Below are 288,358 nucleotides of genomic sequence, written 5' to 3'. Positions count from 1 at the left end.
TCACTTGTTTTCTTGGAGAGCCTGTTCCTAAGTGGAGGGTCACCTGTGAGTACAGGAGAAGGAATGAAACTTGAGGCGGGTTAGGGGCTATCACTGAGAAATATTTGTCAATCCTCAATTTTCCTTTCTGTTTCAATTCCTTTACTTATGTTAACAAGAAGCAGTTTTGAAGAAAATTGATGAAGTAGCACCAGATATTCATAAATGTGCACAGTTTTGCAGCAGGGTTGATTTTCACACAGTCAGTACCCGTGTCCAATAGGTATCAGCTTCAGAACTTTCTTCATTCATTATTAATTATATTAAAGTAATTTGCATGTAGATCGAGTGCCACATACGCATGATGTTGTTAATATACTCATCTACTTTCCTCCTTACATTAAGCTTAAGGGAGAAACAAAATCGGATCATCCCATGGAGAGATAAGGAGACAAAGGTGCTTTTTAGCTCATGGATCACAGAATGAATAACTGATTAAAATGGTAACATCCAGATTACTATTCAGTCACAACATTGCAGTCACAGCTCATTTACTGTTCTGGTCTGGTCACAGCACTGATATAGTTACAGGCCACATTCTTCTAGTCTATCAGTGACATTAAAAAAAGACTTTGCAGTTACTTGAGGCAGGACAAGGTGGATTATCCATCGAAAATGCAGGATTACAGGGATAGAGTAGGCGTTTGAGTCTGGTTGGGATGATCTTGTGTTGGGGGGGTGTAGTCGGTGTGGACTCAGTGGGCCAAATGTCCTGCTTTCACACTGTTGAGATTCTATAATTCAATCATTCAGGAGGATTTAAACAGGCTTAGTGAAAAGGCAAGAGTATAATGTGGAAAAATGTGAGGTCTTCCAGTTTAGCAGGAGGAACAGATGTAGAGGATTTCACATATGAGAAGTTGGAAAGTATTGATGTGCAAAGGGAGTTAGGTGTCCTTGATGAGTCGCTGAGGGCTATATTACAGGTTCAGCATGCTGTTATGAAAGCTAATGAGATGTTATCCTTTATTGTAAGAGGATTTGAGTACAGGATTAGTGATGTCTAACTTTAGTTGCACAGGAACTTGGTTAGACGAGGACACTGTGCATTTTCAGCCTCCATATCTCAAGAAAGAACTTACTGCCTTAGAAAGAATGCAACAATGGGTCACCAGATTTGTTCCTGGGGATGTCTTCTGAAGAGAGATTGGGGAAACTGGACCTGCATTCTCTAGGGTTTTGAAGAATGACAGGTGATCTCATAGAAATTTACAAGTTGTTTAAAAGGATGGTTGATGCATTTAAGATGTTGCCCCTGGTTGAGAAGTCTAGAAATGAGGCACAATTTAAAGACAAGGATGATGTCAGTGAGGATTGAAATAAAGAGAATTTTTTTTACTCAGAAGATGGGGGATCTTTGTAATTCTGTACCCAGAGAGCTGTGAAAGCTCAGTCTTTAAGTGCATTTAAGGTAGAACTTGATACATTTTTGATTATCAATGACAGAAATCTGTTGGGTATACAATGTAAGAGGTATTGAACCCGCAACCGTACTATATGATGGAGTAGCTGAACTCCTGTTCTTATGTTCCTAATAACCTATTTTTGCACTTGTTAGAAGATCAGTTGCAATAATATAAAATCTTGTTTTCGTGTTATTGATGAAGCCTGATGTGAGATAGTAGTGAAAGTCAGGCAAGGTTACCATGTCAGTGATTAAATTGGCCATTTATACAATTGTCACAAATCGTGGAATCATGCAACTTGATTTCCAGTACACTTTTATAACTACGGTCTTGTTATTTTTAAGTAAAGAATTCATAGAAATTTTCTGTACCTTCATAGAATAGAATTCCTAAAGTGCCTGAAGAGGCTGTTTGGCCCATTGAATCTGCACCATCTTGCTGAGAACATCCCACCCCAGACCCAGACCCCTACCTTATCTCTGTAACCCTGCATTTACAATGGCTAATCTGCCTAACCTGAAAATCCCTGGACACTAAAGCAATTTAGCATGGTCAGTTCCCCAAACCTGCACATCTTTGGACTGTGGGAGGAAACCAGAGAACCCAGCAGAAAAACCCATGCAGATGCAGTGAGAACAGGTAAACTCTACATGCTGATCCTAGGCTGGAATCAAACCCAAGAACAAAACAGAAGTTGCAGGAAAAGCTCAGCAGGTCTGGCAGCCTTCAGCAAAGAGAGCCCAGAGTTAGTGTTTCGGGTCCGGTGACCCTGAAGAAGACCAGCTACACTTTCCAGCAACTTGTGTTTTTGTTCCCAATTTACAGCATTCGCATTTCTTTCAGATTTTATTTGGAATCAAGCCCGGGTTCCTGGTATTGTGAGGCAGTAGAGCTAACCACTGAGCCACCATTGTGCCAGCCACTTGAAAGAATTTATATTCTGATTAGAAAGAAATTAGCTTTGTCTTTTTGCTGGCCAGTGCTATGTCCACAGATTGCTGCTGATTGCTGAATTTGATATCATCCAGTTGGTCTTCAACTGGTTCTGAAATGTTTGCCACAAAGATAATGGATACTTTTGTTTTTAAATGTCCACCGCTGTTAACCATGATATGGATTTGCCTCCACCAGGGTATTTACCCTGATGTAGCACTATTTAAGTTATCTCCAATAATATATCCTCGGCACGAATGTTGTGATTTTGAAAAACCCAACATCATTTATGACAGCTAACTATTATGTACAATCATTACGTTTACAGGTGTATAAGTGTCTGGACGAACATTAACCTACCAAGTTACACAGAGCAGTATGCTTCCAGTAGCATGTCACGCTTCCAGTGATCCTGAGGTAGGGAGGAGTATGAGACCATAATACCCTTCAGGTCACATGCTAAGATGCAATGGTGATGTCACAAACATGCTTCTTAAAAGTGTAATGACTTTGGGACATTATCAAATAGTCAAAATTCTAAGAGTAAGAATAATCTTGTTTGAATTTCATAACAATATTATTACACTGTCTTTGGATAAAAATGCATATTTTAACTAATGAATGAAGGCACAGTGCCAGAGTGGATGAACATTTTGAACTACTGTAACATAGGAAGAAACTAAAGAATGGACTTAGGAGAGCTAGAAGGAGGTATGAGAAAACCTTGGCTGGTAGGATCAAGGAAAACCCTAAGATGTTCTATAACCCCAAGATGTTCTATACTTTATTTGAGGAGCAAGAGGATAGCCAGAGTGTAGGTAGGGCCAATCAGGGATAGTGGAGAGAATTTGTGAGCAGTGTCAGAGGAGGTAGGGGAGGCCCTTAATGAGTATTTTGCTTCAGTATTCACCAGTGAGGGGGACCTTGACGTTTGTGAGGACGGCATGATACAAGCAGATATGCCTGAACAGGTTGATGTTAGGAAGGAGGATGTGCTAGAAATTTTGAAAAACATGAGGATAGGTAAGTCCCCTGGGCCAGATGAAGTATATCAAAGGTTATTACGGGAAGCATGGGAAGAGATTGCTGCCCCTCTGGCAATGATCTTTGCACACTCACTGTCCACTGGAGTAATACCTGAAGATTGGAGGGTGACAAATATCATCCCCTTGTTCAAGAAAGGGAATAGGGGTAATCTTGGAAAATACAGTCTAGTCAGGCTTTCTTCTATGGTGGGCAAATTATTGGAGAGGATTCTGAGAGATAGTATTTATGATTATTTGGAAACACACAGTTTGGTTCGAAATAGTCAGCATGGCTTTGTGAGGGGCAGGCCATGCCGCACAAGCCATATTGAATTCTGGATGTGACAAAACACATCGATGAAGGTAGAGCAGTGGACATGGTGTATATAGATTTTAGTAAGGCATTTGATAAGGTTCCACATGGTAGTCTGATTCAGATAGTAAGGAGGCATGGGATTCAGGGAAATTTGGCTGTCTGGATACAAAACTGGCTGCCCAATAGAAGACAGAGGGTGGAAGTAGATGGAAAGTATTCAACCCGGAGCTCAGTGACCAGTGGTGTTCCACAGGGATCTGTTCTGGGACCTCCACTCTTTATGATCATTATAAATGACTTAGATGAGGAAGTGGAAGGGTGGGTTACTACGTTTGCTGATAACATGAAGGTTGGTGGAGTTGTGGACAGCATGGAGGGCAGTTGTGGGTTGCAACGGGACATTGATAGGATGCAGAGCTGGGCAAAGAAGTGGCAAATGGAATTCAACTGAGAAAAGTATGAAGTGAAGATCACAAAGTGCGGAGCTGGATGAACACAGCAGGCCAAGCAGCATCCCAGGAGCACAAAAGCTGACGTTTCGGACCTAGACCCTTCATCAGAGAGGGGGATGGGGAGAGGGAACTGGAATAAATAGGGAGAGAGGGGGAGGCGGACCGAAGATGGAAAGAAAAGAAGATAGGTAGAGAGGAGAGTATGTGTGAGGAGGTAGGGAGGGGATAGGCCAGTCCAGGGAAGACGGACAGGTCAAGGAGGCGGGATGAGGTGGTAGGTAGGAAATGGAGGTGCATCTTGAGGTGGGAGGGAGGGATGGGTGAGAGGAAGAACAGGTTAGGGAAGCGGAGACAGGCTGGGCTGGTTTTGGGATGCAGTGGGGGGAGGGGAAGAACCGGGCTGGTTATGGAATGCAGTGGAGGAAGGGGAGATTTTGAAGCTTGTGAAGTCCACATTGAAACCATTGGGCTGCAGGGTTCCCAAGCGGAATATAAGTTGCTGTTCTTGCAACCTTCAGGTGGCATCATTGTGGCACTGCAGGAGGCCCATGATGGACATGTCGTCTGAGGAATGGGAGAGCAAGTTAAAATGGTTCGCGACTGGGAGGTGCAGTTCCCATTATCACAAAAGTATGAAGTGATTCATTTTTGAAGTTTGAATTTGAATGCAAAATACGTGGTTAATGGCAGGATTCTTGGCAGTGTGGGGGGATAGAGGGATCTTGAGGTCCACTTCCATAGATCCCTCAAAGTTGCAACCTAAGTTGATAGTATTGTAAAGAAGGCGCGTGGTGTGTTGGCTTTCTCATTGGCAGGGGAATTGTGTTTAGGAGCTGCGAGTTAAACCACAGTTGGAATATTGTGTTCCATTCTGATCACCTCATTTTGGAAAGATTTTGAAGCTTTAGAGAGGCTGCAGAGGAGAGTTACCAGGATGCTGCCTGGACTGGAGGGCAGGTCTTATGAGGAAAGGTTGAGGGATCTAGGGCTCATTTCATTGGAGCAAAGAAGGATGAGAAGTGACTTGATAGAGGTGTACAAGATGATGCGAGGCATAGATAGAGTGGATACCCAGACACATTTTCCCAGGGCGGAAATGACTGTTACGAGGGGGCGTAATTTTAAGGTGATTGGAGGAAGGTATACGGGAGATGTCAGAGGTAGGTTCTTCACACAGAGTGATGGGCGTGTAGAATGCTCTGCTGGCAGTGGTAGTGGAGTCAGATATTTTAGAGACTTTTAAATGACTCTTGGATAGGCACATGGAGGATAGTAAAATGTAGGGTATGCAGGGTAGATTGATCTTAGTACGATAATAGGTTGGCACAACCTTGTGTGCCAGAGGACCTGTACTGTGCTGAACTGTTCTATGTTCTGTATGCGATGGGATATTTTAGGTCACTCGATTGTGATTTTATTACCTGACAGTTATATTCCTAATCAAACTTAACTGTAGGAAATGCTGCTTGGCAGTGTGGATAGTCCTGGAGACCGAAAGGAGAAGAACTTGATTTCTCCCATTGCCCTTCTACAGGTTTATTTCCTCCACATAATTGGGAGAACAGATAGTATGCAGTACATGGAAGTATAACTGGCTGCTGTGTGAGCTGCAGATGCTGCTGTCTCATAGGAAGGAGCAGTTGTCCCACCTTACTGAGTGCAATGAAAAGATGTTAGTTTACAGAAAGGCTTGGAACAGCTTACAGGTAAAACAGATCAGACTCAAAGCAGGAACAGCTACCGAAGCCTTAGTTTTGAGCTGAAAGCAATGCTGAAGAATGTGACGCACCTACACAACCAGGTGGACATGGGCAGTAGCCATAACAAGGAGCTGCAAATCACTCGTGAGACAACCCTTTCAAAAATAATTGACAGCAGTTGTCTTCCCATGTAAGAACTCAAGCATAACAAAGAAGAGGCCAGGTGATCATGAAGTCAGATACAGAAAGGCATCAAAAGAAATCAATAAAGGGGATAAATGCTGAACAGATTGGGGGGTGTTTAAAGCAAGTTATGAAAGTGGAAATATACTGGACCACAGAAGACTAGAATTTACATAGAATTAGAATAATCTGGGTGTAGAATTAGAATCTTCAAACATGAGCTGAAAATTCTTAAGGAACAAAATATCAATAAGATTTGAACCATTTAAAACAGATTGTGCCAGCTTTTGTGCTCCTAAGATGCTGCTTGGCCTGCTGTGTTCAAACAGCTCCACACTTTGTTATCTCAGATTCTCCAGCATCTGCAGTTCCCATTATCTCTGAGGAGTGAGATTAGTCAACTGCTAATCTAGAGAAAAACATGTCTGTAGTGCATCAGAATAAGCCAATTCTGGAACAGAAACTGCAGGTCATGAAAGAAAACTTTGACAGCACAGGATTGACAGATAATACTGATGATGATGACAATTAATGATGCCTCCAGTTACTGTCATGCAGTCTGGACAAATGAGCAAATTAACTATTCATTATAGACAATCAGGGGATCATCTGTAAATCATTGAACATTCTTTTTTAAAGTTAGGAGATGTTGTGTGCTTACCTTGCTTTTGCAAGAGTTTACTTCTTGGGAACTGTATGTGCTGTGTGTATGCACTGCAGTGATTCTGCCTGGCTGTTAGATATTATGGTTTTGCAAGCTGCTCACACACAAAACTGTTACTTTCTATTTTGTCCACTTTGTAACTTACAGTGAGTTTGACAGAATCAACTTACCAACAGAATTAATCAATCCTGAATGAAAAATTATTGGTTGATTATCAACATAACACTAACAACAGCTCTGCCAGTACAGATGTACCCTGTACTAACTGAGGACTAGTAGCCAAGGGTTTTCCATTTTACAGGCAAAGTATGCAGGTGGGCATCTTTAATGGTAACTGCCTTCTCACTTCAACAAGATCCCTGCCCCTTCAGCAAAAAAAGGCCTGCTAGATCAAGTCTAATTGGGTACGCAAATGTTGACTGGCTGATTGGGCAGCTGAGATGTTTTGTTTCCCATTTGAAGTTGTCTGGTCATCCGTGGAAAAACACTATGGCATAGAATGAGGCTTTTAATTGATGAATTCACAATACACTGCTGTATTTGCTGTTTCTCAAATAATGAAGCAGTTCATTGTGACCTGCAGCAAGAGCTGCTGACATCCAGGAATTTAATATAGGTGTCATATGTGTAACAAGTTGTGAAAGTCACCAGCACCAAATCCACCACCATCAATATCCTCAGAGTCATAGCTGAGCAGAAACTCAACTGGATCAGCCATTTTTTTTGGATCTTAAACCAAGACAGAAATACAGTGTTCTGTAGTAGCTCAACTCTGTCTCTCCAATGTCCATCCACCATCAGCAAGGCAAGTCACTAAGGCAAAAACCCCACTTGCCTGAATCCATGCACCCTCAACGTAAGCAATGTAGTGCAAATCAATCCACTCTTTCCTAAGAGTGTAAACAACACTCTTTCCTCTATCAGTATATGATGACTGCACAGCATTAAATTGGGTGAAAAGCTATCATCCACGAATTTCACCCCATTTCCAACACAGTTTCCCAATCTGGAAATTCGTTGTTGCTGGGTCAAAATCTTGGGAAACTTGTCCAGAGCAGCATTGCAGGAGCACATAAAAGGTGGGGGAGGAGGTAGGTTATTCATCCCATTGAACAATGAAGCAGATTCAATGAGATCATAAATCTGATAATTCAAAACTGCATCTTCCTGTCTTTTCCCCAAAACTCTTTGATTCCCTTACTCATTAAAAAAAATCCATCTCAACTTTGAATATGCCTAATGACCCAGCCATGACAACTCTGTGTGGTAAAGAATTCCACAGGTTCACTGTCCTCTTGAGAGAAGAAATTCTTCCTCATCTCTCTCTTAAATATGCAATCCCTTATTCTGGGATTATGCCCTCTGGTCCTAGATTTTCCCAAAAGGGGGAGCAACTTTTCCAAAATCTACTTTCCTGTACCTTAGTGACATCAACCATAGCAGCTCAATAGATTGGAACAACCAAAGCTTTTCAAGGACAACTGTAGATGAGCAAGAAATCCAACTGTCTTTAGGGATGCTTATGTCTTCACAATAAATATAAACATGATTAAGCTCCAGCAGCCACAAAGAGCAGCTTTGGGAGCCCTAAAGTTTTGGAAACTTTAGGAGTCATATTCAAGGAAATAAAGGCAAGAAAAAATAACTGTTTGGACCAAGTAAAGGATGCCTGCCCCTCCTCCTCATATCTACTACCTCCTTCCACCCCAAGAAATTATGAGCAGTTTGGGAAACATAACTCAGACAGGCATTTCCATCTTAACCACCCCATGCGGAGCAGTTCAGTGCTATAAATCGTTAGTGATCTCAGAATGTTGACAGAGGTAGGGAAAGGCATGAGCTACGTAGAACCTGAAATAAACCAGGAAACACCAGTCATATCCATCCATGAGCACAGCGCAGAAAACAAAAATCAGACAGTTGCTATGGACAGGACGGCTCAGGTCCATGCCCAGAAGCCTCTTCCATGCAGTTCACATGTTACATGTTACATTTTGTATCATGTTTAAGTGTAGTGTAAACAGAATGTCTGCAAATTATGATGACAAGATTATCAGTAACCTTTCTTGTAAGGAAGGATTGTAAACTGTGAGGAGGAGAGTAGAAGCCCAAAATGACAGTGAAATGTTGTTGGAGTGGATCAATAGTTAGCAAATGAAGTTCGGTACAGAGAAGTGTGAAGTAATTCATTTTGGTAGGAAGATGATGGAGAGACAATATAAGTTCAGAAGTACAATTCCAAGTAGGTGAAGGAGAAAAAGGAACAGTATGTGTATGTAAGATAACAAAGTGTGGAGCCGGATGAACACAGCAGGCCAAGCAGCATCTTAGGACCACAAAAGCTGACGTTTCAGGCCTAGGCCCCGAAACATCAGCTTTTGTGCTCCTAAGATGCTGCTTGGCCTGCTATGTTCATCCAGCTCCACACTTGTTATCTCGGATTCTCCAGCATCTGCAGTTCCCATTATCTCTGGTATGTGTATGTACTTGAGTCTAATCTTGGTAGGGCAGGTGGAGAGAGCAGTTAATAAAACATACTGAATCCTGGGCATGAAGTATATGAGAGGTTGTGCAGAATATGTAAAAATTGCTAGTTAGTCCTCAGATGGAGTATTATCCACAGCCTGGTTATCAGACTTTTGAAAGGGTGTGAATGCATTCTATTTTAGTGTGAATACAACCTATTTATAGGTCTGTGCTAGCTTTTTAAAGTTTAGATTTAGATGAGGGGAATGAAAGCATGATCACCAAATTTACAGATGACACAAAGATATGCAGGAAAATATACTATGAAGAGGATGTAAGAAGGTGACAGAATACAATCCATAAATAGGTTGTATTCTGCTATCTTCTTACATCCTCTTCACAGTATATTTTCCCGCATATCTTTGTGTCATCTGTAAATTTGGTGATCATGCTTTCATTCCCCTCATCTAAATCTAAACTTTAAAAAGCTAGCACAGACCTATAAATAGGTTGTATTCACACTAAAATAGAATGCATTCACACCCTTTCAAAAGTCTGATAACCAGGCTGTGGATAATACTCCATCTGAGGACTAACTCTGATGAAGGGTCTAGGCCCGAAACGTCAGCTTTTGTGCTCCTGAGATGCTGCTTGGCCTGCTGTGTTCATCCAGCTTCACACTTTATTATCTTGTCTCTTCCTTGTTACTTTAGTCTTTCTAAGGGCATAGTTATAATCTTATCAATCATAACATCTCCCATACTGTAGACACGTAGATAACAGGTACACAGTATGTGAGTTACTGCCTAATTCACATCTTGAATAGAGGACTTATATTTGCCACTTTCCCGACTGATAGAACTTTTCCAGAGTCTAGAAGATTTGGGAAAGTTACCACCAACACATCTGCTCCTTCATTTTCCACTTCTTTTAACAGCCTGGAATGAAGTCCAGTAGTAACGTGTCAGCCTACATCTCCAACAGTTTGTCCGAAATTACTTCCCAGGAGATGGTAATTTGACCAAGTTCGTTCTACCTTTCACCTTTTATTTTGCAGATTTACAGGAATGCATTTTTGTCTCCCCCACAGTAAAAGCAGAAGCAAAGTATTTGCCAATTTTATCCATTGTTTCCTATTACCATCTATGAACTCCCTACTGTCATTGTGCCGAGGAGCAGTATTAACTTTATTTACCCTTACCCTTTTGAGATACCTGTAAAAACACTTGCAATCCATTTTTACATTGCTAACAAGCTTTCTGTCATACAATAATTTCAATCTCCTGATTAATCTTTTAGTCAATCTCCACAGTTTTTTATATTCTTTGGAATCATATCTTACTAATCATTTACTGTGCAGTAATGTTTTTCCCCTTAAATTTAATGCTTTCCTTCCATGATTTATCATGGATGGTGAGTCATTCCCTTAGAACTTCACTGTACAATAGAAATATACTTATTGAAAATTCTGAAATACCTGCATAAGCATTTGCCACTGCTTCTGATTTGACCTATCCCCTAGCCTACTATACCAATTCACTTCAATTAGCTCAGCTTTCATAGTAAGAATAGGTCTGGGGCAGATTAGGAACCAAAAATGGAACGCATGCATGGAGTTGGTCCCATAGCCGAGGTATTAAACAAGTACTTTGCACTTCTGTTTCTCAAGAAAGATGATGCTGTCAATGCCAAAGTGAAGGGGAAGGTTGTTGGAATACTGAATTTAACTTTTATTTTTGATAAAAGGATTTATTAGGACCCTTCAGAAATAGGGAGGGCGAAGGCAGCTGGGAAATAGAATGAGTAGAGGTCAAGGAGGCGGGAGGGAGGATGGGTGGGGCTGGGGAATGGTAGGGTGGTGGTAGGTTGGATGCAGGTAGGGGGTAGTGGGGTTTGGTCAGTGGGAAAGTTAGGGTGGCTAAGTGGGAAAGAAGATGGACAGGTTATGTCAGGCCAAGGAGGTGAAGATAAGAGGGAGGATTAGACATGAGATGAGGCCGGGATGAGGACATTTTAAAACTGGTGAGTTCTAAGTTTAGGCCATAACAGTGTAGGTTCCCAAAATGGAATATGAGGTGTTGATCCTCCAGTTTGCGTGTGGTGTCATTGTGACACTGGAGGAGGCCCAGATGAACATGTCACCCACGGAGTGGGAGGGCGAGTTAAAATGGTTGGCGACCAGATGGTGAACCCCACCACACCCGGCACCTTTCCCTGCAACAGCAGAAAGTGCTGCACCTTCCCCTACACCTCCTCCCTCACCTCCATCCAAGACCCAAAGCAAACCTTTCATATCCGACAAGGGTTCACCTGTACATCCTCCAGTTTGGTCTACTGTATCTGTTGCTCCTGGTGTGGCCTCTTCTACATTGGTTGGATCAAGCGCAGACTCAGGGACCGTTTCACAGAGCATCTGCACTCTGTACACAACAAACGACAGCACCTTCCAGTTGCCAACCATTTAACTCCCCTTCCCACCCTCTGGGTGACATGTCCTTCTGTGCCTCCTCAAGTGCCACAATGATACCACCCACAAACTGGAGAAGCAACACTTCATATTCTGCCTTTGGAGCCTACAACCCAATAGCCAAAACATCAAATTCACCAGTTTTAAAATCCTCCTACCCCTGGCCTCATCCCATATCCAACTCTCCGTCTCATCTCCGCCTCCTAAACTGACAGAGCCTGTCCATCTTCTTTCCCACCTACCCTTTCTGCTGACCAATCCCCACTACCTCCTACCTGCATCCAACCCATCATCACCCCACCTACCTTTCCCCAGCCCCACACATCCTCCCTCCCACCTCCTTGACCTGACACAACCTGTCTATCTTCTCTCCCATCTATGTATCCCACCCATCCCATTGACCAATTCCCACCACTCCCTACTGCACTCATGTATCACCATCCCGCCTATCTATGCCAGCCCCATCCCTCCTCTATCTATTTATTTCCCAGCTCCCTTCCCCCACCCCATTTTTCAAGTAGGGTTACAACCTGAAACGTCAACTTCCCTGCTCCTCTGATGCTGCCTGGCCTTTCGTGTACCTCCATCTCCTCGCTGTTGTCTCTGACTCCAGCATCTGCAGTTCTTGCAATCTCTGGTGTTAGGAAGATACTGCATTTAAAGTTGGTCAGATGGCTCGTATCCAAACTGCTGGGAGAAGTAAACATGGACCTTGAGGAGGCACTGGCCATTAGGAAGTTTTAATTTGCATCCAGTTTATGGTACACCTGAATTCAAAATGTTTAATACTGATAGACAAAAGTAAAAAAAAATTCACTTCCTCACATTTTCCACCTGTCCCTTGTGCACAAAAATAATTCTCCCTGTAATGCAGCTGAAAGCCAAAGTAATATTTTTAGACCAGGGCAGGGGTCATGTGGGTCACTCATGAGTATTTTGTCGAACTTAATCTTCGAATAAGAGACAGGAAAATCCAGGACAACTGGTTTGAAATTTGCCATTGAGCAGCCATTGTTACATTGGCTGCTTGTAATGAATCTTTTCTGTTGAAGTAAATGGTGCTAACTGTTAGGTTGGAAGTTTACCATCATCTGATACAATGCCACCCATTTTCCACTAACACTAAAGATGATTGTCAACCCCAGCATCTAGAGAAACCTTGTTGTTCAGTAGGTGGAAATTAAGCATTTCAATGGTAAGTAATCTATCATTGCTGAATATGTTCCCTTTTGCACATCATGAGTGACAGTATAAGACATTAAAAGAAGTTTAAAAACAGTCATTCATGGTGGATTGCTGCCATAAGTTCAGTAAAATTAACTAGACTATTATCCACTTAAAGTTTGATCTCCAAGAATAACATGTTGCTGCCTCTGAGTCACTGCACAACACTGGATTATTATGAATATGTCCCATTTAATTTTCTGTCTGTACCCTTTCCAAACTTGCTAAATAACATGTCACACCACAGCATCCGGGAGCAGTATTTTATTTTATTTCTTTACATTATTGTCAATCAGGGATGTGCACTGACAGTTAAACATTTTAGAAAATGATCAGTGAATAATGATTCTTGATTGGCAAATATGAATTTTTAACATCTGGGAGCCATTAAGAAGAATTGTACTGTTTGAAGCCTGACCCTGAAAACATTTTGTAGAAGTCAAGTATTGAACTTCCTGTAACTCAGGCATAGTGGTCTGCTTTGATGTAATTTAACTACCCTCACACACTATTAGCGTGAGCATGAATGTACAATTTAGTTCAGTGTAACTACTATCATTAACTAAAATCTCTCAAAGTGTTCTTTTCTATATTCAAGAGTACAACCATCATTTAGATGCATGTGAAGTCAAATTCACTTAAGAAACTGATTACTGAAATGGAACAAAGCCTGCACATCCACAACAGACTAGGTATAAGTTGTTTGAGTATTATTTTAGAATTAAAATGCATATATTCTATTAGTTCATTTGTTGAAAGGCCTCGCCAGCACAATTACAATGTTAATGTTAGTTTATGGAGTAGTACAGTATATTTTCAGTTAACAATTTCACTGCGTGTTTTTCTGAGCTTAAAAGCAAATTATTGAATCTAAGAATAGTTACAACAAGGAAAACTGTTTGATCTGTTGTGTCCACAAAGCTCTCTAGCAGTGCAACTCAGCTGGTCCCATTCCCTAACCCTTTCATTGCAGCCAGCAACTTTTTTTCTCTTTAGATAATTATCCAGTTCCGTTTAGAAAACTAGAATCTGTGAATCTGCTTCCACCACATTCAGGCACTACATTGTACAACCTAATCAATTCCGCTATCAAAAATAACTTTTCCTCATGTCATCTTTGGTTCTTTAGCCATTTACCTTAATTCAGTGTTAATGTTTCAGGTTCGGTGACCCTTTCTAAGAAAACCAAATTGTTAACTCTGGTTTTTCTTCTCAGATGCTGCCAGACCTGCTGAGCTTTTGCAGCAACTTCTGTTTTTGTTCCTGATTTAGAGCATCCGAAGTTCTTTCAGCTTTCATTTTAATTCAGTTTTCTTTGATTCTCAACCCTCTGATAACAAGGTAAATCCTGACATGTGCAAGACTACTAGTTGACCCTGCTCCACCATTCAGTATAATTATGGCTAATTATGGGCTTGAACCCCACTTTGCCACTCATTATCCGTATCCCATGATTGCCTGAGAGAACAAACATCTCTTTATCCTAGCTGTAAATATAGTCAAGGATGAAGTATTCACAACCCTATTGGTTAGAGAATTCCAAAGCTTTAAAACCTGTTTGGAGAAGTAATTTCTCCTAATCTCAGTCATAAATGGTTGGCCCCTTATGCCAAAACTACGCCTCTGTTGTAGATTTCCTGAGCAGTGAATACAGTTTCTCGAACAAGAATGTTTCTACCTATTCTGTCCTGACCCCTCATGATTTTGAATGCTTCTGTCAAATCTCCTTTTAACTTCCTTTTCTCTGAGAACCGCCCAACTTCACCATTCTATGCTCAAAACTGAATTTTCTCATCCTTGAAACTATCTTTGTAAGTCTTTTCTGCACTCTGTTTAATACTTCCACATCTCTCGTAAAGTATGATACCGAGAACTGGATGCTCCAGTTGAGGCTGAGCCAGTGTTTTAATAACGTTCACCATAGCTTCCTTAGTTTTGTATTTAAGATTCTTAAGTCTTAATAACCACTTTCACAAACCTCCTTGCAAGCTTCCAACAATTTCTGCTCCTATATCCCAATTTTTCTGTTCCTGAACCCCTTTAGAATTGTATCCTTTATGACATGTGTATGTTGCTTTTTATCTGGTTTGGTGTGCCTCATCCTTTAGTTTGAAGAAATACTTATGGAGCTATTTTCCACACATTAGCTGATCATGTAGAATAAAACTCAAAATCTTTGGCAAAATATCAACAATTCTTGTTTTTGTTAGTTTACGTCTTCAATTTATTCATAATTACTAATGTTGCAAATTCACAGTAACCTGTTAAGCCCACAAAATTTCTTTGCATTCTTTAAGGTGAAGAACAATTGTGCTACAAATAAAATTCAATTGAGGAACTCTTAACTTTTCTCAATAAATAAGAAGTGAAGGAAATTTTCGGAGGATTTACTTGGATTGAAATATTTTTGAGCATTCACACTGGATTGAATTTGGATGTTCTTAGGTTTTTACTTACCTTTGGGAAAGCATTGAGCCTTGAAAAAGATATGAATACTGTAACTCACAACTACACTTAAGTTTTTATCATAGGAATGGCTTATTACGATATCAAAAATATTTCAGATTTAGTATTGACTGGAGGACTTAAATTTTAAAGGATTGTCAAAATGGATTGGTTTGAAGTTTTCTTGAAATACTTCCTCTGTGGTCTCTTTAAAATTGATCATTTAAATTTCAGTGTACACATTTGAGAGGTTTTTTTTGAAATAAGATTTCCTAGAAATCACACAACCATTGACACCCACTGACTTTAAGGCAAGCCCATGCTGGAGCTGTTCAAATAGTGTCTTATTTAGAGAGGTTCCTGCTTTATCTGGATCAATTAGAGGAAATCCTGCTGAGAACAATAGAACATAGAAAAGTACAGCACAGTACAGGCCCTTCGGCCCACGATGTTGTGCTGTTGAATAATCCTAATCCAAAAATAAAATAATCTAACCTACATTCCCCTCAATTCACTGCTGTCCATGTGCATGTCCAGCAGTCACTTAAATGTCACTAATGACTCCGCTTCCACGACTTCCACTGGTAAGCTATTCCATGTGCTCACAACTCTCTGGGTGAAGAACCTCCCTCTGACGTCTCCTCTATACCTTCCTCCTAACACCTTAAAACTATGACCCCTCATGGCAGTCAGTCCTGCCCTGGGGAAAAGTCTCTGGCTATCGACTCTATCCATGCTTCTCATTACCTTGTACACCTCGATCAGGTCACCTCTCTTCCTCCTTCTCTCCAGAGAGAAGAGTCCAAGCTCAGTCAACCTTTGCTCGTAAGACAAGCCCTCCAGTCCAGGCAGCATCCTGGTAAACCTCCTTTGCACCCTCTCCAAAGCCTCCACATCTTTCCTATAATTGGGTGACCAGAACTGGACACAATATTCCAAGTGTGGTCTCACCAGGGTTTTGTAGAGCTGCACCATAACCTCGTGGCTCTTAAACTCGATCCCCCTGTTAATGAAAGCCAAAACACCATATGCTTTCTTAACAATCTTATCCACTAGGGTGGCAACTTTGAGGGAGCTATGTATTTGAACACCAAGATCCCGCTGTTCCTCCACACTGCTGAGAATCCTGCCTTTAATCCTATATTCAGCATTTAAGTTCGACCTTCCAAAATGCATCACTTCGCATTTATCCATGTTGAAGTCCATTTGCCATTTCTCAGCCCAGCTCTGCATTCTGTCAATGTCTCGCTGAAGCCTGCAATCGCCCTCAATACTATCAACAGCACCTCCAACCTTTATGTCATCAGCAAACATACTAACCCACCCCTCACCTCCTCACCCAAGTCATTTATAAAAACTACAAAGAGCAGAGGCCCAAGAACAGAGCCCTGTGGGACACCACTCAGCACTGACCTCCAGGCAGAACATTTACCATCTACAACCACTCTCTGCCTCCTGTTAGCCAACCAATTCTGAATCCAGACAGCCAAATCACCCTGTATCCCATACCTTCTGTCTTTATGAATGAGCCTGCCATGGGGAACCTTATCAAATGCCTTGCTGAAGTCCATGTATACCACATGCACTGCGTCAACCTGTCTTGTGACTTCCTCAAAGAACTCAATAAGATTTGTGAGGCATGACCTGGCACTCACAAAGCCATGCTGACTCCCTTTAATCACGCTATGCTTTTCCAAATAGTCATAGATCCTATCCCTCAGAATTCTTTCCAAAACCGTGCTGACCACAGACCTAGGACTGACTGGTCTGTAATTTCCAGGGATTTCCCTATTCCATTTCTTGAAAAGAGGAACAACATTTGCCTCCCTCCAATCTTCCGGTACAACTCCCATAGAGAGTGAGGAAGCAAAGATCTTCACCAGCGGCTTAGCAACCTCCTTTTTCGCTTCCCGGAGCAACCTAGGATAAATCTGGTCTGGCCCTGGGGACTTATAAATCTTAATGTTTGCCAAAATTTCCAGCACATCAACTTGCTCAATCTTGATCTGTTCAAGCCTGTTTTCTTGCTCCTCAAAGTTCTCATTCACAACAAGGTCCCTTTCCTTCGTGAAAACCGAAGCAAAAACCTCATTTAGGGCTTCCCCTATCTGCTCAGACTCCACGCACAAGTTCCCTATGCTATCCCTGATCGGCCCTACTTTCTCCCTGATCATTCTCTTATTCCTCACGTATGAGTAAAATGCCTTCGGGTTCTCCCTAATCCTTCCTGCCAAGCCTTTTTTGTGCCCCCTCCTGGCCCTCCTCAGTCCACTTTTGAGCTCCTTCTGAGCAAGCCTGTAATCCTCTAAAGCTGTGCTAGACCCTTGCTTCCTCCACCTTACGTACGCTGCCTTTTTCTTTTTGACAAGAAGCACTTCTGTACCCGTCATCCAAGGCTCCTTAATCTTACCCCCTCTTACTTGTCTCAGCGGAACAAATTTATACATCACTCGTAACAACTGCACCTTAAACAGCCTCCACATGTCTGCTGTGCCCTTTCTGTGGAACAATTGCTCCCAATCTGTACTTCCCAACTCCTGTCTGATCGTGTCATAGTTTCCTTTACCCCAGTTAAATATCTTCCCCTGGTAACTGCTCCTTTCCCTTTCCATGGCTATGCCTCCCACCGCGACATCTGACACCTGCCGCAGCTCATTGCCAAGCACCAAATCCAAAATGTCCTCTCCCCTCATCGGCCTGTCCACATACTGAGTAAGGAAACCCTCCTGAACACACCTGACAAAAATGGCTCCATCCAAACCATCTGCACTAAGGAGGTTCCAATCTATATTGGGGAAAGTTGAAGTCACCCATTACAACAACCCCACTACGTTTGCACTTTTCAACAATCTGCCATCCTATGAGTTCTTCAAAGAAGCTGAGTTGATGGAAAGCTTACAAACAATATGCTGCAAACTGACCTGTATCATTGCTGAAAATGATATCTTCTTGTTGAGTTCAGGGTAAAAACTATTTATTCCTTTGAATGAGTAATTAAAGAAACATGTTAAGATTGTATTTCTTGAATGAGCTGTGTCTGCAAGACTTCAGAGGAAACCAGATGTCGTTGGTATCAGAGTCTGAGTATCAGAGCAACAGACTTTGGAACATCTTACATTTTTACCTTTCTATTTTTTCATTAATAATCTACTATGCATCGTGTTTTTGTTTTCCTTCTGAAAGTTAATCTTTGCAGAGAAATCTGTGTCTTTCTCTTTTCATATGTGTCTGTTTGTGGATATGTTTTGGGGATAAGCATGAATATTTCTATATTACTGACTCTGCATGTTAACTTACTCAATGAAGATGCAATGATTAGTTTTGTTTCAATAATAACCCAGTAATTGTGTTCATTAAAATACCTGGTTGATAGATCTTTTTGTTTAAACTCTGATACGGATAAAATATTTAATAGACCATTTTGTTAGCAGGGTAAAGTATTTTGGCTTGGTGTTGTGACCCATGGAGTAGTGGGACTAGAGTAACATTCTTGGTCATGACCACATACATGAGTTGGACATGTGCTGTGCAGCCCTGTGCTTCAACTGCCCAAAATCTCAAAGTTGTTTCATCTTTGTATGCAGCATTTGAAAAAATTATCCACTGCACACTGAGATAACACAGTGTGAAGCTGGATGAACACAGCAGGCCAAGCAGCATCAGAGGAGCAGGAAAGCTGATGTTTCGGGTCCAGAACGAAACGTCAGCTTTCCTGCTCCTCTGATGCTGCTTGGCCTGCTGTGTTCATCCAGCTTCACACCGTGTTATCTCAGGTTCTCCAGCATCGGCAGTACCTACTATCTCTCCACTGCACACTGTTTTGCCTGAGAGAGTGTTTGCACAAGTCACATAGCGGAAAGGAATTCAGAAGAGTTCAGCAACTGTTTAACAGTTACACTCCTACCTGGAAGATAAGGAAAAAACTTTTGAGTAACTGAATTCCTGTGTATTTGAAGATTTTCATCAATGCACACATGCCGAAATTTGTTTATGTTCCACTGGAGTTTATGTTGGATGCAGTGAGGGAAAGAACAACCCACCTTCAATTGAAATGTGCCTTCATCAGGAATGTAAATGGAACAAGCCTGACAATGTGAGGGTTGTCATCAGCTATATGACAAACCTGAGAAAACCTGTTAAAATAAAGCTAAAAGTTCAAACCAATAAGTCTTCTCAATATGGATTGCTAAAAACTGTGTACAAGTTACCAATTACTCTTTTATTCTATTCAGCAAATTATTAGAAGCCTAATAAGGGCTTTTGTGGTCCAGTGGTAATGTCCCTACCTCTGAGCCAACAGGCCTGGGTTCAGGACCCATCTAATCCAGAGGTGTGTCATAAGACATCTAGAAAGGTGGATTAACATGTCTGCAGTCCTTTGGTTATTGTATGTATGGCAAGTGGACATAAATGTGAGCTGTATTTTACAACAGAAATCTTGAAGGAGTTTCCCATATCTAATCTTTCTTGTTACATTCCTTTCTTAAATGCAGTGTCTAGGGATTCAGACAAGTGATATCATCTGCAGTTGCTTAACTTTCTAAAGCTTGCTAAGAATGTGTAGGGATTCACAAAGTGCAAATTTTTAGTGAACCAGGAGGCAACCTGACACTGCAATCAACTTTAGTGTACATGATAACATCAAAGACATCTGCAGGAGAGACACAGCAGTAAAAAATGCCTTAAGCCCAGTCAGATAACCTTGCATGAATTCTAGTACTGTGCTTCAAATCATTTGGCTAAAATGTACAAGGAAGTTCTTCTTTCGCCTTTCTGATGCATGGAACCATGAGGGTGGCCTTCACAGATCTCATAGAGCCTGTGAAATTTGTTGCTAATTAGTTTTCCTATAGAAAATCAGTCTGGAGAATTAATCACGAAAATAGTAGATGAGTTGATCAAATGTCTTGCATTGGTCCTCACTAAAGCAGAGACTTAGCACATTGCAGAAATAGCCATAAATCAGGAGATGGGAATTAATGCAGGAAGAGCTGAAGAAAATTACATTTACCGGAGACATGGTGCTGAGCAAATTGTTGAGGCTATAAGCTGGTAAGTGTCTGAGTCCTCATGGACTTTATCTCAGCACATTAAAAATGACTAGTGAGATAGCTGTTATGTTAATTTTAATCTTGCAAAACTCCCTTGATTCAGGCAAGGTTCTATCAGATTGGAAAAAAACAAATGTTTATTCTTTATTTATCCCTGTATTCAGAAAGGAAAGTATAAAGGAAGAAACTACAACAAACTACAAGAAAGAGATAATGGGAACTGCAGATACTGGACAATCCGAGATAACAAAGTGTGGAACTGGAAGAACACAGCAGGCCAAGCAGCATCTTAGGAACACAAAAGCTGACGTTTTGGGCCTAGAACCAACTACAAGAAAGTTAGCTTAATGTCTGTACTAGGGACAATGTAAGATGTTATTATTGAAGATGTAATGGCAGGATGCTTGGAACCATTCATGCTAATCAGCTAGAATCGATATGGTGTTGTGAAAGGGAAATTACATTTAACCAAATCATAGACGTTTTCTGAGGAAATAGTGTATGCTGTAGATAAAGGGAAACTGATGGGTATACTGTACCTAGATTTCTGTAAAACCTTTGATAAGACACCACATCAGAAGGTTATTGCAGGAAATAAAAGACATGGGTGAAGCTAGATTGCTAAATTTGTCATGACGCAATGACAGGTACAAAGTAAATAATAAAAATAAGGAGGCTACAAAGGGATACAGGTAAGTGAAAAATATCTGTCAAATTAATATAACGTGAGAAAATGTGGAATTGTCCATTTTGACAGGAAGAACAAAAAAAATGAGGTAAAATTTCTAAATGGTGATGATTGCAGACATCTGAGATATAAGGGGATATGGAAGCGTCTATGATTTGGTTAAACATAATTTCCCTTTCACAACACCATATCGATTCTAGCTGATTGAATGAATTACAAACGCTAGTATACAGGTATGGTAAGTAATCAGGAAATCAAATAGCATATTGCTTGCTATGAGGCGAACTGAATATATGAAAATAGAGAGGTTATACTTCAGTTAAACAAGGCACTACTGACATCACATATGGAGTAATGAAACTTCATTAAGGAAGTATGTAAATGACTTGGAAGCAGTTCAGAGAAGGTTTACTAGGCTCATTCCTGGAATGGCTGGGTGCTCAAATGAAGAAAGGTTAGACAGGCTAAGCTTGTACCATTGGAGTTTAAAAGTCTAAGCAGCAACTTGACTGAAACAAACCGATCCTGAGGGATCTTGACAAGGTGGATTAGAAGGAATGTTTCATCTTTCTACTAGATGGAGAATCTTGAATTAGGGGGCCGCTGTTTACAACAGAAGGAAATTCAATTTTGATATGCAAGGCAGTGAAAGTGGGAGTGGGCAGGAATGTGGAATAATCAGAGCAGCTGTGATCTTATTGAGTAGCAGAGCAGGCTCGAGGGCCTGAGTGACCTGCTGAGTGTTCCTAATTCATGGGGAGGCAAACCCAGCATTAGAGAGAAGCTTGGAATCATTCAGGATGGCACCACATTTGGGCCTCCAATGCCCTCTGCAATTAATATGATAGAAAGTGGACAGAACTGATCGTGAACTGACAAAATCAAATTCTAGTTAACCTCGGAGCAGTCCAATCTTGCACTACTCCACCAGAATCCAAGGCAGAGAGCAGTACATTCATTCTTTCTCCTAAGCAACAGCTTGGAAGAAATTGCAGAGTAAGGGTTAGAAATTGCATCAATATAAGAAATTTATATATGGTGCAAATTGAATATGTATGAACTCTGAATATGTATGAACTATGATATTACAAAACTTGACTATTACTGGAAAATGCATTATTTTATCCAAACTTTTAAGAATTTGCAAGAATACCAGTATAAAGGGAATGACATTTGTAAAGCATGAGAGGAGAATACTGATTGATTGCCACTTTGACTCTGATTAGTTGAGGTGTTGGTATTAAGAATAGACCAGTTAGATGATGACTGACAGCTAAGTGCCAAAATGTACATTTTAGCTGTCCATCCTAATTCCCAGACCAGATAGGATTCCAGTTGATCAGCAAATTTCCATGGGGATGCAGCAAAGATTGACAATTTCTGTGTTGCTTTTCCTCACCTGACAACAGTGAAATTGCAATACATGTGCAAAATCTTCTTGCCTGCATGAATCATACACGTGACTATGTGTAGTTTCTTGCACACACAGATGCATTGTACTGTGAGCCTGACTGCTGAACTTAAATTGGTTTCTGGTATAAGTGTGGGGTCACACCAAAGAAATAACAAACATTAAATTTTTTTAATAAAGAAGGTTTGGGGAGACAGTTTGTCATTATAAGGGCAGCCTGGTTTCTTATGGCGTCAGCTTAAGTACGTTGCTGAATGTTTCTTGGATGACCATTTTCTTGGTTGCAGAAATGCTTTTGCCAGAGCATCTTCTTAATTAGTGCCTGGCACTTGTTCTGCCTGGCTTTAATTATGGTCTGGCCATAATTTTCTCTTTGTATCAAGAAGGTGCAAGGCATGCAACATATTGTTGTTTCAGATACTCTTCTGTAAATCTTGCTCCCATCAATCTACCAAACCATTGGATAGTTAATTCAGAGATCAGTGGTATCTGGAATAATTCTATTAGCTGCACAGGCCTCATTGTGTCTATATAGAGACAGAAAGCATCAGAGAGTCATAACATTTTTAATAGCACTTTAAAACAGCACATTTAGCCAATCATGTTTACACCTGTAATTAATCATATCTCTAATCTTGAAGTCATCGATAGCCATGAGTGAGGTGCATGAAGACTGGAGGTTGGCTAATGGGCCAAGGGGTGGCAGGGGAGGTGATGGCCTAGCGATATTAGCACTGGACTATTAATCGAATGACTCAGGTGTTATTCTGGGACCCAGATTCAAATCCTGCTGCGGCAGATGGTGGAATTTGAATTCAGTTTAAAAAAAATATGGAATTATGAATCTGAAGGTTAACAGTGAATTGATCACCTGTTTCATACATCTGTGTGCTGCACATTACAAATTCTTTTTTGTACAATCTTGAAAGGTAACATAAAAATTGAAAGTTATCTTAGTGTTTACAAATAGTGTAATTTCTTACTGGAGATTGTCTGCAGGTCTCTGAAGCATCTCAGTAACACTCTGTTTTTCTGAAATAGAAATCTGGAAACACAGTTCAGTTTCCTTGCCAGATAGCCGTACCCAAGCCTAGAGAGATTTAAAATCCTTGGCATCTATTCTTTATTCTCCTTCAAGCTCCTACATTAAACATATTGAAAGTAGATCAGGGAAATGATCTCCAGCAACTGCAGTGGTGTAGAATTATAAAGCAAAGAAGAGAAAGCCTTTCAGGATCACTTCTTGACGGGTGAGAAACAGATTGGTTGCTTAACCGCTGTCGAACTATGAAAGACTGGCACGTTGCAAACTGAGAAACTGAGCAAACTGAATTGCACCCACACTTAATGCAAATGCCTGCTTGATAGGCTGACATCTAACTTGGATATTTGAGCACCATTCTCCCCATACAATATCCCTCCACCAGTTACATGCTGTCTTCTCCTGTAAAGACATAAAGTAGCAAATGAATATGACATAAATGGATGGCAGAGTCATTAGCTCTCATGCACTTGCAGGCAACGTGTTGAAGTGTTCCAAGAGAATGATGAGACAAGGCAGATGGAATACAGGGATAATGGTTTTGAAGTTTGGAGGGGATGACAAGAGCGAGTGGGGAGGATGCTACATGCAGCTGAGAGTGTGTCAGAGCATGAGCCTTTGTGGGTGTGATGGCAGAGTTGGGGTGAGCATAAGGTAACAGAGAGTGTGGCACTTACCCTCTAAGCAGAGAGGTCATTGACCTTCTGTCGGTACTGCAGCCTGGTCTTCCATACCTTCATGACTGACCCAGGTGGCGATCTCTAATCTAGTTGGCATGATCTGATGGCACAGTCTGTCCTGATGCCCTCTGAAAAGTGGATAATCCTGCTGTACACTACCACGTCGACCAGGTCCTGGAGGACCCACTTGGAGAACCAAGGTGCCATCGTACCCTCAAAGATGGTGCAGAAGCAAGGATTGCTGGTTTTACAGTGAATACCTGGTGAGTGTATGTTTTAACAAGTGATGGAAATTGGACAAAATATGCAGCATGGGGCTGTCAACAGAAATTAATGCAGCAAGTTTGATAACACACAGCTTATTCAATCTAAGGAAGAAGTATACAATTTGGCCAAGAAAAATAATAAATCTGAGGATTGGGAGCAATATAGAATACAGCAAAGAAGGACCAAGGGAGTTATTAGATTAGATTAGATTCCCTACAGTGTGGAAACAATAAGAAGGGGAAAGTAGGTATGTGAAGAGAAGGAGATTGGTAAAGACAAATGGAGGGCCCCTAGAAATGGAAATGGGGGAATATGTAATAGGGGATAAAGAAATGGCTGAGGAACTGATTACATGCTTTGGTTCTGTCTTCATAAAACAGGATACAAATCAGATACCAGAATTATTGGAGGATACAGGATTTAATGAATGGGATATCACACTCGCCACACAGTGTGTTTAACCTTTTTATCCCACAAAGGACTGTGAGTCGACTCTTAATAGCAATATGAAATTATCTTTATGGCTGTAACACAATTAATACTGTAATAATGGTTATGCTACAAACTAACAATTAATACGATAAATCTGACAATTAATACTGTAAATCTAAGTTGGTATCTGTACTTTAACTTAACTTGGAATGATCAAACATCACCACAGTGGACCTTGGCCTTGATCCACGTGGTGATAGTCGCCTGGTTTTTGTCTCATGGTGGTCCCGGGGCCAGTGATTGGTCTTGAGTTACCACACCGGAGGATGCTGTTGCGGTGATTCTTATCCACACTCCTTTGGGAGGATCTTCGAATCCCACCAATGGACCAGTCAGGAATTAATTGCCCTGATTGACCTGACCCAATTAGGCAGTGCCACGTGGATGGTGGGGTGTCTTTGATCCTCCATTTCTAAATGTGTTAGGGGCACGTAAGGCAAGTAGGCTTCCCAGATAACAGTGTGAGGTGTCCTTTTGTTCCCGAAACAGCTCCATGTCTCCTGTTGTCCTGGTAAATAGGCTTAGTCACTTGCGTATTGTGCTGTCTGCAGATGCAACTTGCTTGACTGGGTCTGCAGCTTGTTTGTTTCAGTAGATATTTTGGCCACTGCTTGGCTTGATTTCCCAGCATGCTTGGTGTATTATCCGAATTTTCCATTTGGAGTGGCCTGTCTGGCTACAGGAAAGAAGTGAGGGAGATCAGTATTAGTAGAGAAATGGTGCTGGGAAAATTGTTGGGTGTGAAGGCGTATGAATCCCCAGGGCAAGATAATCTACAATCCAGAGTATTTGAGGAAGTAGCTCTAGAAATAATGGATGCATTGGTGGTAATCTTCCCAGCTTCTACAGACTCTGGAGCAGACCCTGCCGATTGGAGGGTGGCTAATGTCACTCCAATATTCAAAAGGGAGATAGAGAGAAAACAGCGAATTATAGACCAGTGAGCTTAACATCGGTGGTAGGGAAAATTCTCGAATCCATTGTCAAGGATTTTACAGCAGACATTTTAGAAAGCAGCAGCAGAATCAGATAGAGTCAGCATGAATCTATGAAGGGAAAGTCATGCTTGACAAATGCGTTGGAATTCTTTGAAGATGTAAATGAGTTTTTTGCTTCTGTCTTTACGAAAGAAACGACCTGTGTAGTGAATGAAACCTTTGAAGAGCAGGTGTGCATGCTGGAATGGATAGAGATAGAGGAAGCTGATGTACTGAAAATTTTGTCAAACATTAAGATTGACAAGTCGCCAGGCCCGGATCAGATTTGTCCTCGGCTGCTTTGGGAAGCGAGAAATGCAATTGCTTCGCCACTTGCGAAGATCTTTGCATCCTCGCTCTCCACTGGAGTCGTACCTGAGGACTGGAGAGAGGCAAATGTAATTCCTCTCTTCAAGAAAGGAAATAGGGAAATCCCCGGCAATTATAGACCGGTAAGTCTCACGTCTGTCGTCTGCAAGGTGTTAGAAAGGATTCTGAGGGATAAGATTTATGACCATCTGGAAGAGCATGGCTTGATCAAATACAGTCAACACGGCTTTGTGAGGGGTAGGTCATGCCTTACAAACCTTATCGAGTTTTTTGAGGATGTGACTAGTAAGGTTGATGAGGGTCAAGCTGTGGATGTGGTGTATATGGACTTCAGTAAGGCATTTGATAAGGTTCCCCATGGAAGGCTCATTCAGAAGGTCAGGAGGAATGGGATACAGGGGAACTTAGCTGCTTGGATACAGAATTGGCTGGCCAACAGAAGACAGCGAGTGGTAGTAGAAGGAAAATATTCTGCCTGGAAGTCAGTGGTGAGTGGGGTTCCACAGGGCTCTGTCCTTGGGCCTCTACTGTTTGTAATTTTTATTAATGACTTGGACGAGGGAATTGAAGGATGGGTCAGCAAGTTTGCAGACGACACAAAGGTCGGAGGTGTCGTTGACAGTGTAGAGGGCTGTTGTAGGCTGCAGCGGGACATTGACAGGATGCAGAGATGGGCTGAGAGGTGGCAGATGGAGTTCAACCTGGATAAATGCGAGGTGATGCATTTTGGAAGGTCGAATTTGAAAGCTGAGTACAGGATTAAGGATAGGATTCTTGGCAGCGTGGAGGAACAGAGGGATCTTGGTGTGCAGATACATAGACCCCTTAAAATGGCCACCCAAGTGGACAGGGTTGTTAAGAAAGCATATGGTGTTTTGGCTTTCATTAACAGGGGGATTGAGTTTAAGAGTCGTGAGATCTTGTTGCAGCTCTATAAAACTTTGGTTAGGCCGCACTTGGAATACTGCGTCCAGTTCTGGGCGCCCTATTATAGGAAAGATGTGGATGCTTTGGAGAGGGTTCAGAGGAGGTTTACCAGGATGCTACCTGGACTGGAGGGCTTATCTTATGAAGAGAGGTTGACTGAGCTCGGTCTCTTTTCATTGGAGAAAAGGAGGAGGAGAGGGGACCTAATTGAGGTATACAAGATAATGAGAGGCATAGATAGAGTCGATAGCCAGAGACTATTTCCCAGGGCAGAAATGGCTAGCACGAGGGGTCATAGTTTTAAGCTGGTTGGTGGAAAGTATAGAGGGGATGTCAGAGGCAGGTTCTTTACGCAGAGAGTTGTGAGAGCATGGAATGCGTTGCCAGCAGCAGTTGTGGAAGCAAGGTCATTGGGGTCATTTAAGAGACTGCTGGACATGCATATGGTCACAGAAATTTGAGGGTGCATCCATGAGGATCAATGGTCGGCACAACATTGTGGGCTGAAGGGCCTGTTCTGTGCTGTACTGTTCTATGTTCTATGTTCTATGTTCTATGTAACTAGTAGATTTGACAATGAGAGCTAGTCGGTGTAGTATATTTGGTCTTTCAGAAAGTATTTGATGAAATCCCACATAAAAGATTAATGTGCAAGATTAAGGTGCATGGGATTGGGGGAAGTGTATTGAGATGAATAGGAGACTGGTTGGCAGAGAGGAAACAAAGGATAGGAAATTAATGGGTTCTTTTCAAATTGGCAGGCAGTAACTCGCAGAGTGCCACAGGAATTGGTGCTGGGACCCAGCTATTCACAATGTACAGTAGTGATTTGGATGAGGGAACAAAACATAACATTTCCAAGTTTGCAGATGATGCCAAGTTGGGTGGGAGGGTGAACTGTGATAAGGATGCAGAGATCTTTCAGCATGACCTCAAACAGCTGGGTGAGTGGGCAAATCAATGGCAGATGCAGTATAATTTGGATAAATGGGAGGTTATTCACTTCGAAAACAAAAACAAGAAGGCAGATTATTACCTGAATGGCTGTAAATTGGGAGAGGAGAGTGTGCAGCAGGACCTGGGTGTCCTTGTGTGCCAGTCACTGAAGGTAAACATGTAGGTGCAGCAGGCGGTAAAGAGGGCAAATCTTATGTTGGCCTTCATTGTGAGAGATTTTGAGTACAGGAGCAGGAATGCGTTGTTGCAATTGTAGCTGGCATTAGTGAAAGCACACCTGAAACATTGTGTCCGGTTTTGGTCTTCTTTTCTGAAGAAGGATCCTCTTGCTGTCAAGGGAGTGAAACGAAGGTTAACCAGGCTGATTTAAGGGATAATGGGAACTGCAGATGCTGGAGATTCCAAGATAATAAAATGTGAGGCTGGATGAACACAGCAGGCCAAGCAGCATCTCAGGAGCACAAAAGCTGACGTTTCGGGCCTAGACCCTTCATCAGAGAGGGGGATGGGGGGAGGGAACTGGAATAAATAGGGAGAGAGGGGGAGGCGGACCGAAGATGGAGAGTAAAGAAGATAGGTGGAGAGGGTGTAGGTGGGGAGGTAGGGAGGGGATAGGTCAGTCCAGGGAAGACGGACAGGTCAAGGAGGTGGGATGAGGTTAGTAGGTAGCTGGGGGTGCGGCTTGGGGTGGGAGGAAGGGATGGGTGAGAGGAAGAACCGGTTAGGGAGGCAGAGACAGGTTGGACTGGTTTTGGGATGCAGTGGGTGGGGGGGAAGAGCTGGGCTGGTTGTGTGGTGCAGTGGGGGGAGGGGATGAACTGGGCTGGTTTAGGGATGCAGTGGGGGAAGGGGAGATTTTGAAACTGGTGAAGTCCACATTGATACCATATGGCTGCAGGGTTCCCAGGCGGAATATGAGTTGCTGTTCCTGCAACCTTCGGGTGGCATCATTGTGGCAGTGCAGGAGGCCCATGATGGACATGTCATCAAGAGAATGGGAGGGGGAGTGGAAATGGTTCGCGACTGGGAGGTGCAGTTGTTTGTTGCGAACTGAGCGGAGGTGTTCTGCAAAGCGGTCCCCAAGCCTCCGCTTGGTTTCCCCAATGTAGAGAAAGCCGCACCGGGTACAGTGGATGCAGTATACCACATTGGCAGATGTGCAGGTGAACCTCTTTAAGGGATGGCAGGCCTGACGTATTAGGAGAGATTGACTAGGTTAGAATTGTTTTTGCTAGAGTTCAGACGAATAAGGGGGCTCTCATAAGACTTCTCAAATTCTAACAGGACAAGGTAAATGTCTGTGTGTAGTTTGCACATTCTCCCCGTACCTGCGTGGGTTTCCTCCGGGTGCTCCAGTTTCCTCCCACAGTCCAAAGATGTGCAGGCGAGGTGGATTGGCCATGCTAAATTGCCCCTAGTATTCATGGATATTTAAGGGTTAGGTGGGTCATAGGTGGATGGGCCTGGGTGGGAAGCTCTGAGGGTCAGTGTAGACTTGTTGGACTGAAGGGCCTGTTTCCACACTGTAGGGATTCTGTGAAATTCAATGACAATCAAAATACCTTAATGTATAACATTTAAAAACAAGAACTCCTTTGAAGATAGGAATGGCTCTGTGCCATAATTGAATAATACTTCTGAGAGTACACAAAGCTCATACAAATTCATTCACCCTCAAATCTAGTCACCACCAGGTTTTTGCAGGCCAATCTTTCTCACAGTTTCATTGTTGCTCACGTTCCCTCGGCATCCTCATCATTGTCGTTTGCTTCCTTAAAACCTCCATCAACCTGCACCTCACCCTCATTCGATGGTTTCAGACTCTAATTGAACTACGCTGTGAAGTGCACAGTGAGCAGTCACTAGAAGGTATGGGAAACCATGTCCAACATACACCAGAACAATCTTCCTGAGAGGTCCAGAAAAGCAAACCGTATCTTTAAAACACCAATTGTCTGTCTGCTGGTGGAACTTGTGGATGCAGCTATTGCGTTGTTCAGCATCAAACTGAGGATTTCACATTGAAGTTATTAGCTATGCCTTCTGGGATATCCTTTCTCATGCATGAGCCAGTTTTTGAGCTATTTCATGGGGAGCAAACATTAGCAGAATTTGGGAGTTGTGCAAAACATAAAGCTCCCTTGATAATCAGCACACAGCTACAGAAATTGTTGCCTGTTGCCACAAACCAGCTAGACGTTGAGGGAGTGAAAAGTCTTCCTGCTCAGGAACCTGGCTGGGTCATGCCTGGGGCTTCCAGTGCCACACATAACTGCTAAAAATCTGACAACATGGCATCTTGTCTTTCTAGGCCTGTAGTGAACTGGGCAAACAGTATTGGTTTCCCGTAAGTAGAATCAGTCAACTCAGGAGCTGAGGAGGCTCAGTGGCACACTGATCTTCAGCATCATTAGTATAAAGCTTTCAGCAAGCCAAACTCTGCAGATGTGCCTGCATGAGGGAGAGGATGGAGATAATGGCTCCTTCTATACACATATTCTGGCTAGAATTCTTGACAGCTCCAAAGTTGATTTAAATGTGCTGCTTCCACATCCATAACTACAGCCTTATGAACCTGTTGTCTTGGATCCTGCTGTCATTGTTCTTCCCTTCTTTTCCTCCTTCCCCTCCTTCTGCTTCCTCTTCATCTTAGGAAAGCTGAAACAGCTGCTGGGTTAAGTAGGAATATGTGGCATGAAAATACTCATCTGTGGAGAAATATCTGAAATGAAATCTTTCCTTTCCATTTGAGATCTTGACATGATCAAGCTATCAATTGATCCATTATCTGGCAGCTCATATTTTTGGTGAAACTCTACAGTGCCCTTTAGAAGGTAAGAGGTACACTGAATTACCCATGCTCTTGTTCCATCTCCTTATGCTGTCACGCACTAGATCTTTGTATCTTTCATCCTTATATTGCTTTCCATGCTATTAGCAAAATGTGACTGCCTTGCATTATCCCTTGCAACTGGAATGTACAACCTGCACACTGATTTCACATCTACCAGATGCAGCAATCTATTAATGCTCCTGCTTCCGATTGTTAGGTGACCTTATTGGCAGAGGTTATTGAACAATGGATTGCAGCATGGCTGTTTAAAATCTTACTCATTTTTATTCTTAAGTGAGTGCTTCCCTTTGGTGTAAAGTCCTTAACTGGGTGCTTGCGGAAGAGTATTTATCAGGCTCTCTTTCTCATGCCTGAATTGGACCTGTTTGTGTTGGAAGGTGCACTGAGATCCAGGGTCCCTCTCATCAGCAGAAATGCACATTCCCTGTAAAGTGCACTTTGTGGTACTTGTTATTCAACTCTTCTACATTCGACCCCCACTATTAGAAGATACTTGCCACGGCCCTGCCCCATCACGGTTGACAACCATCTCTTTTTCTCTGGGATTTGCTGGTTTTGCCCTTTCTCAGTCTCTGCCTGTGATTACCTGCCATTTCACCATTTCAATGAATACTCCTGTTCTTCCCTGATCCCATTCCCATTCAGATGTCTTTGTCCAGCCTCACCCTTACACTACCCACTCCTAGGTCAGTTTCACTGCTCTTTCATCTTTCCCAGTAGTGCATCTAATTATCCCATTTTGTTTCCCACCCTTAATTGCAGCTCAGGTCCTTCCTTGTCCCTTTGTCCCAATACGGTGACATGCTCCTCTGTATCCTGGTTTGGTATACCCATTCCCGAGGAGACTTCCATCGCCCTTTAAATTTCATTCTCTGCTTTTCCTTTCCAAACTGCCCATCTATCTACATACCTTTTCTGTTGACCCCGCCTTTCACACTGAGCTGCATTACTTCCTAGTCAGATTTGCTGGAATTAGCTCGTGTGGTTGCCTCACTTAGGCAGAGAGTGGGCCCAGTCAGCCTTCACCCCTCACAGCATAAATGCTTAACTATAAGAAAGCAGAGCAGATATGGCTCACACTTCTAATGAGCTGATCAAAAGGAGAAGATTCGCTTCTTACACTGTAAACCTTTGCACAAAGAATTGGTTTGTTCATGAAGGAGCCTAGTTAGTGAAAAGGTTTTTACTCACTGGAGCGTAGAGTTTGGAGTGTACTTAACCAGGTATGCATGGCACATATATAGTAGAAGATGTGAACATATGCTTCCCATGTTTGCTTACGTTCACGAACACTTCTGAGAACTGAACTGCAAACTTCAATCCACCACCAGAAGCTGAATTTTTGACCTTATTAGACTCTACAACTGACCATTCTAAAAGCTTCAGGTTGGTCCAAAGTATTCTGTCCACAGAGGGTAGCACAGTGGCTCATGGTTAGCACTGCTGCTGCGCACAGCACTGGGGATCCAAGTTCAATTCCACACTTGGGTGACTGTCTGTGTGGAGTTTGAGTGTTCTTCTTGTGTCTGCGTGGATTTCGTCTGGGCGCACTGGTTTCCTCCCACAGTCCAAAGATGTGCAGGTTAGGTGGATTGGTCGTGATAAATTGCCTGTAGTTTTCAGGGATGTGTAGATTAGGTGGGTTATAGGGGGATGGGTTTGGGTGGGATGCTCTGAGGGTTGGTATGGGCTTGTTGGGCAGAAGGGCCCGTTTCCACACTGTAGGGATTTTATAATTCTGTATGACAAAGAAAGCATTCAGTTTTAATCGATGGCACCACCTGTGCCTGTGAGGCTTCTTTGCTCCACTGTACTGACTAGGATTTTTATTGTCTGGTGTCCGTTCTAAATGTTGTGTCGATTTCTCACATGTACCTCAGGAACTGAATGGATTCTACTAATCTCCTATGATAAGGTTGATCACCTCCTCTCAGGCTTTATATGTGTTGTCTCTAGACCTCTGCTTCAGTCACCATATGAATGGAGATTCCTAAAGCTCAAATCTTCTTTTGACTGGAATAAATCTGATAGAGACCTGTCAGCAATTCTATCAATTCCATCTCTTTTAATTCTGACTTCAAATCACCATAGTTGCATTTTTCCACTAACCTGTAATGATCATTAATGAAAATACCTATCTCTGGATTCTGAACTTTCCTTTAAATTGATTGATTGATTGATTGTTACGTGTATCGAAATACAGTGAAAAGCTTTGTTTACGAGCAGTACAGACAGATTACAGCAAGCAAAGGATGTACAGATCAAAAAGATTTAGAGGCATACGGGTTGCGTTATTTGAGGCAAGAGTCCATTCAACAGTCTGATGATGGCTGGAAAGAAGCTGTTCCTGAACCTGCTAATGCACCTGCTCAATCTTCTGTATCTTCTGCCTGACAGGAGAGGTTGTGGGAGGTGAATAGCAGGGTGCAATGGATCTTTGGTGATGTTAGCCACCTTTCTGCAGGAGTGAGCCATGTGAGTAGATGGATGGAAGGTTGGCTTCTGTGATGGTCTGGGCTGTATGACACCACCTTCTGTAGTTTCTTACTGTTCCAGGCAGAGCAGTTGCAATACCAGGCCGTTGTGACCCCAGACTACGCTTTCAATGGTACATCTGTAGAAGCTGGTGAGGGTCCTTATGGACACGCCAAATTTCTTGAGCCAAAGTCTTGCTGTTTCAAGAATTGTATTTATTCTGAGGCTGCAGTAATTGACCAAAAGCTTGCAGAGCATCTTCAAAGTATCTGTGGGATTCTTTTACACCTTGACAAGCTATAATATCACCTGATGTACTCCCAGTTATACATAAAAGTGCATTTACTGAAAAAGAGGCCAGCAAGACAGGTGTATAAGAGAAAAACAAAAACAATGGTGTTGAGAATAAGAAGAATGAAAATGTGGAAGCTTATTAACATCTCTTGATAGGTTTTTGGGACCAGGTTTCACTGTGGCAAAGGGTGGAATTTGAATTCAATAAAACATCTAGAATTAAGGGTCTAATGATGACATGAAACTGTTTTGATTGTCAGAAAAAAAATCTAATCTACTAATGTTTTCCTTACCTGATCTAGCTTATGTGTGACTCCAAACCCACAGCAACGTGGTTGACTCTTAACTGCCCTCTGGGCAATTAGGGATGGGCAGTAAATGCTGCCTAGCCAGCAACACCCACATCCTGTGAGTGGATAAAATAAAAATTAGGTGAAGACAAAGACAGTGAAGACAATAAGACACAGCCTGGACATCTATGATTATTTGATTTATTAATGCCCAGTTATCAAAAACAGAAACCACATAGCTCACAGCAATTTGTAATCAGCAGCTGATGTGAATTTACTGACCACACTGTTCGCTGCATCCTGCATGATCTGCCTTCCTTGAGCATTATGTTCTGAAACACTGTTGAAAGTATGTACTCATATAAGAAGTAGGAACAGGAGTAGGTTATGTGGCCTTTGAGCCTGTTCCACCATTCAATTAGATCATGGTTAATCTTTTCATGAACTCAGCTCCATTTACCTGCCCACTCACCATAACCATTAATTCCTTTCCTGTTCAAAAATCTATCTATCTTTGCCTTAAAAACATTCAATGAGGTAGCCTCAACTGCTTCACTGAGCAGGCAATTCCACAGATTCACAACGATGGTGAAGAGGTTCCTCCTCAACTCAGTCGTAAATCTATTCCCCTAATGTTGAAGCTATACCCCCTAGTTCTAGTTTTATTCATCAGTGGAAACTTCTGCTTCCATTTTATCTATTCGTTTGACAATTTTGTGTTTCTCGCAGAAGCCTCACTCATTCTTCTAAATTCCAATCAGTATAGTCCCAGTCCACTGAATCTCTCCTCGTAAGCCAATCTCTCTACTCTAGAATCAAGCTATTGAACATCCTCTGCATCACCTCCAGCGCCAATACATCTTTTTTCAAGTAAGGAGATCAAAACTGCACACAGTTCTCCAGGTGTGGCCTCACCAGCACCCTATACAGCTGCAGCAAAACCTCCCTATTTTTAAACTCCATCCCTATAACAAGGAACACCAATATTCCATTTGTCTTCTTAGTTACCTGCTGCACCTGCAAACTAACTTTTTGTAATTCATGCACAAGGACAACCAGGTCCCTCTGCACAACAGCTTACTCCAGTTTTTTTACCATTTAAATAATAGTCATTTTGCTGTTGTTCCTACCAAAATGAATGACTTCACAGTTACCAACATCTCAGTCTACTCTCTCTGCAACCCGTGGCGGTTTCCTGGCCTGGCATGGAGGTATCTTAGTGTAGCAGTGATTCCTGCTTGGGCATATTCCAGATGCAGCAGGAGGAGATCAGCAAAGTGGCAACGTCAGAAGCAGCAGCAGCGATGGCATTGGAACCCAACACAGGAAGAGCAAACGGTGAGGGAGATGCCTGGTATCTGGGGTGGTGGCATCGAGAGCAGGCAGCTGAGGTCTCCTGGAGAGTGAGCTCTGCAGAGAACCGATCAAAGACGATTGAACTTATAACTTTATTCCTAAGTTTCTGGTTTATATTATTAAGTACTTTAGTGTTCATTCTTACCTATTTCTTTATTTTTCTACATATACTATAAAGGTAATGCTTAACTTATTAAACTTCATTTATTTTACTACTTCGTGCTGAAGTTTTTTTTCCCCAGGTGCCTTTGTACCTAAGATGGCGCTGTGTGTGGCGACATTATGCACTTTTCACTGTAATCTTGTACTTCTGTACTTGAATACATGTGACAATGAATCCAAATCTAAATGTAGGTGGTGAACTATCCACATAATCCTACAAGTGACTTAAGATAGTTGAGATATCTCAAGCTTGGAAGTTATCCTATTATTTTAGCAGTTAGATCCATATTTCTTTATCCATTTACGGAATGTGGGAAGGCCAGTATTTCTTGTCCATCCCCAATTGTCCTTGAACTGAGCGGTTTGATCGGCCATTTCAGAGGGCAGTTCAGTCCCAAACACATGGCACGTAGGCCAGGAATCACATTTAGCCAGACAGGATATGATAGCAGATTTACCTTCCTAATGAGAACCAGATGAGTTTTTACAACAATTAGTGATAGTTTCATGGCACCATTATTTTCAATTACAGATCTGTTTTCAATTGAGTTTAAATTTATGCATCTGTGATTGAATCCATACTTGTAATTAGCCTGGGTCATTTACTTCCTCATCCAATAACATTACCACTGCACCACCATCTCTCCCTAGCTGCAGCTAGAGACCATCTCACTCTCTGGTCTGATGTCCCAATTCTCTTCCATTCTCTCTTGTGCAGTGTGCACTGGCAACTTGCAACACTGGAGTGCTCTGTAGTGCTTGATGAAAGGCAGTGAAACAATGTGAGGTGACTGCTCCTGGAAGATCCTCTTGCTTCCTCTGCCATAATTGGTGAGAGAGAAAGAGGTAACAGTTATCACTGGCACCAATTTGCCTTGGAGTTGCCTTGTTCAAGCAGCTGTCATGTAGGTAAAAGCATGCACATTGGAGGGGGATCATTGGTCAATTGACTGAAATTATCTTTGTCAAACAAACCATAGGCAGGGACATGACTGTCAGCTTCCAAATCCCTGGAATTATTAGTTCTGTACCCAAGGAAGTATTGAAGCAAATCAATGGTGAGGCCATATTTGTAGAGATCTGGCACCATTTGGTGCTAGTCAGCTGCTAGCAAGTTCCGGGGAACAGACATAGGCTTTGCTTTGGGAAAGAAGCATCAGGTATGATCATTGAGTGCAACACCTTCAAACTGTTCAGAAGCAAATGTGGTGTTGGCAATGCACAATATCAGGGAATGAATTATACTGGCATAGGAGCTACAGAGTTTGATTCATGTAACTAGGAAAAGGCACATGTCAAAAGGAGATCATTTGAAGGTAAGGTAGTAAAACTATTGACCTTTGTGATTTATTACGAAGCTCTGAGAAACTACAACATATATTCACATTGGGAAGTTTCTTTAAGGATATGGCCTGAGGTTATCTGTTATCAAATTCTGCAAAATGACCTTTCCAGCTTCCAGAAATGTTGATGCTGACACCTTTCCATTGGTTCATCTGTTTGCAAACTCGATCGAGAGAAGTCTGCATCTGCAGCAGATCTATGCAAATTGTGAGGCTGCGGAAGTATTTTTCATGGCTCTCTGGGGTTTTAACAATCCTGCCAGTTTTTCTCTTAAACTCGTGATTTATTTTTACAAACAAGACATTACAAATGTCTATAACAAACTCTACAACCCACTGCCAGTGTCAATAATGTCTTTTTAAACTCTCTAGAGTACCAGTTGACAAACAAATTCGCTCAAGTGATATGTATTATCCTGTCAATTGATACCGTGTTCTCTTGTTATTTCTTGTTGATCATGAAAATAACAATATCCCAACTTGCTCTTGATAAAATACGTTGGCTTTATACAGCGATGTGCAGTAGATTTAACTGTTGTTACTGATATACCCACTGACCCCCGGAAAAAAAATCTAAGATGGAATGGGTTCAAGACAGCTGTCAGTTTCATTGCTGCTGGCAGCACTTCCCCCTGGGTTCATTTGCAGGTCCTCTACAATGTATTGCACCACTCTATCACCAACTTCTTGCTGAAGCTTTTCAATTTATCCATCCTTTGTCAGATGCATGTAATATTTCAGCTCCAGAGCGTATCTGTTGACAAGGAATGATAAGCAGGAGACATTGTGAAAATGGTGCATTTTCCTGACATACAGAGTGATTCTTCTTCCTCCTTCTCTCATGAGCACATGTACATGATATAGTATCAGGTAGGATATCCATTGAACTATAGTGGTACATTCAGAGTAGAAAATTCTGACACCCAAGTGCCTTTAAAAGTCAATGACTTAAGTCTGCACGAAAGCAGCCAAAAAAATGGCAATTTGCTTCCCAAAAGAGCTAAAAGTAACTTTGCAAGCCCTAATACTAGTTATTACCTCCTCCTTTAAACAACATTGAATTGCAGGCCTTGTTTAGCAGTCGAGCACACTCAGTTTATAACAAGCATTAAGAGGAGAAATAGTGCAGACAGTGGATCCGTGTCAATTGTGTATCATTAATATGGAATTTAAGTGTTGAACTGTTTCACTTGTTGATATCACCAACCCCACTAGATCTCAATGTATAACAGGCACAAATAAACCAGATAATGGATATCACTCTTGTCAGTCCCATTCTACTTTGTTTAATGTCTAGAAATTAATGCACTCAGGACTTTCAAAGGGGACAAGTGTGACCAGTCTGTTTTTAACCACATTTACTCCTTCATTGCTACTGGCATCCTTACAAAGATATTCTACACACAAGCACCCAGACAAGCCTTTTATGTGCCATGGTGTCTGTTCAAACTAATGCTAGCCACTGGAGAATATTGGCTTTGACGTGCTGATTAAAGCTTCAGGTTGTTGAATCATAACCACGTCATTTGTAAATTGACAGCCTGTTTCTTCTACTTCTAATGTTTTGAGAAACCTTTCTTTTTTGTTGTTTTTCTCTGTTTATGAAGGGTTTATCAGACTAAATGTGAATAAATGGTGGAAACAGTACTTTTTTTAATGAATGCTTAAGCCAGTCCCAAAGACCACAGTTCACAGCTGCACATTCCATTTCAGCCATGTGTTTGAATTAGCTTGCATGCCATTAACAAATCATAAAAGATAAATGTCAGTCCAGAACTTGGAACAACCAACTATACAGTTTCAGAAGCAAGGCGCCAAAATGTACCCTGGGGTGTGAAATCCAATGACAAAACACAATCCTGATTTCAATGTTACTCATACTTCGTTTTCTCCTCTTTCATGAGCAGCTGTTCCAGTGTAATGGTATTCTGTCATATAATTATCAAAAAATGATTTTCACATGTTTGATAGTATTGTGGAGAAAGAGGGTGTCTTGCAATCGAGAGACTGGTCATGAAACTCAAATCAGAATTGTAGCCTTGGACTTAACATTAACTGCCTCCCTTCATAATTTCCACAGGAACCAATCTACGAGGGTTGATAGTTGAGAGTTAACTATCGATTCTCTGGCGTCTTAATTGATTTTGTGGGGGTGGTGTTACCAGAGCTGTAGCTGAGGACATTGAATATATGCAGTGCATCCACTAAAAGGAAGATACTACATCAGTTGTTGAGGGCTCAGCTTTGACAGCCAATTTGCCCTTTCTTGCTACAGGCTTCTCACGCTCATCATGAATGCTAGGGAGTAGCATCCATTTCAATTTTCCTAATTAAATAACATTCAACAAAACAGTCTGCTTACAGTGGACTTAAGGCCTGACTAAAACTGGAAGAACTGGAGAATACCTACTACCTGTTTCATTGGTAGTCACTAAAAGGAATGGAATTTTGTATTGGTATGATGTTTGGAACTTTAAAAAGATTTCATGTTCTTTATTATTTCTGGGTCTAAAGCCTAAACATACACAGTGGCCTCGTGGTCTTTGGACTAATAATCCCGAGGCCCATGCTAATGTTGTGGGATATGGCAGCAAGTCAAAGCAGTTGACATTGTTTACATAGAATTTCACAAGACTTTTGACCAGATTCTGCAGAATAGACTGGCTAATACGGTTAGATCACATGGGATCCAAGGTCAGCCAGCCAACTAGATACAATATTGACTTGACGGTAGGAGACAAAGAGTTGTGGTACAGGGTTGTTGTTCAGACTGGAAGGCTGTGACCAATGGTGTTCCACGAGAATTGGTGCTGGGTTCACCATTGTTTATCAATTAAGTAAATAATTTGGATGAGGATATAGGCATGATTAGTAAGTTTGCGGGTGGCACAAAAATTGATGGTATAGTGGACAGTGAAGAAGGTTATCTAAGCGTATGATGGGATCTTGAACAGCTCGGCCAGTGGAGCAACAATTGGCAAATTGAGTTTAATTTAGATGAATGCAAGGTGTGGCATTTTGGTAGTACAAACCAGGGCAGGACTTAGACAGTCAGTGGTAGGGCTCTGGAAATGTTGTCAAACAAAGAGACCTAGGGGTGCAAGTCCATAATTTCTTAAAAGTGGTGTCAAAGGTAGACAGGGTGGTGAAGAAGGCGTTTGGCATGCTTGCCTTTTATCGGTCAGAGTATTGAGTACAGGAGTTGAGATGCCATGTTACAGCTGTGCAAGGTATTGCTTTATTTGCAGCACTATGTATAATTCTGGACAATCTGCTAAAGCAACGATATTATTAAATCAGAAGAGAGTGCACACAATATTTACAAGATGTTGCTGATACTGGAGGGTTTGAGTTATAAGAATAGGCTGGGACTTTTTTCCACACTGATGGATGACCTTAAGAGAGGTTTATATAATCATGAGGGGCATAGATAAGGTGAAAAGCCAAGATCTTTTCCCCAGGTTACGGGAATCGAAAACTAAAGGGCATAAGTCTAAGGTAAGAGGGGCAAGATTTAAAAAGGACCTGACAGGCAACATTTTTACACGGAAGCAGTGCATATATGGAACAAGCTGCCAGAGGAAATGGTAGAAGCAGGTACTGTTACAGCATTTAAAAGACATTTGGATAAGTAAGTAGGTAGGAAATGTTTAGAGGAATATGGGCCAAATATAGGCAAATGGGACAAGTTCCAAGTAGGAAACCTAGATAACAAAGTGTGGAGCTGGATGAACACAGCAGGCCAAGCAGCATCTCAGGAGCACAAAAGCTGACGTTTCGGGCCTAGACCCTTCATCAGAGAGGGGGATGGGGAGAGGGTTCTGGAATAAATAGGGAGAGAGGGGGAGGCAGACCGAAGATGGAGAGAAAAGAAGATAGGTGGAGAGGAGAGTATAGGTGGGGAGGTAGGGAGGGGATAGGTCAGTCCAGGGAAGACGGACAGGTCAAGGAGGTGGGATGAGGTTAGTAGGTAGGAAATGGAGGTGCGGCTTGAGGTGGGAGGAAGGGATGGGTGAGAGGAAGAACAGGTTAGGGAGGCAGAGACAGGCTGGGCTGGTTTTGAGATGCAGTGGGGGGAGGGGATAATTGCAAGAGAGTTGCAGTGGGAGAGAGATTCCCTGAGGTTGGGAACCTATTCAGCATGGACAAGTTGAGCCAAAGGTCTGTGTCTTTGCATATGACTCTGTGATTCTATAACCAGCTCTGGCAGGTGGTGGCATTTGATTTCAATTAAAACATCAGATATGATAACCATTGCCCTTTTTTTAAAAAAAGTTCCAGTCAGGTTCACTGATAACAAGGTGTAGAGCTGGATGAACACAGCAGCCCAGGCAGCATCAGAGGAGAAGGAATGCTGACGTTTCGGGTCTGAACCCTTCTTCAGAAAAAAGATCTTCAGATGCTGCCTGGCCTGCTGTGTTCTTCCAGCTCTACACCTTGTTATCTCAGACTCCAGCATCTGCAGTTCCTACTATCTCTGATCAGGTTCATTAATGTCCTATACAGAATGATATCTGTTGTCCTTACTTGGTCTGGTCTACACATGATTGCAGAAATACAGCAATGTGTTTGATTCTTAATGGCTTACTGCGAATTAGGGATGGGTGGTTTATGCTGGCCTAGCTAGTGCCACTTGTATCCCATGAAGTAACTTTTTAAAAATAATGTTGGTCACCATATTATGTTATGGAGTGATGCAGGTTTGATCCACTGTTCTACTAAGTTACTGACAGCTGCTGGCTTGATATGGAAGCTCTGGAGAATCCTCTTCACAAGGGATAGTAACCTGCATCTTCATTCCCCCTGGCAGCCAGTTCAGAGTGATAACGACGGAGACCTAAGAACGTGAGCATTCCTTTCTGTAGGTATGTGTGACCCAGGGAGAAACCTAAACTTCTTAAAGAATGAAAACAAATTAATTGACCAGCAACTCTCTTTGAGCAGAGTTGTATTTATATAAATATTTGGTTAACTTTAACTACAACTGGAAAGCAGTTGCATAAATTCTTTAAATGGTGTGACGATGATGTGGCTTTAAGAGGTTATTTTGTCCTGGTTTGAGGCGACAAGCAGTCTACTGAAACCACTTGAATAAACATGTTGGGAAGCCTTGGTTTTTGTTTAGCAACCTGAACGGGTGAGGCCAGCTCTCATAGACCAGGATTTCTAGGTTTTGGTTTCTCAGTAACATCAGAAGCTGTTGGGGTCTCAAGAGTTGGAAGCTTCAGTAAATGTCTCCATACTGCTACTCTGTCTGAATTTTTTCTTGATTTTTTTCTTTTCCTTCTGGATTGGAGCATTACATGTGAGATCTGTGTCTGAATTTGCCTTTTTGCCAAGGGTTGTGTTTATGGGATGTTACTATATTGGAACGGTTAATTAAAAATAGGCACTGTATATATTATTCAGTTACATTTTCCAATAGAGTTACTGTTATAAGTTCTTAGGTGTTTGTATTTTAACTATAGTGTTTTAAATAAATTGTGTTCTTGCTTAATGTCGAGCAGTTCGATCAGTGACATTGCATCTGGAACATGCACTTCACATTTACCTTTTAAATAAGAAAAAGTTAGGTCCTAGGCTAGCTTCTTAAAATATTTTGAGGGGGTCTGGTCTGGTCTGGTCCATAACAATAGCAAATTTAGGTAATCAAGGCAAATTTAAACAACAATGAAAAAATCCTTTTACAATTCCATATCATCTTTTAGTTAATTATAATAAATAAAGGGCACATTACTCACTTGACAACAAAATGGGGTAAAAGGTGTTGATGCCAATTCTCACCTCCAACACTGATCCTCCTAATTGCAGATTTTAACCCACTGCTGACTTTCCGAAGATCGTGTAGGTGGAAATGAAGTTGCTTTGTGAACCCCTTGTGTGCAGATTGTTTTGTGGACAGCACACAAACATGCTACGTCTTAACACAGCAAGCTGCCTCATTGTATCCATACTTCAAAATCTGGTCTGTTTTGATATCTTCAGAGATAATCAGTGAAAGACTTATTAGTGACAGAGCCTATCCTCTTTCTCCCATCATTACCGACATTGCTAAGAATGGGCTCAACAGCAGCAGCAGACTGGTGTAATGAGGTACATACATTTGCAAGAGTTGACATCCTTGTTATGTCAAATGAAAGAGGTAGGTTCAAGCATCTTAGCTGCTGATTGGCAATACATCCTTAGAGACTGATCTCCAAGCTTGCATGTAGATTTAATTTACTTCTAATATTCTTCTCTTCAGTAAATCCTTCTAGATCCAGCGAGACCAGAGCCAGCCAGGAAACAATTATTTCCAAAGGTCTGAAGTGCTTTCAAGTTGTGAACTGCGTCCTCACTCGCACAACTTAGCTCCATCCAGTGAAAGTATCCAAGATATTATGTCAGAATGTTGGCCTGCCCTTACAATATATTACTTACCCTAAATCAAAATAAAACAATTTAGCTGGTGGTTGATACTGGAATTTCAAATGACCTGGGAGCGCTGAAGTGAGAGATGTGGTGGTATTAATCCTTTAAATTGAAGGAAAAAGTTTTGAGATTGTGCAGGCGTGGAGATGTGTAGCTACATCATCATATTCTCAATTGGTATTTCCTTTAATCATTATCCTTTTGAGAAGGGCTCATTTAAAGCTCTTACAGGTAAAGAGTTTGCTGGCTACTAAGGAGTTCAAGTGTGAAGTTCGGGATAGAAGCTCTGGAGAGACACTTAGTCTCTTTATCAATTCTTGGCTGAGAACCCAGATACCAAATGGTTTAATGAAGATCTGTAGCTTGGGATACTGTTGGAGTTGTTAATTGGTTTACCAAGCGGACTGGTTTTCATGCAAATGTTTGTCTCCCTTCTTGGTGACATCATCAATGCTGTATTGCCTCCGCTGAAGCGCTGTTTGCTCTGTCCCTGGTAAAGAAGAGAACAATCAACTCCCGTTTTTAGACATAACGGTGGAGTGAGCGAACGAACAATGGTGAATTCCTTACAAGCATATACAGAAAGACTACACACACAGACTTTTTTTTTCCTAAAGAAGGGTCTAGGCCTGAAATGTCAGCCTTCCTGTTCTTCTGATGCTGCTTGGCCTGCTGTGTTCATCCAGTTCTACACCTTGTCATCTCAGATTCTTCAGCATCTGTGGTTCCTACTATCTCTCATACACATACCACATCCTGAATCACAACATTAGCCACCCCAACATCCACAGAGCTGTGTCAAGACTCTGTTTAAACAAGCGTTAACACTCTGGAGCTGTGCAAAAACGAAGTGGAACACTTATACAGAATCTTTGCGAACAATCGTTATCCTAATAGCTTCATCCACCGATGACAACACGAAGAATACACTAAATAAAAACCGAAAGAACTGTGGAAGCGGTAAATCAGGAATTAAAACAGAAGCTGCTGGAAAAGCTCAGCAGGTCTGGCAGCATCTATGAAGAAAACAATTAGAGTTAACCTTTTGGGTCTGGTGCCCCTTCCTCAGAACACGGGGGTAGTTCTGAGCAAGGGTCACTGGACCTGAAACATTAACTCTGAATTTTTCTTCACAGATGCTGCCAGACCTGCTGAGCTTTTCCAGCAGCTTCTGTTTTTGACAAAGAATACACTATACACCCCAACATACTGGCCACCCACCCTTAGGTTGGAAACATGTCAGAACTGACTACAAGACTCCTACGACTTCTTGGAATAAGGATAGCACACGAACCAACAGCCATTTCACCAATTACTCTCGAAGGTGAAAGACCCCATACCTACAATGAGCAGGACAAATGTGATATATAAAATACTATGCAGCAACTGCAAGAAACACTACATAAGACAGATGGACAGGAAACGCGCCATCAGGATACATGAACACCAACTTGCTGCAAAATGGCATGACCAACTCTCCCTTGTTTCAGTACAGTCCAACATGGAAGGACATCAGTTTGACCGGGACAAAGTTACAGCACTCGAACAAGCAAGACAAAGACAAACTCGAGAATTCCTGGAGGCCTGGTTTTCAACCACCAATGCAGTTAACAAATATGTTGAAATAGACCCCATTCTACAGACCACTATGGTACAAAACTGGAAACAACACTGCCCACCATGACAAACTGGACCATATAAATTCAGAGCGGAACAGAGCAACAGTGCTTTAGCAAAGGTTACACAGCACCGACAGTGTCACCTAGAAGGGAGACAAAATGTTTACATGAAAACCAGTCAGCTCGATAAACCAACCAACAACTCCAGCCCCGATATCTGGAAAAATTATTGCTTGATTGACAGATTTTTCTCATAGATCCATTCCTTAGCTTTTCAGTGTGCATTTACACAAAGTATAGACTTGTAAAGTACTTGTAGTTCCTGCATTTGGTGTTTGAAAAGTCAGGTTTATTGATACTTTATCGGGCCATAGAGTTGTGCAGCATGGAAAAAGACCCTTCTACCCAACTCGTCCATGCCGACCAGATATCCCAAATTAATCTAGACCCATTTGCCAGCATTTGGCCCATATCCCTTCCTATTCATGTATCTATCCAGATTCCTTTTAAATGTTGTTTTGTACCATTCTCAACCATTTCCTCCAGCAGCTCATTCCATACATGCACCACCCTCTGTGTGAACAGGTTGCCCCAGACCCCTTTTATATCTTTCTCCTCTCACCTTAAACCTGTGCCCTCTAGTTTTGGACTCCCCTACCCTGGGAAAAAGGCCTTGGCTATTTAACCTATCCATACCCCTCATAACTTTATAAACCTTTGGTGCTCCAGGGAAAGTAGCCCCAGCCTATTCAGGCCCTCCCCATAGCTGAGTCAGTGATTGGGCTAGCATTTATTGTCCATTCATAATTTACCAGGGGACAGTTAAGAGTCAATCACATTGCTGTGGGTCTGAAGTGATATGGAGGCCAGACCAGGCAAGGATAGCAGCTTCCTATGCTTTTTACAACAGTGAATTCGTGGTAATCATTAAGCTGTTATTTACAGAATTTTATTAAATTCAATTACCACCATCTGTCACGTTGGGATTTGAACCTGGGATTCCCTGAACGTCAGTTGGGGGTCTCTGGATTAATAGTCTACCAACAATAATACTAGGTCATCACCTAGTCTTGCTTAACTCCTCTGTTACCTGGATCGGCATCCCGCCCAGGTGAAAAGTATAGGGTTGTAGTGATTTTTTTTCATGAATGTTCTGAATGGATGAACTTTTTAAGCATTATCACACATAAATTTTTATTAAGGGATTCAAGTACAAAGTAAAAGCTGCTTTTTTAAAAAAATTGTTCAAGGGATGTGGACATCAATAGCTAGGCCAACATTTATTACTCACTTTTAGTTCCTCCCACCTCTGCAGGTGAATTGTGTTCTTGAATTGCTTGAGCCCGTGGGTTATAGGAGTAAGCACAGTGCTATTTGGGTAGGAGGACAGAATTTTGATTCAGCAACAGTGAAGGAATATTAATATTATAGATCATAGAATCCCTACAGTATGGAAATAGGCCCTTTGGCCCAACAAGCCCACACTGAACCTCAGAGCATCCCACCCAGACCCATCCCCCAGCAACCCACCTAATCTCCACATCCCTGAACACTGTGGGCAATTTTAGCATGGCCAATCTGAGCAGCCTGCACATCTTTGGACTGTGGGAGGAAACCGGAGCACCTGGAGGAGCCCACACAGACACAGGGAGAATGTACAAACTACACACAGACAGTCACCCAAGGGTAGAATTGAACCTGGGTCCCTGGTGTTGTGAGGCAGCAGTGCTAACCACTGAGCCACCATGCTACCCCATTGCTGTTCCAAGGCAGGGTGGTGTGAGACTTGGAGGGAACTTGATTTATTCTCCTAGCTCTGCCCATATAGATTCTACAATTTCTAATACAAGATCATTTCTTGCAGGTGGAGCAGTTTTGGTGAGTCGGTGCAGGGCACACACTGTTTCCACTGCATCAGTGAAACAAGTGAAAATTGAAAGTGGTGAATGAGATGCCAGTTAAACAGGCTGCTCTCTGTGGATGGTGTCAACTCGGTAGAGTGTTGTAGCAGCTGTACTTGTCAGGGTGAGTATCACACCATGCTCCTGATTTATGCCTTGTAGTTGGTAGGCAGGCATTGGGGAGATGTGAGATTAATTATTCATGGATTCCTACCTCAGACCCATTCTTGTAGCCGTATTATATTTATACATGTTCTAGATTGGTTTCTGGCCAGTGGCGAGCCCAAAATATTAATGATGGGGAAATTCAATGGTGATAATAGTATAAAGGGATAAGGTATTCCTTGAAATATTAGCATTACTAATACAGCATAGAATAAGTGCTATAGCAAGAAATGACCTTAGATCAGAAACTTAGAACCCATATGGGCAGAGGTAGGAGTGAGAATAAATCAAGAGATTGTGGGGTTATGTAACAAAAAAACAGTAACTAACAAAAGACATAGATTTGGAATAAGGGGACATTTTCAGGTTGGAAACTTGTAACTTGTGGATGAGTGCTGACCTCTTAAAAACCACAGCTGTCTTGCTTTGAGCTAGGTTTAACTGTAACCTGCAGTTTTTTCTTCTGATTCTCATTAATGTCAGTTTTGTAAAGAGTCCTTGATGCCACACTTGGTCACAGGACAGTCACTGTCACCTCACTTCTGGAGTAAATCTGCATGGAAGTGCCATAGATTGGCATAGAGAACACTCTGGGCCAAGGGGGAATGGGTAGAGTGACACAGGTTAGGCTATGAGCTTGGGTAAAACCCTTTATACTTAGCTCATGAAACATTCCCTCGGTTTAGATTTTGTTTAAAGTTCATGAGCCCTGAACCACAACAAGCTCCTGGGAAGCTGGACTGACTCCACAAAACTTCAGGGAGGGGGAATAAGAGATGCCTATTCCCTCATACCCACAATGGCATAGTCAGGAGTGAAGGGGGCAGAGCCACAAATTGCTGCACCATGTATCCTAATGTCAAATGGCTAAAACTTTTCCTGAAGACTGGAGTCAGGAATCACAGAAGTGTGTGATCAGAGGAAAACAAAGGATACCACCGTTCATGACACTTAAAAGTTCTACCTGGCCTCAGTTCATTTTCCCAGTCTGCTTGACTGATTGATTTATTTATTTGACTTAATTATTGTCACATGTATCTTGTTATAAAATACAGTGAAAAGTTTTGTATAGCGTTGCCACTCTCTAGTGCTGCATTAAAGCACAAAGAAATAAACACAAAATGTAAAGGCAGAAAAAAATGGGGAACTAAAGAAAATGCCCAATGATCATAGAATCCCTACAGTGTGGAAACAGGCCCTTCAGCCCAACAAGTCCACACTGACCCATGGTGCATTCCACCCAGACCCATAGCCATAACCCACCTAATGTACACATCCTTGAACTCTACAGGCAATTTAGCATGGCCTGTCAACCTAACCTGCACATTTTTGTCCTGTGGTAAGAAACCAGAGCACCTGGAGGAAACACACACAGACATGTGGAAAATGTGCAAACTCCACACAGACAATTGCCCGAGGCTGGAATTGAACCTGGGTCCCTGGTGCTGTGAGGAAACAGTGCTAACCACAATCCTTCTTGTTAAGTGCTCTGCCGTGAGCCATGGGGCCTGGTGGACGGGCATTAGTCCCCTTCACCATGCCATCGACGGACTGAAAGTCACCTTCTTCGGCAGCATCTTGGTTCCACACTTTATTACAAATCTGAAATTACGATAAAAGGAAACAAAGCCAAACAGAATGAGAAACGACCAGATATTAAAGTCTTAGCTACAAGAGAACGATCGATCAGGCCATCCAAGTCTGGGGGAAGCACTTTGTTTCATCCTTTAAAGTAACATCACTCCCTGTGGAATACTGAAACTTTAAAACAAGTGTAGGAAGGCTTCAGGAACAAGTAAAATTGCACAATCAGCCAGGAAAACATATCTAGCAACAAACCTATTAACAGTTCACAACAGTTGGTAATTGATGTGAGGCGTTTCAAGCCATTTGATGCCCTCAGCTGTGTGAAATTAAGACAAATTGTAGGTTGGAGTGTGGTGATCAAAATTGGCCTTGCAAGTGCCAAGTTACTTTTACACAATGGTTGGCACCATAATCTGACTGCCCTGCCTGCTGGCAATGGTCATGAGGAACACAACATGCACAAACCCTTTTCCTAAGGTAACATCCAGCACATTTCCTGATGGGAAGTAATTCCTGACGAGTTAAGAGGTCAGACTCTTTTAGAACAATCAAGCCACAGTTCCAGAGTCTTTTGATTGTACTCTGTCCAATCTTTAATATTAACATGCAAATCAAACTGTGAAATGTGTTAGTTAGTGATAGTTTGGTTTAAGTATAAAGCTTACACTAACTGGAAGAGGCAAGGCAAGTATTCACGGTAAAGTAGAATCTTGATAATCACATCCTGGAAAGAGTTTGCCCTCATCCAACTACTGGAATGCAACATGTGACCAACTGGCACACAAGGTTTGCTAAGCACACCAGTGGAGTGCAGACAGAAATCATGGACAAAAACAAAGTTGCTGGAAAAGCTCAACAGGTCTGGCAGCATCTGTGGAAGGGAAAACAGAGTTAACGCTTCGGGTCTGGTGACCCTTCCTCAGAAATCGTGGACTACAGCATACTGCTGTTTCAGTACAGAGGAAACAGCAGAAGAATTGTGTAGCCCAAAGGGAATAAAATTGTTATTGAAAGGACCTCCTGTATTGTGTTGTCCCATGTTACACTGAACTCCTGGAGTTGAAATAAAATTGTCTAACACTTCACAATATGAAACAATTTTGTGACGTTGAAGGACAATGTGGTTCTTTTTAATTGAAAGAATTGTTAGAATTTTAGTTCTTGGTATTGTTTAGGATAGCACCCACTGTTGAACTAGATTAAATCCTAATATTTGTTGCAGACAAGTACAGCGTTGTGTTGCATGTTAGGATAGTCTTGCTATTTGCAACAAGTTCTAACATGCGATTCCTGGTGCAATTAAGGAGGAAACAGGCACAGAGATCAATTTTTGGATTTAAAACAAACCTAATGCACATTTGAACAGTAGATTATCCACTGAATGTCTCATGACTTTTCTTAGGAATTTATTTTAAGTAATATGTTACCACTCTGTCTATCACAAAGATATGAGTCTGTATTTTTCTTGTTAACAGAAATTATGCAAGTAAAAGATATACTCAGTATATTTGCATCCACTAATTGAAATGTCAGCTTTGTCTACATTTCCTTGTGGTCTGTCCGTGCCTCACTCTGCCAAGATCTGCCAATCACAGCATGTTCACAGCAACGTTCATATGGACAGTTCTGAAGCAGATGAGCAGTAACTCAACTACTTAGAGAAGAGACAGCAAAACGCGAAGCCGGATGAACACAGCAGGCCAAGCAGCATCCCGGGAGCACAAAAGCCGACATTGAGAAGTAGCAGTGCTTGTGGCAAGATGTCCAAGGCTGGATACTCAGCTGTTAGCTGGCAATGCCGAAAAGCACAATGATGCATTTCAGCATTAGAGCTCAGGCTATCACTCAAAACAAGGACACAGGCTGCTCAGGGAAGGATTCAGAAGTGGATCAACATTGCAATAGAAGATTCATACAGAATTGGCAAGGTGAATGATCAATGTGCCACACTCTAAGGAGGATCACCAGAGTAAGTGTACAGGAATAAGTAGTTGCTTGGTAGAACTGAACTTGATTTTGCTGTAGGAGAAATGTTATTAATCAAACCTTTTAATCTTGTACTATTGAGGCTAATTTGCAAAAATTATCTCAGTGAAGGGAAAACAATATATGTATGAGAGAGAGTGCTGACCAGTTGGTTAGTGGATTCTGATTGGGGAAGGCTTTGCCATGGAGAATTTAGCAGTTAATGATGACTGGCAGCTGCTAAACAATGTTTACATTTTAATCCAAGCATATTAGCTGTAATTGGTCAAAGCATTGCCCTGAGAAATGAATCAGAGAATGACTGTCACCTGTTTTGTTGAGTTGAAACAGGATCTGTGTATGCACATGCTCTTTCTGTTTAACATGCCAGGAAACATCTGAGGACAGTAAAAATCTAGCAATGCAACAAATTGATTCAGAATTGAAAGCGTTATACCAAACAGTCTACTCAGAAATTGCATCGGAAACAGTATTATTTGAAAAGCACTGTGTTAATGGAGGCCACTTCAGATACCAACCAATGAGAAGTGGGCAACGATCCTTTAGGTGGCAGTTCCATCTGAGTATCTGAAGACAGGAAGATAGAGTTCAGTGCAATAGAGAAGGTATAAACAAAACTTCTGCTGTTCTTTCATAGATAACACAAAATCTGTGCAGCCTGGAACAGAATTGTCCCTTCTCTCCCAGCACACTCTGCCTTCTGTTTGCCTGGCATTATGTACCAACCCCAGTATCAATGCCTTAGGAGACAAGGCATAATGATGATGATGGGCAGCACCATGTCAATCAGACACCAATGTTGAAAGGCAAGCAGAGACAGTTGTACCTAGATGCCATGTGGATTCAGGCCTCCTGTGCCCATTATCATTTGTGTCTGAATGACTTCCTTTGTACTCCTTATTTGTAAACAGAGAATGGTGCAACATATCGTGCATGTTTGCACATCATTGAATGAGTTGTGACCATTCCTATGGTTTAGGGAGTGAATGGCTGTTTGTTTGAAATATATAATTATCCATTGAGGAAAAAACAGAAACCGAAATTGCATATGCATTACAGTAATGTGACACTCAGATACATCCAATAAGAGGGATTTCAAAAGGCACCCTGAGGAGCTGAGCTCAATCTGCAGCCTCTGCACGGCGTATAGAAGTGATTGTAATGTTAATGCCATTTCTGTGTTACCATCAGCCCCAGAGCAGTACCTTCAACAGTAGGCAAAGAATCAAACATAATCTGTTTCACTGAACAAATAAGATTGAGGTTTCGTGGCCTGACTCGGGTGGTAAATAACTCAGAAACACATAGTTCTGCAAGAAGTCATGCTCAGATGTGATAATGGGAACTGCAGATGCTGGAGAATCCAAGATAACAAACCAGCTTGTAACTGATGTCCATTTCAAGCCCACCGACTCCCACAGCTACCTAGAATACACCTCCTCCCACCCACCCTCCTGCAAAAACTCCATCCCCTATTCCCAATTCCTCCGCCTCCGCCGCATCTGCTCCCACGATAAGACATTCCACTCCCGCACATCCCAGATGTCCAAGTTCTTTAAGGACCGCAACTTCCCCCCCACGGTGATTGAGAACGCCCTTGACCGCGTCTCCCGCATTTCCCGCGACACATCCCTCACACCCCGCCCCCGCCACAACCGCCCCAAGAGGATCCCCCTCGTTCTCACACACCACCCTACCAACCTCCGGATACAACGCATTATCCTCCGACACTTCCGCCATTTACAATCCGACCCCACCACCCAAGACATTTTTCCATCCCCACCCCTGTCTGCTTTCCGGAGAGACCACTCTCTCCGTGACTCCCTTGTTCGCTCCACACTGCCCTCCAACCCCACCACACCCGGCACCTTCCCCTGCAACCGCAGGAAATGCTACACTTGTCCCCACACCTCCTCCCTCACCCCCATCCCAGGCCCCAAGATGACATTCCACATTAAGCAGAGGTTCACCTGCACATCTGCCAATGTGGTATACTGCATCCACTGTACCCGGTGCGGCTTTCTCTACATTGGGGAAACCAAGCGGAGGCTTGGGGACCGCTTTGCAGAACACCTCCGCTCAGTTCGCAACAAACAACTGCACCTCCCAGTCGCAAACCATTTCCACTCCCCCTCCCATTCTCTTGATGACATGTCCATCATGGGCCTCCTGCACTGCCACAATGATGCCACCCGAAGGTTGCAGGAACAGCAACTCATATTCCGCCTGGGAACCCTGCAGCCATATGGTATCAATGTGGACTTCACCAGTTTCAAAATCTCCCCTTCCCCCACTGCATCCCTAAACCAGCCCAGTTCATCCCCTCCCCCCACTGCACCACACAACCAGCCCAGCTCTTCCCCCCCACCCACTGCATCCCAAAACCAGTCCAACCTGTCTCTGCCTCCCTAACCGGTTCTTCCTCTCACCCATCCCTTCCTCCCACCCCCAGCCGCACCCCCAGCTACCTACTAACCTCATCCCACCTCCTTGACCTGTCCGTCTTCCCTGGACTGACCTATCCCCTCCCTACCTCCCCACCTACACCCTCTCCACCTATCTTCTTTGCTCTCCATCTTCGGTCCGCCTCCCCCTCTCTCCCTATTTATTCCAGTTCCCTCCCCCCATCCCCCTCTCTGATGAAGGGTCTAGGCCCGAAACGTCAGCTTTTGTGCTCCTGAGATGCTGCTTGGCCTGCTGTGTTCATCCAGCCTCACACTTTATTATCTAACAAAATGTGAGGCTGGATGAACACAGCAGGCCCAGCAGCATCTCAGGAGCACAAAATGAAGGATGAATGGATGAAGGGTCTAGGCCCAAAACGTCAGCTTTTGTGCTCCTGAGATGCTGCTGGGCCTGCTGTGTTCATCCAGCCTCACATTTTATTATGCTCAGATGTGACTTACTTTCAACTGTGAGCTGATTATTTGTATTGCACATAGCAAAGAGATTGGAGGTTTCCATATGCATTTCCTCTAACAGTGCAAATCTCCTGCTGCTGTCTTGGGGAGGTATGAAAAGGACGAGATTGTTCAGCCCCCTGATTCTGTAGCACAATCAATTAAAATCTGTCCAGCCTTTATCTTAATTACATCTATCTGCTGTACTCTTTGCTTAACAAAACTCTATGAAACTATTTACCCTAGTCATTCTTTTATAGTATTATCAGCAACATGTGCCTTTATGAGAATTTTGCAGCAACCTTTTGAAGGACCACTCTACCCTTGGTGGATGGGTGTGGTTATAACATATAATTCAGTATTGGTGCAAGAAAAGACAAAGATGCAAGTCTATCGCTGCATATCTTAGAGTGTGGCTTGAGATGTCTGATCTCAAACATCAATGATTAACAAGACACTTGGATCAACAGGGGTAAAACTAATCAATTGATTCTCTTTGTTGTTGTTCAGTGAAACCTGTTGTAAAAGACATATTAGAAGTTGAGCATGAGGACAAGTTGTGCATTACAAGAATGTACCCCTCCCCAAGGTTGAATAGCTTGTGGACACACATTGTCAATGATCAGTTTGGAAATTTGTCAATGCACATACAACTAATTTCTGATATAACAATTTCCAACAAGATTTTGCATCTTCTGGGTTAGAAATAAGGAACAGCTGGAGTGGTTGCAAGATGGGAACTGAGATTTGTAATTAAATAGTCTAACAGTATATTTTTCAAAAGCAAATCCAGTCCTGTAGCGATAAAGATGATTGGCTGATGGGATGGTGAAGGTGAAAAGAGAGCAGTTTCATTCAGATGCAATGTTCTTGATGCTATTCTTTTCAAACCACATCTGAATGATAACCAAAAGAACTGCGGATGCTGTAAATCAGGAACAAAAACAAATTGCTGGAAAAGCTCAGCAGGTCTGGCAGCATCTGTGGAGGAAATAACACAGTTAACATTTCAGGTCCAGTGACTCTTCCTCAGAACTGATGGTGGCTGGGAAAATGTCAGTTTATATGCAGAAAATAGGGAGGTGGGTGGGTAGGGACTAAACAATAGGACAGAGCTCAAAGTGAGAGAAAGACAGTTGGACAAACAAAGGGGTTGCTAACGATCAGGCTGGGAGGGTGAGGAGTTGTTAATGGGGACTGTTAGTGACTAACAACAGGGGGTGTGTAGTGGCTATGTGGCAACAAGGCCTGGTGTGTGGGATGAGGGCTGGGACATGGGAGAGTTTAGGCCCTAAAATTATTGACCTCAATATTGAGTACAAATGGCTATAGGGTCCTCAAGCAGAAAATGAGGCGTTGTTCCTCCAGCTTGTGCTGGGCTTCACTGGAACACTGTAGCAAGCCAGAGACAGAGATGTTGGCCAGTGAGTAAGGTGATGCGTTGAAGTGTCAGGCAACAGGTAGTTCAGGTCTTTTTTTGCGAGCAGAACGTAGATGTTCTGCGAAGTGGTCGCCAAATCTACGCTTCGTTTCCCCAGTGTAGAGGGCACCACATTGTGAGAAGCGAATGCAGTATACCAGATTCTTCGAAGTGCAGGTGAAGTGTTGCTTCACCTGGAAGGTATGTTTGGGCCCTTGGATACTTGGATTCATCCGGTGATCTTCCCCCGTAAGCTTCCAAGCTAATAGTCCTGTAACCCCGCACGGCTCGTCTCTACCTCCTGTCAAAAATCCACAAACAGGACTGTCCAGGTAGATCCATTGTATCAGCCTGCTCGTGCCCCACAGAACTCACCCTTGACTCAGTCTTCTCCCCCATGGTCCTATCCCTACCCACATACATCCATGATTCATCTGATGTCTTACACCAGTATCAGAGCTTCCAGTTTACATATCCAGCCACCTCCTCTTTACCATGGATGTGCAATCCCTTTACACATCTATTCCCCACCAAGAGGGTCTTAGGGCCCTCCGCTTCTTCCTGTGGCAAAGACCTGAACCATCCCCACCCACCACCATCCTCCTCCACTTGGCTGAGCTTATCCTCACCCTCAACAACTTCTCTTTCAATTCTTCTCATTTTCTTCAGGTAAGAGGGGTTGCCATGGGTACCCACATGGGCCCTAGGTATGCCTGTCTCTTCGTGGGGTATGTGGAACATTCCTTGTTCCAGTCCTATTCCAGCTCCCACCCACAACTCTTTCTCTGATACATCGATGATATCATCTATCTTGCTTCCCTCTCTCATCGGGAATTGGAAAACTTCATCAATTTCGCCTCCAATTTCCATCCTGCCCTCACTTTCACCTGGTCTATCTCTGACTCCTCCCTTCCCTTCCTAAACATTTTTGTTTCCATTTAGAACATAGAACATTACAGCACAGTACAGGCCCTTTGGCCCTCGATGTTGTGCCGACCTGTCATACCGATCTCAAGCCCATCTAACCTACACTATTCCATGTACGTCCATAAGCTTGTCCAATGACGACTTAAATGTACCTAAAGTTGGCGAATCTACTACCGTTGCAGGCAAAGCGTTCCATTCCCTTACTACTCTCTGAGTAAAGAAACTACCTCTGACATCTGTCCTATATCTTTCACCCCTCAATTTAAAGCTATGCCCCCTCGTGCTCACTGTCACCATCCTAGGAAAAAGGCTCTCCCTATCCGCCCTATCGAACCCTCTGATTATTTTATATGTTTCAACTAAGTCACCTCTCAACCTTCTTCTCTCTAATGGAAACAGCCTCAAGTCCCTCAGCCATTCCTTGTCGGACCTTCCCTCCATACCAGGCAACATCCTAGTAAATCTCCTCTGCACCCCTTCCAAAGCTTCCACATCCTTCTTATAATGCGGTGACCAGAACTGTACACAATACTCCAAGTGCGGCCGCACCAGAGTTTTGTAAGCTTCACCATAACCTCTTGGTTCCGGAACTCGATCCCTCTGTTAATAAAAGCTACAACACTGTACGCCTTCTTAACAGCCCTGTCAACCTGGGTGGCAACTTTCAAGGATCTGTGTACATGGACACTGAGGTCTCTCTGCTCATCTACACTACTAAGAATCTTACCATTAGCCCTGTACTTTGCCTTCTGGTTACTCCTACCAAAGTGCATCTCCTCACACTTGTCTGCATTAAACCCATTTGCCATCTCTCAGCCCAGCTCTGCAGCTTATCTATGTCTCTCTGCAACCTACAGCATCCTTCGTCACTATCCACAACTCCACCGACCTTCGTGTCGTCTGCAAATTTACTAACCCATCCTTCTATGCCCTCATTCAGGTCATTTATAAAGATGACAAACAGCAGTGGACCCAACACCGACCCTTGCAGTACACCACTAGTAACTGGTCTCCAGGATGAACATTTCCCATCAGCTACCACCCTCTGTCTTCTTTCAGCAAGCCAATTTCCGATCCAAACTGCTATATCTCCCACAATTCCATTTCTGGGTATACACTGGCCACTAATATAAATAGCCACAAACCCACTGACTCCCACAGCTACCTGGACTATACATCCTCACATCCCACTTCCTGTAAAGACTCCATCCCATTCTCTCAGTTCCTCCGTGTCCGTCGCATATGTTCAGATGAGGCCAACTTCGACAAGGGAGCCTCCGAAATGTCCACATTCTTTCTCAACCTAGGATTCCCCAGCTCCATTGTCGACAGGGCCCTCAATCAGATCCAACCCATCTCCCACACTTCCGCGCTCACCCCTTCGCTTCCCTCCCGCAACAGCGATGGGGTTACCCTTATCCTCACCGACCATCGCACTAGCATCCACATCCAGAAGATCATCAGACGCCATTTCTGCCACCACCAGCAAGATGCCATCACCAGACGCATATTCCCCTCCCCTCCCTTGTCTGCCTTCCACAGAGACCGTTCCCTCCGGGATACCCTGGTCCATACTTCCTTCACCCCCAACACCTCCTCACAGCCCTATGGCACCTTCCTCTGTAACCGGTGAAAGTGCAACACCTGCCCATTTACCTCCTCCCTTCCCAGTATCCAAGGGCCCAAACATACCCTGCTCCCCAGCCAAAATCTGTCTCCGGCTTGCTACAGTGTTCCACGCAAGCTGGAGGAACAACACTTCATTTTCTGCTTGAGGACCCTACAGCCATCTGCACTCAATATTGAGTTCAATAATTTTAGAGCCTAAACTCTCCCATGTCCCAACCCATGTCCCACTCCACAGTGGCCACTACACACCCTCTGTTGTTAGTCACTAACAGTCCCCATTAACAACTATTCACCCTCCCAGCCTGATCGTTAGCAACCCCTTTGTCTGTCCACCTGTCTTTCTCTCACTTCGGGCTCTATCCTTTCTGGAGAGACCGCTGTCCCCGGGACTCCCTTGTCCACTCCACAATCCACTCCAACCCACCACACCCGACACTTTCCACTGCAACCGCAGGAAGTGCTAAACTTGCCCGCGCACCTCTTCCCTCACCCACATCCCAGGCCCCAAGAAGACTTTCCACTTCAAGCAGATGTTCACCTGCACATCTGCTTGATGTAGTATACTGCATCCGCTGTACCTGTTGTGGCCTCCTCTACGTCAGGGAAACCAAGCGGAGGCTTGGAGACTACCTTGCAGAATGCCTACGCTCAGTTTGCAATAAACAACTGCACCTCCCAGTCGCGAACCATTTCAACTCCCCTTCACATGCCCATCCTGGGCCTCCTGCAGTGCTACAACAATGCCACCCAAAGGTTGCAGAAACAGCAACTCATATTCCACTTGGGAACCCTGCAACCCAATGGTATCAATGTGGATTTCAAAACTTCAAAATCTCCCCTCCCCGCACTGCATCCCAAAATCAGCCCAGCTTGCCCCGCCTCCCTAACCTGTTCTTCCTCTCACCTATCCCCTTCTCCCAACTCAAGCCACACCTCCATTTCTTACCTGCTAACCTCATCCCGCCCCCTTGACCTGTCCATCCTCCCTGGACTGTCCTGACCTATCTCCTCCCCATCTCCCCACCTATACTCACCTCTACAGGCTCCATGCCCACCCCTTTAACTTGTCTGTCTCCTCTCCACCTATCCTCTCCTCTATCCATTTTCGATCTGTCTCCCCCTCTCTCCCTATTTATTTCAGAACCCTCTCCCCATCCCCCTTTTCTGATGAAGGGTCTAGGCCCGAAACGTCAGCTTTTGTGCTCCTTAGATGCTGCTTGGCCTGCTATGTTCATCCAGCTCCACACTTTGTTATCTCGAATTCTCCAGCATCTGCAGTTCCCATTATCTCTCTGAAGTTCAATAAGCAGACAGCTGGCTTATATAACTACAGAGAAACGAGCACAAAGTCTTGACTCTTCAGCCTTGAAACTGCTTCTCTCCATCTTCGGTCCGCCTCCCCCTCTCTCCCTATTTATTCCAGAGCCCTCACCCCATCCCCCTCTCTGATGAAGGATCTAGTCCCGAAACGTCAGCTTTTGTGCTCCTGAGATGCTGCTGGGCCTGCTGCGATCATCCAGCCTCACATTTTATTATCTTGGATTCTCCAGCATCTGCAGTTCCCATTATCACAAAGTCTTGACTGATATTGAGAGTACAGTATTGAGTGGCAGTTAATTTCATCAGTGTTTTCTTTGAAATGTGGTGTCAAACTGAGGGTTTGTTGTTCTCTCAAGGCAGTAAAAGATCTGGAGAGTGGCCTAGGCCCGAAACATCAGCCTCCCTGCTCCTCTAATGCTGCTTGGCCTGCTGTGTTCATCCAGGTCTACACCTTGCTTATCAAAGATCCCATGGGCCTGTTTCAAAAAAGTGCAGGTTGGTGATAGAACATATGATAGAAAATAGATCATCCAGATATTATTATATTTCTAGCTGTGGAACATGGTGAGTGCAATTTAACTGCAGAATTTCATATATCATGATGTAACTGCACTTCAGAATTGTGATCAGAATGTGGTTGTGAAAGGGGTTATTTAAACGCAAATCTTTAGCTCTTCTGCTGGAAAGGTTTCTGTGCCATGACCGAAATGTTGAAAATGTTATACATTCACCACAGTGTGAGACTTTTGTAATGCTTGCACCCTGGTCAGATGTCAACATTGGAATTTATGGTGTATTCAGTCAAACCTGAATCTACCTCTTACAAAGAGTGAGATAACAAGGTATGAAGCTGGATGAAAACAGCAGGCCAAGCAGCATCAGAGGGGCAGGAAGGCTGATGTTTCAGGCCTAGACCTGAAGCGTCAGCCTTCCTGCTGAAGGGCCTACACCTGAAACATCAGCCTTCTTGCTCAAAGGGTCTAGGCCCAAAACATCAGCCTACCTGTTCCTCTGATGCTGCCTGGCCTGCTGTGTTCATCCAGCTCCACACCATGTTATCTCAGATTCTCCAGCATCTGCAGTTCCTACTATCTCTTACAAAGGGTGTTATCGTTATGACTGATGTAACTTTGTACTAAATGTCTGCTTTCTTCAGGGCTGAGACAGGACACATGGACAAGCAATTTATCATATCCAAACAATGCAGCACTGGCAAATCCTCATAATGCAACCTTCACTTTACTGAACGTATAAATAAAACATCTACAAACTTCAGTGATGTGAAGATAAAAAAGAACAGAAAGCCATGCTGCTCTTGAAACAATCATGGCTGATCTGCATCAACATCACCATCCTACCTGCTTTTCATATCTCTTGATTCACTGAGACATCAAAAATATGCTTGTCCCACCTTTAAATGTCCTCAACAATACACATATTCCCAACTCTTGGGGTGAAGAATGCTTTCTCATCTATGTCCTAACTTATCGCCACCCGCCACCGCACCCTGAGAGATGTAGAACATAGAACATAGAACAGTACAGCACAGAACAGGCCCTTCAGCCCACAATGTTGTGCCGACTATTGATTCTCATGTATGCACCCTCAAATTTCTGTGACCATATACATGTCCAGCAGTCTCTTAAATGACCCCAATGACCTTGCTTCCACAACTGCTGCTGGCAACGCATTCCATGCTCTCACAACTCTCTGCGTAAAGAACCTGCCTCTGACATCCCCTCTATACTTTCCACCAACCAGCTTAAAACTATGACCCCTCGTGCTAGCCATTTCTGCCCTGGGAAATAGTCTCTGGCTATCAACTCTATCTATGCCTCTCATTATCTTGTATACCTCAATTAGGTCCCCTCTCCTCCTCCTTTTCTCCAATGAAAAGAGACCGAGCTCAGTCAACCTCTCTTCATAAGATAAGCCCTCCAGTCCAGGCAGCATCCAGGTAAACCTCCTCTGAACCCTCTCCAAAGCATCCACATCTTTCCTATAATAGGGCGACCAGAACTGGACGCAGTATTCCAAGTGCGGTCTAACCAAAGTTTTATAGAGCTGCAACAAGATCTCACGACTCTTAAACTCAATCCCCCTGTTAATGAAAGCCAAAACACCATATGCTTTCTTAACAACCCTGTCCACTTGGGTGGCCATTTTAAGGGATCTATGTATCTGCACACCAAGATCCCTCTGTTCCTCCACGCTGCCAAGAATCCTATCGTTAATCCTGTACTCAGCTTTCAAATTCGACCTTCCAAAATGCATCACCTCGCATTTATCCAGGTTGAACTCCATCTGCCACCTCTCAGCCCATCTCTGCATCCTGTCAATGTCCCGCTGCAGCCTACAACAGCCCTCTACACTGTCAACGACACCTCCGACCTTTGTGTCGTCTGCAAACTTGCTGACGCATCCTTCAATCCCCTCATCCAAGTCATTAATAAAAATTACAAACAGTAGAGGCCCAAGGACAGAGCCCTGTGGAACCCCACTCACCACTGACTTCCAGGCAGAATATTTTCCTTCTACTACTATGTGCTCCTGTGTTTCAGAATTCAGGGTGAAGCTGTGGATCAAAGGTTCTTTATTTTATCTGTGTGTTTTTGTCGACAGAACTAATCAGTTGTGAAACAGATAAAGGAGAGTATCAACTGTGAAATAAAAACAGGAGGCACTGAAGAAACTCAGCAGGTTTGACAGGAGAAACAAACTGTTGGCGTTGGACCTGAAAAAGTCTTTTGGAATTGTGTTGATTTTAATGAGATAACCTCTCATTCTTCTAAACTCCAGTGAACATTGATCCAGTCACTTTCTTGAAACAATATGTAGGTAGTCCAACTAAGAGGCAGCAATACTCCTTGTATTGAGGAATGGACCTGGCCAGGTAGTCAACCTTCAGTGAGGAAGCATTTTGGTAATCATAATTCAGTAAGTTTTAAGATAGCTATGGATAAGGATAAGGCAGTGTTTCTCAGGTTGAATCGTTAAATTGGAGAAGTGCTAATTAGAGCAGCAAAATTGTATTTATTTATTGGCGTGTGTACCTGAGTACGGTGAAAAGCTTTGTGAGCACTACGGGCAGATCACAGTAAGCAAGGACATAGGGATCATAGGGTGAAAAAACTAAACAGAGGCATACTGAGAAAGGGTCACCGGACCCAAAACTCTGTTTTCTCCTCCACAGATGCTGCCAGACCTGCTGAGCTTTTCCAGCAACTTTGATTTTGTTGAGGCATTGTTGTGTCTTCTTGACCAAATATTTATGTGGGAAGCCGAGGAAAGTGACTGGTTGTTAGGTATCATCACTCCCAGGAACTTAAAGCTTCTCAACCTCAGTTCTGTTGATGTAGATGTGGGTGTGTTCTCCACCTTTCTTTCCGAAGCCAATGATCAGTTCTTTAGTTTTGCCGACGTTGAGAGACCGATTAGTTCATTTGCACCACATCACCAAGCCCTCTTTCCTTTCTGTACTCTGACTTGTCATTGTTTGATATTCATCCTACCATGGTGATGTCAGCAGCAAACTTGTAGATGGCGTTCATTCAGAATTTGGCAACAGTCTTGGGTGTACAGGGAGAACAGTACGGGCCTGAGAACACCTCATTTGGGGGCTGTAGTGTTGAGTGTTATTGTGGAGAAGGTGCAGTTGTCTATCTTCACTGATTGTCATCTGTGGATCAAGATGCTGAGGATCTAGTTGCAGAGTCTTGGAGGTGGCTGTGATATATAGGAGTCTTTTCTGGGCTAGTTGATTCGGGTTTAGGACCAGCATGTTCCTGTGAGGATGAAAGGTGGGGCTTGCAAGAGATAATGAAAGTTGAGACAAAAGGATAAGGAAGCATATGCAGGGTTTGGGAAGCTGAAATCAGATCAGGCCCTTGAGGAATGTAAAAGAAGAAGGAAAAAACTTAAAGGAATTAAGAGGGCTAAAAGGATAGAAATATCCTTGGCAAGTAGGATTAAGTTAGTTCCAAAGTATTGTACATTGAGTTAAGAGGAAGAGTGTAGTTGGGAAAGGATAAGTCCACTTAAGAATAAAGGAGAGAATTTGTGTGTGGACCCAAAGGAAATGGGTAAGGTCCTTAATGAGTGCTTAATGAATAGACATCAGTATTCACCAAGGAGAAGAGACGGATGATGGAAGATTAGAGAGGGATATGTTGATGTCTTGGGCATGTTATTATTTAAGAAGGAGGTCGTGTTGGATGTCTACAAAAATATTAATATAGATAAAACCCCAGGGCCTGATGGGATCTATCTCAGGATACTAAAGAAGGTAAAGGAGGAGATTGCTGGAGCCTTGTTAGAGATTCCTGTCTCCTCTTTAGCCATAAATGAGGTCCCAGAAGACTGGAGAATAGCCAATGTTCTTCCTTTGTTTAAGAAGGGCAACAGCGATAATCCAGGAAATTGTACTCTATTGATCCTCACATCATTGGTAGGGAAATTGTTGATGAAGCTTCTTAAGGACCAAGTTTATTTGCATTTGGAAAAAAATAGACTTATTAGGATCGCCAGCATGGCTTTATGTGCGAAGGCCTTGTCTCTCAAATTGACAGTTGTTTGAGGAGGTGACAAAGGTAACTGCATGATGGTAGGGCAATAGATGTTGTCTATATGGAATTTACTGCAGTAATTGCCATGGTTCCTTGTGGTAGGCTGGTCCAAAAGATTAAGTCACATGGGATCTGTGGTGATCTGCTAAATTGGATACAGAATTAGCTTGGTCATAGGAAAAAGAGGGTAGTTATGGAGGGGTATTTTTCTGACTGGTGATCAGTGATGTTCCAAAAGGATCCATGCTGAGACCTCTGTGATTTGTGATATAGATGACTTGGATGAAAATGTCTGATTAGTAAATTTGCAGACAACATGGAAATTGATGGGATTGTGGATAGTGAGGAAGATTGTTAAAGATTACAGCAGGATATTGATCAGTTTGAAAGTTGGGCTGGGAAATGGAGTTTAATCCAGACAAATATGAAGTGATGCATTTTAGGAGGTCAAATGCAAGAGGAAAGAATGCAGTAAACAGCAGGACCCTTTGGCCCAAGAGTCTGTCCTTGTGCTACACTGTTCTATGTTCTATATTCAGCTTTTCATCAAACAGCTAATTTCTAGTCTCAGGAACCACTCTAGTGAAACTTTGCTCTACCATCTCAAATGTAAATGAGTTCTTCTTTGGGTATAGAAACTAAGACTGTACACAGTACTCCAGCATTTGGTCTCACCAAAGTTCTTTGCAATTGTATCATGACTTCCTCAACCTTGTCTTTCAACCCCTTTACACTAAATGCCAAGATGCCATTTATCTTTGGTTAAGATCCTATTAGGAACTGCGAACATTCAAGGTAGAAGTCCAAACACCCAGAAATTATCCAATTCAACTATGCCACAAGATTTCACACTCTTTAAGAAAACAAAAGATTATTGTCTAAATAAAGAGAAATCAAACACAGTAGGCAACATGAACAGCGCTAAAGTTTAAAAAGACTTCGGCTGGAAATTCAGTTCTGCTATTTATTTGCCAACTCTTCAGAATCAAAGAGTCATCCTGGACCCAGGTCATTAACTCAGTTTGTCTCTCCACAGATGTTGCCGGATCTGAAGAGATGCTGAAGAAGGGTCTAGGCCCGAAACGTCAGCCTTCCTGCTCCTCTGATGCCGCTTGGCCTGTTGTGTTCATCCAGCTCTACACCTCGTTATCTAAGTTTCTCCAGCACACTTTTTTTATTTCAAAACTGCTACTGCATCAGTCTGTTGTAAATGTGATTGCTTCTGTCAGGAAACACACAGATAAAATTGAAGAGATTCGCTCCAGGGTTCCACCTTAAATCACCATCTATATTAATAAGACCTTCAAAACTGGTTTCCAGGTAGAAATACAAATTGATTACCTTTTTAACTTCAAAGGCTTCTCATATGATTAATTTTCATTGTTGTGATTCCAGCTGATATTATTACTAGACAAGTCAGATCCCAGACTGAAATCTGGCTTGATACATCATTTTGTTTTTAAATTTAATGAGTAATCTTTCTCTGTAACACAAACACTCAATGGTACATATTTTGATTTTATCAAGTTTACAACATCAAAGAAATTAAGATAAAACTATTTACATATGACAATGTCAAAGATTTTGAGGCACAGTTTTCTTTTACTTATTCACAGTTTGGAGGTGTCACTGGCTAGGCTAGTATTTATTGCCCATCTCTAATTGCCCAGAGGGCAGTTAAGAGTCAGGCACATTGTTGTGGGCCTGGAGTCACATGTAGGCCAGATCAGGGAAGGATATTAGTGAACCAGACGGGGTTTTCCAACAATCAACAATGTATTCATGGTCATCATTAGACTCTTGATACCAGATTTGTATTGAATTCAAATTCCACCATCTGCCATGGCAGGATTCAACCCTGAGACCCCAGAACATTACCTGGGTCTGTGGGTTTTACAGTCCAGCAATAACACCATTAGGGCATTACCTTGACTACCAGGTAGAATCTTCTTCTGAATGACATTTATAGGTTTGACTTAACTGTTCCTTTTATTTCCTGGTCTTGAGAGTTTATTAGCCTCACCCTTATTTATTCACACAACTGAAGTTAGGTTTTCTCAGCTTTAAACAACCACTTCAGGGTCTTATCCAAACATTTTAGGTCTGAACTTTACAAACTAAAGTTCTTACATTCAGGTAACCTGTTTTACACCTGGTCTGAATTATCTCCACTTATCAGAAGAATTTTCTAAATATATCTTCCTCCCACTATGATCACTACAAATTGAAAAAGAAAACCCAGGCTTTGGGTTTCTCCCCTAAGCAAAGGATAAATCCTTTTCTGATTCTTCTAACTGAAAAGGAGTTAACACTCTTCAAATGTTTAATCTGTCCATTTGTGAAACTTTCTCATGCAAACAAATTTCGACTATCATCCAAGGACTCACTCTGTGGTATGAAGAAAACCATGGCTGCAGAAATAGTAGCAAGTTAGTCATTAAACACGCTTATACACGTAGACCAAAACCCACATGACACTAATTCAAAATCCAGACTCTGAAACAAAAAATATTTACATACAAATATAAATCAAACACCTTACATAACAATATCTCAAATAGAGATTTATGATTCTTTCCCAGAATTGCTAGATTTTAGCTTCTTTTATGAGGATAACAATAGACTCTCTGGCTCCACAAAAAAAATGCAAATAAGTCATCTATTGTTCAATTGTTTCACTATCTGCTCTGGCCTTGGAAGATAATCATTTGTCAGTTTTTAACTGTAATTAACTCCAAATTAATTTGAATCACATTTGCTTCAGTTTCTCAATCAAAAGCCCTTATTTATCTATGCTCAAAGCTTTAATTACACAAACCTTATGGCTGAGTATTCCCATTGTTTTGGCAAAGTGTTTCTCTCCCTGTGGGATATATGTCAGACAGTCTGCCATTATCTATTTCTCATACAATCTTTGACTCATTAATTAAGCAACTGTTCTATAGAGCATCTTGCTCATGGAATAGTGTGACGGGGGAGATGGACATGCTGTCAGTGGCTGAGATTTCGCAACATTCATGCTGCTGGTATTGTGGGGAGCTGGGGTTTAAAGAGCACGTCAGGCACTGTAAGTCGGGTACTGCCACTCACACTTGGGTCCTGCCGTGCTCTAACCTGACACATGGATAAGCATATGGACGTACATGGAATCGTGTAGGTTAGATGGGCTTCAGAACGGTCTGACAGGTCGGCACAACATCGAGGGCTGAAGGGCCTGTACTGTGCTGTAATGTTCTATGTTCTATGTTCTATTGCTTAGAAAAGGCGGTAGGCACCTTATTTCACAAGCTGTGACCTGGAGGTGCTGGCAGATGGGAAGGTTGAAAACAGGGCAGTGCTTTTTCGTTCAGACTGGCGAAGGAGGCCATGCCAGCAGATACAGCCAGCCTGAATGGAGATGGCAGCTTGTGTCAGTGCAGTCTCCCAGCTCAAATGCTAAGACCAGCGATACAAAAAGAAGGTAATGACCTTCCACGCTTTGTAAGTGTAAGTACCATGATTTTGTCAACACTGTCTGACTCTCATGAGGCCATGACTACTCACAGACCAAGGCTCATGGACTACAACTCTCACTATTTCATGTTGATTCCAGATTTGTATAGTCCAACAGGTTTATTTAAAATCATAAGCTTTTGGAGCATAGCCCCTTTGTCAGGTGACTCCAACTGATAAAGGGGCTACGCTCCTAAAGCTTGTGATTTCAATTAAACCTGTTGGACTGTAACCTGATGCTGTGTGACGTCTGACTATGTCCACCTAGCCCAACACTGGCTCCTGCACATCACTCACTGAGGACAAATGAGAATGTTGGTGGGGTGGGAGGGGGGAGTGTGGTGGTGTGGGGGATCTAAGTGGTGATAAGTAGATTTGAGAATGACATGAAGTTTGGCCAGGTTTTTGATAGTGAGAAAGGATGTCTTTAGTTAAAGGAAGATATAGATGTGTTGGTCAGGTCAGTGGCAGATGGGTTTTAACCCTAAAAATTGAGAGATGATGCACTTTAAGAGAAGTAGTGGGACAAGGGATAACAAAGTGTAGAGCTGGATGCTTATCCTTGGATAAGCAGATGGATGATGATGGGATAGTGTAGGGGAGGGGCTTAGATTAGCTCACAGGTCGGCACAACATCGAGGGCCGAAGGGCCTGTTCTGCGCTGTATTGTTCTATGTTCTATATTCTATAACACAGCAGGCCAAGCAGCATCTTAGGAGCAGAAAAGCTGATGTTTCAGGCCTGGACCCTTCATCAGAAAAAAAAACAAAACAAGGGAATACTCAATGAATGACAGGATGCCAGAGAGCTAAGATGACAGTAGGATCTTGGGGTGCTTGTCAACAGATCATCTGAAGGCAGCAGGACAGATTAATGGTATAGCTAAGGCATGCTAGACACTTGCTGGTCTCAGTGCTGCCATAGATTATAAAATCAAGCAGGCTATGTTGCAGCTGTGAAGAACTTTGGTTAGGTCGCAACTGGAGTACCGTGTGCGATTCTGGTCACTGTGCTATAGGAAAGTTGTGTTTGAACTGGAGGGGCTGCAGAGCAGACTCACCACCGCTTTGCAGAACACCTCCACTCGGTTTGCAACAAACAACTGCACCTCCCAGTCGCAAACCATTTTAACTCCCCCTCCCAATCCTCAGACGACATGTCCATCATGGGCCTCCTGCAGTGCCACAATGATGCCACCCGAAGGTTGCAGGAACAGCAACTCATATTCTGCTTGGGAACCCTGCAGCCCAATGGTACCAATGTGGACTTCACCAGCTTCAAAATCTCCCCTTCCCCCACCGCATCCCAAAACCAGCCCAGTTCTTCCCCTCCCCCCACTGCATCACTAAACCAGCTCAGCTCGACCCCCCCCCCCACTGCATCCCAAAACCAGCCCAGCCTGTCTCTGCCTCCCTAACCTGTTCTCCCTCTCACCCATCCTTTCCTCCCACCTCAAGCCACACCTCCATTTCCTACCTACCACCTCATCCCGCCTCCTTGACCTGTCCATCTTCCCTGGACTGACCCATCCCCTCCCTACCTCCTCACCTATACTATCCCCTCTACCTATCTTCTTTTCTCTCCATCTTTGGTCCGCCTCCCCCTCTCTCCCTATTTATTCCAGTTCTCTCACCCCATCCCTCTCTCTGATGAAGGGTCTAGGCTTGAAACGTCAGCTTTTGTGCTCCTGAGATGCTGCTTGTCCTGTTGTGCTCTACACTTTGTTATCACCAATATGCTGCCTGGGTTGGAGCAATTTAGCTGTAATGAGTGGCCGGATAAGCTCTGGATGTTTTCTTTAGAGCAGAGAAGGCTGTAGGAGCATCTGATTGATGTGTATAAAATTATGAGCAGCATGGATTGGATGGAGAGTAAGTAGCTGTTCCCCTTAGTTGTAAGGCCAATAACGAGGGACATCAATACAGTGTGGAGCTGAAGGAACGCAACAGGCCAGGAGCATCAGGGGAACAAGAAAGTTGATGTTTTGCGTCAAGTCCCTTCATCAGGACTAATGCTGCCTGAGCTGCTGTGTTTCTCCAACTCCATACTGTATTGACTCTGACTCCAGCATCTGAAGTTCTTGCTATCTCTCAATAACAAGGGGTTATGATTTTAAGCAGAGGGGGACTTGTGGAAAACAACTTCATCCAGAGGCAGTAGGAATCTGGAAAGTTCTGCCTCACAGAGCATTAATTGGGGAAAACCTCACAACCTTTAAAAAGTACATGGACAAGCACTTCAACACATCACTGTATTTCCTGACCAACCTTTCCATCTCAGGCCTGCTGTGGTGCTCCAGTGAGGCTCAGCACCAGCTGGAAGAACAGTATCTCATCCTCCACTTGGGGACCCTGCAGCTTTCAGGATTCAATGTCGAGTTCAGTATATATTATAAATAGCTGGAGCCCAAGCATAGATCCCTGCTGTACCCCACTTGTGATTGCCTTCCACTCTGAAAATGACACATTCATTCCTATTCTCTGCTTCCTGTCTGGTAATTAATTCTTAATTCCTGTCAGAGTATTACCACCAACTTCATGTGCTTTCATTGCGCACAATAACCTCTTATATGGAGCTTCATCAACATCTTTCTCTAAATCCAATTCCAACACATCCACTGGTTCTCCTTTACTTATTCTACAAGTTATATCTTCCAAAAAATCCAGTCAGTTTGTAAAGCAGGATTTCCCTTCATAAATCCATGTTGACATTGATATAATAGTGTTTGTTTTTATACAAGTGTCTTGTTATACATCCTCCATAATAGACTTAAGTCTTTTTCCCACCAACTGATTTTAAGCCAACTAATCTATAATTCCCTGTTTTCTCACTCCTTCCATTTTAAAAAGTGGGTTTGTTATCCCACCTCAAGTCTGTTGACACTGCTTCAGAACACTTACCATTTTGGAGATGATAATTGATGCATGCACTAGGTTCATGGCCACCTCCTTTAGTACCCTGGAATATATGAGACCCTGGGGACTTATCAGTTTCAATCCTATTATTTTGTCCAACACTTTGTTTTTAAATTAATGTTAATTTCTTTCAAAATAAAAACTAAAATAACTGCAGAAGCTGTAAATCAGGAACAAAAAGAGGAGTTGCTGGAAAAACTCAGCAGGTCTAGCAGCATCTATGACGAACAAATCAGAGTTAACGTTTTGGATCTGGTGACCCTTCCTCAGAATCCAATTCCCCTTTCCCAAAATAACTCTCCATTCCTGAGCTCACGGCAGAGGTTATTTTTATCGAGACAGAACAAAACTTAATTGCTCTGCCATTTCCATGTTATTCATTATCAACTCTCCTTACTTAAATGCAAGTGGCCAACATTTATCTTCACTAATCTTTTACTTCTTTTGTACACTTACTGAAACTCTTACAGTCTACTCTTATATTCTTTGCAAGTTTATTCTCACTCTATTTTCCCCCACATAAACAACCTCATGGTTCCTCCTCTTGTGAATTCTGTCTGCTCCCAGTCCTTAGTCTTGCTATATTTTTGAGAATCTTTATATGGCTTTTCTTTGGATCTAATGTATCTGTAACTTATTTTGTTCACCATGGTTAAGCACTTTTCTCATTCTGTTGTTTTGCCTGCTGTCAAGCTTTTTAATGAAGTTAACCTATAGAATTTCCTTTGTTTAGATTTAGGATCTAATTTTTGATTGGACTACTTCATTTTCTATTCAAATGAAAAATTCAATCATGTTATCATACCTTGTTCTGAAAGGAACCTTCATGAGGTTATTAATTAACACTCTCATTGCTTCACATTCCAAATCCAAGTTGATTGGTCTGTTGTCATTAAACTTCTCCTCAAAATTTCAACTCTTGACCTCATCAACAATACCTTTGGCCACATCATTGCAAACTACATGCTCCATTTTCAGTCTCCCATTCATTTTCAAAGTCTTGGGATATGTGGGGTTCCTTCCACATCCATGGTTTTCTTTCCTATAATTTCATGTTTGAAACCCTCCAGTTAGGTTTCCGCTTCTGCCATACTTCTGATTTTATAATCAATCACAAATGACATCCTGTTCAACTGTAACAAGAATAAACTTTCTCCTTAGGCTGTCAGAAATCTTTGATGCAGCTACCCACACTATCCTCCACCAACATCTCTCTTCAATCTTTCAGCAGGGTGGGACTGTACTCAACTGATTCTATTCCTCTGTATCTAATTGAAAGCTGAAATGCCTTTCTTCCTGCTCCTCCACCATTACCTTTTGAACTAATTTTGATTCCATCGAGTATTTTCTTTATATTCCTAGCTGACATTATCCAAAAACACGGTCAATTGCCAGACTAAAAACATTAATTCTATCTTACCTATATCTTTCTTGGCCCCTCTACTGTCCCTAAACTATCAGACTGCATGTTTGGTGCCCAGTATTGCATGAGTAAAGGTTTCCTGCAATTAATTATTCAAAAGACAGAATGTGATCTTCAACACAAATTCTGGCCCATAGCTGCCAATTCAATATCTCTCCCTGCCAAGGCCCTAAACTCTGGAAGTCCTTTCCTAAACTTCTTGAAGTTGTTTTCCTCCATTTAGAAGCTACTGAAAACCCTCGATTTGGCCAGGCTTTTGGTCATCTGCTCTACATTATCCACCTTGGGTTTGGTGTGAAATTTTGTTTTATAATACTCTTGGCAAGCCACATGGGGATATTTCATTATGTTAAAGGCACGATACAAATACAAGTTATCAAATGTGCAAACTCAAATGGTGTAAACCATGAGCATGATAGCAACTGACATCAGGGGCAGGGAGACAAATGAAACAAGTAGGCAAGTGAAATTGCCAGAGAAGTGTGACATCGCAGATTTTAGTAGGATGAGGGAGGAAGCAAAATGATCCATTTTTGAAGGGCTACAAGAGGAGAATAACTTTGAGTTGCAGGAACTCAAATTGCTGACAGTGTCAGGATAAGTTGAAAAGACTATTTAAAAAGCCAATGGAATCCTTGGCTTTATTAACAAGGACACAGCACAAAAGGAAGGAGGTTATAACAAATGCTTATAAAACACTGGCCAACTGGGATCCGGAACAAGACATTTCAGAAACAACATCCAGGTCTTGGAGAGTGTACAGAAGAGATTTACTAGAATAGGACTTGGGGCTGTTCTGAAGAGGAATCATACCAGACTTGAAACGTTAACTCTATATCTCTCCACAGATGCTCCCATACCTGCAGTGTTTCTCCATCATTCTCTGTATTTTAGGCACACTTCAGTTAAATGGAGAGACTGGAGAAGCTGAGGTCATTCTGCTTAGAGCAAAGAAAGTGAAAAGATTTGTGTTCAAGATCATAAATGGTTCTAATGGAGTAAGTAAGAGAGAAACATTTTCCACTGACGGTTGGTCACTTGAAGACATGAACTCAAAATAGTCAGTGAAAGAACGTGAGGAAATATTTCGCCTAGAGTAAGCTGTTACATTTCGAATGCTCTGCCCGTAGTGGTGTTGGAAGTAGATTCAACAGACATATTGAAAAAGTCATTGGATAAATATTTGAAGCAAAAAGAAATGCAAGACTGGGGATAAAGTAGAGGAGTTGGATTCATTGTATATCTCTTTCAAAGAGCCAGTGCAGGCACAGTGGATTGAATGACTGCTATCTAGCTGTATTATTCCATTATCATGACCGGACTTGTTGTGCAGTATTGTAAAGGCTGTTGTGTAACTGTTCCAAAACAGCTCTACAAGAGGTCATAGAATGTTGTCTCTGTTATTAATCATTTTAAATAGTTCTGGCAGAAGTTTTGTGCCAGTGATTCAATATGGCACGATTTGGCCTTGAGGTGTAATGAGCACATGTCTCCTTGCCATTATATTAGATGTTGAATCACCCAGTGCAAACAAGTACAACACCATTGAATATCCAGATCTTTGTGTGGATACTGAATAGCGTTGGGCTTAATCTTAACACTCCTAGAATAAATCATCAATTACTATTAATCCTGGTTAATTGGGGGAATGTAATTTATTGTCCTTCAGTCATGGAAGTGAGTATGATTGAGTACATTCAGAAGGGACAGGAAACAAAGAATAGAGTTAGTTTGACAAATGCAAGGTTCGAAGTGATAATATAAAACACCCAATTTAAGCCACTGACAGGCATGAATATTGCTTGGCAGGAAAGGTGATTAATGTAGCTGTTCATTTTGTGCCTATCAAATGTTACACATGCTGTGGAGAAGTACACCGCATCCCTGTGGAAGTTTTATTTGGCCCTTCTGGTATATGTCATTACTGAATGTTCTTTTGTCTTCATCAGTTTTTTTTTAATATAAAAGTTGTTAATTTCAGAGTAAAATCTTTGCCAGTTTGCAAATAAACATGCTTTTCAACTTGCTCTCATTACTTAATGGGGACATTTTAGTACCCAGGCGAAGTCTTAGGTTCATTACCTACATTTATAGAAATTAAGTAATTTCTATCTCCAGAATAAATTGGGCATGCTCTTTATTGTTATTTTCCATTGCACAGATTTGTCCATAACATTTTCAGGGTGAAATTAGATTTAGGTAGTAGTTTGGTGCTTTTGGGGGTGTTGTGGGTGTGTTGGAGGAGGGGAGTCTACAAAAAGCAGGGCAGGTTGGATATTATACTGCTCTCAAGTATTGCTTGAAGAAAACAACATATTGTGGGAGCTTTCCATCTTACTGCCATCAAAACAATTTGCAAGCCTGACTGTTAACTGTCAGTTATCATCTGAGTAGTGCATTTTCCATTTACCGGACTCTACTTTCCAGTAATTCAGCACAATCCACTCTTATAGTATTAAAATGGCACGTTGTTATTTCTTGTGGATTGTCTTGATCAAAGTCAACAAATGTGCTTTTTTCAGCAATACTCAAGCTAGAGCCCTCTTCACTTGGTTCTCACCAGTGAAATCTGATTTGCAGAGGCATAGTTGAAAGTTTGGGACCTGAAGACTATTTGACATATGGAATGAAAAAATCTAGGGAAAGGTGGCAGGACCACTCTATTAATAAAGGATGACAAAAGTTCCGCACTCAAAGTTGATAAAACTTGGCAGGTCAAGATGTAGAATCAGTTCAGGTAAAGCTCAGAAATAGTGAGTGGTCTCTTGCAGGAGTAGTTTATAGACTGTCCTAGCAGTAGTTACAGTAGAACAGAGAATACAGTAAGAAACAAATGAGCTGTGTAAGAAATGTACATCAATTATCAAGGAAGAGTTTCAACTTTCTTTCTAAGCTTGCATGTGCAGCCTCTCTGTTGTTCCATTCATGCTGATTGGCATCTGCATGCCAACCACAGCATTGACTTCCAGTTTCAGAAATAGTTGCCATGTATGAGCCTCCAAGGCTTGCATAGCCAGTAACAAAATTAGAGGGAACGCTGGTGACTTTAGTCTAAATAATTGGGAATACTGATTAGCAAAGGTGGAAGGAAAGTACATTGAGAGTATCTTGGCACAAGTTCTTAGAGCAGTAAATTCTACAACCAACCAGACTGCAGGCGATCCTAGACCTGGTAATGTCCAATGAGAATGGATCAATCAATAATCTGTACTCAATAAAAGAGCTTCTAATGATCACAACATGATAAAAATAACCAGTTTAAAATTGAGAAGTTTGCCTCCTGACTTGGGTTTTAACTAAAGTTTTAACTCAAGTTAATTATGAGAATATGAAGGGAGAGTTAATTAAGCAGAACTGTGAAACCAGGTTAATGGTTGGTCAGTAGATTGGCAATTGCAGTGTTTTAAAATGATATTTAATAGCTCATACAAAGATTTACCCAAATGAGAAAGAAAGGCTTTATGGGAAGGAGGCACCATTAGTGGTTGAAGATTTATGGTCAGTGCTAAATTGAATAATACACTGCACAAATCTGTAATGGTAGTGGTACTTCAGAGGATTTCCAGAAGACATTTGATAAGGCGTTGCATCAAACTTTTTTGTGGAAAGTAAGAACTCAGGATGTTGGGGGTAACATATTGGCATAGATAGAAGATTGGCATGCTAACAGGGAGTAGAGAGTTGGAATAAAATAGTTCATTTTCAGGCTGGTAGAAACCGTAATGGCCTACCACAGGGATCGGCGCTAGGACCTCAACTCTTTACAATTTATATAAACAATTTGGATGAAAGCATCAAAGGCATGGTAGCAAAATTTGTTGATGACACAAAGAAAGATGGGAAAATGAATTGTGGCCATAAGGAGTCAACGACTGGATATTGATAATTTTGGGTGGTGCTGGGTGGGTACGGATGTGGTGAAGGTTCTACCACATGGAGTATAATGTGGGTAAATGTGGAATTGTCCATTTTGGAGCAAATAAAAAAGTATATCTTCTATCAGGTGAGAGGCTGCAGAGCTGCAAGATGCAATGATAACAGGGTGTCTGAGTGAGTGATTCACAGAAGGTTAGAATGCACGTACAGCCAGTAAACAAGAAAGCAATTAGAATGCTGTTTCATTGCAAAGGGAATTAAATACAAGAGTAGGGAGGATATAATTCACAGTTCTACAAGGCATTGGTGATACTATATCTGGAGTACTGTGTACAATACTGGTCATTGTACTTAACAAAGGATGTTAATGCAATGGAAGCTGTTCAGCTAAGTTTTAATGGGAATGAGTAAATTGCCTTATGAGCAAAGGCTAGAAACAGTAGGCCTGCATCCAGTGGAATTTACAAGTGTTGGAGGTGACTAAATTAAAACATAAGGTCCTGAGACGACACGACCAAGTGAATATGGAAAAGATGATTGCACTGGCAGGAAAATCTGAATTAAGGGTCTAGTTTAAAAACATGGTGTTATCCATTGAAGACAAAGGTGAGGAAAAATAATTTCCCTCACATGATTGAGCATCTTTTAAGTCCCTTCCTCAAAAGGCAGTGGATGCAGAATCTTTAAATAATTTTAAGGCAGAGGTAGATAGATTCTTGATGACAAAGAGGATAAAATTTCATAGGGGATATGCAGGAATGTAGAGGAGCTGAGGTCAAAATCAGTTGAGCGGGTCATTTTGGGTTGGGTAAACTGCAACAGAGATCCATGCTGGGTCCACATCATATATCAGTGATCTGGATGAGGGGTCCAACTGATGGAAGATCAATTTGATGATGATCCCTAGGTAGGTAGGAAAATAAGTCATCAAGAGGAAGTTGAGAATCTGAAAAAGGATGCGATAAAATAAGTGAGGGGCCAAAACTTTGGCAGGTGGTGTATGAACTTGTCTCTTGACAGTAAGAGTGTAAAAAAAAGTATGCTCATTAAATGAAGAGAATTTCAGGATGCACAGTTGTGCTTTAGATTTGCAGTATAATGTCTTTATTTGGAACTTAATTTCAGAAGTGAAGGAAAATGAGTTTTAATTTTTCAGTTCAGTGAAGATATTTTTTAAACCAAAGATCAGAAAGCTATTTTGAGCATTGAACTAGAGACAGTTTCTCCAAGAAAGCATATGAATTAAACTACATGGCTTGATTATCTATCGCAATTACATAATATTTACAAAGTTCAGTTTCCTATCATACAGAAACAAATAAGCAGGGATCCCACACAGCATAATCAATATCTCAGGATACGTCCTGTTCAACTAGCACTGGAAGTGACAGCACAATGGTAAATGGTCAGGGCGGAAGTTTCTCCACGAGTCCTCAACATTGATTCCAGTTTGTATGATGTCTCTTTGCATCAGTCAGACTTGAACAAGGAATTCTCCTGGTGATTACCACATACTGCCTTCTCACAGATGATGAATCAGTATTTCTCCCTGTGGAACATCACTGAAGAAGACTGAGTGTAGTAACAGCACAGAATATATACTCTTGGTGGGGTGTTCTCAACATCCATCACCCATGCTGGATCAGTAGCACCACTGAGCTAGTCAAGACCTAATGACCTAATGGACATAATTACCAGACTGGCCTTTGCCAGGGTGCTGTGGGAATGGGAGAAAGTAGATGGCAAGGAGAAAAACAATGATTGGACTTTATCCTCACCAATTAGCTTGTTGAAAATACATCTGGTGATAGCACCATCAGCAAGAGTATTGCAGAGTTTGTGTGGAGACAAAGACCCATTTTTGTCTTAAAGATATTGATCATCATATTGTATGGATGAAATAACTCGTGTATGAGTGCACACGTGTGTGAGAGAGAAAAAGAATGTGCATGTCTGTGTGCATGTGCGCACGCGTGCGTTTGCTTGAGAGAGAGAGTGAGGAATTGTATGTGAGAGAGAGAGAGAGAGTGAGAGTTAGTGAGTGAGTGAGAGAGAGTTTGTAACCTCTGTTTAGTGTGCATCTGTGTGTGTGTGTGTGAGAGTATGTGGTGTAGTGGGGTCACCTGTAGTGCAACATGAACCCAAGATCATGGTGGAGGCCATCCTCATGGATACAGAACTTGGCTATCAGCCTCTGCTCCGTGATTTTGCATTGTGTTTCTCAGAGCCCACCCTGGAGGATGCTCACCCAAAGGTCTGAGGCTGAATGTCCTTGACCCCTGAAGTGTCCCCCCACCGGGAGGGGACACCCTCGTCCAGCCCTCATTGCGTGGTATCCATTCATCTGTTGTCGTAATGTCTGCAGAGTCTCGCTGATATACCATGCCGCAGGGCTTTCTTGTCTACATCGTATGGTATAGACAAGAAAGCCCTGCGGCACGGTATATCAGCGAGACTCTGCAGACATTACGACATTTGGCGAGCTGGATGAACACAGCAGGCCAAGCAGCATCAGAGGAGCAGGAAGGCTTACATATCAGGCCTAGACCCTTCTTCAGAAAATGACAATGTAGTTGTTTCAGTGATACCTCGCCATGAAACTAAAGGGAGAAAATGTCATCAATGTATCTGGACTATAGCATTGGTGGGAGGTCCAGCATAGCAAAGATGTCTTGTTCAAACTTGCACATGAAAATTTTGGCATATTGGGGTGCAAATTTCATCCCCATGGCTGTCCAGTGCATCTGGATGAAGAACCAGTAGTTGAAGGTAAAGACATTGTGGTCAAGGTTGAAGTGGATTAGTTGCAGGATGGCATCTGGAAATTGGCAGCTGTTGGTATTGAATACTGATGCTGTAGCAGTGCTGCTGTCGCAATGGGGATGCTGGTGTAGAGCGTCAAGACGTCCATTATGATGAGGAGTGATTCTGATTCAACTGGCCCATGCATGCTGGGCTGCCTGTAGGAAATCTGTAGTGTCACAACAGAAGTTAGGGGTTCTTTGTATAATGGGTTCCAAGATGCTCTCGACATAACCAGAGAGGTTCTCATAGAGAGTCCCATTGCCTGATATGATGGGACGTCTGTGTGTGTAGGCTTTGTGAACCTTCAGAAGGCAGTAGGGGTCACCTATGTGAGGAGTACACAGGATGAGAGTGGAATGACTGGATCAAAAGTTTTGATCGGTCTGTTGAGTTCATGAGTGTGTTCTTTAGTCGGATCAGCAGGTAGTTATTTGTAGTGTTCCTGGTTGTTCAGTTGTCGGTACAGTTCTTTGCAGTAATCTGTTCTATTCTGTTTGATGATAGCCCCTCCTTTGTCTGCTGGTTTGATGGCAATGTTGTGATTGGTCTTGAGAGCCTGGATGGCCATACATTGTGCCTGGGTGACGTTTTACACTTCCATGTGAGGGCAGCTGATGAATCTGGCACCCCCGTGTCTTCTGATGGCTCGAGTATAGAAGTCAAACTTGGTGCCCTCTGGAGGGGTCCAATTCAACTCCCTCTTTGGCTGCTCCACCACGTATTTCTCTGAAGACTGTTCCAGTACAGTGGTTGTTGCAGGGGGCTCGCTGCTGACATCTTGGGGTTTGAGGAAGAATTCCTCTGTGTCTGCCACAAGACCAATGGGGTCCAGTATGGTGGTGGGCAGAAATTGAGCCCTTGGCTGAGAACTTTGATTTTTGTCTGGTTGAAGGGTGTGGTCAGACACGGTAATGGACTTTCCCTGTGGTGGTACCGCTTTCAACTGTGGTACGAGGGGAGGCTTGGGTTCTGGTGGTGACGAGACCAAGTTTCTCCGGTTTGTTGTTCTTGTGCGTGTACGTGGTGTAGTTCTGTTGCCTTTGTCTGCTTGGCAGTGACTCCTAACTGTTCTCCCGTATCTTGGGCACAAGCTGGGAATATGGACTTTATTTCAGTTTTAAGGTTGTGGCAGCTGCTGTTCATTTGGTGAACGAGATGATTGAGGAGTTTGCAAAAGGTCAGATGGCAGAGTCTCTCAGCGTACTCTGTTGTAGGTCGACCTGACTGGATTTGTGATCTGTAGCCCTTTTGGGATCTTCTCTATATTCTTGCATTTCTGTAGAAATTTGATGCCTGTGTCCATATGTGTGATTTTCCTCAGCCAGCAGTTTGTGATGTTGATGGTGGCCATGATGCAGAGATGTTAGTGTTGGACTGGAGTGGGCAAGGTCAGAAATCACACAAGACCATGTTATAGTCCAACAGGTTTATATGAAAACACAAGCCTTTGGACGGCAGGAATCTCAAGTGAGCAGAGAGAGATATATTTGCATGCATTATCATTTCATTAATACCTAATCTCCCCTCTTTGATCTTGACTCTTCTATTCTCCCGCTCACCAGTTAGAAACTAGACAACAATTCCCAAGTTAAAATTGCCTCTGAACCTTCATATTAGACATCAGTCCCTATTGTCTCAAAGCACACTCCACGACTGATGACTGCCCACACCTCTCATTCACAGGCATTGACATCAGACACATACCAGACTCAACATAATCTCTTTTAACATCTCCGATCCACCTACACTATGGTTCTGCACGTGGAGCACCCTGACACCTCTTATTGTAGTGCTGTTCCAGGGCACCACATACCTCAGGGCTCCTCACTTTTGTGCCGACTTAAACGTGTACAGCACCATTGTCTTGCTTCACCAATTTCCACTTTGCACTTAGCAGAGACACAAAGCCAGATTGACTGTTATGATTGGCAGCAATCGTTGACTCCTCTTTTAATGACTTGTTGTTGTATGGCATCAATCTTACACCTGCACCATGCACACATAGGAAATACTGCAGATGCAACAATCAAATGATTTCAAAGTCTACGGGGAGTCACACCAAGGCTGACAGCCTTCAGTCAGAGGGACCCAGCAGAGTAAGTCAAGGACAGTGTCCAGTCATCAGCCCAAGGTCTTTAGCTGATAGACAGTCAGCAGCTTTGGCCATCCAGGGTCAGAGTGCACGTATTGTCCTACGGGTACAGTATAACCACTCAGGCAGTCGCAGTATTTGGAGATCATTGAGGGGTCAGGCTAGGTCAGTTAGGACTGTCCATCCAATTTTAATTGGGTGGATGGGATCAGCTCATTCTAAGTGAAGGAAGTTATCAGGAGCTGTTGTGGTGATCGGAAAATTAGGGCAATCACTCATGGGGATTGCAGGCAGCATGGTAGGATGTAGATGGGAAATAATTGTGAAGGGGGAAACTCAACAGATAAGGTTGGGGGTTGGAGGTTGCTGGGTGGGGAGATGGAGAAACTGAAAGTACATTGAATGACTTGAGTTATAGCACCATATGATCTTTACGACAGCCACAACCACCCAGGCATCACAGCACAACGGTTGGCAGGGTTTTGCTGTAGTGACTTCCGGACGAACAGACCGCAGTCAGTAGGTATGGGCGACAATACCTCCTCCACATTGGTGCCCCACAAGGCTGCATATTCAGTCCCCTTCTATACTCCTTATACGCACATGACTGTGGGGCCAAATTCTGCACCAATTCCATTTAAGTTTGCTGGCAACACCACCAGTCTAGGTCAGATCTCAAAACAATGATGAGACGGAATTTGGGAAGGAGATAGAGAGCTTAGCACCATGGTGTAAAGACAACGATATCTCTATCAACGTTAGCAAAACAAAAGGAGCTAGTCACTAATTTCAGGAAGCAGAGTGGATAATACGCCTCTCTCTGCATCAAGGGTGCTGAGGTGGAAATGATCAACAGCAACAAAGTTCCTGGGACTGACAAATCACCAATCTGTCCTGGTCCATACACATTGCTTTCTTGACAGTGGTGTCAATGTATCTACGTCCTCAGGAGGCTAAGGAAATCTGGCATGCCTATAAAGACTCTTACAAATTTTTATAGTTGAACCATAGAAAGCATTCTATCTGGCTGCACAGTATGGTATGGCAACTGCTGTTCCCAAGACTGAAAGAAACTATAGAGCGATGGGAACACAGCCCAGTCCATCACGCAAACCAGCCTTCGATCCATTGACTTTATTTATAAGTCCTGCTGCATCGGGAAAGCAAACATTTTCACAGACCCCTTCCACTGAACAATAGATATACAAGTACAAACAGATTAAAGAACAGCTTCTTCCACGCTATTATCATACTTTTGAATGGATTGCTTTAATGTTAATGTTGATCCCTCTCCGCACCATCTTGACAGCTGTAACACAGTATCCTGTACTCTGTTGTTACCCTGGTGCTCTTCTTCAGCACGATCTGCCTGTAAAGCACAGTACCTCAGTACATGTGACAGTAATAAATCAAATCAAAACCAAATGATGGTTCCCCCCTTGATCAATGAGCAAATTTTAGGTTACACTGGAAATTCAGGAAGAACTGCACTTAGAGTCATTCTATTTTAAAAGCCTGTCTCAAAGAGCAGGAAACGTATAAAGACCATAGGAAATAGGAGCAGGAATAGGCCTTTCAAGCCCTTGAGCTGCTCCATTCATTCAAAAGGATTGAGGCTGATCCGACATTCCTGCTCTTTCCCCATAACCCCTAGTCCCCCTACTGATCATTGATTATGAATATATAAACTGAAATAGATTTACAAATGTGCACTTACATTGAGTGGAGTGCCAGCCCTTCCTCATATGTGGCCTCTAAAATGTTGCATTCCAGTTTGCCTCCCACTATGTGCACAGTGAAGGGTAACTTTGGGTTGCCAATGCTTGACTGAGTGCATGGCTAGACTTTAAAAATGCTAGTGTCAGGCATACCAGGAGGTCCTGGCAGGGTGAGCACTTGTGTCTCTAGCAAAAGGGAAGACAGATGAACAGGACAGCAGAACAGCAGGGTAAGTAATTAAAGAAGCTGCTTTCAGGGAATAGTGTGAGAAACCTCTCTAGAGATCATGGAGGAAAAATGCTCCTTGAAACTCACCAAAATTGTAACAGCCCTCTGATTCAAAGTGACAGCATAATAGCTAAAATCAGGAGTGATTACAAATGTGTCGCTCGAGGGAAGGTAAAGATCATGGTCAGCAAAGACTTAGCAGTTCTCAGGCCCTCCAGGAAAACAATCATCAGAGCAACTACAGCATTGTCCCTCAGTTAAAATCTGTTGTTTTTTATAAAAGCCAAGTTGGGCACTGGGAATTATAAATACCTATATACCAGATGTACTCTGTTTGTTAGCTTTTCTTCCTCTCCAAAGCTTCAGTTTATAAGATGCAAATTTTAATAGCTCCTCTGCTAAGAGATATACATATAGAGAGGGGCAGAAAGTGGCATGTGGGTGGGGCTATACTTTTTTTGAGAGAAAATCTGCCTAGAATGAAAATTTCTCTCAGGTTCCAATGAATGTAACAGCACCCACCAAGTTACTATTTTGTCATCTATATATCAGCTGCAACCAGCCCGATTGGCAGCCTCCCTGACCATGTTAGTGGGTCACCCTTAGTTCCAGACCTCAGGCAGGAAGTGTGGAAAAGGAGGAGGAATGATCAGGGACTACAGGCAGTGTGAGGAGGCTTGGCGACATGGATGAGAGCAGTCTGTTGTCATCTAACTGCACTGAGTGGAGCAAACTTGCAAAAAATCTCGAGGAGCTGCATGTACAGAGTGTAAATGGACAGAGTGGCCAGTTAAAACATTCTGAAAGAACATCAACAAACTGACACCATAATACACAAGAAACAGGAGTAAGTCATTCAGCCCATCAAGTCTGCCCCATTATCCAATGAGATCATGATTTATCTGATAATCCTCAACTCCACTTTCCTGCCATTTTTCCCATGATCCTCATTTCTCCTTACTGATTAAAATGTGTGTCAGCCTTGATTATACTTAACGCAGCTTAGACAGCCCTTGGCAGTAAAGAATTTGACACACACACACACACACACACATTGAAATGAGTGTACTGACAGCACGTGAACAAGAACACACAAAGTACAAATATTTACCAGGTTCTGACTGATACATGCATTAGGCAAGTTTTAATCTGATTACTATGTATTGATTTTATTGTGAACACTAAGTGTAAGCACAAAGACATTGGCCAAAGTGAAGGCAGTCTGTACAGAACAAAACTCAGTGTGGCACTAAACCAATGGGTAAAAAGCAGGCCAGAAGAGTTCAGACAACAAGGAGGAAGGGAGGAGGTGGCTGGGGACCAGAGCAGGATGAGTTGCGAGATGTTAATTGAATGTTATCCACAACAGTTTTCTTGAACAGCATGAAATGGAACTGACAAGGGAGCAAGCTATTCTGATCTGGCCTTCTGTAAATAAGCCTGGAATTAATGACCTCATAGTTAGGGATCTTTGCGAAAGGGGCAATCACAGTATGATTGAATTTAGAATACAGATGGAAAATGAGAAGATAAAATCCAATACCAGGGTCTCATGCTTAAATAAAGCAGACTACAATAGGATGAGGGAGGAGTTGGCTAAAGTAGACTTGAAGCAAAGACTTTATGGTGGGACAGCTGAGGAACAGTGGAGAACTTTCAAAGCGCTCAGCAAAAGTATATACCAATGAAAAGGAAGGATTGTAGAGAAAGGGACAACCAGCCATGGATATCTAAGGTAATAAGGGAGGCAGTGGCACAGACCAAAGTGGTAAAAGATTGGGAAAGCTTTAAATATCGACAGAAAGCTGGAGCAGGAGTACAGTCGTGGAAGTAAACCATCTTCTACTCAACAATCTTTATCTCCTTTTAGCTGTTGAGAAGCCCAAGGAAACTCAGCCTGGTTACCAGTGCTAATGCTGAAACAGAGGAATAAAAAGGTGTTCAGCCTCATTAAAACATAAGTGAGTGACTCTCCTCCTAACATTCAGGTCATTTGCTAACTCTTCCATTAATACAATTGTTTAATCCCAGTTATAACCCTGTAATACCAAATATGAGCAAAGCCAAAAGTGGATTCCATTGGATTTGAGGGTTTTTTCCCCTCCAATTTTTCTCTCCATCCAATCCAAACCTACCTACATTTGAGGGTTAAACTCCCCATTTCCTGATTAAAAAGTGCACATCATATTGTCGAGTTGACTGAAGAGATCATAGCTATCCTTAAATCACAGACTTCCGTTAGCATGGTTATCTTATAAAAGGTTTGACTTGAAATTTTACCCTAACTCTTTTGCAATAACGGCTGTTCCATTGCCAGTATCTTCAGATTCTAGCTTTTTTTTGTAGATCCTATATATACCATTAAGCAGCAGGCTTTATTTTCATACTAGCTTTTGAAAAGTTCTTGCAAATAGCATTTTAAAATACCTTTTTAACCAATGTTGAGAATTATTTTTATTAAAAAAGTGACACTGACCATGATGAATTGCAAGGGTTTTGCATTCAGTTTCCTTCCCAGTCAACCTACAGTCGAATTCTGCCAAGCAATTTTTGTCGACTTGCTCTTGGCAAGGAAAGAGGAAAATGTTTTTGGTTACCTTAAATATCTACACAAAAATCAATAAATAATATCTTTTCAAAGAGTGAGTTAGTTTTCAAATATGAAAGAGCAAGTGCAGCACAGGAATTTTTACTCGCATGTTTATCAGACAGGTTTGCCTTATTTTGAGAAATCTCAACAATCCATGTTCCTTTGTATACCCATCCCTGCCTTCTGAAGCTAACCTGGTAAAGCAACTGGATGGATAAACATTTTGAGATTCTTAGAACAATTTTTATTTCTAGGGGAGATGAGGGGAATTAAGACACCACAATTTCATTTCCATTTTTCACAAGTTGAACACTGGACTAGCTGTACAAAAGTGCAAAGCCTTTTGGATCCAATTATATGATATGCTTCCACAGAACTTATTCCAAAAGCTCATTAATTATTAGTATGGAAACTGTTGTGTCCAACTTCGTCACATTACACTGATTTTTTTTTAAACTAGCATATTTAATTCCTGCAATATACTGAGCAATTTGCCTTGATCAACATCATTCAGTATAATTTGAAGTAATTAGCCATCTGGCACTCATGGATAAATCATCTTAGAGTTTAAATGAAGATTACTCAACATCCATTAGTTGTAGATGTTGCACAGATGAAAACAATAAGTTATCTAACATGGTTTGGGGCACGGAGAGGAACAGATACACGTAATTGCTGGTTGAGGTACTTACAGTTACAAGCACCCACTTTATTACCACGGTAAACATATCACAATAAACACAACATACACTCTAAAAAAATTTACATGCATTTGAATGGCACCACCATCACTAAGACTCCAGTACATGTAGAAGTGATTAAATACTGAAATAAGTTTTAAGGGTGCAGTGTATCTTGTTGTCAATCTACATTTTTATCCAATCTAAGTCTATATCTCAATCAGATCATGAAGGTGCAAGCAAGATGTTTTTCCAAGAAAATGGTGAGTTTAAAAAAAACCTAAAATGAATCTGGTTCTTTGTAGTGTTCTTTATTTAAAAGGCATGGGGTGGTCTTATTGCTTTGTAAATAAATAGTACAAAAAGTGATGTGGGAGGATAAAGAATTAAGAAAACTTTGTTGCTTTTTGTTGTTCAGTCATATGCTCAATTATTTTAAGGAAATGAGATACTTAAGGCTGTCCCTAATTGAATCAGACACATAAACAGATAGATAGTTTGTCAGTTGGTAAGAAGGAAGTTGCAATTTTCATCAACATTTCTCAAAGGCCCCATCCCCAAACAGAACATTTATGATGTTCAAATTGGCATAAGTGCTTTGAGGAGCATTTACCACTACCTGAAGCCGTTGCAGAATATTGGGCATGGTTTGCCCCATTCTTGTCTCAAGTTAAATGGCAAACTAATTTTCTACAGAAAACTAAAGTAAATATGAATCATTGTTGAGCAGGAAAAGCTAATAAAAGGTGGAATGATTTATTCCTCAAAAAAAAAGGAGCAGGTCAGAAATTCAACAAGCTAGCTGAAAAGGAATACAGTTTTGGAAACAGCAGGCCAAGCAGCTCGCTTCACAGATACTGCACAATTTGTTCAGTGTTTCCAGCATGTAGTATATTTATTCCAGTTTCTAGCTTTGGCTCTATGTTGTTTTGTTTTGAAACAGAGTGAGAGCCTGGGTAACAGATTTAACATTATGAAGTTGTGGATAAAGACCAGCAAGGAAAATAATACTGAGTTAAGTTAATAAATTAATAACTAATGTTGCCATTAAAATTGCAGCACTTTGGTGGTATTACACTAAGCGCTGAAACTAGTTTTAGTCACTGAAATACAGAAATGTTAAAATCCTAGACCAGGGTAAAAAGCCAAGAGTCTGATTCCAGGCGTCAAAAGGAGCTGTTACAATCTGGATGCTTTAAAATAGATTACCATTTATTCTAAATACTTCTATAATGTTCCCCCTCAATAGCTGTTGAACAAGACAAGGTAAACCTGGACAGCTAATAATAGTTGAAATGGATCATCAGTTCAAATGGGTTATAAATAAATCTGGAATCCAGTACAAGTAATCGACAGGCCGAATAAACTTCTGGTACAGTACTGTAAATGGATATTACTGCCATCTAACAGCTAACTGGATGCTGCGCTGAACAGATGATCATCTTCTCTTCCTAAATTTCTGGATTTAAGAAAGGGCAAATATTTGTATTTAGCTGTAAACATTCTGATTATTGAGTGTCCAACCTAGAATATTACAACACCAATGTATTGATTAAGTGGCTTGATCAGAGTTTGACAAAGTACTGTTGACATTTTTGGTGAGTGAAAAGAATCAAAGCAAATCACACCAATTTAAAATTATGTAAATAATTCCCAAAATCTCTCAAAGAGAGAAATGATCATTTTCAAAAAAAAGACTGCAGTAAGATCCGTTTAATGTTGTTATACAAATTCTGCAAAAGATCGCACCTGCTTATTTTCAATTTCTCAGACCATCTCAACTGGTGAGATGCAAAGTGAAGAAATTTGACAAATTTTTTGAACAAGGTCTTTCTGCTTTCTTCCTCCACCTGAACTCTCTAAGTCAGTTTCTTTTTGCAGCTTTTACAGTGAGAGATCTGCTTGTACTGCACTTAGGTCCACATCATTAAAGATTCATAAACCTAAATTAAACCCTAAGCATCCAATTTGCCTGCATAAACAAAAGTACCTGTACTTTGCATTAGCATTTGGTACCGGGACAAATGTAAAATTCCAATGTCACAGTTTCTAAAATCATTCTTGAAAAGCTTTTTACTTGAAGTCAATTTCAGGCCAGGTATCCTTGCTTTCGCATAGAAACGTTGTTTAAGAGATGTAATCACCAAATAACCGGCAACTAAACACTCCAGCCCAGCTCAATGAATTTCATCTGAAGAATAGGCTTTAAATTGGTTTAAATCTTTCTTGCTTCTCTCCTCTAGTCACCAGTATCACACTCCTCTCCCCCACTGCTCCCCCTCAACACTTTCCCCACTCCCCCCAATAACCTCACACTTAATTCAACTATTTTTCAAGTTTTGAAACATAACTCTGATGTATTTAATGTGCTTGAGTTCTTTGTTGCATGTTTATCCTGTCAGAAATGTCGTGCAGTGCAGACCATTACAGAAAATAGTTATCCTTTAGTTACTGTGGCTAACATGTAGTGTAAATGTCAAACACTGGTACGAAAGTGAATTACACCCAGAAAACGACTACTTAGAATGAAAAACAAAAGTAGGACGTTAAATTGCCTGAAGATGGGAAAAGAAATTACACGCAGAAAATTAGATGATCAGAAATGTGAATTTCCTTTAAAAAGACATCCAAGACATTGCAGATTCTTTCCATTTTGGCTCCTCAGACTTCTAGAGGTATGTTTCTATTATACAAGCATTGATACCTAAAAAATCATGAAAACCTATTACAGCTTACATATTTATTTGCCAAATTGGTTTACTTCATTATCCCCTCTTCTGCCGAGAATGGCACTTCCTATTGGGTTTAAAAGTGAGAGTGTTCTTCGTTTGTAGCCACAGAGAGTGACTTATTCAACCTGGTGTCATACAGCAGCCAAGCGTAACCCTATTCTCATCAAACCTGTTTCCTGGTAGCAATCAGGAAAAACTACCTTAATTGATATTTTCCATATCCAAGGGGAAGGAGGTGGAAGCTAAATGTGGCAAACTGTATGAACTTTCCAGATCAGTTAACCATCAAAGTCAGAATCCATCCTCATTGCTTCCAAGTTTGTATTGTTCAGGTTACATTTGTCACTCAGACATTCGTAAAGAGACTAAGATTGTTGAGCTTTGCCACTATTAAAGCTTGTGTAACGTCAGTAAGAAACAATTGCAGCATGTAGAGAACAGTCAGTGTTTAGCATAGTCTCCCATTTTAGTTAGAACATCTTGCTATCAGCTTTCATGCCACCAGGTAACTTCAGTGGGGTAATAGGCAAAATGTATCAATTGATTCAAATACTAAAGGGTATCCTAAGAGCTGCTGTTCAGACGGGGTCAAATATCCAACAACGTTTTATCGTCCATGTTCTAACTCAAAATATCAGTAGATGGACTTGCTGTTCCGAATGTTAGACAGTTCAGAATAAAAGATCCGTACTGACCATCTCATAACCATACATTTACCAATGTTGAATGAATGTTAGGCATAGACGAAGAGGAGGCCTTGTAAATTAATTACTGAATCTATCCACCATCTAGGTGTAGGCATCAGAAATGTTCCTATCATGTGTTACATATGTACCTTACTTCACCTCATTGAGGTCAGAGCAAACATTTATTTTGTTGGCTTGAAGAGTAGGTTTGATGTAATGTATCCCCATTAATCCCATTTGTAAGTTTCCTTTACTAAATATACCAGGACTTGAAAACAAACGGGGGGGAAAAAAAATTGTTTCACCCATGTCACAATGGTTGTTACAACATTCAAAGTGCATTTTGGAAGACAAAACAGCAATTAAATTGAGCACAGCTAACAAATTAATTCATAATCCACCCTCCCAGAAAAAGTGATTGCAATTAAATAATCAACAACAGGTGTGAACGAAAGGGGCCTCGATGTTTTTGATCAGCCAACTAGGACCGCTCCTCATAACAGGAAAAACAGGGACATTCTCAGAACTGGACAACCACTTCATTTCACAGAGTACAGTTTAGTGACTCTAACAGCATTGCATGTGTCTCTATGTACAAAAGCATTACTAACCGTTCGATGATATCAAGGTGTAGAGCTGGATGAACACAGCAGGCCCAGCAGTCTCAGAGGAGCAGGAAAGCTGACGTTTCGGGTCTGGACCCTTCTTTAGAAATCGGACTCAAAACATGAGCTTTCTTGCTCCTCTGATACTGCTTGGCCTGCTGTGTTCATCCAGCTCTACACCTTGATATTGCAAACTGTTCTATGTTGCAGAATCAATTTAGATTCTGCTTTTAAATGTCAAGCCTCAAAAAAATATTTGTAACTCAGTCCTTTGGATTCAAGCCACACAAATCTCAGCCTTTCAATCTGCCTTGATGCCACTGACTGTCTACTTTGAATATAAATGTCACCTTCCAAAAGAAGTTTTACTCATTAAGTATTTCATTCTGCATCTGCAGTGCTGTTTTAACAAAGATCAATTTTCAGTTCACACACACTTCTCAGCTCAGTAGTTTGATGACTGAACAGGAATGGCTTGCCTTCTTCAATTGGAAGCATGAACCAAGCCCATGGGACTTCATTTACACAAAAATAAAACATATTTTCAAATATGGAACGCTAAATGTAAGTGATTTATCTGGAATTTTAAATTAGTAAAGGAGCAACGTGTGTTCCTATTTTACCAGGAATGTTAAGTGCCACATAATTTAATCATACTTTAAATTACAAATGAACTAAGATTCACAGTCCAGCTACCTCTTGGAAATCAGTGATTTGCACTCAGTATGTTTGTTGAAATGCCACCAATTTCTACACAAGGAAACTCTGTATACCAGCTGCCTTTCATTACACTCAACAATTGGAATCTTGCTTCTGAAATTTTCTTTTCAAAAACCATTTACCAGTGCGTTATATGAAGCCAGGTGGGTGTTAGCCAGGGTGGAGAATGGAACACCTTCCCTATTCTTGCCCTCTTGCTGCAGTAACCACTCTGATGTAGGACAAGGTGCAGATAGCTACACAATTAAGAAGTTCTTTTGATCTCCCCCAAATGTGTCTCTTCTTCAGATTTAGAAGATTACAACTACATCTGTGTATTATTGCCATTTCAGACCGTTTTGACTGCATCGCTAGTTGGTGTCAATATGAAAGACTAATTCAAGTAATGTTGAGGCTCCTAACTCCATTTTCCTGGAACCCTTAGTGATATAAACCATTTATTACAGTAATCTGAACTAGAACCAAACCAGACATTGAGGTGAAAGTACAGTGTTTGTACCATATTCTCTCAATCCCAATTTCATTGGAAAGTTTCAACCCTTTTGAAATGAAGTCTTTAAAATAGACAAAAGTGAATGATTGGGGATTAATGCTATTTGCCACTAATCTGTAATGGATGGACTGGTTAACCATATATATTTATTTGCTGAGTTTGTTTTTTGTCTATTTCTGCATTTAGTCCCTCTCGTGTGCTTTGTCTGTTGTGTAAACCATTCTATCAATCAAAACGAGGGGGGTTGGGAAACAGCTTCCAAAAGCAGGGTTCAAATGTCACCACGTCCCAGTTCACAACAAGGGCAGCAAATCACAGTAAATATCTCCAGAAACTTGTGACTTTGATGTTTCAGAGCAACATTGACTGCCTCACGTACTCCAAACAATAACGTAGCTTTGTTTCAAAAATAATCTCTCATCACCTATCCAGCCCTCGCTATAGTATTAACTACTTTCACTGATAGTACCATCAACCTTTTACACTTTGCATTTTTAATCACAATTCACAGTTTCTAAAATGCTTGGGGGGTCCAGCCACCTTTTCTTTTTAAACATTTAACCTACTTAGAGTGATAGTCAAGCAAAATCTTCCACAAGCTAGTCCCTAATTTTTGCATGTTCTTTTGTTGTAAAGTACATTGCACATTTAACAAAGCTTTTGTGGATTTGCAGCAGTATTTTAAAGTTTTAAAATATGTAGCTGCCCTCACACAAAGCAGAGTTTCTTTTTCGTTCCACCGAAGAGGCACATAACAAAACACATCTGAACCAATTGAAAAAATTCAAGAAAAAAAGCCCAAGAACACTCTGATGACTCATAGCAGTCATCTAATACACTGCCCCAGACATTGTCGGAATGGAACAATCTCTTGTCAGAATCCATTCGGATAATCTGGAGGATCTTTGGTGCTCTTAATGAGATCTTGATAAGTGCAAATTAGTTCACAGAAGTATCCATTCCAGTTCTGATGCAGCAAACTTCCCTGAAACCAGCCAGGCTTTCCTCTCATGAATTCTGCAAAAGAAAAAAATTCATGTGAAAGCAATTGTCCAGCTCAGATAACAAATGAATAACACACGTTGGACATTTAAATCTTTTGCAAGCATCTGTTTTGAGCTGAAAAGCATGCACCTTTCTACCTCACACAGCTAACTATGGTAGTGGGAGTAGAATAAGCAGGAGTAGGCCATTTGGCCTCTCAAACCTGTACCATCATTCAATTTGATCACATCTGAATCAATATTCCTTATGTCCACTTTGCTGCATTTTTTTCCACAAACCCAGATTCCCTACTAATCAAGAAGATATCTCAGCTTCAAATACAAACAAGGACTCTGCCCCCACAGCTGTCTGTGCGGAGGAGTTCCAAAGACTCTCAATCCAAGAAACTGACAACCCTTTATTCTGAAACTATGGCCTCTTGACCCACACTTTCTCATGAAGGGAAATATCCTGTCAATATTTATCTTGTTAAGACCCTTAAGAATCCAATATGTTTCAATGAAATCAACCCTCACTTTCTTCAAACCCCAGTGAGTGGTAGTCTCGCATCATTTATCCGTTGTTGATAATACAAATCATCCATACCAGGGATCATCCAGGTAAATCTTCTCCAAACTGCCTCCAATGAAATTGTATCTTTTCTGAAATAATGAGACTAAAACCACTCACAATACTCCAGATGTGGTCTCACCAGCACCTTGTACAGTTGCAGTAACTTTGGTTATTAGTTCTTGGCTAGTCATGCTGACCATGAGTAGAGAGGCAACGTAACAGTGAAGGCTGCTTCATGTCCTTGGATTCATGGAAGGGATGGTGAGAGAGAATAGGACTGAATGTGCCTGCAGTCCTGAACATTATTCAGTGAATTCCTATCATCTGTGAAAACCCGAAGGGAGGATCCAGGCCAAGGAAATAAACCAAGTTCAGTCTTGACACACTCCATTTAGATATACTGCCAACACCACAGCTCAAATGGTCACTAGTATTTCAGCCAGTCTGAGCCAAGGCGGCAGCTGCCCCTTGTTGAAGTGTATGGCATTTGGCATCTTTCGGAACAGATACATAAAAGGAGAAGAACAGGGATAGTGAGCAGAGATGAATATGAAACACATACTTTCAATAACCTGCTGTAAATAAAATGGCAGCATACCAGACTTAAGAAACACAATCGCATTTTTGTGCTGGTTCTGACACTAGCAAACCTTTTACTTTAGGGTCATATTACAAAACTAGCAAGTGAATAACCAGACTCAGCTGCAAGCCTGGAATTCTAATAACTACACTGAAAGACTCAATTCTACTTGAGGTTTATATTAGCTAAATCCTTTCAGTAAATTAGTGCTATTGCTCATTCCAAACAATTCATAGTCCTGTCTTTCATGTGCACCAAACAGAACGTAACTCTAACAGTGAGAACGAGGTGTAGAGCTGGATGAACACAGCAGGCCAAGCAGCATCAGAGGAGCAGGAAAGCTGATGTTTTGGGTCTAGACCCTTCTTCAGAAATGGCGTTCAGCCAAATGGTCACATCCAGACCGACTAAGGACAGCAGGTATCCTTCCATCAAGGGCACTTGTGAACAAGATGGTTTTTTATAACAATTAAGGATAGGTGCCATGGTCAGTACTTCTGGGACAAGCTAGATTTTATTGGTTGAATTTAAACTTGAATTTGAACTTGATCTTATGTTCCCAAAGCAAAAGCCTGCACCTTCAACATGATACGAGTCCAGGTTACAGATGCTACAGATTATATGTTCATTGGCATCACCACAATGTCACACTGTCTCCATGAGTGGCTCCTACCATACTCCATAATCAGTTTGCTCCTCTAATGTGAGTTTTTTTTATTGATTCTCCAACACCACCCAAGCACAAACTATACCATTACTTATGGCAGAGCTGCCAGCTACCTTAAATTCTGAATTCCTTCCCACATAGTTTACCTCTCACGTTTTTAAGGGTGGCATTCTGTTACATAGCCTCTTCCATGTTTGAAAGTGTTTTCAACAGGAAACCCCATTTGCAAATATATTAATCATGTTAGCCAATTTCCTGGTAATCCAATTAGTTTCGTTAGCAACATCTTGCTGTTGTTTGACTTTCAGGGTTATGGAAAGTGTAAAATCCCAACCCTCCAGGATAGATGAGAAAGCCAATGTGAATAATGCTGTATTGTACTGCTGACATCACAGTTTAATGTATTGAACTAAATTTGCCTTGAAATGATTACTTACATGTGCCCTATGATTGCAGCTCCAGCATTTTTTGGAGCTGCTTCAATATATATTAGATGTATTAAAAGGCCAATATTGGGCTTAGAAATAGCATATGGAGTTTAATTCTAATAAATGTGGGTTATAGAGTCAGAAATATACAGCATGGAAACAGACGCTTTGTCCAACTCACTCATTTGTCAGCGTTTACCCTTCCTATTCATTTACCCATCCAGATGCCTTTTACTGTGGTAATCATACCAGCCTCCACCACTTCATCTGGCAGCTCATTCCACATACCCACCCACATGAAAAGGTTGCCCCTCATGTCCCTTTTATAACCTTCCCCCTCACCTTAAACCCATGCCGTCTAGTTTTGAACTCCCCCCAACTCAGAGAAAAGACCTGGCCTATTTACCCTATCCATGCCCCTAATGACTTTATAAACTTCTGTGAGGTCACCCCTCAGCTTCCAAATCTCCAGGGAAAATAGCCCCAGCCTATTCAGCCTCTCCCTTTAGCTCAAATCCTCCAACACCTGGCAACATCCTTGTAAATCTTTTCTGAATCCTTTTAAGTTTCACAACATCTTTAAAGCAGGGAGACTAGAACTGAATGCAGTATTCCAAAAGTGGCCTAATCAATGGCCTGTACAGTCTTAACGTGACTTCCCAACTTCTATACTCAATGCACTGACCAATAAAGGCAAGCACACCAAAATGCCATTTTTACTATCCTATCTACCTACGACTCCACTTTTAAGAAACTATGAACCTGCACCCCAAGGTCTCTTTGTTTAGCAACATTCCTCAGGACCTTACAATTAAGCGTATAAGTCCTGCCCCGATTTGCCTTTCCAAAATGCAGCACCTCACATTTATCTAAATTAAACACCACCTGTCACTCCTTGGCCCATCTGATCAAGATCTCGTCGTTGCATTTTGGCAAGACAAATCAGGGCAGGACTTAAACAGTTAATGACAAGGCCCTGCGGAGTGATTCTGAACAGAGACACCTAGGGGCGCAGGTGTATTTGAAAATGTCATCGCAGGTAAGCAGGGTGGTGAAGGCAGCATTTAGCACATGAGCCTTCATTGGTCAGAGCACTGAGTGCAGGAGTTGAAGGATGTCGTATTACAGCTGTAAAAGATATTGGTGAGGCCACATTTAGAGAACTACAGACAATTCCGCTGCCCTGTTCCAGGAAGGATGTTATTAAACTGGAAAGAGTGCAAAAAAAAAGAACACTACCAAAACTGGTAGGTTTGAGTTATAAGGAGAAGCTGGATAGGCTGGGACTTTTATCCCCGAAGCATAGGAGGCTGAGAATTGACCTTCGAAAACAATCATGAGGGACATAGACAAGGAGAATACCCAAGGTTTTTCCCCAGGGTAGGGATGTCCAAAACTAGAGGCCAAAGATTAAAGGTGAGAGAGGAAAGATTCAAAAAGGACCTGAGGGGTAATATTTTCCACAGAGAGGGTGGTACATGCATGGAATTAGCTTTCAAAGTGGTGGTAGAAGTGAGTACAATTACAACATTTAGAAGCCATTTGGACAGGTACATGGACCAAATGCAGGCAAATGGGACAAGTTCATAGAACATAGAACATAGAACATAGAACAGTACAGCACAGAACAGGCCCTTCAGCCCACGATGTTGTGCCGACCATTGATCCTCATGTATGCACCCTCAAATTTCTGTGACCATATACATGTCCAGCAGTCTCTTAAATGACCCCAATGACCTTGCTTCCACAACTGCTGCTGGCAACGCATTCCATGCTCTCACAACTCTCTGCGTAAAGAACCTGCCTCTGACATCCCCTCTATACTTTCCACCAACCAGCTTAAAACTATGACCCCTCGTGCTAGCCATTTCTGCCCTGGGAAATAGTCTCTGGCTATCGACTCTATCTATGCCTCTCATTATCTTGTATACCTCAATTAGGTCCCCTCTCCTCCTCCTTTTCTCCAATGAAAAGAGACCGAGCTCAGTCAACCTCTCTTCATAAGATAAGCCCTCCAGTCCAGGCAGCATCCTGGTAAACCTCTTCTGAACCCTCTCCAAAGCATCCACATCTTTCCTATAATAGGGCGCCCAGAACTGGACGCAGTATTCCAAGTGCGGTCTAACCAAAGTTTTATAGAGATGCAACAAGATCTCACGACTCTTAAACTCAATCCCCCTGTTAATGAAAGCCAAAACACCATATGCTTTCTTAACAACCCTGTCCACTTGGGTGGCCATTTTAAGGGATCTATGTATCTGCACACCAAGATCCCTCTGTTCAGTTTCGGAAACTGTAGAATTCATTACCACGGAGCGCAGTGAAGGCCGGGACATTAAATGTCTTCAAGGCAGAGAGTGAAAAATTCTTAATCTCGCAAGGAATCAAGGGCTACGGGGAGAGTGCGGGTAAGTGGAGTTGAAATGCCCCCTAGCCATGATTAAATGGCAGAGCGGACTCAATGGGTCAAATGGCCTTACTTCCACTCCTATGTCTTATGGAAACCTGGTCAGCATGGACACATTGAGCCGAAGGGCCTGTTTCTGTGCTGTGTACCTCAATGATTCTATGAAGTGGACTGTCAGGGTATCAAAGGTTATGTGGAAAAAGCTGAAACGTGAAGGTGAGGATTATCAGATCAGCCACGATCACATTGAAAGGTGAAGCAGACTTAATGGGCTGAATGGCCTGTTTCTGCTGCTAAATTTTACGGCTTATGCATCCATACACTACACTTAAATCAAATGATGGGTTCCCTGGTGGGCACAAAACCTAAACTAAACAAAATCAATATACCAGACCTAGCAAGTTTACAATTTATTCATGTTCAGACTGGGCCCTAAAGGAAGGGGTTTTACAAAGAGGTGTGCCCACTATGATGTTATGAACCACTCACTGTCATTACTTAGAATCAACGTTCCCTCTAAGCTGCACAGCTGTGTGCCCATGCAGCCGCCCGAATGTTTCATATGCAGCGATCTGCATGCCAATGTGGATCACAGCACTGACTTCCAGTTCTGGAAGTCTCTGATGCAATCATGGACTTCAGAGGTCTGTGCAGAAAGAAAAAAAAGAGGGAGTGCTGTTTATAACTATAAATGATCAACTTGGAGATGGGCACGAGGAGCAGGAGAAAGTGAAGAGTTACTATGAGCTGAAATCCTTTGCAAAGAATAAAACATGCTTGGTAGGGCAGGAGTAGGGGAGGACAATTAAGTGGACTGTTTTTCAAAGAGTTTGCACAGGCAAAACAGACTGAATAGCCTTGCTCTGTACTATTCAATTGTCAGCTTTAGCAGGAAATAGATGAAAGGTAAAAGTAAAGAGAAAATAGATTAATCTTAACCTCACTTCTATTATGAACTAACAGGAACCAAATGAAATGAACGAAAAACTTACCAAAAGACTGTCTCTACAGTAGTGAGAAACCAGGACTATGATCGACTAAATGAGTGCATGTTGCTTGGGCTCTGAAAATGAGGAGGAAAGTGCAGTAAATTAACACTGAGCTCTTTGGCATAGTAGTTATCAGAATTCCTATAATCATATCATGAAACTGGAACATCTTTCTGTATATTACACGAGAAAAAAAAATTTGAAATACACAGTGAAAAAATCTCATTACAAGATTCAAAATCATTAGCCTCAATTTAAAATGGCCATCTTGCCACTATTTTGATTTTTTGCTTTAATTAACATTTACAATATTGCCCCAAGATTGCATGGCATGCTGCAGTATACTTTTGCTGGTGGCACCTGCTCATTGATTTAAAAGAAAATGAACAATTAACTTTAGCATCTTCCAGCTTCACATTTCTTTCAAGCATTTGATTCTACCTGACTCATCTACAAAGGGTCTGAACCTTAGCTGTGGTGCAGTTCTCTGGAAACCTGATGTTTTCACATCCTCCATTAAATTATCAAACCATCATAGATCTCTGTGTTTGCCCAATGTCCACGTGCATCTAATGTAACATTCCACAATAACCAGGATAACCCAGTGAAATGACCATTGGACAAATAACATACAACCATAACCTCGAATTTCACTTTGTACTTTCTCCATATAACTATTCACACAACTTTCAGTCACATAACCTTCAGAAACAATTCCTCTCATCTTGTGCTTAGGAAGTTGACTCCTAACTTTAAAAACCCGAGCACCACGGTTCTAGATTCACCCACAGAAGGAAACTTTTTTCACATCCACCTTGTCAGTACCATTCTGGATCTTTTAAATTTAAATCAAATCACCTCTCGCTCTTCTGAATGCTTGTGAAAATAATCCCAGCCTATCAAATCTTGCCTCATAACTCACTTGTTCCAGCTATCAAGCTAGTAAATCTCAACTGTCTTCAATGCATTTACATTCTTTCTTAAATAAGGTAACCAAGGAAGCATGTACTATTGGAATAAATATTAATTGGGGTTCTGTGCACTACAGACGAGTCCCAACCTGAAATGTCAGCTTTCCTGCTCCTCTGATGCTGTCTAGCCTGCTGTGTTCCTCCAGCTCCACACTTCATCTCTGACTCCAGCATCCGCAGTTCTTGCTATCTTAGATCTGCTATAACATGCTAAGACGAATTGGCTATTCATGTTGATGAATAATGGACATTGTTTGGATAATGTAAACTTTCTGCTGTACAGGTATAAAGATTTTCCCATAACGCGATTTTCTATAGGACAAGGTCACGCAAGAACACAACTGTTGTGTTATAGCAGAACTAGCTGTATTCAGATTATGGGATTAGCCATGAAAATGATACTAACCCAGACTCCAACCCTTAGACTAATACATCTTAATGAGTAAAGTCTAATGTTGAAATACTGTCCAAACATTATGTCGTTATCATTAAATTAGAGGGAAATTAGATATACAGCAGTGCACTTTACTCTTGTACAATGCGTTTCTAGTACAGTTCGAATTTAGCATCTCGAAATTGCCACTCCTGTTAATGAGCGGGTTTCACCTTTTATAGTCTCCGCAAACATATCGGAAGGAAAAACTGAACTGTCTGCTGAACATAAGAAACATTTCACAAATAACAACTTTACTAAAGTTCTAGAGATAATACTGGAGCTGCTTTACTGAATGTCTGTAAACGTGTCCTCGACCCTGCCCTCTGTTGGGTCACAGTAACCAATGGGAAATGGGATTAATTTTAAACGTTTCTTGATAAATGTTGAAAATAATCTAGATATAACAAAAAAGCATCCCAAAACTGGCAAGCAGAGCTTAAAATTAACATATCATTTGTGCAATGCTTGAATCCCAAAGAAAATGAACTCAATGCATTTTTATGGAATAACATATATAAGATCCTAGAAATGTTCAGGATAGATGGATTTTTCAGGTAATAACTGGAGTAAATATACATGTTCAAATATTTTAAAATAACTTTTTGCATATGAACAGTTCTGGTATTTATACAACAAGGTATATTCTGAATACAGATAACACACAGAGGTAACTCCTTTACCTAACCACTGAAGCATCAAGACAAACATCTTGACCTACCTCATCTTTTGCAGTAATTGTGCGTGCTACAGAGGGAGACCGTGGTGGAGAAGCATTCACACTGTTGAGAGTGACAGAAAAGTATTTGGGGTATGTAAAGTCAGAATTATAAGCACAGAAAATAATCATTTATTCGTGTATCTCCCTCTTACAGCAATCTTTGAACATGCTAAAAAATACTGCAATTGGTTTCCACGGTTGCTGACCACTTTCTGATACCTTACATAAATATTATTCTTCATGAGCCTCATTGGCAGTCTACTTATCATCCAGCAGGTGCCCTCTCAAATTAGCTCTGAAGAGGTAAAGGTCAGACAACCCTTTCTTTTCATAGGCCAGGATTTAGTGACTATCTTTACTTGGCTGACATCAGCTAACTTGAGAATTGAAACCTGGGACTATCCTAAAACTCTATGGATTATCAGACAAAATTTATTTAAACTTAAGCCATGAGGAAAATGAATAATGTCATAAAGTTGCACAATATCAGGAAGCTGAAGTATTTGCTCTGCAATATCCTCACTGTAAAGGCTAGCTTGAAAATTAGGGATACATACACTCCAACTGGGGACCCTGCAGCCCTCTGGACTCAAAATCGTGTTCAATAATTTTAGGGCCTTAACTGTCCCACGACCCTGCCCCCTACCCCACACACACCTTTAACAACTATTCACCCTCCCAACCTGATCATCATCAACTCTGTCCAACTGTTCTTCTCTCTCTCTTTAGGCTCTCTCCTATCATTTACTCCCTATCCCATCCCCCTCCCTTTTTTCTGCATATAAACTGACATTTTCCCAGCCACTATCAGTTCTAAGGAAGGGTCCCTGGACCTGAAACGGTAACTCTGTTTTTACCTTCACAGATGCTGCTGCGCTTTTCCAGCATCTTTGATTTTGTCCCTGATTTACAGCACCCGCAGTTCTTTCAGGTTTTTATATGTACACATCAGTTTACAGCTTTCATCAGATGGTGACACCGAGTGGTTACTGAAGAGAGGCACATGTTTCATTGAATTGGACAGGTAATATTCATTCATATTGAACTGTATCTAAGTTAGATGCAAATAAAGAATTAAACAGGGAAGGCAGCAGTATTGTCACAGGACCAGTAATTCAGAGATCGACGTTAATTTTCAGGGATAACAAGGTGTAGAGCTGGATGAACACAGCAGGCCAAGCAGCAGAGGAGCAGGAAGGCTCAAGTTTCAGGTTAGGGTCTAGGCCCGAATGGTAAGCCTTCTTGCTCCTCTGATGTTGCTTGGCCTGCTGTGTTCATCCAGCTGTATACCTTGTTATCTCAGATTCTCCAGCATGTGCAGTTCCTACTATCTCTGAATTAATTCTCTGGGCATGAATTTGAATCCACCGTGGCAGATGGTAAAATTTGAATCAATGAAAATCTAAATTAAAAGCTACTCTCATGGCAATCATGTAACCATTGTCAATTGTTTTAAAACCCCAACTGGTTTACTAATGCCAATTAAGGAAGGAAATTTATCATCCTTGCCTGGTTCTGTCTACATGCGACTCCAGCCCCACAACAAATGTGGTTGACTCTCAACTGCCCTCTGAAATGACCCTTGCAAGCCATTCAGTTCAAGGGGCAATTAGGGAAGAGCAATAAGTGCCAGCCCATATCTCAAAAACAAATCAGACTTTTTTTTGAAAATTAAACAGACCATAAGCTTCCCAAAGCTAACAAGTGGTTTTTCAGTTTTATTAACATCCTGCCATTGACATAATCATTTACAATTTTCCTCTTTCCGGGCATCTAACATACAACCTCCTAAGCAGTTCTCCATGCCCACCCACTCCAACCCAACATGTTCCACAAAGTTCATAGTGGACCATGGTCCAAATTCATTCATCACTAAGGCCAAGGCGCAAGCAATCTGACGAATTTAACTGACCAACTTCATCAAATCAGATATGATTCAAAGTTTATTTTTCAAAATATAGTCACTGTTGGCCTAAGAACTGGGTGCATACCAGTCAAAGACTGAAAGAGCCTGGGCCACTAAATTTAGAAAAGAGAGTGAAAATGGAGGAGTTACCTGATTAAGGCTAGGCAAGTGTTTGATAAGATAGGTGTAGAGAAAAGATTTCTACTGTTAATAACTCAGGTTGGAGGAGAGCAGTGTTGGTTTATTGTTACCGCTTCATGGGTCACAACTAAAATATTTGTCCCACATTATCAAAGTGACCAATTAAATACCTTCTATATATTAGTTTTTAAACAATAAGAACCATCAATCCAGTTTCTTAATAAACAATTACTGTTTTATTAAAATACAAACTACTCTGTAAAGCAATAATGGGTTAACAAACAGGTCACTAAGAGAAATGTTATCTCTCTAAATAGCCCACACACACAAAATTATAAACAATCTTCAAATGGAAAAGAGATTTCACTGCTGAGATTGACTTTCTGAAAAGATAATGGGCTAATAAATTATTCTTGAAATCATAGATTCATTGAATCATAGAGATATACAGCAAGAATTCAGACCATTTGGTCCAACTTGTTCATGCCAGCCAGATAATCTAAATTAATCTGTCCCATTTGCCAACATTTGGCTCATATCCTTTTAAACCCTTCCTATTCATGTACTCATCCAGATGCCTTTTAAATGTTGTAATTGTACCAGCCTTCACCATTTCCATGACAGCACATTCCATGTACACACCACCCTCTGAATAAAAACATTCCCCCTTAATTTCCTTTTAAATCTTTTCCCTCACACCTTAAACCTATGCCCTCTAATTTTGAGCTCCCATACCTTCAGGAAAGACCTTGGCTATTCACCCTGTCCATGCCCCTCATTATTTTATAAACCTCCAAGGTCATCCCTCAGCCTCCAAAGCTCTATGAGAAAATATCAAACCTATTCAGCCTCTCCCTATTGCTCAAACGCTCCAACCCCAGCAACATCCTTGTAAATCTTTACTGAACCCTTTCAAGTTTCACAACATCTTTCCTAGAGCAAGGAGACCAGAATTGAATGCAAGATACCAAAAGCGGCTTAACCATTTTCACGTACAGCTGCAACATGACCTCCCAACTTCTACCCTCAGTGCACTGACCAATAAAGACAACTGTATCAAACGTCTTCGTCACTGGCCTGTCTATCTGCAACTCCACTTTCAAAGAACAATGAGCCTGCTCCCCAAGGTCTCTTTGTTTGGCATTACTCCCTAAGATCCTACCATTACGTATATAAGTCCTGCCCATATATGCCTTAACAAAATTCAACAGCTTACATTTATTTAAATTAAACTCCATCTGCCACTCGTCAGCCATCAGCACATCTTATCAAGGTCCCATTATACTTTGAGGTAACCTTTTTCATTGTCACTACACCACCAATCTTGGTATCATCTGCAAACTGACTAACCATTCCTCTTATATTCACATCCAGATCATTTATATAAATGACAAAATCAAATAGATAAAGCATTGAATGTTCGAAAATCTCACAATCTGGTACATGCGTCAGACACTAATCACACATGGTGACTCGGTCTTGCAGACACAGCTTTCTCATGGTCCTCCAATTACACTTTAAAAGAGATGAAATAGGTTTCACCCTGAACTGAACAAGTCGATTTTATTTTCAGAAATGGAAGTGCTTAGCCGGGATACTTATTCTTGACAGGCTTTCCTCCAAACAGATTAGATAAACCAAGATCATCTCCAAGCCAGTCGCTGTTCAAAACACTCTCTGGAGTGGCCCATAGCAAAGTAAACAGTTTCTAAGGTTTTAGAGTAGAGTAGATTTGCAGTTCAGATCGTGGATGTTGTGGTTGGTTGACTCGCCAAGCTGGTTCATTATTCCACAGACATTTCATTAGCCTGCGAGGTAACATCATCTGTGCAGCCTCCCTTGAAGTGCTGTAGAGTTTTCCCACCTGTAATTTAAACTCTGGTGTCCACTGAGCTGGATTACCTCACTTCCAGTTTTTCTTCACAATGGAATGTATATGGCGCCTAGCTCTATGTGGTTATTGATGGCTTTCTTAGTGGAGTACCAGGCTTCTAGGAATTCCTGTGCTTGTCTCTGCTTTGCCTGTCTGAGGATCCTGATGTTGTCCCAATCGAACTGGTGGTTTTCCTTATCCATGTGGATGGAGATGACTGAGTAGTGGTCATGTCATTTCATTGCTAGTTGATGTTCATGTACCCTTGTGGTTAACTTTCTTCCTGTTTGTCATAGTCCTTGCAGGGAATCTTGTATATAAAACATTGGTCCTGTCTATGGTGGATCTTTGGTCCAGTGAGCAGTTGGCATAGGGTTGATGTGGGTTTGTGTGCTACTCTGATGCCCAGTGGTTATGGGAGTCTTGTAGTCAGTTCAGATGTGTTCCTGATGCAAGGTAACAGTTAATAATGACTAAGGGGTTGTCCACGTAGCAACCAAAACTATGGATACACAATGTGGATGACACTTTCATCATCATTAAACGGACCAAAGTAGAGGAGACACATGAACTAATAAACAACACCCTCACTGGGATCAGATTCATGAGAGAAGAGGATAAGAACAAATGGCTCCCATTCCTGGACGTCATAGTGGAATGCAGGACCATCAACCCTATTCCAACTGCTCACCCAGACCAAAGATTCACTACCCACTATGGATAGGACCAATGTTATATACAAGATTCCCTGCAAAGACTGCAACAAACATTACATTGGTCAAACAGGAAGGAAATTAACCCCAAAGGGTACATGAACATCAACTGACAACAAAAAGACACGACCAATACTCACTCATCTCCATCCACATGGATAGAGAAAATCACCGATTCGAATTGGACAACATCAGGATCATAGGACAGGCAAAGCAGAGACAAGCTCGGGAATACCTGGAAGTCTCATACTCCACTAAAGAAAGCTACTAATAAACACAGAGCTAGACCTCAGAAACATTCCATTGTGAAGAAAAACCAGAGGTAATCCAGCTCAACGGACACCAGAGTTTAAATTACAGGTGGGAAAACACAACAGCGCTTCATCAGAGGTTGCACTAATGATGTTACCCAGCAGGGTAATGAAACCTCTGCAGAACAATGAACGAGATCAGTGAACCAACCAACAAAGCAAGATAACAAAGTATGGAGCTGGATGAACACAGCAGGCCAAGCAGCATTTCAGGAGCACAAAAGCTGACGTTTCAGGCCTAGACCCTTCATCAGAGAGGAGGATGGGGAGAGGGTTCTGGAATAAATAGGGAGGGGGAGGCGGACCGAAGATGCAGAGAAAAGAAGATAGGTGGAGAGGAGAGTATAGGTGGGGAGGTAGGGAGGGGATAGGTCAGTCCAGGGAAGACGGACAGGTCAAGGAGGTGGGATGAGGTTAGTAGGTAGGAAATGGAGGTGCGGCTTGAGGTGGGAGGAAGGGATGGGTGAGAGGAAGAACAGGTTAGGGAGGCGGGGACAAGCTGAGCTAGATTTGGGATGCAGTGGGGGGAGGGGACGAGCTGGGCTGGTTTTGGGATGCAGTGGGGGAAGGGGAGATTTTGAAGCTGGTGAAGTCCACATTGATGCCATTGGGCCGCAGGGTTCCCAAGCGGAATATGAGTTGCTGTTCCTGCAACCTACGGGTGGCATCATTGTGGCACTGCAGGAGGCCCAGGATGGACATGTCGTCGAAGGAATGGGAGGGAGAGTTAAAACGGTTCGCAACTGGGAGGTGCAGTTGTTTATTGCGAGTCTAGCGGAGGTGTTCTGTAAGCGATCTCCAAGCCTCCGCTTGGTTTCCCCAATGTGAAGGAAGCCACACCGGGTACAGTGGATACAGTATACCACATTGGCAGATGTGCAGGTGAACATCTGCTTAATATGGAAAGTCATCTTGGAGCCTGGGATGGGGGTGAGGGAGGAGGTGTGGGGGGCAAGTGTAGCATTTCCTGCAGTTGCAGGGAAAGGTGCCGGGTGTGGTGGGGTTGGAGGGGAGTATGGAGTGGACAAGGGAGTCACGGAGAGAGTGGTCTCTCCGGAAGGCAGACAAGGGTGGGGATGAAAAAATGTCTTGGGTGGTGCGGTCGGATTGTAGATGGCGGAAATGTCGGAGGATGATGCGTTGTATCTGGAGGTTGGTGGGGTGTTGGGTGAGGACGAGGGGGATCCTCTTAGGGCAGTTGTTGCGGGGGCAGGGTGTGAGGGATGTGTTATGGGAAATGCAGGAGACGTTGTCAAGGGCGTTCTCGACCACTGCGGGGGGATGTTGCGGTCCTTGAAGAACATGGACATCTGGGATGTGCGGGAGTGGAATGCCTTATTCTGGGAGCAGATGCGGCGGAGGCGAAGGAATTGGGAATAGGGGATGGAATTCTTGCAGGAGGGTGGGTGGGAGGAGGTGTATTCTAGGTAGCTGTGGGAGTTGGTGGGCTTGAAATGGACATCAGTTTCTAGCTGGTTACCCGAGATGGAGACTGAGAAGTCCAGGAAGGTGAGGGATGAGTTGGAGATGGCCCAGGTGAATTTGAGGTTGGGGTGGAAGGTGTAGGTGAAGTGAATGAACTGTTCAAGCTCCTCTTGGGAGCAAGAGGCGCCGCCGATACAGTCATCAATATAACGGAGAAAGAGGTGGGGTTTGGCGCCTGTGTAGGTGCGGAAGAGGGACTGTTCCACGTAACCTACAGAGAGGTTGGGCCCATGCGGGTACCCATGGCCACCCCTTTTGTCTGTGGGAAGTGGGAGGAAGCGAAAGAGAAGTTGTTGAGGGTGAGGATGAGTTCAGCTAGGCGGATAAGGGTGTCGGTGGAGGGTGACTGGTCAGGCCTGCAGGACAGGAAGAAGCGGAGGGCCTTGAGGCCATCTGCATGAGGAATGCAGGTGTATAGGGACTGGACGTCCATGGTGAAAATGAGGTGTTGGGGGCCAGGGAATTGGAAGTTCTGGAGGAGGTGGAGGGCGCGGGGGGGGTGTCACGGACATAGGTGGGGAGTTTCTGTTCCAAGGGGGAGAAAATGGAGTCCAGCTAGGTGGAGATGAGTTCGGTGGGGCAGGAACAGGCTGAGACAATAGATCGACCAGGGCAGGCGGGTTTGTGGATTTTGGGAAGGAGGCAGAAGCGGGCCGTGCGGGGTTAGGGAACAATGAGGTTGGAGGCTGTGGGTGGGAGGTCCCCTGAGGTGATGAGGTCATGGATGGTATTGGAGATGATGGTTTGGTGCTCGGGGGTGGGGTCATGATCAAGGGGGCGGTAGGAGGTGGTGTCGGAGAGTTGGCATTTGGGTCATTGCGCCATACTAGCACTGCACCTCCGATAGTGAGGTTGGGGTTGGAGCGGAGGGCTGCCCGTTCTGCAGGGGAGAGGTTGGAGTGGGTGAGACGGATGGAGAGGTTGAGGCGGTTGATGTCTCAACGGCAGTAGGAGATGAAGAAGAGGTCGAGGGAGGGTAGGAGGCCCAGGGGTGGTGTCCAGGAGAATGACTTGTGTTGGAGGCGGGTGAAGGGGTCAGTGGTGGGAGGGTTGGGCTCCCAGTTAAAGAAGTAAGCGTGGAGGCGAAGGCAGCGGAAAACAAAGCAAACAGTTACCACTTATTAAAATTCCAAATGTCTGTAGTGAACTTTCAGTTACCTCCTTTTCAAGAAAATCACTTCTAGTATGTTTACAAAACTTGAAATATATCCATTTTGCACAATCCTTCAAAAAAAGTTAAGTTCTCCAACGAAGTCCAGCATCTTTGCAATAACTTGTGGAAAACCAGGAAGCTGTAAGATTATCACTAATACATGAAACAGGGATTCAGGAGTAAATTTGTGAGCTACATAATAAACTGTTACATACATGACCACCTGGCACTGATGCATTTAAGAGGAAGTTAGCTGAACGTGAGGGAGAAAAGAATATAAGGTTACGCTGATAATTTTAGAAGAAGGTTGAAAGGAAGCTAAAGTGAAAAATATTATGTGTCAACTAGTTGGATTGAATGGCCTGCTTCTGTGCGATACATTCAATAGCTATTATGGCTCCTGTCTGTTGCTATGCTTTCTACCCAAATCACAAACTCAGTGTTGGACTTTGTGGAACATGCTGAACTGGATGGACATGGAAAACTACACAACAGTTGTATGTCAAATGCCCAGTATGTGGAAAATTGTGAAATACATGAATGGCAGGATCAAAGTAAAACTGAGAAACCACTAATTGGCAGTGGGAAGCTCATCAGTCTGTTTACTTACCTGTTTCTATCCAATTTAAATGCAGTTTTTAATCAAATGAAATCCCTGTCTCTTGTGTCATCAGTAACAACACTGTTCCATCATTAGCGAAAGCTGGAAACTGATTTGTGGATTCCATGACCCAAGTGCAAGAGTCCTGCAAGTGTCTGGGAGACAGAGTCACAGGAATTGGATTGATATTGCAGATGTATTTTTCTTTATAAAACTTTTCTGATCTGACATCGAGTGCCAGTGCCTTGGGGCAAGGAATTCAGAAAATGAAGGTACTGGATGTAAAATTTAAAATAAAGCACATAGCTGAAGTGTAGAGGAGGAATCTTTAAAAGTGACTCTAAATATCTCATTCCCTGAGCTGAAGGGCATTTAGAACGGTTCCCTGCAAGACAAAGCAAGAAATAAATGCAGCCTGGGAATCATCCTTGTGGCCCACCTTCAATGTCAAGAACTGGAGGTGGACTGTGCCACCTCAGACCTCAGTTGAACCTGTTGATTCCACAGAACGATCGAGCAATAGCACAGGAACCTTCTCCGTAGACTTTGCAACAACTTTTGTGCAGAAGCAATGGAAAGTCAGAGGCTGGAGATGTTGAACTGTAGGGGCATTTTTTGAGAAAGCTCCAAGGCCACAGATCATGGCTGCCCTTTGAACAGTTCCTGCATTGACATAGGGTGTGCCCTTCCCAACAGATCACACCCACACCCTTTATCCCCCAAACTACCATATTCTGTGGATGGCATACATGAGCTTGGTGCCAACATAATCACGTTCAGCCAACTACCACTGTTTCTATCAGCTCCTCAATGGCTTCATGGTTTAGTGAATTAAACAATGATGAAAAATTGGACTCAAAATAGGAGTTGAAATATGACTTGAAATATAAACTGTTCCTCCCTGTGTAGAATTCAGCTGACCTGCTGAATTTCTCTAGTACTTTGTTAATGTTTTAAATAATTGTTTTCCGTTGTGTCTAAACAGTAAGCAAATTGTATTAAATAAATCCAGTCTTAACTAATGTTCTGTAAGTTTGCTGTATTTCAAAAACAACTTAACCACCCATACTACATCTATTATGTCAAGTGTATGACAGTTCATCTTCAGAGAAAAACAGAAATACATAGATCAGGACCCCAGTGAATCGTATTACACTTTTAATTATCACTCAAGTGGACATAGGTCGTTGTAGATCAGATCTTATTAAAAGAAGGATGTTCAGATGGTTAATGGAGTGACCAAAATCACTGAAACCAAGGAAATACCACTGGCAGAATCAAAGACAAAAACAACTGAACAAATATGATGAACGAAATCGCACACTTCTGTGCTACAATGCTTTTGATTTTATAAGTGTTGGCAGTGGCACAAGATGCAGTCAAGAAAACCCACCAGTTCTTATTTTAATAATATATGCAAAATACAAGGCTGTTATTTTAGGGTGGCTTAGTGGTTAACACTGTTGCCTCAAAGAGCCAGCAACCCACGCTCGACTCCCGCCCCTGGCGAATGTGTGGAACATGCACTCTTTCCCTGCATCCACACTAAGCCCCCACCAGGCGCTCCAGCCACCATTGCTGCAGCCCCCACCCCAGCCCAAAGACATGCAGGCTAGGTGGACCGACCAATCCAAAATACCCCAGTGTTGTGCAGACCAGGTGGGTTAGTCATGGTAAATGCAGGGTTATGGGGTAGGATGGGGGTTGGGATGCTCAGAGGTTTGGTACAGACTCAATGGCCCAAATAGAATCTCCACAGTGCTGATAGAGGCTGTTTTCTTGTCTTGCCACAGTTACAGAAGAACTCTCAATGTCACATGTAGTATTCTATATGACTGACAAAGATAAACTATCCTCCATATCTTTTTCAACGTGCCTACAGCCTTTGTCGCAGCTAACTACTGTTCCCTTCCAATTCCTCCTTAAAGTTATGTAGCTGAATGAAACTGCACTCACATAGCTCCATTGTTATCTACTTAACCAAAGTTACAGAATCAGTTTCAATGCTTTCTCTTCCTTCTTCCACACCATGATCTCTGGCATCCCCAGTGATCAATGCTTGGTGTCCTCTTTTTTTCCTCTTACACAGAACATTAGACATAGAACTATACCGCACAAGGAGCAGGCCATTCAGCCCACCATTGTGTGTCAAACATGAGGCCAAACTGAATTGATCCCTTCTGCCTGACTTTGGCCCATATGCCCTAAATAACATCAAGTCCTAAGTGATATCATGCAAAATCGTAGCACTGGTTTCTGTATCGACACTGATGACACCCAGTTCCCTGTGTCATCTTTCAACTCCTCTCCTGCTGATAACCATTGAGCTGCTAATCTAACATATCTGAAACAGGATGATCAGAAGTTTTCCGCAACTAAATATTGAAAGAACAAAACTATTGTTTTCAATCTTTGCTCCACACACCAAACCCTACTTACTAACTCCACCTCCTTCCCTAGCTAAAGTCTATGTTAAATCTAGTCTGTGCACAACCTTGATAATTGAATGTGAAACAAGCCTATGTACTCATGACTGGTGTCGATGTTGTACTCTCTGTATACATGAAGTCATTGAAAATTCTGCAGTTCAAGTGTCTTGACAATTTAAGCATTTCTTTCTCTATCACTTCTGTGCTTGCAAACTCATATCAGCACCTGTTCAAATAAGCCTTGAAAATACTGTGTTCAAATGCCAATATGGTCACACCCCAATCATTTCTTCAATCTCTTTAACCCATAAACCTGCAGAATGTTTTCAATCATCCAATTCTGGACTCCTGAGTATCCTCAACTTTAGTTCTTCCACCAATGATTTTGGCGCTCCCATTAATTATAAGACCCTAAGTCAATTACAATTTATAAATTGAATTGAGAGAGAAAATCCAAAAACGTAACAAAGAAAAAGCATATTGGGCTTGAAACTTTAACTCTGCTTCTCTCTCTACAAATGCTGCCAGACTCGCTGAGTTTCTCCAGAATTTTCAAATTTTTCATCTCCATCTTCAGCAATACATTCCTTTCGTAAAAGCTTACTATTCCTGATATACACTTGAAGTACAAATATGATTTCACAAGTTTTACGTAGTTCAGGAAGAAGTTTTCAGCCTATCCACATTGATCTGCCAATTTACAACCCTAGTTGACTGGACATTGGTCTCTGGTTCTGTCCTTTTGACAGAAAGTTCTTTTTCTGTCTTCCAAGTTTCTTCTTGTGCATCAAGCCACTAAAGGCTAGGCCCTACCAACTCTTGCTAGCCATCAGCCCTGATCAAAGGCATGCTGAACTCTAGTTTGCTTCTTCGTGCATCAACAGTTCAAGATTGAACTTGCATTAGCTAAAGTGAATGTGTGCAATACCTCATTAATTTCTTTAAAAATAATGATCAGATGGTGATATTACATCTAACTGCCTCCTAATTAATTCACAACTCTAAACATTTAACAAGATCCTCCCTTTTATGACAGCTTCATGAATTCTTTCACCACAAATTCCACACATCTTTACCAAGTCTAACATTACTTTGGCAAAGTGCGACTTTCTTTGGGGAGGGATGTTCACCACAAGGCATAGCAAGTTTTCTTACAGGATCTTACCAAACTCTTCTCATTAATCACCTACCCCACCCTATTGGTATCTCTCACATCCAGTTCCAGGCTCATCCTGCCAAACACTGTTCCTGGAACAACTAAATGGAGACTCCAGAACCCCCAGCATTTCTTGCACCCCACACCATCTTTAAAACTGTGATGCACACCTCAACAAGCACTGTTAGTCTGCAGGTGTCCACACAGAGACATAGAGCTGAACAGTGCCCTTCTGTCCAACTAGTCCATATCAACCAGATATCCTAGATAAATCTAGTCCCTTTGGCAGCATTTGGCCCATATCCCTCCAACCCTTTCTCGTATTGTACCCAATAAATTTCTTTTGATTGTTGCAATCAGACCAGCCTCCACCATTTCCTCTGGCAGCTCATTTCATTTCACACACCACGCTCTGCATGAAAAAGTTGCCCCCAGGTCCATTTTAAATCTTTTCCCTCTCACCTTAAACCTGTGCCATCTACTTTTGGATTCCCCTATGCTCAGGAAAAAGCCATGGCTACTCACCTTATGTCCCTCATGATTTTATAAGCTTCTATAAGATCACTCCTCAGCCTGAAATGCTCCAGGGAAGATAGCCCCAGCCTATTCGGCCTTTCCCTATAGCTCAAACCCTCCAACCCTGGCAATATCCTTGTAAATCTTTCCTGAATCCTTGCAAATTTCACAAAATCCTTCTTGTAGCAGAGAGACCAGAATTGAATGCAGTATTCCAAAAACGGCCTAACCAATATCATGTACAGCTCTGGATGTGAGTTTGCTCGCTGAGCTGGAAGGTTAGTTTTTAGACGTTTCGTCACCATTCTAGGTAACATCATCAGTGAGCCTTCGACAAAGCGCTGGTGTTATGTCCCGCTTTCTATTTATCTGGTTACCTAAGGAAACCTAACCAGATAAATAGAAAGCGGGACATAACACCAGCGCTTCGTCGGAGGCTCACTGATGATGTTACCTAGAATGGTGACGAAACGTCTGAAAACTAACCTTCCAGCTCAGCGAACAAACTCACATCCAGAACCTCAACCTGAGCTACAAATCTTCTCAAAACTCGCTATCATGTACAGCCTTAACAAAACTTCACAACTCCTATGCTCGGTGCACTGACCAATAAAGGCAAGCATCCTAAACGTCTTCTTCACTATCCCGTCTACCTGCAACTCTACTTTCAGGGAACTGTGAATCTGCACTCCAAGGTCTCTGTTCAGCAACACTCACCAGCAACTTCCCATTAAGTGTACAAGTCCTGCCTTTCCAAAAAGGGACACCTCATATTTATCTAAAATAGACTCCATCTGCCACTCCTCAGTCCATCCAATATCCTGATGTTTACCCTGGATGTGGCAGACGGTGGAAAACAAGATTAATAAAAAGCAGTTCCACATTTTAGGAGCAGGATACAGAAGGTCCTACTGACCAAGATGATACAGAGGTGGAATGTCATCTTCTCCCAGAGACCAGCTGTAGAAGCCACAACAGCCTGGCCTGAGGTTACCGCACAGGTTCACACAGCCTCAGCTGTCTGGAAGATTGTAGAGAGGTCAATAACTTCCTGCACTCTGCCAGTATACATACACTACCACTCTCACTACTGCCAGCAACATCTTCCCTCAGACACTCAAACCTCAAGACCAGAAACCACTAACCCTGCATGCTCACTGTGCTGTCCACTTGCTCTTTTAGGACACCTCTCCACTAACAAAACAATAGCTATACCTCCCATCTCTCTCTCTTTTTAATACCTGCCTCAGCCTTATTCTAGGAAGAAAACAGCGCCAAATAGGGCAGAAAAGCACAAGGTGGCTACCCGACATTCAGCTCCTCATCCCTTATCGGGGCAACATCCTGAGACTGACTCCCCTGTTTAGCTAACTGACTATGTTTAACCCCCTGATCTGATATTGGAGGTGACCCTTGGCATACTGAGCTGGAACCCCCTGACTGAAGGCTTTTTCCCTGACTTGACTGAGGCTTTCTGACAACCATGAGTAACTTCCCAGCTTGTGTTTGTGCACAGTAATGCCACAGTACTATAAACCTGACATCTCAGCTTCAGCATGAAAATACAAAAAAGGCAATGCAAGCATCTGGCTCAGAGTGGGTGAGTGCTATGACAGCAAGTGAGGAGCCTGATCCAGTCCATTAGGTGAGGGAGTCCCTGAGCACACAGTGTCCTTGCAGCTGCATTACACAGAGTAGCTGGTACAACTCGAGGTGCAGCATTGAAATGCAGAAACAGACTGAAAGTGGCTCAGGGATGAGCCATGAGGGTTCTTAGAGGCAGGCACACATCTGATACTGACAAAGGACAAGGAACACAGGAACAGGACCTTTGGCCAAGCAACCTTGTTGATCCCCCTGGCTCAATGAGGAGTGCAGGAGGACATGCCAGGAACAGCACTAGAGGAGGTGGGGACCTGATGATGAGGTATCAACCTGGTGAAGTTACTACACAGGATTACACGCATTCTAAAACAGCTGAAGCAGCATGTGTCAGGGCTGAACAAGCCCACAGACAATGGTCTGCACTGACAACATCCAATGTCTGTGCACATGGGATGTATGTGCTGGTGCCCATGGAGAGTGTCTGATCTGTTGGTGTCTGAGAAGTGCATTTGAACAACTGCTGAGCTAAAGTCACCTTTTACTTGCTCTGACTTCCATGCAGAGATTGCGAGACATCCAGCTCGTTTGGGCCATTTGTTAGGATAGAAAGTTGAAAATTGAGAAGGCAAGTTGCCATAGTCCCAGAGGACTGCTCTCTCACAGAGATGACTGGTGGGGAGTTTAACCCAAGGGTTAACACACCTCAGATTAGGAGCGAGGTGGAAAAGGTGGGATCTTCATCCAGTATGGGAATCTAATCCAAGCTGTTGGTGCCATCCAGCCAAGTGAGTTGACCAACCTACCATGGTCAATAATAAGCCAATTAATGAAAAGTAACCCTCTTAACTGGCACCACGCCATTGCCTCATGAGAAACCCATCAGAAGTATTAAAAGATAGAACAAGATGCTCCTGACATTGAGATGGGCCTTGCTAGAATTCACTCAATTCTGTCACAAATCTCACCAATGCCACATGACTCAGAACCCTCCCTGTACGATTCCATCTCAAGCTACTGTTGTTTGCTAGCTTGCTAAAATAAGACACAATGTTTTCTCCCCTCCATCCATATTTCCCATGATTTGACAATAAGTCATCTCTTTTGAACCGCTGTAATCCCTGGCACAGAAAATCACATGATGGTGGTGGCAACAATTTCTATAATTTGGACCCGGCAGTGATGAAGGAATGACAGCATTTGTTCTAGTCACAAAAACAAATGATTTACATTATTTATTTCCTTCTCAGCTCAGAGCTGTAACCCTCATTACCTAGGAGAAGAGGGAGGAGCCAAAGTAATAATGTTACTGTAGCCTTTCTGAGTATATCCTTCTCCTTATATAGAGGTCAGAGTGTCAGGAATAGGCTGCAACAGTAAACTTGGCCAGTTATTATGGTGCATCACAGTGATAATACACACTGCAGCACCAGTGAAGATGTTCTTTGGGACTATAGTGCAGGAGGGTCAGTCCTGGTTGGGTAAGCTGAGGTTGTGTGCACCCAAACAAGAGAATGGACAGAATTCTTACTGCTGACTTCAGAGATGGTGAAATGGCTTTTAGTGACCATGAAGTGATCCACTCATAACGCTTTTGTTTTCCTCTTGCTGTTACCCTGCTGATATAGCTGTTAATATAAGGGTCGACACAGTGGAGACCTCCAGAACTGACGATGAGATACTCACCAACGGTGGTGCTTTTGAAAGTCAATGGAAAGCTCCCTTTGTCTCATTCAAGATCACAATTACATGATGTACAAAGCATTAACAATGATTCAGGACTGATCTAATAGCTCAAACTGAGCAGCTACGAGGCACCATGAGTCATCACCAGAAGAATTGTATTCAACCACGATCTATAACCTCATGGCTCAGCATATCCAAATAACAATAAGGCAAGGGACCTCTCCTATTTCAATGAGGAGTGCAGAAGAGCATACCCAGCAGCAGCACTGGGTGGACCTGAAGATGAGGTGTCAGCCTAGTGAAGCTACTACACAGGATTACACATTCTAAGCAGCTGAAGCAGCATGTGTTAGGGCTGAGCAAGCCCACAGCCAATGGATAAACTCAAAACTCTGCTGCCTTGCCATATCTGGTCATGAGTGGTGTTAGTCAGTTAAACAACTAACTGGAGGATTAGGCCTAACAACCACCCATAATCAATAAAAATTAGGGAACCCAGCAAAAATGAGACTGGGGATTCGCAAACAACATCAGTCAGAAGTGCCGAGGTGGAAATCAGACTCTAAGGGATTTGTGACAGAATTGAGTGAATTCTAGCAAGGCCCATCTTAATGTCAGGAACATCTTGTTCTATCTTTTAATACTTTGATGGGTTTCTCATGAGGCAGAGATGTTGGTCTTCAGCCATTTCAATGTACTCCACGTGTATATCTAGAGACAGCTGTAGGAACTGGACATTACAACTGGCCCTGCCTAGCTGTATTCCTAAAGTCTTGTCCACAACCAAGCCAGTCCAGAGCAGCGACAACACTGGCATCCATATGGCAATGTGGAAAATTTCCCAGATATGTCCTATCCAGATAAAGCAGGATACATTATTCTGGCAATTTACCATCTCCCAGTCATTAGCTAAGAGGGAACAAAAACAAAATTACCGGAAAACCTCAGCAAGTTTGGCAGCATCTGTGGAGAGAAAGCAGAGTTAACATTTCGGGTCCAGAGATCCTTCTTCAGAAGGGTGACATCAATTGTCCTGCTCGCTGATGATCAGGCATGTATTTAAAGCAGACTGTTGGGATCACACCAGCTGGAAAGAGTCCCATATCCCCTTCTTATGGGAGGGCAAGCTACACTAAGTGCTTTAATTAGTCAACAGCAATCTGGCCCTGAGATCAACCACGTCAGGGGCAGGATTCCTGCCTCTCAAAAGATTTGCCGATTAGCGATAGGCTGTCAGCTGTACATTACAAGCAGCAATACTGACTGCCACTGACTGTACATCCATCAGAGGCACCCGGAGAAACCCAGGCCACAGCTCAAACCTTAAAATGTTGTCCTGGATTTGCGGAATTCATTTCTGGACTGCTTCAGTATCTGAGGAGTTGCAAATGGTGCTGAGCATTGTGTGATCATCTGTGATTCCACTCTGACCTTGTGATGGAGGGGTCGTCGGTGAGGCTAGGGATACTCCTGCAAAACACGGGGTGATGCCCTGAGGCTTAGATATTTGAGCTCCATTAACTAAAACTATTTTGTGCTAGGTATAACTCTAACTTTTGATTCCAAATGGGTTCCATGTTGCTAAGGCTGCTGGATGTCACAGTCTGTCAAATACTGCCCTGATGTCAAGGCCAATCACTCTCAAGCAGTGGATAAAATGTCCATATTTGTACCAAGACTGTAATGAGATCTGGAGAGGCCCCTGAAAGAATGCAAACTGAGGGCAAAATTTAATGCTCCTTCCTGAGGGATATCATAATTTAGTTGACCAGGAAGTTGGCAGACAGGACCCTGCTCTCCTTCCTCTCTCTGTTCTGAGTTGGGAAACCTCATTGATGGCCTACCACCTCATTGCCAACTGAAATCCTCATTCCCCCGCTGCTGATATTTAACCAGGGTAGGGGAGGATTGGCAACTCTGCTGTGGAAACCCCAAAAAAAAATCTGTTTGGGGTTGTAAGCAGGCTCCTGCGGATGCTGGAGGAATGAGCCTTTGTTGTCAGGTCGTCTGTACCTAAATCGAGGGTCCAGGCATCAGGAAAGGGATGAGGTGGGTTCATTGAGAAAACTGCCTCCTGCCCATGGTGATACTCTTCTCTCTCTCTCCCACTCCTCCACATTTACTCAGCTGTGGCCTGGGTTTCTCCGGGTGCCTCTGATGGATGTACAGTCAGTGGCAGGCAGTATTGCTGCTTGTAATGTACAGCTGACAGCCTATCGCTAATCAGCAAATCTTTTGAGAGGCAGGAATCCTGCCCCTGACGTGGTTGATCTCAGGGCCAGATTGCTGTTGGCTAATTAAAGCACTTAGCATAGCTTGCCCTCCCATAAGGAGGGGATATGGGACTCTTTCCAGCTGGTGTGATCCCAACAGTCTGCTTTAAATACATGCCTGATCATCAGCGAGCAGGACAATTGATGTCACCCTTCTGAAGAAGGATCTCTGGACCCGAAATGTTAACTCTGCTTGACATTTAATGACAGCACCATTTGAATTCACCACTCGCAACATTTTGTGATTACTAGAAACTGAGCTGGACCACCCAGACAAATGCTAAACTAAAAGAGCCTCTCAAAAGATTATAAGCCAGGTATTCCAAGCCCCTTACAATGAAGGCCAAGATTTGCCTGAATGTTTGCTGTGCCTTCTGAATAAACCTGTATCACTTCAAGTGTACCCACATCTCTTGAATGTATGTATTTCAAAGTTTCACACTGAACTGTCATCCCTCAGCGGAGTGAAAACCCAATTCCCAATTGTAAACGTGTACACATTCCAACGCTTCAAATTGCATTTATAATGTGTAAACGACTAATCTCCAAGAATGAAAGCACTTGATTATAAAAGAATCTAAATTTGTTCATACTGCATGTAGCTCTTCAGTGGGAAATATCGTATTCATTTACCTTCTACCTTGGTTTATCTCACCTTGTTTCATGACATCATACAAATACAGGAGGCAAATCAATTCTTTGAGCACGCACAGATTTCGAAAAGCTCTAAATTTTTCCGTGCCTTTCCTCTTTCACAAAGCCCTGTGGGATTTTCCTTTCAAGTATTTAATTTATTTTTCAATTTCTATTCAATCTAATTCCATCACATTCTCGGGCAACGTATTCCAGACCATAAAACTCATGTTTGAAAAAATTATCTTTCCCTCCTGGGTTTGTTTAGCTAACTGTCATAAATGTGTTTCCTCTGGTTACAGCTGCCTACGGACGTTGAATTGGGCCATTTTAATTCTAATCACCATCAACATGAAGGTGAAAAAAAAATTTAAAAAGCCATGATGAGTGCTATGCTGTATCTATGCCAGTCAATGTGTCATAGGTAGCAATCTTGCCTCGGATTCAGAAGGTTCTGGGTTCAAGTCCCACTCCAGAGTTTGAGCACAAAAATCAAAGGTTTTTGCTACACTCACATCATTGAGCTCTCCATTGGAGGAAGAGTGACATGTGGGCCTTTGTCTGATCCCCTGAGTTGGGTACATGCAATCTCATGGCTGTGAACAGCAGCAGCATTATGGTTAATATTCATTGCTGAATCAACATTACAAAAACAAGTTCTCTTGAGTGTTATCACATTGCTGGTTCTGGAGCGTGCTGAGAGTATATTGGGTTCCAACGTCATCACAGTTTGGAAAGTGTTTCGTTGGCTGTAAAGCAATTGAAATCATTTGGTGGCCATGAAAGGCATTTTTCCCCCTCCCCGAATTGGGCACTCATTTATATTTTCCCCCCATTCCTTACTTAATCTACCCCACATGCAGTTACAGGAGGGCTGTGTTGACACACCCAAGATGCATCCACAATGGAAATGTGACAGCCGGTAGACAACCATTATCATTCATTCCTGCAAGTTTCAACGTGAAAAGCATTTACTCTGGTGGAAACGCCAACTTTCCAAAATATGGTTGTTAGTTTATGTTGTGATGCTCAAAACAGTCAAAAATCCAACTTTACTCTGCACAAATAACTTTGTAGATTATAATCCAATCTTCTGTTTCGCTCTTAGACTCTTACCACAGCTTTCTCCAATGATCCAATTTGAAGAAGAATCTGACAGACAATTAAATGTACATTATACCTGTACATACTTTACTCAAAGAATGGTCCAATAAAATAATTCCAAAATAGGTTTTGGGAATCTGTGAAAGGGATAAGTGAACTAAAAGTTAATGTGATCACCATTTATTGCTTTGAACTAAAATTGTCTAAAAACACCTAACTCATGCATCTGCAGAAATCTCGGGGTTCAATGAAAACAGTAAATGCAACTTTGATTTTGCCATCAAGATTTCATGGTTCGGAATTGACCCCTGGCATTAAGCATGACGCCTGATTTTCCAAAATGCTCCTTACTATGTTTAAAAAAAAATGACAAATGCAACAAAAACAGAAACTGCTCGAAAAAGCTCAGCAGATCCGGCAGCATCTGTGGAGAGAAATCAGAGTCAACATTTGGATCCATTAACCCTTGCTCAGAAACTACAAATGCCCGGGCAGTCAATGGATGTCAGTATCTATCCAACAGAACTGCAGATGCACTCAAACTAGATACTACAAACATGCCTATTTCAAAAAGAGGAATTTCCTGAAGGTATCACCTGATCAGCCACCACAACTCCAGCAAGAGGATCCGGAGAGTAACCTTGCTTTAGCATGTATTAGAGTTTCAGAGAGTCTTCTGCCAGAGTTACATTGGCTGAATTTCTAATGAAATTCCTGGTCATTTTGTTTAATTGACGTAAGCACCACAAATTGGGCGTATATGCATCATATTGAGCAGGAACCAACTGCCCTGCCATAAACATCTCCCCAACTCCAAGGCAGTGCAGCCCAGATTAATAACTTAACAGTATGGGAAGAATTCAACCATTAGACTTTCCTCTACTTTTTGACTATGCAACACCTTTCACTGGAAATCCACTCATGGTGGGAAATAGTAAAACAACCGAAAGTTGATGCAAGCATTTAAAATGAAAGAGTACAAACCAGTGGCCAATGTTTTACGCTGAGATATATTAAACAGAACTTGAGCTTAAATCACTCTGAGCGATCTTCTCTGTTCTGAAATCCTGCCAATTAAATTTTTTTGGTAAAATCATTCCTCCTTAAGGCATTAATGAATTAAAAATTTAAAAAATTCATGCAGGTTATTAGGATGAAAAGCCTTTTAGTAACTGAAGATTTCTTCACTGGGCTTTTAGTAAAGGGGCATACTCATTGCTTATGAAAAGACATCAATAGTAATTATTGTCTCTTACCCGCCTGTTTTTCTAGCAGCATTTTCGAAAAACTTGGCTCTGGAAGCAACCCTAAAAATTAAAACAGCAAAGTCTATGAATTCCCTTGCAAAATGTGAACTATCATAAATCCTACAGGAAAGTTTATAACTCTGTGTTCCAGTGACTGCCTGCTAGAATTGCACTCTCGCTCGAAAGGTTAATAGTAGTTATGAAGTTGTTTGTCTTGGTGGTGTAAGTGAAATGGATGTCTTCTTTAACATGCAAATCAAAAAAGGTATATTTGTCCAAACAGCTTGAGAAATAATCACGTTCATTAAAAAGCACAGAATTTTATCACAGTTGTGACAATTTTGGAGAAACAAAAGAGTTTAATAGTTGTTGCTATGAACTGGCATTATGTTGCCTACCCAGGCGCCAAGGTGTTGCTTACCTAGAAACTGCTTGTAAAGGCAATGTGTGGGCCAAAGAAAAAGAACAGTCTGCAATTTCTTTCAAATAAATGGTTTTAATTTTGTTGACCCATTTAAACTGAAATTCAAAACCCAAAAGCAAAAAGAAAATCCACAAGATCAACACAATGATTTAGCTCCATGTGTTAAATGGCAAGCACAATCAAAAGTCAGCAAGTACTAGTGACTTGCCCTAAGCAAAACGGAGCAGAGGCAGACTGGAGAGTGGTTAAAATTGTTTCGGTGATAGCAGGAACTGCAGATGCTAGAGAATCTGAGATAACAAGACATGGAGCTGGCTGAACACAGCAGGCCAAGCAGCATCAGAGGAGCAGGAAGGCTGATGTTTCGGGCCTGGATCCTTTTGGAAGAAGGGTCTAGGCCCAAAACGTCAGCCTTCCTGCTCCTCGGCCTGCTGTATTCATCCAGCTCTACACATTGTTATCTCAGACTTGAGTGTGTGCAGGTCACAACATAACAAGGGAATGGAAGCAAAGCTACAGCCAGCCTCTTTTTCTCTTATGCATTAGCTAATGCATGCAAAGGTGGATGCCATTTGTGAAAGGGGTCCACCACGGATGCCACAGCCACTATTGTTATTTAGCTATTCAGCTCATTCAGGATAGGCACCGGCCCAAGCAAACCCCAACATCAATCAATAGTTTCAGAAGACAGAGTTAAGTGGAGGCAGGAGAGGAGGCAAAATGAGGAGAAAAACAAAAAGGTTTGGTGGTGTAGTGAGTTGATCGACACTAACCTTTCACTTTTGGCACCAGAATTCCAAATCAACCCACACATATTTCGTGAAAATCTGTCAATTAGGGCATCGTATGAAATAAACTGGACAAATTTCAATCCCCTTCCTATCGTGCTAAATAGTACTTCCATGATGTCCATGACACAGTGAAGGACTATACTCCAACTACATTGAGAAATGGTAAACCTCATTGGAAAAAATAAAAAAGAAATGCTTAAAATAGTCTCTGTGGGGGCTTACTTCTTGACATACAGTGTTCATATAAGCCTAGAACACCCATTTGGTTGTGACAGCTATGAATAAATTAGATTTGCAATGGTCCTTGAGCTTCATTACTGCTACATTCAAAATTCTAGTGAATCAATGGGCAGCAATTAAACAGTAAAAAAAAACCTTTGATTACACCATTTGATTCATTAAAAGTGCAAGATGAGCACGAAAATGGCACAAAATAAGACTGAGCCCTATTTAGGTTTTAATTACAAATCAGCAGGAGAATCTGCAGCAATACCACTTCAGGGTGAGGCCCGAGTTGATTTGGGATATTGTCTTGGCATTTCCTCATGGCCAGCAGCAAAATGGAGCAGAAACAGGCATTGAAGTCGATGTGGACTTAAAAGAAAGACCGTGAGCCATTTGCATTAAAATTCCATCCCAGTCCCAAAAAAATATAAAAACTGGCCAAAGATATAATCAAAGTTAGAGATTCAGAAGGCTGTCCGCAAAACTAATACAAATGGATTGCCCGAGGTTACATCCACTAACCTAGCATGGCCAGACTAGCAGAGTGTGTTGTCGGGAAGTTTTAATCCTGTAACTGATACAGAATCCGACAATATGAAACAATTGCCAGTTCAATCTGCTTATAAAATGGAGAAATTTTTCCTGAGAGCACATCTCTAACCAAAATTAAACTTCAACATGGGAGAAATATCTTGGCATTCATCAGTCAAAGTTAAAAACTGTGTTTGTACTAAACCTGAGACAGATCATGACAAATAATTTTCTGTGAAAAGTAAAAATAACCAACTTTCAGATAATAAACAGCACAGTGCTTTAGATGCCAAGTTCTCATTGCAAGGGTTAAAACCCCAGCTTTCTGTAAAAGGTCTAGCTTCATTTAGGAACAATTTCAATGCAACATATTGGCAAACAGACCCGTATTCAAAAGAATTAGATTATAAACAGCTTTGTGATATTAGCTATTATTTTTCTTCAATAAGTCTACTTTCTATTTAAGTCTGTCTGTGCAACATATTGTTGTTTAGAGGGAATAAGGCTTTAATCTGCTTGGGCTGTGAAGCCAATGCGTGATTACCTTGATCTCATGATATTTCTCTATGTTTTATGACCTTTCTTCTGAAATTAGAGACAAGGAAATCTCCCATATGAACAGCAAAGGGCCATTTTGGCCTTGGACCCTCTTCTACCATTTAATGAACTGATTTTTGATTTGCAGTTTAACTTGAAACTAGACAGTTTGGAAAATACATGCCAAATCTGAAGTTTATCTATTTATTCCCTCACTACTGCCAACTCTCAATAACCAGAGGTGCTTCAACATTGTTTAACTCTCTTCACTTTGCCTTATTTCCAATTGCTTGCTTTTCTCATCATCTGATTGAATTAGTCTCTCAGACCATATTTGTTAGGGTTAATTTAAACTCGAGAGGTTTTTTTTAAAAAATCAGCAGAAAAGTCTTTAACAGCAAAATCCACAATTATCATCTTAATGAAGAGAGAGGAAAAGGAGATTTAATTCCAGGAGAGTGGTAAGGAATTCCAGAATTGTGATAACAGATCAACGTACTTACTATTCTCACAGTATATTAAACGCACAGTAAAAAGCTTGTTCAATACCTCAGCCAGCAGAACTGAATGAGAGGTTGTGCTGTGAAGCGGTATGGTCCCCACCCACCCAGAGTTAGAAGTCAGTCAGGAGCCCTCCCACAATAATACTGTTTACCTAGCAGCCACTTCATGCTCGACAACGGCTCATCAGTTTATGCAAGACTCCGGCTGAAGTAGTCCAGCCTTAAACAGCTGCCCCCAACTGATCTGCCTGGCAGATGTGCAGTCCCAGCAATGCTGGGGAGGGCAGGTAGGTGATGAGCAGGTCACACGCTGCATTTTACAAGCACTGCCCACCTTCAAATGTCGCCCCAAGTTCAGTGTCCAGTCTGTGCCCAATTCAGATCTCCTCTAGAGATCCCAATTGCAAGGTCCTTAAGAACAAGCCAGAGCCAACAGGGAGAGGGACATTGTGTCCGACCTCCCTGCTTTGCTTTGATTCTAATGATCCCTTCTGAAAAGCCAGGAGAGGGAAAAGAGACAGATGGGTGGGGAGTGAGGAACAAGGAGGGGGAAGAGAGAGAGAGAGAGATAGAGAGAGAGAGAGAGAGAGAGAGAGAGAGATAGAGAGAGAGAGAGAGAGATAGAGAGAGAGAGAGAGAGAGAGAGAGAGTGTGTGTGTGAGAGAGAGAGAGAGGGGTGGGGGTTGGGAGAGAGAAGACAGGGTGAGAGAGACAGACAGACAGAGGAGAAAGAGAGAATGAGAGAGTGAGAAAAAGAGACAAAGGATTCACTGGGGCTATGGGTTTTCATGACAAAAAGCAAGGGTGGTTGTTTTTGAAGCTACACTTCATTGCAAGCCAATGACAAGATAATGCGAGAAAATTGTCAAGAAAACAGGAGAAACAAAAGCACAATGTTTACACAGAAGATGAAGTATCTTCCGTGCTAGTGGACTGCTCTGCTTTCAGCACTGGAGTAACTTTATCTCGACAAGGAGGATCTGGTGGTCTCATGGGAGGACGTTGCAGGCCAGAGGAGGTCTTCTCCTGATGAGCTCGCTGTACATTAACATTACTATAATCACCTGAGAAAGGAAAAAAGTAAAATTATTGCACACTGACAAACAACATCCAATCACTGTGCAATTATTGCTTTCACGAACAGAGAAACATGTTCTGGGAACAGAAAACTATAGATGCTCTCCGGGGAAAACCTGTTGTTAATAGTTAAATCTGTTTCCTTAAATCATGAGTTTCCCTTAATTTCATCTGCAAAATAAAAGCAATCCTTTCCCTGGATTTAACTTAGCCCCATTGTTAGAAGTTATGGTTTAGTTAATTATGAAAAGCTTTGTTGAATAGAATAAAATGGTTAAATGTGTCCCTTTCCACATGCAAATTTTCCTCCATTGAAAACAGTTTGTGGGAGATATTGTCGTCCTTCATGAACTCAGCTGCTTCAACCAGATAAGTGTTTCCAAGCATGGCTATGGTTAGTGATCAATATGTTTCATCTCCATTTTGAATACTGCCTTTCATCAGATTGATAAAGTATCTGCTTTCTAACACAGATCACTGCTCACTGTATTCCCACATCAGCCCAGAAAGACTCATAGCTCCCCCATCACCAACAACCAAGTTTAGCTTAAATCAAAGTAATGATTAAATCTCAGATTCTTCTGATTTCATCGGCCTACTCTCGACTCAAAGATGATGTCCACTCAGGGTCATGACTTCCTGCTGGTGGTCTTCACAGGAGTGAACAGCCAGTGTGGGTTGGCAGATAGAGGCTGATGGGGCAGAATGTTCCATGAGGTACGGGGATCTACAGTGCAAGATTTGCTTCCTTTCCTTCTCTGTGAGCATGCTGACTGATCTGAGTTCTGAGGAAGGGTCACTGGACCCAAAATGTTGACTCTGATTTTTTGCTTCACAGGTGCTGCCACACCTGCTGAGCTTTTCCAGCAATTTTCTTTTTGTTCCATCTTTAATGAGTTTGGACTCCAAGCACAATGCTGCTTGATGAACAAGTTGACACAATCTGAACAATTCGTCTTTCCTATTCTGAATGTTACACCTCAAAGGATGGATCTGTACACTTTATAATTCCTGAACTATAATGGTTATAACCACATTCAGCGCAAAGAGAAATATCATACACACATTAATGCCCCTCTGCTTTCCCTCGTTTAGGTTTTGATTTTCTTTTTAAAAAAGATATATTTTAGAGAAAGCATTTTATTAAAACTTTTCAATAACAATAAAGCCAGCTTTCAAGATATCATAATAACGAACTTCACAAGCATCCATTGTCTTATAGCCTCTGACTTTAGAACCCAAAACATAAGAACTGTTCAGGGTGCAATACCTCCTGGAATGTAAAGAATTCCATGAAAAATTAGGGGGCCTAAATGAAGCTGGAGGGCTGTGGAGCAGCAACTAATCATACAGATAATGTGACAGTCTGAAATTAATTGTGAAGTTAACCAAGTAACTAATGACTAGTGAGTCCAGACCCATGGACCCTGGTCTATGGATACGAAGTAGTCAGTCATTCAGGACTGAGGTGAGGAGATTTTTTTTCCACCCAGAGAGAACGGTGAGCCTACAAATTCTCTGCCATAGAAAATGGCTGAGGCTGAAATGTTGAATATTTCCAGTTATAGTGCCTAGGGCGAAATGGGTCAATGCATGTGAGGCGAAAATGGAAACGAGTACTGAATAGGATTATCACCCATGGTCTTACTGAATGCCAGAACAGATTCAAAGACACAATAGCCTTTCTTTGTTACTATTATCTACATTTCTAAGAGCGTAATTATCACGGAAATATATCCACAGCCTAACCCAAATGCTCAACAGAAACATAACTTGAAGAGGCTGTCTGTGACAATATGTACTAGTTGTTGTGCTGACTACCATTTAAATGGCTAAGCAACAAATCAAACCTGCTCAGCAAACAGTTTGCCCTATGTTCCTAGTAATGTCTTGTTACTGGACTCCAATCTTTTACATCCTACCCTGGCTCATTTGATGAATTACTGGCAAACTTCTTAGGTCATGACTTGAGGACAAACGGATTTTGCATTTAATTTATTTTGTGCATTTGGGTCATGGATCTGAAATGGGAACTAGGAATCCTAAGCCAGCAAATTTTAAAACTAATTTGCTTGAACCAAATGCCCATGCAGGGGGCTTTCAACTGTGCTAGTGGAGACTTACCAAGGTCACAGTTTATACATTAAGCAAAGAGGTTGCTGTCAGCCTTAATGGAATTAGTTATCTAGTAAGGTTTAAAAGAAACTAAAATCAATAAAATCAGAATTGTAAAGCATTGAACTGGTGACTTTGAGCATGTAGCTCTTATTGAGGTTGCTGTGTACAATCTAGATCAACGTTCTCATGATAAAGACAGAGCTCTTTTTAAAACACTTAGGTTAGTATTCTCGAATAAAAATTGTTAACTAGCCACAGCTAGGACTACAGCAGTAGTACTTTACTCTCATAGCTGAATCCTGGTGGAAAATGATTGTGCAAGTAACTATGTCTTACTCATAAGTTTACTTCAGAATCCATTGCCATCATTACAGAGTTTTGTAAGCTTTTTCAAAATATTTAACATTAAATTTAATCAGGCACACAATGCAGTTTCTGGATTCTGTCTGGCAGTTATTGACCCACAGATGCTGACCCACCACCATCTGCAATTCTCCATTCAGACCCAACAACCAGTGCCTCTAGCCTTCACCAGCAACAACTATTCACTCAGAAAAAAACGCTTTTGCACTGCATTCAAAGTGCACATGATTTTTTTGGCATGGTGGAGGGTGAGGAAATATGTCTATCATGACATATCCTCTTGTTAGTGGCTGTGTTCCTTATTTTGCTGACTTCAAACATCTTCTTTTGGAAAAGTAGTAAATTTGATTCATGGGAGATGAGCATTGCTGGCTCAAATTGTCAACTACCATTCGCAACTGGAAATGGCAGAACTGTAGAGGTGAAATCTGATCCATTTGTCGCAGGATCACTCAGCTCTGTCTAGCAGTTGCTGCCTTAGCTATGTGGCACATACGTAGTCCTATATCATAGCATCACCAGATTGACATCTCAATTTCAGGCATCCCTGTTCCTGGTGTGCCCTCATGCACACTTCATTGAATCAGGGTTGATCCCGTAGCTTCTCTCACAGATCGACGTTTAATATAATTCTGTTGCTGCAGATATTTTACAGCATCTCATGGATACCCAGTTATGAGTTCCTACGTCTGTTAAAAATCTATCCTATTCAACACAGTGGAGGGTATCTGCAATTTCAGCTCCCCACTCCCTCCATTCTTAGCATTCCTATAGTTATATATTTTCACCTGTATAACACACCCGGTTAGCTGACAACCAAATACACAAATCTCACAGAAGATACTTGTAAGGCAAACCATGCATTTTACATAACACCTAAGCGTTCAAAAACTGGGAGAATAGCATCAGATCTCATATCAACGAAGGTATTGAACATCATTTTTATGGATGCAATTAGCCATATCAGGGTTTCAAATTTATCCACATGGTTTGGGGCCAAATTTACTCCACACACTCCTCTCAGCTGTTACCCTCTTCTTTTATTAAATATATACTGTACAAGGACGTCGTTACCCAATTTCTAGACTTGTGCCATCGATATTGGTTGATGGAACTAATAGCAAAAAAGGGTAGCTATTAAATTAAAACGGTGACAGTCACAGCCCTTGATGTTAGGCACATTTGACTTACTATGGCATCAAGGACCCTTAGTGAAACTGGAGACAATGGAAATTAGGGGAGCATCTCTCTTTTGATTGGAGTTATGGCTGGTACAAAGAGAGATGCTCATGTTTTTTCGAGGTCAATTGTCTCAGCTCCAGGACACCTCTGCAAGAGTTCAAGGTAATACCCTTGGGCTATCCATCTCCAGATGCTTCAGTGACCGACCATCCATCATAGGATCCAAAATGGAGATGTTCACTGATGATTGCAAAATGTTAAACACCAGCCATGGCTGCTTGGAGACTGAAGCAGTCCATATTCATTTATAGCAAGGCCTGGGCTGAAAATTGCAAGTAGCATTCATGTTGCATATGTACCAGGCAATGAGCATCTCTAACAACAGAAAATCTAACCGTCAACGCTTAGCAATAAATGACATTACCATCACTGAATTCCCTCACTATTAATATTCTGAGATTACCATTGACTAGAAATTGGACTGGACTAGCCATGTCAATGCAGTGGTTACAAAACCAGGTCCAGAGGTTAGGAAGAAATAACACGGTGGTTAGGAACCCTGCAACGGGGAACTCACCTTCTGACACCCTAAAGCCCGTCCACCATCTACAAGACAAATCAAGAGTGTGACAGAATATTCCCCACCTTTCTATGAAAGTGCAGCTCCAACAACATTCAAGAGGCTCAGCATGACTTAGGACAAAGCAGCCCACTTGACAAGCACCATATTCACAAACATTCACACCCTCCATCACCGATGGTCAGTATTAGCAGTGTGTACAAGATGCACTGCAGAAGTTCACCAAGGCTCCCTATTCAGCATCTTCCAAACCCATGGCTGCTGCCATCTAGAAGGACAAGGGCAGCAGTACAGGGAAACAGCAACATCTGCAAAGTTCCTCTCAAGCCAGTCACCATCCTCATGTGGAACCATACTGCTGATCCATCTCTGTCACTGCATCAACATCCTTGAAGTCCTTCCCTAACAACATTGTGGACCTTCAGAACATGGACTGCAGTGGCTCAAGATGGCAGCTTACCACCACCTTCTTAAGGGCAACTAGGAACAGCTAATAAATACTGGCTTAACTAGCAATGCCCACATCCCATGAATGAATAATAAAAAAAATCCAGTGAAAACTACTTCATAGAATCAAAGTTATCTTGATGAATTTCAATTTGAGTTAAAATTGTGGAAACATCTGGCCAGACTTGGGGAAGGAAAAAGCGCTACTGCTCTAGCATGTTAAGAGCAATGTTAATATTGCATGCCAGTTAATACTCTACATTATATAAAGTGCATTTACCAGCTTCAGTGTAAAACATCTTGGAAGTAGGCTTTGTGCGCAAGGATGGTACTCGAGACACATTGGCAGTGGTCTGATCAGACTGTGGCACCCCATTTATAGACTTTGATGCTGGCTTCAAACCTCCGTCTTTCATTTTCGGTACGGATTTCCCTACTTCCATCTCTGAGAGGGGCCGCCAATTCTGGTTACCTGTGGCCTGCCGAAGAGAAGATTCAGTTTCTGCCACCTTCTGGCTGCCCACACCTGGTCTAGTATTTCGCTGTAGAGGTACAGGGCTTGATGGGGAGCCCACACCACCTGTCTCTGGACTATTGGCGCCACTGGCGTCGTAGTTTACTTCTCCCACATCGTCTGCAAAACAAGAGATTGTTTAATTTGTAGAGATTACGGATTGACTGTTTTCAGCTTCAAGCACTGTACAACACAGGCGCAACAGGATAAACTATATTACGGTGAAATGAGAACTCCTCATTAGTTGCTACGGTCCAAATTCTACTTGGGATCGCGTATGCATATATCTACACTTTTCCCTACAGCCATCCTCCAAAACTCCAACAGGAAGAATTTTACAGCACTTGATGCTTTCTGTCTTTCAGCTAATGCCTGATTACTCAACCAATAAAATTTTATTCTCCCTCCACGCCTCATAGCTCCCACCACCTCACCACACCCAGAGAAATGTGAAAATATATTAAGGTAGAAAAATAAGATAATCAGATCAGGTAATGTCCCAGAAATACCTTTCAAGAAACTATGACCTCTGCACTTGGACAGATTACAGCAATATCTCCAAATGAATAGGGTTACCCAAGTAAACCTAATTTGACATGATTGTTACCCTGAATGCCAGATACCATGGAAGTGCACTAGATTCAGTTCCAACTTCATTGATAAATTAATTGACTCAATAAATTTCCACCAATGAAACCAAACTGGGATCAGTTCTGATAAACATCTGAGGCTCAACATTTTCACAACCAACCTTCCTTCCTCCCCTCCGCCCACAGAGACCTTGAAACCAAGGTGTGTGGGATTCCTCCCGTTGTTTTTTTACTGACTTCATTAACAATAAATTAGGTAGTGTAGGACTTGAGTACTGCTGAAAAAGGACAAGGTTTGATGAAGTGTTCTGTTTAGCAATCATTAGGACAGTTTGCAAGAATTACAAAAGGTGAAGGAAAACATTTTGCACTGCATGAGAAGAGTACTGATTGGTTGTCAAGTGGAATCAACTTGGGCACTCCGCATTCTTCTCATGGGGAATAAAATGTTATATCCCTTTACGCTCATAATTCTTGAAAATTGCCCTGATGAGCAAAAAACTAAAAAGCTTCAGCAAACGTTGTTTTTCCAGTCATACCCTAATCATTTTGGTCTGACCTTTACCACTTACCCGCAAGTGTGTTCCATAAGTGAGTTGGTTCGTTATGGAATAGAACACAGAACTCAATATTTTGCCCATGGCATCATGTCAATGTTACTGTGGAAACCTGCACAATTTCCTAGAGTCAGGTACCACCGTGTATGCTAGAGTTTCGCAGTGAGTCACTGCGAGCGCCAAACTGATTTGAAATAAAGTAATTTCCAGAAATACAATATTTCTACAAGAGTCTAGTAGAACTGGGATTTTCTGAGATTCAAGTTGTTGCATCAGTGCTCTTTCAACAATTCAGACATTTCCTTAGAGATAATAAGAGCTGCCGATGCTGGAGTCAGAGATAACAGTGTGGAGCTGGAGGAAAACAGCAGGCCAGGCAGCAACAGAGGAACATGGAAGTTGACGTTTCGGGTTGGGGCCCTTCTTCAGAAAAGAAACATCAGCTCTCCTGCTCTTCTGATGCTGCATGCCTTGCTGTGTTCCTCCAGCTCCACACTGTTATCTCTGATATTTCCTCAATGCGCGGATTAAACCTTTTTTGTGTGGGTGCAGAGGCAGTTGTGGGGGGTGGCTGGTGGTGGTTGTACCTAGATTATTCCAGAAAACAGAGTATACTGTCCAAATGGTAAACACATCTGTCCAAAGTCTAATTCAGATTAGTGCATGTATTCCAGACACTGATCACAGCTCCACTGCTGCATATATTTTAGCTCTCTATTTTGTTAGTCTAACATGCGTTACGGGATTAATTGGCAAAGCCATTGTTTGTTACCCATCCCGAACTGCTCTAGATTGGAGCAACTTGCTTGGCCGTTTCAGATGGGAGTCAAGATCAACCACATTGCTGTGGTTCTGGAGCCACCTGGAGACCAGATGGGCAGTTATCGTTCCCTAAAAAGAATATCAGTGAATCAGATGGGGTTTTACAATTGATTATAGTCCCATATAAGCTAAATATTGCAAATGCTGGAAATCTGAATCAATCACAGAACACTGGATAAATTCAGCAAGTCTGGCAGAATCTGTAGAGAGAGAAATTGAGTTAATGTTTCAAGTCTGGTATGATGCTTCTTCAGATCATAGTTTCATGATCACTATTGCAGAGATTAGCTTTCAATTCCACATTCACTGAATACAAATTCCACCAGTTGCTTCAATTGGAGTATTGAACCCATGTCCCCACATTAGCCAGGACCTCTGGATTACTAGTCCAATAGGCCACTGACTCCCCATGTAAATGAACACAATTTAGGCACTACCCTTCAGATTGATAAAAGAAAAGTGCTATTTCAATGAAGAAAAAAGCACACTGACTGGAACAGTTACAGAAATCCATCAAGTGCCTGACCCACGTTTTGAGATGGTCACAGTTCTGGAGTAAACAATTGGCTGTGATACTTCATTAGAACATAGAACATAGAACAGTACAGCACAGAACAGGCCCTTCAGCCCACAATGTTGTGCCGACCATTGATCCTCATGTATGCACCCTCAAATTTCTGTGGCCATATGCATGTCCAGCAGTCTCTTAAATGACCCCAATGACCTTGCTTCCACAACTGCTGCTGGCAACGCATTCCATGCTCTCACAACTCTCTGTGTAAAGGACCCGCCTCTGACATCCCCTCTATACTTTCCACCAACCAGCTTAAAACTATGACCCCTCGTGCTAGCCATTTCTGCCCTGGGAAATAGTCTCTGGCTATCAACTCTATCTATGCCTCTCATTATCTTGTATACCTCAATTAGGTCCCCTCTCCTCCTCCTTTTCTCCAATGAAAAGAGACCAAGCTCAGTCAACCTCTCTTCATAAGATAAGCCCTCCAGTCCAGGCAGCATCCTGGTAAACCTCCTCTGAACCCTCTCCAAAGCATCCACATCTTTCCTATAATACGGCGACCAGAACTGGACGCAGTATTCCAAGTGCGGTCTAACTAAAACTTTATAGAGCTGCAACAAGATCTCACGACTCTTAAACTCAACCCCCCTGTTAATGAAAGCCAAAACACCATATGCTTTCTTAACAACCCTGTCCACTTGGGTGGCCATTTTAAGGGATCTATGTATCTGCACACCAAGATCCCTCTGTTCCTCCACACTGCCAAGAATCCTATCCTTAATCCTGTATTCAGCTTTCAAATTCGACCTTCCAAAATGCATCACCTTGCATTTATCCAGGTTGAACTCCATCTGCCACCTCTCAGCCCATCTCTGCATCCTGTCAATGTCCCGCTGCAGCCTACAACAGCCCTCTATACTGTCAACGACACCTCCGACCTTTGTGTCGTCTGCAAACTTGCTGACCCATCCTTCAATCCCCTCATCCAAGTCATCAATAAAAATTACAAACAGTAGAGGCCCAAGGACAGAGCCCTGTGGAACCCCACTCACCACTGACTTCCAGGCGGAATATTTTCCTTCTACTACCACTCGCTGTCTTCTGTTGGCCAGCCAACATTCACTGCACACAAGAGGATGATTGCCCATTGGAAAGGATATCAGCTTTGCAGATTCACTGTTAATACAACAGGAAAGCTTGAGGGAGCTTGTCAACATTCCTACACCATTCCTACTCATTGGCGAACCATAACCAAAGAAAATCGATTTGTCTACAGAGCCAGTTACAGCAGCCCTACAGTACAAAAGTCAGCTAGGGAAGGAAAACCAGATTTTTTTTTGAATGATTGAGAAAAGTGCCAAGGCCCCAAGGACCAGCCATCAGAAAACAAAAATCAAATCATTAGAAAGGCATTAGTCCAAAGAGCACGCAGTTAGTGGTTAGCCTACAGTCATTCTAAATATCCTTTAGGGAAGGAAACTGCCATCTTTACCTGGTCTGACCTACATATGATTCCAGACCCACAGTAATGTGGCTGACTCTTAACTGCCCTCTGGGCAATAAATGCTGCCTAGCTAGTGATACCCTCATCCAGTGAATAAAAAAAGTAAAAAAAAAAATTCTGAGTTTCAAGATCATCAAAGAGAGAGGAGAAGCGTAATTCCAGTTGGGTGAGGCTGGAGAGAGGGATGCAATTATAAAAGAGGGCAATTTTTTAAAAGGAGGTCAGAGAGGAGGGATATGTTAAAGGTACAATGATCATTGTAGGGCCGTTCGGAGGGCGACAGTGACAGTCTCACAATGAATCTACCTTCCACATCAACCCTTTGCGGAAGGCAGCTGTCACCAGATCACTCCTGACAGTTCACACTGTGGCTCACAAATGGACATTGGTGAACTAATCTAGGTCCTTTGGGGAATGTAAACCAGATGCTAGGAATAGCCTATTCTTAATGCAAGAACTCCTGTAAATCTAAACGTTAGTCAGCCAAGATCCTTGAAGGTCACACACACAGCAGGGTATGAGAGATTTGAAAATGATGCACTAAGAGTATAGGCTTCATATTAAACGTATCCCTAATTTATCAGAGACAGTATCAGTCCAAAATTCATACAGCTTTAAATATTTTGAACTGTTTAGTACATTCTGCCCAAGCAAGGAAGTGACATCAATGATAGAATTAAGGCTGTAGAACTTGTAACCTGCATTGACCATGTGGCACTGATGTTAGGGAGCTCTGTCACTCATTTGAGAAGAAAACTGACTGGAGGCTCCGGAGCCAGATTTTACAGAACCCTCCATGTGTGTGATATTTGATCAGGATAGGCTATGATGCGCATCACAGCCCATCTGCAGGAACTTGAGGTCTGGGATCATCTGTGATGGATGGCAAATTAAAGATTTTACAATATTGTCTCTGGTATATACACAAAGTGGACAGGATTGTCTGCTCCTTGACAAACTGGGCATAACACACATTGTTACTGGTGCAATCACAAGATCACATTGCACCCAGTAAAGAGTATGTTCCATCCTTCAATCACTTTACCACCAGCACCTTGACACTCGTTACACTCTAGAGGGAACATCATGTCATTTCCCAGGAACATTAGTACCCCAACAGGCTTACTCACTTCACCCTGCAGCGGGGGGGGGGGGTGGGTGCATGTGGCCAGCTCCGTTAGATACAAAATCCTTGATACCCCGATAAATCCTACAGGTTTCTCCCGTAACCTCCAGCAGTTGAGCAGGATATGACCAACATTTTGACAGTTGAAACACAGGATTCTTGGCCTCATTTTAACCTTAACATAAAACATTCTGAACAGAGGAAGCCTCCCAGCACTTCCCTATCTCCCATGGTACTCCTTTTCCTATCACACTCCCCACTCGAACCTTTCCAGTTGGTTGGCGGTGACCAGCAGAGGGTTTCTTTGCAAATAGAGGTTTGTGGATCCGCTCGCAATCATTGGCCAGTGTGCCTGCCTGTCTGGATCCAATTACAGTATGTTCCTCTCTTTTTGGGAAGGGCATTATTCCGCAAGGAAAAATTAGCTCAGATAGGTTTTCATCAGGGGCCACATTAACCTTTCAAGTTCCCACTGCATTTGGTCACCTCCCAATGGTATGGAATTTTTGGTGGTATAGCTTTGGCTTTAACTCACATGCACTTAAAAACAGCCTCAATCTGTGGCTCTTTCCTTAGACAATAGGAAGCAAAGCTCATGCACTTTTCCTGAAAGTTTATCTACAGTAATAAAGACCAAATATTGGACTTACTGCTAATTGCTGTGCTACCTGCACATTTCTGATTCTTCAAACTTGGGAATTAAATGAGCAAACCAAGTTTCCTCCACTTCAAGACTGAGCCAGTTTCTGCACGCAACACAGTAAGGTTCTGTAACTGAAGTTCCCTTAGTTCAAACACCTTTTCAAGTCAGCTTTCCTGAAATTCTCTTCCCTCCTTGCTCTTTACTCACTTTTACAGCTCACTCACTTTCCCATTTCTATTTCCATCATGTGGACTGCAGCAATTCAAGACAACAAAGTGTGGAGCTGGGTGAACACAGCAGGCCAAGCAGCATCTTAGGAGCACAAGATGCTGCTTGGCCTGCTGTGTTCATCCAGTTCCACACTTTGTTATCTCGGATTGTCCAGTATCTGCAGTTCCCATTACCTCTGATCGCAATTCAAGATAGCTCACCTCCACATTCTCAACGGCAACTAGGGACAGGCAATAATTGCTGGCACAACAACACCCACAACCTGAACGTATTTTTAAAAATTCTGTTTTCCTTGAAATTCTAATTTCCTCTGCTCCAATTTGAATCCTTCTACCCTTTAAATCTATCCATTTCATCATCCTCAATTTCCACCTGCATGCTACCGGCCATCCCTTTGGAAATTTTGGCTTCTAATCCTAACTAACCTTCTCGCCAGAACATGTTTATACAACAGAACTTTTAAAATCCTCAAAAGTAACTTACCTTAATTTGGCCAGGAACATGTATCAAATATAAATTTACATGCTGCTGTTGCATCAAGTTCTAGAGAGTCTTTGGTGGCTTTTTTCTGCTTTAAAATTAGTCTCAAAGTGACAGTTTATCTAAACTAATTCTTTTGCTTTGTTTGTGGGTTCGAATCCCAGACTAGAGTCTAATTTGACACAGACAGACCCTGGGTGATGTTCCCTAGATTATCACAGTTACAGACTGGATCACCCAAAATGTGACACTTCAAGGTGAGGTGGGTATGAACTGGCTTCTTCCCTATCCCCCACTCAGTTGACTAGTACAAGCTTAATTAGAGAAAAGGACCCCTTACCTTTTGGCACCATTCTGCTAAACCAAATATAAATTTATGTTTTAGAAGACACCAGTTTAACCAGGCGCTCTTAGGTTAATGAGAGAATGAATTTCTTGGCTACTAAACAAGAAATGAATTAATAATGCAACACATAATACACTCAGATTAGGAATAAAGAAAAAATGTCATAAGTTAAACGATATACTGTTCAGCCTGTGTGTGGCTCACGTAGAACAGATAGTGGAACATTCTGAGGAAGGGTCACTGGACCTGAAATGTTATCTCTATTTTCTCCTTCACAGATGCTGCCAGGCCTGCTGAGCTTTTCCAGCAACTTTGTTTTTGTTCCTGATTTACAGCATCCGCAGTTCTTTTGGTTTTTATTTATCTATTTTGGGATTCTTGACTTCAACGGACTAAATGAAATCCTCTTGTCACATTTTCTTTCAACAGTTGGCTGTTTGGCAGCAACGTGAGAAAGTTCTGTTTGATTTTGACTGGCTTGCTTACTATCTGGTTTCTAGCACTCACAGCAAGAGATACTTTTTACCTGCGATGCAGGGGTTACCTGTAGGTAGTTCAATTGTCACCTTCACAACACAATAACATTCAAACCCAAGATAATAAAGTGTGAAGCTGGATGAACACTGTAGGCCAAGCAGCATCTCAGGAGCACAAAAGCTGATGTTTCGGGCCTAGACTCTTCATCAGAGCCCCTCTGATGAAGGGTCTAGGCCCGAAACGTCAGCTTTTGTGGTCCTGAGATGCTGCTTGGCCTGCTGTGTTCATCCAGCTTCACACTTTATTATCTTGGATTCTCCAGCATCGGCAGTTCCCATTATCTCTGATACAACATTCAAACCCTAGTTAGTACCATAAACTTCAGTTCACTCATACACCTTCTCCTAGTAGCACACAAACCAGTCCATTTTTGTATACTACTGGACAAAACCACCAAAGGAAAACCTACAAGAGGTGACTGTTGAGATAAGGGCGGTGTGGGAAAACCGTCAACCCCCTCATTTTCTCTTTTTATGTGTCTCAGTGTTTGAAGATTCCCTGACATTTACCATGTGCAACATTCCATGGGTCCCACACGGGATTTTTCCAGACAGCACTTAATTTGTAGCAGCCTTATTTTTTAAAAAAATACTTCAGGAATTAAAAGTTAAAACATCTGTAGTTCTTTGCAGTTTTGATCAATTGTCATGATGTCAGAATACAACAATCCTAACCATGACCACCCCACCTTCATGAATGATTAGGCTTGTTAGGTAGTAGAAAGTAAAGCTAATGAATCAGAATGAACATTGTACAAGGGGTAGAAAATGTATGGAACAATACTCCAGTAATAGAGATGGAAAACTTAGTGGCACTCAAAGTACAGACGGCACATCTGGGAAAAGTGGAACATGAAAGGGATACGTTTCACAGCATGAAATCATCTTCACGTTAAACAATTGTTACCAAGATTTTATCCCATCAATTCCCTTCCCTCCTCAGTTACCAAATCAATGAACAGGCTTCTAAAAATGCCAGGCAGCCTTGCACCGTTCAAGCAGAGCAGTCACATATGTTCACCACAAATGGAAACAAAAAATGGGAAAAAATGGTGGGCATCTCTCACTAACACTAGCTCACTGAATTAAATTCCTTTAATGCCAGCCCTGTAATTAGGATTCCAACCTAAAGTCTGTGTAGTTAAACTCCAGAAGCATATTAAAAAGGAAAAACAAGGATTTTGATAGTTTATCCACCTAACAGCTGCAAGCAATTGATCAAACCAGACACCACTGGTCTCACGAAAGAGACGAGCATTGGCGCCAAGCAGCGAGAGCTTCAGACACGTAAAATGATCAACACCATAAAATCACATCCAGCATTACCGGCTGATAACTCTGCTTAATAGAACAAGATCCGACTGGGGGGGAGAAAATACGCAGCCCTATTTCAACATTGCAGAATGCAAGGGGCAGGCACAGGATCTAGTTAACCAGCTCCCATCCCTTGGCAGGCCTGGTCAACAACAATATGAAAGAAAGGCAAAAGGCCACACAGAGAAATTTCCATTCCATGCTCACTGAAATGTAGGACAAAGTCCAAGTGGAAAGCAGCAATCCACTCTCCAGAATTGTTCCAACAGAGATTACCCAACAGAGCATGTTGGCTGATTTGGCAAGAATGGAGGCAAGGATTGAGCTGGGAGGGCTGAGGTTGGGGACTGCACTCTCATTGCAGCATTTGTCCTCTGTCTAACAGTGAACTAATATGTTCACAGTTAGGAATGGTTTACTATAAATCTTCGTCCCAGAGGCTCATTTCTTGCTAATAGCTCAGTGGGTAAACTGCACAGCTTAGTGAGATGCTGCAATGAATTTTAAAGAAAAAAATTATGCCAAAACAATTGCTGGTCACGTCAACTGTGCAAGATTGTCAGAGATATCTTGGAGGCATCCCTTGGTACTAGGTGCCTGTCCGGGTAGCTACTGGAAAAAGCAAAATCTTATTGAACTCTCAACAATCAACCTTGCCCCCATCCTCAGCCAATATCTACACCTTTGTGCTTTCTAGATTGCTCACCTAATTATAACAAGGTGGTAGAAAACAGGCTCACTTTTATGCCACTTTCATAAAGCTGATCCCACTGCCAAAGGGATGAGATGATTTATCTCAACGCGAAAAAAAAGAGGGGATCAAACCTTATTTATTCCTTATCTGTTGGCCTCAGCATCATGGAGCGCATCACCACTATGCACATGGCCAAGAGAAAAGTGGTGAGGCTCCTACACAAACAGAAGAAACATATTTAACAATGTTTACGACAAGGCAGCAATCACATTGCAAAATATAGAAGAGAGATAGCCAGGTGTAATATAGTGAAGGGTGAAGGATATGTGAACAATGAGAAAACTCAAGCTTGTAACAAGAAAAAAAAAATCAAAGTTGCACATTTTATCGAATTTCCTGCATGCCTGAGAAAATGGGACATTAATTTAAAGATTGTAGAAGAAAAGAGAGAGGTCTTCGGGTATGGGGAGAACAGAATATGGCACTGAAATAGAGGATCAGCTGTGAACATATTGAAAAGCAGAGCAGGAATTGTATGGCTTACTCCTGCTCCTGGTTTCTATGTTTGAAATGTGGATGCTTGGGTGAAAGCTAAAAATTGCATACATGGATCATAAGAGAAATTAAAAGGAACTTGAAATTGTAAAAGCAAAGGGAACTTTTAAAAAGTGACATCCACAAAAGGAAAATTTCAATATTTTGGTCATTTGACCAGAAAGCAACCGATCCGAAAGGTGACAGAGATCTCTGCTCAAGGGCAAAGCAGCGACATGCAGGAGGTGCACGTGTGTGCATGCATATGCGCGCGCGATCCATTCTACATATAGGTGGATGATACGTGTCAAGACGATTGGAGGTGGGCTGTAGCAGATAGTACAGGATGACACAAGACACACTAACATGGCATAAAATGGCTGATGTCCTGGTAAGAATAGCTACAAGCAACAGCAGGTTTAATAGCCAGGAAACATGAGGAGAGTTGGGTGTCCTAGCAATAGAGTGTGAAGCTATTACCACACTGCATAAAGAACTGGAATTGGACAGTGAATGGCAAGTGAAGTAGTTAAGGACAGCGTAGTTGAAATTCAACTTATGGAAAGTACCAGGGAAGATCATCTCTACAGCAATCTGACCTCCCAGGAGCCAATTTTCAGGCCAAAGTGTTTGCTCTGAATGTGGAAGGAAGGGGAAGATAGACCTTCCTCTATGCTAATGGTTTTGTTAAAAGATTGCAGAAAGAATATTCAGGGAATTAATCATTCCTCAACAACAATTCCTGGCTTCTGTACAAATTTACTGAGACTGTGCCCCGTTCCTAAGCTCTCCAATCATTGGAAACATTTCTTCCTTTATGATTTGGAATGTTTGACTGAGTCATCCCTTGATCTTCTAAATGCCAGAGAATACAACAGGGATTCAATGATTCTATGACAACCCTAGCTATGTACTTTCTTCTTGCAATTTAACTCTGGAGCTCAGGTAATACCCTGTTAAACTGATGTTGCAATCCTTCCAAAAGCAATATATCTGCCCCTATAGTGTGGCGCTCCAGAATGCTCAGACTTCCAGGTGTGGTCTAACCAGAGCTTTTCAATCGTCAAAACATGACATCTGTCATCACGCAATGTAGTAACGTGGGAGTAGGTTGATATTCCATTAGCCTTTTTTGTGTGTAAAGTCCATTATATTAAAATAGATCAAGGTACTTGGATCTTAAGTCTCTTTGAAACTCCAATTATTCCATCTTTTTACCAGTTACAAGATGGTACTCTGTTCTCTCTATTTTTTTAAAAAACGAAACCCCAACATGGATTAAATTATATCTGCCAATATTGAATTCTATGCTCTACAGCTTTGCCTATTTCTTTAACCTGTTAATATCTTTTTGTAATTTTATGCTTCTACATATAATGTTTACATTATCATCTATATTTGCGTTGTCAGGAAATTTGGACGTATGGCTTTCTGTTCCATCAACAAATACTAAATAAATACAACTATTCGTCGTGATTTCAACAAAGCTTCTTGTGGGATATCACTAAACACAGCCAATTAGAATACCTGCCCTTTAACATTACCATCTTTTTCCATTCAACCGATTTCCCAACTGGGTCAGTAAATTGGTTGCAGCCCAAGTCCTCAATGTTTGTAAACATTTCTTATAAAGGAGCTCAAATAATATCTCCTGGAAAAGTCCATATATATAACGTGCATTGACATTCCCTCTTCATTTGTTTAGTCACTTCTTCAAAGGAAATGTCGCCATATTTGTCAAGCATCAACTAGTCTTTACAAATCTCTGCGGGCTCTCTCAACCTGTTCTGAATTACAGGATTTCACAAGATCAGACTGGAGTAGCAAACTAACATTATATTGTTCTATGACGCCCACCACAAATCAACAGGCGGCCAAGATTGTAAGAACTCATGCACCAACACTTTGCAGGTTACTCATAATCTGAGCTGGACCAGAGAAATAAAGATAATAGTTACAAGATCAGCTCAGATGCAAGGATTTCTGTGGTACATAATTCCACTTTTACTCCTCAAAGCCTGTCCACCATCTCCAAGTTGAAGGTCAGGTTTGTGATGAAATACTCCCCACTTGTCTGGATGGGGGCAGCTCCAACAACACTAAAGAATCCCAATACCATCCAAGACAAAGTAGCTTGCTTGACTGACACCTTACCCACCACCTTTCACATTGAATCCCTCCATCACCAACATAATGGCATCAGTATGCATCAAGATGCACTGCAGCTACTTGCAAATGTTTCCCATTTTTCAAACATATGACCTCAAACACCCAGAAGGGCACAGACAGGTACACCTGGGCACTACCATGTGCAGGTTTCCCAATATGCCTCAAACCATCCGGCCTTGGAACTATATCAGCATTCCTTCACTGGGTCAAAGCCATTTAATTCTTTCCCAACAGCACTCAGAGTCTATCAACGTCACATGGACTGTAACAATTCAAAAAGGCAGCTCATTTACCTTCTCAAGGTGAATTCAGAATGGGCATCAAATGCTGGCCAAGCCAGAATCACCCATAACTCTAGGAAACATGAGAAAAAATGAAAACAGGATCGCAAATTAAGATTGACAAGTCACCAGGCCCGGACCAGATTTGTCCTTGGCTGCTTTGGGAAGCGAGAAATGCAATTGCTTTGCCACTCGCGAAGATCTTTGCATCCTCGGTCTCCACTGGAGTCGTACCTGAGGACTGGAGAGAGGCAAATGTAATTCCTCTCTGCAAGAAAGGAAATAGGGAAATCCCCGGCAATTACAGACCAGTAAGTCTCACGTCTGTTGTCTGCAAGGTGTTAGAAAGGATTCTGAGGGATAGGATTTATGACCATCTGGAAGAGCATGGCTTGATCAAATACAGTCAACACGGCTTTGTGAGGGGTAGGTCATGCCTCACAAACCTTATCGAGTTTTTTGAGGATGTGACTAGAAAAGTCGATGAGGGTCGAGCTGTGGATGTGGTGTATAGGGGCTTCAGTAAGGCATTTGATAAGATTCCCCATGGTAGGCTCATTCAGAAGGTCAGGAGGAATGGGATACAGGGGAACTTAGCTGATTGGATACAGAATTGGCTGGCCAACAGAAGACAGCGAGTGGTAGTAGAAGGAAAATATTCCGCCTGGAAGTCAGTGGTGAGTGGGGTTCCACAGGGCTCTGTCCTTGGGCCTCTACTGTTTGTAATTTTTATTAATGGCTTGGATGAGGGGATTGAAGGATGGGTCAGCAAGTTTGCAGACGACACAAAGGTCGGAGGTGTCGTTGACAGTATAGAGGGCTGTTGTAGGCTGCAGCGGGACATTGACAGGATGCAGAGATGGGCTGAGAGGTGGCAGATGGAGTTCAACCTGGATAAATGCAAGGTGATGCATTTTGGAAGGTCGAATTTGAAAGCTGAATACAGGATTAAGGATAGGATTCTTGGCAGTGTGGAGGAACAGAGGGATCTTGGTGTGCAGATACATAGATCCCTTAAAATGGCCACCCAAGTGGACAGGGTTGTTAAGAAAGCATATGGTGTTTTGGCTTTCATTAACAGGGGGATTGAGTTTAAGAATCATGAGATATTGTTGCAGCTCTATAAAACTTTGGTTAGACCGCACTTGGAATACTGCGTCCAGTTCTGGTCGCCGTATTATAGGAAAGATGTGGATGCTTTGGAGAGGGTTCAGAGGAGGTTTACCAGGATGCTGCCTGGACTGGAGGGCTTATCTTATGAAGAGAGGTTGACTGAGCTTGGTCTCTTTTCATTGGAGAAAAGGAGGAGGAGAGGGGACCTAATTGAGGTATACAAGATAATGAGAGGCATAGATAGAGTTGATAGCCAGAGACTATTTCCCAGGGCAGAAATGGCTAGCACGAGGGGTCATAGTTTTAAGCTGGTTGGTGGAAAATATAGAGGGGATGTCAGAGGCGGGTTCTTTACACAGAGAGTTGAGAGCATGGAATGCGTTGCCAGCAGCAGTTGTGGAAGCAAGGTCATTGGGGTCATTTAAGAGACTGCTGGATATGCATATGGTCACAGAAGTTTGAGGGTGCATACATGAGGATCAATGGTCGGCACAACATTGTGGGCTGAAGGGCCTGTTCTGTGCTGTACTGTTCTATGTTCTATGTTCTATGCAAATGAAGTGGAAGGTTACAGGCATGCATGAAAGCACCACAAGAGTTCCTGTGTGAAGAGGGAAGAAAGAAAATCCCCACTGATGGGTGTATGATAGGCAAATGGGTTTTTAAGAAGAACGTGATCATGTGTACCAGAGAGCAGAAACCAGACTCTTCCCCCTCTCACTTTGGCCTATAATCAAAACTTTGTGGCACTTGATACACAAAAATCAGTCACACCAGAGTACGTCAGCTTTACAAAGGTCAGCTTTACAGCAGCGTGTTGCTTTAAAACAGGAGAAGACATTGGTACTGACCTTCTCCATCCCTGGGAAGGCAAGAGTCGAGGTTAGTGCGAGGCCTGGCAGCACGTTTGGAAATTGTGATTGGTTGCCGCTTCCTGGGCGCGGCTCTGGGAGGTGGTACTGGAGGAGCAGCATTCTCCTCTGGTGCGAACTTAAAAATCTGAAAAATTGGAACAAAGAGGAGACATGTTTTCACAATCCCTTTCAGAGGTTCTCATCAGCAACCCCCACTGTGCTCATTTCTCCAGTGGCTTTCAATTAATGTCTCAAGGATAGAATTTCCGTGGGCTCTATCCAAACTCTGGCCCTCACCTTTGTAGGGTAACTTTTTTTCCTGAATATGACAATGGGAGATTGAGGAAATAACTAAAGAAATCCCAGATACACATTTGTACCTCCAGCATGGAACTAAGAAGGTGTCCCAAGCTCAGCGGCCTGACAGCACTGAATTAACAATAACAATAGTGCAGTCGTTAACACAGGATGCTGACTACCAGGAATTACTAGGCCACACAGAGAAGCAGCTGGATTTGAACAAACCATTAACACAGGTTTCAGCTTCACAGTGTGTTAATCCAGCACCCTCACGCCATCAGGTTCAGTAACTCAACCAGTCCAGTTCAACCAAATCAACAGGGTCATCAGATTCACTGTTCACTCGATTCATATTTAACCGTATTTATTTAAAGGTCACAACAGTTCTTTGTAGTACAGTTCGATCTTTATTAAAGAACCCTAATGGCACAGCAAACTTTTTGAAAAGGAGTCTTGAAAGAAGAGAGGCAGAGTGAAGCTTAGTGCTTTAATATTTTAGGATGTGGGTTGACACCTTGTTGTTATATGGTAAGTTCATGTGTTGGGTAGTGGATGTGCCAAGTTCCGGCCATATGTTTTATTATGTGGATGGCAAGAGCAAAACTATTAAAATCAGAAAGGAAAAATATAATTCTACCCTATCGAGGTCAGTATTGTAAACCTATTAATTGTGGCTTGGTGACAACACTTGCCACAGTCAGAGCACTGTGGGCTGAGTGCCATTCCAGAGATTTGAGCATGTAATCTAGACTGACTGTCAAGTGGAACACTGGAGGCAGTGCAGCACTGCCTGAAGTGCTGTCTTTCGGACAAAAAAAAATCAAGGCCCTGTTGTCCTCTCAGTTACTGAACTACCTTAAATGCCCCCAGATTGAAGTGGCAAGGGGCTTCGTTCTTGGGCAAAAGATGTTAGCCTCATCAGCAACATTCGCATCCGAAGAAAAAATTTTAAAAAAGCAAATTATTTCATGGAACGTGGGCATGGCTGGCATTTGCTGCTCAAGCCTAATTATCCTCAGATTGAGTGGCCTATCAGGCCATTTCAAAGGGCAGTTAAAAGTCAACCACATTGCCATGGGCCTGGAGTCATATGTAGGCCAGACCAGGTTAGAATGGTAGATTTCCCTGAAAAAGACACTAATGAACCAGATGGGTTTTTACAGCAACTGTTTCATGGAATTATTATTGAAACTGGATAGATTTTCCAAGGTTTTTTATTGAATTTAAACTCCATCAGATGCCATGATGGGATTTGACCCTTTGTGCCCCCAGCATATTAGCATGGATCTCTGGATTACTCACCCAGTGGCATGCTCAGTTGGACAAAGAGCTCAGAGCATTTTCTGAAGACCAAGAGAGTTTGCCACCAGTCGCCTGGCCAATATTCAATTCCTCGATCAATATTACTAAAACAAATGATCAGGTATTATTGCATAACAGGGCCTTGCTGTGCACAAATTTGTTGCCGCATTTGGCATAACAATGGCTACACTTCTAAAGAATGTAATTGGTTTGAAATTTGAGGTTGCGAAAGGTACAGTATAAATAAACATCCCTTTTTTCCTGTTAGGATCTGATTGTAGAATATGATTAATAAAAACCCCTGTCACAGTCTCTTGTTCTATCCTTTCCCTTTACAACCCCTGCATCCTACTACTACTCCTTCTCATATGTTTCTTTGCACACAGACACTTTGCAATACCTGTGTGTAATTTACAGTTTCCTTCTTCCCACCCAAAGAATCCCAAGCTGAATGGTCACACTTAAGTGCCATGTTTGAGGCCAGCTATCATAATAAGGATCAAGTTCTAATGTGCAGGACCTTCCAGACTGGATGGCTTCACATTAACTGTTATTAGCAGCTTAGCTGCTACAATTTGCAGCATTTGTTTGGTCATTGAGAGAGAATACATAGCAAAAATATTTTCTTGCTCATATTAACTAATTAATTAATTGGGCAATTCCTAACATTACGATAACTATCATTTCTGAAACAGGTCTCTTGAACACCTATCAGGCATCCACACCAGCATAAGTAGTGATGCAGCTCCAAACAGTCCTTTTACTTCTGGTGCAGATTGGACAGTACCTTTCCATAATGTTCGATCAAGATTTCCACAACAATGTTCTGAAACTTGATGTTTATCATGGCCGCAACTGTATCTTCTTGTGCTCTCATTAATGTCGGTCCAAATATCACCCCCATGTTGAAAGCATTCATCAAGTTCTTCTTATTCTGGCTACAAACACTGCACAAACACAGAATGAAATAATTCGCTGATGAGGCAAAGCAACAGCAAAAAGATTACACCGTTCATTCCAGACCTGCTTCTCAAATATCCATCAAGGACAGAAACCTGTGTTCACCTGATCCAGCCTTCGTAAAACTGATCTTATGCCACTGGCTGTTGTCTCCTAAAACTGACCCAACAAGGAACTCAGTTGATTCAATAACCAATAAATGCCAACTTTGATAAAGATAACAACACAGAAATGTAGGACTTTGGCCTACTTCTGCTCCTTTTCACCCTTTAAAGTTTGCACTACTGTTCAACATAACAGCCGCCTAGCTGGTTGTGACCTCATCCCCATTCACTTTGTCTGTCCCCAGTTCCCCAAAGAATCCTTGACTCCAAAAAAATCTAAAACACTGCCTTGAATAAATTCAATCAGCTGACCTCCACTGCTTTCTGGGTAAAGAATTCTACAGAATAACAACCCTCAAAAACAATTCTCCTCAACTTCATCTTAAAAGGGAGGCTTCTTATTCTTAAACAGTGACCCTTCAGCTATGTTCCTCCTGTAGAAAAGGAGTTATCCTCCCAGTATCCACCCTGTCAGGACATCTCTGGATCTTATAGATTTCAATAAGATCACCTCTCAGTCTTCTAAACTCCATTAGGTAAAAGGTCTATCCTGTGATCTTTCTTGATAAAGATAAAGCAAGAATGTTAAGTGAACCTTCTCCACACCTACTAACACAAACATACCCTACTACAAATATAGGAGACCAAAACAGTACACAGTCCCAAGAACAGATGAAAACTATAAAGATTGGATGGAAGGTAGGAGACTGGAGTTGCTCTGCGGTTTAATGTCAAATAAGTCATCCCCAAAGTGACTTGTCAGAAAACACACAGACATGTTCACGTCTTTCTCACTCAACTATTGCACAAGTACAAGCAATCAGATTGAGACTTCCAAAGTACGTACTTTGGCACTCTTGGCAGTAATCGAAATTCACCACCTTCTTAAAACTTCTGACATAAGAAGCTTGCAACAGAGGAGTAAAAGATGAAGTAATTTTTATTCAGGCATTATCAGCACCTGTGTGTTACAAGGTCAGTACTCTTCCCTCGATAGGGAGAAATTACCACAGGTGCTGGAATTTGTACTGAAAACAACAAAGGCAGGACATCACAGCAGGTCAGACAGCATCCAACAAGAGAGGGCAAGCTAATGTGTCAAGTTGAGATGACTCTTCATCTCATGTCTGAAGGGCAAGTATCTGGGAAGGATCCATATGTCTCAAACATCAGCATAGATGACAGGCTGAGCTCAAATGTCAGAGAAAAAAGGGCATGAAAATTCGGGTGTCCCATCCTCTTTTTCCACCCCATCTAGAACCTGCCCCAGCTGTGACAGCTGTACGTGCTCTACTAGAGTCTTCAGTCACCCGAGAACTAATTTCCAAAAATGAATCAACTCATCCTCAATCACAAGAGACTGCTAATGTAAGACTGAAGTTTGTTTCCTAAGCCTACAGGCTGGAAAGATGCTCCAGGATTTGACACAGCAGCACAATATCACAAAAACATCTCTGGCCGCACCGGCAGCATGGTGGACCTGTCCAAAGGTGGCCCACTAAAGAAAATACCACATCATTTCCTGCGTTAACTGTCATTTTACAATATCTTTTACTCCACAAGGTCAGGCCATTATAAGGTGTTAAACAAGCAGAAAAAATTCACAAATTACATCACTGTTTTTACATTTTCTTTCAAAAAAAAAGCTGTTTATGTTCAAATCAGATCACATATTGACCTCCTCAGCTATCTCAGCGCTCCGTCTATGTGGGCAGGTCCCCCAAATTCAACTTTTCATGGTTTTACTGTACAAATGAAACCAGGAAGACAGATGTGGACTAAAATGGGTCAAATATCTGGGAAGTGGACAATATATTCCTGGCATGTTTTAGTACCACAGAAGCGTTAATTTAACTCCTCAACTCTAAAGCATGGGGCCATTTACCACTCACATGCCTTATGGCAGGCTACCGAGCAATTGGTTCCTGTGATACTTACTTCACAAGATGTTTAATTATAAGTTCCAGCATTTCCCAGTTTTTCTCTGGTAGCTTATACACCAAGGAGTGAATGGCACCAAGTCTGTAATCCAGGTTGTCAGATTCTGTAACACAGCAAACACTTGTCACAATCAGGGTAGAGATGGAAGGAGACACTCAACACGTTTAATTTCCAACTTCAATATCCTATAGCATGGTCCAGCTTCACACCTTGGGGCCCAATAAAATCATCAACTGCGATGGAATTCCTTGTATGAGGCAATGGGAGTCTCCCATCAAAATTACACCCAATGTTAACTTGCTGATGACCAATTTTTTCTGTCAAACCAACTTGAATAGCTGAGGACATAGAGATGAATGTAAATGCTGATGGAAATAGTGAGCCCTCTATTAGGGTACAGCAGGAACAGCAGATGAGGGAGACTGAAAGGACTTCTGAGCAAGGCTGGACAATGCAAGTTAAGTAATGGGCGGCTTTGTTGTGGAGATTTCTCTGCAAGACTGAGTCTGGTGGCTTTGCCAAGAGATGGGCAAGGCTGATAAAGCAGTTGGAATGCTTTGAGAAGTAAATTGGACAAAGGACTGCCAATGGAGCTGATCTATTTGGATTTCCAGAAGACCTTTAACAAGGTGCCACACTGGCAGCTGCTAAATAAGATAAGAGCCCATGGTGTTAGGGGTGAGGCATGGCATGGATAGAGAATTGTCAGACTGGTAGAAGGTAGAAAGTGGAGATAAAGGAGTATTTTTCAGGATGGTGGCTGGTGACTCGGAGTTCTACAGCGATCAACTTTGGGATTATAACTATTCTCATCATACATTAACAATGTGGACAAAAGAACTGAGGACACTGTTGCTAAGTTTGCAGATGCCACAAATGTAGCTGGAGCGACAGGTGATATTGTGGAAGCGAAGCAGCTGCAGGAGGAATTGAATGGGCTAACAGAATGGGAAAAGCAGTGGCAGATTGAATACAAAGTGGGAAAGTGAGAGGTTATGCACTTTAGTAGGAAAAATGGAAACACAGGCTATTTTCTAAATAGGAAAAGGCTTCCAGAAATCCAAAGCACAAAGGGATTGGGAATGCTAGTTCAGAATTCTCTGAAGGTTAACAGGTTCAACTGGTAGTTAGAAAGGCAATACAATGTTAGCATTCACTTCAGAACAGCTAGAATTCAAGAACAAGGATGTACTACTGAGAATGTACAAGGCTGTGGTCAGACCACATCTGGAATGTTGAGAGAAAATCTGGGCCCATATCTGGAGGAAAGATGCAATAGTCCTTGCAGGGGGTCCAGAAGAGGTTTTTAAGAATGATCCCGGAGTTGAAGGGCTTGTCGTATGAGTAGTTGAGGACTTTGGATCTGTACTCAGTGCAGTCTAGAAGGATGAGGGGCAATCTGATTGAAATATACAGAATACCGAGGGCTCTAGCTAGAGTGGAGGTGGAGAAGATGTTTTCACTAGTAGGGGAGACTAGGACCCAAGGGACAGCCTCAGAGTGAAGGAATGCCCTTTAGAACTGAGATGAGGAGGAATTTCTTCAGCTTGAGGATGGTGAATCTGTAGAATACTTAACCAAGGTGGCTGTCGAGGTCAAATCATTAACTATAGTTAAGACAGAGATAGATATCTTCTTGATTAGTAAGGGAATGAAGGGTTACAGGGAGAAGGCCAGACAGTGGGCTTGAGAAATATATCAGCCATGTTTGAGCGATGAAGCAGTCTCAATGGGCCAAATGGTCTAATTTTGCTCCTTTCTCTTATGGTCTTTGATGCATCTTTATGTGCCAACTAACTCAGCACAGGCAAAGTCAAATGCAGGGTTTTCTCCACAAGCATGACCCTGCGCTTTGAGTTACTTGTCATTTTAATTTTCCATATTGCTCCCACTCAATAATGGACGTTGGACAGACATCAAAACTCAAAGCAAGCTCAAGGAACAATATGTCAGCTTTCAGTTTAGTTCTCTACAGACCTCTGAACTCAACCCAGAATTTGACCACAAATTTTGCCCCCATTTGTTTGTTCTTTTTTTGACTGGGTTGGTCTTGTCTTTTTTAAAAACTTCATTTTACATTCAAACAGCTATGTAGCCATTCACCCCTCAACTGGACACATCTTTAGATTCTTACTAATTGCTACTTTTGTCATTTAACCTTTCCTGCTTCCCACACTTATTACAAATCTTCCCTTTTGTTGTTTTGCCCTTTCCTTTGCTCCACTGGTTTAAAATCTTTTATTTCTGTTTTCTTCAATTTTGGGAATTACCAGCCTGAAATGTTAACATCTGTTTCTCTCCACAGATGCCACATGACTAGCTGAGCATTAGCAGCATTGTATGTGTTTATGAACGGGTGGTTGGGGGTGGGGTGGGATCTAATAGAAACAAAATTATGAAGGGAATAGCTAAGATAGAAGCACAGAGGTTGTTTCCACTGGTGGGTAAAACTAGAACCAGAGGGAACAGATTTAGGACGGTGTTGAAGAGGAACTTCTTCACCAGAAGGGTTGTGAATCCATGGAATTCCCTGCCTAGTGAAGCAGTTGAGGCTACCTTGTTGAATGATTTTAAGGCAAAAATAGATAGATTTTTGAATATTACAGGAATTAAAAGGGTTATTGTGAGCGGGCAGTTAAGTGGAGCTGAGTCCATGAAAAGATCAGCCATGATCTCATGAATGCCAGAGCAGGCTCGACAGGCCAGAAAGCCTACTCCTGCTCCTGTTTCTTATGTTGTTACTCAGGATTTTCTTGTCTGTTCAACTTAGATCTATACTGGGTGACAATTTAAAAAAGCATATTATTCATTAGATGTGGGTAGCGCTGCTGAGCCAGCATTTCTTGTCCATCCTTAATTGCCCCTGAGAAGGTGGTCATGGTGGGTGCTGGTGGTGCAAATTAATGAGTTTGCTATGTCATTTAAGAGACCTCTTCTTGCTTTAATTCATTCATGAGATGAGGGCATTGCTGACATAGCCAGCATTTTTTGCCCATCCTTCACTGCCCAGAGGCCAGTTAAGAGTCAACCACATTGCTGTGGGTTTGGAGTCACAACAGGTAAGGATGACAGTAAGGATATTGTGAAGGACATTAGTGAACCAGATAGGCTTTTCCAACAATTGACAATGGAATTGCTAGGTTCTTAATTCTAGATTTTTATTGAATTCCGATTCCACCATCTAGCCTGGCAGGATTCAAACCCAGGTCCATAGAACATTACCTGGATTAACTGTCTATAATAACGCTGCAAGGCCATTGCCTCTCCTGTATGCGTTAAGAACTAACCACATTGTTGTGTATCTAGAATTACACATAGTCCAAACTGGTTGGGGAATAAAATCTACTCTCCCTAAGTACACTGGTAAGATAGCAAGGTTTTAATACAAGATAACAAAGTGTGTGGCTGGATGAACAAGTTTCACAGACATCAATACTCATTCCTGCATTTTATTCCTCGTCCATTTAATTGAATTCACATTGCCCAGCTACGGTGATGGGATTTGAACTCCTGTGTCTGGATCACTGATTCCCAGTGCAGTAGCAATGAACACCGATATTATTCCTGTTCCCCACCAACTCCCACCCTTGGAGGTCCATATACTAAGTGAATAACTCAGATACACCATCAGAGCTGAACAAGAACAGAATCCAAGACACTTACTGGAGGCAGAGACGAGTTCTCTATGGAGCTTGTAAGTCATTACTGGCTCTTCAAGATTCCTGTATTGAACAGAGAGTAGGATTTGATTTATTATTCGATACTCAACAGAGTCTTACCTTCATAAGAAACAAAAACATTAGGAAGCCTTACAAAAGAATCCAAATTTACACTCATGCCCACCTATCAGACATGTTTAGTGGGGGAAGAAGGAATAAATTAATTTTGTATCATTTCTTCTAAAAGACAATCAAAATTTTCAAACTTGAAACACTGTCACTTTTTTAAAAAACAAACAGTAATCTCTAATTTCAGTTTACATGTGCTCAGCATGAGAAAATAATGAACTTGGATTTCTTGTGCACCACTAGGTTAGTAAGTACGTCATTGGAAACATGTCATGTCAGGAATTAGTCCACACAGAGGGCAAACCTGGGAATAAATCAAGGTTTCTGCATGAATTAAGTGTTTAATAGGAAGTCAGCATATTACACAACTCAGTGGGAAGATCGCAGCCATATATTGAGCAACACAGTTCCTCAAGCCCTCTCAAACATGCAAATAGCCAAATTTCAACCACTAAGGTGATCAATTTGCTTGACCTACTGCTACTCGTGACAAAAATAATTTGCAACAGATTTTGTCGTTAACAGGAAAAGACTTCCCCCACTAAACACGTCTGATAGGTGGGCATGAGTGTAAATTTGGATTTTTTGTAAACAAACTTATCCTTTAACAAATAGTAAAAGAATATTATTAATTTGTTACTGTGCTTCTCAAATTATACTCCTTTAACAAAAGCCCCAAACACATTCATGAAAAAGACAATTTGACCACAGATCCCACGATGGAGAGTCATTTGTCAGTTCTTTTAATTATAATTGCTAAAATTAAATGTTGCCTACAGAACGATAGTTGAACTACAATTCCATAGCCACAGGACCAAGGTCTTTTCTTGTATTCAAAATCTCTCATCTTAGACTTTGTATTTTGTCTTTTCATTCACACACTGAAAGATGTTCCCATTTACAGGCTTCTGGGCATCTCTGGGCTGCACAGCACTCACAGTTGTAGAACAAACTGGAGCTGGATCAATCTGAAGACCGTCACCAGGCAGTCCTCCTCCAATTAAAGACGCCTAGTTTTAGTTTGGCTCACACACATCCAACTAACTGCTCCGAAGTAAATAACAAGGTATGGAGATGGATGAACACAGCAGGCCAAGCAGCGTCTTAGGAGCAGGAAAGCTGACGTTTCAGACCTAGACCTTTCACTTTGTCTGGCTATACATCACACAAATCAAACTGGTCTTCAATTTGCTGAAAACAAACTCTTGGCACATTTTTGTTATATAGCAGTATCCAACTTACATATTCCTGTTTATTGTCTAAAAAGAAAAAATATGTGGGGTTCCTTACAGTTTGGATACTTTGATCATCAATTAGCTGGCACACCATAACCTTTCCTAGATTAACCTACAATAGGTATACTTGTATTGAATGCTGTTCAAAAGAATACAGGATTGAGTCATGGGATGAAGGGGCTGTTTTATGAGAACTAGGGAATACGGTTTTAGAATAAGGAGAGATGAGAAAAAGTTTCTTCTCCCAATGTATTATTCTTCAGAATTCTGTACTCCAGAGTGCAATCAAAACAATGTCTTTGACTATATTCAAGGCTGCGCTGGTCACAGATTCTTGACCCACACCTGAATCAATGTTTATGGAGAACAGCCAGGAAAATGGAGTTGAAGCCAAAGATCAAATCATTCACAAATTTATTGAATTGAGGCCACAGGTTCAAGGGGCCAAACGGCCATCTCCTGCAGCTATTTCTTAAGTTATGGTTGGTGACAGGTTTAAATGAGCTTAAAAGGAAATGCATTGACTTTAAGTAATTTTTCATGATCAGCTCAGGATACAGGATCTAATTTAAAAAAAGGTCCAGGAGAGTACAGGAATGATGGCTGATTGCATATTGGTGCAAGCTATTTACAAGACTTTGGACAAGTTGAACTTATGAACACTGGGAACAGGAGAGAATTTGGGAGGTGGTCACATTCAAGGAGTTGGGAAGGAAAAGGGAAATTGGAGGTGGGATAGTAGTTTACAAGGGCAAGAAGAATTTACAAATGAGGTTCATGGCAGATTTCAGGAGGTGCGGAGGAGTGGTCAAGAGATCAGGAGGGAGGTTTTGTGGCTGAGGTGAGTTGAAAAGAATCATGAGAAGCAGATGGTGAGACACAAAACCAGGGAAGGAAACAGTTCACAGATAGGGACAGGGGCCAAACCAACACACGCATTTTCCGAACAAAAATTAAACATATTTGCTCAGAGATTTTACTGCAGGCTTCTGATAATCTTTCTGAATGCAAGGGTTAAAATAAAAATGAAATAAAACAAAAACTACCCTGAAGGCCTGACATCCTGGGTACAAGAATCAAATCTAACTTCTAGGGAGCACTTAGAGCTATTCCTTCTGAAACAAAACTGAACAGCTTTGTAAGTACTTGTATCTTATAAAAAGTATTCAGAACTTCCAGGCTACAATCGATGAAGGAAATCTGCTATAAAATCGCTGAGCAGACCCATTAGGAAGAAAAATGATGTTGGTTTCTACTGTTACAAAGAGTGTTGTTAGCTTTCAAGTGCTTCTCTCACACTTCACACAAGAGCCAGCCCTAATGTTCAACACACTCTCACCTAGTGATTCAAACTGGTGTCTCAGGCCAAAATAATCAGAGACACTGAGATAACAAAGTGTGGAGCTGGATAAACACAGCAGGCCAAGCAGCATCCTAGGAGCACAAAAGCTGAAGTTTTGGGCCTAGACCCTTCATCAGAGAAGGGGGATGGGGAGAGGGTTCTGAAATAAATAGGGAGAGACGGGGGAGGCAGATCGAAGATGGATAGAGGAGAAGATAGGTGGAAAGCACAAGAAAGTTGCAGTGGGAGAGAGATCCCCTGAGGTTTGTCCGAAGGGAGGAGGGTAACTCAGGGGATCTCTCTCCCAATGCAACTCTCTTGTCCTCTCCACCCATCTTCTCCTCTATCCATCTTCGAGCCGCCTCCCCCTCTCTCCCTATTTATTTCAGAACCCTCTTCCCCAATCCCCCTTTTCTGAAGAAGGGTCTAGGCCCGAAACATCAGTTTTTGTGCTCCTAAGATGCTGCTTGGCCTGCTGTGTTCACCCAGCTCCACACTTTGTTATCTCGGATTCTCCAGCATCTGCAGTTCCCATTATCTCTGATCACAATTTTAACCTCACTGCGAAGTCTCTTCCAGGGATGCCTAACCTGAAGAAGTTACCCTCCTCTCTCCATACAAATCTCAGGGGATCTTAATCCGAGACAATGTTCACCCTGAACAAGTAGTAGATTCTTTTCTGTCTCAGGATTACAAAGTAGAACTTTCTATGCATTCCCCTCACTTCACAGCATCGTTTGTCAGTCACTTTTGTACCTGACAGAATTACCAGACACATACTCAAAGAGGAAATTTGCAACAGTGGAACAAAATATGCCAATTGTGCTATAAGTTGGAATAATTCTGGGAGATATAAACCCAGAGGTAAACAGACAATTTAGAAAAAGGTTCACATTTTCTATAGGTTTTCTTTATAAAGATTCGGAATTACACAATTCAGAGGCCATTTGGCCCCTAATGTTGGTTCCTTGAAAGTACTAGTCAGTTATTCCTGATCCACTGCTCATTCCCCGCAGCCAATCATTATTGCCTTTTTTGTGTATTTATCAAATTCTCAAAATCAACATTGACTTTGTTTCCACCAGCCTTTTAGTCAGCACTCCCGAGATGATAGCAGATTGTTACATAAGGAAATTCTTTATGTCACCTCTGACCCCTTGGTTAGTCAGTCCAATCCTACATCCTTTAGTGACTAACCCACCCACCCAAGTACTCTGTCAAAGGCATTTGTTACGAGTTAAACATCATCTTTAAAGCAATGTGGACTAAGGAGAGATTTGAAGAGGGCCCTCGGCGCTTCTATCTTACCACATAACTGTGAAATAACTCGAGGCCGGTATGCCATCACTAAACCACCCTTTATTTAAGTTCACACTACTTGACAGCATACTCAGATCCACCTCTGACAGTCTTGTCTATAACTGTCAGCCAGGGGTCCCTGATTGGACCAGGTTAATAGCCCCAATCAGGGAACTCATTCTATGAGATCCACCAGTCTGACCTCATTACAATCACTACAAACTGAAGCCCTTCAATGCAGGTACCGTTCTCATAAATTTCCTCTGCACCCTCTCCAGGCCCTGACATCCTTCACAAAGGATGAAGGCCTTTGCAAACAAAGAATGACAGTAGACTCATGGCTGAAGACCTTTCTAATCCCGCTGCAGCTCTTCTCAGAGCTATGTAATTGAGCTCATACCCAGAATTTGGACCTTAACTCTATATTCACCAGATCTCAATAAAAGTTGTACCCGAGTCAGAGAAATAACTACCAAAACCTGCGATCGGGTTCTCCTTCATTTTAAAACCTCCACAAACCCACTCTGCAAAACGAAGGCACCAACTGCTCCACAGGACAGGACGCTATATTACCGCATGGACACACAATTGAATAGGTCAGTTGAGTTCAGGCCAGATTTTGTTCAGAGCAGAACAGCTGCAGCTACCTGCCACTTGTGTTTGTACCAGTGAAGCAACTGTTGAAAAGTGCAACATATTGCTGAAGATTTTCTTCTTTCATTCATCAGGACAAATGCAAAAATTCTATATCTTTACCAATTTACATAAGAGGAGAAGTGTGCTGACTGGTTGGCTAGTTGATTGCGATATTTGACAGTTTGGTAGCCCCCATTGCCAATTCCATAGTAACACCACTTGTCAACTAACCAGTACCTTTTCCTCCATAGTAAGGACTGTGAGGACTGTTTGGAAGTTAGTATTCTTGTGTTTTTGTCCTGATCAATGCAAAACAAAAAGCTTCAGCAACACATCTCTCTTCAGCCTGTGTCAAATGTGGATTGGGTACTTGTAATGAGACAACTGCTGTGTTTCCATACTCAGAGGGGGAACTCCGCCTTTTCCCAAAGGGACACTGAGCTGGCATCTCATCATTCACCATTCCTTGGCAAGACAACTTTGATTAGCAAAGGCATTGCCATGGTGACTGAAACAGGAGAGCGTAGGCTCACCAAACTCCCAGAGAATCCAAAATAAGTTGAAAACTTGAACATATGCCTTTAGATTGCAGAGAATCAGATCTGTTAACATCTGTCACTTCTAGAAGCGATGTTACAACCTTGACTAATCATCTCAAATTGGTTGAGCATAGCTATTAGCACACTCATGATTGTTCAGCAAACGCCATCCAATAATTCATGCCTTTCCTCTAGTATCAAGAAGCAAACAGCAAGCCTGAGGATGGAAATGATATCAGGAGTTTCAGCGAACTAGTTTTTAACCTGAAGCCAGAGCCCTCAGCGCCTTCAGTTGTACTTTACCCAAGACTTGCAGAGGTTTTCGTCTATAAATTAACTATTTATTTAGAGCTGTGCTCAACAAAGCCTGCTCAGCAGCACATCTTTTAAAAGAGAATCAAAGCACTCCAGTACCCACTGTTCTGCACACATCCCTGGACTTACTCACCTCACCACCCCCCGCCCAACAGCAGGCAAGACCGAGAAAGAAAAATAGATGATAGATTTGTTCAAAGAACTGAAAGTTACTGAATTAAAGCCAGATCTTGAGGGAGATGTCTTTGGGTTGCGTTATGAGAAAAAGGTCAGAACTGCACATCATCACTCAGGTTCACTGAATTCATACTAGAGCAGGACACAACTTCCAAAGGCAGAAGGTACAGGTTCGATTCCAGGCTTAGGTGACTTGTGTGGAGTTTGCACATTCTCCCCATGTCTGCGTGTTCCGGTTTCCTCCCACAGTCCAGAGATGTGCAGTTCAGGTGGACTAGGTATACTAAACTGCACTTTAGTGTACAGGATGTGCAGGCTAGGTGGATGAGCAATGGAAAATGCAGGGTTATGAGGATCTAGGTGGATGCTCTTCAGAGGGTTAATGCAGAATTGATGGACCAAATGGCCTCTTTCTGGTCTGTAAGGAATCTATGATTCTAAGGCTATAATGTCCAACTCAGTCAACTGAGTGTGTTCCTCCTCTAACACTGACTGGAAAGTCTAGGCCTACTTTTGTTTGTAAGCAACACCTTGCAATTTTGTTTTAGAAAAGACATGGACACCTGGCAAGGCTTGAGAAATACAGCCAATTGTCAGAGGCAGGTACATTCTGAAAACAGTGAGGGCAAAATTTGCCTTATAAGTTATATCAATGTAGAGTTTATTTTTCTCTCAGAATAAGGGATGGTGACCTGAAATATGCTTGCTGGCAGTACCTTGCAAAACAGATTGGAATACGTACTAGTAAAGAGTAAGTTGCTATGGGGAGTGCATTTTTTTTAAATCAACATGGGAGTTCCTGGCCTGGCCTGGTCAGCATTTGTCCTTACTCAAGAGTCAACCACATTACAGCTCGCTTGTAGGCCTGACTAGGTAAGGACAGCAGATTTCCTTCCCTAAAAAGGCTTTAGTGAATCAGACATGTTTTTATGACAATTGACAGCGGTTACATGGTCTCTTTTAGACTAGATTATTTGTTAAAAATTGAATTCAAATTTCACCATCTCCCATTGTGGTATTTGAACCATCGTTCCTAGAACATTAGCTTAGAGCTCTGGATTACTAAAGCCAGCCATAGTACCACTCACCACTGCCTCACCTGGAAAGGGGAGGTTAAGGAGGGGGAACTAACTGGCAGGCTCTTTCAAAGAGTCAGTACTGACAGTTTGGACAGAATGGCCTAATTCAAGGAGTTAACATTCTTATACTGTAAACATTCTTATACTGTAACGTCCCAACAATCTTTAATCTGTTAACAAAAACAGACAAAGATATCACTCCCAGCACGTTACAAATGATGGAAATTCAGTGTCACAAATAGAGGCAATATTTTTCACCTAATGGATACCCTAATGAATAGTACCAATGTCAGAGTTATGGGGAAAAGGCAGGAGATTGGCATTAAGCAGTGCTCAGCGAGCCAATGGACACACAATGGGCTGAATGGCCATGTCTTGCACTGTGACAATTCTGTGATTCTGTAGACAGTATCATCCTGCGCTCTGTGCCATGTTGGGCCTATTACCTGAGGTAGTGCTTCAGTGCGCTGGTGATTGTTTTTATATCCCACTCGGAACTCTGGAGATCAACATCACCAGGATGATTTGGATCTAAAAAGAACAAAAACAAAATAAACTACAGATCACAAAGTGTTGGTCATTATGAACTGTTTAGGTAGCTCAGGCACACTCTGCTCACTGAGAGAGTAGGAACTGCAGATGCTGAAGAATCTGAGATAACAAGGTGTAGAGCTGGATGAACACAGCAGGCCCAGCAGCATCAGAGGGGCAGGGAGGCTGACGTTTCGGGCCTAGGCCTGAAACGTCAGCCTCCCTGCTCCTCTGATGCTGCTGGGCCTGCTATGTTCATCCAGCTCTACACCTTACACTCTGCTCGCTCCTCTGTTTGGCAGCACACAAATTGCAAGAGGTGAAGGAATGGCAAATAGGGAGAAAGCCCAGTGCGCCACATACTCAGAAGGGGTGAGATTCCTCATTGTGAGAGCTTCTCCATACTCTTATAAGAAGTCTATCACAAAATGTGACCCAACCACCTATATCATTCTCATTATTTTTTACATCAAAGGTTTTACTGTCCAATTTTCTGCCATTCATACCTGAAGGTACTGACAGCACTCCATTCAGATGGGAATTCCTTACTTCAGTCCTTTTTGCGTGCCTGTGTAAGTAACTGTGCATTTTTGTGTTTGTGCACATGTGCATGTACGTGCATGTGCTTGTGTTGTGAAGTTGGATACAATACTTGCAGATTGGGAGGCAGGACGTTAGAATTTGGTGTTTGTAAAGGGAAAGCTTTGTGTGGTCCCTTTAAAAGTTGATGTGCTTTTCCTGTGCTTAGACATTTAAACTGGATGTCTGTGAGCAGCAGCTTGAAAGTTTGCAAGCACACAGGGTACCCAAATTGAAACATTTGTATCAAAAGGCTGTAAACTTTACAGACCAAGCAGCAGTTTTTAACCAAAACAACAAGCTTTTGAATTCAGCCAGTCAATCTGAATCAGGCACGTAGATACCAAAAACCTATTAAATTTAAATCTGATGGTTTTGACAATATAGGATCAATCTTATTGTAAGGAATATTGATAGGTCATCAAGGGTATAAAAGAAGGGGGCTGTTGGTCAAAACCCCAGAGCTAACTGCCAGCCACCAGAGCTAACAACCCTCAGCTCTCAAGAGAGAATTGCTGGCTCTCAAGACTCCTCTATGTCTTACACAAAGCACCCTCTAAATAACAACAGTACCAATGGCACAAATAGTTAATATTCCCAACAAAAGAATTGATGGAGAAGGCATTCCTGACAGAAGGATCAGCAAAGACACAGAACATTCCGGAAAACACATAACCTGTCAGTCCATGAGACTAAAATCTATTTTTATTTTATATAAGTGGGACTTGTATTTATTGGAAAACCACCTGCCACAGCTGGTTATAGAATCATACAGCTATATGCAGAGACACAGACCTTTGGCTCAACTTGTCCATGCTGAATAGGTTCCCAACCTCAGGGAATCTCTCTCCCACTGCAACTCTCTTGCAATTATCCCCTCCACCCACTGCATCCCAAAACCAGCCCAGCCTGTCTCTGCCTCCCTAACCTGTTCTTCCTCTCACCCATCCCTTCCTCCCACCTCAAGCCGCACCTCCATTTCCTACCTACTAACCTCATCCCACCTCCTTGACCTGTCCGTCTTCCCTGGACTGACCTATCCCCTCCCTACCTCCCCACCTATACTCTCCTCTCCACCTATCTTCTTTACTTTCCATCTTCGGTCCGCCTCCCCCTCTCTCCCTATTTATTCCAGTTCCCTGGAACTAGTGGTGTGCCTCAGGGTTCAATGCTGGGACCGCAATTGTTCATAATTTACATGAATGATTTGGAGTTGGGGACCACGTATAGCGTGTCAAAGTTTGGGGACGACAGTATGAGGAGTGGTACAGCAAAATGTGTCAAGGACACCGGAAGTCTGCAGAGGGATACAGAAAGGCTCAGTAAGTGGACAAGGGTCTGGTAAATGGAGCACAATGCTGGTAACTGTGAAGTTATCCATTTTGGTAGGAATAACTGTAAAAAGGACTATTATTTAAATGGTGAAAAATTGTGGCATACTGCTGTGCAGAGACACCTGGGTGCCCTTGTACATGAATTGCAGACAGTTGATTTGCAGGTACAGCAGATAATTAAAAAGGAAAATGGAATTTTGCCCTCCATTGCATGTGGGATTGAGTTTAAAAGCAAGGGTGTTACGTTACAGCTGTATAGGGTGTTAGGTGAGGCCACACCTGGAGTAGTGTGTGCAGTTTTGGTCTCCTTACTTGAGAATGCATGCACTGGCCCCGGAGGAGGTGCAGAGGAGATTCACTAGGTTAATTCTGGAGTTGACAGGGTTGGCTTATGAGGGGAGACTGAGTCGGCTGGTATTATATTCATTGGAATTTAGAAGAATGAGGGCAATCTTACAGAAAGATGTAAAATTATGAAGGAAATAGACAAGACTGAAGCAGGGAGTTTGTTTCCACTAGCAGGTGAAACTAGAACTATGGGGCACTGCCTCAAATAACGGGTGAGCAGATTTAGGACTGAATTGAGGAGGAACTTCTTCACCCAAAGGGTTGTGAATCTGTGGAATTCCTTGTCCAGTGAAGTAGTTGAAGTTTCCTCATTGAATGTTCTTAAAACTGAGATACAGAATTCCTTTACTGTTCAAAAACATTAAGGGTTATGGTGAGAGGGCAGGTAAGTGAAACTAAGGCCAAGAAAAGATCAGCCATGGCCTCACTGAATGGCAGAGCAGGCTCGAAGGGCCAGATGGCCTGCTCCTGCTCCAGCTCCTGGTTCTTATGTTCTTTATGCTCAAAAACTGCAAGATATTTGGGAATTTTATACAACTACAACACAGTTGGTCAAGTGACAGAGTCAGGAAGCAGTGCCCCCTGCAGTTCACAAACCTGCAGCAACCAGAATGCCAGTCTGACGGCCTCAGTTAAAAACCAAAAGAGCTGCGGATGCTGTAAATCAGGAACAAAAACAAAGCTGTTGGAAAAGCTCAGCATGTCTGGCAGCATCCATGAAGGAGAAAACAGAGTTAACATTTCGGAGTTCTGAGGAAGGGTCACCAGACCCAAAACGTTAGCTGTTTTCTCCTTCACAGATGCTGCCAGACTTGCTGAGCTCTTCCAGCAACTTTGTTGACTGCCTCAGCTGTTTAGTTGCAGGTTTAGAGCAGGATATGGCAACCCTCAGACTAGGCACAGGATTCCATAAATAACATTCCTGAAACCAGTACGTTACCAGCACCTAGTACAGCAGGGGAACTGTGCCAAGTGGTGCCCAGACCAGTCAGAGATAACACAGTGTGGAGCTGCAGGAACACAACGGGACAGGCAGCATCAGTGGAGCAGGAAAGCTGATGTTTCAGGTCGGGACCCTTCTTCCCTTTTTTTCTGAAGAAGGGTCCTGACCCAAAATGTCGCCTTTCCTGCTCCACTGATGCTGCCTGGCCTGCTGTGTTCCTCCAGCTCCACACTGTGTTATCTCTGACTCCAGCATCAGTAGTTCTTACCATCTCTCCGGCCAGTAAGAGAGTTTGGTTCATCTAAATAGGCCCTTCCTAGAACAAGGGGTGCAACAATGATAACTGAGGGAAAGGTCAGGGAGCAAAGACCAGCGACGTCCTCATCAAGATTGTATTCTCACCAAAATACTGAGTTAGTAGCTTCTGTACTTGGAGGTTGCTGCCAACAGTTCTGTAAACACCTTCTGTGGTGATTCCTGCAAAAAGTAAACAAATCCAAATTCAATATTTTATAGAAACAGGGCTAAATATTAAAAACGTCTATCTTTCCTCAGACGAGAAGTCTTAGTGATAGAGTACAATGTAAAGCAATGGGGATATGTGACAATATATGGGTTAGATTCAGACCCCTGGCAGAACACTCAGTAAAATGTCACCCAGTGGCTTACAGTAACAGGGACACAGCACAAACTTGTTCCCAATTTGCTAAACTCCAGGGACAACAGAAGTAAACTGCCACTTGGCTATAACGGCAGTGACATCATGAAAACCCAGTGGGTACCTGCTGGCATAGCCAACTTGATTTGTTTGGATTTTAGTGATAATGGGACCTACCTTTGGTCTCCACCGCATTAATACATCTCTTCACAAACTTTATGCCCAGTTCATTCAGTTGCACTTTGCAAGAGAAGAATTAAAACAAATGAGTGAGGATTAGTGATTGGACACACAACTCAATCTCCAGTACAGAACTGTAAAATGGCCAGCTAAAGCAAACAAGGAAGAAAAATAGGAACATTACACACTTACTTTGCTCTGGTTTTGCATTGGGCGTAATATAGATCTGAAATTCAAATGCAAAAGATTCAATAGCCAATTAATTCAGCAAAGATTATCCTTCAGCACATTAGTATCCCCTAATGCAATATGTTCTATCTTCTCTCAAAAAGGTGAGAATGCCAAAAATCATAGATGGTTTGAGTTTCTAAAACCTCAGCTTGGACAGTGGCATTAGTAACTTGTGAGACTGTGGGGGGGGGGGGGGGGGGGGGGGGGGGGTGTATCTATCTTCACACGAAGACCCTTGCCAATCTGGATCATTGTACAGTTGTGAAGAACCAGATGTCACCAATCGCTTTGCTAATCGAAGAACTCCAAGCCAATCCTCACCTGTGATTAAATAACCCACCAGCAACTGAGATCGAAACCTCAACTAGAGTTGGAAATTCCATTTCCTGGAATCTGGATCTCAGCATGGGCATGCAGGTGTAAGTTTAAAGATAGAAAGCAGCTATTGAGTACAGATAGACAGAAACATCTTCATGCACTGCAGCAAGCCACCAAGACACCTTCAATTTCAAACTAGAGCACCTTTCATACCTGCAAGATGCCCTCAAAGTCACATACCATCTTAACTTTGAAATTTATCACTGTTCCTGAGACAAAATCCTGGAATTCCGTCCCTCAGGGCATTGCAGATGTCCCAACACCACATGGACGGCACCGGTTCAAGAAAGTAGCTTAGCTTTTAAAGAAACACAGGCCATGCCAGAGGCACTCACAACCTAATTTTTTTTTTAAGGAACTACCACTATTACAAAGAAAATTCCAGAAGGGATGATACCAACAAAAAGAATCAGAAGCTGCCATGAAACTATGCCCTTTCACAGCCACTAGAAAGTTTTAGTCAACTTTCATAACCAACTCTTAAACAACAGCTGGTTTGCACGCAAGGTCCACAAAGATCATCAGCTTTTGGTATTAGTTGAGGGAAGAACAGGTGCCAAGACCCAGGGAGCTGACTTGTTTGACTTTGATATGACGTGGGGTCTTTCACACCCACTGCAGAGATGAACGAGACTTCAATTTAACCCAGCATTCAAATACGACACTTCCACCAAGGTGACACTCAATGGTGGCCAGTGGCTCCTACCAAATTCAAACAAACATTTACTGTTGCATTATAATAGAAACATTATGACACACCCTGACTGCAGCAGTAAACTGCACAAAGTGTGAAAGCAGGCAGAACATTAGCAGAATGTGCACAGTTTGAGTGAGTTACCATCACAGCCTTTTTTTCAAGCTGACCAACAGGGAAAAGTTGACTGATGAGTTAGTCAACGTTCATTGCAGTCTTGGCGAGAGTTTCTTCACAATGAGAAACCACAAATAGCAAAATCTCTAAGCAGAATCTGCCAAACAGATCAAATATGGCTCTAACCTCAGCAACATCAACCCTGTCCAATACTTTAGTTTCTGTATTTGGAGAGGGTGGAGATATTTGTTGACTAAACTGAGCAATTAAACAGTTTGCAGAAGACTGGCAATAGTCTTTTTCCACACTTGCAAGAATGATTCCCTATTGGGCAGGATGCTAATATTTCATTGAGCTTTTCCAATTCTTCCATTAGGGCATAGGGCCAGGAATCCTGCCATCCCACTCAGCTGCAAAAGGGATTCTTCGGTGTCATTTTGTCTCAATTATAGAGAGCTGAATTTCTTTTTTATATTAAAGAAAATGTACCTGTTTCGGGCCAACATTCCACTAGAGAGATACATTTTGGAAATCAATCACAGTTTTGTAACCAGCACAATCAAATGCTTTCTCTTTGTTTTTTTTACTGAGTTAAATCCAGAGGCAGAGAAAATGTGTTTCCAGTGAAGTGCAGGACCCAGCCAGGATGCTGTAATGAGACCTACTTAATGTTTTAATGGGCTGTTAATATTGGATTACAAAGAAGCATTTTGATTAAAGTTCTTTCTGGCAGGGCACGATGTGACTGGATTTATGACAGCACCAACGCCCCTACAACCACCACTTCTGCTCAGACAGGGTGAGAAACAGGCAGTACATAAATGCAGGTCATTCTCCTTTTCTCCGAGGTAGTGAATGAAGTTCTGATGAGAGGTGCAGGTGAGATAGAGAGAGAGAGAGAAAAAATATATAAAATTCCTACTTTGAATTCATTCACAGGACGTGAATATCGCTGACTGGGCCAGCATTCATTGCCCATCCCTAATTGCCCAGACAGCAATTCAGAGTCAGCCATATTGTTGTGGGTCTGGAGTCACATGTAGGCTGGACCAGGTAGGGATGGCCGATTTCGTTCCCTGAAGGACATTAGTGAACGAGATGGGGTTTCCTGACAATCAGCAATGGTTTCATGGTCACCAATAGATTCTTAGTTCCAGATATCTTTTATTGAATTCAAATTCCAATCCCACCATCTGCATAGTATAGCAATAACCCCACTAGGCTATCACTCTCTCCCAGTGCCCCACTTTCAAAGATAAATGCAGAGAATCAGCTCAAAGATTAAACCTGAGTTAAAAGATTAAACTCCATGAAAGTGGGTTCAGGTGATGACAGTCTCTCAGCTGCAGAGCCAGCAAGATACCAGTTTTGCTTCCTGTGGGAGGAGGCTTGCTGAATACAATCCAATTAGACAAGGGGTAAATGCCCAACTATGGGCCTTGCTCAAGAGTTGGGAGCCCGAGGTTGTGGCTGATGGCTCCCAAAAGGTAGCAAGAATGGAAAATGCTGGAAGTCAGAGCCAACGCATTATGGAGCTGGAGGAACACAGCAGGTCAAGCAGCAGAGGAAGAGGGAAGTCGATGCGTCAGGTCAGAACCCTTCATCATGGCCTACTGAAGGGTCCCAAACTGAAATGTCGACTTTCCTGCTCTTCTGATGCTGCCTGACCTGCTACGTTCCTGCAGATTCACACTGCATTGACTCCCAAGAGATGTTGGTCAGACGCAGCAGTGCCAACAAGTGGCAGCTGCTGGAGTGGCACCCAAACATCTTTGCAATTATGGAACAAGCCAAGACCCAGAAAGCGGGGGCAATTTGCAAGGGACAGGTCACATCCCCTACTATCCTGAGGTCGTGTCCCTCTGGCAGACAGAGAGTGCCCTTTAAGGAGTGAACTGCACCCCTTCATCCACAACTAACACCCCGCCAAACCACCCATTATACTATGGGATAAACAGGCCAGCATAAGCCACTTTTCAAACAAGGCATTAAACCATCTTCTCATCTACTGTCTCGGGTGGACACAATAAATCCTACATTTTGAAAGAGAACAGATATCCTGACCATGGTTTAAAATATGGGATGATCTAGTCATCACAATGGTCTATTGGATCCTCCTGTGCACAGATCACCTGATTTAATCCATGTGCTCTTCTGGGTGACACAGGCAAAATATTACAAAGTAGTTCTGGGGCTGAGAGTCTTGATTTACAGTTGACCGGAGATGCTGGGGGGAGGGGATGGCATGGTGACAACTAACACATTGAGTTTGACATTGGCTCTAATTCAGAGCTAATACCTATTGAGCTGCAGAGTTTCTCCAGCACTTTCTGGTTTTGTTTCCAGTCTTTTGCCTCAATGTCACAGGAGGGGCTGGGACTGTCTGATTGGACGAAGGGAGATTCAGAGGGGATTTAATCGAGATGCTCCAAGCCATGAGGCTCCTGGATAGAGAGAAATTGGTCCAATTGGCAGAACAGTCAAGAACCAGAAGAAACCTATTTCTGATGATTGGTAAAAGAGGGAACGGAGGGAAAAAAAAAATTTTCAGAATCTTGCTGCAAGGACAGGCATGTTACTGGAGCTTTTCATTTGACATTCATCAGGAGAAAACAAAAAAAAACAGAATGCAAAAATGTCAATAAGCAGATCTCTTGCCGCAAGTGGTTAGCATCCAGACTGCACTGTCTGAATTAAGGCTTCATAAACAGAAATAGATAAGTAACTGAAGAATATAGATTTGCAGGGCTATGGAGCACGGAAAGGCGTAGAGGTATGGGAAGAGGATAGTTGTTCTTGCAGAGTTAGCGCAGACAACTGAGTGAATGCCCCCTCCCCCCCCACGCCTACTCCCATGCTGCAACCTCCCCGTAGCTCTCATTTCCACGAATACATCGACTGTATTTCAGAATGTCAACTGTAAAACGTTTGGTGACGTGGAGGGAGAACACAAAGCCAGGCTCCTGTTCCCAATGGCTGCTCAGTAACTGCTGATGGACTATTCAGGCTCACAGATGTTGGGCAGCATGTCAGTGGGGATTGGGAAAAGCCAGATGCTGATCACCCGGAGCAGAAACGTGGGAGTTGCTGGAATCTGGAGAACTGCTGTCTTTCTTCCCCCACGCCCACCCTCAGCCTGTGCTGTTCTGAGACGGACAACTGTGTTTAGCATTTATGATGATATAACATAGGCAACGCTAGCTACAGCCACATTCTCACATTGTGCAGCTACTTAAACTAATTAGGTCCGGTTCTTAGCCTCATTGTAAACCAACTCCTGTTGTCCTGTGATAGTGGGAACTGCAGATGCTGGAGAATCCAAGATAATAAAATGTGAGGCTGGATGAACACAGCAGGCCAAGCAGCATCTCAGGAGCACAAAAGCTGACGTTTCAGGCCTAGACCCTTCATCAGAGAGGGGGATGGGGTGAGGGTTCAGGAATAAATAGGGAGAGAGGGGGAGGCGGACCGAAGATGGAGAGAAAAGAAGATAGGTGGAGAGGGTATAGGTGGGGAGGTAGGGAGGGGATAGGTCAGTCCAGGGAAGACGGACAGGTCAAGGAGGTGGGATGAGGTTAGTAGGTAGATGGGGGTGCGGCTTGGGGTGGGAGGAAGGGATGGGTGAGAGGAAGAACAGGTTAGGGAGGCAGAGGCAGGTTGGACTGGTTTTGGGATGCAGTGGGTGGAGGGGAAGAGTTGGGCTGGTTTAGGGATGCGGTGGGGGAAGGGGAGATTTTGAAACTGGTGAAGTCCACATTGATACCATTAGGCTGCAGCATTCCCAGGCGGAATATGAGTTGCTGTTCCTGCAACCTTCGGGTGGCATCATTGTGGCACTGCAGGAGGCCCATGATGGACATGTCATCTAAAGAATGGGAGGGGGAGTGGAAATGGTTTGCGACTGGGAGGTGCAGTTGTTTGTTGCGAACTGAGCGGAGGTGTTCTGCAAAGCGGTCCCCAAGCCTCCGCTTGGTTTCCCCAATGTAGAGGAAGCCACACCGGGTACAGTGGATGCAGTATACAGATGTGGTATACTGCATCCACTGTACCCGGTGTGGCCTCCTCTACATTGGAGAAACCAAGCGGAGGCTTGGGGACCGCTTTGCAGAACACCTCCGCTCAGTTCGCAACAAACAACTGCACCTCCCAGTCGCAAACCATTTCCACTCCCCCTCCCATTCTTTAGATGACATGTCCATCATGGGCCTCCTGCAGTGCCACAATGATGCCACCCGAAGGTTGCAGGAACAGCAACTCATATTCCGCCTGGGAACGCTGCAGCCTAATGGTATCAATGTGGACTTCACCAGTTTCAAAATCTCCCCTTCCCCCACCGCATCCCTAAACCAGCCCAGCTCTTCCCCTCCACCCACTGCATCCCAAAACCAGTCCAACCTGCCTCTGCCTCCCTAACCTGTTCTTCCTCTCACCCATCCCTTCCTCCCACCCCAAGCCGCACCCCCATCTACCTACTAACCTCATCCCACCTCCTTGACCTGTCCGTCTTCCCTGGACTGACCTATCCCCTCCCTACCTCCCCACCTATACCCTCTCCACCTATCTTCTTTTCTCTCCATCTTCGGTCCGCCTCCCATCTCTCCCTATTTATTCCAGTTCCCTCACCCCATCCCCCTCTCTGATGAAGGGTCTAGGCCCAAAACGTCAGCTTTTGTGCTCCTGAGATGCTGCTTGGCCTGCTGTGTTCATCCAGCCTCACATTTTATTATCCTGTTGTCCTGTGACCACGAACACACTGTCGGGAGGCGGAGCACAGAGTTGAGGAAAACAGAAGTAGTTCAATTGGATTTGTGCTCGTTGATAGACAGAGACAAACACAAGATAATCAGCACTGTTTCTGTACAGTAGTGGGCATCATGTTCATCTTATATTTGCAAGATCCCTGGTTCAGAACCAAGCAGAGTTGCTGTTGCTGTTTTGGTGGCACCGTAGCTCAGTGGTTAGCTCTGATGCCTCACAGTGCCAGGGACTCAAGTTAGATTCTAGCCTCGGGCGAGTGTCTGTCTGGAGTTTGTGCATTCTCGTCGTGTCTGCGAGGGTTTCCTCCAGGTGCTTTGGTTTCCTCCCACAGTCCAGGTTACGTGGATTGGCTATGCTAAATTGCCCATCGTCCAGGGATGCACAGGCTAGGTGGGTTAGCCAAGGGGAATACAGGGTCACAGGGATAAGATAGGGGGTGAGTCTGGGTGGGATGCTGAGGGTCAGTGTGGACGTGATGGACTGAATAGACTGCTTCCACATTGTAGGGATTCTATGCTTCAATACTCACATCTAAATTCATAGACTTCCATTCCCTTCAAAAGGGGTTTTAAATCAGGAGCTTTGATAATGAGCAGGTTATTTGACAGACTTTGAATACAACTCCAAAAGGTAACTGCCTTTTTCCCTGAGGCAGGTGTCGTTTCATGCGATGTTGCTGAATTCTCTGAGAAAGGAGCAAAATCATATGGTTCAGAAGAGTTTTGCAGTGGCACACACTGTGCAGCAGGTGGCAGCAGGCATCCACCTATCACTGAACAAAACCCTGAGCCTCTTTCTCCAGGTAATTAATATGGAGAATAAAAAATTAAAAAGCAGATATTACTGAAAACCAAGTGGGAAGGGAATTTGCCCTTACACCTTGCTCAATGAGAGAAATCGGGGAAACTTTCCAATGTGCTCTAATCCACCTCATTTGGGAGCTCAGGGTTCCTCTGCAAACAAATGCAGCCCCAGACTAGTTCTCGAATCACAGAGAATCAGGGTTATACAGTTATACGGCTCTTTTGGCCCATTATGTCTGCACCAACATAACTACCACTAAAGAAGCACTAATCCCAATTACCTACTCTCATCCCATATCCTTGAATGCTATGATATTTCAAATGCACATCCAAATTTTTAAAAAAATTAAGGTTTCCAACCTCCACTACCTTTACAGGATGTGCATTCTAGATTCCCACCACCGTCAAAGCTTCCACCCCCAAATGCCCTCTGAATCTTCTGCTTCTTACCGTAAAACTATGCCCTCAATTAAATGGAACAGCTACTCTCTATTCACTCTGTCCATACCCCTCCCAATCTTATACACCTTAAGTCATATCGCTCCCAAGCCTTCTCTGCTCTGAAGAAAACAATCCATTCCATCTAGTCTCTCCTGAAAGCTCAAATGCACCAAACCAGGCAGACTGGAATAGAACTGCTCCAAATCCTAGTCTTGACCCAAATTTATTGAGCCAAACTGTGAAGTGATACAGGCGCTCGCTGTGTTCCCTGTTAAAATGAGAGGGAGTTAGATTCTCAGACATTGCAACAGGGTTTTCCAGCTGAAATTGCAATCTGACAGGCACCCTCACAGGTCCTGTTATAAAACAAAACTCCCTCTAGTGGCCATAGAAAGTACAGAAAGATTTGCATTTTCCATTACTTTGTTCCCTATTAAACATGCATGGCCAGAAAAACAAATGTGAAAAAAAGATACACTGTACATTGTCTTCAGAGTCCGCTTACTTTAATTGTTCCATAACCCGAATTCAGAAAATCTACACTGTCTCCACATCATACACAATTATAATTTAATCACTAAAACACAGGACTGCATTAAACTCATTGGATACGTATCATCCTGGGTGGGTGCTATATAAATGCAATGTCTTTGAAGAGACTTAAGACTCTTATCTCATCTCATGGTTCACGAGGTCCAAAACCTGACATCCAGGGGTGGAGACTGCTCCAGATTTCACCGACAGTTCCAGTTTCTTCGTACATTGTAACACATGGATTTGCTTTCTTTGCACCATGAAACTTTTTTTTAAGATTTTAGGAGGTATTTTACATCAATGCAAAGAGGGGTTCCAAATATCTCTCAACATGTGCATGTTAGGACTTATTGCTTCTGAAGCTGAAGCTAGAATCTCGTCATCTGGATTATAAATGTACTTTAAATCTATGGCTAAACTTACTTTGCAGTTCAAAAACAGCATTCGTTCACCATATTTAAATAAGGGATTGTCCTTTTCTCCACAGTGCTAGCTTTAAGCCATTTTAGGGCTGTGGATGTCAGTGGCTACACCCGCATTCATCGCCCATCCCTGGTTGCCCTTGAGAAGGTGGTGGTGAGCTGCCTTCATGAATTGCTGCAGTCCACGTGCTCTAGGTTGATCCACAATGGCATTAAGGAAGGAATTCCATGACTCTGACCCAGCAACAATGAAGGAACAGCAATATATTTCCAAGTCAGCATGGTGAGTGACTTGAAGGGGAACTTACAGCTGGTGGTGTTCCCATGAACTTGCTGCTCTTGTCCTCTTAGATGGAAATGGTCCTGGGTTTGTAATGTACTGTTTGACAAGATTTATGAATTTCTGCAGTGCATCTTATAGATGGTATACACTACTGTTACTGAGCTTTGGTGGGGAAGGGAGTGGATGTGGTGCCAATCAAGTGGCCTGGATTGTGTCAAGCTTCTTCAGTGTTTTTGGGGCTGCACTCATCCATGCAAGCGGGGAGTGTTCCATCACACTCCTGACTTGTAGGTGGTGGACAGGCTTTCCATGAGTCAGAGTGGGGAGCTACTCATTGTTGGATTCCTGCGCAGTGCAGTGGCTCAGTGGTTAGCACTGCTGCCCCACAGTGCCAGGCACCTGTGTTCAATTCCAGCAGACTGTCTGTGTGGGCTTCCTCCAGGTGCTCCAATTTCCTCCCGCAGTCCAAAGATGTGTAGGTGAGCTGAATTAGCCATGGTAAGTGTGCGGTTATACGACACAGTACAGGGCTGGGTCAGGGTGGGATGCTCTTTGGAGGGTCAGTGTGGACTTGATAAGATAAATGGCCTCCTGCTGCACTGCAGAGGTTCTATGATTCAATGGTCTCCGAGCTGAACTTGTTGCCACTAAAATTTACCAGGCTAACCCAGTTCATTCAACGGTAACCTCTAGGATGTTGATAGTGAGGGCATTCAGTCATGGTAACACCATCGAATGTTGAGAAGTGGTGATTAGATTGTCTCTTATCCAAGATGGTCATAGTTTGACATTTGTGTGGTGCAATTGTAATTTCACTCTCTTCATCCCAAACCTGGATCTTGACTAGACCTTGATATATTTGAACATGGACTGTTTCAGCACCTTAGGACTGTGAATGGTGCTGAACATTTGTATTATCAGTGAATATTCCCACTTTTGACCTTATGATGGAGAGAAGGTCAATGATGAAGCAGCAGATGGTTCAGCCTCGGACACTACTAAGGAGTTCCTGCAGAGATGTCCTGGAATAATCTTCCAATGTGCCAGGGATAAATCTAACCAGTGGAGATTTGCCCCCAATACCCATTGATTCCAGTTGTGCTAGGGCTCCTGAATGATGTCATACTCTGTGACCTTGATGCTAAGGGCTATCTCTCACCCCTCTGGAACTCAGCTCTTTTGTCCATGTTTCAACCAAGGCTGTAACGAGGTCTGGTGCTGAGTGAACCTAGTGGAACCTCAACTGGGCATCACTGAGCAGGTTATTGCTGCTTTAACACATGTACCAACTGACTCATGAACAGCTTTTTTCCCATTGTTATTTAACTTCTGAGTGGACCTGTTAAATTTTAAATTTACCACTGATCTCACACTTCGTATTCCTTGCTCTATTCTCTTACCCTAATGCTTTGTATGGTATGATCTACCTGTGCTCCACATAAACAAAAAACTTTCCACTGTACCTAGGGACATGTGACAATTTTGTTTCCAATTCCAGTGCCACTGTGCTCTGTTGCTTTCATACAGCACAGAGGAGAACCCCTTCCAACTCCCAATAAAGTTTGGAATACTGAAAATTCACCAGTTCCCTGAGTGAAGGCACACAATCAGAATGTTAAGCATTTGTCCTGATGAGTGCAAAACAAAAAGCAAGAGTGTCAAATTTTAAACCATCTCAACAAGTTCCACTACAGGAGGAATGTATGCTGCTTGGTTGGTAACTCAACTTTTAGCACAGGATCTACAAGCATCCATTCTTTCCACCAACAACGCTCAGTAGCAGCAGTATGTACTCTCTACAAAATACACAGCAGAAACTCACGGAAGATTCTTAGGCAGCATCTTCCAAAACCATGACTACTTCCATCTAGAAGGACTAGGACAGCAGATGCATGGAAACACCACCAGCCACAAGATCTCCTCCAAGCTACTCACCATCCTGACTCTTTATTCAAACTCATTCACAGGATGTGAACATCACTTGCCAGGTCAGTATGTCTTGCCCATCCTTAATTGCCCAGTGAGTAGTTCAGAGTCAATTACATTGCTGTGGGTCTGGAGTCACATGTAGGCCAAACCAAGCAAGGGTGGCAGTTTCCTTCCCTAAAAGTTGAAGGAGCTTGGAAACCCCAATTGATTTCTCCATGACAAATGTCACAGGCCAAATGGAGCCAACGTGCAACCAACTAGAGCTCTCTACTCCTGTACGCCTCCAAGTTAGAAAGCTCTGACAACATTTTCTCTTTAGTGCAATCTGGGAAGGGGAATTGTTGGGGGGGGGAGGCGCTGGTGGAATATCAGGTCTAGGGGAAGGGGCATTGAGGTGAAACTAATTGGAGAGCACTTTGCAAAAACAGCCAGCACAGGCTAAAGGAGCATTCTGGTGATTCAGCTTTTGCTTGCCAGTCACTGCGAATTTGTTGATCTGCAGACCATCGTATTAAAAGCTTGTGTTTAGGGGAAGTGGCACTGACTACACAGTCAAGAGAAAGCGCTGATGTGGAATGCACCGTTGAGGTGGCCAAAAATCTGGCTTGCGTCTGCCTGTCTAGTTCAGAGTTTTATATGACCCACATCCTCCACATGGAGACCAAGAATGGGAACAACATCCTTAAATATAGCTGCAAAGCAGTGAGCCAAAGTACAGCACAGAGAAGGACCTTTCACGGATCGCGTTGGCACTTGTTCTGTTAAATCATGATTTTCAATTTTTTAGATTTAGCCCCAAAAAGGGAAAAATTGAGTCCAAAAAAGCAAAAAGTAAGAAAAAGAAAATCACCAGCACACAGTTGTCACTAGGGCAATTAAAAAATTTTGAAAGCAAGACTGATCTATCGTTGTCAATCGTTACAAAACCAAGACACAGCCAAAGGTCTGAACTGGCACAGTCCAAGCAAACAGTCAAGCAGACAGACCTCCTCCTGTGCAAAAACACTTCTTTTTATTTTGAGCATCTCTAAACCTGACGGAAGCTAACCAAGGGCCAATAAAGGCCGAGTTAAACTAGCCTACAATCAACGACATACAGCTCACAGGTACGCACTTTAGCATCTCCTACAGGAGATGTATGAACTGTGGGCTAAAGAAACAAACAAAATTACTGGAAAAGCTCAGCAGGTCTGGCAGCATCTGTGAAGAAAAAAACAGAGTTAATGGTTCAGGTCCAGTGACCCTTCCTCAGAACTGCGAACACAGCTGAAGAAGAGTTTGATGTTATGTCGTGCCCGAAATTTGTGAAGGTGGAGAAGCAGGGGAATAAATGCTGAGGCCTTTGCAGAGTACAGAACGTTCAGCATCGGAGAACAAAAGGTTAGGAGGGATGTCAAACACCAGGAGTCACACTGAGATTAATGTCAGTGGGCAAGAAGATTGGAACGGAAATCCCATCGGAGAGGGGAGCAGAACTACTTCAAGATGGGCATGCCTGGAAGAGACGTGGCAGTGAGTTAAACACTAAATAAAAACCAAAAGAACTGCAGACACTGTAAAAGCACCAACATTAATTTCACTGGTACTCCTTGTATTTGAACAGCTTTTCCAGCAACTTTGTTTTTGTTCCTGATTCACAGCATCTGCAGTTCTTTCGGTTTTTATGAACTGTGGGCTGTTGGGGTCAGAAGCTCGGAGGGAGCAAAGGCAACTACAAAGGGGAGAGTCAGGTGTGACCACTTTGGCTGAGAAAACCCTTAAAATGGGTGTGTTTTTTCAGTTTGTTTGCCTGCTGCATATTTTAATTCAAAGAACATCGAGGTCCAATTATTGCAATCATCACAGCCTCCAATAGAAAAGGGTTTCATTTTGTGTCTGTATGACTGCTATTTGAAATCACCCCCAATCAAACCAAAACAATAATTCCCCTTCTCTCTCTCTCTCTCTCTGCCACAGACAAGTTTTCACACTGTAGTCACACCAATTAGAAGAGTTACATCAGAAAAATGTGTCAAGGAAGCACTAATGAGAAAACTCCATTTGCCTGGATGGGCGCAGCTCCAATAACACTAAGAAAATCACCAGCACATCGTTGTCATTGGGACAATTAAAAAAATTTTAAAAGCAAGACCGATCTATTGTCATCAATGTTGCAAAGCCAAGATGAAGCTAAAGGTTTGAATAGCGCCAACAACACTCTAGAAGCTTGGCACCATCTAGGACAAAGCAGCCCATTTGATTGGCACCACATCTACAAGCATCCACTCCTTCAACAACGCTCAGTAGCAGCAGTATGTACTCTCTACAAAACACACAGCAGAAACTCACAGAAGATCCTTAGGCAGCTTCTTCCAAACCCATGACTACTCATCTAGAAGGACTCGGACAGCAGATGCATGGAGACATCACCAGTCGCCAGATCCCCTCCAAGCTACTCACCATCCTGACTCTTTTTTCAAATTCATTCACAGGATGTGAACATCACTTGCCAGGCCAATATGATTTGCCCACCCCTAATTGCCCAGTGGGTAATTCAGAATCAACTACATTTCTGTGGGTCTAGAGTCACATGTAGGCCAAACCAAGCAAGGGTGGCAGTTTCCTTCCCTAAAAGGCATTAGTGAACCAGATGGGTTTTTCTTGATAATTGGCAACAATTTCATCGTCATCGTTTCCTGGGTCTCTATATTAACAGTCAAGTGCTAATACTACTTGGCCATCACCTTCCCACTAAAAAAAAAGCTTGGAAACATATTGCTGTTCCTTCAGTGTTACTGGTCAAAAATCCTGAAATTCCCTTCCCATTGATATTTTGAGTCAACCTCCAGCATGCAGACTACAACGTTTCAAGAAGGCAGCTCACCACCACCAGAGAAGCCAGGGATGGGCAATAAATGTTGGTCTATCCAAAATGCCCATATCCTTCATGAATTCAAAAAGGACTTTTACTACGCCCTGCTCACCCATCGCTCCAATGCTCACAGAATCAGATTGTTTAAGTGAGGAAGCAATGTCATTTCAAAGCTTTGAATGAGCTCACCTCCCAAAACTCTATGCCCCTCCAATCCCATAATTCCACAAGCTTCTCTAACCGTGTTGCGCACACTAAATTTTAATTGCTTAGATTCAACCATTTGTCAATGATATTCTGTGAAGCACTTTGCAGCATTTCACAGCATTAGAAAAGGTGCTATGGAAATACAAAGTTTGGAATGGAATTCAGAGTGTAGCTTTATACAAGAGCTGGGTGAGGATCAATGTATGCATCTCATACAACTTTTCTCTCCCAAGTACAGCAGTAAACACAAACAGCAATGTCCTGAAGACCAGATGATCTGCTTAAAAGCAAGCGATAGAGTGATAAATATTGGCAAGGGCTTCAGTGTAGAACTGCCCATTATACTGACTACATTGTTATAGGGCAGAGGAAGGTTTCCATTGAGGCAAATCAGTGGCAGTTGAAATTTAATGAATGAGCACTTTGGGCAGAAGTTTATTAAAATAAATGGATTTGAAGCATTAGCACAAAATAAGTGGGGGAGCCGGGTGGTCGGGCTGGGAAATAAATTGCAGATTTTGTTCAAAACCCAGATAGTGTGATAAAACGCAAAGGGGAGGAAGTGCTGGGACAAGTAGCCCAAACTGAAAAATAGCTGAGAAAAGCTTCATATACCTAAAACCGTGCTTGTGGTTGCCTTATAGTTTTGTATAGCTCACTGGAGCTGGTTAAATGCAAGTCCGACCAGAGTTAGTGCTCATGATTGATTTAATGAGAGAAACAGCAGAAGGAATCCAAAATGGTGGAGTTAGTGTACAGTCCAGAGGCCTCAGTTCAATGCAACTGTACTCCAGCACCCAGTATGGACTGCAGTGGCATCCAATGGCTTGCTGACGCAACAGGGATCATTCTAACCCAACATTCCCATTGGAAAGTTGGCCTCCTCAATACTACTTGACATGGACTTGTGGTATCAGGAACAACTGGGCTGGTAGAGCCAGCATTCCATTCAATCCTGACTCTCACCTCCTTGGAAGGTTCACTTAAACTTGCTCCCGATATTTCGCAAAAGGTGGATGTCACACATGAAATAGAACTCTGTTCAGCTTTGTCACGAGGTGAGCTACAAGAGAAATGATTCTGTCACCTCCCATCTCCCATAGTGGGAGGGTGCACAGTGGCTCAGTGGTTAGCACTGCTGCCTCAGAGCACCAGGGACCCAGGTTCAATTCCAATCTTGGATGACTGTCTGCGTGGAGTTTGCACATTCTCTCCCTGTCAGGTTTCCTCCCAGCTGTGCAGGTTAGATGGATTAGCCATGGGAAATACAGGGTTACAGGAATGGGGTGGATCTGGTTAGGATGCTCTGCAGAGGGCCAGCACAGACTCATTGGACTGAATGGCCTGCTTGCACACTGTAGGGACTCTATGATCTCATGCGAACAACAGGTACAATTGTTATTAATCCTTAAGCTGGTAGCAAGGAATTTAAGAATTTCTTTCTGCTTTTAATGTGAAGGATGAGCCGTTTTCGTAATGAAATACATTTATGGTGGTTGGAAGCTTCACCCTTTGTAGAACTTGGCACCAAGAAGCAAAACAACAAAAGAAACAAATACTGGATGACACCAGTCCTTGTGCTTGTTTCACCAGAACTCCATGGTTGCACCGGATCCAACTTGGATACAGTTATGCTGTAAATTCGGGTCAACTCTGAGTTCTCCCAGTATTTCCTATGTAGCTGTGTTACAGCAGTAACTGGCCTTCTTTAAATGCAAATTAAAAGATTTATCGGGCACCACATGATTCTATTATGAGACCCATAGTTTCAATGAAGGAAGGTTTTGTACTTGAAATGATTGAAAACTAACATTCAAATGGAGGTAGGTACAGGGAAAAACTGGCACCATGAGTAGGGGCCTATGGTCATAAGGTGATTGGCAGAGCAGAGACTGCCTGCGCAGAATAGTGTGCATCAGCAGGGATAGGTGCAGAGAAGGGAGGGGGGAAGAGGATTCAGGGGAATGAGCCACTATCTTCTTGGGAGAAGACCCTCCCCAATATCAGGGAAGAACAAAGACAGATACCACTTCAATCTTACTGACCCCCTTTCCACTATTCTACACAACACCTGCAGGATCAGTGAAACGTCCTCCTAGTGACTAGTTCTCTGTTGCATCTTAAACTCAATATCAGAAAATTACGACAGAAAATTGACTGCCTGTATTAGGTAATTGTGATCACAAAAGAACAGTTAAGGGATTCCAAACAATGCCTTAATAATGGTGAAATCCCACCTAATTTATAATGTCAAAGTCAAATATGATGTTATTTAATTACTGCCTGAAAAGTTTGAAAGCCTAAACTTTCTCGGTTCTCTAATAATCTGCAGATTTCTCCCCCTTGATTTGGAATTTTCACAAACTAAACCATTCTGTTGGGGTGGCTTGTTCCCCAAACTGCCCTCCTGAGAGAGGAAAAAGTAAACTTGCATCTAAGCTCAATTCTGGTTGGGAAGCTGGAATTCCAACAGTACTGAGAGGGATTCTGAACACCTTTGTGCTTTCCTGTCTGGCAAAGTGGCATGGAGAGGCAATCAACGTTTATTAAAACAAACTGAAAAGCATACAGAATATAGCAGGATACTCACTGGTTCTTTGCCATCCATTGCTTCAATCCATAAGCTTCTGTTGGCTTCTGAGAGCGCTTGGAGTGTGACAGGGCCTTGCCTGTGAAAGGGAGATTTGTTCAGAATTTACTGGACATATGAAAAACAAAATTGAAAGACTGGCTTTCATATATTTCAAAACCCCCAGATAGCTCACAAAGCTCTCAATTGCCAACGAAGTAATTCTGTAAAGCACCATCAATGCTGCAAATGTAGGAAATGTGTTCGGCATTTATTGCACAGAAAGATCCCACACATAGCTAAACGATGATCTGTTTTTGATCAGATTTTGACGCAAGATAAATATTGCCAGAGGCAGTAGGTTGAACTCTGATGTGATAAAGGGTGCAGAAGTTGATCACTTTTGGAATTTGGATTTCAAAATACAGGGGTGTTTGTTACTTCAGTAAGTGTTTTCTTTTTTAAAAAAAAAATCAGCAGGTCCTTCTAAAACAATGACTTAAATCCAATGTTTTGTCAGCGAGCAGGTGACTGCATACCCCTGTGGTGTTAGATAGAGGTATGGAAAGACGTTTACACTATTAGGTTTATGACAGACAGAGTAAATGTGCAGGGCCCTCAGCTTTGTTTTTTTAGTTCAAGAGATCCTAGGAGCAAGGCTTTTTTTTTGCTTTAAATACAATTCAGAAGGCACAAGTATTGAGTTCAAAAGCAAGTTTAGTTTCTCTCCTGGAAAGATTAATCAGGTCAGTTCAGGGAACAAGTTGCAGTGGAGTTTAGTTTATTAAACTACCAAACCAGGGAGAGATACCTGCAGCTTATCAGACAGCTGAGAAAGTTTAGGCTCTCAGGCTTATGAAAAGCTCTTGTCAACAGTTCTTTTTAATGACTTATCTTCACAGTCCACAGCAAAGGAAAAATCAGGAATTGGTTAAATAGAACCCCAAAAAGAGTAGAGACAGACAGGTAATTTCTCTGGGCTGGAGCCTGTGATAGATAGCATCAGAAAACAGGTTGAAACTTGGTTTTGTTATGTGTTGAAATCATTCTAGCTCTTTGTACTTATTTATGTTTCTTTGTTTTTGAAATTATTATTTTGTGTCACTTTTGTCTTATTGAAGAAAATATGCAGCCTCAGATAAATGTCTCAGTGACTAAACATCACATTTACGAACTTAAAAAAACAAATGGCAAGTCAGATTTTATTCAACCACAGAGCCAGAAAAGATGGGGGATTGCATAACATTTATCTGCCTGGTCTTGAATCAAAAAGGAATTAAACAACACTCTTTCCATCAACACTTCGTACAGCATTTTTGCTTTTTGGTGTTCGTGTAGGATTCAGTAATCATTGCAACATGGTTATTACAGGCTTAAAGAAGGTATAATACTAAGTCAAAACCTCTGCTGAACATGTTAATTATGCCATTGCCATTGCTGATTAGAGCATATCGCTCTTGATAATCTTTGAAAACCTTCAGGTGCTATCTCAGTCTATGCTCCAGTCAATGGCTTTCCTTTCATTGAAGTAAAATACTGGAGAAGCTCAACAGATCTGGCATCAGCTGTAAAGGCAGAAACAGTTAACATTTCAAACCTGGTCTGTCTATTCGTTAGACTCCACGGATGCTACCAGGCCTGCCAGCTTTCTCCAGGAATTTCTGTTCTTTATTTCAGATCACCAGTATCTGCAGTATTTTGCATTTTAAAAAAAATGGCATTCCTTTACCTTTCAAACATCTCTATATCAAAGCAGAATCGCTTGTCAATGGATTCCGATTTCCTTCTAATGCAGGATTTCAGCTTAAATTCCTACAGAAAAGTACACAATGCAGAAGAGGTTACAAAGGCCAATAGTCCACTTCAGTGTTTGAAATATTTTCTTGAGGACCCAAATAACAGACTGTGTTCTGTCCAAAGTCCAAAGCTGACACTGCAGCAGCAACTTACAGCTTTCGTGTAGCTGACAAAAAAAGCAGGTAAAATCACTCTACAGGAGCATAATGAGACAAATATCAATCCTAGACCAAAGGAAGAAACACTAGAATGGGTGACCAAAAACTTTGATGCCTCAGGACCTTGAAAGAGGCAAGAGGTTGAGGGAGGAAATTCTGGGAATTGGAGCCCAGGCTGCCAGTGGTGGAGAAATGAACATTAAATATTCTTGGGATGCCACGAATTGAAGAAGCTCAGCTTTCTTGGAGGGTCTAGAAGAGATAGGGAGCAGTTCCTCCCTTTCAGAAAAAAAAAGGACAAGGATGCACTGAAAAATTAAATGCCAGTGTAGGTTCAGTGAGCAGAGGAGTATCGTGACATAGAACCTGATGTTTTTGACAGTACCATGGTGAAAAATAACCATCAGTGGAACAAGCTAATTATAATGGACAGATCTACAGATCGAAAAGTCTCCATTCGCCCACATCACAGATAGGTTCTCAGGTTTTCCCAAAAGGAGAAGAGGCAGCGGTGAATGTCAGCTTTGACAACAGCCTAGAACTGGAAGCTCAGAGCATTCAGAATGACAACAGAAAACCCAAGCAGAGATAAAGCCAAAGACTCCATCGGCTGTGCTAAGCGTGTCAATGATTGACAGGTCAAGCATTTTTTTTAATTAACGGGATGAGGGTATTGCTGCTAGGCAGCATTTATTACTCATCCCTAATTGCCCAGAGGGCAACTCAGAGTCAACCTCATGGCTGTGGATCTGGAGTCCTGTATAAGCCAGACCAGGTAAGGATCGAAGTTTCCTTGCCAAAAAGGCATTAGTGATCCAGATAGGTTCTCCTGACATTTGACAATGGATTCATGGTCATCATTAGATTTTTAATTCCAGATATTTTACGGAATTCAAATTCTGCCATCTGCTGTGGCAGAATCTCCCACCTCCTTCCCCCGTGCCCCCTCCCAAACTACCCCTTCCCTCCCAGCATACATACCACCCTCCCCTCATACTTCCACACAGGAATCTCTATTGTATTTGGGGCTCTGCCAAAGGCTCTCCTCAGCTCTTTTTCCAACAAATGGTGAACCTTGCTCCTCTCAGTCTTCTGCATGGAAAAGGGCCACCAATCAGCAACAGATTCCCCATTTGCAGGGGACACAGGAATGGAGTGGACAACAACAGGAAAGGCTGCTTCAAATCAATCCATCAGTGCAGCACCAGAGTGTGTCACTGCCCTGGTCTCAACCTGCTGTATGCCAGTGCCTGGCCCAATTCCTTCAGATGGCTATTGGCATGCACAGTCTTGACTATGTCCCTGTTCATTCAGCTGACCAAGACACAAAGGAAGTAGGCCACTCAGCCCGTTAAGTCTGCTCTGCCATTCAGTGAGATCATGGCTGATTTGATTATGCTCAACTCCATCTTCCTGCCTTTTCTCTACAATCTAACAACTTCTTTTTAATTGCGACATACCCTAGAATATTAATACACTCCTCCCTAACCTTACCATCATCTATGTCCTTCTCCTTGATGAATACCAATGTGAAGTATTCATTAAGGATCTTAACCACTTCCTCTGGCTTCATGCATAAATTCTCTTCGTCATCGAGTAGACCTACCCTTCCCCTAGTTACCCTCTTGCTCCTAATAAAAGTATACAATGCCTTGGGATTCTCCCTAATCCTACTGCCGGGAAAATTTTTGTGGCCCCTTTTAGTCCTCCTAGTTCCTTGTTTAAGTTCTTTCCAGCTTCCTTTATATCTCTCAAGGGTCTACAATATGGTTCCTTTTTCTTTTTGACTAACCTTTTAATTTTGCTTATCATCTGGCTTCCTGAATCTTGCCAGTGTTATCTTTCATCCTCACAGGAGCATTCCGGTTCTAATCAACTGGTCTTTAAAAGACTCCCACATGTCAGAGATGGATTTACTCTCAAACAGCTGCTCCCAATCTAATTTTGCCAGTTTGTGCCTGATGCTGTCGTAATCGGTCTTCCCCCAATTTAGTATTTTCATCTGAGGACCAGTTTTATCCTTATCCAGAACTATCTTAAAACTTATGGATTTATGATCCTTGTTCTTCAAATGCTCCCCCACTAAAACTTCGATGACCTGGCAAGGTTCATTTCCAAAATAAAGAACTAGTATGGTCCTGGATGTGAGTTTGCTCGCTGAGCTGGAAGGTTAGTTTTCAGACGTTTCGTCACCATCCTAGGTAACATCATCAGTGAGCCTCCGACGAAGTGCTGGTGTTATGTCCCGCTTTCTATTTATCTGTTTAGGTTTCCTTGGGTTGGTGATGTCATTTCCTGTTCTTTTTCTCAGAGGATGGTAGATTGGCTCCAAGTCAATGTGTTTGTTGGTGGAGTTCTGGTTGGAATGCTATGCTTCTAGGAATTCTCGTGCGTGTCTCTGTTTGGCTTGTCCTAGGATGGATGTGTTGTCCCAATCAAAGTGGTGTCCTTCCTCATCTGTATGTAAGGATACGAGTGATAGTGGGAGTGATAGAGAGAAACGTCTGAAAACTAACCTTCCAGCTCAGCGAGCAATCTCACATCCAGAACCTCAACTTGAGCTACAAATATTCTCAAAACTCACTAGTATGGTCCTTTCCCCCATTGGGCTATCTACATATTGTTTCAAGAAACGCCCCTGGATGAACCAAATTCTAACCCACTGAAGGTCCTGGCACTAAGCAAGTCCCAACCAATATCGTGGAAGTTAAAATCACCGACTAAAACAGCCCTGTTATTTTTACATCTTTCCACGATCTGCCTACATAGCTGTTGTTCTACTTCCCACTGGCTATTGGTAGGCCTTAGTATAACCCTGTCATAATGAGTTCACCTTTCTTATTCCTGAGGTCCATCCATATTGCCTTGCTGGACAGTGTATCCGTTACATTCTCCTTAAATCAGCCAAACTCTATATCAACTCAAGTTGCAGGAAGCTTGTGGTACTGGAAGTAGCCACATGGCCCATTGGTTTTTGGCTGCACAGAAACAAACTACCCAGCCTTCTGATGACCACCTTCCAAATGCACAATTCACTTCCATTTAGAAGGACAAGGGCAGCAGATACACGAGGACACTAGGACACCACCAATTGCATGTTCCTCTCCAGACCACCCATTGTGACTTGGAAATATGGTGTTGGTCCTTCAGTGCCGCTGGGCAAAAATCTAGAATTTCATCCCTCATGATACTGTGGGTCTAGCGACAATGCATAAATTGCAGCGGTTCAGGACAGCAGCAGACCACTACCTTTTAAAGGGCAAAAAATGCTGGTCCAGTCAGGAACACCCACATCCCATGAATAAATAAAAATTACTCACTTGCTTCATCCCAGGTTTTGGATCACATGGGATCATGGTTAGAATTTTGGTGTCTTTCACATATTTGCAGTAGTATTTCACCCAGGAGAATCCTAGAGCCCCTGTGGAGAGTCAAAAACTTCTTAAAAACTTGCACAAATAGAAATCTGTCTGGTCATCCCTAACTCACATCAGGTTCCCTCAGCAACAAGTGGTCAAGATGTTCTCAGTTTTCGATTAATGCTGCTACAGCTCAGCTAAGAGCCAGTTTGACCAAATTGCCCCTCCCTCACCACATCTAACCCTCCTCCTTCCCCAGAACCCTCACCACCCCTACCCTAGAGGGGCACACAATGATCAAATGCCCTCCCTCAGTGCCTTAAATGTCAAATAAGACACTCATTGGATGACTTTTTGAGGGGATAAATCCTGGTGTGGTCACTGAAAGAGTTAAAGAAATCGAGGAGCATTATTCTGCGCAAAGCTATGCAGGAACCTAGTTATACACCTCCACTTTACCACCCGTGGGCAGATTGGACACGTAGCTAATAGGAAAGGGTGAAGTTCCAGCTGGATCCTGGGTACAGAGGAGCAACGAGAATAACCAAACTGCTGCAATACTACAACAAGACACTAGATGGCACCAAGACATATGGTATGGTACATAATCAAAACTAGGGAGATAGGCTGCAGTTCCGGAGTCAGTGATAACAAAGTGTGGAGCTGGAGGAACACAACAGAAAACTTTTTTCTGAAGAAGGGCCCCGACCCAAAATTCAGCTTTCTTGCTCCTCTGATGCTGCCTGGCCTGCTGTGTCCCTCCAGCTCCATACTCTTATCTCATCAAAACCAAGGCTTTTTCGCACCTCAGATCAAAGACCTCTGAAAATTGAACAGTGTGACTCTGAACAGCTAATTTCAGGAAACTCCACCTGGCAGTGACCACAATAAAGCAATAAAAAAACAAACAAACATTCAGCTCTTCAACCTTGTTCCTCCTTTCAAATGAGATCATGACTGACCAGTGCCTTGAATCCATTTAAACTGACCTTGGCCCATATTGCTTAATACCTTTGAGATAGACACATTTTTGTGAAACAGATTTTAACTTAACAACTGATCCAGCATCAATTGTTGTTTAAGAAAGAGTTCCAAACCCTTACCACCCGTTGAGTGCAGAACTGCTTCCTAACATCTCTCCTGACCAGCGTGGGCCTAATTCTTGGACTATGCCCCTGTGTTCTAGAATCTGCAATTAGCAGAAGGGAGAAACAAAAACAAATCTGGAGTCTCAATGGGGTCTCTGCTCCTTACGTTTCTCCTGAGAGTAGAGGTAGCCTTCAATGGTTGGCTGTCCTGGTAGCTTGCAGGTTTGTGGAGCTTCTTTCATTCTTTTCATGAGATCCTCCATCTCCTCTCGAGTGCCCATGAAGTGATTCCTCGTCTGCAAAAACAACCAAGACCCTTTCAGGTCCCACAGGGACTCAACATAACTCTACTCTGTTGCCCACTGCTGGACAGTGACCTGTTTTGGCACAGACCATGTTCCTGAAATGAACAGGACACACCAACTCTGAACGGCTGAAAAGACAGACTAGAGGACGAAAAACATGGGACGTACGCTCAGGGCAAGTTTCCCCATCACGGATTTTGTGAAATGCTCCCCTTTTAATTTTCTGTGACTGTGGGATTATCGTTTGCAAATTCTCTGAAGAACCACCATTTAGAAGAGTTCAGGGGACATGTTTCAATAATAGATTCTTTCAGAAACATAAGGGAAACATTTAATAAATTTACAGGGATTGTTTCAATATCAACCTGCTGCTGATTTATTGCCTGGATTCATTTCAATCAGTGCGAGACATTTGTGTGCATTTCTTATAGATGGATACAGCCCAAGGTGATTCACTGCGGGCACAGAAAGGAAGCAAGTCTTTTGGGCAAAATAATACGTTTGCAGTTTGTGAAAGGTGAAGATGGAAGTGGGCAGGCAGAGCGGTTTAAGGTGGGAGATACAGGAAACCAGGAAGAACATTGGAGAAATCAAGTTTGGAAAGAATAATTTTTTATTCTTGTTACTAGGGGCTATATGACAATCTGGGTCAGTCCACAATAGAGTGGATATTCACCGACTCAGAAGGATTCATATATAACAAGGTTTGGAGGAGAGCTCAGGTTCTTATCCAAGGGTTACGAGAGCAATTTTGCCTACAAAAGGGAAATGTTGATTGACATCTCCATGCAGTTATGATGTTATTTTTCACAGTGATTTCTTTTGTCAGTGTCCCAATGGTTATTTGCACAAGGCATCAAGCTCTTAAAGCTTAAGTTATTGGTAATTCTTTAGAAAATTGTCGGAACACCAGTTCATTTCAAAAAAATTACAGATGGATGTTTCCCTCTCAGCTGTCTTACCCACACCAATAATATAGGAGTCCTTGATTCTGTAAAGTGTACACTGGGCATTGAAGAAGCCAAATGTTGGCATCAAGTGTATGAAGGGCCTTTGGAATGGTCTGACAGGCTTGAGTGGATATGGATGTGACAATGGGGTCAGAGCAGGAAAGTAATGAGGTAATGGGCAGGAGAGATGGCGGGGGAGGATGGTGGTGAAGGAGGGACAGAGGGCGTTGAATGAAACCAAGTACCTGGAAAAATACTTGCAAAGATCCAAGGTGGGCCTTTTAATCAGACCACTTCAGAACACAGCCACCTCAAAGGCTACTTCAAAACTGCTTTGATTCTACCTCCAAAAGGATACTTCATACTGTAGCAGGTTTACCATGTCACAATTTGTCTCAATTTGATCTATCCAGGTCATTAGTGAGAACCTGGCCCAACGAGTTAATTCTAATCTCCACCACACAGCCCTGCTCCCCAATGCCCATCCTCGAACTTTTGGCCTGAAATAAACATCAGAACAGAACTCACGTGCTGCAAGCTTAACTGAAGCTGCTGTTTATAGGGCATGAAATCCTGAGTCAGTTCAAAGGTCAGATGATGGAATGTGAGCAGCCCATGTAGGAATGCCAACACCTGCAGGAAAGAAAGGGACAGCAATGAAGACTCGGACTGGGATTTGGGGAGTGGGGAGGCAGGTGCGGGAGAAATAGGAAGCTTTCCTCAGACTTACTTTAGTCAGAGAGGATGGAGTCTGGCCTTCATTGTTCAGTCAGACAGAAGGCTTCCGTGACATTGATTCACTTGCCTCAGTGCCACCAATTCAACACAAAGACTGCTGAACATTACCATTGCACAGGAAAGTGGAGGATTAGGCTGCAAGAATTTTCTGCCTTACATTCAATTATCAGCATTAATGAAACAGTTAAAACATGTTGCTGTATGTCTAACACATTTTCCACAATGAACTGTTGCTCTAACTAAAGTCATCTCCAGTTTAAGAGGAGCACCGTTCATTGCTTACAAATCGATCAATAGCCGTGGCCCTCAAATTCTCTAATGTTCTCCATCCTCAGAACCCACCAAAATATCTCTCCTCCCCTAATTCTAACCTATTCAGCATCTCCAATTTGAACAGCCCCACCACTGGCACCTTCAGTTTTTATGTTTTAATCCCTCATGGGATAGCATTTATTGGTTAGTATACCCTTTGGGTATAACCGAACAGCTTGCTCAGCCATTTCAGATGGCAGCACAGAGTCTCGTGTAGGGCTGACCAGGTAAGGGCAGCAATTACTTCCCTAAAGGACATTCGTGAACCAGATGTGTACTTAGGACAATTGCAATGGTTCCATGGTCATTATCAGGTTCAATTCTAGTGACTTATTGAACTTAACATAACCTGGGGACCAACACGTCTAGTCTAATAACAAAACCATTGATCTTCCCCTAAACAAAAACTTGCTCCTTAAACTTCACTGCTTCTAGTACACTTTCCTTCATTAAAACTTTCCTTAGAAACCATCAGTCATGGCTTCTCCTGTTTGTTTGGATCTTTCCTTTAAAATAATGTCCTGCTTTGAGTCTTACTATGTTTAAGGCGCCCTGCAAGTAGTTATTGAAAAGTGACTATTTTAACAGGGAGCCAAAGAACAGACTTTACCCCAGTCTGAACCAGTACTGTCAGAAGAGGAAAGAGTAGGGAGGTTGCAGTTATACTGAGCTAAATTCAAAGCTTTAAGAAGCAGGATCTAACTTACCGGCTCTACCACTTCAAACTTCTTCCTCTCGTGAACCTCCTGAATTTTGTACACATACTCCAAAGATGCCTCATAGAAGTTCTGCCTTTCTTTATCAACCTGTACATCTGCCTGTATTTAAACAAAAGGAATCATCAGATCCCATGAATAGGATGCAGAAAACATACAGCAAATTGTCCCCTCACAGGTGGAATTGGTAACAACGATCATTATTTCAGACTGCAGTGAACTGCTTTTAAAACATTATTGCAATAAAAAATTAGGTGAAACAATTTTTCAAAAAATAAAAAAGACACCAAAAGTCTCACTTTTATCGATCGTTTCAACCTACTCCTCAGCTGTCCTTGAGAGAGTGGCAGTGTTTCCTCTAAGCTGGGAACTCTATTGCTTTGGCGTACACCGATCGTAGCATTGATTTCCAAATCTAGACATTACTTCTGTGCATGGCCCTCAAAAGGCCTGCACAGCCAGGAAGAAAATTACAGGGAACACAGTAGAATTGTTATCTTTTTTCACAAAAAACCTTCAGTATCTGTTCCAAATGTCATTTCCACTTTTATTTATCCACTTCAAGGATGCAAGTGTCACTGGCTAGAACAGCATTTATTGCCCATTGCTAAGAATTAAAGAAACATAGAAAATAAGAGCACAAGTAGGCTGATCTTGCAATTCAGTCCCTCATTCCTGCTTTCTCCCCATTCCCTTTGATCCCTCTTGCACTAAGAACAGTGTCTAATTCCTTGAAAACAAGTAATATTTTGGCCTGAACCACTGTCTGCGACAGAGAATTTCATAGGCTCAACACTCCGAAGACATTTCTCCTTATCTTAAGCCGAAATGGTTGTAGGTTGTGACTCCTGGTTCTGGACTCCCAAGTCATCAAAAAATTCTTCCAGTGTTTACCCAGCTTAGTTAGAATTTTGTAGGTCTCTTTGAGATTCCCTGTCATTCTTCTAAACTTCAGTGAATATAATCTTAACTTATCCAGTCACTCTTCATATGTCAATCCTGCCATCTCAGGAATCAGTCTGGAAAAACTTCCCCACTCCCCTCCCCAGCCAGAACATCCTTCCTCAGATAAGGAGACCAAAACTGCACAGAGTATTCCAGGTAGGGTCTCACCAAGGCCCTACATAGATGCAGCAAGACATCTCTGCTCCTGCACTCAAATCCTGCCTTTTTCACCACCTGTTGCACAAGGACACACAGGTCTTACTGCGCCTTCCCCTTTCCCAATCTTTTACCATTCAGATAATAATCTACCTTCCTTTCTTTTAAACCAAATGGACACACTCTTTTTATGTTAATTCTCATGAGATGTGAACATCGCTGGCTGAGTCAGCGTTTATTACCTGTCCCTAGTTGCCTTAAATTTAATCCATATTACACTTCAACTGCCATTGCTCTCTCACTCAATTTATCAGAGTCACACTGAAACATCACAGCATCATTCTTATAGTTTACCCTCCCACGCAACATAGAAAAGCAGATGTTGATACAACAAGCTCCTGTTCCCCACCCACACCATTCATACAAATTATGGAGGAGGCAATATGTTGATAATGCCACATGCTTTATAATCTATTACAGGGAGTGGGCACAACTATAATAAAAGTTTGATAGAAGGGTGGGGAACACAACACAAGCTATGTTCAGTTAGTAGTACTACGTAGTACAGGTAACAAAATGGATTTTCACACAGTATATAGAATTTTACAGTAGCTGTGGCAACCCTATGGTATTCAATGTGGGTTCGCAGTGCGAAAAGGTAGTGAGATTTTAAATTCTTCAATAAAAGAGAATTCTAACAGTTTCCTACATGTTTTCATCTTCTAATGCTTTTGTTCACATGTCAAAATTATTTTGTTTATCTCTTCTCAATTCAATATTGGTTTGTTGAGGCTGCTTCCTTAAATTCCAGAACCGCTACCTATGTACCTTAAGCAGGAAACAGCATGCAGCCAATTTAGCTTTCTTCACTGTTATAATTCCCATAAACCACCTCTGATGGCTCAGGATAAATTTCCTATGTCTTACTTGCCATCCTACTCTGCATACACAATGTCAAATCCTCTTTTACCCAGTTCACTTATAGAATCATAGGATTTTACCGTTCAGAGAAAGACCATTTTAACCATAGTGTCTATACTGGGTCCCAAGAGAGCTTCCCAGTTAGTCTCATTCTCAAGCCCCAATCGCTGTAGCCCTCAAAATTCATCACTTTCAAATATATATCATGCTATCTTTGAAAACTCCTACAGAATTAGCCTATTTCACTCTCCCAGGCAGTGCTTTCCAAATCCAGTAAGTCTAAGTAAATAAATTTCTCCTCTTTTTAGTCCTCACTCTCTTGCTGACAATCGTGAAATAATGACCCCTAGCTACTGATATAACAACTAACGGAAACGGAATTTCCTTCTCTACCCTGTCAAAATTATTCATGGATTTTGAACACAAAGTCACCTCAATTGCCTCTACTACAAAAGTAAGCCCAATCCATTCCAAGCAACCAGCTAGAAACTGATGTCCATTTCAAGCCCACTTACTCCCACAGTTACCTAGAATACACCTCCTCCCACCCACACCCCCTGCAAAAATTCCATCCCCTATTCCCAATTCCTTCGCCTCCGCCGCATCTGCTCCCAGGACGCGGCATTCCACTTCCACACACCCCAGATGGCCGCGTTCTTCAAGAACCACAACCACGCTACCCCGCTCCCGTGCCCCCCTCCCCCGCAGTGGTCGAGAACACCCTTGACCGTGTCTCCTGCATTTCCCGCAACACATCCCTCACACCCCGCCCCCGCAATGACCGCCCTAAGAGAACCCCCCTCGTCCTCACGTACCACACCACCAACCTCCAGATACAATGCATCATCCTCTGACACTTCCGCCATCTACAATCCGACCCCACCACCCAAGGCATTTTTCCATCCCCACCCTTGTCTGCCTTCCGGAGAGACCACTCTCTCTGTGACTCCCTTGTCCGCTCCACACTCCCCTCCAACCCCACCACACCCGGCACCTTCACCTGCAATCGCAGTAAGTGCTACACTTGCCCCCACACCCCCTCCTTCACCCCCATCCCGGGCCCCAAGATGACTTTCCATATTAAGCAGAGGTTCACCTGCACATCTGCTAATGTAGAATACTGTATCCACTGCACCTGGTGTGGCTTCCTCCACATTGGAGAAACCAAGCAGAGGCTTGGAGACCGCTTTGCAGAAGACCTCCGCTCAGTTCGCAATAAACAACTGTAGATCTGAGTCACGAACCATTTTGACTCCCCCTCCCATTCCTTAGACGACATGTCCATCCTGGGCCTCCTGCAGTGCCACAAGGATGCCACCCGAAGGTTGCAGGAACAGCAACTCATATTCTGCTTGGGAACCCTGCGGCCCAATGGTATCAATGTGGACTTCACAAGCTTCAAAATCTCCCCCTCCCCCACTGCATCCCAAAACCAGCCCAGCTCGTCCCCGCCTCCCTAACCTGTTCTTCCTCTTACCTATCCCGTCCTCTCACCTCAAGCCGGACCTCCATTTCCCACCTACTAACCTCATCCCGTCTCCTTGGCCTGTCTGTCCTCCCCGGACTGACCTATCCTCTCCCCACCTATACTCTTCTCTCCACCTATCTTCTCCTCTATCCATCTTCGGTTCGCCTCCCCCTCTCTCCCTATTTATTTCAGAACTCTCTCCCATCCCCCACTCTGATGAATGGTCTAGGCCCAAAACATCAGCTTTTGTGCTCCTGAGATGCTGCTTGGCCTGCTGTGTTCATCCAGCTTCACACTTTGTTATCTTGGATTCTCCAGCATCTGCAGTTCCCATTGTCTCTCATCCCCAACTTCTCCAACATTTCCTTGTATCCAAGATTCCTCATTCCTGGTATCATTCCTGTATATCTCACTTGAATTCTCTCCAGGACCTTAAAATCGTTCTCTAAATAAGGTGCTCCGAACTGAACACAGTGCTCCAAATGTGATCTGACCAATGATTTGCACAGGTGTCACATCACATTCTTGCTTTCATGCTCAATAAAACCCCAAGGATCTTACAAGCTTTCTTAACAACTGTTTTAACTTGCCTGGCCACTTCAGAGAGTTATGCCATTGAGCACTCGGCTCCTAGACTTCCCTCAAAGTTGTACCATTGAGTCTTTATTATCTCTCCATATCCATGTCCTTCTACTAAAATACATTACCTCACAATTCTCTGCATTAAAATTCATCTGCCAAGTGTCTGCCCATTTGGCCAACTTGTCAATGTCCCTCATGGCATTAACTCTCAATTTCCCCGTTCCTACTGAAACAGTAGGGTGGAAGCATGACAGACTGGCAGTGCTGGGGAAGGCAAGCCCCACCAGGTTAAAAAAAACACCATTACCTCCTGAAGTTGGGACTCTTTCTTCTTTGAAGAAAGACCCAGGTGTCGGTCAAGTGCAGAGTAGAACTTCTCACTTTCTTTTTCAAATTTTTTCTTTCTTTCCTGCAGGTAGGAAAAAAGATCAGGCAATAAGATTCCACTCCAAGTCCTGTAGGTCTCTTATCTGCCTCCTTCTTTTAAACCTCCACTATCCTCGCTGCTGGACGGAAATGATTGCCATTTTTCAAAGAAAATCAGAGGTGTTCAGCATTCTACCAATGTCACTAAAACATACTGTCTGGGAATTATCAGAGCGCAGTTTGTGAAAACTTGCTACGTACTGACAAACTGCCATGAAGCCTACAGCACTGCAGTGACTATAAAGCACTTTGGAGCATCTTTACAACGTGAAAGGTCTTACTCTTCACACATCTACCTGTAACAATAATTAGTCAACTGACATCAAAACCCACCTCAGATAATACAAGTTCAAGGATCGACCTCTCTAAATGTTTTCTCTTTTGAATCCGTCATGTTGCTGTGACTCTTTCATTCCTTGGCAAGCCAGAAGATGAAAGGCAGATTTAAAACCCAAGAATTACTCAATATCACAAAGTCAAATGTTGAATTTTGACCCAGCGGCAAAGAAAGAACAGTGAGAAAGTTCCAAGTCTTTTAGGGTGGCCAAGGTTGCTGGGAAACGTTGCCTGCTAAATTATGTCTCTAAGCTAGTATGCCTTTAAGACATGTGCTCATCCTTGCAGAACTGTATGTGACCTGAAAGTACAAATGTCTCATACTCCATCTTCCACACAGATCATTTGAAGCATGAAACACTACTGGAAGCATTCACCTCAGTTAAAATTAGCCTAGACACTGACTGTGAATATAATGTTTGCATATAATAACTGCCTGTATTGAATACCAATTGGATTCTTCAGATACAATGATACCCAAACCCAGTTAGTGTCACGGGAATTTATATAACCATCACTGCATCAGGTAAAATACGCTGACGGCAAATTCACATCATTGTCAAAGTAATTTTAGTGAGTTACTGCAGTGCATTGTGTAGTTGGTACACATGGTGGCAACAGTCATGGAGGGAGTGGCTGTTTAAAGGTGTTGGATGAGATGCCGGTTAAGCAGGTTACTTTGTCCTGGGTAGTGTGTAGCTTCAGATGTTGTTGGAGCTGCACACATACAGGCAAGTGAGGAGTATTCCATCACACTCCTGACTTGTGCTTTGTAAATGGTGGACACTCATTGGGGAGCTAAGTGGTCAGTTACTTGCTGCAGTATTCCTAGCCTCTGACCTGCTCCTGTTGTCATTGTATTTACATGGTTAATCCTGCTCAGTTCTGTTCAAGGGTAACTCCCAGAGCTTTGACAGTGTGGGATTCAACAAGGGAAATGCCATCAAACGTCATGGTGTGATGGTTAGATTAGTCCCACCTCTGTACTTTGAGCCATGTAAATTTTTCCATTTGAGTATTTATCCAAAACCCCTTTGAAAATGGTAATTTTATATATTTCAGGCAGAACATTTCAGATCACAAAACAACTGGCTGGTCAACTTTAATACTCTCATGGTTGAACATGTTGGCAACCGTGAACTGTTCAGGCTGATGTAATGACACTTGACCATATGAGCTACTGGAGCTGGAGGCAATGCTAATACACCACAGCATTAGTCATCAGCACCTGTCAGACTGCAAAGCAGGGGGGGAAACTGCAGGAAAAGCAAACACAGCAAAAAAACAACAAAATTTCTTCTGTGAAAATCAAAACAATATTGAAATCAACTGCAATCCACACTGTTCAGTATTAGGAGGCTAATCGAATCAGTTCTTTCCCTACAGACTTAGAATGGCAGCTGCTATGTGGGAATGAATTGGCTGCAGCGTAGCGCTGCATTAAAATGATAGCACACAATACAAAAGAAGCCAGATTGCCCAAATGAATTATACACCATCCAATTCACTAGCAGTCATCAAATGATAATGAACACTGCACTGTAATCACTGAAACAGATGCCCGTTTTTGGATATCAGATCTCAAAATCAAAAACAACAATTAATGGGAAAAAAAATTAAAAAAACAAAAGGGAATGCTGGTTTCTTCTGAACTGCGGCCAGATATTTACGCATACGGCCAGCTTCTCTCTCCAACCATCTGACCTCTAAATGACCCCCAGAAAAACTATTTACAGCAACTTGGCTGTGTATCTTGAAAATGGCAGATCTTCTTAAACATGCTTGTGCCCTAGAAAATAAAACATGGCCCATTTCATTCTAAAATTATTTTGGCTCTGTGCCTCAGTAAAAGGTTTCCCTAGTGACATTCTTAATGCCAAAGCTGACAATTACATGAGAGCTGTACAACTGCATTACTGACATTACAATTACAGCCTTGATGCTTGCCAGCAGACGCAATGAACAAACTGGTGACTGCTTCAGTCATATGACAACATATTTCTATGTAACATCTTTAAGGCAATGGGGAGCTCAATGGTTAGTAGTGCTGCCTTGAAGCACCAGAGACTCAGGTTCAATTCCACCCTCGTGACTGTCTATGTGGAGTTTGTACATTCTCCCTGTGTCTGCATGGATTTCCTCTGGGTGCTGTGGTTTCCTCCTATAGTCCAAAGATGTGCAGGCTAGGTATTGGCCAAGGTAAAAATGCCCTAGTGTTTAGGGATGTAGGGGAGTGGGTCTAGGTGGGATGTTCTTTGGAGGGGTGATGTGGACTTGTTGGGCTGAATGGTCTGTTTGCACATTGTAGGGACTCTATGAAATGTTTGGAGGCACTGGATAGTCCAAAGGCTACAGGCCCTGACAACATTCTGGCAATAGTACTAAAGACTTGCGCTCCAGAACTTGCCGCACCCTTAACCAAGCTTTTCAACTACAGTTACAACACACCGAATCAGTTCTCTCCCTACAGACTCAGGATGGCAGCCGCTATGTGGGAATGAATTGGTTGCAGTGTAGTGCCACATTAAAACAATAGCACACAGTACAAAGGAAGCAAGATTGCCTGAATGAATTATATACCATCCAGTTCACTAGAAGTCACCAAATGAACGCCGCACTGTAAATCACCAAAACTGTCGTCAGTTTCAAACATCAGATCTCAAAATCCTGGCTGTTACCATTGATCAGAAACTCCACAATGTGAAAAATTGTCCAAGTATGTCCTGTACATAAAAATCAGGACAAATCCAACCCAGCCAATTACTGCCCCAGTCTACTCTCAATCAGTAAAGTAATGGAAGGGGTCATCAACAGTGCTACCAAGCAGCACCTGCTCAACAGTAGCCTGCTCAGCGATGTCCAGTTTGAGTTCCGCCAGGTCCACTCAGCTCCTGACTTCATGATAGATTTTGATTCAAACATGGAAAAAAAGAGCAGAATTCCAGACGTGGAGTGAGAGTGACAGCCCTTGACTTTCAACCAAGTGTGGCATCAAGAAGCCTTAGCAAAACTGAAATCAATGCATATCAGGGGGTGAACTCTCCAGTAGTTAGAGTCCTACCTGGCCCAGGGGAAAACAATCATAATTGTTAGACATCAATCATCTCAGCTCTAGCACATCTCTGCAGGAATTCATCAGGATAATGTCTTCAGCCCAACCATCTTCAGCTGCTTCATCAAACTACAGATTCCCTATTCAGTCTCAAAGAATTCATTACCTCAGTGTTTTCCCGGCTCCCAATTAGCTCTGTATTCCTTTGTAGATAGGTTTAAAACTGTTGTCTCTCCTTATATCCAGCCTGATATTTCAGCGAGTAAGGTAATTTATCAGAACAAATAAGGATAACCGGTTTCAATGACTGAAGGAAGAGTCCCTGGAAAACGTGGATTAAAGGCAAAGATATCCAAGGAGATTGTAATTTATTTTTCCAAAGAAAACAGTGAATTGATGATCTGGAATTCACTGTTTGAAATAATGTTGAAGCTAATTCAAAAACAAATTTTAATTTTGTATTTACTTGAAAAGAAAATATTTGCAGGGACAAGGGACAATCAGATGGTTTTATTTGAATTCTGTTACAAGATAAGAATGTCAGTGGGCCAGCATTTATTGCCCAGAGGGCAGTTAAGAGGCCAGTTAAGGTCAGCTGACATCCGTCCTTCAAAAAGTGAACCAGAAGGGTTTTTACAGCAATTGACATTGATCACATGGTTGCAATTAGGCCAGCTTTTTTGGCCTAAGGTTCTGAAAGCTTTCCAGCACTGAAGTTTTCCTGATCTCACAGCTGGGTCAGATTTGGACTAACTGACAGAAATCTGTCACTTTGTTGTCATGTGGTACAACTGGGATTTAAAGCAAGACACGTTTAAATGGAGATAATGGGGACTGCAGATGCTGGAGATTCCAAGATAATAAAATGTGAGGCTGGATGAACACAGCAGGCCAAGCAGCATCTCGGGAGCACAAAAGCTGACGTTTCGGGCCTAGACCCTTCATCAGAGAAGGGTCTAGGCCCGAAACGTCAGCTTTTGTGCTCCTGAGATGCTGCTTGGCCTGCTGTGTTCATCCAGCCTCACATTTTATTACACGTTTAAATGGATGTTGGATTTCTTGTTCATTCATTATTCCTGAGAGATTTAAAAGCAAATCAACTATAATCGTCAGAAACATGACGATCCAATTACAGCCTGTACTTGAGCAAAAGATTACTTCCCACATTGTCTCCTACAATGACACAATAAGGGGCCAGTATGCAATCCAACAGTAAATCACACAATCCAAAGGATCCCCTATTAAACTCCCCAATGAATGGAAGTGGTAAATTTTAACATGGGAATTACTGAGCTATGGAAGGAATTGTAAGGATAGGGGCAGCAGGGGTTGGAATTTGGCTCTTGTTCAGTGATTTATTTTTTAATCTTGATTGTAGAACCAAAAGGTTACAGTTTATGGATATGGGTTAGGCCATTTAGGACTGAGATAAGGAGAAATTTCTTCACCCAGACGGTGGTGAGCCTGTGGAATTATCTGTCTCAGAAAGCAGTCGAGGCCAAAACACTGAATGTTTTCTGAGGAAGGGTTAGATTATAGCTCTTCAACCTAAGGGGTTAGTGAAGAAAGCAGGAGCAGAGAATGGATTTGGATAATCTGCCATGATCATACTGAATGTCAGAGCAGGCTAGAAGGGCTGAATGGCCTACTCCTGCTCCTTAATTTAAGAAAACAGTTTCTGTTCTTTCTCGAGTTTTGTACGTATTTGAAGAGGCTAGCTAGGCCACTCCAAAGGTCAGTTCGAGAGTCCATGTGTGGTTTTGGGTCTGGAGTCCAGCAGGGCAAAGACAGTAGGTTTCCTGTCCTAAAGGACCTTAATTCTTACAAAGTTGCACAATTTTATGAATTGAATTTACTTTCCACCTGTTGTGGTGGTGGGATTCAAACCCTTATTTCCAAGAACATTTATCAGGACTTCTAGAATACTACACCAGTGACATTACCATGACACCACCACCACCACATCTCCTTTATGCATACAGATGATGACACTGGGACTGGACTCGTGTATCAGAGAACCTGATCATTCAAATTACACCAACTTAGAAAAATTTCATCTGCCTCAAAAGAGGCAGACAGTCACTGTTCTGCATTAGCATCTACAACACAGGCTAGAAAGTTAAAGGGGATGGATATTTATGATCATTTACAGAGCAACAGCACCGAGCGTCTATGTAATATTTATTTTTATCATGTGCCCTAACAGATGGTAAGAGAAAGGGTCAGCAGCAATGCAGCAGGGAGTAGATTTTACTCATGTACACTTCACTTTCAGCAAAGTTTTCTCCCACCCAACATGGTCTGTAACCAATGCAAGTGGATACACTGGGCTAAACACAACCTAAGTCATACATTGGTAAACATAGTTCAGGAACTTTATCAAAAAGAAAGCTGCATAAATATCAAGACAATTATAAACTGGAAGCAAACGTGAAGTAATTGAAGGTTTGGCAACTCAGTAAAAGTCAGGATTCCTAATGATAGAGACTTGAGAGGAACCATTGCTTCAAACATTTTAATAACTGAACCCTGCCATAATTGTTTGCACAATGAAGCAAGTAGCAGCAGGGACAGACAGATAGCTTCCTATTTCAGACCTTTCCTGTTGGAATTGCTCTGGGTCCATTGAGACAGAGATCTACAGCATGGAAAAAGGTCCTTTGTCTCATCACATCCACACCAGCCAAACAGCCACCCAACTATTCTAATCCTATCTTACAGCACTTGACCCATACCTTTATTTGCATTGACACATTTAAATACTTAGTAAACTGGTGAGAGGGTTTCATTCTTACAGGAAGTGAATTCAAGATTCCTATCATACTCTAGGTGAAAAAAAATTCCTCATCTCCTCTAAACCTTTGTCTTAAATCTATGCCCTGGCCATTCATTCCTCCAACAAGAGGAAACACTTATTTCCATCTACTCTATCTATGCCCTCAATTTTATCCCCTTCAATCATATCCCTTCTCAGCCTCCTCTGTTCTAAGGCAAACACCCCTAGTCCGTCTAGTGATTGGCAAACAGCCACATACGCCTTCCTCTACCCGATTAGTTTCCTACGTCTGCTAACCAAAGTAAATCTATTGTGCTTCAACCAGGGTGAGGTGAGAGGGGGCACCACAAGTCATCTTGTGCATCTAGATTCCATCAATAAACAGAACAAAGCGCAAGAGAATCCAACCACACCGTTACGACAATCTGCTGAGAGGATGGAAATCTGCCAGGACATACTTAAATGGAATAAGCAATTCAATGCAAACTCCTGAAAATCTGAATATTCTGCACTAACTTCAACTAGAGCAGATAAACAAACACCAGATGGTTCCTCCCCATCCACTCAGAAACATCTCTCTGGTTGAGAACATGTTAATTAGGAATTCATCACTTCCTGCCCCCAGCAAAACGGTGTGGTTGGATTCTCTTGCGCTTTATGTTCTGTTTATTGATGGAATCTAGATGCACAAGATGACTTGTAGTGCCCCCTCTCATCTCACCCTGGTTGAAACACAACAGATTTACTTTAGTTTCCTACATCTGCTAACCAATCGGGCAGAGGAAGGCATATGTGGCTGCTTGCTAATCACTAGACGGACTAGGATTTTGTGCACACACCTCACACACACACACACACACATTATATTATTAGCCTTTTTCACGAATGAGTAATTATTTCACAACTTAGCTTCAACACACACATGGACGCTTATCTAAAATTTGCTCCAATGCGTGGGGGCAGTTTTCTTAAACATTGCTCAAAATCTCTCCTCCTGGTTTAATTTTATATTCAGCCCATCATTACAACAGATTATACTTGGCTTTATCCTCCCAGTCAGTAGTCTCATTCCATTTCTTATCTCAAGAGAAACATTGAAGGCTAGTCAGCGCAAAGGGCAGTGGAGTGTCAAATTTGGGTTTTATTCCAAACCCTCCGTGCATCAAAATGGAAAGGGGAAAAACTCAGTACCGGATAGCGCCTGTTACACATAGCACTCACCTTTATTGTGCAGTGTCAGGTTTAGAACAGCAGTACAGAGTGTTACCAGTCTATCCTTTGGCCTTTGAGTGTGTTTGGGACAGTTGGGACCAGACAGGAAAAAGGGAATAATGATTCCAAGTCATCCCAACACAGAAAAAAAATCAATACAAGGACTTAGTACCTCATATCCGTTCTTCTAGGTCAGAATCATAGTCATACAGCACAGAAACAGATCACCTCAGCCGTGCCAACCAGATAATCTCAGCTGATCTAGTCCCATTTGCCAACCATTTGGCTCATATCCCTCTAAACCCTTCATATCCATGTATCCATCCACTTGCCTTTTAAATGTTGCAATTGTACACCCCTCCATCACTTCCTCTGGCAGCTCATTCCATATGTGTACCACCCTGCGTGTAAAAGTTGCCCCTCAGGTCTCTGCTTATTCCCCTTTAGGTCTTTCCCCCTCTCACCCTAAACCTAGTTTTGGACTCCCCCCACCCCCGCCCTGGGAAAAGACCTAGGCTACCAAACTTATCCATGTCCCTCGTGATTTTACAAACCTCTGTAAGGTCACCCTTCAGCCTCTGATGCTCCAAGGAAAATAGCTGCAGTCTTGCAGGCTCTCCCTATAGTTCAAACCGTCCAATCCTAGCAACATTCTTGCCAATCTTTTCTGAACCCTTTCAAGTTTCACATCGTTCCTATAGCAGGGAAATCAGAATTGAACAGAGTATTCCAAAAGTGGCTTAACCAATGCCCTGTACAGCCACAACATGGCATTCCATCTCCTAAATTCAACGCACTGACCAATAAAAACAAGCATACAAATTGCCTTCGTCACTATCCCATCTACCTGTAACTCCGCTTCTAAAGGAACTGTGAATCTGCACTCCAAGATAACAAAGTGTAGAGCTGGATGAACACAGCAGGCCAAGCAGCATCTTAGGAGCACAAAAGCTCTTTGAAAGGAACAGCACTTTAATAAGCCTACACAATGTCAGTTGTTTTTATTTTATTATTGGTTCATGGGTGTGTGTCATTACTTATTGCCCAGACCTAAATTCCCAGAGGGTAGGCAAGAGTTAGCATTAATTTGGTCTTCAGTCACACATTGGCTAGATCAGGTAAAGGAGAATAGATTTCCTTTCATAAAAAGGTCAGCAATGAACCAAGTGGGCTTTGACAAAAATCAGCAGTGGCTAGCTTTTTAATTCCAGGTTTTAATGAATTTAAATTTCATTATCTGCCACGGTGGGATATGAACCCATGGCTGAAGAAAATTAGCATCAGTTCTGGACTACGAGAGTAGTGACATAACCACTACACCAAATGTAAGGCTGGAAACCCATTGATGGCAATGACAACTGCTGCAGAATACAGCAACTTACTCCATACTGACGGTGCAAGGAAAACAGAGGGAAAAAGAAAAGCCTGACATTAGTGGTAGGCAAGCTGTTGGAGGGGATTCTGTGGGACAGCACATATGTGCGTTTGAAAAGACAAGGGCTGATTAGGGATGGTTTTGTGCAAAGCAAATGATGTCTCACTAACTTGTTTGAGTTTTTTGAAGAAGTGACCAAGAAAAATAATGAAGGCGGAGCAATAGACATGAAGGGTATAAACCCAAAACTTTGACTTTCCTGCTCCTCTGATGCTGCCTGACCGGTGTCCCTCCAGTTCCACACTAGATTGTCTATAAGGATTTTGGTAAAGCCTTTGACAAGGTTCCACATGCTAGACTAATTAGTAAACTTGGATCACATGGGATTCAGTGAGGGCTTGTCAATTGGATACAAAATTGGCTTGACAGTACGAGACAGAGGGCGGTGGTGGAGGGTTGCTTTTTGGTGTGCAGAATTGTGATCAGCAGTACACCACAAGTTCATTACTTTTCATCATTTATATAAATGATTTGGATGTGAATATAAGAGGTATGGTTAACAAGTTGTCAGATGACACCAAAATTGGTGGTGTAATGAACAGTGAAGTTTACCTCAGAATACAACAGGACCTGGATCAGATAGGCTGAGAGGTGGCAGATGGAGTTTAATTTAGATAAATATAAGGCAAACCAGGGCAGGGCTTATGTACTTAAATGGCAGGACCCTGGGGAGTGTTGCCGAACAAAGATCTAGGGGTGCAGGTATATAGTTCCTTGAAAGTGCAGCTGCCGGTAGACAGGCTGGTGAAGGCTGCATTTGGCATGCTTGCCTTCATTAGTTCAATGCACTGAGTATAGGAGCTGGACGCCATGTTGCAGCTGTACAGGACATGGATGAGGACACTTTTCAGTATATTGCATTAAGCTCTGATCTCCCAGCAAAGAAAAAAATGTTGTGAAACTGGCAAGGGGTCAGAAAATATTTACAAGCCCATTGCCTGGATTGGAGGGCTTGAGCTATAGGGAGAGGCTGAATGGGCGGGGGCTTTTTCCACCTGGAATGTCAAATGTTGAGGGGTGACCTTACAGAGGTTTATTAAATCATGAGGGGCATCAACAGGGTGAATAGCCAGAGGTCTTTCCCCTAGGGTGGTGGTTGGGGGGATAGTGGGGGGGCAAGTGTTCAAAACTAGAGGGCATAGGTTTAAAGTGAGAGGAGATTTAAAAAGGGACCCAAGGGGAAACTTTTCCGTGCAGACAGTGGTGAATGTCAGAGATGGTGGTGGAGGTTGATACAATTACAACATTTAAAATACATCTGGATGGACACATGAGGAGGATTTACAGGGACATTTAGCTCATGGGACTAGATCAGTTTAGGATTTCTGGTTGGTGCAGACAAGTTGGATCGAAGGATCTGTTTCCATGCTGTATGACTATAATTCTATGTCTAACACAATGGAAGGCTACACAGTCAGCAATTTTAACAACACTTTTAACCACATACCTTTGCAACTCCAATGTGATCTTTCTTAAAAATTTCCAAAGGCTTAATAAGCATGTTACTGGAATTCTGAATCTGTAACAAAGAGAAAGTGGCAAATAAGTTCGGAGTTCACTAACTTTTTAAGTCTTACTCTGAAGACCAAGCAAACAGATCTCTGCTGAGAAGTAATGCAGAAAAGTAAATTAACATATTGATAAAAACCTAATATAGTCAGAGTACAGGAATAATACTTTGACAAAACAATAAAAGTCTTTGAAAAAAGGAAAGAACAGGAACGAACATGTTTAAAGTACTCTACAGTGAATCACATTGATTGCCACTGAATGCTTCCACACTGTTTGGATCTCAGCTGTGAATTATTTAAAAGAAAATTTCTTTTCATTTCACATTACCTGCATTCATGTTTTTCTTCCCAACATGAAGGAAAATGAAAATTTGGCTTCACTTTTCAGGCAAAGCATCTGCCTGACTATCCTCTACTTCACTGACAAACTGCTCCACAGATATAAGTTAAAAGGCTGGTGAATGAATCCTCTAGAAACATGGCACAGATTCCAATAATGCAGCTCTGGAACCTTATCCAGAACAGTCACAAAGCAGGAGAAAATAACTACCAGTGGTACATGGAGCAGTGACTAGGTGGTAAGGAAAAAGACAGGGGGTAATATTGCAGAGATAGTAGGAACTGCAGATGCTGGAGAATCTGAGATAACAAGGTGTAGAACTAGATGAGCACAGCTGCCCCGAAACATCAACCTTCCTGCTCCTCTGATGCTGCTTGGCCTGCTGTGCTCATCCAGCTCCACGCCTTGTTATCTTGGATAATATTGCAGTTCAAGTTGTCTTAGTTAGAAAGAGAGGTTTAAAACATAGTAAAAGAAGGAGGATGATCAGCCAGTGCTATGAAGCCTTGTGAGCAAACATCAGAGCGTGATGAAACAGGTCCGTCATCTTCCATGTGCTACTGTCTGTCCACAACCATTTATCAGTTACAGAGCAACTATGTTTAAAGAAATAAAAGCTTTAATATTAAAAACAATAGAATTAGTAAACAAGTCCATGAATTGCTAAAACATTACAATTGATACTATAAATTAATTTCCTCAATGGAAAGCTGTGATCAGAAAAATGATTCACATCCAGTATGGTGTTTCATGGACAGAACCTTAGGATCCTGTTTCCATGGTTGTACAACTCTTCAGCCAGAGGTGCCCATCCTGACCAGATTTCCCAAACTAAACTAGTCCTATTTGCCTGCATTTGGCTAATATCCCTCAAAACCCTTCCTATTCATATACCTGTCCAAGTGTCTTTGAAATGTCGTAACTGTACCTGCAGCTCCCTCTTCCTCTTGTTAATTGGTAATTTCACAATGATGGCCAGATTCTAATTTCCACAACTCTCCTTCCATTATGTTAGAGGCCGTCACAATGAGATCAGCTTGTGGACCACTACACCACACATCAAGACATGGGGACCAGTGGTCCCTCAAAGTTGCCACACAAGTGGATAAGGTTGTTAAGAAAGCATATGATGTTTTGGCTTTCATTAACAGGGGGATTGAGTTTAAGAGTTGCGAGGTTTTGCTGCAGCTCTACAAAACCCTGGTGAGACCACACTTGGAATATTGTGTCCAGTTCTGGTTGCCCCATTATAGGAAAAATGTGGAGGCTTTGGAGAGGGTGCAAAGGAGGTTTACCAGGATGCTGCCTGGACTGGAGGGCTTGTCTTACGAGGAGAGGTTGACTGAGCTCGGGCTTTTCTCTCTGGAGAGGAGGAAGAGAGGTGACCGATCAAGGTGTACAAGGTAATGAGAGGCATAGATAGAGTCGATAGCCAGAGACTTTTCCCCAGGGCAGGATTGACTGCCACGAGGGGTCATAGTTTTAAGGTATTAGGAGAAAGGTATAGAGGAGATGTCAGAGGGAGTTTCTTCACCCAGAGAGTTGTGAGCGCATAGAATAGTTTGCCAGTGGTAGTCGTGGAAGCAGAGTCATTAGTGGCATTTAAGCGACTGCTGGATATGCACATGGACAGCAGTGAATTGAGGGGAATGTAGGTTAGGTTATTTTATTTTTGTATTAGGATTAATCCACGCACATCATCATGGGCCGAAGGGCCTGTACTGTGCTGTACTTTTTTATGTTCTATGTTCTATGGTCTTGCTTCCCCTATTTTCCATAGGTCCCTATCATACAAAAGCTGCACCACTTACTTCCTTATTAAGTCTAAGTTCCTTCTATACTCTAATCCCACACCATTCATCACCGGAACTCAATAACTTTGGAGATCTTTCTCACCTCATTATAACCAAACAATTTTGATTCAACTATCTCTAGCATTCGTACACTTGTACCTTCATAAATATTATTCCATTCCAGTATCTACCCATCTTACAATTAATCCTTCTGAGAACGTTATCCTTTCAATAAGATCACACTTCAGTTTTCAAAATTCCAGGGATTCTGGGTCCATCCTCCTGAATCTCCCACACAGCCATTTCATAGCAAGAATCAGTCTACTAACATGCCAAACCTGCAAAATTCAGTCGTAAATGGTGGTGGACAATTAAACAACTCATTGGAAGCGGGGTGGCACAGTGGCTCCATGATTTGCACTGCTGCCTAACAGCTCATGGGATCCGAGTTCAATTACAGCCTCAGGCGACCAGCTGGTGATGTTTGCACATTCTCCCCATGTGTGCATGGATTGGTGCTCCGGTTTCCACCCACAGTCCAAAGATGTGCAGGGTAGGAAGACTGGCCAAGCTAGATTGCTCATGGGTGGGTTAGACATGGGGGAATGCAGGGATAGGGAGGTGAGTGTGGGTGGGAAGCTCTTCAGAGGGGCTGTGTGGATTTGTTGGGCCGAATGGCCGGTCTTCACACTGTAGGGATTCTGTAAGGATCCGTTGGCCATTCCTCAGAACTGGTCTGATTTTTTCCTTCACAAATGCTGCCAGATCTGCTGAGCTTTTCCAGCAATTTCTGTTTTTGTTGCAGATTTACAGCATCTGTAGTTCTTTTGAGTTTTAGAGAAGATGATGGTTCTGGCTGTTGGAAGTCAGTCATCTCAGCTCCAGTACACCTCCGCAGGACTCCTCAGTGTAGTATCCTAGGCTCAACTATCGTCAGCTGCTTCATCAACAACCTTCCCTCCATCATAAGGTCAAAAGTGGGGATGTTCACCAATGATTGCACAATGTTCAGCGCCATTTGCAACTCCTCAGACACTGAGACAGTCCATGTCAAATGCAACAAGATCTGGACAATATCTGGGCTTGGGTTGACAACTGGCAAGTAATATTCGCACTGCACAAATGCAAAGCAATGACGATCTCCAGTAAGAGAATCTAACCATCACCCCTTGACTGTCAATGGTGTTACCATCATCAGAAGCCCCACTGTCAACATCCCAGAGGTTATCATTGACCAGAAACTCGGCTGGACTTACTGTATAAATATAGTGGCTACAAAAGCAGGTCAGAAGCTAGGAATACTACAGAAATTAGCTCCCCTCACATAGCTATTGGCTTGGGTTCTAATGGCAGAGCTATCAAGCTGCTCTTGGGATTTAACACATCTGCAACCCCCACACATGTACAATCCAATTGCTTTCCCTTCAGCTAAATTTAGCACTCCTAACAAGGTCTACTCTCTAGTCTCAACCTAGTAACCTCCAGACTCTGTATGCAACCTTCTGAACAGTGACTGTTAAAACTCTGCAATATCCCCTCCCTTGCTGCTGGGTAGAATTGAAAGTTGCCACCTCGCAACACTTGAACTGAATATCCTCAGAGTATTGCATTTCACAAAGAATGCAAGCCTCCCTGAAACAACTGGATTCATAGGAAATGGATTTCATCACAATTTGCATTCCATTGGGTGGCACTAACTTTTCTGATCTCAGCTGAGAGAACACCGAAGGTACTCAGAGACAAGTTTAAGAACAGCCAGTCCTCTGTCCCACACTATTGCACATTGACTCCTGCTGGAAAGCACAAAATTTGACTTAACTGTCACAACCATTTACCATGCTTAAGAATCCTTTTTTTTGTAAAGATGGCACTACAACTGAAAGTTTCAATTTTTTATTACACACAGCAATAATATTAACTCAAAAAGACAACATTTAATTTCAGCCACTGCTTAGCTCAACCCAATCCATTTAAATGTAATGGTGTTGAAAACATTATATGGTGACTAAAGCACTTGCAATTTGTTAGTTTATTAATGTCAGCTTTAAAAGTAGCTTTGATATTGTTTCCAAACATATGTTCTGATCATACTCTTTGAAAAGATGTCATAAAATGTATTGAACAAAAGTATACTAAAGGAAAAATGTTAGACTGTTCTTGAAAATGTGCCATGGGCACTTAAACTACCTGTGTTCTCAGTGAGTTAACATGGCTGAAAACAGCATCATTGACAATGCTAGATTCTACTACAATTTAACTCAAGTTTCAACTTAGGCTGTTAACTCAAACTTCAAAGTAAAAGCACAACCAAAAAAGCCAAGTGAAAATATTGGTATCAAAATTATGCACCATTAGCATGTTTTAAATTGTGGCTAGGAATTGCTCAGCCTTTATAGAAATAATTCAAAGCTTCTCAATATTATAGAAGCTGACCAAACATCTTAACTTTACTGCCTTTCATTGCACTGGATCATGCTACAGAGCAAGTAGGACGAGGCGCATTTGGCCATCACCTTGGAAGAAGAGTCCAGGAGAATGAAAGATGCAGAGATTGCATTAATCAGATAGCAAGTCTTTGCAGTGATTTGTTATTACTGACCAGAGGCTTGCTGCATCCCAGGAATGACAGAATAATACATCACATTTAATGAGGTTACCATCATATAACTGTCAAAAATTACACATCTTACAGATATTGAAAGAGATACACCAGGTATACTCTGGACTAAAAAAAAAGATTTTTTTTTAAAATGGCTCTTCCTTTTCCAGAATCTTCTACTGCAGAGGTTTGTGCCTCAAAGCCCAAAACTCAATTGCAGAATGTGCAAGCAGCTGATTTATTTCCCACTGGTGGGGATTTGCCAACATCCAGGCCTGACTGACCAGAAAGACCAAAACACCTCCCATCTCCTTCCTGAAACCAGTGCAACCAATTTCCCATTTGACAGAGAGAGCACAATTAGATTGAACACAAGGAATTTAGGAGGCAGCCATTCGGCACCCCCAGCCGGTTGTGACACTCAACAGGACTACAATTGATCTGCAAACTAACTGCATACATTTGCCTTTTCTCCACATCCCCTTAAACTTTTGTGAGCAAAAATGCTGCAACCTCAGATTTAAAATTAATAGTTGATCTGGCATCGACGGCCATTAGTGGAAATGAATTCTAAAGTTCTACATCGCAAAGAATTGATTCTTGATTCACTCCTGAAATGTTTGACTAATTTAAGACCAGTCCCCTAGTACCTCATTCCACAACCGACCAAAACACAATCTTCATGTTACCTCAGTCCTCTACTGCATGCTTCTGTCAGTCCATTGTGTCAGTGCTGCCGAAATGTACTATCTCTACTCATCCCACCTTGAAGCAGTAGGCGCATGGCCTTACTTGATAAAATTTCAAGTTCTCATCCACTTATTTGTTAAAAGATTGGGAGGTTTCCCTCCCTCAGGCTGTGCATTCCAGACTTCTACCACCTTCTGGTCCTCTATAAACTTCCTGCCTTTCATTTTAAAATTTGTCTCCCTGTTAATGACATAGGGGATCAGGTGCTTTATGTTCATCTTGTCCGTGCCCCTCAATCTTGTACACCTCCCCCCTCAAAAGCAAACAAGAAGATTCAAGGAGGCAGCTTACCACCACCTTCTTAAAGGCAGACAGGTAATTAGTGTAGGCCAGCCAGCACTGCCATCACAAATGAATAACAAGAAAAAGAGTTTGTCCAGTCTTCCTTCATGGTTGAAATGCTCCATCCCAAGCAACATCCTGATGAATCTCCTCTGCACCCTCTCCAGTACAATCATATCCTCCTTATGGTGCATGACCAGAACTGCACACCGTACTGCAGCTGTGTCCTAACCAAAAGTTCGATACAGCTCTAAAGTCCATCAACTCACTTCTCAACATTGGATTCATCTGCCACCTATCCACCCACTTCACCAAAATGCCCTTTTTGAGTTCCATACTGTTCTCCTCACTGTTTACAATTCATCCAAGTTGCGTCATCTGCAAACTTGGAAACAGTGCCCTGAGCACCAAGAGCAAGATCATTAATATATATCAGGAAATGCCAGGATCTGTGGGGAAATCTACCATAAACCTTCTTCCAGCCCAGAAAATATCCATTTTGATTTGGCATATTGTTGTCACATGTCCCTAAGTACAGTGAAAGACTTTATTTTGCGAGCAGTACGGGCAGATCGTAGCAAACAAGTACATACAGATCAAAGGGTGCTTAGACAGAATGATGCATACAAGGGTACAGCTGCACTGAAGGTGCACAAAGCAAGATCAACATTAGCAACATCAGCATTATTTGGAGTTAGAGAGGTCCATTCAGCAGTCTAATAACCGCAGGAAAGAAGCTGTTCTTGAGCCCATTAGCGTGTGCATTCAAGAGTCTGTGTCTTCTGTGACCATTGACCAGTGACCAGATCTGTTTCCCATCACTCAGCTAATTTTGTATCCATATTGCCACTGTCCTTTATTAAACCAAAATCTGCAACTTTTTCACAAGTCTATTGCGAAGGAATGTGTTAAAAGCCTTGTGCTCATCAGGACAAACACAAGCAAACTAAATTTCAAACAATGACAACAATCTACTCAATGGGAAAGAAGTGTTGACTGCTTGCCAAGTTGTCAATTGACCAAGGGCATTGCACCTGAGAAAGCAAGAGTGAATTACAACTTCGCCAAACTCCAAGGCATTTCAACAAAAGGAGGGTTTGGACATTTTCCTCTTGTTGGCAAAGAAATATGTCAGATTTTAAATTTGAAGGTTTTTAAATCACGTGCTCAGCATGCTCAATTGCAAAGCCCCAGAGTTGTGGAGAAAACTATTAGCCCTAGCTCAACAACTAACACCATATACATTCTCAACTCAACAGCTGCCCCTACTCTCCCCCAAGCCCTCTGTCATACTGATATTCTGACTTTGGTAAATATAAGAGGATTTGAGTTAACTAGATATCTAGGATTTTTATCAGCTAGTGAACAGCAATGAACATAGAGATAGAATTTGCTTGCTCAGTTTTCTATGGAGTTACTCATTCCTTCCTGGTTCTTTCAGAAGTATTCTTTATGGGTATACAATGTATATAATTTTTCAAAGGAAACGTTACAGAGAAGTCTGATAATCAGCAGGTGCTGCAAGAATCCCTTCACTGCACCAAATTCTGACCCATTCCACTGTCACAGTTATAATTTAATAAAACATACACTAAAAAATTGTAAGTATCATAAGTTATTTCCTTAGTTTACTCTGTATGTGGTTGAAAATTAAGGATTTATAAATTACTGCCAATCGACAAGGAAAACTTTGCAATAGAAATTGCTTTAACTGCCTTCAATGTGCTCAAGGGCACCAAAACCCAGCAAGTTTCAGAATGTACTGACAAGAATACTCTGATTGTGAGTTTAAACAATCATTAACAATCATACGTTATCATCACAGGAGCACATACATTGCCTAAAAATCGATTGTTTCCCAGTAAATATCATACTTTTGCAGATAAAGCTCAAAATAAAGCACTTACCATCATCATCCTCTCATCCTCCACTTCCTGCAGCAGCCCTGCAAATTCCTTGAAAGATTCAGCTGGAAGAGATAGAATCATACAAATTTACAGTACAGAAGGAAGCCATTCAACCCATCGTGTCCATACCAGTTCCCAAAAGAACTACTCAACTAGACCTGGAGAATAGAACTATCTCCATAGTCCTCTAACTTCATCAAATATATCTCCAGCTCTCTTTTGAAACTCCAATTGAATCTGCCTCCACCAGTCTCCCAGGCAGCACATTCAAAATCCTAACGACTGAGTATAGAAGGTTCTCTTCATCCCACTCCAGCTCTGTTGCTGAGCAATTTTGAAATTGTGACAGATATGGATGGGAACATTAACCATAAGAATCAATCCTCAGCAGGTGTCTGAATGAAAATACAGTACAGCTATCCCTAGTCTGATTGATTCATCCCTAAGTACTATGCTAAACAGCCATCACATTGAAATGAAATATCAGAGTGAATTAAGTTTCTGATCTGTAACTTTAACATTCAAAAAATGTTGTAATTTTTTTTTTGTAATTCTTTCACTGACTCAAGTTTTACCTGGCTCATCGGTTGCCTGCCTTGCTCCTACAACCCCCGCACACTTTCCCCAATGCTCCTATCAATTGATGGAGGGACAGATCAAGGTAGCAAGAAGCAGGGTTAAGTTAAGGTGGTGGAAAGGAGGGTCAAGGGTGGGAGGGGTGACATGAAGAATTGTTTGCTCTCCCCGAAAGGAGACTGTTTCCTCAGTAATTCCACTGTACTGGAAAATCAGCAACTCCCTTTCCAAGGAGCAAAACCAGAAATTGCTGGAAAATCTCAGCAGCTCTGATAGCATCCGTGGGGAGAAATCAGAGTTAGAGTTCTGGGTCCAGTGACCTTTCTTCAGAATGGAAGCTGTTCCAGAATAGAACATTCACTCTGATTTCTCTCCACAGATGCTGGCAGAACCGCTCAAATTTTCCAGCAATCTATTTTTGTTTCTGATTTACAGCATCCGCAGGTCTTTTGTTTTTTCACTTTTGCGGAACATTACTAGTTTTTCAACTATGCCAAAACAAACAAACACTTAGAACATGGATAGGAAGGCCAACACCATTTCCTCATTCTCAGTCATGGAGAGAATCACATACATCAAAACCTCTAGCAGGTCTTTTGGTCTCCCCGAAGAAAGCGGTTTCACATCAACAGATTTGTAGGATGCGGAAGCACAAAGGCTAAAAAAACAACTTTCAGACCCCTGATTTTATAGAGTGCTCACCAATTGAGTGTCTTTAGGTAAGAGGCATAGTAAGGGGCATGGTTTTAAAATCATGTACTGTCATCCTTAGCCATTAAGGAGAAGGATGCTTGTAAATAGTTTCAATGCAATTCCAAGGGAGCACAAGCTTCATGAGATTCAGTCACGTCACTGAGATATGCCCAAGGGAGGTAGGTGTGAGGAGAGTGTTCCCACAAAGAATCTCTCATGAACAGCTAGAGAAAGCATCTGCTGTCTGCGCATAGCAGAAACATATGCTGAACATTGTCGATTGCAGTACTGAGTTCTGTGGCAAACACTTACAAACAGCTTTGCTTTCTAGTTTGAAAGATCTGAACATTCTCTTATGACAAAAAGGAAGGGGGCACACTTACTGGAGGGGTGAGAAAGACCAGGAACTCAGCAAGATCTGAGCTCAGGTTTTCAAAAGCCAATCATTCTGTTTCGTTATGCGAGAATCCAAACACAGCATCAGGACAATATCAGAAACTTTTGTTTGCACACAACAATTTTGTCACCAGAGATTGAGCACACCGGGATCAGTACCTTTACCCAACAACACACCAGAGAACCAGCACAGTCCAGCATTAAACCACACGTCCACCCATGCAACTCCACTGACTCCCACGTCCCCGCCGCACCCAAGACCATCTCAAATTAACCTCATTCGCTCCCACGGATTTCAATCTCCATCTCAACACTTGAGCTCAATTATTAACTCAGCTGTAGACAAGCCAGTTGCCACATGGAGGCATACATGAGGGCTGTCGTTCGTCTCCAGTGGGCCACAGGTGTCCACCATTCAAAAAGCCAGTCAATGCCTGATCAGTGGGCTAAGCATCAAGGAAGGGGTGTAACCCAGTGAGAGCCACCCCCAAACACCTTGCTGCTGATAATCTTTTCTTCCCATCCCCACTGCAGCAACTCACGCTGGCCTGGGTCGCCACTTAATCCTGGGTCTTCTGTAGCTGTTGTATCCACAACAGCCGGAGCCTCCCCAGCAGCGCTAGTGAGCAGAAATTATCCAAGTGGTTGGCAGCTCTCAGGAATTTCTGACCACTTGATTTTCAGGTGGCAATCTGAGGGAGCTGCCTTCCTGGAGATGGCAACATGCATCCCATACTGGTCTTGATTAAATGGTGGAGTGGACTCGATGGGCCAAATAGCCTTACTTCCACTCCTATGTCTTATGGTCTTCCAACCAGCAGGGGAGAGTCCCATCCCCAAGCAAAGCAGTCACTTTCTGGAGAATCAAAATTACAGATTCAACGAAACACAACCCCGATTGTCTCATTGCCACTCTCACTATCTAAAGTTAGTTCAAGTTGGTGGGGGAGGTGGTGACATATGAGAATTAAGCTGTGACCTTGCTGTTGATCAATATTTGTTCAAATTTCATTCATAATCACCTTTGGAAACAAAGTAGTCTCAAGGAGGATGCAAAGCTATTTTCTTAAAGTGCTGATGCACATTGTTTTAATCAGCTTCACTATCTCACAATTGAGCTTAATGTTAGAAAACTGCAGTGGCCAGCTGCTACAAAATGTGTTGCTTGCAAAAACAGCATAATATAAATACAGAATGCCCAAGGTCTCAAGCTGATTATGTTAAAAAAATGTTTTAAACAATTTAGAGGGGGAGGAAAAATACAAGTCAACTAGAATCACACAAAACTGAGGGCCAGAACAGATTTACTGTCAGGTGAAGGTTACAGGGATACAAGTTGAGTACAAGAACAAAAGTATTGATTAAAGAACAATCAGGAACCAGAGTGGATATTAGAGCATTCTGTAATCACAGACAAGTTTTCCCTGGAGGATAATCGGCAACAGTTGATCGTATGAAGTTTCGAAAATTTAAATTGGTTAGTTGGAGGAAGGAACAGGTAATGTCCCCTATGGAAACTGCCTTTACAAGCTTTGATGAAATTGTTGCTAAATCTACTCCTTCTACAATCACATATGTAATGGTTGGTCAGGTCTGTAGGAATAGAGTAGGGCAGTGAAATACAACCAAAAAAGGGGCACCAGCAATCCGCACTTTGTCACCTCTGATTCTCCAGCATCTGCAGTTCCCATTATCTCTATACATGAATGGACTACTGGGCTTGTTTTGTATCTTATTGCTGATTCTTTTCTTGCTGTATGTTTTATTATGTTAATTTATCAATAACCGCCTTCTCAAACGAAATGTTTTCAAGTGACCATCAATAGTAAGATCTCGGATTTTTATTTACATGCATGTGTTTTGTTACATGTAGGCCAATATCAATGGAAAGAACAGCAATTGTAGATTGGATGTAGACTCAGTGCAATAAAGGATGCTATTTGATGCATTAAATCCATACCACTACTTGTGAAGTGATCAAATCAGCCTCATTTTTCTCCTCAAACCTTGCAGCCCTTCAAGTTTATTTCACTCAAGAACTCAGCATGGTTTTTGTTAACCCATCCTTTTGACCTCGCCATTGCTAACCACATCAGACTTTGTTATGCAGCCAAAGTACCACAAGGTGGCAGAGGACTTTTCTGAAGCAACAGACCATGCATAAAATAGGAACAGTTATAGACCATTTGGCCCCTCAAGCCTGCTCCACACCATGGAAGTTTCCCTACTGTTAAATGCCAAGATTGTGAAGCAGCAAATGACAAGCTAATAACAACAAAATGCACAACTCAGGTCAATAGAGGGAGTGTAACAGGTGATACTGTTCTCAGGTCTTTCTAGATTAACCAGTTTGTCCTGGACAATATCACGTCCCTGACATTGTTGAAGCTACAATCATCCAGACTGGTGCACAATACAGAGATGATAGGAACTGCAGATGCTGGAGAATCCGAGATAACAAGGTGTAGAGCTGGATGAACACAGCAGGCCAAGCAGCATCTTAGGAGCAGGAAAGCTGGCGTTTCGGGTCTAGAACCTTTATTAGAAAAATGATGATTTTTCTGATGAAGGGTATGGGTCCAAAACGTCAGCTTTCCTGCTCGGCCTGCTGTGTTCATCCAGTCCACACCTGGTGCACAATACACTCTTTGACTTAAGTCTTGTGGGTGGCTTGAGGAATTGGTAAGAAATGATCTGGAGTATCAGTGGAATAGTTGATGGGCAGTCTTTTGTTGAAACTGGTGAATAACATTTGGGCCAGGTAATCATCACACCAAGCCTGAAGGATGTAAACAAGCATGGGCACCTTCAAGTTAACAAAGTGTGAAGCTGGATGAACACAGCAAGCCAAGCAGCATCTCAGGAGCACAAAAGTTGACGTTTCGGGCCTAGACCATTCATCAGAGAGGGGGATGGGAGAGAGTTCTGAAATAAATAGGGAGAGAGGGGGAGGCGGACCAGAGATGGATAGAGGAGAAGATAGGTGGAAAGGAGAGTGTAGGTGGGGAGGTAGAGAGGGGATAGGTCAGTCCGGGGGGACGGACAGGTCAAGGAGATGGGATGAGGTTAGTAGGTAGGTGCTGAAAATTTTGTCGAACATTAAGATTGACAAGTCACCAGGCCCGGACCAGATTTGTCCTCGGCTGCTTTGGGAAGCGAGAAATGCAATTGCTTCGCCACTTGCGAAGATCTTTGCATCCTCGCTCTCCACTGGAGTCGTACCTGAGGACTGGAGAGAGGCAAATGTAATTCCTCTCTTCAAGAAAGGAAATAGGGAAATCCCCGGCAATTATAGACCAGTAAGTCTCACATCTGTCGTCTGCAAGGTGTTAGAAAAGATTCTGAGGGATAAGATTTATGACCATCTGGAAGAGCATGGCTTGATCAAATACAGTCAACACGGCTTTGTGAGGGGTAGGTCATGCCTTACAAACCTTATCGAGTTTTTTGAGGATGTGACTAGAAAAGTTGATGAGGGTCGAGCTGTGGATGTGGTGTATATGGACTTCAGTAAGGCATTTGATAAGGTTCCCCATGGTAGGTTCATTCAGAAGGTCAGGAGGAATGGGATACAGGGGAACTTAGCTGCTTGGATACAGAATTGGCTGGCCAACAGAAGACAGCGAGTGGTAGTAGAAGGAAAATATTCTGCCTGGAAGTCAGTGGTGAGTGGGGTTCCACAGGGCTCTGTCCTTGGGCCTCTACTGCTTGTAATTTTTATTGATGACTTGGATGAGGGGATTGAAGGATGGGTCAGCAAGTTTGCAGACGACACAAAGGTCGGAGGTGACGTTGACAGTATAGAGGGCTGTTGTAGGCTGCAGCGGGACATTGACAGGATGCAGAGATGGGCTGAGAGGTGGCAGATGGAGTTCAACCTGGATAAATGCGAGGTGATGCATTTTGGAAGGTCGAATTTGAAAGCTGAGTACAGGATTAACGATAGGATTCTTGGCACCGTGGAGGAACAGAGGGATCTTGGTGTGCAGATACATAGATCCCTTAAAATGGCCACCCAAGTGGACAGGGTTGTTAAGAAAGCATATGGTGTTTTGGCTTTCATTAACAGGGGGATTGAGTTTAAGAGTCGTGAGATCTTGTTGCAGCTCTATAAAACTTTGGTTAGACCGCACTTGGAATACTGCGTCCAGTTCTGGGCGCCGTATTATAGGAAAGATGTGGATGCTTTGGAGAGGGTTCAGAGGAGGTTTACCAGGATGCTGCCTGGACTGGAGGGCTTATCTTATGAAGAGAGGTTGAATCAGCTCGGTCTCTTTTCATTAGAGAAAAGGAGGAGGAGAGGGGACCTAATTGAGGTATACAAGATAATGAGAGGCATAGATAGAGTTGATAGCCAGAGACTATTTCCCAGGGCAGAAATGGCTAGCACGAGGGGTCATAGTTTTAAGCTGGTTGGTGGAAAGTATAGAGGGGATGTCAGAGGCAGGTTCTTTACGCAGAGAGTTGTGAGAGCATGGAATGCGTTGCCAGCAGCAGTTGTGGAAGCAAGGTCATTGGGGTCATTTAAGAGACTGCTGGACATGTATATGGTCACAGAAATTTGAGGGTGCATACATGAGGATCAATGGTCGGCACAACATTGTGGGCTGAAGGGCCTGTTCTGTGCTGTACTGTTCTATGTTCTATGAAATGGAGGTGCGGCTTGAGGTGGGAGGAGGGGATAGGTGAGAGGAACAACAGGTTAGGGAGGCGGGGACAATCTGGGCTGGTTTTGGGACGCAGTGGGGGGACGGGACAAGCTGGGCTGGTTTTGGGATGCAGTGGGGGGAGGGGACGAGCTGGGCTGGTTCGTCCCCTCCCCCCACTGCATCCTAAAACCAGCCCAGGTCACCCCCGCCTCCCTAACCTGTTCTTCCTCTCACCTACCCCCCCTCCCACCTTAAGCCGCACCTCCATTTCCCACCTACTAACCTCATCCCGCCTCCTTGACCTGTCCGCCCTCCCTGGACTGACCTATCCCCTCCCCACCTATCTTCTCCTCTATCCATCTTCGGCCCGCCTCCCCCCTCACTCCCTATTTATTTCAGAACCCTCTCCCCATACTCCTCTCTGATGAAGGGTCTAGGCCTGAAACGTCAGCTTTTGTGCTCCTGAGATGCTGCTTGGCCTGCTGTGTTCATCCAACTTCACATTTTGTTATCTTGGATTCTCCAGCATCTGCAGTTCCCATTATCTCTGGACACCTTCAAGTATCTTGTTTTAGAATTCCTTAAAATAAAACTGTGCAGTATTTTCTAAAACAGCTTTCAACAACTACTGACCTCTCAAAAGCACATCTTGTTATTGAAATCCTATCGGGTACAACACGAGTTTTCTTTAAATTGCACTGACTTCAGTTTTGCTTGAGCTGTATCATAGAATCCCTGTAGTGTGGGAAAAGGCCCATCGGCCCAACAAGTCCACAGTGACCCTTGCATCATTCCACCCAGACTCATCCCCCTATAACCCACACACCCCTGAACACTACAGGCAATTTAGCATAGCCAATCCATCTAGTTGACACACCTTTGGACTGTGGGAGGAAACTGGAACACCCAAAGGAAACCCACGCAGACACGTGGAGAATGTCTGTGTGGAGTTTGCACAGTCAGCCAAAGCTGGAATCGAACCTGGGTCCCTGGCGCTGTGAGGCTGCACTGCTAACCACTGAGCCACCTTGCTGCCCTATGCCACCCTAGCTATGTGGTGCTAGTAAAGACTGCTTTGATATCAGATAGTTGGTTACCCTAAATTAAAGGAGAAATTTCAGAAGAAACTCAAGTCAGGCTGCGTTTTCAGAGAGAAAGCAAATTAACATTAACTCTGCTTTGTCTGCATGAATGCTGCCTGGCCTGTGTTTCTCTAGCAATGTTTCATATTTCCACCTTCTGCAATCTTTTGATTTATTCTATTTTAGTGAATTACCTTATAAGTAGGAATTCCGCTGTGTGTGCGTATCTGCACTAAGGTTACAACATTATCTGGAACCAGGACTTGGAACAGAACATTGATAAGCAGGTTAGTGTTCAGTGAAGTTATTTATGAGTATTGTTAATGATGACTAGGAGTAGCTGATAGGAAATAGGTGGAAAAGTTAGTTGCAAGGGGGATACAGTTTATAGATAGACATTAATAGGTTAAGTGAGTGGGGAAAAATGTTGACAAATGGAATACGATGTGTGTAAACATGAAGTTGTTCATTTTGGAAGGGAAAACAAAAAAAAGTTTTTTGTAACAAGAAAAATTGCAGAAAACAGGCTTAGGGAGTACTTATGCACAAGTCACAAAAAGCTAACACAAGATGCAGCAGGTACATCAGGAAGAATAGTGGAATGTTGGCCTTTATTTCAAGGGGATTGGAGTATACAAAGTCTTCCTGCAATTGGACAAGGTGCTGGGGACACCACATCTGGAGTACTGTGAGCAGTTTCAGTCCCTTTTATTTGAGCAAAGATATCATTTCATTGGAGGCAGTTCAGAGAAGGCATTAGGATGATCCCTGGTATGGAGTTTAGAAGAAATGAGAGGGGATTTCTTTGAAATATGTAGGCTTCCTATTGAGCTTGATAGGGTAAATGCTGAAATGATGTTTCACTTCTAAAAAGAGGATCCAGGACAGGAGGACACCAATTTATTACTGAAGTGACGAGGAATTTCCTCTGAAGTTTGAGTGTTTTTGGAATTCTTTACCACAGCACTTACAACCATTCCTGTTTCTAATAGGCTTCTAGTCTAATATCAAACCCTTCTAAGTAACCCCATCCTTTGTCCTTTTCATTGTGAACAGACAGTATCCACATGTGCAATATATAGCAAAATGACCTTAAAAACCTTGCTGCATGCAAATATGACATTCCTGGTAACACTGTCCATACAGGACTATTCTGTTAATTTGAATGTAGGCACATGAAACAAAAGAGAAAGTCCAGCACAAATGAACATAGAACATAGAACATAGAACATTACAGCACAGTACAGACCCTTCGGCCCTCGATGTTGTGCCGACTTATCATACCGATCTCAAGCCCATCCAACCTACACTATTCCATGTACGTCCATATGCTTGTCCAATGACGACTTAAATGTACCTAAAGTTGGCGAATCTACTACCGTTGCAGGCAAAGCGTTCCATTCCCTTACCACTCTGAGTAGAGAAACTACCTCTGACATCTGTCCTATATCTTTCACCCCTCAATTTAAAGCTATGCCCCCTCGTGCTCGCCATCACCATCCTAGGAAAAAGGCTCTCCCTATCCACCCTATCTAACCCTCTGATGACTTTCACATCTATTGATGTTACCGTCACTAATCGCAATTTTAAATTTTAATTGCAACTGCAATATCACAAGCGCATCAGTCAGACTGTGCACCGAAATCAAAGTGCAATGAGGAAACGACCAGACGTAGGAAGGATGACAGCAGTAATTAAGGGAAACATTACAGTGAGAGAGACAGCGAGGGAGCAAGAGACAGATGAAATCTGTTTGCTTTTGTAGTCTGATTAGAAAGCCCAGGATCTTGTATGCTTATTAGCTGCACTTCCAATGTGTCCTTCTGTCTTCAAATGATTTATGCACATATAACCCAAGGCCTCTCTGTTCCTGCACACCGTTTAGAATTCTACTCTTTGTACTATATTACCTCAACTCATTCTTCCTTCCAAAATTAATCATTACACCCTTCTCTGCATTAAATTCTATCTGCCACTTGTCTATGAATCGTACCAGCCAGTTTGTCCTTTGAAGTTCTACAATACCCTTCTGACAGCTGACAACAACGTCCAAATTGTGTCATTCACAAATTTTGAAATTTTGAAATTGTGCCCTGTATGCAAAAGCCAGTCATTGATATATCATTAGGAAAACAGAGGGTCCTTAAACTAACCACTGGGGCAACTGAACTATTTTAACAAAACATTTCTCCAATTCTAAAATCAAATACTCACCATTACAGCTGCCTGTTATGCAACACATTTAATATTTGTGTTTCCATTGCCCTTTTACTTTGCTCACAACATTGCAATGTGACAATTCAATAAATACCTGTTGGATGTCTATTACCACACAACTGTATTGCCCTCATTTAACATCTCAGGAACCTCCCTTGGCATATCAACTCTCCATCCAGCATTGTAATGTTCTCCTTAAATCGAATCTGCCAGCCTTCGTACTTTCTTTCCTTCCTTCAATCTAGTCATTATCACATTGCACACAAAATGGCTGATGTACTTCCTATATGACGATAGCAATAATAATTTATAAAAGTGCTGTACTGTGGTTTAGGACATCCAAAGGTCGTATATTTTGCCAGGCGCTTTTGCTTTATTTATCTATATTATGAAAAGTGGATTTCAATTTTGCCCAATTTATCATTATCACTTTGTAATTATACGCTTTTTTAGAGCACTTAGGGTTTGCACAACATGCCCAAGTTCATTCAGCATCTACACACAACTCTGACCTTGCAAACTATATGGTACTATAGTAAGATACACCATCAAAATCTACTTGGATTTAAAGAATTAAAGCACTTTAAAGAATTTTACATTTGTGAATAGTCAATGAATTATAAAACACAAAAGAAAAATTTCATTTTTAAAAATTATGCTGAATGCAGCAAAAGCCATTCTGAAAACCAAAAGCTATACTTTAAACTTCTTTTAAGATTATAGATATGTTCCTTCTTTGCACAGTTGACATTTTAGTTACGAAGCCACTGACTTGAGCTTGGTTTTCAGCTTTGTTCTGCTGAAATTAACTTTGCTCTTATTTGAAAACATTCAAGTGTTGTAGACATACAGTGAAACAAGCTTGAGGTCTTCACTAATGACACTTGTCATTTTACTTAAACTTGCATGCTTTCCATTGATTTCTGAAGATAAACATATTAATCCTTTGCTCTGTTTCCAGACAAAACTTTGAACAATGCACCCAAACGTATGCATAGTCCATAGACAGTTTAGACAGTTATACAGTTTAGGAGAGTGGTCCAGGAAATGGCTGATGAAATTCAATGTGAGTAAATGTGAGGTTTTGTACTTTGGAAAAAAGAATACAGGCATGGACTATTTCCTAAATGGTGAGAAAATTTGTAAAGCAGAAGTACAAAGGGATCTGGGAGTGTTGATCCAGGATTCTCTAAAGGTTAACTTGCAGGTAGAGTCTGTGGTTAAGAAAGCGAATGCAATGTCGTCATTTATCTCAAGAGGGTTGGAATATAAAAGCACCGATGTGCTTCAGAGGCTTTATAAGGCTCTAGTTAGGCCCCATTTAGAATACAGTGTCCAATTTTGGGCCCCACACCTCAGGAAGGACATACTAGCCCTGGAGCGTGTCCACGGGAGATTCACACGGATGATCCCTGGAATGGTAGGTTTAATGTATGATGAACGGCTAAGGATCCTGGGATTGTACTCATTAGAGTTTAGAAGGTTGAGGGGAGATCTAATAGAAACTTACAAGATAATGTATGGCTTAGAAGGGGTAGATGCTAGGAAGTTGTTTCCGTTAGGCGGGGAGACTAGGACCCGTGGGCACAGCCTTAGAATTAGAGGGGGTAAATTTAAAACTGAAATGAGACGACATTTCTTCAGCCAGAGAGTGGTGGGCTTGTGGAATTCAATGCCACAGAGCGCAGTGGAGGCTGGGACGTTGGATGCCTTCAAGGCAGAGATCGACAAATTCTTGATCTCACAAGGAATCAAGGGCTACGGGGAGAGTGCATGGAAGTGCCCATCAGCCATGATTCAAATAGCGGAGTGGACTTGAGGGGCCAAATGGCCTTACTTCCACTCCTATGTCTTATGGTCTTATGTTCTTACATGCAATCACCACTAAAATAATATCCTCCCTTGACCAAGAAACACTGCATTCAATTGTTATTTACTTTTGAAAGCCCTGAAGTTAATTTTAACCTGGGACCATGTCCAAATCCATTATAATTTAATCCACCACAACAGTAACCTGTACGTAAAAAACCTTATAGTGGTGTTCCATCAATTTTCGGATCTACAAATAAGGGTCCTAGCTTAAATCAACAAGGGAGCCATGCTACTAGAGACATATTAAGCAATGGCCCATCTTGGTTGGAGGAATAGAACTAAGTGTAGGCAAAGTTCAGAGTGCTTCAGTGCACGGTGATCTATGTAGTCTCATGCATGAATCACAGAAAACCTGATTGCAGTATAGTATGTAATAAGGAAGGCAAATGGAATTTTGGCATTTATTGCAAAAGGAAGAGAGTATAAAAGTAGGGAATGAGATGGAACCTAGAGCAATGCAGACAATTTTGGTCCCTTTTCGAGGGGGTATGTAGTTGCATTGAAGGTGGTTCAGAGGAAGTTCATGATTAATTCCAGAGATGGAGGGTTTGTCTTATGAAGAGAGATTGAGCAGTTTTAGGCCTATACTCTTCAGAATTTAGAAGAATAAGAGGAGATTTAATTGAGGTATACAAGATGCTAAAAGGGAATTGACAAAGTAGACATAGAGAGGACATTTCCTCACATTGGGCAGTCTAGAATGAGAGATCACAGGTCTTAACATAAGGGATGGCAGATTTAAAACAGATGAGAAGAAATTAAACCAAGGGATCATGAATCTGTGGAATTTACTATCCCTGAGTGCAGTGAATGCTGGGACATGGAGTAAATTTAGGGAGGAGGTAGACAGATTTTTGATTTCTAACATATTGAAGGATTATGGAGAATAGGCAGGAAAGTGGAGTTGAAGTGGAGATGTGATCAGCCAATCAAGATATCAAATGGTGGAGCAGGCTCGAAAAGTTGGATTGTCTACTTCTCCTAGTTCTTAGGACTTGGGTTACTGATGGGGGCAGCTAACTTCCTATTAAGAGGGGCAGTTACTCAGTAAGTCATTGCTCAACTCCTAGCATACTTTCTAGTAGCTGATTCTTGGTGAAGGACCAACTGTTTGCCAGATGAAGGATGTTTTTGGGTTTCAGATATGTTAACCTTACTCTTTAAGATTTTTTTTTAAAACCAATCATCTCACAACCAAAACAAATAGACCCAAAAGCAAGTTTTTTTTTCCCCAAAGAGCCCAAATGGACATATAGACATGCCGAGTTCAGGCCATTAGAAAAATACACCACTTTTAGATGCATCTAGGCCAAGAGAAGTTTTTTCTATCCCCTAAAAAAGATCCAAACTGAACATATCCTCAGATCTGTTCCAGTCCACTTCTGTAAAGACCTTTGGTTTTTAGATCTTTTCAGTTTCTGGGAGTACAGACACCTGACCTGTAGTATACAGTGAACATCCAGCTCATTTGCTAAAGTAAAGTGCAGAAAATAAATATGTAACGTAATTCAGCCCATTCTTTGCAACTCACATGAAGTGATGAAGGCAGCATACGGGATGCTTGCCTTCATTAGCCAGACATTGAATATAGGAGCAAGGAAGTCTTGTTACAACCTCATAAAGCAGTGGTTAGGCCACAGATGGACTAAAGTGTGCAGTTCTGGTCACCACACTAATTGGAAGGGCGTGATTACACTGGAGAGGATATAGAGGACATTCATCAGGCTGTTACCTGGGATGAAAAGTTTCACTTATGAGGAAAGACCGGATAGGCTGGGTTTGTTTGATTGCCAGAAGAAACCAACAGTCAAGTAAATCAAGATAGTTCATTCTCTTCTCAAACTACTCTCTATGATGAGATTACTTGGTTTACAACAAGCCAGCATCTTACCCCCTGCGCAGTTCTACTTCAAGTAAATTGCATTTTCTTTTAACCCAAACATAAGTAAATTAAGATTAGCTGAAGAAAGGAGACAGATGATTCAAGTGGCCAGAGATAACAGGCCCTTTTAGCAGCCTTTTTGCAGTCAAATTAGCTGGAGTCAACAACTCTGACCAGCTGCATCACCACAATCTTCCAGTCAAAAGTGTTTTACCAACAAAGAAAAACAACTGAACAGCTGGATCATTATTTAAATGGACTTCTTTACCATTATATCCTACAACTGGGGGGGGGGGGGGGGGGGGGGGGGCGCGAAGAGGAAGAGTCATTTCAGTTCCTTACCAATGTTGATTTCATCGTCAGTCAACGTATCTCCAATGAATTCAAACTGAAATACATTCAGGCTTTGTGAAAACTTTATCACAGCAGAGGAATAATCTGCAACAGAGAAAAAAAGATTTCAATAGCTTGTACAACATGACAGTACTCCAATACACCATATCCTACACTGTCATAGATTGGCAGCGCTCTAAAAAAAGACAAAAGTTCAAGCAATCTCCTTAATTTTGAAGTACTGCAATCACAGTCCGTTTAATCTTAGAAATGGACAAAAAAAATTTAGAAACAATAATTGAGAAAAATAAGTTGTCACTTAAGCAAATGTGGAATAATCTAAGTAAAACAGGCACAGGAGGGCTGCAGAGTGGAATGGGACCAGGTGACCAGCTCCAGTGTGCCAGCAAGGATACAAGCTGAATGGCCTCCTTTTAATGGAGTTACTGTTATGTAATTCCACGACTGAGCTAGTAATAGCTGCATATCACTACATCACTCCAGCTGAAGGAGACACAGGGACAGCTGGCGTCTTAGCTGGAAATGTTATACTGATGCAGAACTTCTGGATACTCTTTCAGGAAATGCAAATTTTGTTTTAATTTACACTTGTATAATAAGCCACACATGATTGGACATGAAAGGTCGCGTGCAGCTATCCAGCTTAGAAAACATTGACGCTGTGCTGGGTATATACAAAGCAATTTGATTGTATCGGCACTGCTTCGTGCTCCCACAAGGAGCTTGAACAGTTCATCCACTTCACTAACACCTTCCTCACCATCCTTAAGTTCACTTGGACCATCTCTGATACCTCCCTCTCCTTTCTGGGCCTCTGTTTCCATCTCTGGCATCCACCTGGAAGCCGATATCCATTTCAAGCCTACCGACTCCCACAGCTACCTAGAATACACCTCCTCTCACCCAACTTCCTGCAAAAAGGCCATCCCCATTCCCAATTCCTTAGTCTCCGCTGCATCTGGTCCCGACATGAGGCATCTCAGATGTCCTCGTTTTTCAAGGATCGCAACTTCCCTTCCACATTGGTCAAAAATGCCTTCAGTCGTATCTCTCGCATTTCCCGCAACTCATCCCTCACACCCCCTAAACGCAATAACAACCAAAACACCAACCTCCAGATCCAATGCAGCAGCCTCCGATACTTCCGCCATCTGCATTCAGACCCCACTATCAAACACATTTTTACCTCCCCACCTTATCTGCTTTCCCGAGAGACCACTTTCTCTGTGACTCCCTCCCACATACCCCTCCAGCCCCACCACACCCAGTACTTTTCCCTGCAACTGGAGCAAGTGCTACATCTGCCCCTACACCGCCCCCATCACACCCATCCCATGCTATAAGAAGGCCTTCCACATCAAACAGATGTTCACCTGCACATCTGCTAATGTGGTATACTGCATCCGCTGTTCCCTCTAAATCAGGGAAACCAAGTGGAGGCTTGAAAACCGCTTTGTGGAACACCTACGCTCGGTTCGCAACAAACAACTACACCTCCCAGTCGCGAACCATTTCAAATCCCCCTCCCACTCCTTGGACAACATGTCCATCCTGGACCTCCTGGGTTGCCACCCGAAGGCTGCAGGAACGGCATCTCATATTTCACTTTGGAATCCTGCAGCCCAAGGGATCAATGTGGACTTCACAAGATTCAAAATCTCCCCACTGCTGACCACATCTCAAAACTAGCCCAGCTCGTCCCTGCCTCCCTAACCATTCCTCCCACCTCAAGCCCCACCCACATTTCCTAGCCACTAGCCTCATCCTGCCTCCTTGGCCTGTTCGTCCTCCTGGACCGACCAATCCCCTCCCTCGGCCCCCAACTACATCCACCTTCACTGGCTCCAACACCCCCTCTTTGACCTGTTTATCTCCTCTCCACTTATCTTCTCCTTTATCCATCTTCTATCCACCTCCCCCTCTCTCCCTATTTATTTCAGAATCCCCTTCCCCTCCCCCATTTTTGAAGAAGGATCGCGACCCAAAATGTCAGCTTTCTTGCTCCTCTGATGCTGCTTGGCCTGTTGTGTTCATCCAGCTCTAACCTTGTTATCTCTTATTTCAGTAGCTGCTTGGAAGAACAGAAAGGCACAGTGAATGAAAAATGGATTGGTAACAAAGAACTTCTCCAATTCCCTCTCAGCAACTCTAAACCCAGCACTGGGGTTAAAGCAGGTTGGACAAAAATCCTTTCCTGAAAGAACTTGCACAACCAGATGAGCCAAATGGTGTCCTTCTGCACCATCAAACCTCCGTGGTTCTTTCAACTTTATAAATAAACACTAACGTTCAAATTAGGAGCAAAAGGCCTTTCAGCATTTCAGACTTGCTCCACCATCGTTATTACAGCAGATCCAATTACAGCACGCTCCCAACTTGCCCTGATAACTTTCACCTTTGCTTATCCAGCATCTATCTACTTTTGCATTAAAAATATTCAAAGAGCAACTTCCATTACTTTTTATGGAAGGGCATTCCAAAGAACCACAAGCCTCAGAAAATAAATCCTCAGCTTTCTTAAATGGGAGACCCCTGAATTTGAAGCAGTGGCCTCTAGTTCTAGATTCTTCCAATAGAGGTAATGCCCTCTTCACATGGACTCTGTCAAGTTCCCTCTGGAATTCACATTTCAAATGAAATCACTGACTACTTTTCCAAACCCCAGCAGGTACACACCTAGCCTTTTACTCGTTAAAAGAAAAGCCACCCATTCTGGGTCTAATCTAGTAAACCTTCTGAGCCTTTCTAATTTATATACATAATTCCTTAAATAAAGGGATTAATGCTGCCAATATTACTCCAAATTTGGTGTCAGCAATGCCTTTAACTTAATGACTTAAGTTAGGGTTAATGACTAAATCATAATCTTCATACTTTTGTATTCAATTCTTTGCAATCAATACTTCCAATTGATGTAAACATTCTAATAGCTTTCCGGATTATCTTCTTGAGGGCCCAGTGACAGAGAGATGGTGCCTAAAGATCAGCAACTCTACCTTACTAGATAAGGCACAGGCAGAGGAGTGGTGGTGGTGCAGGGTCATTGGTGAACCAGCTCAGGACTTTTCAGTTTTACCTTTTATCCTTTTAATCTTAATTCAAAATGTCACTGGATTGTGGCAACTATTGAAGCTTTTCACTGTATTTTACTGTATTATTTACAGTAAAATGTAAGTGACCTTAAATAAGTCATTCATCATCCATATTGTACTTGCATACTAACCCTTTTACTATACATGCAAAAGGGCACCCAGATCCTTTGACATCTCAGAGCTCTCCAATCTGACATCATTAAATCGTAGGCTTTTTATTCTTGCCTAAAGAGACAGAGACAATCAGGTAATTGCCTATGGCAGGCTCCATTTGCCAGATCTCTGCTCACTCACTTAATCTACATATTTCCCTTTGTAGCCTCGTGTCCGCTTCACAACTTAATTTCCTACCAATCTTTACATTGCCAGCACATTTAGCAACCTGATGATTGGTTGAAGATCGACGTTCGGTAGCGTTCAAAACACTATCTTAAAAATCGATCGGCTATCCCTGCTTCTGACCGAAAAGATGATTCAAAAAGGAGATAATTGCCAATTTCAATTGTGTGTGAACATTGGCTGATAGCCACGTTGATAATTTGTTGAGATGTTGGAGCAGTAAATGTAAAATAAAATGCACTTTCGCATGGCTGGAACATTATACAAGCAAGTCAATATTGTGACAAGGCCACGTCACTAGAGGTGCCAAGCTTTAGATAACATTAAACCATAGCCCAGCTTGTTCAACTGGCTTTTGTTGACATTAAGCTACCATGGTGCTATTTGAAGAATAGGGAGTTCCCTGGGCTCCAATTCAATATAACTCACTGAAACAGAACCAGGATGTATTCACTCGTCACTTTAACTCAATTACTGCGTATAATGTCACTCTTTGCACAAATGGATGTCACATTAGGCACAGTCAATTCACCTCCACCTCAAAATAAATCACTGCCCACGAATTAGCTTTGGAAACAAAATATGTGTGGGTGATTACAGAGCCATTTATTCACCACCAGGAGGAGACAGAGATGAGAGAGGAATGGAAATTGCTTGGAACTTTACATGGAGCCACCCAACTCCAACTAACATGCTGATGGAAACCATGCATCCTGGGGATCAGGAAGCCCGGAGATGATTGTACGGATATCAGGTGGTAAACTGGATCATGACAAGAAATTTTCAAATCATCTAGAGCCAAATAGCAAACAAACAGTCATCCACATCCAGTAATACTGCAACAAGTACCCAGTGGATCTTGTCACTGAAGATGGATAATAAAAGGTAATTAGTTGGGAGAAGCACTATTACGGGAATTAAATTAGCTTTGTTTGGACCAGACAATTTTGATAGATTCAGGTTCACACAAAAGGTTTCCATCCTGGTTTCACCACTGGGGATTCATCTTATTAAAGGGTAAAGTTGATTTGTCAAAAAATGGGCACCACCCAGCACACTTTGCCTGCAGCTAGTGTCAATACACCACATTTTACAATGGCCTTGATTTTTGTTTTTTTCCTTGTTTACATGGCCACACACTGCCTGTAACTAAGAAGGCAAATGCAGGAACACTTCCGAGATGGCAAGCAGGCTCAACATTGAAGACGACTAACCTGCTTACTTTCCCACAATTCCATCCCTTGGTGAATCAGATGGGTCCCCAAAGTATCACCGAACACAAAATAAAAACAGGGGCATGAACCCATGTGCCACCATTTTATACTGAGGTACATTACTGACTATGACACTGCCATCTCTTGTGATTCCTCAACAATTCAGTAGACCAACTGGAAAGGAGGCAGAATAATGTATACTTTAGACTGTGTGGGATACAAAGTCTACTTATTGGAGCAAAGATTGACATTGTTTAGCTGGATATTTTCTTAGATACATTCTTTTAAAGTTAACATCCATGAGCCCACAGCAACAATCAGCTTTTGGCAAGATGAGGAGTTGAGCAATGATTCCCAAAGTAACCTTCAGAAGTTAGCAGGTCCTGTCAGTAACAAGTTATAAGAGCTAAGAACTAGGAGTGGGAGTAGGCAATTCAACCCCTCGAATCTGTTCCACCATGTGATACGATCATGGAGGAGGTCATCTCAGCCTCAACTCCACTTTCCTGCCTACTGTCCATTATCTGTCAACTCATTATTAATTGAAAATCTATCTCCTCCTAAAATCTACTCCATGTCCCAACATTCACCTCAGTCTGGGGGAGTGAATTCCACAGATTCACATCCCTTTGAGAGAAGTAATTTCTCCTCACCTCTGTTTTAAATCTGCTACCCCTCATCCCAAACCTATGACCTATCATAAAGGGCCAACAATCCCATGTCTGTATAGAGACCATCACCCATCAAACCTTATATATCAGATAATGAGAGAAAACCTAGGAGAGATTTTAAGTTAAGACTAAAAGAAAGCACAAACGGGGATAAGCCTAAGCAATTCTACAAATTCTGAGATAAATGATATTCATTTAACAAGCTGCTGTAGGCACAATGGATCAAATGGCCTCCTTCAGCACAGTAACATTTCTGTGATTCTGTGAACTACAAGCTGAACTAAATCTCAGTGAAGCTGAAGGATAAGTTAACTATAATTAGTGACAGGTGGCCTTTCAACATACAGTTCCTCTGTGATTAGGTAGTTTAAATAATGACCATGCGTGGAAATACAAATAAGTTTCTGAAGAAGGGTCTAGGCCCGAAACATCAGCTTTCCTGCTCCTCTGATGCTGCTTGGCCTGCTGTGGTCATCCAGGTCTATACCTTGTCATCTTGGATTCTCCAGCATCTGCAGTTTCTACTATCTCTAAGTTATGACTATCAGTTTACAGCTTCAACTGAAGGGAACCTTAGGAATTCAAGTAATGCTGGAGTATCTACATGGTACCAACATATTCCACCCTGCAGTCACTATCTTCCTGAAAGCCATGACAAAGCCACAGTGTGGAGAAAATAAATCATTTGTAATGGCACCAGGAGCCATTTCCCTGGTCCCCTGAACTGAGACATGGAAAAGGAGTATGCTAAACACATACATTAACTGTTAAAGCCAATCCTGTCCCCAGTAACATGAAATCTTGAGCCGAGATCAAAAACGATATTTGGACTTACCAGAACATAAGCAGGAATAATCTAGGCCACTTAATCCCACCTGTTTTGTTATTGCTCTGGAGCAATTCGTAGCAACTTACAGAAAACAGCAAACTCAGGACAAGGGCAAGACCACTACATTGCAACTATCTGAAAATAAATAACTGCCTTTGAAATCACTGTGCTGGTTTTCATCCCTTAGCCTCACTGAAAACAGAACAGGCTGGGGCAATGGGCATGGGCAACTAACAACAAATAAATACAAATTAAAAGCAGGTCAGCATCTTGGCTTCCATGCATTTCTCCCACTTGAACTCTTGGGATTCAGGAGACTTTTGCTACAGGAAGACAAGACCCTCAAATATACCATAGGCAAGCTGCTGTGATGATGCTAATATCACAGGGGCATTTCAACATGGGGACATGTGAAAGTGTTACAAAGTGCCAGAAACACCAGCATAACACTGTGCATGCAGAGAGCTGTGCCGTCATGGTTTATGGAATACAAATACTATACATTTGTTTGAAATAACATTTCTGACAGGGAGAAAATACAACAGCTTTGTGGTCCCTACTGGTTTAAACTTTGAAAGGTTCGTCATAGCAAAGAGAAAAAATTCTGGGCACATTAGCATTAGACAGTAGATTTGAAAAAGTGAACGTATCCTCTCTAAGGAAAAACCAGTTAGCCTACATTCTTTCACATTAGATTGCTTTCCCCTCTCAGATTATTAAACTATTTACACATTACATTTCGGTTTTTGAATGGTATTTGCCCCTCCTAGGAATATGCAGGAGTTGCAGGATATTTGCTTACAGACTTGGCTCACCACACACCTATGTGCACGCATTACAGCTACTGTTCAGGTTAGGAGTCCAAAGGGATCACTTTCAGAAAGCCACAGGGATACTGAAGGCAGAGCTTTGGGTGACTGAATAGGTCTGGGGAACACTCCTACATTAGGGCACAGAGGCAGGCAGAGGCTCCTGCATCATCCTACAGCTTACATAGCCTCATCCTATAGTGAGAGAAGATTTGAAGGAAAAGTCTTCAAAAGATCAGAAAGGCAGCAAGAGGGCCATCTGAGTACCTTTCAGTGAGAAATAGCTACCATGAACAGATTGCTCAATGATTCCAGTCTTCAGCTTATTTCACATATGCAGAATTTGTCTGCATTTAAAAATTCTCATGACACCCTTTACCACTCCTTTCTTTAAACAGCCTTCCAAAAAGGGAACGGCTTGTATTTATGCAGCACATTTCAGAGTTTAATTGGCAGGAAAGGATCTTCTTCACTAAGTGGAAACAGCAGTCTAACATCAGGAATACCAACGGAATTCTTTTGTTTACCTTCAGTGTGTCATCAGATTTTATACATTCACCCAGAGGGGCAGATGGATATTGGCACCTCCAGCGGATATGTCAGCTTGAATAAGGCATGAATGCAAATAACTAAATAAACTGGATGTTTAATTGTACAGTGAATTCACCATATCTGTGCATTACTGCCAATCTAAATATCAACAGCTGAGTGTTTGGAAACAAGGTCGTGAGATTTTAGAAAATAAAAGTCAGATAAGAAGCTAAAGGGAACTGCAGAGACACCTGAATTACTGGCAATTTCATTTTAATTATTAACCAGGGTGAAACATTAATGGAGAGATGGGGGGGGTGCACATAGAGGGCTGGATGAAGCAAACTGCAACAGAATATTAAAGAAAAATTGCAGATGCTGGAATTGCCGCTCTGATGAAGGGTCTAGGCCCGAAACGTCAGCTTTTGTGCTCCCGAGATGCTGCTGGGCCTGCTGGGTTCATCCAGCCTCACATTTTATTATCTTGGATTCTCCAGCATCTGCAGTTGCCATTATCACTGCTGGAAATCAGAAACAGCTGGAGAAACTCAACATCTGGCAGCATCTGCAGACAGAAAGCAGAGTCAACATTTCAGAACAGAATTGATGTTCGGTTCTGAAGAAGGGTTAACACGCTAGAAACATGGGCTCTGCCTTCTCTCCACAGATGCTGCCAAACCTGTTGAATTGCTCCTGTTTTTTCTGTTTCTGCTTTGGGAGCACCAGAATAGTTTAGAAATAAGAGACATCGGCAGCGGAGGGCACAGTAGATTCCGTTGCAACTCCGTCAAATGCAGCTATCGGACGGCCCATCACCGACACCGATGTCGCTCCACCCACCGCCTCCACAGCCAGCAGCTCCAGAGGAGACAGCAACACCCAGCCCTGCTGAGTCTTCGCCATCCCCCCAGACCTCACCCTTGCGGAGGACGAACAGTCAGACCTCAGTAAAGGGCTCACCTTTGTTCCCCTCCACCCACACATCAATGAATACCAATCATGTTTGGACATCGAGTAGTTTTTCTGCCACCTCTGCACTTACTATTCCAACTGTGAGCCCAGCCCTACCTCTTCTCCCTCCTCCTGGACACTACCCCAAGGCCTCCTACCCTCCCTTGACCTCTTCATTTTCAACTGCCATTGTGACATCAATCGCCTCAACCTCTCCATAACTCTCACCCACTCCAATCTCTCCCCCGCAGAATGAGCAGTCCTCCGCTCCAATCCCAACCTCACCATAAAACCCACGGACAAGGGAGGCACAATTGAAGTATGGCACACTGACCTCTACATCGCTGAGGCCAGACGCCAACTCTCCGATACCATCCCACCGCCCCCTTCATCATGATCCCACCCCCCCGACCATCATCTCCCTAACCATCCACAACCTCATCACTTCAGGTGACCTCCAACCTCATAGTTCCTCAACCTCGCTCCGCCCGCTTCTATCTCCTTCCCAAAATCCACAAACCTGACTGTCCTGGTCAACCCATTGTCTCTGCTTGCTCCTGCCCCACCAAACTCATCTCCACCTATCTCGACTCCATTTCCTCCCCCTTGGTCCAGGAACTTGCTACCTACGTCCGTGACACGACCCACGCCCTCCACCTCCTCCAGAACTTCCAATTCCCTGGTCCCAACACCTCATCTTTACCATGGACATCCAGTCCCTACAACACCTGCATTCCCATACAGCTGGCCTCAAGGCCCTCCGGTTCTTCCTGTCCCGCAGGCCCAACCAGTTCCCCCTCCACTGACACCATCATCCGCTTCGCTGAACTCGTCCGCACCCTTAACAACTTCATCTTCAATTCCTCCCACTTCCTACAGACAAAGGGGGGTGGCCATGGGCCCAAGCTATGCCTGCCTCTTTGTAGGTTACGTGGAATAATCCCTCTTCCGTATCTAGTCTAGCCTTATCCCCCACCTCTTCCTCCGTAACATCGATGACTGTATCGACACCGCCTTGTGCTCCCACAAGGAGCTCGAACAGTTCATCCACTTCACCAACACCTTCCCCCCCATCCTTAAGTTCACCTGGACCATCTCTGTTACCTCTCTCTCTCCTTCCTGGACTTCTGTCTCCTTCTCTGGCAACCACCTAGAAACCGATATCTGTTTCAAGCCCACCGACTCCCACAGCTACCTAGAATACACCCCCTCTCACCCACCTTCCTGCAAAAAAGCCATTCCTTATTCCCAATTCCTTAGTCTCCGCCGCATCTGCTCCCAAGATAAGGCATTCCACTTCCCTACATCCCAGATGTTCTCGTTTTTCAAGGACCGCAACTTCCCCGCTATAGTGGTCAAAAATACCCTCAACTGTATCTCTCGCATTTCCCGCAACTCATCCCTCATACCCCGTCCCAGCAATAACAACCAAAACAGAATCCCCCTCATCCTCACGTACCACCCCACCAACCTTCAGATCCAATGCATCATCCTCTGACACTTCTGCCATCTGACCCTATTACCAAGGGCATTTTTCCCTCCACACCCTTTTCTGCTTTCTGGAGGGACCACTCTCTCAGTGACTCCCTTGTCCGGTCCACAGTCCCCTCTAGCCCCACCACACCTGGCACTTTTCCCTGCAATCGCAGGAAGTGCTACACCTGCCCCTACACCTCCCCCTCACCCCCATCCCAAGCCCCAAGATGACTTTGCACATCAGGCAAACGTTCACCTGCACATCTGCCAATGTGGTATACTGCATCCGCTGTTCCCGTTGTGGCCTCCTCTACATCGGGGAAACCAAGCGGAGGCTTGGGGACTGCTTTGCCGAACACCTACGTTCAGTTCGCACTAAACAACTGCAGATCCCAGTCACGAACCATTTCAACTCCCCCTCCCATTCCTCAGACGACATGCCCATACTGGGCCTGCTGCAGTACCACAACGAGGCTACCCGAAGGTTGCAGGAACAGCAACTCATATTCCACTTGGGAACCCTGCAACCCAATGGTATCAATGTGGATTTCACAAGCTTCAAAATCTCCCCTCCCACTACCACATCCCAAAACCAGCCCAGCTCGTCCCCGCTTCCCTAATCTGTCCTTCCTCCCACCTTCCAGAATTTTCTGTTGACTGTCAGAAAACGGATGCATCTTTGAGGGTGCCCTTCTTCAGAAAATTCTGAAGTAGTTTCCCAACCCAAAACGTCAATTTTCCTGCTCCTCTGATGCTCCCTGGTCTGCTGTGTTCCTCCAGCTCCATACTGTGTTGTCTCTGACTCCAGCATTGGCAGTTCTTACTGTATCTCAGTGTCACTCATTAGAATAATGAGGGAATGTATTGGGATAGTGGCTGTGGTAAAATACATCGGTTAAGTAGATAGACTGGATAAACCAGAATTGTTCCCCTTGGGGTAGATTTAATAGAGACATCCTTAATTGTTAATGGTTTAGTAAGGACTAAATGTAAATAAATCACTTTCAGTGACTGTAAGTAGACTACACTGGTTTTAAACAACTGGGAAAAGATGCACATGGTGGTAAGGGGGGGTGGAAGAAAAGAATTTATACTGAGTTACAACAATCTGGAATGCACTGCCTGAAAAAGATGCTGAAAACAAACTCGGGAATAACTTTCAGAAGTGAATTAGACATACACAACCAAAAATGGAAAGATTTGCAGGGCTACGGAGAAAACAAACAACATAAATGTGACAGAGATAATGGGAACTGCAGATGCTGGAGAATCCAAGATAACAAAGTGTGGAGCTGGGTGAACACAGCAGGCCAAGCAGCATCTTAGGAGCACAAAAGCTGGCGTTTCGGGCCTAGATCCTTCTTCATAAAAAGGGGGAGGGGGAAGAGAGTTCTGAAATAAATAGGGAGAGGGGGCCAAGGCAGATCGAAGATGGATAGAGGAGAAGATAGGTGGAGAAGAGACAGACAAGTTACAAGAGAGTTGCAGTGGGAGAGGGATCCCTTGAGATAGCAAAGTGTAGAGCTGGATGAACACAGCAGGCCAAGCATCTTAGGAGCACAAAAGCTAATGTTTCAGGCCTAGAAGTGTGACGAATTGGATAATTCTAAAAAGAGGCAGCATAAACAGAATGGGACAAATGGCCTCCTCCCATGCAGTATCACTCAGCGATATCATTTCTACGGAAGTTTGAGGACTATTAGTAGAAGGTCTGTGAACAGACATCTGCACCAAACTGACACATAGGCGAGAAGGAAAAAAAGGCACTAGACATCAGTCTGAAGTGCTGCTGGGCTACCATTGCATCTGGAAGCCCCAGCAACCAAATGAGAGAGAGAGAGAGAGAGAGAGAGAGAGAGCGGGGAGGAAGAATCTTGTAACTCCAGCCAATTAACTTTCCAGTGCTGCTGTCAATTGCACGCTGTGCACTAAATAAAACTGCTCCCGCCATGTGCAGTAACTCAGGGGGTCAGCAAGGGCAGAAAGAGAACAACTGGGATTTAACAAATTAGACAGTCAGGTCTTGGGACCTCTGCAGATTTCCTCCTCCCAGTAAAAGATAAAGGTTTGACCCATGTCCCAAATCCCTGTCAACAGAAAGCTGTGGTCTGGAAGCTGGTCCTATATCCTATATTTGTCATTAGCTCCAACTGATATCCCAAGAGCTACATATTAAAACATAGCGGCTCCGAGGCATTTGTAATTTGTCTGGCCCTGCCCGAAGTCCTGAAAATGTCCAAGTCTCTGATTAAATCCTTTGTTGCTGCCGTAGTCTCTTCTAGCCCTTTTAACAACACTTCATCTGTGGACATGGTAAACCACAATCTATCTCCACCACCTCTGATCAGCTCATCAGCACTGCCCTCAGCTCGTCCATTCACCAAATCTGTCCCGTTTCAGGCGGATCTATCATGTAATTTCTTCTCACTGAGACACCCTACTTTCAAAGAATAGTACAGCACAGGAACATTCTTTTCCCATCAGGTGCTTTAATTTCTCCACATTCTTCTGATTGGAGGGCGTGGAGACAAGCAGTTAACAGCAAAGATTTCTCATAACTCCAATTCTTGCCCACTAGGTCTTGCTTACAGTTGTTCTTTCATCGCAAAAACAGGTAACACCTCAGTCTCGTATCAATAGCAAGTTCACTATAGGACACACACTTAGGTAGCAGTTTTCATCCATTAACTTCACAACCCAGCTACTAACTCAAGGCAAACATGCTGGGGATCCCTGCGAGCTGATGTACATCTATACTCAGCACTCTTTCTTGGAGGAGATGCAAAAAGTGTGTTTGAGGCAAAGGTGGAAACTGGTCGCCCACTTTTCTTAGCTTGTCTAAATTCTCCTTAATTATTTTTAAAAAAGAAACAAAAGGATGCTGAAAACACAAACCTAGTACACACAGAGCTTTATACGTTCAGTCATTTTGTAGTTGACTCATGCTCTACTTCTCAATTTGAGGTAACAGCTGGAGCCTGGTGTGGATTCCATCAAGGGACAGGTTGCTGGCGATGGTTGATCTAGGGGCATGAAGAGGGTCAGTGACCCCATCGCCTGACTGAAGTTGTGAATGTTGTTGGGAGGTCCACAGGTGGCCTTTGAGGGCAATGTACAAGCTGTCACAAGTGAACTTCACTATGGGACTCCAGCACAGCGATAAACAGCAACTGTTTGAAAACAGCAAGCTCGAGGATGAGGACACTATGCAATTTGCTCTTGACGGGCTCACTTGCCAAGATGAGCAGCCTCATTTGATATTCTACAAACAAACATACTTCTGGAAGTCTAAGTGATTAGAAGATTGAAGGCCATATACAGTTACAAGTTTTTCCACTGGGGGAGAAGCAGATGTGGTACATACCTCGTCCATCAGCTTTGCTTCAATTAATCAAAACAACGTCACACCCTGCAATGTTGCTTAACCTGACCTACCACACTTAACACAGAGATTTCTTTCAGCTAAAGCCACTTCCTGGAAAGAAGCCAAATTGCTAATGATTTTTACTTGCCCATGCAGAAAATAGTCATGGTTCAAACCAGGTTCCTAGCGACAAAATGGCTCATTTCCAACTCATGACAGTAATTCCAATTTTGTTCAAATCAGCACGGTGGCTCAGTGGTTAGCAGTGCTGCTCCACAGCACCAGGGATCCAGGTTCAATTCCACCCTTGGGTGACCGTCTGTGTGGAGTTTGCACATTCTCCCCATGCCTGCGTGGGTTTCCTCCCACACAGTGCAGGCTAGGTGGATTGGCCATGTTAAATTACTCATGGTGTTCAGGGTTGTATAGGTGGGTCATGGGGGATAGGTCTGCGGGTCAGTATGGACTTGTTGGGATGAAGGGCCTGTTTCCACACTTTAGGAATGCTCTGATCTGTGATCTGATAGCAGAGTTGGGAGGAATCGATCCCAGCTCAATTAAAAAGTGTTTTCTTGCTGCAAACCAGTTTACATTTCATATGCCTCCAATGGTAACCACTGAACCTTAAACATAAATGCATTTAGCTTATTTCAAAATACCCCTCTTAGACCTCCTCTTGAGTTGTGACAATTCTTTAAAAAAGTAATAAAGAATGCGATTCTCAAGCACGATAAAAATTCTATCCTCATCGGAACATAGTCAAACCCAACTTGTATTTACCCCATGTCTATTCATTCAATTTTCTCAAGAAGCAAGTCAATGGAGTGCAAATAAGATCAAGAATCTGGCATCAGACACACACAGATCTGAATCAAATCTTCTGTTACTCTGGCCGGGCTAGCTAAATCAGCAGTTTTAGATTCTGTAATACTCAGCATACACAAGGTTGTGCATTTAAACACTGTTATAAGGGTGGGAACAAAAGTCTTCATCTTCCTGGCAAATTCCTCAAAAATGATCAAAACCACAATTTGTTTCAGTTCATAATGAATAAGCAAATAGCTGAAAAAGCACGTGCTATCTGTTAATGATCATCTGATAATGATCATAATGACAATGAGAATAAGCTCAGGCTACACAACCCAGTGCAATTGTGACATTTCCAGTCACACTTCAAAGTCTCGTGGTGCAGTGCTAGAATCTTGACCTTGAGCCCAAAGCTCCAGGTTGAAGTCCCAAGGAAGGCGCATACGTAACATTGATAATCAACCTGTTTGGCTGTCTTTAAATCCTCTCTGTACAACAGATGGCAAGTGATTATGGTAGCATGAGAGTCTCTTGGGCAGCCACATTGCAGAAAGAAATGGCAAACCACTGCAGTATTTGACCCAAAAGCATGAACCAACCAATGGAAGACCACGGATCAACCCTTGGAAAACAAAGGATGGGGAGGCCAGACAGAAACTGTTCTAGTACAAAATAACACTCGCATTAGTTTCATGTGCCAATTTTAAACTTCAAGGAAGCTTCGTGGATTATGCTCAGTGTAAATTAGCACTTCCTTGTTTCCATGTCAGAAATAGACTTCAAAATTCTGACGAGATATCCACAACCCAAAATCTCTTTTTCCATGGTACAGTACTTCTGATATTTGTTGAGATTCTTGAAGTAGCACCCCACTGATTTCCCTATTCCTGACATATCATTCTATAACACAACAGCACCCACCCACAAGGCACTGCCGTCAACTGCCATTTTGGATGGTCTGGAAAAATCAAAAAGTCTCTAGGCATTCTGCTGAACACACCACTTTTCTTATTTCTCCAACAAATTCATTAAAGGCACGGTCATCATACTGAAAAGATGCACACATTCGCAAAAACCTAATGATTTCTCATTTAGTTTTAGGAACAGGGAATGCTATTAAAACTTCACTTTCATGTGCCATGGCAATGCCTGTCCTTGTACAAGTTCACAAAAAAAAGTCACTCTTACTTTCATGAAAACACTTCACTTAAATTAAGTCTTCAAATCAGTCGACTGTAATTGCTTAAACAGGTCTTCAGCTTATCTCACATGCTCTTAAGTGCACATAAATCGCAATAAATACATTACACAGTTATAAACCTCAGCTACAACTTGGTTCCTAAACCACTGGAACAAAGAGGACATGGCTTTTAAAATGGCCAACATTGGTAACAACCCATCTGGTGTAATAAAAGCAGAGATTTCTAACTCAATGGTGCTTTCTAACAGTCCTTCAACAGAACAATTTTAGAAAGAAATATATGAGGTATTACCAACTCTATCAAGGGAAGAGTCCGCTTTTGTAGCTATCTTCACCGTTCTACAATCCATGCTACATCTACACTAATCAGTGAACTCCGGATCCTTTGATTAGGTTCAAACTAGTCGTCTTTGGCATGTACTAAATCTGGTTCCATTGGAGATTGTTCTTTCCAGAGTTCAACCAATAAAGATGCTGTTTTATCAGTCCTGACTCCCCTATATCCACATCATGTAGTATAGCCAAGCAAATCTCAACAGATTACCTCATTCTTTCTTAGTCTTACAATATCCTATCCTTGTCCTTTCTCTAAATATGAGAGCAAAGTATTTAGCTGTTCCAATGTGTGTTAGCTCGTCAAAATGCAGGAAGTTCAGAGAACTGACTACTTCGTCTTCCCTTATGCTCATTACCTCCGTCATTTTTCCCTACTCTTACTTTGTCACACTCCTTCCTCTTTCCCCACATCTCTACAATAATAGCTTTTCAGTAATTTATTCAGTAATTTCTGTAATCCAAGATGGTGCTAGAACGCGGTGACAATAGCAACTTGTTTACTATACATAGGACAAGTGACAATATTAAATAAAGCTAAATCTAAACTGGTGTATTTCTAATATTGATGAATGAATACAAGGGGAGATGGTGAAATAGAGGTAATATCACTGAACTAGCAATGTCAAAACCAAAGCCAAATCATCTGAGAACAGGAGTTCAAATCACACCACACCAGCTGATGGAATTTAAATTCAATTGCTAACTGTGGAATTTTTTTTAAAAATTCTGAAATTGAAAGCTTCTGTGAACTCAAAGCTGTCATCAATTGTCACTAAAATCTACCTAAGATGCATAACAAATGCTAGTCTTGTCAGCAATACGCGAATTCTATTTTTAAAATAACTGAACAAAAACAACAGTCCTGATTAATAGGTCAATCTTTCTGACTAACAAAAATGTTCTAGGGAGGATCCCAGTTGCAATCCAAACTGATATTAACTCATAATAGACACTGCGTATACATGTCATATAGCAATTATCCTTCTCTATGCTCTAACTGCAAGGGCTGGGCATAAATTTCTTTATTGTCCAAAGATTTGAATGCCTGCTATCCCCTTCACATGTTAAAACATTCACAATGCAATCAGGCCAGACAGTAACTGAAAAGAACAGTAATCATTTAACAATCACAATAATTTCACTTATTATTATGTCATTGTACAATGTACAGCTGAAAGGCACAGATGGCATCCCAGTCTATGACGAATTCTCCAATTTCTGTGGGGTTAACATTGGAGTTTAGCAATTAGTTTCATTTGCTCTCATGCCAAGCCAGATCGTGGGTAACATGGCTCACAATTATCAAATTGTAAGTGCACATTTGTTTCAAAAACAGAAGAGGACTGAGCTCAGTTTAGGAAAGGAAGCTCCTATCCTTACCTGGCCTGGTCTCCATATGACTCCAGACCCACAGCAACATGGTTGACTCTGAACTGCTCTCTGGGCAATTAGAGATGGGCAATAAACACTGCCAAGCCAACGTGCCCTCATCACATTAATAATTTTTTTTTTGAAAAGTTGCCCCAGGATTGTCTGACCATCTGACACTGACTGTCATGCTCCACACAGTTAGATAGGCCGTGGTATCAGATTCCTGGTCAAGCCTTTATTCATCCTGGTTTAGAAAAACGAGATGTGATCTTGTTGAAACAGCCAGTATTCCGAGGGGGTTTGAAAGTGTAAATGTTGAGAAGATGCTTGCATTAGTGATGGAATCTCAAACCAGGGGACATTTTTACAAATAGAGGACTTGTATTTAAAACAAATGCAAAGGAATTTCTTCCCTCAGAGTAACGAGCATCTGGAATTCTCTGAGCCAGTGAGTTGTGGAGGCTACGTTACTGCAATTATTTAAAGGAGGTAGATAAGAGTTTTGAAACAGCAGGGAGCTGAGGGCTATGAGGAACCGGCATAAAGAAGGGACATGGAGCAGATTAGCCATTATATCGCTGAAAGACAGTGCAGGTTTGACAGGCCAAATCGTCCATACTTTATCCTATTTCTTAGGAAATGTTCTTATCACCAGTGGCACCACAAACCTGCAGCATATCAACATCTTCAGAAAAATAAGAATATCTTGAAACTGTGGCCCCATTTGCAGGTCAGTTTTAAGGAAATCAGGAATTGGATGAATTGGTATGCAATCAAGAATCCAGCACAATGCCACGTACAGACTGAAGGAAGACAGCAATACTTTGAACAGGATCTGCACCTCAATTGGCTCATATCCTAGTGGCTAAATGCAAACCAGCCAATAGTCCCTACCAATCATAAGGTGGAAGAAGTTACCAGTCAACCACAAGCAGTCACTGTAAAAATCAAAAGCAAATGCTCAGTGATTGTCAAAGCTATCACACACATTTAAAATTTAATACAAGATGCTGATAACAGATCTTTATGGAGGTAGAGGTTAAAATGAGAAATTCTGTCTCACAAACCGTTAATGTAAACACAAATTCCTATGAATAGGATAATAAAATGTGAGGCTGGATGAACACAGCAGGCCAAGCAGCATCTCAGGAGCACAAAAGGAATTGGTTTTCAAAAAGGATAACTATTAAAAAGGGCAGGTATCAAATGGCTACATAATACTGAAACAGACTTTCTCCCCTTTACCATTCTATGATTTGTTATAAATAATGAGAGAAAGCAGGAAGATTTTGGGTAGGGAAAGAACAAATAAATTGAGGTGTTACAAATACACCAGGATAAAGATCAAAGTAAGTATTACAATTTATATTATATATTTCCTTTTTTTTCTAGAAAGGGGAAATTAATCGTATTTTTGAAGATTTTACTTACAGGTAGATAAACAATATACAGGACGGCAGTAACTTTCTGAATATGAAATAATTTCACTCATTAGCTAATCTGATATTTTAAATAAATTTGTTGTTTCATATTAGGTGGGCTGCTTTGGCATTTACCGCATAGCTCGACTTGAGTAAACAACAGATGTTACACTCCAGGCTGAAACTGACAGTTACCAGCATAACGAAGAATTAACCTCTATTTTAAAAGTGCACCTGAACCAAGCTCACACTATTTGCGAAAGCAAAATCTAAATTACGATCCCGCTAAGATAGAAGCAAATCACCGAGTTTGGGGAGTGGCACAAGGATTAGTGAAATAAAGGGACTTTGAAATTGTGAATGCATGTCTAATGACAGCAAAGCAAGGTTTACAATTCTAGTTCGCTCATGCCAAAGCACAGCATTTGCCTTCGCAGTATTACTTCACAGAGTCTCCATCTGGTTATAATTTGCTGCAATATACAGGGTGCTCTGCAGAACACAGCATGGAACAGCTGGCTCGTATTCAGCAACATGCTCCCAGGTTTCCAACATGTTAGGCTCCTAACACGTGCCTCGAATACAACATACAAGGATCTGGACCATTTTTGTCGGAAACAGGTTTTCATGGTTCTGCTGCTGCAATTTGCAGCTTACACAAAAGGGGTCTTTTGGTTTATCTGGAATTTTATTAAGAAGTTTTTTTTCTCCACTCATGCTTGGAACTACATCCAGCTGCCCAGGTCCGTGCTGGTTCTTCACAACAGTAATTCTGCTAGTCCTACTCATCCATCAATATTCTATAAATCTATATACTTTCCCTTCAGCTACTTACCAAATTCTCTATACAAAATGATTAAATATGCTTGTGCACACTCATGCAGTACATTCCAAGTTCTAACTGATCCATGTTTAAACATTAGCTTTTTGTGATATTGTTCTTGTTTGTTTAGCAAATCATCTCATATCAGTATCCAAGATAACATGGTATATCCAGCATCGGCAGTTCCTACTATCTCATATTAGTATCCCCTGGTTTTGACCTGTTCACAGAAACAGTTTCTTCATTTTCTCCAGCTAGACTCCTTTTACTTTTAAGCATCAATGCTCTCAATTTTTCTCTTGCCCCATATATCCCAGTAACTAATCACCCCCATTCCCAAAGTCAGAGTCATAAATCTGTGCTGAACCATCTCTCATGCTTTTGCATCCAACTTACAACGTGGTACTCAGAATTGGAAAAGCACTTCAGTTCAGACCAAACTATTGTTTTAAAAAAGTTCACCACAAAGTCCTTGCACTAGTACCCCATGTCTCCATTCATAAAGTCCACTAAGATGTTTACTTTATTAAACAGTTTTGGAATCATTAATTTTACATTACCTCCTTGTTTTTCCTAACCGTGATGACTTCAGAGTTATCTGCAATTATACTTCAGAATAAATATTCTGGATTAATCCAGATGTTCTGTGCCATCACTATCCCCAAATCCACCCCTTAAAAACAAAAGCCCAAGAAACAGTCTGAAATTTGGCTGAGTTTCTTATTCAAGCCTTGGAAGTAAAAATTGAGTCCTATCCTTTTGGATGCAGAGGAGATATAGATCTGGCCTCATATAATGGCTCAGATTGATATGTCAGGCCGTCTAACAGCATTTCAAGTTAGATCTTTTCACAGGGTAAAATTGCTGAAGTATGAGCTGACTGTTGTAGCACAGTATAAACAAGGCATCTAGAACCTGATTGGCTAGAGATGCCTCTGTATATTCTTACACCTAATTGTGAAAGAATTAGAAGAAAACAAGGAGGAAGCGTTTATTGGAATGGATGACTTCAGTGTTTAATCCATTACAGAAGAGAAGTAACAAGGAGGAAATGAAATTCTGGATTATGAGAAGTAAAAATAAATTGAAATTTAACAACAATTATAAAAAAATGAATGAACCTTATGATTAAAAACGTGGTGATTCAATTGTCAGAGAACAGCTTGCTAAAAGAGTACTTCGATTTGGAATGATTGGATTGTCTGCAGCAAGTTTAATTCATATCTAGAGCACACAGAAACCTTCACCTCATTCACTGGATCTCAAGAAATGCTATTTTTGTAGAGGGAATAGCAGAGTGCCATGACATCCTGCAACTTTGAAATTTTTGAGTTTAGCCACACCTCTGCCTTCTGCTATACACTGGTATAAGTTACGCCAAGCAACATTAACAGCACTAATTTTAGCAGAAACATCTGTACCACTAGATTTAGGATAAGTTGAATATTAAAACAGCATTAAGTATCAGTGATGACTTATCAGTGATATAATCAAGAATCATTCAGGTTATTCATGAAATAATTCATTTAGTCTGCATGCTCTTCGTGGCTGGGCTGTCAGTACGAATGACTCAAAAATTATTGACAATTGTGTGGAGCTGGAGGAATCTTCCTGAAGAAGGGTCCTGACCTGAAACATCAACTTTCCTGCTCCTCTGATGCTGCCTGGCTTGCTGTGTTCATCCTGCTTCACATGGCATTGTTTCTAACTCCAGCATCTGCAGTTCTTACTATCTCAAAAATTATTGCCTTGGTTTTGATGAATTGGACCTTCAGGTCAAACTAGTCAACAGATGAAGATCAAGTTTCCAGCAGTCCTGGAAATCTTAATGTGTGCCATACATATGGAAACTGGCCCAAAGATCTAGACTTGATTCCCAGGGACCAAAGATATTGGTAAGGAGTGGGAGCTTAAAGGTGATCCCAAATATTTGGTGGGGCAGAGGGGTAGAGTGGCCAATAGAGTAGATGCATTGACTACACTTGGATAACAAAACATTAAAGCAAAATGTAAAACAAAACAGCTGTTTCCCTTAGCTGAAGGGTTAATAACAAGAGGGAGTAATTTTACATTGAAAGGCAGGAGGTTTAGAGGAGATTTTAGGAAAAATACTTTTTACTTAGACGGTGGTGGGAATTTGGTCTGGGAAGGATTGTGGAGGCAGAAACCCTCACAACGTTAGAGGAAAAAAAAAATCTGGATAAGCACCTGAAATGTCATAACATTCAAGACTTGGACCAAATGCTGCCAAAGTACGATTAGTGTAGATATAGGGTAGTTTTTTTTCTTCTGTTGGCGCATACTTCGTGGGCAAAAGGGCCTCTTCTGTACTGATTCCATGCTTCTAAGACAGTGTTAGGAAAAGACACCACAAAGCAAACAAGGAAAGATCAAGCATTCTACAACTTGTGCAAGTAACGGAGTTGTTCTCCAATCTGTTCTAAGCACTCCAATGGCAACATGCAATAAGCAATGAGGAAGTATATCGAAGACTAACTGGAAAGTGACCAATCCTCACACATTCCTTGATTTTCAGTATCTGTTGAAGAATGAAACCTAGCAACAACAGAAGAACATTACTGTTGTTCTTCTTCAAACACAGCCACCGAGAATTCCTTACATCAGCCTGAACAAGCGGATGAAGCCTCAACAAATGCCTGCAGGAGATTATATTCTGGATTTACAGAAATCCCCCAACCTGATTATTTTTGCTGAAGTCTGGGCATGGGTCTTAAATCAAGAACCTTCTGACTCAGATTATAAATGCAGTATCACAGAACCATGCTTGGATTGAGCTCCTGCTCTAGGACTTGAGCATCTAATTTAGACTCACATGTCAGTGCTGCTTCAAGGGACCATTGCTTTGTTGCAAGGATCAACTTTTAGGGGAAATAGTAACCTTGGGCTTTGTCTGCCTGATCAGATCAGCATCAAAAGATTCCAAAGAAATAAAAGATGGAGTTCAATAATTGTTTTGGCCCAGAGTGAAAAAGGGATTAATTCTACAAGAGATTTCCAGACATACAAATGACTGACTTACAAATGCTCAAAAACTTGTGAAGTCCATCTCACACAGGGGTATGATTTTAAAGTAATGACCAGAACATTTATTTTCAAGCAATTCCTTTATATTGTTCTGTATTGTGTTCTGACTTGCATTCAAATTGACATGCTTTTGCAACTCAGGGAATTTCTGTACAGTTCAGAGATTCTGCTGTGCACAATATTGGTTACTGTGATTGCCTGCATGTGTAACACCATGGCATTAAAAATAATTCTCCTGAAATTCTTTGGGATGACCATAAACATTGCAGTAAAAGTGATTTTTTTTTCCTTTCAGATCCCTAAAGCTATTGAGACCCAATCCCTGCTGGTTGCAAATCAAATCTAATTCGAATTCTCTTTCTCACTTACCCTAATCGAGAAAAAGAAAAAAAGCAAGAGAAAAGAGAGAGAGAGAAAAAAAAACAAAAAGGAGAGAGAGAGAGAGAGAGAGACACAGACACAGAGAGAGAGAGAGAGAGAGAGAGAGAGAGAGAGAGAGAGAGAGAGAGAGAGAGAGAAAAAAAAAACTTACCATGACCTGATTTATGGGTCGCAGTCCTCTTTGGTCACCACAGTCCAAAAGGAATGTCCTATTTCAGGCCATTATCTGTTTGTGATTTGGACCCTTTCTAAGGATGTTATTTCCCTCCAGCCTCTCTTCTCCCTCCTTGAACCTAACACAATTTTTGCATTTTTTTTAAATATAAGAAAATGAGAAGTAACAAACATTTTCTGCGTACAGCATGCCCTCCTTCTATTGTATTCACACTAGAACTGGTTTGAACGATTTTGCCAGGTTTGTGTTTTTTATGTCAAGATTGTAGATTCCAGTTTATTTTATTGTGTTACAGTTACATCCATCTCTTATTTGAAATAGCGGATTTCCAGAAAGCAAGTAGATGGTAAGAGGAAAAAGATTTACCAGGATATTGCTGGGAATGGAGGGTTTGAGTTAAAATGAGGGGCTTGATAGATAGGGACTTTCCCCCCCCCACAATGGAGCATAGGAGGTTAAGGCGTGACCTTATTCAGATTTATAAAATCATGAAGAGCACTGATGAGGTGAATAGCAAAGGTCTTTTCCCCAAGGTGCAGAGAGCTCAAAACTAGTAGGCATATTTTTGAGGTGAGAGGAGAAAGATTTTAGAAAAGGGATCTGAGGGGCAACATTTTCCCTATAGATGGTGGTTCATATGTGGAATGAATGAGTGACAGGTGTGGGTATAGACACAACGTTTAAAAGTTATTTGGACAGCTACATAAATAGGAATGATTTAGAGGGATTTGGGTCAACTGCAGGCATATGACATTAGTTTAGTTTTGAAAAGCTCAGTTGCCATGAACAAGTTGAACCAAAGGGTATTTTTCCTTGCAGTATGACTTTAGGGTTAGAGTTTTGAAACATTAACTTTTTCTCTCTCTACAGATGTGGCCAGACCTGAATTTCTACTGCATTTTCTGGTGTTGCTTCAGATCCAGCATCCACTTTGCTTTCAATATAAATGTCAAAAGGGTTCGTCACATTCTCCACAACCCTGCAAAATTAGACACTGTTGCAAACTGCACAACGCCATCAAGCTTCAGGCAGCAGATTTTGATTCTGGTTTTGTTCGCAACAAGAGATAAGCATCTCATTTCTGGCTCAAAGCTACACAATTTGTCTCAACTGCAAGTCAAAAGGAAACACTTCACATCTGTGGATGAATCATGGTCCATCTGATAGCTCCGTTTGACACAGCTTTCAAGGTTTTATTAGGTATCATTAGCCCTGCAACACAAACTAGAATTTCATCCCAAGACTTCACTTAGCTGCTGAATCATGGCAGGAGAAGAATCCCACAGCCACATATAGCTATCAGGTCTCACTCCTGACTGTCGGTTTCTCACATGGAATTTAGAAAGTGATCTTTATTTGGAGACTATGCAGATAAGAACAAACACAAGGAGTCACAAACATCTCCATGTAGGACGATTGATTGATTTTTGTTTTGGTCTTTCCCTTGGTAGTAACAATATGGAATTTCACCAGCTGGGTAACCAATAGGATTGGATATAATGAGATAACAAGGTGTGGAGCTGGATGAATACAGCAGGCTAAGCAGCATTTTAGGAGCACAAAAGCTGACGTTTTGGGCCTAGACCCTTCCACCAGCTTTACATGCTGACCAACATTACACTCACTGATTTCAACAGAGGGGGGTTAGAAACGGGGCAAGAGTGAGGGAGGAAAGGGGACAACAAGAGGGGAGGACAAAACAAGAGTGAGAATGTTAATCCATAAGCATTGAAGTGAAATAATTTCTGAAGTGTACCTTGGTAGGTTTATCAATTAAATCTGCAGGCTTACTATCATTGAATCCCTACTGTGAGAAAACAGGTCCTTCGGCCCAACAAGCCCACACCAACCCTTAGAGCATATCAACTGGATCTATCCCCTTGTAACCCACCTAATATACACACCCCTGAACACTATGGGCAACTTAGCATGGCCAATCCACCTAGCCTGCACATCTTTGGACTGTGGGAGGAAACCAGAGCACCCAAAGGAAACCCATGCAGACACGGGGAGAATGTGCAAACTCCACACAGTCGACAGAGGGTGGAATCGAATCCGGGTGCCTGGCACTGAGAGGCAGCAGTGCTTACCACTGAGCCACCATACCACCCTACTACTCATTTTAAAACAAATTATCCAGAAAAATCAACAAAAAGCATCTAAATATAGCTGACAAGAATGGGATAAAAGGAAGGTTTGTGTGAAACCAGAGATGACTTGAGTGGTGCTACTGAGTGCATGGATGGAGTTAAGGATTGAAAATTTGATACTAGGAGACAAGAGAGATTATATAGTTTATCCTGCGTGAACCAGATACAAGTTTATATATTTCACTCCTTTCAGCGCTACCTACTATTTATACCATATAACTAGTGTACGCTAACATTTCCACAAAATCTGTCATCTCAAAATTTGAAAGGACCATTCAGACATCATTAAAGCATGATGCATAACTGTCCCACAATCTTTTATTTAAACCACCTTATTTTCACAACAGTCTGTAAAAAATGGGTCAGGTGGTGAATTCACTGGATGGCTACTGTGAATAAGCAATAAATAAGCTGTGAGTTTAAGCAGCTTTACTGACTAAAAACATACGTTCTCTGCCTGATCAGAGAAGGCCAATGAAAGGGTTAAAATCTGTATCACTATAAATACTTGAGGTTTTATCGTAACTATGGCAGTCTTCCCATTATTCTTGCATCTGCCGTTCTCCTCCGCATCCTTCTTGTTTCAGTTGGTCAGCCTCCAGATTAAAAATGGGCTCCATCGCCGAGGAAAAGTTATTTAGAAGCCAAGTGCACTTTAGAGGGGCCAAGCCATTGGGAAAGATTTTCCACCATTTGCTAGATAAACAAGACAATGCCTGATGCTGTATTTTAAGTGCAACACTTCAAGACCTTTCTTCCCCACATTTTCATTAACCGTCCCCTTTAATATTATTCATTTCACTAAAGAGTAATTTATCCAAAGACGAGCCTGCATGTTACACATGGGGTCACACTGGGCTACAGTTTCCTCGCCTTGTCTTCAAGCACGAGGCCCCAAACTACAAAAGACTTTTCATTTTCTCTCCTGCAGATTTCTTTAATTAAAACAGTATTTTATGAATAGGTTTTGGCTGCACAGCCAAGACTTTGGATTTAGTTCAGAGAAACAATTTAAACTAATTATTCAGCACCAACAACAGTATTGATAGAGCTGTTGTGTTGGTGGCTATTATGCGGGAGCACATTTGAGAGCAGTTTTGGCACCATCACCAATGCATCCACCGGTCAAAACGTCCGAATTAATTTGTACAAAATCAGCTCTCAGTTTAAGTTTTAATGCTCCCCAGTTTTCAAAAGTTTAAGGTTACTGACTGTCTTGATTCAGAAGTAGAAAGTTCAATGGGGTGAGATGGCAGGGAGAAGCTAGGGCTGAGGGACTGGTGTAGAAACATGAAACAGTGGCCTTGGCAGAAAGGAGGAGGAATATGACAATCAGATGCACAACTCAGTCAATCTGCCAAGCTGGGAGCCATGGGGGAGAAGCAATCCAGAACCACAGGTTAAGGCAGATTGCTGTTTTAGCAGAAGACCTACTAAATGGCAGACACAGCATTCCTTAAACCACATCTCATACTAAACTCTCAATCTGGCTCAGCCATGGATTTTTAATTACATACGCAAGTGCAACCTCGTCTTTTCTCGAACACACTCTCACTGTCACCGTTGACACAGATGGAAATGAAAAGAATTAATGGTGCCAATTATCCCTTCTTGCCAGAAAACAGCCATGCCCCAGACAAAAACAACATGGAAAACATGGTGGGCCCCTGTTCCTTGATTGAACTTGATTTTCAGAGGATGCAGCAGGGAGGGAGAGCTGGCTATGTGCCAACAATAGGTGTAGGCCAAATGACTTCAATTCAAAAGAGATGGAAAGGAGCAGACTTCAACTTGCTGCCAAAGAAAACAGGACCTATGGACCCAGGAGGTGGGCAGGGGTCAGCGAGAGAGACGGAGATTTGAATAGACTTAAAAGGATAATAAAATGTGAGGCTGGATGAACACAGCAGGCCAAGCAGCATCTCAGGAGCACAAAAGCTGACGTTTCGGGCCTAGACCCTTCATCAGAGAGGGGGATGGGGGGAGGGAACTGGAATAAATAGGGAGAGAGGGGGAGGCGAACCGAAGATGGAGAGTAAAGAAGATAGGTGGAGAGGGTGTAGGTGGGGAGGTAGGGAGGGGATAGGTCAGTCCAGGGAAGACGGATAGGTCAAGGAGGTGGGATGAGGTTAGTAGGTAGCTGGGGGTGCGGCTTGGGGTGGGAGGAAGGGATGGGTGAGAGGAAGAACCGGTTAGGGAGGCAGAGACAGGTTGGACTGGTTTTGGGATGCAGTGGGTGGGGGGGAAGAGCTGGGCTGGTTGTGTGGTGCAGTGGGGGGAGGGGACGAACTGGGCTGGTTTAGGGATGCAGTAGGAGAAGGGGAGATTTTGAAACTGGTGAAGTCCACATTGATACCATATGGCTGCAGGGTTCCCAGGCGGAATATGAGTTGCTGTTCCTGCAACCTTCGGGTGGCATCATTGTGGCACTGCAGGAGGCCCATGATGGACATGTCCTCTAGAGAATGGGAGGGGGAGTGGAAATGGTTTGCGACTGGGAGGTGCAGTTGTTTGTTGCGGACTGAGCGGAGGTGTTCTGAAAAGCGGTCCCCAAGCCTCCGCTTGGTTTCCCCAATGTAGAGGAAGCCGCACCGGGTACAGTGGATGCAGTATACCACATTGGCAGATGTGCAGGTGAACCTCTGCTTAATGTGGAATGTCATCTTGGGGCCTGGGATGGGGGTGAGGGAGGAGGTGTGGGGACAAGTGTAGCATTTCCTGCAGTTGCAGGGGAAGGTGCCGGGTGTGGTGGGGTTGGAGGGCAGTGTGGAGCGAACAAGGGAGTCACGGAGAGAGTGGTCTCTCCGGAAAGCTGACAGGGGAGGGGATGGAAAAATGTCTTGGGTGGTAGACTTAAAAGGATGTTGTGTTTTAATTTTTACTACTGCCTCAGAATGACCTTGAATCTGCCGCGGAAACCAGAAAAAAACCAAATTCTCCAGAGGCCAAAGACACTGTGTAAGATGTGCTCAGCTCCCACTCTTGTCACCTCTGCTGGTGTTCACCTCTGCCAGGGGTTGGACTTGGAGCTGGAGTGTCGAGGGACACAGTAAAACTGACCTGAAATTGGAAAAGGTGAAGATTACTCAGCCAGGACAAGCATGGTATACTCCAGGGGCAGAAGCAAGGGCGATAAGAGAGCACATGACTTTTTTTGACTGCCCAGTGAGAAAGATCAGAAAAATGAGACTCAATAAATCTGACAGAAATAAAGCCTTTAGTACATCAGTGCACTCCAGTCAGAGCTGTGTGTGCTTTGTTATAAATCTCACATAGTAAAGAATACAGAGATAATGGGAACTGCAGATGCTGGAGATTCCAAGATAATAAAATGTGAGGCTGGATGAACACAGCAGGCCAAGCAGCATCTCAGGAGCACAAAAGCTGACGTTTCGGGCCTAGACCCTTCATCAGAGAGGGGGATGGGGGGAGGGAACTGGAATAAATAGGGAGAGAGGGGGAGGCGGACCGAAGATGGAGAGTAAAGAAGATAGGTGGAGGGGGTGTAGGTGGGGAGGTAGGGAGGGGATAGGTCAGTCCAGGGAAGACGGACAGGTCAAGGAGGTGGGATGAGGTTAGTAGGTAGCTGGGGGTGCGGCTTGGGGTGGGAGGAAGGGATGGGTGAGAGGAAGAACCGGTTAGGGAGGCAGAGACAGGTTGGACTGGTTTTGGGATGCAGTGGGTGGGGGGGAAGAGCTGGGCTGGTTGTGTGGTGCAGTGGGGGGAGGGGATGAACTGGGCTGGTTTAGGGATGCAGTAGGGGAACCTCCCAGTCGCAAACCATTTCCACTCCCCCTCCCATTCTCTTGATGACATGTCCATCATGGGCCTCCTGCACTGCCACAATGATGCCACCCGAAGGTTGCAGGAACAGCAACTCATATTCCGCCTGGGAACCCTGCAGCCATATGGTATCAATGTGGACTTCACCAGTTTCAAAATCTCCCCTTCCCCTACTGCATCCCTAAACCAGCCCAGTTCATCCCCTCCCCCCACTGCACCACACAACCAGCCCAGCTCTTCCCCCCCACCCACTGCATCCCAAAACCAGTCCAACCTGTCTCTGCCTCCCTAACCGGTTCTTCCTCTCACCCATCCCTTCCTCCCACCCCAAGCCGCACCCCCAGCTACCTACTAACCTCATCCCACCTCCTTGACCTGTCCGTCTTCCCTGGACTGACCTATCCCCTCCCTACCTCCCCACCTACACCCCCTCCACCTATCTTCTTTACTCTCCATCTTCGGTCCGCCTCCCCCTCTCTCCCTATTTATTCCAGTTCCCTCCCCCCATCCCCCTCTCTGATGAAGGGTCTAGGCCCGAAACGTCAGCTTTTTTGCTCCTGAGATGCTGCTTGGCCTGCTGTGTTCATCCAGCCTCACATTTTATTATCTAGTAAAGAATACATTTGTGTTTAGCATTAATGCAGAGACTGGAAGGAATTCAGTATGTAGTATGACGACGATAAGGACGTTGCATGATATTTTGCTCCATAATCTTTAGTATATTCCAAATTTTATAAAATCTGTACTTTACAAGTACTTCCTGTAACATACATAAGTTTGTTCAATTTACAGACTGTTTCTGTAAAATGGGTCCTGTCCGACATGATTACCACTTCTGCTTTGAAGCAATTTATTAACTGCCTGTATCCTGACTTATTGTCACATTCACCCAGAATCTGTACTTATTGATCCACATGGATTCTCTGTCCTGTAGCACCAGGAACTCAAACTCTGCTCTGTTCAGTCTCTTCAGGGCCTTTCTATAAGTTGGTCCATTCTTAGAACACTTGGAGAACCTGTTACTCTTACTCTTGATCTTCTGTGCATCCCTTGAGAGATTGGGAAAGTGGAGAATTACAGATCTGTTAACTTGGCACCAATAGTAGGGGAAAGTTGTGAATCTACAATAAAGGATGTGATAACAGAACACTTATGAAAGAGTGGGAAAACTGGACAGAGTCAACATGGATATCAAAGGGAAATCATATTTGACAAACTTGGGACTTCTGAGGACGTTACTTGTATTGTAGACAAAAGAACCAGTGGATGCTGATTTAGATTTTCAGAAGATTTTTGGGAAGGCCACAGAAGTTAGTAAATAAAATTAGGTAGATCAGGTTACAGGGTAAAAAGATGATTTGAGAATAGTTTAATGGAAAAAGCAGAGAGAGGAATAAACAGATCATTTTCTGGACAGCAGGCTGCAACTAGTACAAAACCACAAGGGTCATTGCAGGGTTCATAGTTTATATAAATGACTTGGATGCAGAAGCCAATTATGACAGTTCCAAATTTGATGATGATATCAAAGAGAGTTAAATGTAAAGTGGCTTCAAAAAGGCTCTGAGGAGTCTTGGACGAGTTAAGTGACAGATGGAAAATAGTGGAAATACATCTTAAATTGTTTTACTTTTTTCTACCAAAGCAGAGTATTTCATAAACAGTGAGTTATTAAACATAGAAGACATGAGCAGCGATAGGCCATTTTACCCAATCCACAATTCGTGAGTTCAGAGCTGATCAATAAGCTCAATGCTCCAAGGAAAGGGATCTATGTCGTTTTACTTAGGTCACTAAAGGTTAGCAGACAGGTGCAGCAAGCGATTAGGAAGACAAACATCATGTTGGCATTCAATTTAACGTAACTGGGGGAGTTTGCTGAAACATATAAATTATTTAACAATGGAAGAGACTACACTAGACCTGGTATTGGGGAATGAGCCCAGCCAGCTGACTGAAGTTTCAGTGAGGGAGTATTTTAGGAAGTGATCATATTTCTTTAAGTTTTGAGCTACTTACGTAATCCTCAGGCGGAAGTACTAAATTGGAGAAAGGCCAAAGGAAGTGGTAGATGCAGGTACAGTCACAGCATTTAAAAGACATTTCTCTAGGTACATGAATAGAGGGATATGGGCCAAACACAGGCAAGTGGGATTTGTTTAGTTTGGGAAACTTGGTCAGCATGGATGTGTTGGACCACTAGGTCTGTTTTCTTAATAAAAGCCAAAAGAACTGCAGATGCTAGAAATCAGAAATAAAAGCAGAAATTGTTGGAAAAGCTCACCAGGTCCAGCAGTATCTGTGGAGAAAAATCAGAATTCACATTCTGAGGAAGGGTCACTGGACCAGAACTTTAATTCTGATTTCTCTCCACAGATGCTGCTGCACCTCCAGAGCCTTTCTAGCATTTTTTTTGTCTGTTTCTTTGCTGTATGACTGTCACAGTATTAGGCTGGAACTGGAGAAAATAGATTGGGGGTGTTTGTTTGAGGGTTAATCCACATCTTGCATGTGGGAGTTTTTCAAAGGTCAGTTGATCAGAGCCAGCAGGACCAGCATGTTCTTGTGAAAATGAAAGATATTGATGTCAGTATTCAGGAACCTTGAATGACAAGAAAAATTGTGAACTTACTTCAAACGGTGGCCTGCACAAGGCAATGGAAAATGGGCACAGAGCCTCTTAAATATAGAGAGAAAGCAGCAAAGAACTTAAACAAGGAGCTGGGAGGTCTAAAAAGGGGCCATGAAATGTTCTTGGCCAATAGGAATAAAGAAAATCCCAAGGTGTTTTGTGCATCTATGTAGCAAAAGGGTAGGTTGTTTCAAGTACCAAAATGGGTGAGATCCTTAACAAATATTTTGCATTGGTATTCACAAAGGAGGAGGACACGGCAGATAACAAATCTAGAGAGGGGCGCATTGCTATTCAAAAAAAAAGTCAATATTTTAAAAAAGGTGTTGTTTGTTTTTAAAAGCATCAAGCTAGTCAAGTAATACTGGATGGGAGCTATCCCAGATTACTGAGGGAGGTGAGAGGCAAAATTGCTAAAGTCTTCTACAAAATCTTGGTATCCTCCTTAGTCATAGGCAAGGTCTCAGAGGGCTAGAGAAGAGCCAATGTTGTTCCTTTGTTTGAGGAGAGCAACAGGGATAATCTGGAAAAATTATAGACTGGGTGACCCTTAACTTAGTGGTAGGGAAATTACTGGGGAAAATTCTGAAGGACAGGATTTACTCACCTTTGGAAAAAAACTGGAGTTACTAGTGATAGGCAGTGTGGCTTTGTACGAGAGAGTTCATGTCTTTCAAACTTGATTGGGCTTTTGAGGAAGTGACAAAGATAATTGAGGGCAGTGTGGTGGATGTTGTCTACATGGACTTTAGCAAGGCCTTTGAAAAAAGGTTCCTCATGACTGGCTGATACAGAAGGTGAAGTCACATGGGATCCACAGTGAACTGTAAGATTGAAATAGAACTGGCTTGATCATAGAAGACAGTAGTGATGGAAGGGTGTTTTTCTGACTGGAGATCGTGACCAATAGTGTTCTGCAGGGATCAGCACTGGGAGCTCTATTTTTTATTTTACATATACTATAATAGAGAAAGGCTGGAGATCTGGGCAGAGAAATGACCAAGGGAATTTAATGCAGACATTTGCAATGTGACACATTTTGGAGGCTCTAATGCAGGAGGGAAGCATGCAGTAAATGGCAAAACTCTCAGAAGCATTAACATATGGCAGGAACTAGGTGTACAGGTCAATAGTTCCCTGAAAGTGGCAACACACATGGAAAAGGTGGTCCAAAAAGCATACAGCATGCTTGCCTTCGTCAGGAAAGGCACAGAGTTTAAAAAAATGGCATGTAATGTTGCAGCAGCATTGAAATTTAGTTATGCCACATTTGGATAATTACACACAGTTCTGGTCACCACACTGCCAGAAGGATTGTGAAGGCTTCGGAGAGGGTACAGCAACAGTTTACCAGGATGTTGCCTGGTTTGGGGGGTATTGACTCGAGAGAGATTGGACAAACTTGGTTTGTTCTCACTTGAATATCAGAGGCTGATAGCGACCTGATGCAAGTTTACAAGATTATGAGAAGCAGGAATAGTTGGAGTAATTTTCCCAGGGTAGAAATATCAATTACTTGGGGATATAGGTTTGAGGGTAAAAGAGGGAATGTTAAAGGAAATGTGATAGGCAAGTTTTTTTAAAATAAAACACAGGAGAGTGGCAAGTGCCTGGAATGCACCACCAAAAGAGTAGTGCATACAGCAGTAACGTTTAAGAGGCATCTTGACAGATATACAAACAGGCAGGTAATCGAGGGACACTGCACATGTAAAGGCAAAAGATTTTTTAGTTTTGAAAGGCTTCCTGTGTTGTTGGTGTAGGCTTGGTGGGCTGAAGGGCCTCTTGTTGTGCCGTACTGTTCCCTGTTCTTTGATCCGAGGTCAGAAGTAAATGTGCCTTGCTGCATTAGTATAAAATCTTGGTGAGATCTCACCAAGAGTACCGTGTACTTTTTTGTTGTCCTTATCAGAGGTAGGACAAACAGCCACAGCAGGAGTGCAATGGAGGTTCACCAGATGAACCCGGGGACGTCAGAATTGAATTATGTGGAAACTGAAGCTCTAGAGAATACACACCCAGAGATTAAGAGATGATCTCATTGTTACATAGCATTATGACAGAGCAGAAGTAGATAGGATGCTTCCCATGACTGGTGACTTGAAAGCCAGGGGACATAACCTCAGGATATGGGGCAGGCCATTTAAAATGGAGATAAAGGAGGAATTTCTTCACTCAGATGATGAAGAATCTTAGGAATTCTCTACTTCAGAGAGCTATAGAAACTTAGTCATGAACAGATTCAAGACAGAAATCAATAAAGAGATATGGGACATTGAGAGCATAGAATCCCTACAGTGTGGAAACAGGACCTTAGGCCCAACAAGTCCACACTGACCCTCAGAGCATCCCACCTAGACCCATCCAATCTACACATCCCTGAACACTATGGGCGATTTAGCAGGGCCAATCCACCTAGTTTGCAGTTAATTTTATAATTTAACTTTTTAATTAAATCTTTGGACCATGGGAGCAAACCAGAGCACCTGGAAGAAACTCACGCAGACACAGGGAGAATCTACAAGCTCCACACAGACATTTGCCTGAGGATGGAATCAAACATAGGTCCCTGGCGCTCCAAGGCAGTATTGCTAACCCCGAGCCACTTTTCAACCCTTGAATGGCTCAGCTAAATGTCCTACTCCAGTTCTAATGTTCCCTTGCACACTTCCTTTGTCCTAACCAATCGCTACCATGCCATCAGCCATCTGGGGTCCTACACTTAAGAGCTTCCTCCCTAAACCTCTCCAACTCTGTCCTCCTTTAAGACACTGATAAAACCTACTGTTAATCATTTGTTTGACAATGCTCCTTTGTGGGACTTTGGAAGATTTTACGACATTCATCTTTGTCTTTCCTGGCTGGTCTTGCATTTTCCTCAGCAATTAGATGCATTTTTTGTAAAAATATTCAACTTATAGATTATTCCGGTTGAACTTGAATCACAAAAATAACTGGAGCTTGGATCACCTAGATAAATACTCTCAATGTTTATAATTAACTTGGTTGCGGCTTCAGTGATTGAAGCTATTCTTCACTTCTGAAGGCCACAACAAAGATCAAGCTTTCATTAGAGAAATCTTGGAAAGGGGAATGCCTCTTACATGGCTAGAACTTGTTGGAGGTATTAAAAGTTTGCAGACTTTGTGCACTAACACCCACAATTTCCATAGCACCTACATCACAGCTGAATTGCAACTCAAAATTGCTCAACCACATTGGATTCTATAAGTAGCAGACAGCAATAGGACAGGTCTTGTGGCTCATTATCCATGTGCCGTTTCTTGTCATGCACTACAGAACAGCAATGTAACATTGTAAGTTGTATATCTGAAAGGTTATCCATTCAGCTGCCCTCCTGGCTGACACGAACCAGAACTGTACAAATTTTCAGCTCCTGGGCAGCTAACAAAGTTAAATTCAATTACTTTAACAAAAAGCCAATAATACATGATGAGTTAGGTGCTCTTCAGGTGCAGTGGTAGTGCCCCTATCTCTGAGCCAGATTCAAGCTGATTCAAGTCCCAGCTCTTCCAGAAATATGCAATAGCCTCCCTGAATGGCTTGATTAGAAAACACCTATAAAGTGACCAAATTGGTTCATGAAGGATCTTCACGAAAGGAAATATGCCATCCTTACCAGGTCAGGTCAGGTCCATATGTTATTACTTCAGATTCACAGTAATATAGTTGATTCTCAATTTCCATTTAAAATTACCAAGCTATCAGCCATGTCAAACTACTACAAAAAAAAATTAAAAAAAACAAACAGACAGAACACCCTGCATTACCCTAGGCATAGGACACAAAGATGCACTCTCCCAAGACAACTCTGCAAAGCAGCACCTCGCCAACATATGGAAGCTTACAGAATATCTGAAGAGCTGTCCCCTGTCTTGTCAAAACAGAGTCACATTCTCAGAATCACGATTTATCATGATTTTTCAGTCAACATTGCAGACTCCTCCATCACCACCCACAAGGGGTGGGCACACATTCATATGGCCAGGAAGGGCAAAGTGCCAACATTCCCCTCCCCCCCCGCCACCTCCCCACCTCAATGAGCACTTACAATGAGGCTTAAAACAACACGGTAAGGTTTCACAGAGTCAGACAAAACATGGGCAAGTAAATTTCCCAATTACTGCCCTCCCTTGATGAATGAATCAGCCTTCTTCCATTTTGTACCTTGGTTGTAAGATGCACTGAGAACAATACCATCCCAAAAAAGGTACAGAGTGGGAACATGAAATGGCTCAGGGCAAACACGGTGATGTACGTTATAAATTCTCCAATAGTGACCAGTCTGACCAAGTCCTGAAGGATATAGCCATCATCCTGGAAGAATTAACAGAAGGGAGAAACTTGTGTGACCACATCCTCAGCAACCAACTTGTCAAAAATGCACCCAGTACTGGTAGAAGGTGACCATCATAGAACTTTTTCCGCAAGGGCTCTATCTTCACATTCAAAATCAATTGCATGTTTTGTGGCATTACCCTATACTAAATAGGAATAGATTCAGAACAGACTGAGCAACTCAAAATCTGCAGTGATGATACAGACCATCAGCAGCAATGTTTTGCTTAACCATAATCATATCGCATTTACTACCATCATCATTAACATCTAGCCAAATGACCAAGCCTGTTTAAATAAACGTTGGAGAATCCAGAACAGCACAAAGTGCAAAAAAAGTCAGTTAGTCAATCTAATGCAGCTACAGCATTCACGCTATACAACAGAAGCACTGTGCTAGAGTTGAAACTAAGAGGACCCAAGGCAGTTTGGATGATAGTTCAGTAAACGTTTTCTAATCAAGCTATTTAAAGATTTATGACATACCTCAGGAGCAGGTGGGACTTGAACCCAGACCTCCTGGCTCAGAGGTTACCACGACACATGATCCTGAATGATAGCTCTGTAGCAGACAATTAAATGACTAAATAGAAGTGGTAGCAGCTCCTAGAAAAAATGTTCCCCAATGATGGGAGAGAACAGGTCAATGCAAAAGACAAAGTTGAAGCACTGACAGCCCTCTCAGCTAAAGTTGTTGAGAAAACGATCCAATCTTTGCTTCCAAGATGCCAGTCTTTAAATAATAGGAAGCAGTTGTGTCCTACGTTCTACTAAAGCTCTGAACTGAGACAGCATTCTGATGTCGTAGTGGAAGGTTGCACTCCAGAATCAGAGGGCACAATCTCAGAATAAGGTGTCATGAATTTCTTCTCTCAGAAGGTAGGGAATCTGCGGAATGCTTTACCAGAGGGCTGCAGTGGCTGCGATGTTAAGGATATTCAAGGCCAAAATAGATTCTTTAAAAAAAAATCAGGAAGAGAATCAAAGGCTATGGGGAAGATTATCAGTTCAGCCATGATCACATTGAACAGCAAAGCAGACTCCATTAGCCAAATGGCCTATTTCTGCTTCTACATTCTGTGGTCTTATACAGCTTGCTTCTAACCAAGCTGTTCAATACAGATGCTGAAAATGGAAAACTAACAAAGGACAATTGCAATTCAGCAAAATGCTGAGCTAGTAGTTTACTTTCAATCAGAAAAGTGTTAGAATGCATCATTAATAACACTATCAAGTGGCTTGTACTCAAAAACGATATTCAGTTTGAAATTCATCAGCGTCATTCAGACATCCTTACTCCCTTAGTCCAAGATAGAACAGAAGGCTGAATTCCAGATACGAGGTCAACGTGACTACTTTACTTTCAATGCAGCATGAAATCAAGTGTGGAGTCAAGGGCATTCAACAAATTTGAAAGCAATAGCAAATGGGGTAAAACTTTCTGCTGGTTGGAGTCATATCTAGCATATTGGAAGCTGGTTGTAGTTGTTGGAGATCAGTTGTCCCAGCCACAGGACATCTCTGCAGAAGTTCCTCAAGATAGTGGCCTTGACCCAGCCATCTTCAGCAGTCTCTTCCACGACCCTCACTCCATTGTAGAGCTCAGAAGTGGGCTAGTTACAAATGACTGCAAAGCGTTTGGTAGCAATTCCTCAGTTAGTGAAACAGACTATACATAACGAGATTCAGGCTTGGTTGCCAAGTGGGTAACAGTGACATCACAAAAATATATGGCAATGACAACCTCCAACAAGGGAAAGCCTCAGCATTGTCCATCGGCATGACCATCATCAAACCTCCCAAGAGCCTAGGGTAACACTATTTATCAGAGGCTAAATAAGACCAGTCAAACAAATACTGTAGCTACATAAACTAAATCAGGAGTAGAGAACTCTGCAATAACCAACTCACTTCTTGACTTTCTAAAATCTCTCTTAAATATATGCCCCCCCAATTTTGAACTCCTCCACCCTAGGGAAAAGACCCCTTGTCATTCACCTTATCTATGTCTCTTACGATTTTATAAACCTCTACAGGTCACCAACTCAACCTCCTGTGCTACAGTGAAACAAGTTCCAGCCTTCCCAGTCTATTTTTAATCTCAACCCTCCATTTCCAGCAAAAACTAGTAAATCTTTGCTAAACACTCCAGTGTAATAACATCTTTCCTAATAACAAAACATCCAGAATTGCACTCAGTACTCCAGAAGGGGCACCACCAACATTCTATATCATCTCAACAAGACAGCCCAACTCCTATACACAAAGATCTAAGCAAACGTGCTGAAGGCTTTAACCACCTTGCCTATCCTGTGACACAAATTTCAAAGAATTATGTACCCGAACCCCACATTAGCCATTCCCACTCAGCTAGTGAACTGCTGATGTGTCACTTCAGATGTCCTCCAAATAGTCCACCAACTACAATTGACCTGAATTTGAAAGCCGTCATGGGCCAGTCAGGGCCATAAAGTGTGGCTTTAGGATCTGGAAAGCTTTCCCAATATTGTGGCTCTAACCTCAATAAAAATACACCCTTTTGGTCTAATATAGAATGCAATAGCATTCCACTTATTGTAAACCATAATTAATCACTTACAAGAATGGTCTAGCAGCAATTTGCAATGTAATGTCAAGTTCTCCTGCCCATGGTTACTCCCCTATTCTAATTGAGTGAGGATCGAAGTCTAATTTATTCAAAACTACTAAATAACCGTCCTCAGAAAATGCTGTGAATTTGTAACATTTCAAGAAACATTCCAGTTGAAACAAATCCTTTCTGAATTATAGACAATATTAGAGCTCTCACCAGCACAACCCTTGCCCCACCCCCATCCATTACTTGGCAATTCAGAGGGAGGCTGGAAAATAAATTCCTCTCCCTCTCTCTAAAACAGATATGGCTTTACTTACTTTGTTGAAAGGCAAGGGTCCTGTTAAGTCTATGGACAAATAGCATGCAAACCAAGCTAATTAAATCTGAAGTGGCAATTGTAGTATTTTTCTTATTCTGAAGAGTAAAAAAAAACTACAAATCAATTGTAAGAGCAGCATTCTGAACTATGTAAGTGTATCGATCCTCTTGGAATTGTTCAGATGATGCAAAAGTAGCCCTGGCACACAAACCAGAAAAATCCCAAGAAAGATGTCTGATCTGCGTTTAGTGTAATCCAGTCACTGTCCAGGTCACCAGGTCAATAGTGAAGAGTTATTGCACTCGAAATGTTAACTGGTTCTCTCTCCACAGATGCTGTTAGATCCTCCAGCATTTTGTGGTTTAAGAAAGGTCAATAGGTTTGGGCAGCAAAAAGAGCATATGGGGCATCACTGCTTTCTCACAAAACCAATTATCTCCATATAATTTGAACCTTGGCTCCTGAAGGACTTCTAATTTGCTAATAGTGAACAAAGTTTAAAAAAAAAACTAGCTAACACAGACTAGCAAACCACCACTGTTTTAATGATAAAGCACTCAGCTTCAAACTTTCAGGTGCCAGCATTCTCCTGGCCTATGATAAATGCTGGCCTCAGGGATGAAGAAATAATTTCTTCTGTTCCCCTACCTACTTCACATATCTCCTCAAAAAGCCTTTTCCTCCCTCATTTCCATAAGCTTTGACATGTGTTAGAGTACAGTTTGGTGTGTCTGGTACCCTTCAAAGTGGCAAGCAGTTACAAAGATACGATCACTGAGCTGTCTGGACAGAGTATCACAGTCACTAATTCAGTCTACACCAACATCCACTTACCACGCCCTAATGAGGGTCCCTGAATAGTGATGAAGTGACTCCTACAGGAAGCACACGTTTGACTCCTAACAGGATAACAAACAAACATTCCCTCAGGAAAAAATACCTGGGATTTCCCTGGCTGCCTGATTAGGAGCAGATCAAGAATCATTCCTGGGATATAACTCACTCAAAAGGTAGTAAAAATTGCCAATGTTGGAGTTAGAGGTATCACAGTGTGGAGCTGGAGGAACACAGCAGGCCAGGCAGCATCAGAGGAGCAGGAAAGCCAATGTTTCAGGTTGGGAAGGGTCCCATTCCAAAACATCTGCTTTCCTGCTCCTCTGATGCTGCCTGGCCTGCTGTGTTGCTCCAGCTCCCCACTGTGTTATCTCATTCCTGGGATATTCCTTTCTTCATGTCTTTTCTGTCCACATCTAAGAGCTTGGGTTCAAAACTGACTGAATGAGAAGGCAAGAACTATCTTCAGCTTAGATTTCATTAGAACTGTTCACACATAACAACTATTGCTGTCGGATTCCAGGCTCTAATTTCACTATTATTTTGCTGCAAGATTTATCTATGAAAGCTTTTCTCATCACTCTTACTTGACACTGCCCACACTGTGCTATTGAGGTTCAATGAGTAGCAGCTCCATTGTATCATCACAAAGATCTCCAGGTTTTGAAAAATCTTACGAAGATGCATGTAAGAATTATTTGCATGTCAGGTGATCAATCTGAGGATCATCAATAAATGGCAGAGTCTAGTTTAGAGCATTAGTCTGAAAGCTGAATTGCAGATTTGTCTCTGTTGAATAAACAAAAGTATTACGATTGCCATTTTTATGCTTGGTTAACTTGGCTTCTGAGATCTCAACTCTTATTTTAGATTAGTAGTTCAGCAAAATAACAAGAAAGAAACTTGATTAAACAAAGTAGCCATACTTTGTTTGCAGTGAATGCTGATAACCTTTCTCCAGGCTCCCACACATTCTGTAGATTAATTAGTTCAGAGTTCCAGTATTCTTTTTATTGTTCCAGAATTGATTCAGTTGCAGAGTTTCAACTTTACATTTTTTGAAAACAAATGTTTCAAAATTAATCACTGCATTTTGTGAGATCAGTCGTCATCTATCACATTGAAGCAAATCAGTCACTTCATCTCAAATCTGGTGGAATTCTCCTCCCTATAGCTAGCAGAGTCCAATCTAACACCACTACCCACTGAGGTCAAACACTGACCCCAATAACACCAACCCTGTCTCACTCAGCCACATCAGCAACTAGGTTAGCACAGGAATTCAGTCACTTCCTTTTTTGTAAAGCACATTGATAGCTCTCCCTCAGTGAATTGGAAATTTTTTTATAATCTTGGTTTCGGGAAGTTTAATCACTTGTCTCTGGCCTGCCTGCTACTCTCAAAGAGATGATATATTATACAATTTAGGCACGCAATAATCCCACACAGATTTATTTTTGAGGTTCAAATTCCATGCAGTCATTGCATGGAAATAACATTTACAGCAGTCTTTGGTAAGGGTCTAAATTCTCCTTACTGTTATACTTCAATTACGCTGGGGAAAATCTCCGAGTTGCAATTAAGAGTCTGGGCTCCCCTTGGCAAGTTGTGAGTTCATATCCAGAAGATGACCACAAATGTTGTTGAATTATCATCATAATCTCAAATAGGTCACTAATATCCTTCAGGGAAGGGAACATGCTGCTCATTTTCTGCCCCATTCGATAGAGCAGACCATCAAAATGATTCCTTAAGCAGCCTAGCAAATTGCTCAGTTGTATGCATATGGACTCAATTAGGGATGATCTAGAAATCAGGTTTCAGGGTTCTACAGTATTCATACATCCCAGAGGACTGGCAAGTGGGAAGAATCATACTCATTCTTAGAGAGGGAGATTCACTAATCTGGGTATTTCCAGATCAATAACTGGGAAATTTCTAACTACATTTTACAAATATACAATTCATGACACAAACACGTCCAACAGGCCCAGGGCAGCACTCATGCTCTACTTGAGCCAAAGTGAGTAATTATCATGTATCTAAAGACAAATTACTCTGAAGGAATTAATTTAGAGTGAAAGGATGCTGCAATTGCATACTAGGAGAGGTCAAAGAGCAATCATAACCTTAACAACTCTTGTGTAGTATTTAAGACCTCTCTCTTCATACATTCATTGTAGACCGATGTTCTCTCTTTTTGACAGATGTGGTATAATGAGATGCACATTAATTAGGATGATGCAACTGATGGACATCAAACTGAAAGAGGACACTAGTCTAGAATGAACATGAGAAGAGAGAGGTCTTAGACACTACACAAAATAGCTGTTTGTGAGAACCTTTGGAGCATGGAGAATTACAGTTCATATAGAAAGTTAAGGAGCCTTACTTTGGTAATAAGAAGTGAACAGCTCAGGGACAGAGTATGTGCAGACACTATTCTACAAGATATTCCAGACAGTTACTGCCAAGTTAGGTGCCCGTATTGACTTTAAGCACCACAGCAGTCAGGAAAATGGAGTTGTAACTAAAACAGAGCCCAAGGAACACAGCTAACAAGGGAAGGTTCTGAAACCAGGTTAAGCCCTCAGAAACCAGAGAAAGAAAAAGCCAGAAGAGAGAAAATAAAGAGAAACTCTGAAGGCAGGAAAAATACTTCAGAAGGCTTTGATTACAGGACTACCGAGAGGAAGGACAACGTAGCGTTTGAGAAAAGAATCCCAAAAGACTTCAAAGCCATGGTACTAACCAGCAGCACTCTGAAGAAAAGTATAGGATCAGAAACATTGAACTTTTGAATTTAAATTAGCTTTATTGTCACATGTGCTCAGAGTGATACGCTCACAAGTTAACACTTACAACGCAATCTTAGGTACAATGGTACCTAGGTAAAGATGCTTAAACACAAATTTTAGGATAAAATTAGAAAAGTAAAGAAATTTTTTTAAAAATCTAGCGTTACAAACCTTCATGCCATTTAGGTACAGAAGTACAAAATCATAGGAATAAATGAGAAAAATAAAGAAATAACAAAAGTTCAGAATAACAATCTTTCTAGCCCAGTCTGTGCAAACACCTAGCCTCCTGGCCTCAAGCTAGCCTCAACATTAACAACTATGATCCAAATCCTCACTTGTGTCAGTCAGGCAAAGTGGTCTGTAGGGATGACAACTCTAGCAGATACCTTGGCATTACCCCAATCCCTTGACAAGACCTGTAGGAGGAGGTCTGGAAACAGCATTTAGTACTAAAGCTCCAGGCTTACAGATAACAGAGCAGTGCCAACCAGTCAGAACATTTTTTATATGTTGCAGGTCCAGTGGCTGAGGATATGCTATTAACACAAAGTAAGGGTCAAAGTAATAATGGCATACAATGAACTCATTAACTACTTGAGGCCCAAAAGTTATTTCGAGATTGAACAAAGGAGCCAAATTCCAAAGATGAGGCTCTTAACATCAAAGCTGCATTTGACCATGTGTGTATTCAAGGACCCTGAGCAAAACTGCAGTCAATGGGAAATCGGGGGAAAAATCTTTTCTACAAATTCACGCACAAGACATGGGTATCGTTGGCTGGCCTTGTATTTAATGTCAGTCCTTATGATGGTGATGAGCTGCTTTCTTGTACCGCTGCAGTCCGCATGCTGTAGTTTGACCCTCAAAGTCCTTAGGGAGGGAATTCCAGGATTTTGACCCCATGACAGTAAACAAACAGCAAAATATTTCCAAGTCAGGATGATGAGTGGCTGAGAGGGGACCTCATAGGTGGTGGAATTCCCATGTATCTGCTGCTTTTTACATGGAAGCGGTTGTGGATTTGGAAGGCGCTGTCTGAAAAGCATTAGTTAGAGTCATAAGTGGCACAAAAGACAATGATAGAATTTGCTGGAGCTCAGCCATCTCTGCTCCAGGACATCTCTGCAGGAGTTCCTCAGGATAGCGTCCTAGGCCGAACCATCTTTAGCTGCTTCAATGACATTACCTGCGCCATAAGGTCAGAAGTGTGGATGCTCACTGATGATTGCACAATGTTGCACCATTTGCAACTTCAAATACTGAAGCAGCCCATTTTCAAAAGTTCTGGACTGACAAGTGGCTAGTAACATTCGTGTACACAAATGCCAGGTAATGAACATTTCCAACAAGACAAAGGCTAAACATTAGCCCTTCAAATTCAATGGTGTTACTGTCAGTCCAACCTGTCTCTGCCTCCCTAACCTGTTCTTCCTCTCACCCATCCCTTCCTCCCACCCCAAGCCACACCTCCATCTCCTACCTACTAACCTCATCCCACCTCCTTGACCTGTCCGTCTTCCCTGGACTGACCTATCCCCTCCCTACCTCCCCACCTATACTCTCCTCTCCACCTTCGGTCCGCCTCCCCCCTCTCCCTATTTATTCCAGAACCCTCACCCTATCCCCCTCTCTGAAGAAGGGTCTAGGCCTGAAACATCAGCTTTTGTGCTCCTGAGCCTGCTGTGTTCATCCAGCCTCACATTTTATTATCCTGGTATGTTGACTGTACACTTGTTGTATCTTGTTAGTGTAAGCCTTAATCCTTGACTGTGTGGAGGCATTTTTAAAATTTCTTTTATTACCAGTTATGTTACCAAAGCCGTGAGGTCTGTCTCAACTTGAAGTTTCAGTTCCACAAGGGAGTTTGCAAACCTTTCTCACCCTCATGCAACTTCTTTCTGCAGAAATTGCTGGAAAAACTGAGCAGGCCTGGCAGCGTCAGTGGAGGAAAAAACAGTTAACTTGAGTCCAGTGACCCAAACTTCAGAAGCTCTGAACAAGAGTCAGTGGACCCACAACATTAACTCTGCTTTCTCTCCAGTGATGCTGCCAGAGCTTTTCAAGCAATTTCTTTTTTGTTAGTTGCTGATTTCCAGCATCCATAGTTCTTTTTGTTTAATGTTTCTTTCTATTCAGCGGCATGCCTTTGTTCAGTCACCAAAGCACTCAATATCAAATAGACCCATCCCCTCCCTACCTATACTCTCCTCTCCATCTTCGGTCCACCTCCCCCTCTCTCCCTATTTATTCCGGAACCCTCACCCCATCCCCCTCTCTGATGAAGAGTCTAGGCCCAAAACATCAGCTTTTGTGCTCCTGAGATGCTGCTGGGCCTGCTGTGTTCATCCAGCCTCACATTTTATTATCTTGGATTCTCCAGCATCTGCAGTTCCCATTATCACAGTCAACATACCAGGCAAGGTGCAAATATTGGTGATCCACTCTCGTGGGCAGAAGATCAAAAAAAATCTTATTCTTGCTGAAGAAGACTCTCTTACTCTATGGCAATAACTACACTTGAATAGCAATGGAGGACAAACTCAGAGTTCCTACAGCTGAAGGATCTGATAAAGAATGCCATAAAAGGTTAGATAACAGAGACTGCAAGGGTGGTCAAAATTCAGAGACTAAGTGATTCATTCTCTGTAGAAGCCAAATCAACACTCGACAGTAGATTCATTTGCATTTGACAATAAATGGTTATATAATCAATGCCAAAAGAAATCTCCTGGAAACTCCAGGGAAGTTATGCAAGTATCACCAAGTTCAGAACAACAGCCAGTGTGATCGAGGAATTTTTGAAAGACAAACAAGTTGTGTCAGGATTAGCCATACATAACCAAATGTTTACAGATGCAATGATTTCAACAAGATTTCCAGAAAATCTATGGAAAAGGGAAGCAATATATTGCATGGAATCTGGGGCTGTAATTTAGTGTGCGTGGTTTATATTTATTTTATTTTAAAAGTTTTAAAATTTTGCACAAGTGGCATAAGAGTTTTCACTACATGTATGAAACAGGTCTAATGATCAACTTGAATGCATCTCTGTCACCATGATGATTTGTTTTAAAAGCACCATGCTGGATAGAGACTTAGTGGAGAGCAATAGGGAATTGCCTATATTGGGAGAGTTTATAAATAAAGTAAATAGTGTTGTGTAGTAGGCTTGTTTAGGATTGTGTTTTGTGGACTTTGTGAAAACACTCAGCTTTGAAGAAAACTTTTTAAACTTTTGTTTGTACAGTTTTGAAGAAGTCTTGGCTGAAGCTGGATGTGTCAAATAGTTGCTCCTGAGAAAGGGAGATAATATAACTCCTTTCATTACTAACCTAAATTAAGTCAAGGAGTTTACTTTAAAAGTTCTAGACCAGAAGTGTTTGATTTAAATCCTAATAGGGTTGTGTGAAGTGGACAAAGTCTAACCTCAGTTATAGGATGAATCAAGGAAGACGCTCAGGTTTTCATGAGCAAGAAATGTAGCCATCCCTGGGTCAAACTGTATGCAGCTTAGAAAAGGGAATTCTCAACTGTAACATGATGTAGTTGGGACTGGGAAGTTTTATTTTCACTGTGTTGAAATTTTTTAAACCTGTGACATATGTAAATAGTTTGGTTGTACTTTTTTTACATAAACTTCTGCTGCATTGCTAAAACCAAAATGCAACATCATATGTTTCTGTTTCACTGAAAAATTACCTCACTAAAACCAAAAATGAAAATCTATCAAGCCAGTTTTCAGTCTGGGATACGACTTGTCAAATAATAACATCAGCTGGGATCACAATAGAGGAAAGATGAATAGTAGCCGACTAGGACATAACACAAGTTGGACTAAAGTGGGAAGACTTCATTTAACCACAGCAAACTTAGTGATGAGATCAACGACAAGGTTCTTTGCTGTGTCCCAGAAGAATTAGTGCAGAATGGACTCCAATTTGTGATGAAAGATTTCATGAAGATCATGGAGTGAGACTGCTTGGTGTCAGGTTCTCTGCCCCTCCTCAAATCAAACAAAAAGGCAGAACCAGCAGTCAAGGCTTTGAAGTCACTGATGCACAAGAATCTAGATTGGAAACTAGCTCCACTCAGTTACAGACCATTGAATAATCATCAGGAATCGGATTAGAAGTTGAATTGGAATTGTTTGTACAGAGGTTGTTAAAAATCAATTTAATAGGTTTTACAATACGACCAGAGTGCAAACATAATCTTTCAAGCCACAGGTAAAACTAGAAAAAGTAATCACAAAAAGCAGCTTCATCAGAGGTCTAGGCCCGAAACATCAGCTTTTGTGCTCCTGAGATGCTGCTTGGCCTGCTGTGTTCATCCAGCTCCATACTTTGTTATCTTGGATCCTCCAGCATCTGCAGTTCCCATTATCACAGATTCAGACTTTGAAGGGGGTTCATGGGAGAGGGCACTGAGGAGAGGAGCTCATGATAACAGTGAACTGATGTTAACAATTACAAACACAACATATGTAAATAAGTCAAGTTAAACAACTGAAATCATGTAGATCAAGTAGAACGAAACTCGACAAATCTGGATCAATGAAAATCATGATGCAACTGATCACACCATAATGACTTGAAGTGCCTTAGTTAGTGACAAGGAGCAAGCAGCCCCAGGGGTATTGTGTAGACACTCATAATCCATAATACTTCAGACCAGTATGTCAACGGGCAGATAACAGAACTGGCTAAAGCACACGATAAAAGAACTGACAAAATCTTATTTTCATGCATTTTAGCAAATTAACGACGTTTTTGACTCATCTGGTGCTACAGAAGAGGAGTGTGAAAGTCTTAATTCACAGGACATTTAAGACAGCAGTGGAGACTGAGATGGCCATTTGGAAAGAAATGAATGGAACACTTATTTTTCCAATCCATACGGCATCCAGAATTCAAAGGCTGAGGTTATGATGAGTATCTAGCCATTGAACTGTGCACAGTATGGGGTTCTACACTAGAGAAGACTGTTAAGATTGACAATGATACCACACAGATTCACTAGGATTCTGCCTCATGTGAGAACATTCAACTATAACAAAATATTTCAAACTTTCATTAGAACAACAAAATGATAGAACAATGTGAATAGTTTAAAGTATGAAAGAACATGGTGTAGGGTAATTGAAACAGCAGTCCAAACATCTGAACAGAGGCAACACTAATGTAAACAAGTTGGAGGGTTGAGAATTCACTTTCTGGGTCAGCGGTTGAGGCTGAACTAAATAATGACTACTCAAGATTGTTTACTTTTTCCTTCTTGCACTATGCAAAGTTCAGAAACAAGATTGCCACATGTGATCAGAACTATTCACTCTGGAGGGTGTGTAACTTGTATCCTCAAGGCACACGTCAGGAGTGTGGTGGAATACCCACCACTTTACCGGATGACTGCAGCTCAAGCAATACTCAAGCACGTTGATACTAAACAGGAAAAAAAAAATCAGCCTGCTCAACTGGCACCACATTCATGAACATCCACTCCTACTTCCACCAAGACACTCAGTATTACTGTTTACACCATCTCCAAAATGCACTGCAGAAATTCAGAGTCTCCTTAGACAGCACCTTCTCAACCTGCTACCATCTAGTAGGACAAGGGCAGATACATGAGAATGCCACCACCTTTAACTTCCCCTCCAAGCCACTCACCACCCTAATTTGGAACTATAATTGTTGTTTCTTCATCATCACTGGGTCAAAATCCTGCAATTCCTTCCTTGGATGATCAGACACCATATGGTATGCAGCAGTCCCAGAAAGCACCTCACCATCCCCTTAACAGGGGCAATTAGAAATGAGTAATAAACGCTGGCCCAGCCAGTGACACCCACATGCCCCCAATTATACTTTTTAAAATATGGACTGGTTGGGCAAATGATCTTCTGCTGCACTGTAACTTCTACACATAACCATATCACTGAACTGTGTGCAATTTGCATACTGATCCCAAACACGCGGCTTAGGGCCCCATTTAAATGAAACATGTTACATAATCCACAAAGCAAGTCTTCTGAGTGAGCAGATTTTTTTTTCCTTCTCCAAATGAGTCAACACAGCTTCTCAGTTCCTAAAATTCAACCTCAACTGTCCTGACTGAAAAATTACAGTGTTCCTCTTACAAGCCCTCAAGATGGCTCAATGTTTCATCGAGCTAAACTTTTCTCCTGCACACTAGTTCGATTGTACTTCAGTTCACAGGCCACACAACTGTCCAAACAGTGTAATATAATGGTTGTCATTGGTTTCAGAAACAAATTCTGGGAATGTGGAAGTCTGGTCTTATAACAGCCTACTCCCACCTCTCCTAGGTTCATTGTCTCTCTAATTGCTGAGACAGAACATCTTTTTAGACAGCTCCTGTGGGAGGTTTGGGGCATGTGCAAAGGTCACCAGTTTGTCAAATTCTATAAAAGGGGCATTGTCTTTTTGGAAAACTATATGGCAAAACCTTTTAGAAGCAGGAGAGAAGAAGAACTGGAGTTTTAGGTAGCATTTCAGTCATGACATCATTCATACAAGAGATGCAAGAATGTGTTACGTTGTGACACACATTCTGTCATTATTTGATGTTTCTTCCCTGACTTTGTGACAAGGTCCACAAAGTTAGGGATCAGGGGTTGAAGTGGAATGTAATTTGTTCCCTTTCTAAACCATTACAGCAAATGGCATCAGCAACAATCCTACTAATTACACATCTGAGATCAGGGATCTGCCTCATCTTTCTAGCGCTACACTAGATAATGCATTTAACTTGGGACATGGGGTACTCAGCCTTTTTTTTATTATACTAATGCATCATGCTAGTGCATGGATCATATTAGTTATATTTAACTGATTAAATAGATTTTTCACTAGCTTGACCGTGCTGAAACAGACAGCTAATAATAGTTCCCTTGTCTATAGAAAGAGGCCATTCTGTTTTAGGTGCATCATTTGCAATCTGAAAACAAAGTTTCTCTCTTTTCCCCCAGGAAATGTAGTTAAAAGACATTACTCATTTTGAAAGAATTCTGCTCCATTAGAAATTAAATAAAGTATTCCTAAAAGTGGATCGATTGTGTCCGAGTACTGGCATACCCTGCATGCTGAGAGAATTTGCATTATCTTGGAATGTGTGTGCGTCACCCAGACTAGAGGGCCACTTGTGGAACATCCATCACCCCTGCATTTCTGTAATGGTTAGGACTGTTTGTTTAACTTAATACAAAAAGAGTTTGGTCCCCCAAATTCTGCACAACTAATACTGATGCATTGGAAAATGGGCTTAGAGTTAACCCATCATCTTAACACAAAGTTACTAGGCTTTATCAATATTTGGGCAGAATGCAACAAGCTTGTATTCACTAACCCAGTATCATGCAATAAATCAAAACAGAAATACTTTTTGCTTCTTTTCATCTAACAAAAAGGTGTTTGGCTACACTTAGACCACAGGTACATGTGGTGCAAAATCCCTTAAAGATCCAGCTAACTTGGTCTAAAAGACAGGAGGAAGATTTAGAAGGGGTCTAAGGGGCAGCTTTTTCACACAGAGGGTGGTGCATGTATGGAATGAGCTGCTAGAGGAAGAGGTGGAAGCTGGTGCAAATGCAACATTTAGAAGGCATCTGGATGGGTATATGAACAGGAAGGGTTTAGGGGGATATGGGCCAAATGCTGACAAACAGGGCCAGATTTATTTAAAATATTTGGACAGCATGGATGGGTTAGGCCAAAGGGTCTGTTTCTGGGCTGTATATCTCTATAGATAAAGCCATCACTATATTAGAATATACCTTCAGAAATCTAATTATGTTTTTAATTTCTCAACAGCATCATTGAAGAGGTGATTTGTGCCCTAGAATTTACATGTAATAAAAATTGAATCCAAGACTTGGACCAATATTGACAGTCTGCCAGTGCTTCATACATGAGTTATACAAATGCTCCTCCTCAATATCTTCAACAGCCAAACAGTAAAGCATTCTCCAAATAAATATGTTGGCAAATGTTTCCCTAGAATTTAGTAATGATGAACTGTGAATCACAGTATTAGTGCATGAGAATCAAACGGACAGAAATCAAAACGAGAAGGCATTATATTTCTATGCAGAAAAGACTGGATAGACTTCAGGGTTAAAATATCCTAGCAACTTCCATAACAAGTAAAGCACCTCAAATGTTTCTAGTCTTTGGACATCATTAGACTGCATTGTGGGAAGCCAACTCAGCCACATTAATTTCACCTCCACACAAGTACAACAACTCTCTAGAGTTATAGGTTGAGGAAATACATTATAGTAGTGAGTCATCCCTTTGTAGAGACTGGTCAGAACAACCAATAGCCGACTTCAAAAGCATACACAGCAGGTGCCCAAGGCATTGCTTTCCAATGTTATAGAATAGATCTATTTTTGGGGCTGGAGGAATCTTTATTATGACATCACCAAGAAAAAGATAGTTAGACAGAGGACAGAAACGTGTTGAGATCTTTGATAAGTTGGGAGCTGCAGTTAGAATTTATGCACAAGGTTCTGCAAAGAAAAAATACAAGTAATGGATTTTTGAGGAATGGATTCTGAGGAAGGGTCACCTGACCCCAAAAGTTAACTCTGATCTTTCTTCAGAGATACTGAGCTTTTCCAGCAATTTGTGTGTGTTCCCGGCTTAGAGCTTCCAAGGTTCCTTTGGTTTTTAATGAATTATCTATATTTGACACTTTTAGTTGTTGGATTCCCCCCCCCCCCCCCCCCCCCAGGAATACGTCCAAATTCTTCCTCAAATACAATACAATCCACAAAATCCCAAACAGTGTGGAGGCAGGCCATTTGGCCCATTAAGTCCACAGTGACCTTCTGCATAAAGTCCCTGCAGACCCACCCCACTGCCATAACACTACATTTCCCATGGCTAATCCACCTAACCCACAAATCCTGGACACTATATGCAATTTAGTATGACCAATCCATCCAACCTTCACATCTTTGGACTGCAGGAGGAAACCGGAGCAACCAGAGGAAACCCACGCAGACATGGAGAGAATGCGCAAACTCCACATTGGCAGCCATTTGAGGGTGGAATTGAAACCAGGTCCCTGACACAGTGAGGCAGCAGTGCTAACTGCGGAGCCACCACGGTGAATGGGCTATTATACATTCACCTGAACAGAAAACAAGGCCTCAGTTTAATGTCTCACTCCAAAAATTACACTTACAACAGTGCAGTGAGCCTTTAGTACTAAACTAATTTGACAATCTGGATTCTATGCTCAGGTCCATAGTAGGGCTTGAACCAATAACTTGCTGATCATGGCCAAGCATGACAGCAATTTAATTGCTTTGACAATCAAATCCCATTTTAAAACTAGAACGGACATTTTGAATACAATCATTTCACATCTGCCAAATGGGCTGTTTTCATGTGGATACAAAGTTCAAAATGGCAGCTTTTGGGTAAAATGTTAAGCCAAATTGTTTGCTGAGGAGTTGACGGAATATTTTATACAGATAGTAGTGCAAAGATTCCTCCTGGCTTCAGGGTTAAATCCACAATACTAACTAAACATCTTAATAAACTGCATGCTAATTTTCCTTTGATCTCTTTCTGTACACTTCCTAAAAGGAGGTGGTTCTGATGACACTAATTCCTTCAGGGAACGATTGACAAGTTTTATGAAAAAATGCTGCTTTTGAAATTGAACAGGAGATACTCCGGACCAAAAACGTACAATGTAGCTTGCAGTCACGCCTGATACAGTGTGTGCAAGGGCTTAGGTGGTGGCAATATGCAGAAGAGGGAAGTGGCGGAGAAGGAGAGACAAAAATAAGTTTCTTTGTAAAAGGTGGCCCACTTGACGTACTTGGGCTCAGTTTGAGCAGATGCCAGTCTCTCAACTTCAAAAAGAACTCTGTTCAACCACTTCCTGTGTCAAAAAGATAGATGGTGGAATTCCATAGCACCCTTAACATAATAAAATTGGCCTAAGCCCCTCACAAGTTGCTTAATGCTAAACAGTCTGTTTAATGAAATAGGTTTTAAAGCAAGGCCGAGCTCTAAAGACAGCAATGCCTACATCTTAATAATTATTTTTAAATAAGTTTATTTTGTGAATGTATCAAAATAACTAATAACTTTACCCCAAATATTTGAAACACCTGAGCAATGGGAAATGAGTTTCCATAGAACAACATTAGCTTATGCCCTTTCTTCGCGATTCCTTTCCTATCCTCAAGCAATTTCTTCTAGCCCATTAGCAAGCCATATTGTACCAAGTCTAACGGACAACCTGGTGTCAAAGTGGACACTAGAGATAACAATAGCAGCCCAGCTTTGTTGGCATTGCAAAGTACTCCTTAAGGTTGGGTTAAGACTAAAATTAGAAAGAACTATCATGCAATAGCCTGACAGTCATACTCTCAGAGCTGTACCTTACAGACAGACCCAGCAAAGTTGCCCAGTTACCAGACCCTCCTGGTTTCTCAAATGCATGTAAATGCAGTCTGGTTCAAGTAAAAGATGCCTTTAGTTTTGCTTGCATAGAGTCAGACTTCATCATTTGTTTCCTTGACGGGCTGCTGTACAGAACTGAACTATATGTGACTATGTACATTCATGAAACCTTTTATTCATAAAAGGTAGCTTGAAATAAAAAATAATTGGTAGTGGCAGGAGAAGTGCCCTCCCAGCACCTCAAATATACATTAATCATCTTGTACAAAGAAGAAATGCCTTGAGTTTATTTGTTGTCTCTATGTAAAGACTGTACAGAATTGAAGTGGTCTAGCGTATATAAAGTTTTTTGAATTAAGTATATTTTTGAAATTAAAAAAAGCAGCAGCAGGAGGAAATCTCCAACATTGAATCCTGTGAATTTTCATGACACTAGGGCAAGGAAACCTCCCGCTGGTTACAAATGTACCACAGCCTCTCAGCTCGGGAATCAGTGCATTGTTTTAAATTTTGAAAATATACTTTAGTCATAAAAATATCTTTAGTGACCAAAGCAGTTCAGTCTGTACAGTAGCATATGAAGAAACAAACATTGGAGTTTGACTTTATCCAGCAAGCCAATAGTATTTCTTGCTTGTAGAAGTCTATATTTACATGTATTAGAGACATTTTTTTTAAGGGGGGGCGGTGGTGTCCAACAACTGAATAGGCCCCAATTTAGCTTTGACAGAAATACATTAGAATCAGTGCTCTTCCATGCTAAGCAACACTCTGAGGAAGTGCAGAGTATCAGGGATGCAGAATAAATTTTGGATGGGAGACCTCAGCAAGAGTGTTACTACTTTTTAATGTAGCAGCTGAATAATGTGAATAAAATCATGATTACACCTTTTTTTTCTAATATCAACTTTATGCAGCAAACTCATTCAGATTTCAACAGCACTTTCTGTGGAAGCAAATTCTAGTTCCCTACTCGAATATCTGTGTCAGCGTCTGCCTTTGATACCTACTCTGACTCATTGTCTCATCTGTTTGTTCTATCTTGATAGCAATGCAAATTAAATTCCTTCAGGTGCCCATCCAGTTCCCTTCTGAAATCATTGGTCAGCTCTACTTCTACACACCTTGAATTCAACAATTTCCAAGGCATTATTAATTGCTGTGTAAAAGGGCTCTTCTTACACACACTGACATCTTTTTCCCTCGTCTTTGTACCTACAGCTAATGAAAATTGGTTTAGATGAATGAGGTGATGAAGAATTGTCATGACATTGCACAACTCTGTCACTCCTTGAACACAACATCTATATATGTTGCATGCAGAGCAAGTCAGCTCCCAAGCTATTTCTTACAGAATTTGTTTTTCAAAAACTAAAAAAAAATGGAAAGAGTCTAGGATTTCCATCAAGAACATCACAACAGAATTGAGCGGCCGATCGTCTAAAATTCACACAATTTGACAATCAGCAACATGAAGTTTTGAAAGAGCGACAGGAAATGATAGAACTTAAACTTGAGGACCAGGCCTATGTTGGGGCAAGGCCAATTTTGATGGTAATAGACAGGAACTTTCAAAAGTTGATTGGGGGAGGCTGTTGACAAGTGAAGGGACATCTGGCAAGTGGGAGGCTTTCAAAAGCAAGAAAGTTCAGGACAGAATGTTCCTGTTAGTGTGAAGAATAGGGCTGGCAGGAGTAGGGAATATTGGATGATTATAGATATTAAATCTCTGGTAAAGAAAAAGGAGGCAACAGGTCAGGCATAGCCAGCTGGGATGAAGCAAATCCCTTGAGCAGCATAGGTGTGGAGCAGTACACTTAAGGAGGAAATCAGGGATGGCACAAAGCAGATGTAAGATACCTTTGGTAGAAAAGGTTAAGGGGAATCCAAAGAGATTCTCCAAGTATTTAAGGAAAAAGAGTAATTCAGGACAAAATAGGGCCCCTTAAAGATCAAAGAAGCTGCCTACGTGTGGAACCACAGAAGATGGGTGAGATCCTAAATAAATATTTCACATTAGTTTTTACTGTGGAGAAGGACACGGAAGCTAGAACTCAGGGAAATAAATAGTGATGTCTTGAAAAAAGTCCACATTACAGAAGTGAAGGTGCTAGAGGTCTTAAAACACAAAGGGAAGGGAAGGAATTGCGGGGTTCTTAGCAAAGATATCTGTATCGTCAACACCCCTGAATCAGCCGCCAGAAGACTAGAGGGTAGCTAATGTTGTAACATTATTTAAGAAAGGCTGCAAGGAAAATCAAGGGAACTACAGACTGATGAGCCTGACATCAGTGGAGGCAAGTTGTTGGAGAGGATTCTGAGAGATAGGATCTATACACATTTGGAAAGGCAAGGGCTAATTAGGGACAGTCAGCATTGTTTTGAGAGTGGGAAATGGTGACTCTCAAACTTGATTGAGTTTTTCGAAGAGGTGACTTAGAAGATTTCATAGAATCCCTACAGTGTGGAAATAGTCCTTCGGCCCAACAAGTCCACAGCAACCGTCAGAGCATCCCACCCAAATCCATCCCCCTATAACTCACCTAATCTACACATTCCTAAACATTATAGGCAATTTAGCATGGCTCCCTCTTGTCAACTCTACTAGTTACATCTTCATAGAATTCCAACAGATTTGTCAAGCATGATTGCCCCTTCATAAATCCATGCTGACTCTGTCTGATCCTGCCACTGCTTTCTAAATACTCTGCTATAAAATCCTCGACAATGGATTCAAGAAATTTTGTCCATGACCAATGTTAGGCCCGCTGGTCTATAATTCCATTTTCTCTCTACTGCCCTTTTTGGATATTGGAGTAACGTTAGCCACCCTCCAAACTGCAGGGACTGTTCCAGGGTCTTTAGAATCCTGGAAAGTGACCATCAATGCATCCAGTATTTCTAGAGCTACTTCCTTAAAGTAATTTGGGATGTAGATTATCAGGCCCTGGGGATTTATCGGTCTTTAATGCCTACAATTCTCTCCTAATATTGATCCCCCTCGGTTCTTCCCTCTCAATAAATCTTGCTTCCTCTAACAATTCTGGTATCTGATTTGTGTCCTCTTTTGCAAAAATAGAACCAACGTACGTATTCAGCTCCTCGGCCATTTCTTTGTCACCAATTATACACTCCCCTGTTTCTGTCTGTGGGGGAACTACATTTGTCTTTACCAATCTCTTCCTCTTCATGTACATATAGAAATTCTTAGCATCAGTATTTATGTTCCCTGCAAGCTTACTTTTATACTCTTATTTTCCCCTTCCTAATCAATCCCTTGGTCCCTCTTTGCTGAATTGTAAATTGTCCCCAGTCCTCAGGTTTATTATTTTTCTTGCCTCATCTGTATGCTTCTTCCTTGGATTGGATACTGTCTCTTATTTTCTTTGTAAATTATTGCAGTTCCCCCATGCATTCCAGTTAGTGGTTTTAGTGGGCAGTGAAGGTGGTTATCTTAGAATATAACGGGACCTTGGTCAACTGCACCAGTGGGCCACAGAATAGCACTTGGGAATTACTTACCTAAATGGGAGGTGTTGCATTTTGCTAAGACAAATCATGGCAGGACTTACAAGTTAATGGTAGAAGCCTGGGAATGTCGTTGAACAGAGAGTCCTAGGGGTGCAGGTATATAGTTCCTTGCAAGTAGAGTCACTTGGTGGTGATGGCACACTTGCCTTCATTGGTCAGAACACTAATACAGGAGTTGGGATGTCATGTTAAGACTTGGTAAGGCCATATTTGAAGCACTGTGTACAATTCTGGTCACTCTGCTTATAGAAAGGATGTCATTAAGCTGGAAAGGAAGAGACTTACAAGAATGTTACTGGGTCTGGAGGGTTTGAGTTATATGGAGAGGCTGGATAAGCCTTGGATGTTGAGGGTGATCTTATATTAGATGTTTATAAAATCTTGAGGGACATAGATAAGGTGAATAGTCAAGGTCTTTTCCTAAGGTTTCGGGAGTTCAAAATTCGAGGGCATGGGTTTAAGGTGAAAGGGGAAAGATTTAACTAGGACCTGAGGGACAACTTTCTCCATACAGAGGGTGGTGTGTTCATGGAACAAGCTGCCAAAGGAAGTGATAGAGGTGGGTACAATTACATTTGGACAAGTACATAGTTAGGAAGGGTTTTGAACAATATGGGCCAAACACAGGCAAATGAGACTAGTTTAGATTAGGAAACCTTTTATCTGGACAAGTTGGGGAAAGGGTCTGTTTCCATGCTGTTTGTCTATATTGCTCTATGATAGCGGTTTTCTAGTTCTCTTCCTGGTGTTGAAATTCCTCTGGTCTGACCCCAATCACCATATTTCCACCAAGCCTAGAAAATTTTCAAGCAAGCTGAAATTTTCCATCTGGCCTCAGCTGCACCCACTTCGCCCCATCAACTTTGGCCTTGCTAATAATTACCTAAACAGCGCAATTCACTCCTTAAAAGGCATTGCAACAATGTTACATAAAACGAAAGTCGTAGGGCTCTTCTAGTGCAGAGGTAGTGTCCCAATACGCTCAGCCTGAAGATCTGGGTTCCCACGTGTTCCAGAAGTGTGTAATAACATTGCTGGATAGGTAGATTGCAAAATACACAAAGTGTAAATTACATCCAAGGAGAAATAATTCGGATTTTACCAAGTGATTTTTTTGTGGGGGGGAAGAAGAGAATTTGGTGACAAATTTTCCCGACTGCAGGCTCTCAATTAATTGTGTTATGATGTTATTTAGGGCTTCACGAGGTCCAACGTCTCAACACTGTGTTGGCACCCATAGATTTGCTTCGTAGCAACAAGAAAACTGTTTTTTTAAAAGACGGGGAGCTATTTGAGAGAGCTGTGGTGTAACTCTGGTCTCTAACCCAGAACCTGTCACTGTAGGCAGTAGAGGAGATGTGGCTGTAGGCAGTAGAATTCAGAGCATTCTGTACACCCCCCCCCAGCGGATATTACATTTCCTGCAGACAGCAGCTGGCTGCAGTTCACGCGAGCGGGTTTTTCTTGCGCTAATTACCCACTAAAAATTATCACAAGCCAAAAAAAAATCCATTCCACCCACACCGTTTCGCCTGATGTTTGAAGGTTTGATGCTGTATCCCACCCTGTCTCTTCTCGACTCCCATCCACCCCCGTTTGAAACGGAGTGTCTTCTAATTGCTCCCTCTCCTTGCCTTCTTGTATGTGCCTGTCGTAAAACACTCACTTTTGATCGCATTGATGAGCGAGGTGCCGTCCTTGATGACTTCCTTGATGAATTTGTTCGTCCTCTCCAGCTCTTGCTCGTAAGATTTGAGCCGCTCCCTGAAATCTGGGCTGTCCAGGGAGCAATCGCTGAACTCCAGCGGAGGGTGGCCCATGTTGGATTCGCAATCTTACACCCACTCCCTTCTCGTAATTTTTTTTCCACCCCACTCTTTCTCGGCTTTACCAGCCTTGTTTTAGCCGGAGATGGGGGGTGTTTAACGCTCAGTCCTGTCTGTTCCTGGAAGATGCGATTACAGCCGGATTTGTCACCACTGATCAGCTGTTAGCGGCCGATGGAAACAATGGTTGTGGTTCTAATTGTTACTCAGTGTTGCTAAACGTATCCTTGCTGTTTCAAGGTTCTCTCTTCCTCAAGGCGCCGGGCGCTCTAAAGGCAGTAGCAGATATTTACAGACCTCGCCAGTTTTCCCCCACCCTTTCCTCCCCCCAAACAAACACCCCTCTATCTCTGCGTCCTGCTGCAGGAGCTCATCCCTGGGATATCACACCCACAAACGAATAGCATCGCCTCCCGGGGCGCTCTGCAATTTGCAGCGCTCCCGTCACCGTCATAGCAAGAAGGGAGGAGCGGACAGAGGAAAGGGAGGAGAGAGAGGTTGGAACTTTTAACACATACCATACTGAAGCTTCTGACAGCTCACACTCGTATGCGAGCTTTTCTTAATAGTTTCAAATTGCAACTTAATTCAAAGAAACTTCAGTCTGTAATTAAAACAAAGGAAGTTTTTCGAGGTTATTTCGCTCTCTTTGTGGTCAGGTCAATTACTTTTTGGTTTTCTACTTTGTTCGTCGCTTGAAAAAAAACTGGAGGAACGAATTTGTGACAGATTCTTTAATTAGAAGGTTCAGAAGTGGTTAACAGTCACTTTGTGACTGAATCAATGAGTGCAGAAGAGTCCCATCCTGGGTAAACTCGTTCATAGCAAAGGAGTGTTATTGGTATTAGGGAAGTTGGATTTTAGATTTTTGGGCATAATGTCTTGTTTGGCAAATAATAGTCAGATTTCATTACTTCCAGGCTTAAAATTATTAGCTGTGTGACACTTTAACACTCTCTCCTTGTCTACAGGTTTAATACACACATACGTAACAACCAGACCAGGTGCCAACTCCAGGAAGGCCCAATGTGCAATGTATTGCACATTTTTCCACAAGCATCGGAGTTCTTTTTACAGCACAGAAAGAAGGCCTTCAGCCCATTGTGTCTATGCTGATCATGTAATGTCTACCTATTCTAATTCAAGTTCCAGCACATGACTGGAAGCGTTCAATGCTATGACATTAAGTGCTCTTCAAAATAGTTCTTAAATTTCTTTAGGGTTCCTACCTCTTTATCCTTTAAGGCTTCACAAAAAACTGAATGAAAATTTATACCTAAAATCTCTTTCAAGCATCCTGTTCCTTATCTTAAAACCATGTCCCATGACTGTTAACCTCCCCCTACAAAAGGAGAGAAGTTCCCCATCTTTCATCTATGCCCCTCGGAATTTAGTACACCTTGATCATAGATAATGGGAACTGCAGATGCTGGAGAATCCAAGATAATAAAATGTGAGGCTGGATGAACACAGCAGGCTCAGGAGCACAAAAGCTGACGTTTCGGGCCTAGACCCTTCATCAGAGAGGGGGATGGGGTGAGGGTTCTGGAATAAATAGGGAGAGAGGGGGAGGCGGACCAAAGATGGAGAGAAAAGAAGATAGGTGGAGAGGAGAGTATAGGTGGGGAGGTAGGGAGGGGATAGGTCAGTCCAGGGAAGACGGACAGGTCAAGGAGGTGGGATGAGGTTAGTAGGTAGGAGATGGAGGTGCGGCTTGGGGTGGGAGGAAGGGATGAGTGAGAGGAAGAACAGGTTAGGGAGGCAGAGACAGGTTGGACTGGTTTTGGGATGCAGTGGGTGGAGGGGAAGAGCTGGGCTGGTTGTGTGGTGCAGTGGGGGGAGGGGACGAACTGGGCTGTTTTTGGGATGCGGTGGGGGAAGGGGAGACTTTGAAGCTGGTGAAGTCCACATTGATACCATTGGGCTGCCTGTTCCAGTCCCTATACACCTGTATTCCGCAAGCAGATGGCCTCAAGGCCCTCTGCTTCTTCCTGTCCCACAGGCCCGACCAGTCCCCCTCCACCGACACCCTCATCCGCCTAGCCGAACTCGCCCTCACCCTCAACAACTTTTCTTTCGATTCCTCCCACTTCCTACAGAAAAATGGGGTGGCCATGGGCACCCGCATGGGCCCCAGCTACGCCTGCCTCTTTGTAGGTTACGTGGAACAGTCCCTCTTCTGCACCTACACAGGCCACAAACCCCACCTCTTCCTCCGTTACATTGATGACTGTATCGGCGCCGCCTCTTGCTCCCCAGAGGAGCTCGAACAGTTCATCCACTTCACCAACACCTTCCACCCCAACCTTCAGTTCACCTGGGCCATCTCCAGCACATCCCTCACCTTCCTGGACCTCTCAGTCTCCATCTCAGGCAACCAGCTTGTAACTGATGTCCATTTCAAGCCCACCGACTCCCACAGCTACCTAGAATACACCTCCTCCAACCCACCCCCCTGCAAAAATTCCATCCCCTATTCCCAATTCCTCTGCCTCCGCCGCATCTGCTCCCACAATGAGGCATTCCACTCCCGCACATCCCAGATGTCCAAGTTCTTCAAGGACCGCAACTTTCCCCCCACAGTGGTCGAGAATGCCCTTGACCGCATTTCCCGCATTTCCCGCAACACATCCCTCACACCCCTCCCCCGCCACAACCACCCAAAGAAGATCCCCCTCGTTCTCACACACCACCCCACCAACCTCCGGATACAACACATCATCCTCCGACACTTCTACCATCTACAATCCGACCCCACCACCCAAGACGTTTTTCCATCCCCACCCTTGTCTGCTTTCCAGACAGACCACTCTCTCCGTGACTCCCTTGTTCGCTCCACGCTGCCCTCCAACCCCACCACACCCGGCACCTTCCCCTGCAACCGCAGGAAATGCTACACTTGCCCCCACACCTCCGCCCTCACCCCTATCCCAGGCCCCAAGATGACTTTCCATATTAAGCAGAGGTTCACCTGCACATCTGCCAATGTGGTATACTGCATCCACTGTACCCAGTGTGGCCTCCTCTACATTGGGGAAACCAAGCGGAGGCTTGGGGACCGCTTTGCAGAACACCTCCGCTCGGTTCACAATAAACAACTGCACCTCCCAGTCGCAAACCGTTTCCACTCCCCCTCCCATTCTTTAGACGACATGTCCATCATTTGCCTCCTGCAGTGCCACAATGATGCCACCCAAAGGTTGCAGGAACAGCAACTCATATTCCGCTTGGGAACCCTGCAGCCCAATGGTATCAATGTGGACTTCACCAGCTTCAAAATCTCCCCTTCCCCCACCACATCCCAAAACCAGCCCAGTTCGACCCCTCCCCCCACTGCACCACATAGCCCAGCTCTTCCCCTCCACCCACCGCATCCCAAAGCCAGTCCAACCTGTCTCTGCCTCCCTAACCTGTTCTTCCTCTCACCCATCCCTTCCTCCCACCCCAAGCCGCACCTCCATCTCCCACCTACTAACCTCATCCCACCTCCTTGACCTGTCCGTCTTCCCTGGACAGACTTATCCCCTCCCTACCTCCCCACCTATACTCTCCTCTCCACCTATCTTCTTTTCTCTCCATCTTCAGTCCGCCTCCCCCTCTCTCCCTATTTATTCCAGAACCCTCACCCCATCCCCCTCTCTGATGAAGGGTCTAGGCCCGAAATGTCAGCTTTTGTGCTCCTGAGATGCTGCTGGGCCTGCTGTGTTCATCCAGCCTCACATTTTATTATCTCCGATAATTGTGTTCTGCTCCCTGCCACCAAGCCAATTTTAGATCCAATTTACCAATTACACCGCATTCCATGAGCTCTTAGGTCTTTAACAAGTCAACTTTGTCAAAAGCATTACTGCAGTCCACATAGACTATATCAACCACATTACCCCCATCTACACCAAATCACCTCCTCAAAAATTCAATCAAATTTATTAATCATGAATCCTTTTGTCACAAAAATAAGTGACCCCCTCCAATGTTCTCCTTCATTCTGTCATGGGATGAGAACATCTCGGTAAAACCAGTATTAGTTTTCCATGCCTAATTGCCTTTACAGAATGATGTGTTAGGTCAGTTCAAAGTTGAGTCAACAACATTGCTGTGGGTCTGAAGTCACACATATGCCAGACTGGGTAAAGAAGGCAGATTTTCTTCCCAGACGACATTATTGAGCATGACAGGTTTTTACAGCCTTGAATGACAGTTTAAGTCAGAGAGTTTTTACAGCATGGAAGTGAGGCTGTTCAGCCCAATGTGTCCATGCTGATCGTCAAACATTCATCTATTCTCGTCCACAGTTCTCAATCATAATTACTAAGATAAGCTTTATATCCCAGATTTATTCATTCAGATGGTCTGGTGGGATTTGAACCTATGCCCCTGACTATTAGTCTGTGAATTGTTACTACTGAAATTACAACTCCACTGATATTATCCCACCATCTCATTTAAGGGCAATGCTAAGGTCCATCTGTACTACTACCCTCTGGTACATTGGCCAAAGTGATCAGTGTTCCTGTTCATAATTCCCTAGCATCCTTGGCAATAATCTAGCCATCTTCATGCTGTTCTCAGCATTGTTCCATGCTCATTCCCCCCCATGGCAAGAGCCACACTTCACTTTTGTCTGCTGGTCACTCTGGGTCCATCTCTAACTGGCACGTATGTGCTTATTCTAGACCATGACACCACTCCTTTCTCCAGTACCACCACAGTGTCTTGTGGGATTATTTACTAATAAAGCCTGCACATTGTGTATATTACATTGTGCAACCTTTGAAAAGTCTCTAAACACCACTGGAAGACTGCAGTGTGAGTTCAAGAACCACATGCGCAATGCTTCATAGCAAAAACTCATTTGTTGTTATTTGACATGCAGTGCATAATTCAGAACAGAGTTATCTTGAATTGATCAGGAACTGGAATACTGCACCAGTACTCAAGTAAACAGGCAGCCGGTTTGCAATGCAAAGTGATGCCAACAGCACAGATTCAATTCTTGCACCAGCTGAGGTTACTATGATGGTCCCACCTTCTCAACCTTGTCCCTCGCCTGATGCATAGTGACCCTCAAGTTAATTGACCACCTGTTTTCCCTATCTAATGAGGTAGCAGTCTATAAGATAGCTTATAAACTGTAACAACATCCAAAACTAAATTAACCACAGCCTTTTAAATACTCCGTGACTACTTTGGAGACACAGCTTTTAAAACTAATTGATT

General features: G+C 42.4%; 1 protein-coding gene across 2 annotated transcripts; it reads right to left on the bottom strand.

Annotated features, from left to right (window-relative positions):
- Positions 1-89,333: 89,333 nt before the first annotated feature.
- On the bottom strand, positions 89,334-283,588 carry ophn1 (oligophrenin 1). 2 transcript variants are annotated; one of them, XM_048544225.2, is made up of 25 exons: positions 282,982-283,588; positions 225,018-225,113; positions 211,309-211,370; positions 203,574-203,645; positions 193,197-193,298; positions 188,809-188,919; positions 187,580-187,684; positions 185,963-186,092; positions 184,670-184,770; positions 181,124-181,206; positions 179,416-179,494; positions 163,370-163,403; positions 163,175-163,237; positions 162,742-162,816; positions 159,051-159,135; positions 151,858-151,916; positions 148,192-148,297; positions 145,977-146,136; positions 143,585-143,732; positions 129,043-129,396; positions 123,897-124,059; positions 119,994-120,044; positions 99,156-99,216; positions 97,034-97,104; positions 89,334-91,419 (listed from the first exon to the last, which is right to left on the bottom strand). In XM_048544225.2, the coding sequence occupies exons 1-24, from the start codon at positions 283,133-283,135 to the stop codon at positions 97,069-97,071; spliced, it is 2,490 nt and encodes an 829-aa protein (XP_048400182.1). In that variant the 5' UTR covers positions 283,136-283,588; the 3' UTR covers positions 89,334-91,419; positions 97,034-97,068. The 2 variants fall into 2 exon arrangements, with proteins under 2 accessions (XP_048400182.1, XP_048400183.1); XM_048544226.2 differs by having other exon boundaries at positions 129,235-129,396.
- Between the last annotated feature and the right edge of the window lie 4,770 nt (positions 283,589-288,358).

Source organism: Stegostoma tigrinum, chromosome 15, assembly GCF_030684315.1.
Source record: "Stegostoma tigrinum isolate sSteTig4 chromosome 15, sSteTig4.hap1, whole genome shotgun sequence".
Taxonomy (NCBI): domain Eukaryota; kingdom Metazoa; phylum Chordata; class Chondrichthyes; order Orectolobiformes; family Stegostomatidae; genus Stegostoma; species Stegostoma tigrinum.
Note: the sequence above shows the minus strand (reverse complement) of the source record. Positions and strands in the feature narration are given on the sequence as shown.

Excerpts from the sequence above, each read along its gene's own strand:
- ophn1 (XM_048544225.2), bottom strand. The coding sequence starts at position 283,135 with ATGGGCCACCCTCCGCTGGAGTTCAGCGATTGCTCCCTGGACAGCCCA. Across the intron at positions 179,495-181,123 it reads GATATAGAGATGTTTGAAAG|GCAAGGCCCTGTCACACTCC; the intron begins GTAAAGGAATGC and ends TCCCTTTCACAG. Across the intron at positions 151,917-159,050 it reads GCACTGAAGCACTACCTCAG|GAATCTTGAAGAGCCAGTAA; the intron begins GTAATAGGCCCA and ends TGTTCAATACAG.